The 225,902-nt window shown below is 43.7% G+C and overlaps 12 protein-coding genes and 2 long non-coding RNA genes across 37 annotated transcripts; 5 read left to right on the forward strand and 9 right to left on the reverse strand.

Annotated features, from left to right (window-relative positions):
* Nucleotides 1–2,011: 2,011 nt before the first annotated feature.
* On the forward strand, nt 2,012–5,512 carry snai1a (snail family zinc finger 1a). Its single transcript, XM_071494794.1, has 3 exons — nt 2,012–2,287; nt 2,833–3,351; nt 4,020–5,512. The coding sequence occupies exons 1-3, from the start codon at nt 2,212–2,214 to the stop codon at nt 4,202–4,204; spliced, it is 780 nt and encodes a 259-aa protein (XP_071350895.1). The 5' UTR covers nt 2,012–2,211; the 3' UTR covers nt 4,205–5,512.
* An 8,200-nt stretch (nt 5,513–13,712) lies between these two features.
* LOC139630198 (uncharacterized) lies at nt 13,713–21,875 on the reverse strand. Its single transcript, XR_011693127.1, has 3 exons — nt 21,733–21,875; nt 15,396–15,530; nt 13,713–14,074 (listed from the first exon to the last, which is right to left on the reverse strand). It is a non-coding gene; the product is annotated as an uncharacterized lncRNA (long non-coding RNA).
* On the forward strand, nt 21,356–44,626 carry myh7ba (myosin, heavy chain 7B, cardiac muscle, beta a). Of its 3 annotated transcripts, XM_071493356.1 has the most exons (44): nt 21,356–21,456; nt 21,739–21,901; nt 22,503–22,606; nt 22,760–22,903; nt 23,107–23,263; nt 23,359–23,386; nt 23,691–23,787; nt 24,366–24,389; nt 24,515–24,607; nt 24,720–24,783; nt 24,878–24,976; nt 25,059–25,162; nt 25,258–25,396; nt 25,512–25,630; nt 25,961–26,110; nt 26,368–26,538; nt 26,631–26,810; nt 26,904–27,036; nt 27,118–27,194; nt 27,527–27,614; nt 27,697–27,814; nt 27,917–28,040; nt 28,679–28,815; nt 31,425–31,680; nt 31,783–32,025; nt 32,169–32,345; nt 32,470–32,615; nt 32,698–32,788; nt 32,871–33,260; nt 33,367–33,493; nt 33,582–33,700; nt 33,821–34,017; nt 34,102–34,285; nt 41,556–41,721; nt 41,817–41,941; nt 42,054–42,169; nt 42,290–42,482; nt 42,591–42,794; nt 42,973–43,098; nt 43,314–43,484; nt 43,585–43,689; nt 43,781–43,876; nt 44,064–44,198; nt 44,451–44,626. In XM_071493356.1, the coding sequence occupies exons 2-44, from the start codon at nt 21,805–21,807 to the stop codon at nt 44,460–44,462; spliced, it is 5,826 nt and encodes a 1,941-aa protein (XP_071349457.1). In that variant the 5' UTR covers nt 21,356–21,456; nt 21,739–21,804; the 3' UTR covers nt 44,463–44,626. The 3 variants fall into 3 exon arrangements, with proteins under 3 accessions (XP_071349457.1, XP_071349455.1, XP_071349456.1); XM_071493354.1 differs by lacking the exons at nt 21,356–21,456; nt 21,739–21,901; nt 22,503–22,606; nt 22,760–22,903; nt 23,691–23,787 and having other exon boundaries at nt 23,186–23,263; XM_071493355.1 differs by lacking the exons at nt 21,356–21,456; nt 21,739–21,901; nt 22,503–22,606; ... (3 more) ...; nt 44,064–44,198; nt 44,451–44,626 and having other exon boundaries at nt 23,186–23,263; nt 43,562–43,689.
* Nucleotides 35,365–40,957, reverse strand: LOC139630192 (dynein regulatory complex subunit 4-like). The gene is made up of 13 exons (XM_071493379.1): nt 40,807–40,957; nt 39,676–39,762; nt 39,320–39,511; nt 38,919–39,125; nt 38,744–38,798; nt 38,446–38,648; nt 38,143–38,313; nt 37,654–37,740; nt 37,358–37,555; nt 37,044–37,109; nt 36,820–36,936; nt 36,555–36,682; nt 35,365–35,503 (listed from the first exon to the last, which is right to left on the reverse strand). The coding sequence occupies exons 1-12, from the start codon at nt 40,828–40,830 to the stop codon at nt 36,572–36,574; spliced, it is 1,518 nt and encodes a 505-aa protein (XP_071349480.1). The 5' UTR covers nt 40,831–40,957; the 3' UTR covers nt 35,365–35,503; nt 36,555–36,571.
* trpc4apa (transient receptor potential cation channel, subfamily C, member 4 associated protein a) lies at nt 44,618–56,400 on the reverse strand. The gene is made up of 18 exons (XM_071493375.1): nt 56,240–56,400; nt 53,662–53,790; nt 53,418–53,534; nt 53,196–53,253; nt 53,034–53,089; nt 52,712–52,840; nt 51,544–51,745; nt 51,250–51,435; nt 51,017–51,159; nt 50,785–50,916; nt 50,634–50,692; nt 50,362–50,547; nt 50,093–50,183; nt 49,836–49,976; nt 49,600–49,711; nt 49,347–49,459; nt 48,945–49,151; nt 44,618–47,404 (listed from the first exon to the last, which is right to left on the reverse strand). Exons 1-18 carry the CDS (start codon nt 56,363–56,365, stop codon nt 47,267–47,269), a joined length of 2,325 nt encoding a protein of 774 aa, XP_071349476.1. The 5' UTR covers nt 56,366–56,400; the 3' UTR covers nt 44,618–47,266.
* Nucleotides 56,401–56,495: 95 nt separating this feature from the next.
* On the reverse strand, nt 56,496–60,025 carry LOC139630194 (src-like-adapter 2). Its single transcript, XM_071493388.1, has 8 exons — nt 59,784–60,025; nt 59,135–59,246; nt 58,923–59,022; nt 58,744–58,830; nt 58,259–58,362; nt 57,844–57,996; nt 57,627–57,756; nt 56,496–57,145 (listed from the first exon to the last, which is right to left on the reverse strand). Exons 2-8 carry the CDS (start codon nt 59,205–59,207, stop codon nt 57,022–57,024), a joined length of 771 nt encoding a protein of 256 aa, XP_071349489.1. The 5' UTR covers nt 59,208–59,246; nt 59,784–60,025; the 3' UTR covers nt 56,496–57,021.
* A 1,420-nt stretch (nt 60,026–61,445) lies between these two features.
* On the reverse strand, nt 61,446–94,408 carry ndrg3a (ndrg family member 3a). 8 transcript variants are annotated; one of them, XM_071493380.1, is made up of 18 exons: nt 94,247–94,408; nt 81,434–81,517; nt 81,140–81,205; nt 78,802–78,834; nt 68,693–68,798; nt 68,413–68,533; nt 68,064–68,126; nt 67,880–67,940; nt 66,809–66,895; nt 65,879–65,935; nt 65,285–65,388; nt 65,061–65,126; nt 64,915–64,966; nt 64,742–64,789; nt 64,605–64,640; nt 64,456–64,507; nt 63,142–63,180; nt 61,446–62,625 (listed from the first exon to the last, which is right to left on the reverse strand). In XM_071493380.1, the coding sequence occupies exons 2-18, from the start codon at nt 81,488–81,490 to the stop codon at nt 62,453–62,455; spliced, it is 1,221 nt and encodes a 406-aa protein (XP_071349481.1). In that variant the 5' UTR covers nt 81,491–81,517; nt 94,247–94,408; the 3' UTR covers nt 61,446–62,452. The 8 variants fall into 8 exon arrangements, with proteins under 8 accessions (XP_071349481.1, XP_071349482.1, XP_071349484.1 ...); XM_071493381.1 differs by lacking the exon at nt 94,247–94,408 and adding an exon at nt 82,449–82,603; XM_071493383.1 differs by lacking the exon at nt 81,140–81,205.
* A 950-nt stretch (nt 94,409–95,358) lies between these two features.
* phf20a (PHD finger protein 20, a) lies at nt 95,359–108,863 on the reverse strand. 5 transcript variants are annotated; one of them, XM_071493363.1, is made up of 17 exons: nt 108,708–108,863; nt 106,503–106,609; nt 105,505–105,676; nt 105,092–105,176; nt 104,599–104,675; nt 103,876–104,464; nt 103,690–103,740; nt 103,314–103,583; nt 102,880–103,074; nt 102,612–102,707; nt 101,851–102,006; nt 101,216–101,397; nt 100,997–101,096; nt 99,830–100,025; nt 99,219–99,657; nt 97,496–97,676; nt 95,359–96,755 (listed from the first exon to the last, which is right to left on the reverse strand). In XM_071493363.1, the coding sequence occupies exons 2-17, from the start codon at nt 106,583–106,585 to the stop codon at nt 96,613–96,615; spliced, it is 3,015 nt and encodes a 1,004-aa protein (XP_071349464.1). In that variant the 5' UTR covers nt 106,586–106,609; nt 108,708–108,863; the 3' UTR covers nt 95,359–96,612. The 5 variants fall into 5 exon arrangements, with proteins under 5 accessions (XP_071349464.1, XP_071349467.1, XP_071349466.1 ...); XM_071493366.1 differs by having other exon boundaries at nt 100,997–101,072; nt 108,708–108,839; XM_071493365.1 differs by lacking the exon at nt 108,708–108,863 and adding an exon at nt 107,601–108,440.
* Nucleotides 108,864–109,633: 770 nt separating this feature from the next.
* On the reverse strand, nt 109,634–111,737 carry LOC139630196 (myosin heavy chain, skeletal muscle-like). The gene is made up of 4 exons (XM_071493389.1): nt 111,365–111,737; nt 111,145–111,269; nt 110,917–111,032; nt 109,634–110,796 (listed from the first exon to the last, which is right to left on the reverse strand). The coding sequence occupies exons 1-4, from the start codon at nt 111,408–111,410 to the stop codon at nt 110,748–110,750; spliced, it is 336 nt and encodes a 111-aa protein (XP_071349490.1). The 5' UTR covers nt 111,411–111,737; the 3' UTR covers nt 109,634–110,747.
* Nucleotides 111,738–111,926: 189 nt separating this feature from the next.
* LOC139630191 (dynein regulatory complex subunit 4-like) lies at nt 111,927–117,615 on the forward strand. Of its 2 annotated transcripts, XM_071493377.1 has the most exons (14): nt 111,927–112,068; nt 112,203–112,283; nt 113,328–113,414; nt 113,579–113,770; nt 113,965–114,171; nt 114,292–114,346; nt 114,442–114,644; nt 114,777–114,947; nt 115,350–115,436; nt 115,535–115,732; nt 115,984–116,049; nt 116,157–116,273; nt 116,411–116,538; nt 117,590–117,615. In XM_071493377.1, the coding sequence occupies exons 1-13, from the start codon at nt 112,066–112,068 to the stop codon at nt 116,519–116,521; spliced, it is 1,578 nt and encodes a 525-aa protein (XP_071349478.1). In that variant the 5' UTR covers nt 111,927–112,065; the 3' UTR covers nt 116,522–116,538; nt 117,590–117,615. The 2 variants fall into 2 exon arrangements, with proteins under 2 accessions (XP_071349478.1, XP_071349477.1); XM_071493376.1 differs by lacking the exon at nt 117,590–117,615 and having other exon boundaries at nt 116,411–117,240.
* Nucleotides 117,616–118,799: 1,184 nt separating this feature from the next.
* Nucleotides 118,800–151,064, reverse strand: arhgap46a (Rho GTPase activating protein 46a). Of its 5 annotated transcripts, none has more exons than XM_071493357.1 (10): nt 150,887–151,064; nt 139,109–139,615; nt 129,157–130,597; nt 126,041–126,704; nt 125,692–125,784; nt 122,996–123,069; nt 122,490–122,689; nt 121,719–121,810; nt 121,457–121,626; nt 118,800–120,737 (listed from the first exon to the last, which is right to left on the reverse strand). In XM_071493357.1, exons 1-10 carry the CDS (start codon nt 150,898–150,900, stop codon nt 120,543–120,545), a joined length of 3,450 nt encoding a protein of 1,149 aa, XP_071349458.1. In that variant the 5' UTR covers nt 150,901–151,064; the 3' UTR covers nt 118,800–120,542. The 5 variants fall into 5 exon arrangements, with proteins under 5 accessions (XP_071349458.1, XP_071349459.1, XP_071349461.1 ...); XM_071493358.1 differs by having other exon boundaries at nt 126,065–126,704; nt 150,887–151,063; XM_071493360.1 differs by lacking the exon at nt 150,887–151,064 and adding an exon at nt 150,716–150,862.
* LOC139630197 (uncharacterized) lies at nt 148,261–157,508 on the forward strand. The gene is made up of 3 exons (XR_011693126.1): nt 148,261–150,464; nt 155,711–155,926; nt 156,936–157,508. It is a non-coding gene; the product is annotated as an uncharacterized lncRNA (long non-coding RNA).
* sulf2a (sulfatase 2a) lies at nt 151,702–196,287 on the reverse strand. Of its 6 annotated transcripts, XM_071493370.1 has the most exons (23): nt 195,991–196,287; nt 195,280–195,361; nt 175,881–175,949; nt 161,951–162,213; nt 160,938–161,177; nt 160,686–160,837; nt 159,977–160,146; nt 158,256–158,406; nt 157,796–157,971; nt 157,521–157,649; nt 157,146–157,202; nt 156,888–157,017; nt 156,289–156,496; nt 155,579–155,861; nt 155,386–155,482; nt 155,188–155,282; nt 155,046–155,105; nt 154,789–154,955; nt 154,466–154,608; nt 154,192–154,300; nt 154,067–154,100; nt 153,519–153,572; nt 151,702–153,122 (listed from the first exon to the last, which is right to left on the reverse strand). In XM_071493370.1, the coding sequence occupies exons 4-23, from the start codon at nt 162,141–162,143 to the stop codon at nt 153,092–153,094; spliced, it is 2,679 nt and encodes an 892-aa protein (XP_071349471.1). In that variant the 5' UTR covers nt 162,144–162,213; nt 175,881–175,949; nt 195,280–195,361; nt 195,991–196,287; the 3' UTR covers nt 151,702–153,091. The 6 variants fall into 6 exon arrangements, with proteins under 6 accessions (XP_071349471.1, XP_071349473.1, XP_071349469.1 ...); XM_071493372.1 differs by lacking the exons at nt 195,280–195,361; nt 195,991–196,287 and adding an exon at nt 183,176–183,790 and having other exon boundaries at nt 155,579–155,837; XM_071493368.1 differs by lacking the exons at nt 195,280–195,361; nt 195,991–196,287 and adding an exon at nt 183,176–183,789.
* A 26,411-nt stretch (nt 196,288–222,698) lies between these two features.
* Nucleotides 222,699–224,000, forward strand: id1 (inhibitor of DNA binding 1, HLH protein). The gene is made up of 2 exons (XM_071494764.1): nt 222,699–223,200; nt 223,428–224,000. The coding sequence occupies exons 1-2, from the start codon at nt 222,838–222,840 to the stop codon at nt 223,461–223,463; spliced, it is 399 nt and encodes a 132-aa protein (XP_071350865.1). The 5' UTR covers nt 222,699–222,837; the 3' UTR covers nt 223,464–224,000.
* Nucleotides 224,001–225,902: the final 1,902 nt, after the last annotated feature.

The following is a 225,902-nucleotide window of genomic DNA, read 5'->3' on the forward strand; positions in this document are numbered from 1 at the left end:
TAAGTTTATTACTGTGCGGCATTTACAGGCCAGAAACATCGATGTCTGTCTGTCTCCACCAACTGTGATCAGGTGAATCAAACCATTGTCCAATAATCCTCACTCGATCTACTGTAGTAGTGAATAAAACATAGAGTAGCCTAGTTCAGTCTGACCTGGCCTACATGACTAACATGTGCGCTGTACATATTTCTAATGTTTTTTTGTGAGGGTCTTTTAATGTCCAAGGTAAAGGGCTACAAGAAAGCACAACACAAGTCAAATTAAAAATTCATAACAAAGTCAAGTCATTCAAACAAAGTCATGTCTCTGGTCTGTGGGAGGAAATTTGTGGCTCAACTCTGGAGAAAATTAACTCAGCCACAAGACACAAACTCCACAAACAGGCTAGAAATTTCTGGCCTCTCTCTCTGGCTACAGTGATTATCCAGGAGACGCTGTGCAGCCTCTTTTGCACCGATTTGCACAGAGAATTGTCCCTAAAGTTTGCCATCAGTTTTATGTTAAAGCTGTACAAATGTCACACCATTTTCTACCCAGGCACATTTCTTATTCTTTTTTCAGAAAAATATATCATTCCTGCAACGCTCAGAGTAACCAAATTTTAAAAATTCTCCAAATTACATCTCTTCCTTCTCCCTACCTGAAAAATCCAAAATTCATGTATATGCAAGTTGCTATTTTTAATTTCAAACGTTGTAGTTGACACATTATGTCTCTTACATCACTGAAACATTCAAGTTTCCACATCACAGTTGTGTAATTGGATCATATGATTTCCAAACTAAAAGCCATGTCACAAAGAAACTTTCAGTTTTCAGCAGATGAATCTGAAAACCTCCAGTGTAAAACTCTGCACATGAATCATTCTGCACAATGAAGGTCAAACATCCAGTGAAGTAACAATCAGGAAAACACATTGTTGAGCGAAGGGGGACTGTAATGATTCCACTGTTGCTGTGATAAAAATGTTTTGCTGGACTGGTATGATTTATAGTTCATCAGAGTATAGTTGAGTCCATGTGTCGGTGTTAATGGAGATCTGACTACAGGTTTTTACTGTATCTGTTAGAACAGCTACAAATCAGGACGGGTTGTGTTGAAATGTGGAGTTTCATGCTTGAGACAGCCCTGCGCTAATTGATGCTGAACATCTGTCCTGTGGCTCCACCTAGTGTGTCTTAGCATGAACTGGTCATATTTCATTACTTACTTTCTTCCAGAAGATGGTGCAGTTACCCCAAAGACGCTGTTATAGACCCTGCGTTTAATACAGTGGCAAGTGCATTAGTGTGTCACCTTAATAAATGAAGTGTGGCGGGAGAAAGGACTGACACACGGGCCAGTCTTAGTCTTAGAACAAGATTTTTAGTTTTTTTTTTTAAGTCAGCGCTGTCCTCTTAATTCCAGATTCATGAAAGTTGTAATCGCACATTCATGTGTTTGATTCCCCAAATGAGGAAAACACCAGTGACTGGCTGGGTGGGAGACTAGTCACAGCCCAGAGTGATCCAGAGACACGCAGATAAGGAGACAATGAATGAGTCATGTTTGAACACCTCTGAGTGTGACTGTGTCTTCCTCTGCAATAGACTGGCGGCCGGTGGAGAGATGGATGAACGGGTGTTTCTCAACACATATCGGAAACAACATGAAGCTCATACGAGGAGCCGTGGTGTCGTTTTCAATCACATTTCCATCCGTCCACATGTCTGCATAACTGGACCACACAGTGCCACAGTGTGGGACTGTGCTTTATGACACTCAGGCGGCCAGTTTCATACAGTAATTAAAGTCATTTGTTACAGTTCCTTGTCTGCGGGTCAGCGCCGCTGGATTCCCGTGTTTAAACCCTGTGAGGTTCGTGTTTTTGTTGTTGTAAAGTGTGAGGGCAGAAAGGCTTCTTCCTGCGCACTTGAGTGGTGATACGGGAGGTGGGGAGGGCCCTAGGGGCGAGCACACCCCTACCGCCTGTGTCAGAGTATTTCAGAACAGAGGCCAGCATTTAGTCATTCTTCATGAAAGCTGCACTCTCAGTTGTCTGCTCAAGTCCACCGTAACTTGTGGACTACAGGAGGATATATCTCTGTTTTCCACGGATCCGAGGACCACGGTTTGATTTACTTCTCTTCTCTTCGGTGAAAACTTCTGGCGTCGTGACCACAGGATAGCCTACTTTTACGCACAGTTATTTGACGCTCAAAGAGGACAATGCCTCGATCTTTCTTGGTCAAGAAGTACTTCGCTAAACAAAAGCCAAACTACAGTGAACTTGAATGTCAGAATGGTGAGTTGAAAAGTTGTTTTATTCCTTGAGACAATTATAGAAGCATCCTTACATAAGTGCGTAAAACTAGATATAAAACCAAAAAAAAAAAAAAAAACCCCAAAAATACTTGCTCTCTTGAGTGTATTTGTACATTTCTAGTCAAATGAAACACATTTTTAGATATTAGGTTTGTACCTGGTTCAACTACTAACCAGGCTACTCCCCGTTCAAGTCGGGGCCCGTTAGATGCACTTTCCCCCCTTTCTGAAACCAGACAGAGCACCATTCATGTTACAAGCCCTTGTGAATACGTGGGAGGAAACGGCCAATGAAACCCTCCCATGGCTCCAGCTTTATGCTCAGTTATTGTAGAGGAAAAACAAGATTTTACAACCAAAATAATTACAAACACAGTGTGTGCAGTTGTTGAACGGATACATAGTGTATTTAAAATGGAGAATCTGTTGTCTGTTCTTTTACAATTCAGTAAAATATCACTGAAGTTTGGTGTACTGTCCTCTACTGGCCGTGAGTTTTGACCATCTTCTCCCGTTTCTTCTCAGACACTTTACTGGAGAGGTATCCTCTCGCTGAGCTCTCATCAGGAGACAACACCTCTGCTGCCACCTGCTTCACAACAGGGCTGGTGTGGGACCTTAGCGTTCTGCCCGCCCTCTACCTGCCCACCTCCCAAACAGAGCCCTCTGCCACCCCAGGTCCCCTGGACCTCAGCTCCCCGTCCAGCCTCAGCAGCAGTGCCAGCAGCAGTGGAGAGGAGGATGAAGGACGTACGTCAGACCCCCCCAGCCCTGAACCTGTACACACATATGCCCCTCGCCAGCGGATGAAATGCACTGGCGTTATGGCTCATGTCAGTCCCCCGGAGGAGGAAGAGGAGAGAGAGGCCCCCGTCACAGCAGCCAGGCCAGCCTTCCTCTGCAAACACTGCCCCAAAGAGTACACCAGCCTGGGGGCCCTGAAGATGCACATCCGCTCACACACCCTGCCCTGCGTGTGCACCACCTGTGGAAAGGCCTTCTCCAGGCCCTGGCTGCTACGCGGCCACATCCGCACACACACAGGTAAGATCTGTGATTAAAGACATTCAACAACATTACACATCCTTTCCCCCCTCTGCTGAATTTCCATTTGATTCATGAGTGAGGAAATCAGTGTACGTGCTGCAGTAAAAGTGTAAATCTGCATTTGAGGTGCTGTCATTGTGAGTCACCCCCTCATCATGTGTGTGAAGTAAGTGATATCCATGACAATCAGTTTGATGAGCTCAGCACTTGATCAGCAGACATTATCACATAGGGAAGCCCTCTGTAGACCCTGTGCTCATTGATCACTCATTGTGTTTAATGCCCCGGCAACAATGAGTCGTCAGCTAATTATCTTATCACGGCTGCTGGGGAAGAAGACAAAATAGAGGCACATGAGTGACAAAAGGGTTTGAAGTACGCCTGAAGGCTGTCTGCTATCTGTGAGCACTTAGTACCTGCAGCAACTTGTCAGAATGCTAATCTCATTTGGCTTTTATTGAATCATGCTAATTCAGTCAGGCTCTGACCCCACCAGCCTACCATGTGCTTCTTCATTATCTCCAGAATGTGTGTGTGTGCGTGTGTTTGTGTGTCTGTGTGTGAGGTGTTAATGGAAAGCTCTTGTGAACTGAGAGATGCCTGATTGTTGATACTGTGACGTCAGTGAAGTCATGTGACACGTGTTTCCACCCATTTCTGTCCAGGTGAGCGTCCATTCTCCTGCCCCCACTGCAACCGGGCCTTCGCTGACCGCTCTAACCTACGAGCTCATCTGCAGACCCACGCCGAAGTGAAAAAGTACCAGTGTAGCGTCTGCTCTCGCACCTTCAGCCGCATGTCGTTGCTGCAGAAACACAGCTCCTCAGGGTGCTGCTCCACCACGGTGTGAGACTTCATGGAGAGAGACAGAGGGACCCACTCAGAGCTCAGGGCGGTGGAGGGCTGGTGGCCACAGAGAGGGGGTCTACACAAGCCCAGCTGGCCTGTTGATGACCCATAAGGCCACAAAGAGCGTGAAATGGCCTGCTTTAAGAGACCTGGAGGGAATCAAGCCTCATTATGGATCTGACTTTACAAGCCTCTTAGCTTCTCTGTTCCATGAAAAAACAGCTGAGAAGCAGATTTTTTTCTTCCACTCAAGACTGAAATCTTGAGGCTGGACCAAATCTGAACTGAGCAATGCAGACACTCACTTGATATCAGCCCCTTTGTTGCTATTGTGCCCATTCCAAAGACCAAATATGTAGTGAACTCATAGGGGTAAGAGGTGTTCTTTCCTGTCTCTGTCCTGGTGCCGGCCAACTCAGGATCATGGCCTAGACACAGCTGCTGAGAGGTAGGGGTGCGTGGGTGGAATAAATCTCTCAGCATGCCTCAAAACACACACACACAAACTAAAACACACACACACACACACACACACAAAAGCAAATGCACACACAGCTGTCCCTGGTACTGTGGTGTAGATAGACGAGGTGCTAACAGGTGCTACAGCCATGACCTTCGCCGGTTGATAGCAGGTGACTTCCACTGCCCTTGGTTTGCTTAAGAAAAAAGAGGAAGCATGTCATCACAAAAGAATGGCATCAGTTAGTCTTTTTCACCAGTGGGGATCCTTTTAAGCCTCTATTTTGACTACATCCACACCTTCTCTTTAATCTGATGAGTTTCAGAGATAGGAAAAGCTGTTCTGTCTGTTATTTTCCAAAGAAGCTTCACTTTGCAGCTCCACTGCAACCTGGATGTCAATGTAAGCCTCGCACTCAAGGTTACCACAGTGTTAATAATACCAGCCAAAGCCATATTTTGTGACTTAAATGAGTTTGTGCCTCAATCGTTTTACTTTTGAAACCAAAAATGTGCCTTTTTTACCTCATTTAGTAGGAAATCATTGATTGCAGTATTAGTAGAAATCAGCACCAAACTGTTTGAAAATGTAATAAGGCTGGGACCAAAGATTTTTAAAGTTTACTCCATGAAGACATGGTTTCCTCATATGTGATCATAACCTTCTAAATGGACAATACAAAGATGAATTTTTAACTTTCCTAAACATTTTATGGCAGTGTTTTATAGTGCAATGTGCAGATGATGTGTTATTTCAATTTTGTACCATGCTTGTGTGTTCACATCTATTTCCTGTATGTTGTAACTGGTAAAAATTTTCATTCAATAAAGTAATTTATGTTTATTAAAACTTGCTCTGTCATTAGTGTAAAAATCCACAGTGGTACACCTTTATGTCCTCTTTGATATGATGTGGAAATGGCCGCCCTTGATACGTTAGTTATAAAAGGTCTGTTTGATCATTAACTGGGAGATTTCTGTTCAGCATCTTGACATTAGGCGTGGTGTGTGAACTGACCATAGTGTTGAAGTTAAATTGCAGATGTGCAGGTGAACACACTGTGATGGATGGGAACAAACGAATGCACCTGCTTCCAGTTTCCACCTGCCATCTACTTCTCACTGTCACTGTGTAAACACTGCTAGAAATGTGAAAGTGAGTCTGTGTTTGCGTGAACCGCTAAAGAAAACTTGACTGAAAATCAACATGTGTTTTCAATCAATCCCAAGATTTAACATGGATCCATACGTGCTCTCTATAGCTCTTGAAATAATCCTAAAGTGGAATTCTAGTAAGCTATGTGTGTGTGTATTTTTTTTCTTTCCTCCTCAGGGAGAGTATAACATTCTCCTCTTCCTTCGCCGAGACAGTGAGTCAGAGTCTGCCCAGACTGGAGCTCTAGGTTCCCATGGCTCCTCTGCTCTCAGTCAGTAAGTCAAGCCACTAGTCAGTCAGTCTGTCAGTGAGTTAGTTGGTGTGCGTGGGCTGAGGCCCAGTCGGGCCAGCACAGAGTGAGGTAAGCTGTTCCACGGCACAGTTCCTTGTTTCCCTCTGAGTCAGGGAAATGTGCACACACCACCACCAGCAGAACGACCACTGTAGGATGTAGCAGTGACTCACCTCACACTCACTGCCTGAAACATAACTGCTATACAGACTCTAAAACATCTGTGCACTTACCAGGTTTAATGTGGAACTAATATGAAAGTCCTTGATTGTGGTTCCCTTTTTGCTATAATGCTCTCATGTCTTTTACCCAGAATGCTCTCGGGTGGATAAAAGGGCCATTAAAATCTCAGCTGTTGGAGGTTAGCTCAGGCCTAGTTTGATGATGTCAGCTGGTATGTCCAGAAGTGAGGGTGTTAGCTCTGCTAAGACAATTGAAACAAGTTGCTCATTTGCACTTTCTTGTGAAGTTTGCTTGTTGTTTGACCACCTCTGATGGTTTTCATCTGTGCAGTCTCTCATCATCTCATTACTGATGAGGTGCTGCCTCTACAGAGTAAGTCAGGGGTTTAAAAAAATGTCTATCCTATACATCAACATTTCCGCCCTCCTTGCCTTCATCTTGCTAGTTTTATGAGGTCAACATTGCTACAGAGCCTCCTTTAGCCAGTATAAACTCATACATTTCAAATCTTTGCTGCATCACACGTTGCTGTACTTATTTCTGTCTTTTTATAGAGAAATGAAAACATAACATGCTCCCCTTCTTGTTCCTTGGGGAGAGTGGAGGGTCTGGATCTGAAATCTGAGAGCGTTTTCCTGCTGTGTGCTTTACAGTGCCAGAGCACTCACTGTAATTTACCAAAAGTGGCTGCTATTTATGCCATAAAGCATGTGTTTAACATTCCTGAACCCCACTGTGTTTGTGTATTCCTCGCTCTCTCACTCGCTCGCTCTCTCCCACTCACTCTCTGCCTGCCTCTATGCCTGTATTTCTATTTATGTGTGTGTGTGTGTGTGTGTGTGTGTGTGTGTGTGTGTGTGTGTGTGTGTGTGTGAAACGGTCCCTACAGAGCAGCAGCCCTTTCCTTCTTCACAGAAGGATCATCTCTCCCCCTCTGAGACAAGGCCGACAGGAAGTGGGAGTTTACATTGGCCTACTTTACCCAAAAAAGCAGCCCTGGGTCGAGGAGCTGCAGAGCTCAAGTACTGTTTCTGCTGCTGCTGCTGCCGCTGCTGCTGCACTTCGCCACTGCCAGTGCCATGTCCCATCCCCCCATCAGCTGTCCCACCCATGGCTGGTTTTTTGGCCAAGTTTTCGGGGTGGAGTTGGGTGGCCAGGAACTAAAGTGTGGCCTTCGGTGCAGCAGTTTGGTCTCATGGCCTGGGAGACAGGAAGGGGCTGTCAGCATCTCATAAACAGGACTCATCCTGCACTCATGACACATAGGACCTGGAGAGAACTCTCCCAGGAACAACCTTCAGACACTTAAACTCCAGACTGTGGTTCAGTCTGGTGCTTGTCAATGACCTGCTCAAGATGAACCATAACACAGACACTGAATATGCACAAGCTGACCTTCACACATGTGACTGTCACCTGAAAGTCAGTCGCCATGTTACTGACACGGTGCAGTCACTTGATAGTTACCTGATTATCAGCAGCGGACAAGCCAAATAAAGCGTGACCGCATCGCCATGTTACTTGGGAAGTGCAGAGCACTTCATTACTCTGTAATGTTTTGGTGTTAATCACTTTTCCTGCCTCAGTTTGGTGGGAGTCCTTGTCCTTGGAAGATCTTCTGCAGTGTTGTTGTCTCTCTCTGACACAGTTGAGTTCAGAGCACGGATGTAAATGTCAGAATGCAGAGCTAATTCCTCTCCACTGAGCTGCAAACAGGCCAGAGACATAGCCGCTGCATGTGGTAAATAAGGCCAACAGCAGTAACACCACAAGTATGCTTAATGATGGATTTGATCAGGCTGTGGAGTTGCCCCAAGGCTGGATTGGAGAAGTGGTTGGGTGAGTTAAGGGATGGGGGTAAGGGGTGCATATTAAAGAGTAATGAATCACACACTCAGTCACAGGGTCGCCGGCTATGAATGTGCTCTCTGTTGGTTTTCCTGGAGCCTGGAGTTTACTAACTGATGACGCAGGCTGGACTTGATCAGAGACATGTGTTGCTGCAGACTCGATGCCAGTGAGAAGCATAGCGAGTGAGGAGAAGGGGGAGAGGTAGAAGGATGGATGGCGCCTGAGTTCTCTGATGGCTGAGGGCTGATGGGACATGAGAGGAGAAGGAGGGAGAAAATAAGCCCAACTTCTACCCTGGGACAGGAAACAAGAGATTCTCAGAGAGTATCCTGACCCAGCTTTCTTAACCATCATTACTCCCAAATTCTTGTGTGGCATCTCAGCTAGCTCAGGAGCAGTGTGTGTGCTGGACACAAAAGCAACCAGAACAAATTCTCCTCTCATCTTAACAGATGATCTTAATGCTATTGTGGCTATATTTAACCAAGCTGGTCTCTGAGCTAAATGCCACAATAACAATGCAAACATGGAGATGTTTAGAGGGTATTTTTACCATGTTCACCATCTTGTTTTAGCATGTTAGCATGCTAATTAGCACTACACACAAAGTAGCACTGAAATGTGAGAAATGAGACATTTTGATTTTTGCAGGTTTCTGGTCTTAAAGTGGTTAAAATTTGGACTTCACGATGGTGCTTTTTCACTAACTTGACAAATGTCATCCTCATGGTGGCACAACAGACTCTACGTCATGAATGTCGGTACAAAATATAATGCTCATCCAGTTGTTGTTGAGCTATTTCAGTCTGGACCAAAGTGGTGGACCGACCGAACAACAGATCGACTTTACCAACCACAGAGTCACACTGCTAGCATGGCTGAAAACATAGAGAGTCACCCTCACATGTTAAGCCTATACTTGTGACTCCTCTTCACCTGACAGTGGGAGGAGCTATCACCTGTTTGTTACACTGGATTGCACCTGAGCCTACTTTCCCAGGCAAGGTGCAAAAGGCTGTTGAGCTGTCCCCGGAGGCTTCGACAGAGTATTATGAAAGAGGTAATGTAGATTTGTGCCCACCTGTCAGGACATGTCACAGTGGAACAGTGTGTAAACAGCATCGCACTGTGTGCTGGGAACACAGCACTCGTTCTTTAGTTTTCTTTCTAGGTTTTAGTTTGTTGAAACTCAGAAACCTGTATGTGCAAGGGGAGAACCACCTACCCAGGCAAGCTGGATCATGCCACCATTAAATGTCTTACACACATGAATATCACTGACAGGAAGAGGACACCTAATTGAGTCATGATAGTGTCTGTAGCATGTCATTTCCCATGAACTGCCTTCCAAGGGCGTAAAGCCACACCGGTATAAAACATGGGCGTGTTTAGAGCAGGAGTTTGTCGAAGGCTGAGGTGTCAAGTGCTTCCCATTTGTTCCAATGGAGATCAAAGAAAGTTAAGATTTGAGGCAGTGCACCCCAGGAACAGATCAAAACCCCCTTGCAGATGGTAAACACCAACAGTCTACTTCATGTACACACACACACACACACTCACACTGATTACATTCCGCAGCTGTCAAATTGTCATTAATCACCACAGATGCTTTGACACTGTCTCCAACATCCTCTGATGCAAACCTAGGTGAACGTAGACACAGAGGAGTGCTGTTCCGCGTGGGAGGCCTACGCAGCAGCTGGTTATGATGAAAAACACCCGGCACTCCCGCTGACACCCCACAGGCCGTCCCTGTCACTGTGACGCACCGAGGGCTGCTGATTCTCCAAACGGCTCCGAGGGCCCAGATCTGGAGGAGAGCAATCTATTCATCTGCAGTCCAGCTTTCAAACAACTCCAACCAAACACAGAGCCAGTTGATTGTGCACAGTTGGTTCCCAAACAATAGACACACACACACACACACACACACACACACACACACACACACACACAGGCAAGTGAGCAAGCACTCACACAATCCCAAATCTATGCACGCACACAGACTCATGCACACAGTCCTGCACATGTTGAAGCCATTATCCTGTTGCTTGTTAAGTCATTACTCTATAGCTTGTTATTTTCTCAAGCAAGAGAAAGCAATCTATCCACAAAGGAGTGCTGAGAGATTTGCCACCCGACTGAGCCTTGGGATATGGGAAGTTACCCTGAAATTTGAGGAATGCGGTGAGGTTTGAAACCTAAGAAACAGAAAAAAAAAATCATCTTCTGGAACAGAGAAGCTTGTTTCCCGGAGTCTCCAAGATGTAGCTGCAGCCAAGACTGTGTGATATCCACAGGGAGGGAGTATTATAGACAATACTGATGACAGTGCAGAAAAAGTTTCAGTCCACCAATGGGACATGGAGGAACTGACATAGTCCAAGAGCTTTGACATATTCATGGTGGATCCCAGACATCTGGTTTCCATTTCCCTCCTCTCCCAAGACAGTGAGTGCTGGCAGCGGGGCTTTTCAATGAAATCGTCTATTCCACTTCCTGTGCTATCAGTTTAGCATAAGTGTGTGCAGCACAGAGGGTAATGAAAGTGATGCTCAACACATAGGCAGTAATTAAAGTGTACTGCACTGCTTTCCTCCTGTTTTGTTTTTTTTTTGTTGTTTTTTTTTTAGCGCCCCACCCCCCAAGTCCTGACGCCATCCTCAAGGTTTATTAGCGGGAACACCCCATGAGCAGCCATTTTCACAGCATCCTCTCCACTCTGCTCCACACTAGGAAAACCTGCGAGCCAGCACACTCTCACCACACTGCTAATGAGTGACACATGCCCCCTAGCTCTGCTGCTGACACCTAAGATCAAAGCCCTGGAAGAGAAGGTTCAAACCCACACCCCGTCATCCGCCCCCACAATCCACCTCCTCTTTGACACCCACGCGATATGTCTGACAGCAGCCAAATGGTGATACACCTGTCCTTTCTACGTTTAACACCAGCGGTGTGGCTGTCCTGTGCCGCCATTCACAGGACGAAGTAGTGTCAGGGCGAAGTAATGTGTATTCCAGCTGTGGATGATAAGAGATCAGATAACACCATCCAGATATGTTGCATGTCAATGTGAGAGACGTAGATGAAACAGTCAAAACTATTCATCTGCTATAAATCCTGTGGGTGGACTGATTAAGGCAGGAAACAGAATTATGGGAACCTGATTGCAAAAGTCTGGATCAACACTGAATCTCTCGCTCCGTGATCCCTCCAGTCCGTTTCATTAAATCAATTGCTTCACCCATCTCCAGCTGAAATATTGTCCGAGCAGTTTCCATACTGCTGAAGGGCGTCGAGAGCAGAGCTGGTAGACGAGCGAGGGAGGAGAGGGGGAGCTAGCCAGGGCAAAGGCAGGAAATCCCAATGCAGCATGAACTATTTTCCTCCATAGTTCCACCAGAACAGTTCTTTGTACCAGTCCCCCGCCCCCCTCCATCGGGCCTCTGTCTCTGACAACCATCAACTGCTGTTCTACGAGGCAACCGCACCACTACCACCACCACCACCACCACCACTGGAAAAAAACAATCCAAACCTCTGTCACACACACACACGTACGCAGTTCACTCGTGGGCTGTTACTCAGCAGTGCTGGGGGTTGTGGAGTGGGGATCAAAAGCTTGGGGTTCCCCTCCAACTCAGTCCAAAGTCCCACTGTGGTTAGGCTATAGACAGAGAGGCACCTTACTTTACACAGAGACCCCAAATGCCAAAAACACTCAAGTATACAAAAGAAGAAGCACACAACTGCGCTGAAAACGTTTCCCTTCCTGCTCCACAAATTTAACACAGGAGGAAAATGATCTGTAGCAAATCAAGGCCCTTCTTCTTTCTCGTTCTCTCATCAAACATTCCTTGGCAGCAACTCTCAATCCCCTCACAGTATCACTTGATCATCGAGGACACACATGCTCTTCATGTGACTCCAATGAAGAGATGGCTCTGCAGAAGGATATTGCAACAAAACTTAGTTTTGTCCGGGACTCTCATTGCACAGTGACACACATTCCTTCTCATTAAGACCGAACGGTTGGAGGAATGAGAGATATTGAGGTCAGTGACACTTGTGAAGGACCAGGAAAGCAAATATCAGCAACTGACTCCCTGCCACTGCAAAATACCCGCTGAATGTGTGTTTCCATGTTGCAACATCAAATCCAGACACAGTGCTGATTTGCTGCAGAGCTAGAACTAGGCCTGTGATTGACTTGGATTTATTTTATGCAGCAGTGAGACCCCATGCAAAGACTGAGAGGCCTCCAAAAAAACCAGTAACGGGACAAATTCAAGGGAGTAGAAGAGGCAAGTGTGAGTATATAGCTAGTGGGTGGGAGTAGGAAAGGCACCTTGCAACAGCTGGTCTGAATTATCCATGGGGTCGAGGGTAGTCGGCTCTGGGAGGCGGAGGGGAGGCGTGGAGACTCCTGGCGCCAGGATCGGGCCAGCAGGTCAGGGAGGATGACGATTACCAAAATACTAGCAGGCAGCCATAGCCCTGCAGAGAGGGGGTGTTCCTGGCTCACACCGCTCACAGTTACAGGATGGGCAGACGAGGGGACGACTGAGGGGGGAGTGTGTATGTGTGTGTTTGTGCGTGTGTGTGTGTGTGACAGAAAGAGGGACGCTCCTACTTCCACTTCCTATGAGATAGACCCTTCCTGTCATTGAGAAACTCCATGTTAATGACTGTTAGGTGTAATGACCCTCAGTCTATGAGGGAACACAACCAGATGAGTGTGACAGGGTTTATATGAGCCTAACACTGACTTTATAATATAAACAAGTTCTTTTAGCAGGTTTTATTTTGAAAAATGCATCTTTTGATTTGCTCCTGTTGGTAACCACTCAGTGCAACCAGCTGCTTGCAAGGTGCAGTTCACTCATAAGGCTCCTTTTGTGCTTCCTCGCAGACTGAGCTGACCACATGTGAACAGACTGAAAACTGTGGCCTTACTGGTGGCCTGTAAGAGCTTGGCTCCCCCTGCTGGTGAAGGTGTAGCACTGCGTGGAGAATGCATGTGTGTTTGTGCATCTATCAACAGGAAGATTTTCAAATATTCACTTGTCAAGTTTGTTTAAATTAAATCTACATCAAGACAAAGCAAGAAACAAATATTTGTTCTAAACATAGTTTAGCATTGAATTATAAAACCTATACTTCCTTTAGGTTAATGCAAAAATTAATCTTACTTTTTAGATACAAGTCAAAGTTTCTTCAAGGAGTCTTCTTATTGTTTAAACAGGGTTTTGCTTGTGTTACTGTGAGGGATTTTGTAAATGTGACTGTCACTAACTTTATTAATTTAAAAAGTTGAAGTGAATAACAGCCCTTTTGGTCGATGTAAACTGAGCTTGATCAAGATATTGATGGTAATTTTGTATTCTTCCTAAATACAGCACTACATGTACTTCACCTCTCATAGCATCACTTTCAGCACTACCGCTACCAAATCCTAAATAAAATCCATAAACTGTGTAATGCTATGAAACTGAACATTGTGTTAAACGTGTAAAACACCTCTTAGTAAATTATACCATTCAGGTCACATCTAGTGACAAGGTTACATCCTTATGATACCAATATCAAGCATCACTTTTATGATGTGTATATTGATGATCATGCACTCAGTGAGTCAACATCAGGTCACTATTGTTTTGTTACAGTAAATCACATCTTCACCTCCAGGTAAAGCAGGAAACAGGATCATTAAACATTCACATAACTCTCTGAATAATGTGACAACACTTTCTGTGCTACATGACCAACTAAGGCCAGAACAGGAGTGTTATTCACACAACCTCAGAAAGCTCAAATCTCACACTGCTGAGTTTCTATATTTGGCATTTTCCTTTTGTTCTTTAGGTGACTCTTCTTCCTTTTCCCTGCTTGTAAAATAACTCCTCAGTCTCCACAGTCAGTCGTACCTGCAGAGATGGATCATCAAAACACAATTTATGATTTTCTCTTGAAATGAAAGGAAAAATAACATATACGTGAAAACTTTTAAGGTGCTAATGCTTTATAGTATTTGAGAAGCAGAAGGTTGATAAAATAATATTATAGTGTTGGCTTCTAATTCTAATTCTTAATATGTGTACATATATTGAATCTCCATATATAAAATATATGAACATATGAACTAAAAACATATATGTAAACATATATAAAAACCTATTAGAAATTGGAACGATATCATATACTGACATATATGTCTAACCCACATAGATATGTGTGTTTCTGCATGTATGCTTGTATTACAGACATATGTTACATAAATATATGTCTATCCCAAAGCCTGTCAGTTGGCCTTTATGTTGGTCCAAAAATTTTAGAACACTTTCCCAGAATGAGAAGAGACATCTTTCAAATGAATTGTACCATATAAAAATTTACCATAGATATTTTTAATATATGTCCATATACAAATTTTACTATGGATATGTCATATATGTTAAGAACTGCATCATCCACAGGATGAATATGTGTGATGATAATATATCCCCTCACAGGTGACATATATGGCAGCGTCACTTGATGGAACTTGGGACATATTTGTCATGTATTACATTTCTGTATGGGCTCATCCAAAACAAGAACAAGTCATTTACATATCCCCTTTTTAAAATGTGAAGTTTTAATTTCCCAGGTTAGTGAAGACCATCCTATTTCAGAATATCAATGTAGCTATCACTGTACCAATAAATACGTATGTAATTACAGCTCTGTGGCAGTGGAGGGCAGCATTGATCAGAATCACCATAGCTTCCACCAAAAGGGCAAATTTGCTGCACATTTTTAATCCTGTGTTTTCTGACACACAGTCATAATAAACAATGAAAGCAAGGCTCTGTCGGTAGTAATAATATCTGCCTCCTTACACAAACTGTAAATTTAATTCTGCTGATTCAGATTCTTTCATGTCTGTTCCTGTGTCAACCACAGGTAAGAGGACTCCTGAAACTCCAGCCTCTGATGTTCACACTATTCTGGTACTGCCAATTAGGAGATGACAACAGTCTGCTAACACACTGTTGTATTGTGCGCTAAATGCAGTGTGAGAGGAGGACTGAGACACACACACAAACACACACACACACACACACACACACACACGCACTGCCAGCTGCCTAAGTGTCTGGCCCACTGCCGGGGAGTAGCACTTTTACAGATGCCAAGCTTATCTTTCTGTTACGTCTCAGAGAGTGAAAGCAGAAGCGCAGGGCTCTCCCTCAGGACTCTCTTCACCTGCTCCTGCTCCAGCTTCTTAATGCTCAACATCTTGGGGCCCCACATAGCTCCTACTAGCTGTTAAATGTTGGCACGATCTCTGTCCTGGGTGGGAGGCTGTAAGAGGGACTGAGGCTGATGCCCCCTGCTGGCCTGGAAAAAGACACAGCCAAGCAACAAATCATCGAGTTGTTGAAATGTGTGAAGTGTAAATGTTCTCTATAATACATACACAGACCAAAACAAACTTTAATAATGGACTGTTATTTATATTATGACAGAGAATGGCAGGAGCATCAATGGAGGCCACTACAGTAAATCTGAGCTCACATTCGGATGAAAGGAACACAACATGTAGATTGCATTTCTGTAGCTGTAAAGATTTTTTTCCACAGTTTTATTTTATTGGTTTATTGGATTGTCGACGGTAAAAACAGAAATACATAAAAATTATGACAAAGCAGTTAGTGACCGCAGAATGCTTCGATAAACCAGGCTTAAATCACTATTCACACATTTCCAGTGGAATCACTCCACATCAAACACCAGGAAAATATTACACAGAAATGGTCACTTAGATAATAAGTTGGCACTCCCATAATCCATAATTGATGTTATGTTGATGTTATCTGTAATTCAACAAATCAGTGTCAATGTGCAGATAAAATGACCGAGTCATTTTATCTGTCTCATGTCTGATGTTTGCTCTTTTGACATGGTGTTGTCCCCTTTGTGTCTCTGCCATGTCTGTCCTCCTCTCTCTTCGTCTGTTTCCTCCTCTCCCTCCGACCAAACACCCCACATCCTGTGTACATTCACATCTTCCCTTCCTCTCCCCTTCATGTCTGCCTCATCTGTGTTCAGTAGCTGTGGTACCAACGTAAAACTAATGTGTTTACCTCTAAATTAAACTGACAACATGTAATAATGAACACATTACTGATCAAATGTAAAGATTTATCTGTTATCAGTTTTATGAAATTCATATTCCTAAAAATATACAACTTTGTTCTTGAGAGGTTTTGGCAGCTGACATTATTATCTTGCATGTGAAGATTTACACATTGAGCATGTTAATGAACACAGTGTGTCAGTGGATCAAATGAAGACAGCTGTACTCTAACATTTGAATTCTGTATAAAAGCAACAAGAAATTCATCAGGTGAGAAAAAGCATGTAGATCTGAGACTTGTCTACAGAGTTTTGAGAGTTGTAATTTCCATTCGATGATTGTGAAAATGATTGAGACTGGCCACAGAGCCTCATTTATTAACTACTTATTTCTGTTATTCTCTGTCTCTTATTTATGGGAAAGTGAGTGACTACTAAAGGACAACATTTTCTCACTTCAGAGCAAGCTACTGAATCCTCTCAGAGCAGGGGCCTCGCTCTCTATCTCTGCACTGTACCATGCATAACTACCACTTAATATCTGGTATTGGTGCTTTCTTTACCTGATGTCCTTGCACTTATTGAATAGATACAATACTTACTACTTATACCAAGGTTTCCCACTGCACCGATGCTTTACTGATGTCCCTCACCTGTAAGTCTCTTTGGATAAAAGCATCTGCCAAATGAGTAAATATAAATGTAAAATCATAAACCATGAGGCCTGCAGTTACAAATGTCATATATTCATTAGAGACTTTTGTCCCCACTTCAATCACACATTAACTCATTAACTTTGCATAATAAATAGAAAGATTTTGATGTGGATGCTCTGCAGCGTTTCTCCAGAGGGTTTGGTCAGGGAACTTGACGGGTTTCTGATGACTTAAGGAGCTCGATGAATCAGTCAAAGACATTTTCCCTCAATCCCAACACCTAAATGTTGTTCAGCCTTAATAAATGAATTATTAAACATTTATTAGACTATTATTGGACTCATTGTTAAGAGAAACTCTTTGAGAGCTGAGCCACAGGTCTCCTCAGGTCTCTGTTCACGTCACGTGACTCTGCTTCAGTTTGCTTGGATTCTGCCCAGCAACCAACAAATTGAGCTCACAATCTGAGGGTGTAACACATGTGTCCTCAGTTGGTTGCATGTCTCTCTCTCTCTCTCTCTCTCTCTCTCTCTCTCTCTCTGCGTATGAGCAGTTGCCATGGGCGACAGGTGATGTAGTCTTCTGTGGCAGAGGTGTATGCATGAATGCATGTGCACGAGTGTATAAAGGAAATATACGAGGGCTTGGAGCCTGTGTAAACTGTGAAAGAGCTGCCACGCGACTTGCTGAAATGCCTCTCATTGTGACAGCAGCTCTGTCTAAACAGTAATTATGGTCAGAGGCCGAGCACTGCCACCTGCATCCCTGGAGACCTTTAACAGACCCCCAACAGTAAATTAGGTGAAGCTATGTCTACCCTGACAGTGAGATGCTGTAGGTCACTAACTGAAGGTCTTTCCAGGCAGCTAGACAGGCTTCCCTTCCAAGTCTATTTAAAGTCAAGCAGAGCAACTGAAGTCATGGCCCGTTGTTTAGAAACTGTGATTTCATTGTAACCTAAATACAAGTGATTAAAAACATGGAGGAGTGTGTTTGCGTGAACTGTGCTGTACAGATGTGGCTTTTAGCACAAATCCACAGGGCAAACATTCATCATTTAAACAGAAGTAGATAGTGTCTGACATCAGTGATGTGGCAGTAAAACATGACAGTAACACATAAACCAGGAGATCTTGTCAGTAATCACCATACAGAGAACAGACATCAGTATCAATAACTATAAAAAATCAATGAATTCGTTTTCAGAAATGTTTTTCTGTGAATATTGTGTAGAGCATCATGATAACTTTATCCACAAAGTTCTACAGCAAACGATTTACATCAGAAAGATCTGTGTCAGTCTACAGAGCTGCCCAACCTTTTTAACCCAAACCAAAAAGGTGTAGCTGTGTGTAGCTGTGTGTGTAGCTGCTGTGTGTAGCTGCTGTGTGTAGCTGTGTGTAGCTGTGTTTACGCTCCACTACCGTCATGTCCATCATTACAAATCACACAACAATTCATGTCTCCTCGCTGTGGGTTGTTCACCATTGTGTGTTTAAAGGAGGCCTTTGAGCTCCTGAGTGATGTGTCTAAGTGTCTGTGCAGCCTTGTTAACTCTTTGCTTCTGCTTTACTGAGCAGGAGGGGGCTGCAGCGGGGGTCTCACTGGGATCCTGGCGTGCGTCAGATTGTCTGCGAGCCTGTGTTTGGATAAGGCAGCACGCCCATTGTTTCTGATGCCCCAGCTGGGCCGAGGTATGCCTCCATGCTCCTGAAATAGAAGGACAGCTGAGGGCTGCCATGCATACTGAGGGCAGGGCTGGCCGGGCAGGCCGGGCCCACTGACCCAGACCACAACTAAGCACAATGAGAGACAGGGCATTGTCTGGAGCCAGAGGCTAATAGCTGAGGTATCAAACCCCCCGAACGCCTCGCTAAAAGATTGATTAAGTCTACTGTGTGTTATTGTTGCCTGTGTATGGGTGGATGTCAGGGGGGTGGAGTGGGTGTGGAAGAGTAATTAAGGCTTTAGAGTGTGTTTGAGCCACGCGTCAGCCCGTCTCCACTCTGATGAACCGAGGGCTAAGACCTGAGCCCACACAGTTGCTGCAAGGTATTGTGGGCAGGCGCAAGGCGATTACAGAAATATCCACCAGCGATGAATGCTTTGATCCAAAATGAAACGCTGCTTCAATGCCCATTTTTAGGTTACTGCCATAGAGCAAGATAGTTACTTTAGTATTTGTTCGGTCAAGTAAGCAAATGTTATTTATTTATCATGATAATATATAAAAACAAAGTACACAAAACACAAAATATTCAGTTTTATAGATGTTATGATATTAATATAAAGTATATGAATATATATATATATATATATATATATAGTTTCTGATAAACAGTCCCACCTGTGCAGAAACGTGGAGAAGGATGTGACTGCATTGCGTGCGATTAAGAGTGACTGTAGTCATAATTCCCAATCTCTCTCCATCTCGCTGCCTAAGCCTGCTGGCATTTGGTGCATGATGATCTAAAACAACTGTGACCGACCCCCAGATCAAGTCTTGATGCCCAATATGTCGGCTCCTCACTAGCACATCACCAAACAGTCAGTTGGCCAATCCCCAAGGATGAACTGAGGACTCGGTACCAACATTTCAGGTCTGAGGCCTACTGCTGGACACCAGTGTGATCCTTTTATATGGGAAGGTAATTCAAAGCTGCACAAATGTCCAATAATGAAAACATGAGCATTAATGAGCCTGGCCACATTAGGGTCTAAATGATTTTGAGGAACACTGGGGACGAAAGGAGAGCTGTTGCTCTGAGAAGTCAGCTGTTGCAGTGGGCTGCAGTATAGCAGTGCAGAGAGATGTGCTGGGGGACGACTCCAGCACTGCATGCACTTCACTATGTGTTTGTGTGTGTGTGTTTACGTGCCGGAGTATGTGAACTTATTTAAAGCCAGCGGCTCTGGGGACTTTGGGATTCATCTCCTCCTCATGTGTTATCAGCATGCCAGCTTTTCAAATGGTGCACCAAGTGACATAGTACATAAACCAGCCTCTGCCTCTGAAGAGCCCCTTATCCCAGAATAGCTCAGGCCCGCTCTATCTCACTGATGCCCAAGAAAGTTTCAGCCATCACGGCAACACTTCTCAGTCTGCCATGGGAACAGATACCAGTGTCAACAAAAATGGCGGCCCCATCCTTTCTTGTTTCTGTATGTGTGTGTGAATGTGGAGAGAAAAGAGCGCAAACCCTTTTTCATCGTGTTACAGGTGGGCCTGTCGCCTCGAAGCGTTTGTAAGACCTGTCGATGGCCATCTTCCCCTTATCTACATGGCTTTTGCAGAATTGGGCGCAGCCAACAGTTAACAGTCAATCTCCCTATCAGGAATGCTGGACTCTGGCTTTGTCTATTCTGAGAAACTCTGGTCCCCTTTCCCTCCCCCCGTGCTGCACTGTCACCCTGCTCTCATACCAGGCACCAACCTCTCCCCTTGCTCTGAAGGTCAGATCTGGTGGAGCCAGAGTGGGAGAGGCGTAGCGCTTATGCCAGAATTACTGGATACACAAAATTACAACAGCTACGTGTGACAACATAACACAGTGTGCTGTCAGTGGACAGTTACCAGGATACTTAACATTTTCATCTGAGGCCTGAGGCGTTAAAGCTCCATGTTTCTGACTGAGGATACAGAGAAACGATCTAAAACAACTAAAAGTAGAATTTGAGTCTTTGATAAACATCTTTTGTGTAGTCCGTCACTCATGTTGATTTGTTTTAAATTCATATCTGAGGCACTTTATTTTTCTGGTAGGAGCCACGCGCCATGTTTCTGGCTATTAATATGATGTTGTGTATTTATAGTAGCATGTTTAATGCCACACAGCTCCTGAAATAATCTCTTCTAAGGTTGCATCCTCTGTGGCCACACACAATAGCAAACATCCCTGTTGGCACTTAACAACACAAAAGCTGCAGGGCTATTGCTTAGAGGCCAACGTGAGTTCATCAGCATCAAAGTCACCCAAAGTGCAGCAACTCCTTTTGTGATAATCAGGGGGTTGAGGGTGGATAAAAACAAAAACCAAATTCTGGATGTGTTCAAGAGCACTGGCTCACTTTAAACTTTTTTCTGTGCATATAATCTGATGGTTTCCCAGTGAAAATTCCCTTAAATTTCCAGGTTTTGTTGCCAGGTGTGGACACAAATCCCTGTCCTGGTAGAGGCAATGATGCACTGCCCTTCAAATTCTATGGAGTGAAAAAATTCCCTCCTACGGGGATGCTCCTAATGCAACTCCGTCCCACTCCCTCGCAGTGTGTACAGTGCATAAAATAACTGGGATACAAAAATAGCCGGCTTGGGTTTAGCGCAATGACAAAAACGTAGCTTTCCTTTTGTGTCAATTGAGACAGGCGCTCAGCACCAATAGGCGTCGGAGGAGGTGGCATATGCTAATGAGGGACAAATGTCCACTGACCGTGACCTTGAGGAGCACAGTATAAAGCAGGGCACATCTCACCAGGCTGTTATTTCGTTGTGGTCGTCCTGAGGTCAGTGGACAACTTTTAGCCTTTGTTTGGTAGGTTGATCATCACGCTTTTTACGCGCGGGTTGGTTCCCTTTTAAAACGTCTTATTGAGGCTTAATTTCACTCTCACCATCAGACCGTTTACCCCCGCCGACACCTGTAGATTTTTTTTGTTCTCTTTTGGTGATAGTGGATTTGCGCTCTTTACGCGAGAGAAGTATTTTCACGGCCGCGTATTGTTTTCATCAGTAACGGAGGGCTGAATAACAAAAACAGCTTAACAACAAAGTAACAACCACTGACTAACACAAAGCTTTGTTTTCTTACCAAAAGGAATTCCACAACTCGACTGTCTCACCCTTGCGTCCGGGTTTTGGGGGCCGGAGAGGAGTTGCGACCATGTCCCGCTTTGACATGAGGGAGTTCGGGGACGCTGCAGCGTTTTTACGCAAATCTGACCTGGAGCTGCTGGCGACGCACACAGTCGCTTTTGACGGTAGGCCTAATATGGACACCTCAAAGAAACGGAACCTTATAGGGCACATCACATTAAAGACATTCATATCATAATTAAATATAGTGTTGGGTGGAATCTTAAATGTGTGTCAGTTGTTAAATGAGGTGAAAAAACAGCAGGTGCTGTCAGATACTGCTTCGTCTATTCGTCGCAGTGTTTTGAAGAATTAACAGTCTTGAAACTCGGCATAATGTGTTTGAATAATATCAGTTTATTTAAGATCATTGATCTGGAAGTGTTGGCTTGATTTCTGCTGTTTTGTGAAACAAAAATGTCACAATCTTCTATAATTTCATTGTAAACTTGTGTTTAAAAACTGATATAAATTTATTATTATTATTATTATTATTATTATTATTATTACTTCTGCAATAAGAAACAATAAAAGAGGTAAACTTTTTTCTTTTTCTTTTTTTTGTTTTTACCACATGAGCTTATTTGTGTAATACTTGACTCTGTGATTATTTCATTTATCAGTTTATATTGTATATATATAACTTGTGGATTTTTGTGAGTTTGGTGATGGCTCCAGTTTCCAACACCCTCCCACTAACTGCTCGCCCCTCTGCTGTACTGTCAGGTAAGAAGCGAGCCTGGATCTCTGATGAAAAAGAGGCCTACATTGAGATTGAGATCAAGGAGCTCAGAGGTGACAAAGTCACTGTTGAGACCAAAGATGGGAGGGTAGGTGATCATCCATCCACCAACAGATTTTTATTTGATTATTATTATGCAGTAATGAAGGAAAACCTGACCTACGGACACTTGGACATAAGCAGTAGATACGGCACAGTCCTGTGAGCCGCTCCTCATGTCTGCCTGTGTTTGTTTCTTTAGACTCTGACAGTGAAGGAAGACGACATCCAGCAGATGAATCCTCCTAAGTACGACATGATCGAAGACATGGCCATGTTGACACACCTCAACGAGGCCTCTGTGCTGTACAACCTGCGCAGACGCTACTCTGCCTGGATGATCTATGTGAGTATCCCACTCTGGACTGATGGTGCTTCCCCTCTCCCATGTTTCCATGTTCCCCAAAGGGCGAAATACCCAGATTAAATTACAAAGTTGAACTGTGATCTTGAGCAATGTCAACCTGTCAGTACCAAGCCTGGTAATGGTGGTTTTATGTGATGAATCGTGGTGAGTTAATCTTGTGTCTCGTCCTCTGGTTTCCTCAGACCTACTCCGGGCTCTTCTGTGTGACCGTCAATCCATACAAATGGCTGCCAGTCTACACAGCCCCTGTGGTCGCTGCTTACAAAGGCAAACGCCGCTCTGAGGCGCCGCCGCACATCTATTCCATAGCAGACAATGCCTACAATGACATGCTGCGCAGTGAGTGTTTTCATACACTTAAATATTAGAACAAGCACATAAGCACTGATACATAGACCAAATGTAAACACATATATTTATTTTCTCCTCATCAGATCGGGAGAACCAGTCCATGCTCATCACGTAAGTGTCAGCTGCCTGAAACTGAGTTTTTTTTGTCTTGTTTCAAGTCACAAACTAGAGAAGAAGTAGACAGTCAGTAACTGTGTGAGCAGCCATATGACACATACACTCTCCACATACAGCCACTTTTTTCCTAAAATTTTTGGATTTGGCTGAAATCTATTCCTCACTTTTTTCTCTTTTTCTCTCTGTTTTGTAACCTGCAGTGTGATGATTTTGTTTGACACCACCTTTAGCAGTTTTGTGAAGAGTTTTTTGCTGTACCTGTTGTTTGTACACTTTGTCATTTTTCACACTCCTATAGCGGAGAATCCGGTGCTGGCAAAACTGTCAACACGAAACGTGTCATTCAGTATTTTGCCATTGTGGCAGCTCTTGGGGAAACAACTGCCAAAAAAGGAGTAAGGCTGATGTGGCAACCCATATTTTTGTTTTCCACCCCCTTTTTAAAGCTTTTTTTTGCTGTATTTTATTTGTATTTTCATTTTTCTGGTCCCAGGAATCCTTTGTATTCCCTTTACACTGTGTCCATACATTTTCCTCACTGTCAAAGTGGTGAATGTCAGAACTGATTACATTCATGTCTGAGTCTTTACCCTCATGTGTTGTGTAGCCATTTCCAGCCACTCTACTATGCTTCCTCATTGATTTTTGAATTATTTTTCTTTTCCCCTTTCCATGTCATTTTTTTTTGGCTCCAAATTTTTTCCATTATCTTTCCCTTTGCTTTGATTTTTGGTTTTTGACTTTTCTATGTTGTTTGACGCTCGTTTTTCCTCCCTTTTTCTCCCCTGCGTTTACCACACTTCATCATATAAAACAAGGTGGCCATTGGTTGTTTTTTTTTTACCACAGCTTTAACAACCAGTCTCTAATTTTCCAGTTGGTCATAGTGTTTCCCCTTTGGTTGTGAAAGCATTATTTGATCACACTTGACACGATGTCACACTCACTGGCTTCTCACCTCCTTCTTTTGCAGCAGGGTCCTGCCACAAAAACAGGGGTGAGTTTAAGCTGCAGAAAAAATACATGCAGCTACACTGAGTTTAACAGCAATTTCAAATAAACTGTATATTGAAAAAAAAAGAGTGTGTCTCTTTACATTGTACTTATAAGCTTCTCTTCCAGGGGACTCTGGAGGATCAGATCATTGAGGCGAACCCCGCCATGGAGGCATTTGGTAACGCCAAAACGCTAAGGAATGACAACTCATCCCGTTTTGTGAGTGCCTGGAAATTTCCAGTATATAGTATATACATTTAATTTTCTAAATATAAAGGTCATTTGAATCCTTCTTTGCATCTCATAAATATTTTTGATTGATTCCCCACAGGGCAAGTTCATCAGGATCCACTTTGGACCCAGTGGCAAACTGGCCTCAGCTGATATTGATATATGTGAGCTGATGGTCTCACACTCACTATCCTTTTTCATTTTGTCTCATGTCGAACATGAACATTTGAACATGTCCCACCTCTTCCTGTCCCTCAGATCTTCTGGAAAAATCCAGAGTGATATTTCAGCAGCCCGGTGAGAGGAGCTACCACATCTACTACCAGATCATGTCGCAGAAGAAACCAGAGCTGTTAGGTCAGTCATTGTGGCTGCTTTAGATGTTTTATTCTGTTCTGCTGCAGGACTGCGACATGATCCTGTTTACTCTTTGTTCCAGACATGCTGCTGGTGTCCTCCAACCCATATGACTTCCACTTCTGCTCGCAGGGCGTCACCACTGTGGAGAACTTGGATGACGGACAGGAGCTGATGGCCACTGATGTAAGAACATTTATCTTTTCCATACTGCTGCGCGTGAGAGCAGAACACTGAGTGGATCGAGTTACGAGATAACTTCATCTTTGCCCCCTCCGCAGCATGCCATGGACATCCTCGGCTTCCTGCCCGATGAGAAATATGGCTGCTATAAAATCGTTGGAGCCATCATGCACTTTGGCAACATGAAATTCAAGCAAAAGCAGCGTGAGGAGCAGGCGGAGGCCGACGGCACTGAAAGTAAATAAACAGTAATGTGATTTCTGGCACAAAAGCAGCTACAGGTTTAAAAGCAAGCTTGTTATTCACTCTTTCTTTTGTTTCTTTTTTCTTTTTTGTCCTGTGTGGTGACCAGGTGCAGACAAGGCCTCGTACCTGATGGGAGTCAGTTCAGCTGACCTCATCAAGGGCCTCCTCCACCCACGGGTGAAGGTGGGGAACGAGTATGTGGTGAAGGGACAGAACGTCGAGCAGGTGAGGAGATGTGATGTCTGCTGCCTGTGTTTTTGTTTCATTGTTTCAGATTTTGTAATATTATTGTCTCCATCAGAAACACAGATGATGTAACTGAACAACAAATTCATCCCTGTGTCAGACAGATAAAAGCAGACGTGTGGTATGAAAGGTTCAGTGTGTTCAGCCTCGCCTAGTATGCTGATGAGGGACAGCTTCTTAATCCTCGGTCGATCAATACACTCACCACTCCACGCACACTAGAATCTGGTATCTAGGCAACAGGGGCTATCCATCTGAATGACAGCTGTACTCCTCCTGTGTGTGTGTGTATGTGCATGGGTGCTGTAGGTGAACTATGCCGTCGGCGCTCTGGCCAAAGCCACGTATGACCGCATGTTCAAGTGGCTTGTGGGACGCATCAACAGGACCCTGTACACCTCCCTGCCTCGCCAGTACTTCATAGGCGTCCTGGATATCGCAGGATTTGAGATCTTTGACGTAAGTTGATCTATAATACAAATATTTTTCATGTTAATACAGATATGGAAGTTGTCTTTATTAAAGAATATTAAGATCAAATTAGTTTGCTGGTTGCATTGTCACATTTTGGTTTAAAATCCTCAGGTTCTCTGTCTGTACCTCACCCTCACCCTCTCTCTCTCATGGTGTGGACTTAGCTGCCGGATGAATCTCATGTTTTTCACGCTGTTCACTCGAAATGCTTCGTATGAACACCTGTTCCGCTTTTATTGCAGCTCAATAGCTTCGAGCAGCTGTGCATCAACTTCACAAACGAGAAGCTGCAACAGTTTTTCAACCACCACATGTTCATCCTGGAGCAGGAGGAGTACAAGCGTGAGGGCATCGAATGGACCTTCATCGACTTTGGGTTGGACCTTCAAGCTTGCATTGATCTCATTGAAAAGGTAAACGAAGTCTTGAGGTCATAACAGGCAAAGTTTACCCACCGATGACTTTCACAGAGGCGTATTAGATTGACACGCTGCTCTTCCTCCAGCCGCTGGGCATCATGTCCATCCTTGAAGAGGAGTGCATGTTCCCAAAGGCCACAGACAGCAGCTTCAAAGCCAAGCTGTATGATAATCACATTGGCAAGTCGCCTAATTTCCAAAAGCCACGGCCAGACAAGAAACGCAAGTACGAGGCCCATTTTGAGCTGGTGCACTATGCTGGAGTGGTGAGTGTGTTCCTCATTAAAGCACTGAGACAGGTCTACAACATTAGTTGTTATACAGTTCAATAATTTGAATGTCCCTGCCGTGTTTCATAGGTGCCCTATAACATCATTGGCTGGCTGGACAAAAACAAAGACCCACTAAACGAGACGGTGGTGGCGTGTTTCCAAAAGTCTTCTAACAAGCTACTAGCTTCTCTGTACGAGAATTACATTGGCTCAGACTCAGGTACAGTAAACAGGACTCTGACTGCAGCATGTAGTCCTCCTAAAAACGGTCAAATCACTCACTCTGCTCATTACCTCACAGCATCCGACCCAAAGCCAGGCAGCAAAGAAAAGAGGAAGAAGGCCGCCTCTTTCCAGACGGTGTCTCAGCTTCACAAGGTGAGCCTGACATCACAGTGTAAACTGTAGACAGAAGTGAATCCAAATAACGAAGTTTCAGATGACGTGAGAAGTTGTGGGCGTCTCTGGAGAGCTGGGATGGAGGCAGTTAAGACTTGCAGTGATGTTTAGGGCAATGATCACATGAACATCACTTTAAGTCTGTGCTGGCTCCTCCCTCCTTTACATCAAGGATTTCAAAAAGTCCTGCAGAATAAAAAGTTTTACACGAAGGCTCTGTTGCTATTTATTGCAATAAGTGATGTTTTAATAGTAGAATTTTTTTTATTGGCTTGATGAATCTAATTTGAAGTATTTCTCCTTTACTCCAGGAAAATCTGAATAAGCTGATGACTAACCTTCGCAGCACCCAGCCCCACTTTGTTCGCTGCATCATCCCTAATGAGACCAAGACTCCAGGTAACGCACAGCACAATCATCACATATCATCGGGGGCCAAGTGACAGTGACTGGGTTAATGTATGAAACCCGTTCTGCGCAGGGATCATGGATCCATTCTTGGTGCTGCACCAGCTGCGCTGCAACGGTGTGCTGGAGGGCATCAGGATCTGCAGAAAGGGCTTTCCCAACCGCATCCTCTACGCTGAGTTCAAACAGCGGTGAGACAGACCAGACGCACAGAGAGAAGGCACAACTCACTTTTTGCAGATCATGGGATTATGATGATAGTCAGTCCTGAAACACTTTTTTCATATATTCAGCTATCGCATCCTGAATCCACATGCCATCCCAGATGATAAGTTTGTGGACAGCAGGAAAGCTGCAGAGAAGCTGCTGGCCTCCCTGGACATCGACCACAGCCAGTACAAATTTGGACACACAAAGGTAGAGGGCAGCAGCTTGTGTGTGATACAGGGCCAGTGGTTGAAAGTGTATTTACTCAGGTCATTTACTCAGTGGTCTTTACTAAAGTATTTCCATTTTATGCTACGTTACACTGCTACTCAGATACCTGGCAGATTAACAGATATGAGCTGCTACAGATTAAATTATCCAACACTATACAAAGTAGTTCAAATTAGCTCAGACTTGACAAACTACAGTATTAAAATCGTGTTCACGCATTAATGCATCAGTATTCAAATAGTCAAATCAAATAGTATAAATATAATAATGTAATATGCTTTAAATACTTACAGTACATTTAGCTGGTAGTTCTTCTGCACCTTTACTTGTAATGGAGTGTTTTTTCAGTGTGGTGTTGCTTCGTATGGACATTTCTTCCACCACTGTCACGGCTGTGTGTGGCAAAATAACCAGACAGGGCTACAAATGGTGAATGATTTAGAAATTTGTAGCCCAGTGTGATGATATCTATTTAAATTAGTATGTGATCATAGATCTTTGAAGGTGTGATCCATTCTCAGTTATCATTTTAATTTATTTTATTTATTTTGGGTTATATGTTTTGTTTTGTTTTTTAAAAAGATGTGCTGTCAACTTTCTGTCCTCTCTTCATGTAGGTGTTCTTCAAGGCTGGCCTGCTGGGTCACCTTGAGGAGCTGAGGGACGAGCGTTTGGCCAAAGTCCTGACACTGCTGCAGGCAGCTGCTCGAGGCAAAATCATGAGGATGGAGCTGCTGAGGATGATGGAAAGGAGGTAAAAGGCCATGACTTTTACTTCTATCATCAAAATCTGAATATAACATGTATTCACAGGCACAGGAAAGTCATACACTCTATACCTCACAGGAAGGTGAGGACATAAGTACAAAAAAAAAAAGAAAGACCTCCAACACCAGTTGCTCCTGTGAACAGGTTCAATAGCAACACGATCGGCTGCGAGCCTTTCAGCCTGTGATACACTATACCTTAGTGTTCACTCCCTCACTCTAGTATGCCTGGCATGCAAGGGCAGTGTTATCAACGTGTGTGAGACGTGTGCTTGCCCTTGTATGGTCACCAGGCATGTGTGTGGCCCCACTGTTAATAAGGGCCCCACTCACACACAGACTCACACACACACATACACCACTCTCACAGGTCTCCGTCCATTCTCTCCCTCCGCTCTCTCTAAATTAAACAATGCTGACGGTGTCCTCAGAGCCAGGTGGCGACATGTGTCAAGTGGCAGCTGCTCGGGCCCTCCCTAAAAATACAGCCCTCGCCCCCCTCCCTGGATGCCCAATGGCCCCTGGCCCCTTTTGTCCACGGCGCCTGCACTTCTAAGTGAGTGCATTGATGGAATATGTGGAGGGTGGCAGAGGATTAAAGGCGGCCGTTGGACAGAGGGTTTTAGTTCCTAAATAAACACAGACGCTCACCTTTGAGAGGCACCCAGCATGGAGTCATGTCAGACATGCAATCAGCTCCCCCACCCTCCTTCAGTCACCTTCCACTCTAGTGTGTTCATGCTCAAACTCACCCCCTGAACACTGACAGGAAGTCCTTGACCAATCTGCTCTGGGTCCATATTTAGGGCTGTGAGACGCCATCAAGACTAAAGACTAACCCTGTTTGGTCACAGTCTTGAAACATCAAAAGCATCAGTAGGTGTATGATTTCAAGTCCTGTCCCTCAGTGTATGATTAGATACGAGGGAGTAGATAGTAACAGGACTCATGCTAAAAAATCAAGCACCAAGGAGTGAATAAACACGTGACTAAATAAATAAACAGGGAAGTTCAGGATCAGTCTTCTTCTCCTTCTCTTCATGTTTTTGCTCTCAACTTCCCTTCTTCTTGTTTTAAAGCGTCATGACGCCAACATCAACCTTTTTTTGGCTGGACCGCAACAGCAGGGCGAGCCCTATTATTGCAAATGTCCTGACTGAACGTGGTGTCACCACTGGTCAGCCAAATGCCATGTGACTGAGTTGGAGTTTCCCCCCATTGGTCATTACTCTTTCAAAATAAATTGGCACAAACAGTTTCTATTAGGGGGGCATTTCCAGCCTTCAGTGTTGGCATCTTAGTGCATTTGTCACCAGATTTAGAGAAAACAGCACCTGGCAACAAATCTGGCAACTTTTTGGAAAAACCTTGGCTACTTAGAAGAGAGTTGTCAGTGCTGCCCTCTCTCACATGTGCTCTGTAGCAGTTTGTTACCCACATGGAGGCTGTGTGCTGTGTGAGAGACTAAATAAAATAGATCAACTGTTGCTTCTGACTTTTTGTCTTTAACTTATGTGAAAGGTGATTTTGTCAGATGATGCTGCTGTTATAAAATCAGGATTATAGCAGCAGAGCAGCAGCTTGGAAATGGCTTGGAAGTTATGAGGGAGTTAACATGTAGTTTTAATGGGCTGCGTTCCAGTCAGTGTTTCACACTTGTTCTGTTGTCAGATAACATAAGCAGAAAAACATGTAAATGAGATCAGTGTCATGGGGAATCAAAATACAATGCAATGATGTCAGTTCAGTTTTCGACTACCTCCTTAGTTTTGCACATTGACGACACGGTCCAGCCATATATTTATAATCTAGTCTTGTTTCAAACTTACCCCCACAGCAATATCAGATGACCTCAAGCCCCTCTTCATCCTTCAAACATGTGTTCGTTTGAATTGGTTTTAAACTGAATGTTATTTTAACATGATTTGTGGGTATTGTTACAATATTTTTAATACAATTAAAAATTCAGAGAAAAACACAACAACTGTTTTCCCATTTGTCGTGATTTTCACTTTAGGGCCACTGCGCAATCAAGCCATCAAAATTGAGGTTGGTGTGGGGAAGTTAGCATTTGTACCACTCATGGCAGAAGCTAAATGTTTCAGCCATTCATCTTTTACTTTTAGGTAACTTCAACTGTTACTCTTAATGATCTTAATGGCCTTCACGAAACCTACTTCAACCACTTATAAATTACTTTTACGTATATTAAGGGATTTTATCTTTGTATTTATTACTTGTAATTGTCTATTTGAACTGTATCCATTACTTAACTGTTTAGACCTCTCTGCTTGCTTACTTACTTGTTGTCATGCAATGTCATATGCAACCTACAGTATGTCCTTCAGTGTTCCAGTTCACTAGTTTGTAGATGTAAGAGTTTTTAAATCATCAATCATCAAATCATTTTTTAAATTAGGTGAGCTACTCCAAAATCTCTCCATGAACAATCATAGCAACTTCAGAAATTACTCCTGGAGTACAGGTACCTCTGGTTGGTAACCACTGATCTATTTTAGGTTTGTTTTTAACCAGACAAGAATTTTTTTAGGAAAATCATCAATCTCTCCCTAATTTTATCCATTCCCATTTTCAGGGAAGCTCTGATGATCATCCAGTGGAACATCCGGGCCTTCAATGCTGTAAAGCACTGGCCCTGGATGAAGCTCTTCTTCAAAATAAAGCCTCTCCTGAAGAGCGCTGCCACCGAGAAAGAGCTGGCCTCTCTGAAGGAGGAGATGGCTAAGCTGAAGGAGGCTCTGGAGAAATCCGAGGCCAAGCGGAAAGAGCTGGAGGAGAGGCAGGTCAGCCTGATCCAAGAGAAGAATGACCTCTCTCTACAGCTGCAGGCAGTAAGTGATGTACAGTATTCAAACCTTCAGCTCAGAAATACAGATACTCTAGTAGTGCATGAATGCACTTAACTTTTATTCTTTTTGTTCTCTATCCCGTAGGAGCAGGACAATCTGGCAGATGCCGAAGACCGCTGTGACCTGCTCATCAAAACTAAGATCCAGCTGGAGGCCAAAGTGAAAGAAATCATGGAGAGGCTGGAAGATGAGGAGGAGATGAGCTCTAATGTGCTAGCCAAGAAGCGCAAGCTCGAGGACGAGTGTGCTGAGCTGAAGAAAGACATTGACGATCTGGAGATCACTCTGGCTAAAGTGGAAAAAGAGAAACATGCCACAGAGAACAAGGTGAGGAGAGTGGATAAGAAGAGCAGTGAGTGCGCTAAAAAGTCACAAAAAGATCCACTGCACACTTAGTAGTTTGTACTCAACGACTCAGGAGAGAAAGAAAAATAAATATGTCAAATTTCTTTTCTTTTTCTTCTTTGCAGGTGAAAAACCTGATTGAGGAAATGGCAGCTCTAGATGAAACCATACTGAAGCTGACCAAGGAGAAGAAGGCTCTCCAGGAGGCTCATCAGCAGACTCTGGATGACCTGCAGGCAGAGGAAGACAAAGTCAACACTCTGACCAAAGCCAAGGCAAAGCTGGAGCAACAAGTAGATGATGTGAGTTTTATTATCGCTTTAAAAAGCACAGGGAAAATTACTGTTATGTCATTTCGTCCACATGGGTAACATTTTATACATAAAATTTTTAATGTTCCTTTTTTACCATCCTAATGTGAATCAGCTGGAGGGCTCACTGGAACAAGAGAAGAAGCTCCGTATGGACCTGGAACGGGTCAAACGTAAGCTGGAGGGAGATCTGAAACTCTCTTTGGAGTCTGTTATGGACCTGGAGAACGACAAACAGCAACTTGAAGAGAAGCTGAAAAAGTGAGTCATCATATAATCACAGAAAAAAACATCATCATCTTATCTTTGAAGACTTAAGTAATGATTACCAAATATTTACCAGGAAAGACTTTGAGATGAATGAGATGAGCACAAGGATTGAAGACGAGCAAGCCTTGGTCAGTCAGCTCCAGAAGAAGATAAAGGAGTTACAGGTACAAACTAGTCTCTCAACCTCTAATACAGCTGTTATGAAACATGATTTTGACAAAATAACTGACCAGTCTTTTCCTCCAGGCTCGTACAGAGGAGCTGGAGGAGGAGCTGGAGGCTGACCGGGCTTGTAGGGCCAAGGTCGAGAAGCAGCGCGGGGATGTGGCTCGAGAGCTGGAGGAGCTGAGCGAGCGCCTGGAAGAGGCTGGTGGGGCCACTTCAGCCCAGATTGAGATTAACAAGAAAAGAGAGGCAGACTTTCTGAAGCTGCGGCGAGACCTGGAGGAAGCCATGCTGCACCACGAGGCCACAACAGCAGCCTTGCGGAAGAAGCACGCAGACAGCGTTGCAGAGCTGAGCGAGCAGATCGACAGCCTGCAGCGCGTCAAACAGAAGCTGGAGAAGGAGAGGAGCGAGGCCAAGATGGAGGCTGACGATCTGGCCTCCACTGTGGAGCAGCTTTCCAAGGGCAAGGTAGACAGATGGACAAGAAACACATTCAGAGATGTAAAGCAGAATGGTGCCAAACTGGATCAGTCCCTCAGAAGAAAACAAAAATTTCAATTCCTTGTCTCTGCAGGCTACTTCAGAGAAAATGTGTCGCCTCTATGAAGACCAAATGAATGAGGCTAAAGCCAAGGCTGAGGAGCTCCAGAGGCAGCTCAACGAAACCAACATTCAAAGGGCCCGTGCACAGGCTGAAAGTGGTAAAGACCTTTTTTATTTTGTCATAAATCTCACAAACAGCTCAGACTGGTTAGTGAACGCACAAACATTTTTCTCCTCCCGGTATAGCTGAGCTGGGCAGGAAGCTTGAGGAGCGAGAAGCCACGGTCTCTCAGCTCCAACGTGCCAAAAACTCCTTCAGCCAGAATGTCGAGGAGCTTAAGAAACAGCTGGAGGAGGAGAATAAGGTTAGCTGCCTATCAATGCATCTGTGGGTGATAATATCTACAAGGCAGGTAGCCAACTTGTAGAGATTCAGAGTTCCCCCTGTTGAGGTGACCTGTCTCCATCATGATTGGTCTCTGAAGGCTAAGAACGCCCTGGCTCATGCACTCCAGTCATCTCGACACGACTGTGATCTTCTGCGGGAGCAGTACGATGAGGAGCAGGAGGCCAAGGCTGAACTGCAGAGAGCTCTGTCCAAGGCCAACGCTGAGGTGGCTCAGTGGAGGACTAAGTATGAAACTGATGCCATCCAGAGGACTGAGGAGCTGGAGGAAGCCAAGTGAGTGAGATGTATTTTGACAGAATCAGAAGGTGCAGAATGATCATTTGAAGACACGAGAGTCAGACCTGTTTGCCTCTCTAGGAAAAAGCTGGTGACACGTTTGCAGGAGGCTGAAGAGACGGTGGAGGCATCCAACGCCAAGTGCTCCTCCCTGGAGAAGACCAAACATCGGCTCCAGACAGAGATCGAGGACCTGGTCATTGACCTGGAGCGATCCAATGCTGCAGCTGCTGCCCTTGACAAAAAGCAACGCAACTTTGACAAGGTACTGGCAAAGAGCAGCTGGGGCATACATGTTGAAAAGTAAAAGCATTTCTTTCCTTTTAAGGGATATGTGTGCATTTCCTGTCTTCTAAAATAAATTATCTGACAAAATAAGTTAGGTGACAAAATAATGATTATCAGACAAAACTAATTATTAGGCAAAAATCAGACAAAATTAACTCTAAGTGCATCATTACTCCTCTCACCCAGCTTGTATGGCTACAGGCTTTCACCATCTTTTTCTAATAAACTTTTTATGTAAATGTTTGATTTTTTTAGGGTCGAACCCCAAGTTTTCTGTTTTGGAAAAAAGACAAAATGACAATTGACTTTACATTTTTAAGGTGAGGATTTTTTGTGTAGATGAGTATAACCTGAAATGGCTCATAGCCTCCTTTCAGTCATGTAAGACCTGTATGAATAGTGATACTGTCAATATAACTGCGGGAAGGCTCACCACGTCGTGACATTCACCTCAAACACTGTTTAAATTCAATTTTTATGGATGGACCAAATGTCAACAGTTAAAAGAATGAATTGAATCTACATATTTACTTATAATAATTCCAGCTCATATCAGTTCACATCAGCCCAACTTGTAACTTAGTTTCACAGGTCAGACTAATTAACTATTTGATAACACTATTGATTACATTCAACAATATCTGATTAAAAACACTATTTATTACACACAAGGGGGAAGGAGGAGATTCAAGTCTTTGTTTTTAAACCATTAAATGTACAATTTAAATTTTGACCTCCCCTTTCTGCATATCTTCATCGGTAATCTGCTGCTATCTCCTCCAATGAAACCTTTTAAATAAGAAAATGTTGTGGTTCAAAATGAGGTAAAATATTTAAAAAAAGAATAAAGCAAATCAAGCAAACATATTTAAATTAGGACAAAAATAGCAGACAAATGACCAAATAAAGTGAAGAAGTAGACATTGAAAATTTATTCAAATAAATTACATCTACAATATTAATTTATAATCTTCAACAAAGCTAAAACCATTAGCACTGCAACTAAAAAGTAAAAAGAAAACCATGTTTCACTGCTAAATAAATCAATAAAGTCACATTCACCGCCAGTGGTGAATAAACTGGTGACGTTCTCTGCCGTAAACATGGAGCGGATAAAGTGAATTAAAGTGTAAAATCTTTCAAACTGATGCAGCAGACGATTCATCATTAGACTTCTGAGGCCACTCAGAAGCTCCTGGAAAATAAAAATAAAGACAAAGAGAGTCAATGCCCTGCAGCCTCAACACAGACCAAAGAGCCTGAAAGGTTCCAAAGACGCCAGGCTCCTCACACTGGCTACATAAAATCATTCAGGTCTCACAAGTGAGCGTACAGCTACAGTATAGATGGTGAGAGGAAACAAGAGGCTTTCTTTCTCATGTATTTCATGTACAATATTACATGTGTGTTTCTGGGAGATGCAGGGGAATGGAGGTTGGGGGTGACAGTCGAAGTTTGCTGATTCTTTTGGGAAGCATTTATTGGAATTGATTATAAATATTCAAAAAGAGCATAAAAGAGAAAATTGCAGCAGAGTGAACTTGATCCACTGATAGTTAGTTAAAGTAATAAATAAAGCAGTCTCATGGTTGCAGCTGTTATGCAGTATGTGTCTTAACCATCAGGCTACTGGGTTATCAGTTTTAACAGTAATGATGAGGTTGTACTCACCAAGTTCAGTGGTAAAATCACAGAAAGTCATATGGGTGAAGACACAGAAACAATCAGTGGAAACGAGCAGAGCTAAACTTATTGGGAGGAGAAAATGAAGGTGCACTGTGAGATGATTATGCTGTAAACAGCCATCACAGTTTACAGACCCACTTCCTGCCTCATCTCAGATTCAGGGTACTTCAGGCTACAGTTACGGCCGCACACATTTATCCAGTGCAATGAGGGATTATTATTGAGATGTGCTCATTATCAGTTTGCCCGCCAAATAAAATGGTTAAGATAATCTGCACAAACTGTAGACTTGTCTACAACCTGTCTGAACACCTGACTGCTTGTGTTTGTGTTGAAGTGATGTTGCTGTGCAGCCACATACACGACCAACACAATAAGACAAGACAAGCAGTAATAAAAATAACATCATTTGAGCCGTAAATGTGAACAGGTTGCATATGTATCTGTTTGTGTGGTTTACCTTTATTGAAACTATAATGGACTGAAAGAGGGAGAGGTGGAAAAATGAGGTGAATATTGTTGAAAAATATCCAGAAAGATCAGAGCAGATGAGAGCAGACCTGAGAGCTGCAGGAGTTCACTGTCTGGACTCAGCACCAGCAGGGTTCGGTCCCAGAGCCTCCTTCTGGACAGAGTTGTCCTCAGAGATGCACAAAGCGTTCAGCTCCTCCATCAACTCCTCAAATTTCTGCCAATCACACGTTTATTTTTAATTAAAACATGACAGTGTCAGAGCCGATAAACACCAAAGCACACAGCAACACGTGTTTCCAGATGAATTAAACAGATGCAGAAGACAACACGTTGAGGTAACTGCTGACTAACCTGGCTATCCCCCGAGGCCTTCCTCAGGTTTTTCTCCACCTCACGTTTCCATGTTGAGAACCACTTGTCTGCAGAAGGATCCAAAGCAGTCGCTTTCTTCAGCAACCTGTCATATTCCTGCCAATCATGACGGCAAAAACATCAAGCAAAGCTGCACAGCATCAATAACTCTCAGGTCAATTAAACACGTGTGTGAAATCACTTTGAGATCACAGATGACCGACCATTGAACGTGCAGAGATGTCATCCTTCAAGGCCTCGATGGTGGAGTGTTTGGACTTAAACAGTGTCTACACGTGAACACAACAACAACAACAACATCAGCAGCAGCAGCTCACACACAAACAAACTTTAGCTGTTGTGAGAATAAGATCTAACTGGGGTGAGTTGGTCCTGTTTGGCACTAGAGGAAAGGTGTGGCCGTCAAAGACACTATGAAATGATACGACACCCAAACATGATGTAATTCCCGTTGACTGCGTGGTCGTGCTAACTACTGAACACAGGCTGAAATAAAGATGCAGATATAAAACTGCACCTTAATGTTTGTTGCAGCCGTTTGGTCTCCCAGTCCTACGGCGAGTGCCACCGAGAGTTTAAGCTGCTCCTTCTCCAGAGTCTCTGTCACAGACTTTATCTGCCTCTCCAGCACCAAAACCTTCAGGTCACGTCTGTGCTGCGCCTTCAGAATGGCCTCAGTGTGCTTCTTCTGCAGCTCTTCATACTCCTGCTGAGCCTGCGTGACTCACATGAAACCATCCCACCAGTCATTCAGTGTTCATCAATGAATCCAGTTAAAACTAGTGACATGACAGCTGGATGCAAGCAGTTTACCTGTTCATATTTCATCTCCAACTGGTGATGCTTCAAATACAGCTCCCGTTTCTCCTGGACTATACGCGCAGTCATTTTGTCGCTCTTCTGTTGGAGACATCATCACGAGTTTCACAGTTTAGCCGACGCTCCAGTCAGTTAAAAAAGCTCACTCACCACTTTCACTGTGATTTCACCTGAAATGTTTGTCAGATCAATATCATTGTCTTTTAAACTGTACAGATTTCTGAGCTATTTTTAATGCTGCAGGTCAAATTCGAACCAAATGAACATTTCTGACTTTGTGGCTCCTGCTGGTGGCATCAAAACTGTAATTGAAGATGGAAAATGTATGGAAATCCTTTAAAACTGAACTGAACAAGTTGAAATAACACCAGTGAAGTAACAACACATTATACCTGTTGCCTATTCGTGTACAGTATTATCACAGGATGCTGTCGGCAGGCTGAACTCTGCCAAAAAGACATGAAATGAAGCAGAGCAGTGAACCTTTAATCTCTTGACCATGGCCTTTCTCTCTGCAGCCAGCTCTCGGTCGCACTCAGAGCTCTTTTGCTCCATTTCCTGCAGAGACTCTTTCAGATGTTTGTTCTTCTGCACAGCTGCTTCTATCACCCTGCTGTGCTGCTTGTTCACTGTCTCCAGTTCTTTAAGTCTAGCCTACCATATGGCAACAAACGATACCACATTGACTTCAGTTTTCATTCAGTTTTCTAAGCACTTCTAAGCACAAGAATTGTGTTTCCTGTCGAAGTCATGACAGGACTGTGGTGACTCTTTCACATCTCTTACCTCCATCCTGCTCTTGTTCCAGTCAGCACATTTTAATTCTCGAGTGCGCTTTTTGACTAATAGCCAACTGTCATCTTGCTCCTTTATAATAATTGCCTTTTTTTTTTCCATTTCCTCGTCAATCTTGGCCAACTCAACTTTTGTTTTTTCTTTGTGCTCTTCAAACATGATGTTTGTTTTTTTCATATATTCAACTTCCATTTCTATTGAAATAGCAGCAGAGAGAAATCATAGTTTACAAACAGTTTACAATGGCACTCGTTGACTTCGGCTCAGAGATGGACACAGGTTTATTTACCTCTAACTTTCTTCTCGTGGCTTTCATGTAGTTCCCTTAATTCATCCTGTTGTTTCTGCCAAAGAACAAAAAAGGTGTCAGGTCTGTACTGCAGATGCTTACTTGTAGAAATAAGACAAGACACGACTGGAGAAACTAAAGTGTAAAAAATCCACTGAACTTGGTGCGTTCTCACCTGCTTGAGCTTCCTAATGCAGATTTCTGTGAGGGCCTCTTTCTCTCCTCTCTCCACCTGTAAGAGGTGTGTTTTCTTCTGGAGATCAACCTCGGACTCCACTTGCTCTTCATGGGTCTTTGAAGTCATGGACATGGCGGCCATCTTCAGCTCACAGATCTCACTGTGCTGTGCACTCTCCAACTGTGCCAGCTTCTGCTGGTGCTCCTGGAATCAATGATCAAATGTTATGTTGAGATGTGAAATTCAGACACCTATTAAATATGATTAACTGCAAACACTTGACATTACAATACATTCATTTGACAGATGCTTTTGTCCAAAGCCAATTAGAATAATATTTAAAAATACATGTGCAAGATTCTCAGTATCTATGTTCATATATGTTTTCATATGTTTACTTTAATTTCTGCTTGGTTGCGTTTCTCGGCCTCCTGTTTCAACTTGAGCTTTTCTCTCAACCTGGCCTTGGTCTTCTCCAGGGTTGTCTTGGAGTTTCTTGAAGACATCAGGGCAATCTCAGTCCTCAAGTGTTTCTTCTCCTTCCGCACGCTCTGGAGTTCTTCTTGAAGGCTTACACATTCCTCCCACAGCTGCAAGTAAAGACATCTCTGACAGTTCATCTCTTTTCACTGTTGAACTACAGACAATCAGACACTTTAGCTGCTCATTGGGCTTAGTGGAAACTGAAATTTCAACGCTTTCAGTGATACGCTTCAACTAATCTCAGTTAGCTAAGTCAATGATCAGCTCTCACCTCGTCCTTGGTCTTTTCTGACCCTGAGGGCCTGTCCACCACTGCAGGCGACTTCCCCTCAGCCATCTCCTTGGTTTCCCCTTCAGTCTTTGTTGGCAGAACAAACAATAAACAACTGTCAGTGAATATCAGAGAAGGAAAGGAGGCCTATAGGAGGAAGATGGAGCAGAGGCCGCAGCAGAAAGACATCAGGGAGGTCTGGAGAGGTATGAGGACCATCACTGGTTACAGGCCCAGCTGCCAGATGCTACAGAGCCAAAAAGCTGAGCCGTTTCTTCGGTGGCTTTGTCATGCAGCCTCAGATTAACCACTCTGATCAAAAACCACCCAGCAACAATGACACTGCCAACTAGCTGGTCATCTCTGTTTAGCAGGTGAAGAGGCAGCTGTGTCACCTCAGCATCTTTTTAACTTCGGTTTACATGTGGAGAAGGTCCCTGTGTTGTGGAAGACACCCTGTGGCCGTCCGGTTATACAATACCTCCCCTTTCTGCACATAACTGTAACAATGGTTAATTGACTTTGAATTACTGTGAATCTACTTCTGATGTTTCCATTTTTTGCACTTCAGTCCTTACAGTGCTTCATTACTTTTGCACATTGCACATGCATTCTTAGACTTTTTCATTCACTTACAATGCATTTATTATTATTACCATATGACAGTAGTTTTTACTTTTACTTTTTAGGCTACTTATTTACTTCCTCTTTCCTAACTGAGAGTTGAGCAGTTGTAACAAAGTAATTTCCCTGCAAGGATCATAACTTTAATCAAACTCCTTTACTAGCTAAGCTAGTACAGTTAACTAGTGTCTGGTTGATGCTGAGTTAATATCCTGATATGCTATGTCAAGTCCAATCTAGTCCCGATCTGACAAGTCTAAGTTTAGTGGGTTTTTTTGTTCTAGTGATAAAGCAATGACATTTCCCTTTTTTCTTTTTTTTTTTTTTTTGCATTTTGACAAGTAGGATAAAGGGTTCACAAATGTGAAAGTGGGTTTCAAATGTCTTTCACACCAGAGTAAAAATAATCAGTCGCTCAGAAAGTTAAGTTTCCCTTATTGTTCCCTTTACTGCTGAATCGGGACATGACAAAATGAAGTGACATTTTTTAAGCTTGTCAGCTCTCACCTCAGTCACCGGAGCCGCCGGCATCTCCTCCTTTGGCTGACTGTCCTTTTTCTGCTTCTTTTTTTGGTCTTTCTTTGGTGGCTGGACAGACAGCAAATAAAGAAGGACTCGTTAAAACTGTTCAAACAAAGCTGAACTCTGCCCGATGCTTATTTACTCATCGTGCCGTTATCACACAATTATGATAAAGTTAGTAATAAACAAAGTTTACTCACCACCGTGAAATATTGCTCAGACACTAATGTAATGAATCTTAATGTATCTTTAAACACAGATTCAGTCTAAACTTAGACAGGATGCATTGTCATGACAACAAGGAGGACTTGTTGTCATGACAAGCGCTAAAAAATGTAACTACGTTACAGGGAATAAATCAGTGGCCTATTTGCACCATAAAGTATGTGAAAGAATAATGGGGGAATTATTTTAAATGTTCCTTTTTCATATTTGAAAAAAAATTAAAAATCAGTTTTTTGTTTGTAAATAAAACTGTAAATGCTGTCGGTATGTTCATGAAATGACGTGAAGATTCTTGGGTTGCTATGGATTTCATTAATTGGGTGACGTCATTAATCCTCGCCCTGAATTCGTTAAATTTTAACCCGTTATACAACAAATGGCTCGTCAGGGTTGGGTAGTGGTCCAGTTTATAGTCCGTCCATCTCAGGACTTGGGCTCAATTGTAACTTTACCTTCTCCACTGCAGAAGACATTCAATCTGAACAGATACATCTCATTTTGTCCTCCAGGTGCTGGCTGAGTGGAGACAGAAATATGAAGAGTGCCAGGCAGAGCTGGAGACCTCTCAAAAAGAGTCTCGTGGCCTGAGCACAGAGCTCTTCAAACTGAAGAATTCTTATGAGGAGACCATGGATCATTTGGAGACCATCAAGAGGGAGAACAAGAACCTCCAAGGTACAGCTGACATCGTTAAATCCCAGCTGGAAAGTTCACTAAATAAAGAAAATCAGCCTAAACAAGACACGACTTTTCTATCTCTACTTCCCCAGAGGAGATTGTTGACCTGTCTGATCAAATCAGTCAGGGAGCGAAGACCATCCATGAGCTGGAGAAGATGAAGAAGGGTCTGGACTTGGAGAAAAGTGAGATCCAGGCTGCACTTGAGGAAGCTGAAGTAAGCACTTTGCCAAGTTCTCTCTCTTCCTCCTATTGGTGGTCTGTGGGATATTCCTGACTGAGGGTTATATCTTCAAGCATTAAGTGGTGTGGCTGACTGTCTGTCTCAGGGCACTCTGGAGCATGAAGAGAGCAAAACTCTCAGGATCCAGCTGGAGCTTAACCAGATCAAGGCGGACGTTGACAGGAAGCTGGCAGAGAAGGATGAGGAAATCGACAACCTGCGGTGAGTTTCATGTATTACTCTTTGCATCCTGTTTTATAGCAGATCCAGGATTCACTCCACCCTGACCACTCCACACAGACTGCATCCTCCTGATCTATTCACCCCTGTATCACCTTCTAGTCGTAACCACCAGAGAACACTGGAGTCCATGCAGGCCACTTTGGATGCTGAGGCTAAGTCTCGCAACGAGGCAGTGCGTCTGAGGAAGAAGATGGAGGGTGACCTGAATGAGATGGAGGTGCAGCTGAACCACGCCAACAGACAGGCCTCCGAGTCCCAGAAGCTCCTGAGAAACCTGCAGGTTCAGATCAAGGTGAGACCATACAGCAGGCAAACCAGTTAGCTCAAACCTACAAGTCAGCTTGACCAGTGCATACATTTCCACTGTTACATTAAACAAAACGTTGTGCTGTGACTGCAGGACATTCAGCTGGAGTTGGATGAGACTATCCACCAGAATGAGGAGTTGAAGGAGCAGGTAGCGGTAACTGAGCGCCGAAACAACCTGCTGGCTGCTGAGGTGGAGGAGCTCAGGGCTCTGCTGGAGCAGAACGACCGTGCACGCAAGCTAGCTGAACATGAGCTGCTAGAGGCCACTGAGAGAGTCAACCTGTTACACTCTCAGGTAGGAAGCATTTAAAACCACCTGACAGTGCAATGTTGGTGCTCTAATTATTGGTTTGTTGTGCTAGGTGCCATGGAATCCTAGCTAGTTTCAGAGATGAAAGAAGCCATACTGAAAACAAAAACACATTGCCAGCTAAATCAAGGATGAAATCTTTAAACTGATTGTGTCGCTTCAGAACACTGGGCTCATCAACCAGAAGAAGAAGCTGGAGAGTGATCTGTCCGTGCTGTCGAATGAGGTTGACGATGCTCTTCAGGAGTGTCGCAATGCGGAGGAGAAGGCCAAAAAGGCCATCACTGATGTAAGACACTGAATAAACAAAACAAATGTTTAAAACAAGTTTAAAACATGGAGCTATAAGACATTTACACTTCAAGATATCTTTCACGGGATGATAGATCCTGTTTACCCAACATGTTAAATAAACATCAGTTAATGTTGCTGCCGTTGGTTCCAGTCCAGTCAGAGATTACTAACTACTAATACCTCTTTAACACTGATCTTCTGTATTTGTAGGCAGCCATGATGGCAGAGGAGCTGAAGAAGGAGCAGGACACCAGCGCCCATCTGGAGAGGATGAAGAAGAACATGGAGCAAACCATAAAGGACCTGCAGATGCGTCTGGACGAGGCTGAGCAGATCGCCCTCAAGGGCGGCAAGAAGCAGGTCCAGAAGCTGGAGGCCAGGGTAAGAGCTGAAATTTATGTAGTCACTGTCTCATTTGCTAATCCTTGTCACGGGTAAACTTGTAATAAAAAGATCAGGCCTGTTTTGATGTTGCTGGTAGGTGAAAGAACTGGAGAATGAACTGGAGTCTGAGCAAAAGAAGAGTCAGGAGTATCAGAAAGGAGTGCGCAAGTATGAGAGGAGAATCAAAGAACTTTCCTACCAGGTAATCTGACACAGTCTGCATGAACATGCTGGGATACATAATATGAATGTGTGTGAAAGTAGGGTAAGAGTTCCCTTTGGTGTTTGTGCAGGCTGAGGAAGACAAGAAGAATCTGGTCCGTCTGCAGGACCTCATCGACAAGCTGCAGGTCAAGGTGAAGAGTTACAAGAGACAGGCTGAAGAAGCGGTGAGTCCACCATCAGTTCTTTGCTATTAGTGTGCTGTTAGTGATAAGTGATCGTTTCAATCACATCATTAATCACAGCTGGAGTGCTGTGTGGTGGTTTATATAGTGGAAAGGTACCTGAAGAGCATGAGCATCCCTTCAGTTCACTGTACACTAAATATTGTTCTTGGTTTCCTTGTCTCTGCAGGAGGAGCAGGCAAACACCAACCTGACTAAGTACAGGAAACTCCAGCATGAGCTCGATGATGCAGAGGAGAGGGCTGATATGGCCGAATCACAGGTCAATAAGCTCCGGGTCCGCACCCGTGACCAAAGCGGCAAGGTTGGTGAACCAAATAGATGTAATGCATTTTGTATTACAGTATGATGCAGAATTGTATGACCTTTAGAAGAATTTATTAAAATTAGACGACAGGCTTCATAACAAGAACTAATCTTAGAAGAGACTGGTTGTAATCCTCTGTTGAAGATGACCTCACATAGCCCTGTCATGTGATCTCTAGTGTGGTCATGAGTAACTCTATGACACTGTGTATGTGGTTGCTAACAAACACCCCTGTCTTGTGTATTTCAGCTTGCTGAGTGATGCAGTGAGGCTGAACGCTGCAGCCAAACATATCACAGCTAGCCAGCTGCAACAGCTGTGCTCGACTGCGTGGACACACCCAAATAAAGACTTTTAAATCTTTAAATCCAACTTTTTTTTGTGTTCATATGTGACAATAATAGAAATCCAACAAGGACGGTCTAAAGAAGAATTTATTGTATTAATAATTTGACAAACAGTTGTTAAATAAGGAAAATGAAGTTAAATACCAGCATTAGAGGAGAACCAAGAGGGTTAAAGCTGGTTACACAAGTGGTTAGAGCTGAATGTGAAAATGAAAAGGAAATATTTTCTGTTTGTTTGATGGTCAAACAGGATTAGCAAGAAGTGTGCAGAAGTGATACACAGCCATTAGAGAGTCTCATCATGAACTATCCACTATCAGTATCTCTGAATAGGTCTTTTCAAAAAAGTCCTCAGATGCTGTTCATCCTGGTGAGGTGAGATACAATCATATTTAATCAAAAGAGCACCACATGGTCTGAATTTTGAATGTGAGTTTAGAAATGGCTGCAAAATGTGTCTAATATTCTCAACATGCCAAACATTACATAAATCAACAGTTAATAAAGTCAAAATATTAGGGACCTAAAGTTAAAGTCAAAATGTGTGTTGTATTGAACACTCTGCAGCATGTTCTTGGCCAAGAGGATAGGATTTCACCTTTTTCTATACAAACTAATGATTGAATGAAATCCAAGGCCTACTAGGAGCAAAACACCACATACAGAAGAACTGTTCACAACCAATCCGCTTGTGCATCAGGGGGATCACTCTTAGAAATTCAGATCACAAAGCTAGAAGTCAGGGATTGTTTATGTAGTTGCTGATAACATTCCTGTTTTTAAAGCAATAGCTTCATTGACGTCCATGGTGGATGACTGAAGTGATAAGAGGGATTCAAATCCATGATAATACATGATCAGTACTAACAATGCAACACCACTGCAGACGTCCCCGGTGTCAAATCACATCATGTTAAACGTTGCATTTATCTTGGGCATCCAGCAAAAAAATGAATTTGTAGGAGAGAAGCACTTGCCAAGTGCAATTGCATTAACTTCACTGCAGAGCACAAAAGATGAACTAATTCAAAGTATGTGCACACCCATCAAGACTTTAAGACATGCTGACTGAAAGCTAGAAAACAAGGATAATTAGCTTCAAAGCAAATAAAAGGCTTCAAAAGTGTAAAAGAACGCATGTTTGCATCCCAAGACGGCAAAGCACTAGTAACTCATGGCATAGGGGCCAACTGTAGAAATGCCCTTATACATTCACATGAACATGTAGTATGACTCGTTACATGTTGGGAGTAAAACTGTACATGTCATTTGAAGTGATTTGATCTGTATGGTATCAGGATAGAATATGAGGTAGCTCATTCATTTGTACTTATCATGGGTTCGGCCTGTTTAATTTGAGACACCAAATATCTGTTCAGCTCCCTATCGTCCATTTCCACAAAACAGCTGCACATTCAGGCCATGGACACATCAACACAGCCGTGCTCTCTGCTTCCTCTCAATCCAAACTAAAGATAGAGTGGTTGCACCAAGCAAAAACAGCCATCACATGGTAAGATTGTCGTTCTCAGCTTGTAGCCTGAGATTTTGAGAAATACCAGAGGAAGTGGTAGACTCTAAATCCAATGACGACAGTGATGGGCTAAAGGCTAATTCACATAAAACAAACGTTGTGTGGACTGGAACAATTAAACTGGTATCTTAACACTAGCACCTGCATAGTTTATTCTCTTCCCAAAGCATCTCTCACATCATGGATACAAATTCTGTTACAAAATGAAGGTTTTTTAATCAACAAACGTGTTAAGATATAATAAACAATAAAAACAATTTAATCTGTGCAATGTTTTATTCTACAGTTTATCCAGAGCTAAAAGCCATTGTTTTCAACAACACAAAAATAAATCAACAAAAATAACCTGGAAAAGAGACGAGTCCCTGGGTGAAGCTTCTGAAGCCACAAAAGAGTGGGTGGTTTTAGGCGAGAGGAGCCCCGTGTGATTTGTGAAACATATCAGCCGGCCCACAAGCTACCTAAATGTTCCGAGTAGAGCCAGAAAGCACCAATCAACAATAAGCCACCTACTAAAATAGACCCACATACAGGTTAAATGAAAATGCTGTTCATTGAGAAGACCCCTAAAAAAGCTCCAATTTTACCAGTTTCCTCCATAGGTCAGAAAGTGGAGTGGCATGGAGTCAGAGTGTGTGTAGGTAGTGGGAGATTGAGGCCGCTGAGTCCTGGCAGCCCTGTGATGTGCCACTGAACTGCACATCTCGGTGACAGTCAGTGGCCATTTCCAAACCAAGTCCATGTGAAAAGAATTTATTTTTCTAACATATAATTTGTTGAATCATACATATTTTTTTCATAGAATTTTGTATAGGTTATATAAAAGGCTCTATCTTAAGTTCACCTAAAGCAAACAACCAATGCAGGTGTCATTTCCCAAGGTCTTTTAATTGTCTGTTATACCATGTGCGTGTTCTGGGATGGGCATACAGGTTTCCTTTGAAGAAGAGCAGTAACTCAGTGAGAGGATGACAGCCGAGCAAATTCTGTCCCCTCACATCTGTGATGACAGCCTCCATGCGTAGGTACAGACAGCAAAAAAGTGAGTCTTTACATCCAGAGACACAGTCACAAAGCGCCTGGATGGCTCAACTAAGTGGAGTTGTCACCAGCTTTAGGTGTCCATGCTTGCTGTGACCCTCTGTCCTGTACCACCCCAGCACATCAAGTGCACGCGCTGGAGGTCAATCCTCCAGCGTGTCTCTGTCCAGATCCATGAAGGGCTCATCAATGTAGCTTGCTATGGCACACAGAGAAGTCCTGTCTGAGCCCAGCAGCACTGACACCGTCTCCTTCCAGTAGCTGAAGGGGATACAGGAGCTCTGAGGAGGAAAATCCAGAAAACCAGAGAAGAATTAGAACAAAACTCTTGTGTCTTAATCAGCTAGCTGATGACAGTATCTGGTGCGCTACAAGCTTGTATGCAATAGTATGTAGATTTATGTACGTGTATATGTAATGGTTAGTAGCTTCAACTTGTGTCAACTTAGCCTTCTTGTGTAAAGGACAGTTTGCATGCTCAAAAATTACTGGATCAGTACGAATGCTTACATATATATGTTAAGTTGATAATTTCACCATACATAAATGACAGCAATTGAGATTAAATCGAAGTGATCAACCATGTGTTCACATGTAACAACATCTACAGCAATGTAAAAAAATATATATATATATATATAAATAAATAAAAACACACACACACACACACACACACACACACACACACACACACACACACACACACACACACACACACACACACACACACACACACACACACTTTAAACATTATGAAACTTTGTTAATATTGAAGGAGCCATGAGTGATCATTTTTGGCCACTTGGGGGCAGTGGAACAAGCAACAAACAACATTATAACCACCTTAACAAGTTGTTAGGGATAAGAGGTTAGCAAACAGCTTCCTATTTACACACCTAGCTGATATGCAGCAACACTGAATTCATTAGGACTCATGCCTCTGGCCAGCTGCTGAGTGTTAAGGCTGACTCACCTTTAAACCCACATTTAGGTTCAACCAAACCCCTGAGAGAAATATCTTGCTCTTTACCTGCTAAATGCTCCACTATGTTTACTGGCTAGTCTCTAACTTTGTCTGTTTGCTGTTTGGTACCAGGCAGGCATAAGCACAAATACTGTGTGTGTTTAAGTTGAATGAGATACTACTTGTACTAAATATTCATTTCAAGGGGGCTGGAGCAAAGCACATTACAGCATATAATCAAACATATTTACAATAGAAAACAATGGTCACTACTTTTGTTTTTAAGCGCCTTCACACTTATATTGCATTTGTCTTTCAACACCTATTCTAAGATTTTCTGTGTACAGCCACTGCATAGACATGATATCAGTTGTGGTTGCTTGATTTACATCACCAAAGCCAAAGATGGTGATGATGGTGAACACTTAAAAGCAAATTAAATTTCCTGAATTGTTGACAGATTTCTCACTTAACTTACAACAGTCAACACCTTTCCAAATCTGCAAGACTGCAACTATGTCTTACCAATACTGAACACAACTCAGTGTCTGCATTTTTGAAATCACCCCACTCATGAACCAGTTCGGCTGTTTAAACCGGTTGTTTAACAAACTTGTTTTATAGCCTAGTCACACACGTCTGTGACAGCACATTTAGCATTTTAGGTCTTTGTTTTTCCCAGCATGCATACAAGTCATTTCCCTGCCATCATGTTTTGATTCTGTGACACTGAAAGTTAACAGCAGAGAATGAGGAGACTCTCAGTTGCTGCTTGTGTGATGCAGCTGTAGACTTTGGTGAAATGAAGATATTTGCTTAAATTTAACTGTATGCAGGAAAAAGCAAGAGCTACTCACATTCTCCAGACAGGTGCTATCTTTGTCTTTGTTGAGGTAGTGGCGCTGCCAGAAGCGCAGTAGGTTGTGGAAGTTGTTGAGCAGGCAGCCTGGGTACTTCTCAGCATACTCCTTCTCCCGCAGGGCGTTGAGGTAGAAGGGCAGTTTAGCCTTTCTTCTGGCCAGCATCAAGATCACCAAACTGGTGTTTAAACAGCTCACATTCTCCTGCAGGGATGGGATGGAGACACAAAGGAAACTTGAGTGATAAAGTATTTTGGATTAACCCTTAGAGATAGAAATCAATTAAAAATTATTTGAAGCTGATATTAATTTAAGTTAAAATTTTCAGACCAAGAATTCTTTATTGAACAACTTGTTGAGTTTCCCTAAACAAGTGAAAAAGTGAAAATGAAACAAGACCTGTGTGAGAGTCTGTACGTTGATGATGTTGATCAGTCGAAAGAGGAAGGAAAGCCTGTTCTCAACTCTGGCCATGTAGGACAGCAGGCAGCACTCAGAAAGTACCTCCACCACTGGGGGGGGGGGGGGGGGGGGGGGTGGGTGTTACAAAACAATGACATCAATGCTTTGACTCTAACAGGAATCTGGCCTAACATTATCTATCAACTTAGATGAGGTTGGTCAGTATAGTCACTAGTCGACATGTGTTTACCTTTGACATCTTCAGTCTGGCTCTCAAAGCGATCCAACGAAAGGACAATGCAGCGCACCAGCATGTTAGAGTCCACCAGAGAGCTGTTGATCTGTGTCAGGAAGGTCTGAAACTACAGAACAGAGATCACATTATACTATGCTTTAGACACTTTTGTTCATGCAGCACACAAGTTGAGAAAAGGTTGCAAGCGTATACAATTCCTTCCTGTAAGGCATATAGGTGTACAATTATACCTTCTCTGGAGTGTTGACGTATTTGTTGAATCTTTTGAAGGCATCAATGTTGAACTTCATGAGCTCTCCCAGCAGATCAAAGTAGCTCTGTAAGACATCTCGAGAGGTACAGCCACTATCTATGATGCAGAACAGGATGTGCTGTAGAGGGATGGAAGCAGAAAGTGAGAAACTAATCAAGACAAGTCAAAAATCAAGGAGAGATCTGTGGGATATGGACTGTGGAATGAGAAAAAGCAATCTGTGGCTGTAGATACCTCTAGGAGTCCCCTCTTCAGAAGGAACATTTGGTCTGCATAGGAGGTGGCTCCTCTGAGAAAACTTTCCACTGCCCTTGCCTGCCAAAATCTACACATACAACAGAAAGAGTCGGCAAAACTATAAAAAGCAGAACTAGACTATAATCTTGAGAAATCTGTCTTTTGCTCCAGTATAGGGATGTTTGACTTTTTCCAAGTAGCTTGACACTTAATATTTCAACATCTTCATCTCCTGCATCTTCATCTTTGGCCTATACAATGCTGACCTGAAGGACGAGTCTGGAGGCTCCCTCTTCATGACAGCGAGGAGGCGCGTGAGGAGGCCCTTCTTCCCATCACACACTAAGCTTCTGTCTGTGTTGACCAGAGCTTCCACCTCAGGGATGTTAGCCTTCATGGATATGGCACTCAGTTCATTCAGCTCTTGGCTGTTCAGCAGAAGGTACTTGTTCCTGAAAGACAGGAAACACATTTTTAAAAATGAACTGAACTTAAAACAGGAAGTTGACCCAAGGTGACTGAATTAAGGCTCACTTACTCATGGTGATCACTGAAACTCTGGAGCAGCCGCAAAAACTGAATTTTGAAGGATATTTCCTGTATGATGAGAGTAACAAGTATTAATGGTTATGTTAAACTTTAAAAAGGTTCCATTTAATTACCAAGAGTGTGGTGTTAAAAGTTCATACTGGACTACAGTCGCAGTTCTCATTCTGGCCGTGCACCACATGATTTGAAGCAGTGTATTTCCTCCAGATCAGCTTGTCAAACAGGTTGTTGAGTCCTGGGATGAGACGAAACTCAGCCAGCATCTTGTGGACCTGTGCAGAGACATAATACAGTGGTCAGAGAACTACACTCTGCCGAGAGTAAACCCTCCCGCTTAAAGCTCGGGTAGAGAGGAGATGTGTTGTTAAGTACCTGGTTCCTCTGTCGGCCCATGAGAAGGACACATAGCACATAGAGGACTTCCACTTTATACATGATCTCATGGACGATCTTCATGGACTGAGGCAGTCGATGTCTCAGGGGGCTAGTGGCCAGGGAACTCTCATCTGATGACTCTAAAAGTGAGGGAAAAAAATGATCTCAATCAAAGTCTGTAGGATTTAAGTAAGGTGAAGAACTAGCAGCACAAGTGACTGGTGACTCACCTGTACTGCTTTGTTCAGCGTCCTCAGTAGCCATCTGCATAAGGGCGTCCAGCACCAAAGCATTGTCCAGCCATGTGTACCAGTCCTCCAGCTCCTGCAGGAAGTTTGCCCCTGTGGCCTCAGACACCTTTCTAGTGGCCAGCTTACACAGCCGCTCAATGAACCCAGGGATGTTCAGCAGGGTAACTGTTGGAAAAGAACATTTGACAGTGCACAATTTACTGATCCATTCTTTACAAAGGTACAAAAATGTTACATAGCCTGTTTGGGCTCTGTAATCCAAAGACAACTTACCCTGGTTGACCTCTGCCCGTGAGGGGCTAGCATTGCGTTTCTGCTGGGCATTTTTGGCCAGCAGGGTGTGCTTGTCATCATTTCCTACATCAGGTTCCGAGATGGTGACAGACAGGATGCGGCAGAAGTTGGCCAGCTGTTGCTGGTCAAAGCTTTGAACCAGTCCTGATAGGTTGGGGATGCCTTCTAACTGGATCATCTCCTTAAAAATGTAAACACATTAACTGTTACCAATCTCAAGGCAGATTGGAATCAGACATACAACATTGAAAAGTTATAAGATTAGCCCTGGATTTACTACCTGCTAAACACAATTTAGCCTTTTCATTTACAAAATTGACAACAATCAAATAATTAGTATCATAGATCAAGGATCAATTGTGACTTGCATACATTTCTCACTCCGTGATTGTAGCAGTGGTTAATTTCTTTTTCCAGATTGAACTCCCTGTGATGTTTTGATCTATTTGTAACTGAAATAACAACAGGCAAAAGCACTGTCTGAAGATTACTTCCTTAGGTCCAATAAATTACCCATGCACAGTATACCTGTGTATACATCAGCTTCTCAGGGACCTTTCATCCACATATTGAAAGAAAAGGGATCGAAAGGCTGCAACAGGGGACTTAAAAACAATCACAAGGGCAGATGTATGTCTTTTCATAGACTAAATTCTCCATTGCTGCAAAAACAATTGAAAACAATAGATGTCTTTGCTTGTTGCAAGATGTTAACATAACCATTAATTTTTTTAAATGTAAGATCATGAGGAATTCACTGCCCTTCTGTGTTGCATTCTGTTTAAACAAATACAAGACGTCTTGAAGCAGCGTGATACTTCTGCCATGGTTTTGCAGAGGTTTAAAATGTCAATTCTTGTAGGGTTTAGTAACGTGACCAAAATCAGGAATAACTGCTACTTTGTTCAAGAAAATATAAAAAGAAAGCAAAAAGCAAAACATTTTCCTAGCAAAAAAGATTAAATATTTATTTGACCGATTTTTAACAAACAGTGTCAAAGAAAATTATCACTTTGCATGAAGACCACTGGCTTGCCAAATGTCACTGCATAAACTGACTTTAAAGACCTTTCAACTCTTTAGTTAACAGGACCATAAACAATGTTTAATGCTGATGCTGAGGATTTAATCCAAGTATAACTCTGACCTTTTTGACTCCTAGAATATCTTCAATTAGAGTAGCAGTCTGTAGGAAGGTCTTCTTGTTTGTCATCAGGGTGAAGAGAAACAGGACAAAGTCATCCCTCGCTGCCAGGCTCTTCGTGACCCCCTCCGTCTATCAATTGAAAGAGGAAAATTTGCACAGAAATGAAATCCTGAGCTCATTCCTATCTGTAAAAATTACCCTGTTTTTAGACAACGTAACTGCACAAAATACTTCAAGGTTTATACATGTGCTAAGTTTAAGCAAGGTATGATGCACCTCTGACATTTCTCTAATATGTACTGAAATGTAATAGGATACTTACACATATACAACAGTTGTAGAGAACACTAAGGCAGTCCTTAACCAAGTCATCATTCACTGTTGTAACAGAAACACAGACGTTAGTTTAAATTCAGCTCAAATATCTTCATGTAAAAATTTGTTAACTTCCAAATAAAAAGCAGATGTGATGTCAGCTACATACTTTTGGGTTTCTTCTTCTGCATAGTTAGTGTGGGTCTCATCAAGATCTCCACAAGCAGCTGTTGGGAAAGAGTAAAATGAGCATTCAATATGTTTTCTATTTCTACAGTGTCTCAGTATGAGTTATACTACACATGACAACCGGTTCTCCAAAGGTAACAAGCTTCAGTGTCTCCATTTCAAACAATAATAGAGTATCAGGCATCAGGAATGTCAAACTTACATCGACTCCACCAAAGAGGTCAAAGGTGTAAGTGTTGGGGAAGGTGGATTCCTGAGCGGTCTTCCTGTCCTCTGTGACAAAAGACATGGCCTCCATGGAGAGGTGGGATGATAATACCTGACAAAAATCATTGTTCTCATGTAATTTACATAAGCCTGGCTCCAATTGAAACATTCTCCAACAAGTAGCTAAAAGCAGTAATTCCACACCATCATTGCTGAATGGACTAATGCTGTGTGATTACCTTAAGAAAGTTGTGAGCATGGGAGAGGTCACTGTTGGGATGGCTGCTCTCGTAGAGCTTCTGCAGCAGAGTAGGGATGCCATTCCACTTGGCCCGTTTATCTCTCTCCTGGAGCAGGCCTCCTGGGAGCTACGACATTTAATGAGAGGCAAACTTAAACAGTGTATAAAGACAGTGGAAATGCATGTTTATTCGTATCAGGGCTTCAGAAGGGTTTTAAAGGTCTATTTCTACTTGTACTAGTGGATGTCAGGCTGCAATCTTGAGAGCGATTTAAACTTTATTTTGACCTTATCATGTTTCATAGAGAGGGAAGCAGTGTGATTCACAGTAAACAAAAAAAAAAAAAGAAAAAGATATGCAGTCTATAAAGTGTGTTTATCAAATACAAAACTTAATACATATTGCTTATAAATACTCATTCTGTTTCCCCATCTTTCTTTCCACAAAAGATGCATAAAACTTTTAAAACAAACAAAAGGCCCCAGAGAATCGTTCTCAATGTTCTTTTAAATTGAGATTAAAGCTGAGCCACACCTCAGCAGATTACTGAAACAAGCAGAATGGAAACTCAAAGCACTTTCAGAAGATTTCTATTATATCCCTTAAAGTATCTTAAAATTGACCTTTAGTATACTGGACATCAGCAAAGTGATCCAATCATAAGTGTGCTGTGTTGAGTTTTTCCCTAATTAGGAATAAAATCTTGTGGGGCATTCTGAATTGAGGTTTTTGGAAAGGTCACAGAAGAGGGCGGTTTCTTTATTTACCAAATGGATATTGTCTTTGCAAGTAATAAATGCACACAAACATTTTCTCTCTCATTGCATGACAATAGAGAACTAGTCATAGAGAATTCCACATTAATGCCTCGCCTAAACAGAATGTAAAAACTGCTGAGATCTCCTGCTTGCATTTAATCCTGAAATAAGTAATTTGTCTTTCTGCAAGGAAAAAACATTTAGTAAAATCTGGGGTTTACAAGGAGCTCAGTCAGATCAACCAAGGACTCTTTTCATTTAAAATGCTGAATAATAAAAATTTGATTCCCTTTAACTCTGGCATCATATTCCAAAAACCAAATGAAAAGTTTATCTGCAATCATTATACATTTTAAAATCATAATACTTACAATCACTGCAGCTCTCAGAGTATTACAAATTGCCCTCATGGGGCAAGTTTGTTTTATTCAGTTGTATTTAATATTAAGGTCATGTGTATAAACTCTGGGTCCACGGTGCTTTCCTCTCAAATTTACGCAAAAAACGCAAACAGGACAGAAGAAGTAATCTGTATGAGGAATATTTTTGTGTTGTCTGCTGCAGCAGCTTTTGGCCCACTGATGACAGCTGATGACCTCCACTCCTGAACACCTACCCTGACACCAAAAACCTGTCATTAATGTGATCCGATGTGTTGGCAGCACTGACACCCGTGTACATTATGGTAGCTGACCCAACACTCCCTGAGCTACCTGAGAAAAGTGGTCGAATTTGACAGGACTTTATTGGGGGATATTTTCGTAAAACAAAGACACTTAGAGTTCGTGTCATGATAAGGCTTCTCATCAAAATCACCAATGAGAAGCACTACATTACGTTACCTCGAAAACTGCAAGTCAGCAAGGACGGTAAGAGGCACGACACGCAGAAATATTGCAGGTGCACTGATATATATATATATATATATATATAGCTTTATTGGCTCCTCAACTCGACGGTTTACTGTAGGTGTGCAGCATAGAAAGAGGAGCAGATGCACGGTGACTAAATGAGTCAAATGCACTAAAGCGACGTCAACATGCATAAGGACTGGACAAAAAACATAACAGCTGACGTAAAATAGATAAAATCAAAACTACCCGGACAAATATGTTCTCCAAAGCTACATACGTTGTGTAAATGTTTGTTTGTGTGAAAAATAAAAATAAACTTGCTAACATTAACTTGTCCAAACAGCTGTTGTGGCGTATCCATTTATGGAAAAGATAGTTATTGTGGTTAGTGTGTCGTTACGTAATCACCTGAGCTGTTCAGCTGGCTTAGCTAGCTAGCTGACGTTACCCTGTTTGCTAACATTAGCCGACGTGACTGCCGTTGATTAACACACCGTTGATTTAAGCGCCTCTAAAATTGAACTATAGGCTCTCCAGTAACACTGACACTCCAATATCCGATAGAAACAAAAATATCCCATCACATTTTTAGTTCAAAGTGTATTTATGTCGTAGTTAACCTGGCCTATAATGCTAAGCTAACATGGAGCTAACAACAAAGACCCATTTGAAGCGGAGCTCGCCTCATACAGTTGTTGTAGTGCTAACATTATTTTGCTTGTCACTGAGCAAACGCTGTTGTACAGAACTCAGTGGTGTCAAAGTTAAAGGGTTACGTTTTGAAAAACGCTCGTCATGTCGTAGCTAGCTGTAAAGACAAAGCGGACAATACAGACTTCACGTCCAGTCAAGTCTCCAGGACAACGTCTGCGTTTTCAGGCTGGATTCCAAGCGCAAGTCCCTGGTCTCAGTCGACCAACTTTCGGATGTGTTTATTGTCGTAACATGCATCGTTTCTCTTACCTGTGTCCCTCGGCTGAAACCCTGGCCAGTAATCTTACTGGCCGTTAACTTTGTGACAATGTTGCTACTGCAATTTCTTCGTTTTCCTCCTGTACAAGGGGACTCGGACCCCAGAAGCGTCGCCATTATTTCTTCTTCCTGAACGGAACTGCTCGGGCAGGAAGTGGAAGGCTTTGATGAATTATTGGAGGTAATTAAGCGGCACCTGCTGGCGGAGAAACACACTCTGCAAGAATCCAGTCGCGCCAACCACACCTGCATTTTATGCAAATTGTTTATTATGATCACATACATTGCAATACCAAGAAAACACTAAATCTCTTGTGTTTAGATGGTCATCTGAGTTGCCCATTTATCACAAAGCTGACGTATTTTATTGGATTCCAATAACATACCCATGATAACAATCATATTACATTAATATTAACATACAATATTGCATTCAAACAGCGTGAACAAATATGGTTATAAATTAATACATTCAACGTTTGAAAACAAATGAGAACAAATGTCTCTATTTGTCTTCATTTTCAGCTCACACATACACCGCATGTCGTTTTGGATATAAAAAAGAGTCTCTTGCTGACATACAGTATGTCACCACCCCAAGCACTGTAGTGTCTCAGCCCTCCTGCTACTACAGGGCAGTATGAGAAGTCTACATTTGGGCGTACAGACATCCTCTTCCTTTGGCGTGCCCAAGCTGCAGGTGAGCCAGGCCAGTATTTGACCGCTCTCTTTCTGTCTGACTTCTTTCTTTCACATTGATCCCCTGTCTTTATTCACGTGTCCCAGCTGTGGTCATTGCCTTCTGTCATTTGCAGGTAAGAGCTGATGGCTTCCCTCAGCCCCTCGCTCACCAGAGAGTTGTCTGACTCTGTTCTCTTCCTCCTGAAGATCACCGACCTGAGAGGAGACAGAAAGGGATTTTAATGAATAAGGTTGGTCAAAAGAAAGTGCTTCAATTTGACTTTTTCCACAATGTCCCAAACATGGATGAAGTTTCTGTTTTAACTGCTGTGTGAACATGGAAAGATGTTGCACTGAATTAAATAACTATCATCTATTGTAGGCTAGGAAGTTCGCTGCTCACAGTTACAGACTGTCAAACTTGGCAGATACCCAGTGCAACTGCAGTCTTATCTGTTGGCTTATCTGTAGGTGTACACACTCTTCACACAAATTATTGTAGCGTTGAATCAACATCTTTGTGACACAGTGTCAACAAAAAACTGAAAGTGACAGGGTCCACTAAGATCGGATTAATTAATTGTTTTAATGAGGGCACCATGAGGGGCTCAGGCAGAAGGCCACTCCACACCAAGCTACAGAGTGACATCTTGTGGCCGTCATCAGTAGGAGCAAGGCTAGAGAGAGTCTGCCACACCTGCTGATGTCCTTCCAGTTGACTGTAGGCCTCCTGATAGCTGTGGGCGTAGGCCTGGCCTCTCTAGCGTTATCTAAACCCTGGATGAAGCAAGGCTCCGTCAGCCGACAGGACAATCCATTTGCAGACTCTGGAAAAAGGAGAGAACATTTTAATATCACTCTTGTAGGGTTTGGGGGTTGAGGTGAGAAAACAGCATTATATCCTCTGTTCAAACCTGAATAGTGTTGCACCAGGTGATGCAGTGAGGGGAAGGTGATTCCTGGAGATATGTAGACCCAGCCATTTTGGAGGTGAGAGATGCGGTAGTGCTTCACAGAGTCTAGGTACGAGGTGTTGGTTTTCCTGAGGACGGACAGCGAGTAACAATCTAAAGACAGAAACAGCACACAGATGCAGCATTTAAACTTAATGGATCTCAGTTATTAACCCACACAAGTCATTCTCTAAAGCAAATGAAGCCACTCCTTAAATAAACCTCATTACAATGTACTGTCACTTTACAAAGAAAATCTTGTACAAGTGAGAACAGCTTTAGAAACTGTGACAATGATTTTGCATCCACTTCACATAATATTTTAAGGCTCATTTTATTTTTATGAAAGAAAGAAAGAAAGAAAGAAAGCTCTAACCTCTGTTTGTCTCTGACTCTCGGATCAAGAAGGATCCACTCTGGTTATTGGGCTGCATCAGCAGCTCCACTGCTTTGTACCTGCTGATGCCTGTGAACAGCCACCTGAGCAGAGAGAAGAAGACACAGGAGACATTTAGACGAGTGGAACAATGAGACAGACTGTTGTCACGCAGTCAAAGAAAAAATATTTTCATGTTGTTTTTAGGTTTGGAAAATCCACTGTAACAATATCAGAGTACATTCCCCACTGGAGGAGGACTGAAACTGCAGGAGGCAGAGGCTGATGTCATGTCACTGGAGATAACAGAAGTCTTGTTCCAAACATCTGTCTCCACTGAGGCAAAGTTCACAGACACAGAAACTACTCCCACCTTCAGGGAACTCCCCGCCTTTCTTTTCACTCATGCATAACTCTGGTTTCTCACACACATACACGCACACACAGTCCTGAGACAGACATGTGTCTCCATGGCTATAACTTACCTGTGTGTCACCTTGGCGGTGTAGCTGGTGGGAATGTAGCTCTCATGGCCTGTGGTTGTGGACCTCACCATCATAAAATCACCATCACTATTGGAGAAAATAAGCAATCATGACTAATTGTGTCTGTCTACGGGTGAAAACAAGGGTGAAGGTGAAACATTAGGAGCTGCATCACGTACTCTGATACGATGGTCAGCCTTTCCCCAATGTGCATGGTCAATTCTGTGTGACCAAAGGATGGGTAGTCATGGAGGGATACAAATATGCTTTCCTGGGGGTCTGCAGAGGGACAGAATCAGATGAATATGATTAACCAAATTTGGTTTGTTACTTTTTTTTTTTTTTTACATTGTTTTATTTTCTGTGTTGATGTCTTGGGGATTGAGCCTACCTGGTGATGCAGGTTCAGGAGGATTTTCAAGGATTGTCAGGTTTGATTGACATCTGATGGGGCAGGTTCCCATGTTCTTTGGCTTCTTGCTGACTTGAAATGGCTATTGTGACTGAAAAAAGAGACACAAAAAGGTGAGATAGGGACCATAATGAGAAAATGTTATGTCTTTAAAGCCCTTCATTATCACAGATTTATTATTTGATTATTCCCCCAGTTCTCTCATTATGACTGCCATCAGCGAAACAGCTCACAAGTGCTGCACACTATTTTGTTACCTGGCAGCAACACCTAGATGATACAGGAAGGCGCTTAACCACAACAAGAGCCACAGTTACCATGTGTCAAATTTCCATGCAACATGTTTACGAGGAATGAAGTTTACTCAAGGTACATGTAAAAGCTGTATTTAAAATAATGGAAAGGGGAGATTTTATTCTCACGAGGCAAAGTACTTTTTCATGCTGGCAGCAGCAAGTTCATAAAATCTCTGGATAAACTAAAACACACTTAAAACCGTAGCTGATTTCTCTGTTCATCTATTATAATTTTAAATTAAAATGATTAATATTTCATATAAAACAAGTGATAAGGCATTTAGTCAGGTTATTAAGCAAAATATCTGCCTCAGAGCAGGTAACATACTCACCTCCTTCAGTTTCTGTATCGAAAATGTTTTTGCAGAAATTATAGTCTCCAGAAATAATGGGCCAGATCCTTCTCAGAGCGACTAATAAACTGCAAGTCTTCTTGGTGAGAAATGCTCATCTGCCTCAAGAGACGGTGCTTCCTGTATGGTCTTTATGTATGTCACCCAAATGCAGCTTCCTGTGACGCCAAAGACCTTGACATCCTGACTCAGAACAGCTCATCCTGGTCTCTGATGCAGGCTGTTTATCAGGCAGGGCTGAATGTGCATCACTTGTTTATGGAATTAACTGTATGTCTGCGTAAGCCGAGTTTACATACACATGTACATGCACCCTGTGGCGCAGTGTGGTGGGTTGAGGTGGTGACATCATTTCAGAATGAGTTTGTGTAAACAGGTTTACACTGAATAAAGTTACACGTGCTTCCTTTTAGATTTTACAGCTGTACCGTGATGGCACTGACCATATTTTCCCTCTCAGTCATTCAGTCGTTCTCAGTCATGTTAAAATGTTGCCATCGAGGTTAAAATCAGATAAGAGTCAAAGCTCTGCAGAAGCGTGATGAAGCTTCTCCTGACAGCTCACTCCTGCCTGATTTATCAGCAGTCCCGTCCATCATGCTGATACTGCAGAGTCAAGCAAACAGGGCAGTGGTGGAGCAATATGACTGGAAACAGGGGGGCTGTGTACACCAGAATCATTTGGGTGTGAAAAGGTCAAGGGAAAATAAATAATTTATGCACATCAGGGGTGGCAGGAATGATACAATTTCTGGTTTCAGTCGATGCTGAGAGAGATGTTCGTGCTCACAGATGCTAGTAAGACTTTGATAAGGCCAAAGCAAGGTCCTGTCTCCTCTAAGCCTAATCTTTCATCAGATGTACTGTGCGTTTCTTTAGACCCAAAAGAAGAATTCTACTGAGGATGGAAACACTAACAGATCAGATTTGTGCCGAATCACTGAGAAGAGCCTGTAAGACACGGGTGGAAAGAAAATATCAGTAATTCAATCTTTCCATATCAAAAATTGCAAATTTCCGATTAATGTGTGTATTATCCACCTCCACATTAAGTATTCTGTAGTAAAATGTTTTATTTGGTTTGCAATGAAATACAACAGTGTTATCTCTAATTGTTTTGATTTTAGTGCAGAGGAGTTGGACGCACAACCTTTTACACTGCAATCTGATACAGTGAAACCGTGATCGTGCCCACCTCTACATGTAAAATATTTCAGTTCATTTATCATTGATTATCAGTTGAGGAAAATTATATTGAAGTGTCTCATAGAGGAGAATGATAAGATAAGAATCACTGGGTGACATGAACATCAGTGCTTTTTTTTCCCATGACCTTTGGTATGTCTTAATTTTGAGCAGCAAAGCAGCTGACCATTGTTGTTCTTTCATTGTGCTAAATATAGACCGCCTCATCTGTGACAACTGTCATCACTGTGAGGAAATGACAAGTGTGGTTGGAAACAAACTTACCACAGTCACCTCACTTTTCCACTAACAGAGGAGGAAAAGTACAAGTACTTGCTGCACAGAGATGTACAGTATTTTCTCTTTCTCTCTCTTTCAAGTTAATTCACCACAACTGCCACGTATTACCCAGAATTAGAGGTATAACACTGATAATCAAACACACAACACAAACTCTTCATGTTGTAGCTTTATTCAGTAGTAATATAAATGAGTTGAATCAGCAGACAGTGAGAAGCACCACTGGGCCCCTCAGTGAAGGGACTCACACTTTTCACATCAGAACCCACTTGTTAAAGGTTGTTAAAACATCACTGAATCTGTTCAAGTGAACAAAAACATCAACACAAAGCAGAAAGAAAAAGGAGACGATGAGTTCAGTTACAAAAAGAATCCAAAATGAACTAATGAACGCACGTGCAGTGACAGAGTCGATTCACTGGTACACAACTTGTTCTTGACGCTGAATGTTCTTTCATGTTTAAATGCAGTTCTCTCCACCGCTTTGATTTAGTTTTACTTAGTGTGCTACAGTATGCAATGGTTCTTCCACGTCTTTTTTTTCTGGAGTCATTTTAAATAAAGACTGCAATCCTGTTTCTGCATCTACAGTAGGTTTAGTGATCCCTCTACATACGTGTGTGACTAATTTGCATTGCAGCAAGTTTGCGAATAAAAACAAAGATACAATGACTCACAATCAATAAAGCCCACATTTTGAGAGTTCACAACAGAGGAGAACAGTTAAAATAGTAAAAGTGTTGTACTGTGCAGTTAAATGAAAAAAAAGCTGACAAGTTACTTTGAACACATGGAGGATTTCTACAGCGTGTATGAAGACATACAAACAAATACAATGTGAAAAAAAATAAATACAAGAAAGTGAGGTTGGACAGTCAAAGATACGGTTTGACCATCTGAATATACAACACATCTGAATGTACTTATGGTTTCTTGTAGGAATGTGACTTTTATAGTGTATTAAATATAATATTTAATAATATGCATCTGTTAATATATTTATTACATCCGCTTTTCTAATCGCGTAGTTCATTACAGATCCTCCTGGCTTTGAATTGCTTAGGAGTGGGATGAGAGAGAGAGAGGGATAGAGAGAGACAGAAAGATAGGGGGTAGAGGGCACATAAGTTACTATGGGAGGGTGCAAGGGGTGTGGTGGGGGTTTAGCAGGAGACCTCCATGGTCTGGGGTCTGGCCTGGCTGTCCAGGCCCCCAGTGGTGCTACTCTCCAGCAGGCTGTTGAGGTTGTTGCGACTGCGACTGCTGTCCATGGAGGTGATGCTAGAGGAGGAGGTGGTGCGTGAGCGAGCCAGACGAGTCATTCCTGCTGACGGCACTGAAACAGAGAAACACGCATTAGTACTCCACTCACACAGCACGCAGACTCAGTGCAGTGTGGGATCACTTAGCCAAATACAATGACAGAAGTGCTTACCATGCAAACAATTCTCAAATATGGAGACTAATAAAATAAATGTGTAACAAAAACTATTGCATGTGTGTCCACTACAGAAAAAAAATACAAAAGCAGAGTACAGCATTTACAATCCAACTCAAATGAGGGGAAGCAACACCAGCAGGTCATGCAAGAACAGAGGACACTGAGGACAGATCCATGCCGACAAAAGTAGCTAAACTCCAGCAGGAGGATGAATGTGTGTCAAAGTATGCAAAATGATCACACTGTGTATAGTTCTCAGTGTATCCACCACACTGAACTGCTGCTGAATACCAATATGAAACAGTGCTCTCTCTCTGGAGAATTTCTGCATACATTGAAATTCATCCACCGTGTTACGAGGCCATTGGGTTCAAAGCCTTATAGTCTGGCAGTTGCTCAAGAACCTGATACCTGATTCGTTGCTCAGGTGACTGAGGAGAACGTAGGGAACTGAAGGCAATGATTGAAGAAGGAAAGAAAGAGGGAGAGAAAGGGAGAAATGTTGAAAAGGTAGCTCTTATGTTGCTTTATCCCACCTCAGTGTTTTTCCGATTCAAACTGAGGCTCTGTCGCAGCTTGGCAGTTGTGGAGGACAATTAACTGTCTGCTAGCAACAACAGGTAAGAAAAACATGGTGCCTGTGCAAACTACAAGCTGTAGTCTTTGTTCTCGTTGGCTGTTTCCCCTTTCACATTTCGCACTGTGGTGATGTGTTAATGAGGGAAAAAACAGCTTTCTGAGACATGCTGAGGTGTTGAGATTTATTTTCCACACTTTCTCTGTGCAACACTCTTTTTAATCTGTTCTAATCCTGCAGTGGCATTTACTCAACAGGGAGGGGGCTCTGTGGCCTTTACAGCAACACTGAAGCACTGACACACTAGCTACACCCGAGGGTGCCTCCCATGGTGAAGGGTTTGGCAACAGGAGTGAGCAAACGAGAATTAGCATTACAGAAACACACAGGCCTCATCTGTGTGGTCAGAGCAAGCAAACCTACATTAATGATTTCATCCATCCATGGATCAGAGTCTGTTTGGTGCTCTGCAAGTCAGTATGGTCTGACAGAAATGTGTTTGTTTTTTTCTTTGCAGATGAGACCCTGAAAAAAAACCTGAAGGCCTGTTTAAGTATGCACTTTGAGTCTCTGCATCATTAAACAGCTCTGGATAGAAAAGAAAAGCACACCAGAAAAAAAAAACAGCTTTTTTTTTTTTAGGCCAACTCTGAACTGAACAGGAAATAAATTGCTGTTCAGTGCATCTGGAGTGCCGCTGTTGTTTTCAGTCATGCTAGAAGCACATACACCTCACCTACTGAGGGTTGCGGGTGCCACACACTGCAAAGAGCAGAGAGGAAATGGCGTTAGCATCCACCTAGCTGCGCAGGCTGCCTCTCCGTGACCAGGCTGACAAAAACAGTGTCTTTTCATGCACTGTTGGCCACAGCCCAAACCCCATCGGCAGGGCTGTTCAGCAGCAGCTCTTAGAAAACTGAGGTGAAAACAATCCTCGGTTAAATAACATTTGCCACTTCACTTGTCAACAGGAAAGTCATTGACACAAACCTTGACCACAAACACGTCAGCTCAGAGAGGTATCAGTCTGTAAACAATTTTTGGACATTGGCCATTTGATACAGCTGATTTGAACCAGTTCTGTTATATATTTAGATGTTTTTCCACTCTAAAAGTATAAAGTGAAAATCATGACTATGTTTACTTACTGTAGCCCATGCCCTGAACAAAGTACTTGAAGGCCTCAGCAAGTTTCCCTGGCTGTGAAAAGATAAAGGATAAAAGTTAGAAGATAATTTAGACAAGAAAACTGCTCAATGAAATGGATGTGTCTCTCAAAAAATAAAAAAAAACCCACCTGCACAACCTGGGGCAAGCCTCCACAATCAGCCATCTGAAAGAATGTTACCAGTCTCATTATTTGATCCTTTATGCAATTACTAAATGAATGACATATATTGTTTACATTATAAAAGTTATTGCTAAAACCCTCACCTTTAGCAGTGTGGTCTTGGTCGGATTTAACCTGGAATTGCACTCCACCTTAAACATCAATGAGAGGTTAATACTGAACTTGGAAAGAGTAAGAACAGCAGCAGCTTTTCTTTTTCTCTCACAAATTCTTCACCAAGCCCCTTAAGTTGTTCAGATGTTTGTGTGTAACTCACCACAGCCTCCACAGCAGGGGATGTGTCACCAACCACCAGCAACGCAGGGCATCTGCGTAGAAACACATTAGGTGTAATCATTCTCAAATCACACCGTGCACTCACAGACAAATGTGTTTTTGGGTCATACTGGTCTCAAAACCTACGTTAGTGTGTTGACTGTGTCCTCATTGAGACCTACAATTGGCCTCTCGATCTCCAGGTCCCGACGGCTGGTGCAGGGTGACAAATTATGATTAACAGCTGAAACAGTGAACTGGTAGAAATCCTGCTTTTCAGTGCACCTTATAATCAATATCAATCACATTCATATCACATTCATCATTCAAAAACATTCATATGCAGAGTATAATAATGTACTGGATCTTACTATTGGTAAGAGCCACAGAAGAGGGCCAGGTTGTCCTGGTTGATGTCTTGGGCAATATGGAGACGGTAGGTCTGGATCAGCTCCTGGTTCTCTGTCAGCTCATCCTGGTCAAAAGAAAAGAGTTTATATGATCCAAACAGGAAATATTTGTTCTGCTTACAAAACTTATTTGCTTCACAGCAGGAGCAATAAAGGTTAAAATGGAGATGAGCTAAACTGCATATAAAGTGCTTGTAAGTAGCATGTATTGAATGTACGGGGAGCTGTTTAAATTGGCATTAGACATCCAGACAAACTGTGAGATCTGTATGTGCAGCATGCTTAGCTTCAGCACTTTCAGTTATTCAACCGAGCCAGTAATCTTCATGTCAGAATCCAGCAGTCTATGGATCCCGGAGGCCAGAAATAGGGTAATTAGTAAATGTCTGTTATAAGTGCGAGGCGAGGTATCAAGGGAAATCAAGAAAAGCCTCCTGAGATTCAGTTACTGTTTAATGTCATCAATGAAAAAGGTCAACGACACTAAAAAAACAACAAAAAAAACAAAACAAAACAGCATAGGGTAAGTAATAGTGCGCTGCATGAGGAACTCACAGTGCTGAAGTGGTGAGCCATGACGATATCCACCAAGTTACTGGTCCATCCAGACAGCTGCACACAAGAGGAGAAGACAGACCCAGTTAAAACAGACAAGAGTTGACTTTTCCTAATTGCCTCAGAACCTTATGGCACTATATGGAAACATAGCAATGCCTGTGTTTACATGTAGTGTAATATCTGTCAGTTATATCTGTGCTGACACATATAATGATCAGTTTAGAAGGAGGCAGTTGCACAATTTCCTTTTTAAGTGTTGTTAGTTTGAGTCAAGTAATTATCAGCAGGACAGATAAAGATATATGTGGTGTTCAAGTTGTATCAGGCTCCCCCTGGCTCCATGAATGTGTGTAACACTTACACAGCAAAGAATGTTCTCCCTGAACAATCTTGTACAGTACACACAACAATGTACACAGTATTATAATAAAGTAGTACAGTGCCGCATTGTGACCTGAAGCCAAATTAATCTACTCAAAATGAAACTAATCCAAATATGTGAACACTAAAAGACTCCACGCTGCTGTTGTGTAAAATCTGAAGCTTAGTTTTGATTAACTCTTAACCCAAAAGCAGCAGGTATAATCAAATAAACACAGGATTAGAGGCCCCTTAATATGACAAAAATATTATGACGCTTGGTGTCAGAATCCATGATTCTAAAACTAGTCATCTTTTTTACATTTTGCTTAAGATAGAAGAGATCATAATACAATTCTGGGAATAAATAACACTTTACAGAATTGTATTGTTTAGGGTGCAGAGCACACAGGAGAGTGTTTGAACTACAACATTCATTCATTAATAACAACTTAACAAAAGACTGGAAACTGAACTGAAATGGTAGATTAATGATTTAATTAATAGCTCTGTGTTGCAGAGCATACTGAGGACTTTCTAGGTTTATAGCGCAGTGGTAATACAGACCTTTGAAGCTGCCCAGTCAATCCAGCCTTCAGCACATGGGTCGATGTTAATTAGAACCAGTCCCTCCACCAGGGTGGGGTTGTTCAGCTGGGAGGGGGAGAGCATGTGTCAGTGTCAACAGCAGGGACTTAGGAGACTTGAAAGAATGTTTTTTTTGAGTTCGTTTCATTCTTGTGGACATTTACTGTGTTTAGTCTGAGTATTCATTGGGTTCAGTGAACTAAAGGAATTGTGCCTATGCATAGCTACATCTTCACAATTAAAGGTTTGTCATTTTTTTCATTGTGCAGGTAAAAGGATACACTGCAATGTTCTCTAACTGATAGAGAAATATAATAAAATAAATGTCTGTTTAAATGAAGACATATAACAATGAAGGTGGAATCTTGGGCATCTGAATGAAGGGGTGCGGCTCTGGCATTGCCTGAAGACAGAAAGAGGATGTCTGGGGGAATCTAAGCCCTATCTTGCCCAATGCCGAGGGAATACTGCGGATGCTGCTTTCAACACGATGCAAATGCAATGCAGCAACAGCTGCAATAAATCTATCAAGGGTAAAACCGTTTTGCTCGAAGCCGTTTAAAGCAAATGCATTTCAGAATCAATTTTGCTTTATTTATTCTGAACAACAGCAGACTCTCCACAGGAAGCCCGACGCTACGATTCCTACTCCCGCCACCTCTCTTTTCACCCCCAACCAACTATCCTCTCTTTTCATTATTTATCTTTCAGTGCTCCCTCACTCCTCTCTTTCACTTCTAGCTCCTTGTGCTCTGTTGTACACAGATTGGGCTTATTTTTAGCTCCACTGCGTTGAGTGTGGAAACAAGACGAAAGCTACTCAAAAGGAGAGAATCACCAAGGTGATTCATCATCTGGGGAATGGCAGCATATGCAGCAGACTGTAGAGCAACCTGATGCCCTGTGTGGGCTTGATGGGAGGCTTTAATGTTCAGTGTAACAAGCTGTGTGGCCAGAAAACCTTCAATTATTCCAGGCGAGACAGAGAGGAGGCCAAAAAAGACTGAGAGTAAGAATAGTATAGATGCTCTGGTCCTGATGTTGACTCACTGCAAAGCGGGTGAGGATGTACGCCCCTGCTCCTACGCCAATGCCAATCACGCTGTTGACCCTGCAGAGAAACCACCAGTTACCGTGAAGCTGGAGATGAATAGGCAATTTATGCACATTGTCATTGATCATCTATCAAAAAGAAAGTGGGGGTGGAGAGAGGGGGGTGGGGGGCAGCACTCACTTGAGCTGAGTCATCACAGAGGGCAGCATTTCAGCCATCTCATCCATTGTTGGGTAGCGGTAACTGGAGACATATTAAACACATGTGAGCGTGTGCAAGTACAACATAGAGCATCAGCTCTGTATGTTTGAATTCACCACAGAAATTAAATTGGTTATAAATATAAATACTGACACACAAGTCAAACAGGATGTTGACTCACAGACAATTAAAGTACTTCCATTAACAAATGAACCAGCAGCTCACTTTACTTTCTAAATAAACGAATTGATTGCAGCTCCACTACCACCAGTCCTGAAATACATGTGCTCCCATTTATCAGCGCATACACAACCAGCCTGTCACCCACCCGCTGGGGAAGGGAGGTGCACCTTCCTGCTGCCCGGGTGCGTCCACATGAACCACTGCAAAGTGCTGCGTGATCTCCTGCATGTCCTCATAGTTGAACAGGGTGTTGAAGCACGACTTGTCTGGAAAGGTGCAAACAGAGGACACACATAACGTGAGAGTTCAGGTGTTCAAACTGTCGAGGACCTGAATGTGGTTCTTGGGTGCAGAAGATAAAACACAACAGTTTCACCACACTCAAAGACATTGTGTATTGATTAGTCTATTTCTGGCTGACTCACGGTTGAGGCCGATGTCGTGGTAGGTGAGGATGACAGGTCTGTTGCCCTTGGGGACGCCTCTCATTGTCACATGGAGAACGCCATGGGGAGTCTCAATATCATGCTCCTGCAGCCACAGAAAAAAGCAAACAGTTCAAACACTGAATTCAACTAAATTCCAATATTGTCACATTTAACAGATAATTATTGCATTATTTCATTTAAAAAATATATGTATACATCTGTCTCAGTAGTTCAAGCCTGACACAGCTTTCGCCCCAGACCTTTATCATCCAAAAACACACAACAGAGCCACACTGCTGCATTTGGGCGACATTATTCCTTTGTTGCAATAACCCAACCCATGGGCTTTTTTCCTTCTCTGCTGTCTCACCAGCACAGCAGTGTAAACAGCATGCTCAGGAATGTCTACACAAATAATCACTAAAGACACAAATGCAGCCACAGACTAAACTACATTGTCCATGTTCAATGAAATGGACAAATGTTACACAACGCACTATTCTTTCAAGTGTTTTTACTCATTTCTGGATAACAGTAATGATCTATTAGATGGGATAAGCTACAGTACATCAGGCTATGGCTCCACCGACAATCCTTATTAGCAGAATAGATTCATTTTAGTGTTGTTTTATTCATAGGATTTTTTTGAAAATAAAACTCCAGCTTTATGCTTCAAGCGGTGGAATATCAATTATACTGTGAGGGCTTTTTCTCTTTACATGAACATTATCTCAGTCAAGCACAAAGTCATAGTTTATCCATGCCATTTGCAGGACAAGCAACATCTTGTAAATACTTCACCTAAAATGAGTAATTTATACCACACTGATAAAGTGGACATATATTAAAAGTGAAAAAGGTAAATCTGTACAAAGCTTGAACACAGAGGGGAAGAAAAATCAGACACAGGAGACATATATTCCCTGAAGTAAAACATCCAGCGACCAACCCAACATTTGGGGTTGATGTGTCAGATTCAGGATGCAGAGCATGCGCCTCTCGTCTCCACCACACATCCCCTGTGTCCTTGGACAAACAAAGCACTGAATAGGCTTTCTGGAAAACAGTCCTTTCAATTGGGAAAATAGTTTTTATCTGACGGTCTGAAACTCACAGCACCTTCACAACTATGACTCTGCAAAAAATTCCAGTGTCATCTGATTTGTTGAATGTCTTTGCAGAGAGACCCATTAAAATTCAAAGAGCTCCCACCAGCTTTAATCTCTCACTGCTTTCTTTAGAATTTCTTTCTCTATCAAGCACAAGGAAGCCCTGCCGAAATGCTTCTCAGTGTTTCAGCAAGAGAAACATTCGATGGCTTAAAGGGAGTTTCAGCTGATGATTTTGTTGAAATAAATGCGGGAAATTTGTTAAAAGATGACACAGCAAAAACATCCTCTCTTTAGTGCTTATGGGACTCAGAAAAAGTGTACTTTCCACACTTTACTCAGCATCACTTTTTATCATATACACACACTTCCCAACGTCAGCATGACTTGGTGCAACACACAACACTGTCTGTGACGTAGCTACGTGCGTGTGTGTGTGTGTCTGTGTGTGCGCGTGCTGCAAAGAGAGGGAGCAGCGGGCGGGGCCCAAAGCTCGTCTGGTCTCAATGCCCACTGGTCATCAATAATAAAGAGAGAAAGCCTGGGTGGATGAGAGACGCAGGTTATGGCTGACAGACACAGAGGGAGCGTGTCTCTCCGACTGTACACCATTTCCCTCCCTGGGTTCCCACTGCAGGTGTTTGGCTGATGGATATGTGTCACAATCTCTTCAGAGGAGACGAAGGTTAATTCTCAAGGACAAGGCTGCAGTAATTTGTGTCTGCAATCTGTAATGGACACAGTAATAAAGAGGGGAAATGCTCATCCTGACAACAATGAAATGAGACTTCATTTGAGTGGGCGTTGGTACAGAGATTAGCCTGTCGCACCAAACATGAAAACTCTGCACAAACACAAAGCAATTCTCTCTGCCTGCTATCGACAGTGAGCTACAGTCTACAGGTACTCAATGTAACCTCTGTTCCTGAGATGAAATAAACCCTGAAGAAACTAGCCTGCGCACAGGAAGCCTTGCGCTTATCTAAGGCCTTTTGACAGATAATGAATTGATTCTGCATCCTCGGCCATAGTAGGGGGGCAGAACAAGCTGTTGTAGATGCAGAGGAAACTCTCCATGGCTGTGGTGCTGCAGAATTTTCATTTTTAGGCAAGGACAGAGTCAAGGACACTCTGAGTGTGTCACTGCTCTGAGAAAGAAGGCAAACACAGTTGTTCAAATGCCTGCCTTCTGTCATGTGTGTGTACTGTACATGTGCCAGAAAAAGCAAGACGTGCACGCCCTTCCAGTGATAGAAAATGAAATTGTGGTGGGAACATGGTGGGGAAAAGAGAGAATGAAGATAAGATGGATTTAAAAAAGAGATAGAGAGAGTCTGGAGGTAGATGGGAGGAAATAGAGCGTGAAAGATGGGACAGAGTGACAGAGACAGGAGGAAAGAGAGAGAAGACAGGGGGAGTCTTGTATGACTAACAAAAGGGTGTGCCTTAAAACAGAAGGGGCGCATCGCTTTAATTTATCATGTCCTTCCAGACATGTCCTGGCACAAAATGTGGGTGAAGAATCATGGAAAAAAGGGCAGTGGAAAGGGAGTGAAGGAGAGGGCCTTTTATCTATCCATTTAGCTCTTGGCATGAAGCTGTATTGATCTGAGAGCTCTGCCTCCCATCATTTTCTTTCAGACACTCACACACATGGGTATATGTGTATACACATAGGCATCAGAGGAAAACAGACATGGGGTGGGGCTGCTGGCCTAGGCAGCTAGAGGGGAAAAAGAGGGAGAGCACTGCAATGACAGCAACATTTTTCCCCTGTTATACACTCATGGTGACGAGCTGCTGGACAACAAAAAGTGTATGTGGGTGTTTGGGTGGTGTAGGTGAGACAGGAATACTAAGTAGGGGTTTGGGGAGAGGGGGCTTCAGGAGCTTGCCCAGTGCCAACAGGGAGGTCTTGGGTTTTGGTCCCAGTATGTCATGCTGTTCCTCTTCCCGCAATCCCTCACTTCTAAATCCCTCCTGCCCCTCCTCCCTGTTTTCCACCACCCTGCCTGGAACAGCATCAATCACCTTTGAGAGCAGCATTACAGGGCAGAAACACCGAGCAGCCTGCAAAGGACTTTGGTGTACACATACACACATGTGCACACAGACACAAACACAAATCCATGTCTTCTACGTATGTGCTCCAGTAGGACCATCCCTGGTACATGCCATCCTGCTGCCCTTCTGACACAAACGCAGCCCTCCCAACCTGCAGCACGCACACAGTATGAGCGAGTCATCGAAGCGGTGGGCTGAAACTACAAACTCAAGGTCTCTGCAGGGGAGGGAAGGAGCCACAACAGGGGATTTGGTGTGTTGTTGCTACAGTGTGAGTGGGGGTGAGTGACCTCCCAGCTTGTTTTCAGTGATAACACAATGAAGAACACAAAGCTGGCACTATGCACCATCTACTACCCTGTCGTTATGGATACACAGAAAGAAACACATTTGAAACACACAAATACCGGCGACCCTGTTGATGGACACCCACACACTGCGAGGCACGTACACATCCTCTGGTTGTGGCATTTACAGATTCAGAGACACTTGAGCGCTACACACATGCATCTTTCATATCATCACATTAAAATGCACCACTGCACCCTGGGCATGTTTAGCCTGTGCTGAGAGCACACATGGGCACTGTGTGACCTGTAGACCCAAACACACACACACACACACACACACACACACACACACACACAGACAGAACAAATGTTCAACCAACACTAGCAGCTGCCCAGAGAGAAAAAGCCTAAAGTCTCAGCTGTCTGCTGAAGGTGGTGACAAGCAAGCCAGGAAAGACCCCCACCAGCTTTCCCCTTTCCTGAAGCCAGCTGCTATCACCCTGTCTTTGGGGAAACCACACAACAACCCCCCTCCTAATCTGAACCAAACCCTGCTGCAAGGACCCAGCCAGGTGTGTCAAGGCAGGCAAGATGCATTTGTCACTCACCACTCCATTCCCAGAGCATGCAATCTGGTCCAGGTCCAGAATAGCTGACATGTTTTTCCCACGCAGGAGAGGAGTGTGTTATGCTATGTGCAAGTGTGTGCTGGGCAGCTTTGAAGATCTCCAGAAGGAGGAGGAGGAGGAGGAGGAGGAGGAAGAGGAGGGAGGGAGCGCTGGTAGGATGGGAGGGATGTAGGGTGTAGGGCGGCTAGAGCGGCAGCGGCAAGGAAGACGAGAAGAGAGAGGGAGGAGAAAGACACAGCAGAGGGAGCGAGGAGGAGATGGGTAAATAATCTGAATGAAAGCAGGCGAGGGGGGTTGGGTAAAATGCAGAGACCACAAGAGAGAGACAGAGACAAGAGGTGGGAAAGAGAGCAGGAAAAGAGACAGAGGGGGAGGAGAGTGAGACTGCAGTTTGTGCTTGGTAGTCACAGCGCGTCTGTACATCCAGCCATCGGTGCGTCTAATTGGATTGCAGAAGGTCAGGTGGGTAGAGGGAGAGGGTGGGGCTTAGAGGAGAACAGAGAGGAGGAGGGAAAGAGAGGGTGGAAGAGAGAGATGGGTGTATGAAAGAGGGGTGATGGGGTGCAAAGGATGCAGAGGCAGTCCAGGAAAATGGGCAGGTTGCTGACGTCACGCTATGATACTGATAAAGTAAAGAGAGGAGAGGAGGCTGACTTTGACAGCTCACCCCTGAATTCTGCATCAGCAAAATGGCTGCTCATCACTGAGATTCAACATCTGTCTCCAGATTCACTTTAGCTTCACCTTGCAGAGGGAGAAGACTCTAAACGACCTCAGCTCCCAAGTAAGAAACATCTCAATGTGAACGGCCATTGTCGGAAACAGTTAATAACTTCCAGGTGCAAGAGTGAGTCACTCAGAAGGACTAGCATAAAATGCAGCAGAGTGACCAACAATAGCTTGGCTGCAAATGTTGGCTCATACTGCAACACTTCTTTATTCTCTTGTAACAGCCAGGTGTTCATTTCAGTATTGGCATATATAGACAAACCTCATTATGTTTCAGGCTTACCAGAAATTACAACCCTGCAGCTACTATTTTTATTGAACATTCACAACCCTACATGAGGGGATCTATTTCCTCTAAACCTCCCACTGAGTCATTTGATCCCTATAGTTTATTGACTTGTCCTTTTCCTACTCTCCTCTGTCATATGCACAGCTACGAGCAGCGAACGTGACGCTTTGGTTTGAGACAGGCTGTTCTGTGCAGCCAATACCACACATGCAGACAGCACAGAGTGGGTGGCATTACAAAGACTAGGGGGCTCTTCATTGGTTACTCACTGCAGCAGCATGTTTGGTTGAAAACTGCCGTTTCTTCTATACATTTTTTCTGTCCTAACCAGCTGAGGGTGCCACTGACACACTTGTATATGCACAAAAATAGTAATACAGATATTAAAAATATACATATGTGGATTTGTATAATATGATGCCACAATAGAGTAGCATGCCCAATGTTTTGTTTCCACACACACACACAATCGCTCCACAGTGTAAGGTTTACAAAAATCTGATTACATTCTGTTTTTGACATTTAAGCCAGGCTGAGATGAGAACATGACTAATTGTGCATAAACTGTGATGTTCAATCATTTATGCCAGATTACAGAGCACAGGCAATCAGTCACATCAGCTCATGGAGACGTGTGTGACTGAACGCATGCACAGCCTTTCCTAGACAGAGCAGGTGGCTCTCTGTGTCGTACACTGAGTCATCAAGTGTCACAGTGGGACTCTGTAGACTGAGGAGTCACACTCACACTGCTCTGCATTGCTCACTACAACAGCAGCAACTCAGGTTTGATTTACACATGTCTAACCACACTGAAAATGCACAAGCTCAGAAGAAAATTTTCTATTACACTCTAAAACGTGACATGACATGACCGACCATATAACACGATCCACCGTCTAACGTGGTCAATTTTACTCTCTTCCAAGATGGTGACTGAGCTACAGCTGACAAATTAACTGCTCTAATGTCTCAACACAACTCTAGGATATTCAGAACAGACAGGACAGCAACGACAGCAACAACAGCAACAACAGGAACATCAGACTGAAAAGACATCACAAAGGCAGAGCCCTCCAGCCACACGGTGAACAGGCTTATGGCGCCCTCTGCTGAGCTCACTGAGGCAGTGCGCATTAAAAAAGTCATGACTGGCAGCCAATGTCTGAACAGGAAGCTAGACAGTGTCTTCTAGTCTTTGTGTTGCTGTGGCACAAGGTCAACCAGGGAAATGGTATGAAAAGTGAACATAATCATGAAAAGTGAAACCTAATATGCAATGATTAATATGTTTTATGTAAAAAAAACTGCCAAAAGTAAAAAAAACTTGTAGTGGCAAAACATTTTCAGCCAATAAACTAAACATCAACATGCCATGGACCCCATCACAGCCCTCTGCTCTCCGCAGTAAACTCCATTAACCTCATTATGTTCTATTTTAAACTGTACAGTCAGCCATTTCCATGTCCATAAAGTAACTCAGTGTTCTTAAGTATGCACTCTAAAACACGGTGGGTCCCATGGGTGGAGGAGGCTGACTCACTCCCTCCTCCCTCCTCAGCCTCTCGGTGGCGTGAGCAGGACACCATAGGAGACACAAGACTGCAGCACCACACCCTTTAGGTTCTTCTCTAAATGACCCCACCTCACCACCACCTCATGCAGGTGTTCAGGGTTTTGACAGGACTGTTGCAGTACCTGTGGACCGCCTGTGGTTGGAGCTTTAGCAGCAGAGGGGTTAGCAGGAGAGCAGCTGGATTTGTCCTACAGCTGCTGGAAAGTCACGAAGCTGCTCAGAGAGATGGTGCAGCGCTGACGATCCCTCCCGCAGAGTGTATTCATGGGAAGTCTACTGCTATTCCTTGTGCTGCATGTAGGCTCCTACTGTACTATGCCAGGTGTGGCAGTGGAAGTCACGTACAATGAAATTAATTATTATTCCAGCACAGCGTGTCTCACTTGCTGCCCTTATGGGTTGTAAAACAGAAAAATGTATATGTGCATAAATGTCTACATTTTCTGACATTTCTATTCATATAAACCCAAAATTATAAATTCAGAAAGAACATTATATCTGTCTGATGCTCTTTAAATTTGTGTTCATGATCTAGCTGTTCCCAAGATTGCTAGCTAATTTGACAACAGGCTTTTTTTTTTTCACAGGAGACATTTTGACTTGCAAAAGCACAGGTGTAACTAATAACATTAACAACGGCTCTGCTCTGTTCTGTTCAAGTGTCCCAGCGGCCAATGACAGTGTAACAGGGAGCCAGCGGGCACAATACCAGCACCCTGAAACTGAAGCAGCTAAACAGAATTCAGTTATTATTCATTTCATTATTTATACCTTTGCTCTAGCTACTGTAACGTGGTATTGAAGTTCAAAGAATCATAAGGATTTATCTTAATAATTCCCTCAGACTCCTGCATGTGACTGTTAGGTCAAAATGGCTGCCATGGAAATAAGGTCAAATACACTTAAGTCTGCCTCAGTGCCACTGAGACTAATTCTGATACAACTCTTTGATTAATGTACAACTGCAGGACCTGGACTGGGTCACAAGAGGATGAGTGTAAAAAATAGCACATTGAGAGAAGCTGGGTGCAGCATCTTACGAATGCATTGGTGGCAGTGAAGATGGGAATGGATGCCGGGGTGCATGTAGCATGCCTGCACCAGCTAACATGCGTATTCTCCTCCTCTGCCTGCAGCAGCTATATTTAGCTCTGGTGGGATGCTGGAAGCAGACGTGACTGCAGAAAGTGAGAGAGGGATGAAAGGTTTAACCCTTCGTGGTCATGAGGCTCATGAAACACAGCAGAGAGCTTGCTTGCCTGTGGGAGGACTCTCCTTCTCATGTATGAGACTCCTTGCTAGCTGCAGCGCAGAGGCAGAGAACATGCAGTCTTATTCCCCATGCAAAGAAAGGAATCTGGAGCACTGCCTACTCAAGGCCAATACCCCCCTTTTTCCTGAATATTAATTATTTTACATTACTACATAAAAAGACCTGAGTGAAGCTGAAATGCTTACTGAGAAAAGGCACACACAGTCTCTGTTAACAGTACAGGCGTGTTGTGGAAGATGTTACCTGGGACAGCTCTTAAAAGATACTGGACACTGTAAAGATCACCTATATCCATCAGACAAGCAGGGACAAGAGAACCATCTCTACCTATCGCAAATACTTGTTTTCATTGTTTTGTGGCAAGAAATGTAAAACTCTGTACAATAAATAACCCATGGCAACTCTTAAGACACATAGTAAGAAACTAAAAGTCCTGCTAAAAATCTCTGGAGGCAGTGCCAAAACAGCCACTGTATCTTCTTTGACCAGAGTGGTTGGAACAGACCACCTGACAAGTATGATGCCTTTAAGTGCTCATCAAATGTGTAATAGCACCTTGTCAACATCCTGTTAATTCCACAAGATTTTTAAAGTCGACAGTAATAAAGGGAGAGAGAGTGGGATGACATGAATGAGGGTTCCCAGACAAATTCACAATGTGAAATAGTGGTTATGTCAGTCTTTACATAAAGGCTAGCTTCTGGGTCATCAGGGTATCCATCCTCACATGAATGATTTCACAGTTTTCTGAGTCATTAGCGAGGATGATCCTGCTGTCACTCCCAAAGCTTTTGTTTTGAGAAATTGGCCCCAAAAAGCTGACCTCTAAATCTCTTTTAGTGGGTATATCCCAAACAACCCTAACTCCACTTAATAGGCTGCTACTGAGAAAGCAAAATGATTCACAGTCCATAAACACCAGTAATTTCACCCAGATACATTATACATCCATGAAAAACCTAAATAACCTACAATACCTTAAGTTATTGGTTTGTCGGTTCAATGATGCATAACAAAACAACCTTCCAAGAACAATGAAATCACATTTTCTACCCTACAAAACACGACCCTCTCACAGCATTATGTGCACCAGATAGTGTCTGTATGCTTTGTCACTTGTACAAAACAATGAGCCTTTGAACAGTATCTAAAGTGATGATTTCAGTGACCTCTTCCCTTCCACAGGAAAACAGATGCACTTTAACAGAAACATCAGCCACAGGGACAGAAGGTTAATCGGGAAGGGGCCTGTTTTGATGCTGATATAGGGTTGCAAAATTCCGGGAATTTTCAAAATTGGAAACTTTCCATCGGAATTAACAGGAATTTATGGGAATTAATGGGAATTTATGGGAATAAAACAGAAATTTACAAAATTGAAGGTTGGCCCTCAACAGGGAGCTTAAATATAGTTGGGGAAAATATATTGTAGCATAATCTTGGCTAAAACAACCAGATTTAATGCAAGTACACTCCTCAACCACATGCACACAGCACTGCTTACTGCAGGGCTATTGAGGCCACGCCCCCTGCATGCACTGTGCACTCCTCCATCACATGCACAGATGATTGCTTAAACCCTGGAGGCCACACTTTTGAGGCCAAAGCACAAGACTATTGGAGCCACACAGTTGAGCCTGCAGATTATATAAAGTCAAGTAAGTTTTTTATAATATTATTGGGTTAATTTATTTAATAATTCCCATAAATTCCCATAATTCCCATAGAAAGTTTCCAATTTGGAATATTTCCAAAATTCCCCAGCTTAACTTCCCATGGAAAGTTTCCGGAAAGTTTCCTGAAATTTACTGTAAATTTTCCATCCCTTTGCAACCCTACGCTGATATATTGCTTTTCCGTTTTTCTTAGAGAGCAAACCTTGAAAAGTTATTGAGCAGTGTGCTGGCTGACTCTTCCTGATCCAGTAAAAATGTTCACATTCTACCAGCATGTGTGGTGTGGTACAAGTGGATGGTGCTGGTGAGGGACAATGTTCACATGCAAGGTGGGCAAGCGAATGGGTCCAGCATAAGGGGGGTGAGAATGGGGCCATGTCCCAGTGGCCCAACCTCCTTCCACTGGCATAACCGCGAACCTGTATACATGGCACAGCAGCGCTTTAGGGAAGAGCAGAGAGCACCACTCACCTGGCAGTCAAAGTCTTGAAAGTTGCGTGCATTCTGCAACAAAAGCAAAAGAAGTGAGTTAATAAATATACCACAGGCTCAGAGATGTTGTGTTTCTGTATGTAAAGCCAATAACAATACCTAGTGTACTTTGGTTACACTCTGATGGAGGTTCATTCATGTGTAAGGAAATACAACTGATCTGTTGGTGTCCCACTCTTTACAAGCTCTTAACAACTTATAATATAATTTGTCAGAAATAGGTAAAAACTATGGTGTCATAGAACTTCCATTATAAAAAAAAACAAACCTATAACATAATAAGATAAAATAAATGTGGAAATATAAAGAGCAATAAATCAATAAATAAATAAACATGCAAGTCTGTGTCAAGGTGACTTCCTGTTGTCCATACTAAAAAGCTAAGCTAAAAAGCAGGAGTCTACAGTGTAGATGGGCAGAGAAGTGAGAGTGGACAGTGGATGACGCAGAATGTTCCTGTGGGCCAGACCAGTAGGTCTGGTGTTGTAGCTGCCGCTAGACCCTAGGGTGCAAAGTAGTGTTTGGGTGTAGTGAGCTTCATGTAACTAAACTAGCAGTTTAACTACATTTTGCAGTAGCTTGCTGGTAGTTCAACTACATTCATATATGCATTGTAATTCAAGTAGTTAAATTACTTTTTTTGGACTTTTTTGTGTTGTTAAAAGAATATTTTTTCATTTTTATTTCACCATTGTTTCTCTCTCCTTCATCCTGACCGATATGAAGGTTTGCCCAGGCAATGCATTTGTCAGGCAGTCCACACCACAGACACTTGACCTTTGTGAAGCACATATGCAAAAACCAAGGGCATTGCTCAGTGGTCAACATCATCATGGATAAACCTCCTGAACCTCAGCCTGAGAAAGACTCATCATGGTCATACTTCAGCAATTATTGTAAACAAACCCAACGCTGACATTCCAGCACTTTTCCATGAACAGTGGGGCATTTGATTTTTTTGGTTTACGTATGACCTGTGAACAAGTAGGCACTTATTGCAGTGAAGTGAATTAGGTGGCATTTTTTTGCTGGCATGTGACTTCTTTGTATTTCATTTTGTTATACAACATGTACACTGTCAATTGGATCATCTTTTTTTAACAAAGTAGTTGGCCTTAGTTAACTACATTTCTCCCTAGGATAGCTTCCAGTGTGAAGTATTTATGCTTTCAGAGTAGCTTCCCCAACATTGGTGGGGGAATAAGGATCTAGAGGCAGATGGCAGCTATAATGCTCTCCCTTTTTCCTTCCTACTGAATAGCTGTGCAGCAGGAATCATGGTGAAAACATGTTTTAGCTAAAGTCTACTCTATTCGGCTTCTGTGATGTATTTGAGGTGCTAAGTATTATAGAGACACAATGAAGGTACAGGTAGAAACAAGATGTCCTTGCTTTGGATTTAGAATAAATGAACCCCAACATGATGACATTACCCCCTGGTTTAATAATGAAATTAGACTGAGGACTGTTTACAAAGCTCCTTTATCACAGTCAGCCTCAACATGCTGAGGGTGGTGATAGTGTTTATGCGAGAGATGGTTCGATGTAACTGTGTTTTTCTGTCTTATTTGTTGTCATGCCAACTGTTGCACAAGCCTGTGAGTTGAGTTAACTGTACCTTTTCTCCCTTTCTCTTTGTATTCCATGTTCTACTTTCAAGCCATATAATTACATACAATCTTAACCTTTGCTGAATGTACTTGTTAGGTTGGTCTTTACCAACCAACCATTATTATGGTCACTTTGCTGCTGCAGACAGTCCTCACTTCTCCCTCCTACCCTTCTGCAGCATTAGTGCCATCATTCATAGATACAGTATCTGAATGGTAATCAGAACTTGTTTTCATCACTTCTACAGAGGATCAGAGAGAAAATGAGAATCCTCTTTCATCACTGTTATCATGTCATCATCTCTGTCTACTTTCAAGACTCCTGGTTTGTCTTTTTAATGAGCTGGCCACTAGGTGGAGTGAGAGGTCAGTGCCAGTCCTCCTCATTCAGATGGTTTTTAGGATATATTTTCCCCACCCTGTCACCTCACTCAAGACATCTATCTTAACTGGCACACAGCCCGACAAGGAGAAATATAAGAGGGGGCCAGAAGAGGATGGGGAAAGCTTTGATCTACCACTGAGTGTTTTTTTTCTCCTCCATACGTCTGTTTTTGCTGTAGCTCACTCGCTACAATTTTTCAAGCTCTCTAAAATTAAGAGTTGAGTTTTTTTCCAGCTTCTCCTTTGATCACTCTTCGTTCTTGCTTGACTGCTGTCTCTGACTGTCTCACGTTATACGCCACCCTTTTCTTCTTCTCTCTTACCTCTTGTCTACATTCTCTTTTTTGCTGTTGACTTGCTCTCTCATTCTCTCCCTTCTTTTCTTTTCCCTGTCGACAGTTGAGAAGATATGAATAATTCACTTTGATGAACAGGACTGCAGAGTGTGCATGTCTAGTGTATTAGTGTATGTATTTGCCTGGGAGGACCATATGGGGTGCTCATTCACTTTTAGAGCACACAAGACACCAGTCTGCTCACTTTGTGTGTGTGGTTATATAGATGTGTCCAGATGCACAGTGTGTCCTGTTCACTGTCCTGTTCTCACCATAACTCACCTTATTTGTCAGCAGCGGTTTGATCTCAGTCAGCTGTACATCCTGCAGCTCATCCATCTTCCTGTCTGGTCACTGTAAACCACTCTGTCCAAAAAGAGAAGAGAAAAACATTATAATCACTTCAGCAGTTGGGCATGGGAATCTGTACATAGTAAAAGCATTGCATAAAACAGCTCCCAGTCTTTTTGTTGGCACAAATGAACAAGCTCATTCATGGTGAGGAAGATGTCACAGTGAAGTATGTCTGTCCATTGCCTCAAAATGAATGAATGACATTCTTCAGAACTGACATTGAGTGTCTAGACTGATATCTGATTTATGTTTAATGGTGGTGCTGTTTGCTGCCACTAAGGAGGATTTTCATCACCGTCAAATATTAATTATTAAATCTATAAAATGTCAGAAAATGATTAAAAAAAAAAAAAACCAAACCCAAGGTGACATATTCAAGATCTTCTTTTTGCCCAACAGTCCAAAGACCACAGGTATTCAGTTCACAATTGTGTTAGATCAGACTAATAATTGGCTAACTGTCTCAGCAGCAAGTACAGTTCACTGCAACACAACCTACACATCTGAGAGTGATAGGTTAGTGTGTGGTTGAATTAGGCGGTGGCAGGTAGCTAGGTCACAAGCCCAGCCCTGACAATGTAATGCTCTTTCTCTCCAGGGTACCGTCCCTTCCTGATTCCATACAGGCACAATATGATAACACCGTACAAGGAGGGGGTTAGAGGGCATTTTTTCTATCAATTCTCCAGAAAAGGTCACACTTTCAGTTCACACAGGTGGTGTGCAGACATGCACACAAAGAAAGATGGATCAGTCCAGGTTTAACAAGAAGCTCTAAAGCTCATTTGTTTTCCCCTTGAAGCCAGCCGTTTGTCCGTGCACATAATTACTGAGCAAGAACACTGACACAAAAATGCCCCCCTTCCCCCATTTTCCTTGAAATGGTACCTCTTCAGCCTTGGCTGTTTGCACAAGGTGAGGACAGGAAGTGCTATTGAATTACCTGGCTGTGCCCAACAGAGTGGCTCATGTTGCACATAACAACAGATGGAGCCTCCGCCTCTTCGAGGTCAGTGCTTACAACTGGAAGACAAAGCCAAGTCAGCCTGCACTGCACCGCAACCAGCCTTGGAGGATTGCATTTATCTGAACAGATGCACATAATGCTAACACAAAAAAGCAACAAGTAAGGACAGATGCCATTGGGCAGAGGACTAGCCAATTGGAGAAGCTGCCACAATCACTTCCTGAGTCAGAGCCAACCCCCTTGGAACGACCTTGAGCTGCTAGTATCAGATAACATTCAGGGTTGGATAGTGATGAGTCTTGCAGCCAACCAACAGCAGGAGGTACCAGCAATGATGACATCACGTTAGTAGCGGTTTCATCCTCTGATTGCCTGACAGAGGTCTGAACAGACAGCTGTCTCTTGACGTATAAATCAGGTCAGAGGTCATCCTGCTCTGGCAACAGACAGCACCTTGCTTGGAAACAACCAGGAAAGCAGATGGATGCAACTGAGCCCAATCCTCAAATTACATAAAACGGGGGGAAAAAAAGTAGAAAAATCGAGTGTTGGAAATACTCAGCCACCAGCATGGGGAGTGAAAACATGCCCAGCAAAATCCCTGCTGACAAATCCGGCTCAAGGGTGGAACTAAATAATATTTAGACAAGTGAACAAGGAAAAAAGAAAAACAAATACTCTGCATGCTTGAGCAGATTGAGCGTATTGGCCGGATCAATCCAACACTTCCTCAGGCTGTCACAGAACGTGGGATGGAGGCAAAGGCCGCTTTAATTGTAGCCGGCTAGCCGGGTAATCGAGGTGTTAAGGGAGATGGGGTCAGTGTGGGCTTAAAACAACTGACTGATTGACTGGGTGGATTTCACAGCCCAACCCCACTGACCCCCTTATACTGGGTTACCCAGGCAACTAACAACCATCACTCCCCCATCATCATCCTGTGCTCCTTCCTTTAGTTTCTACCTGAGGCACATCGCTCAGCCATTAACCCCTCATCAAATCACCTGAGAAGACACCAGCATCCACCAACCATCGTATCCCTTCCCTACCTACTCCGCGCCTGCATTACCGTTCAGCCTGTGCAGCTGTTGCCATAGAGACAAAGCTGGTCGTCAATGTTTATTCTAAGCTGGGCTAGCCCCAAGGGAGAGATGTGAAGCAAAGAGACAAGGGGAAAAGATAGAGGTAGAAATGAGAGGAACTGAAGCTCTAAACATGTGCTTTCAGGAGCGTTTACCCCCGACTATCACTCAGACTCAAATGAGCCGTGCAGACTGTCTAGATATGACAGCAAAGCTTTGAGTAGTTGCAAGAGGAAATCAGGAGAAGTAGTCCCAGATGAGGAGGGAAATTCCATTTGCAATCTGTGCAGCTTGTGGGGTTCGTCCCATATTCACACCATACCATTAATGTAGAGGAGGACGGGGGAAGGACTGAGAGAGCTGATGATGTCGAATGAGTCCCTATAGCCTCGACATCAGGACTATATGTTGTAACGGATCACTCTCACAAATGGTCTCCCTGTCACCTGAATCTGTTTTACTCAGCTCCTCCGCCTGGAACGGAGTAACACGCAAATTACATGCTGGCTCTCACACATGATTTCCCTCATCTGTTCTTCAGGTCCATTTGCACAGTGTGCAGCTGCCAGCAGGGTCTCGTCTCAGCGCTAAATATTATGCCACGCAGCGAGGGACAAGGGGGCTGTGCAACGCGAACAAATGACGGCAGAAACAAATCGTGTCAGAGGAAAACCACGTGGATGTTTCTGTGCAGCAAAGGTCAGACTTCATTATAATCTAGTGTCAGCGCTGCCTCTGGGAGACCAGGAGGTTTTTAATTCTGACCCAATGACTTTATTGAAAGAATTTCAAAGGCTTGTTGAAATCTGTCAGTTCAATAAATGGATAACTTATTTACATAGCTCCCTCTCTCCTGTTGGCAAGCACTGCTGCCAACCTCACACACATCATCCTATATCTACTGCTGTAAGGAGAGAGGACATGCCTGTACCTTAATGCTGCGGCGCAGGCGCCAGACTGCATGCATATGTGGATACAGAGGCGTGTGCCAAAACACCTACTGTAGATATATGGTGTCTCTGCCAACAAAAAAAGAGTCCTGTTGCTGCCATGTCAGCAGACGGTGCTGAGTGATCGATGAACACATCCCCTGCTGCTCCTCCTACTTTTCCTGCCTCCCTCTCACATCTTCCTCCTCCTCCTCCTCCTCCTCCTCCTCCTCTCTGTGTGCTCTCTCCCCGTCTTTCTCTATCCATCTCCAGCTCACCTTGGGTCGTCAGGAAGTCTAGTCAGGCTGCATGATGGACGACTTAGAGCCCAGCTGTGATGGTGACCCTCCCTTCAGCCTGTTCAATTAGTCCTCGTTCCTCTTTATTGCCATGGCAACCATGACTTCAGATTCACCTGGTGTCATCGTCATTCACGTCATGACTCTGACCTCTCTGGTCTCGGGTTGACCGAGCTGAATGTCACCACGATGACCTCATATTAACCTGCCTCTGCGTCCCCATGGAGACCCTGACTCAGCCAACAGGCATATTGCCATGGTGACATAAAGCTGGAATGTGTTACTGTTCTCACATTGTCACCCTCTGCAGTGGGGAGATGTGTCCAGCAAACACGGTGAGGGCGGAGGGTTGTGCGACAGCCTGCTATTCAACTTAATCTGCCGTGCAAAACATTACACATTGTTCAAAATGTGACAAAAGTGGGCTTAGCTTGATTTTGATGTAGAAGAATACAGACTTCTTCATTCACCTCTAGCGCATCTTATTTGAACAGACTTTACTGGACCTGTCAAAATGGAGAGGTGCAGTCTGATAACCCAATCAATGGGATCAAAGTTTCTCAGTTACAGAGTAAGACGGTCATCTCAGTCGCTGTAAATATGAGTTGTGTGTTTTACCCCAGTATTAATACACAGATTACGAGTGTATTAATTCAAAAACCTCATGGTTTATTTATTATATTTACTGAAACCTCATAGGATCCCTTGATGCTGATCAAACTCTACTTGAAGGCTGTTTTTTAGCGGTATGCCAAAGAGTTTCTTGCTTGAAAATGCAAACATTTTATTTCGTGTTTTGGTTCTTTAGATGTACAAACAGTTTCAGTTCTGAAGTATCTTATCTGACAGTAAAATGAAAAATATTTTTTACACAAATTACTGTTTACTGACAGTAAAGGAATTTGACCAAGTATTGTGAAAAATGCTGTGGTAGTTTTCCAGACCAGACAAAACGATTACTTGACCACAGTATCACACAAAGAAAATGCGTTAGTCATCATTTATTCCTCCTCTACTTCACACCCATGTCGACACCTCATTATGACTGTAGCCGCCCAGCCACTGTTTGGGGTGGTGACATCTCTACAGAGGGAAAACATTGTTGGTGTGTCCCACTTTAGGAGCTGGATCCTCCCAAATCTGTATTTCTATACCAACAAAGCCTGTCCCAAATAAACCCCCTGTGGCCCAAATCTTAGGTATTTGCATTCATTTAGTCACTGGGATCACATGACATATCAGTATGGACCATAAAGAGGCTACTATGATTAAAAGTTGGAAGTCAGATATAAACTCCACAATTAGCTTCTGTTATCAGCCTAGAAATAACATAGATTAATTTAAGAGTTATATACATTATTACAGTTATTTATTGTTAACCTGGTACACCTTTTGCTAGCTGTCCATAATATGTTATCCCAATTCATCGCTGGTTTCTAAAGTTTTTCATCTTTTTCTTTATAGTAAAATATTTTGGACATTATAAGTTAACAAATGCCTCAAAAATGACCCGTTATTTTAGTTTCCTTTGATTCTAGACTTTCTCCCTCAGAGCAGTCAGGCCTTGGAAGCCCCTGAAGGGCACACCTTATTGGACAGCGTCCATCAAAACATCCAGCCCCCTGTTTTGGGACACAGCTACTGACAATTACCAATTTATTTCCAGCCGGGAGAGCAGTGTCCTCTGCCTGTGTGCTTTCTCTGGGAGCCAAATTATTCTAATGACGCAGGGGAACACAAGCATGTCTGTCCTCAACTGGAGCCTCGGTCTTCAGTCAGCACTTCACTAGGCTTCACATCAGGAGAGAAAATAGGCCAGCACAAATTCCACAGATACTACCCTCCTGCCAACCATTCAGACAGCCTAACTTCTACGTCCACTCTTCTTTACGTGCAGGAGTGTTTTGCTGTCAGGGCAACAAACAAGTGGAAACAGCTTATTCCTGCACAGCCACCAGCGTGGTCACGCCTTACCCTATAACTGGGAGACTTTTCCATCCAGGGGGTACGTCACCGGAAATGTTTTTCCCCTCCAACTTTTCATAACCAGGCCAAGCCAGTGTTTACAGCAATCTGCACCAGAGTAAAGCTAATGGACTGTGACAAGGCTCAGTTCCAGATTACTGCTCTAACCTGAGCCATTTGGTAAGAGAATTAGAAAAGGAAAATCCATTTGTTTGGCATTTTAGCCCCCGCCTCCCCCTCTTGTCAAGTCAATAATAACATGAGTGGTGGAAAGGGTGGTTGAGTTTTATTCAATCCATTCAATCCTATTCTTGAGGCAAGGGGCAAGACCCAGGAGGAAATCTGATCTGCCAGTTTGCTCATCACGGAAAAGCTGACCTATAGCACAGAACATTCCCTGCTGATGCTGTCAGCAAATACACACACACATCAACGAGCAGGGAGACCAGCGCACACTCACACGTACACACACATCTCCCCATGCTTCACATCTACTTAATTAAATGACAGCTTGCTGTCCTGAGGCTTCATCATGCTCCTTACAGCTTATGTGATTCTCCTGATACCAGCTGACAGATCTTTTTTTTTTTTCTTCTTTTGACGATGCAACAAAAACTATGATGAGACATATCTCTGATGTCTTTTTCAGTCACGATTCTATCAAAATGGTCTATTCTTATCCATTTTCTCACCTCAAAATGTGGAACATCACTCAGCCCGGCTTTTGAACCTGAACTAAAAACACTGGGCTAAGTCACTTTGAGATACTGATCCTGCTCAGGTATAGAGTCTCATGTGGACACACACACATGCTGTACATGCAGATGACCACTGAAGAGAAGACAAAGCAAAAATAATGTCTCATTGGTTGCAAAGACAAAAGGAAATAAAAGCAAAACAAGTGACTCACTGTGCCAGAGAAGTTATTTTAAGACAGTAAGACATAAGAGAAACAAATGTTCCTCCTTAAAATACCAACCTCCCTGTTTGATCCATCCAGGATTAAAAAGGTCTAATAAACACTAAATACTGCATAACTATGATTGACTCATCCCTTCTTTAGGAAACCGAATCTGAAGGCACACTCACACAGTCGCCACCACATTTAATATCCTGAGCCTGGGGCCAGTCATAACTCAAAATGCAAGTGATAAAAATGTAGTAGAGGTTGTACTTGGATGGGACATGGGATATTACACACACAGGGACAATATTGCAAGTGCTGCTGTGAAGGTATAAAACACGCATACACATCCAATTACATTTGTGTGTGGGAGGAGACTTGTGACCTTGTCTTCTGGGTTGTGGTATTCAATGAGTGTGCACATACCTTCTCTCCTCAAAACATCTGTATAATAAACCGCACAGCTGCATCTTTTCACAGAGGAAATCCTTAACTTATTTTTCCATCACTTGTGAAACAAATTTTTCTTCGTGTGTACATGTGTGTGTGTGTCTGTGAGGAAAAGCCCGGTTCATCAGCAAAGACACTCATTGGCAGATAGCAGCCCCTGCACTGATCTGCCTGCCAAAAAGAGGATCCCCCTCTGCACACACCCACACCCAAACCTCTTCGCTCTGTGCAGGACTGGGGGCAGCCGCTGTTGCACATAATGTCCGTACACAGACACACACACAGTCTCAGACAATTAAAACCACAGTGTGCACACATCCACATTTACACCTCCTGTATACACTCGCATGTCTAATCCTGCAGGGCCACTGAGTGCAAGACCCCTCTCATTACTCTCTGAGGGCTTTTAAAGAATTATATTATTCCTTTAGGGGCCACTTTATCTGCTAATGGTCTTATGAGATTAAAGAGCAGCATCTGGCTTTACTGATTTATAAGCGCACATCTATTGGCATCATCAGCGCGCTTCACTTCGTACATGAAGACACACACAGCCAGAGAGAGCCTCAGAGGACAGCTGACTGGCCTCCTAAATACAGTGCTGTGGCTTGTGAAATTATTTGTCACAACTTCCAGCGACATGCTAAATTTACTGCATTAATACTGACCCAGAGACCAACAGCAATATCTTCCACTAGTGAAGCAATGTTTCAAAAAAGCAAACTGGAAGCTAAATTTATCCATTAGGCCTGTGTCAGACCATGAAGTGTTTTATTAATTTTGTATTTATATAATATGTCAGGCTTTGGTGTGTGTGTGTGTGTGTGTGTGTGTGTGTGTGTGTGTGTGTGTGTGTGTGTGTGTGTGTGTGTGTGTGTGTGTGTGTGTGTGTGTGTGTGTGTGTGTGTGTTTGAGGGCAGCTGGGATGTGAGGCAGCGATCCAATGTGTCTCCCTGCTGAGTACATTGTATTATATAGCCTTACAGAGTCACCCAGGCATCTGTTTTGGTCTTCACATATGAGTAAACATGTGGTCCCACCGCAAGCTACTTATAAATCTCTTAAGTGATTCTCACGGGTCGGTGTATTATGATTCTTAGCAGTGCTTGTGTCCTGTAACAATTTATCGTGGTCCAGATTTCAGGTCACATCATGTGCAGCCCTACAAAAAAGACATCACTGGCTCTATATTACAGGTTCTAAGTGTGAACAATGGGAATAAATACAGAATATTCATTCTGTGATTGCCACACACACACACACACACCTGAATGATGTTTTTCATCTTTCCTTTGACCCCAAACAATAACCTGCAAGGCCCTGCTGCAGCTGATCCACTCTAATGATGATAAATAGACTAATAAGAGAATGGCAACACAAACAACAATTTTGACAGATATAGCTACGTGACACTTTGATTAATAAATCAATGCACATTAGCATAGAAAGGTCTCACACAAAGGCAGGCATGGGGGAAGGATGAGCTAAAGGAAAGGAAAAAAAACGTAACATATCATCAGTACAAAGGGGGGGCGCCAGGAGTCAGATGAGTCTTGATAAATCCGCTTTGATAGGTCAGAGAGAGGCGTGAGCCTGGCTCAATGAGCCTCCCCTGGCTGAGCTCCTCCTGATATCTGGCTATAAATAAGACTGAATGGCCAAGCCTGTCAGGCCTGCACTCAGTGCTGCTAATAGAGTACCTGCCCCTTCTCTGCTACGCTAGACTAGCTGCCACTCAGTCTGTGGGGATTTCCTCTGCCATGCTCACTTGTGCAGACAGCACAGAGAAAGACAAAGTGCAGGAGGGATGCTAGTGTATGTGTGTGTGTGTACTGGGTCCCAGCTGGTGGACGTGAGGGGGCAGAGCTTCCAGAACAGCGGCCTCCTGCTGGAGGCACAGCACGATCTGTAACACTGCGGTCAGACTGGCCGAAGGGCAGCTGTGGAGGCAGCAGCGAGACCATCTGTATAGTCCGGCCACTAGCTCGCTCACACACCCCCACCCACAGCATCAGTTCAACAAGCTGAGTGGAAACATTAGAAACTGCTTCCATAAAACATTAACAGAGCACAGACATGAGAGCCCTTGTGTCCAGAGATAGTAAAGTCCTCTGCCCATGTAACCAGACTTATCAGAACACGTCTCCACGTCTCAGTGTATGAATCAGTGCCTCACAGGAACACAGCCTCTGCTAATAGAGTTATCCATGTGGTCACAATGACTGATTACTGACAACTCAATCTCCCAGAGAAACACAGAGGTGGCTCCTCTGGCGCCTTGCCTTGCAAATGCTCGCTGTGGAGGTCGGCGGTGTCCTTGGCAACCACGAGAGGGGGGGGCTAAGCCATCCCCAGCTCAGCTGGTGGCGCCGCTGAAATCGAATGCCCGTTTCCACCATCATTTACATGACGGCATTCTCTTCTCATCGCCACAACCAACGCAGCGTAGACTGGTTTACCTGTCAGCTCAGCCTCCACCTGGCTTTTAGGATGCTCACACGGTTTTCAGTAACTTTCAATGCACCAATAAAGCATCAAATAAGTCAAACAAAGGCACAGACAATCATTTCTCTTCCTCATATGTTCAGCAGTACACTTTTTAATATATCTAACATGTACAAGTCACTTCTCACACTGAGCTACATGCACACTCACCAAGCACCCAATCTCTCCAAGTGATGTTCCAGCATTTGATGATTGGGTCTTTACGAATCATCTGTCTGACTTTAACAGCTTCTAGCAGGAACACAGCCTGAGGGGGAGGATCTTCAAACCACCGGGGCGCTGTATCTGCCATTTGCTCCGTCACAATAACAACCTCTAAACCATTTAACGTTTCTGGGTGTTCCCTAAACCATTAAAGCAAAACGAGGATGAAATGATTCATGCTGTGTGCAGCCTGTCGTGAGATATTGTAAATAAAGCTGTATGCTGCTTACATGTTTAAGTTTAGAGAGCACAGTGTGCAGAGTGTGTGTACCAGCTTATTTGTATCTATGACAGACAGGGATGTGTCACAAAGAAGAGCTAGAACATCCTCTTTCTTTGCTTCCCATCTCTTGGTATTCATACACATCTTCATGATGAGATTTTTCAGGGTGGCTATAGTTCGCTTTACTTTAAGGAAGAAGAAAGAGCTGTAGTATAGACAGAGGAAATCAAACCCTTACTATCAGATGCTGAAAGAAAAAAGGAGACTGCAATGTGTGCAGGTGTATAAAGGGTAGTTCTTAAAATATATGATCCTAAATGAGCTGCAGCACTGAAGGACAGCTCAGGGCATCCAGAGGTCCAGCTTGGCTTGTATCCAGTGCTCTGGATCAACAAGCTTGCCACCTGTGCTCTGCCTCTCCTCATCGCCACCTGCTGATATTATTGCTGATGCTGATAAAGAAAATGGAGACAGAAAAAGTCCTCCTTCCAGCAGGGGTGTGATCCAGCAGATAAGAGTGTCTGAAAATGTGTGAACACTGTCACTGCCTCACACAAACCTGCCAGCCACTGTCACTGGTGTTTTTGTAATTCACTGCTAAATTTATCCTCAGTTACGCTGTTGCATTAAAGGCTGATAGAAAAGGGGGTAGATAGGATAGCTGTCTGCTCATTCTGTTCAGCTGGGGTCAAAAGAAATTGAGGAAGTTAGCCCAGAACAGACGTGCGTATGCATCAGGTGCTTCTGCTTTGAAAGCTTGACGCTGCTTTGCAGAGCTTGTGCTGTAACTCTAGGCCTGGTACAACTTAAGTTACAGATGCAGTTCAGTCATAACAACGCAGCGGCAGAAAGGGTGAGACTAAGAAACAGATACATAATATAGTGTGAACATCATTCTCATGGCTACAACAAACCCCACACAAACCTGTTAGTTGAATATCAAAACGAGACAAAGATGTGCTGTTGACAACTAAGGTTCTTCCAATTATGAGAAGTTGTTGCAGCAAATGTCCCTGTCTGGCACAGGTTATGTTTTGTCCTGCAGGGCTGGCAAACCAATAGACACAGTAATGCTGAGGTGAGAGTGAACACGAGGCAGACTGACTGTCAGCACAGTGGCTTAATTACTGTCTCCATCTCTCCAGTGAGCGTTATTCGCTGACATTCATCCCTGTAAGAAATCCTCTTCTACACAAGAGCATTTCTCACTTTTGTGTACTCTGTAATCCCTGTAATACATCATGTGTAAATTGTAATCCGGACTGAAAGGCACCTTAACAGTGTCGTTCCCTGATGCTGACACACTGAAATTACTTTACATCATTCACTTACAGTCTAATTTCACTTACAGCACGGAAGTGTTAGATTCTGCTGCCTTTGTTTGCACCCTGAAAGCCTGTGCTAATTTTGTTGTCATTTCTCTGAGCACTTGTGGAGGGAACAGTCCCTCCACAGTTTAACAGAATATGAGAAAGTCTGACAGCTTTATAACAAAGTGTTGCAATAAAGTGCATAAACCCGTTTTAAATTATTGAAATTTTCAGTGGGTGCTACTAATCAGAGCCTATAGAGACCAGATGAACACATTTCCTCCACATTTCAAATTCTAAAGTACAATGTATGGCTTAATAAACAACCTTTGACACTCCCATTAGTTAAGCAGTAGGTTTTTTTTTTTTTTTTTTTACTGTAATCATCAACCAGGAGCGGACCACTTCCAACAATATGGTAACAAACCTCAGACTACCCCCCATCTACTCTCACCACTGCTTTGACAACAAGAGACTGGTTTGCAGGTCATCTTAGAGAAAGCAGGTACCTGATAAAAGGTTGTTATCTGCAGGATTTTCTCGTCTGAACAACAATGTTGTGAGTGACAACAAATGACTGGTTGTTGCCTGTTGTGTAAGCTCCATTCACATCTTCCTGATCACGTGACACTGTTGAGGGCATTGTGGGAGATCACCTGAGAGAACAGCTGAATTAATACCACCACCATGAAACTAGAACATACTAAAATTTAAACTACTAGATATCAGAATTAAAGCTTTGATATACAGATAGTGTTTCTGTGGTGGTTAATATGAAGGTTATGATGACCTTCATGGTAATGGTGTTATTTAATATCCTATAACTAGACTTACTTTAAAATCCAAATGACTACTGATAGTTTTACTGGGAGACTACAGAACACAGTGTCCTTTAAATATGTCACAAGATGACAATGGTTATTTCAGTAAGGGGGAACACCTGATGCCCACTTCCTTACACGTCCCACCTGTGTGACCTTCGCATGTGACATTGTCATCATTCACGTGGTGTCTGAATGGTGTAACACCTGCAGCTACATCACTGTGATTCATTGGATTCATAATGATGGATCTGCCCAGTCTAGACTAGGGCAGTGTTTGGAAAAATGTGCAGAATGAAGAGGAATATCTTCTGTGACACCATGAGACATGGCAAGTCACACATCCATCACACAGACTCGGGCCCTGTTAGTCCAGGGTCTCCTGCCTGAACTCTAGAGAAAATTGAATCCAAACATACCCACATTAATACTCCTTCAATAAACCTAAAGATACAGCTGGTGTTTCATTGCACTTAGTTATTAATGTATAATGTATAATTCCTTCTTACAGTATACCGGTATGATACAAGGATAATACCGATTCCTACTGGGATTTTATTTGTGAAAATTGTATTGTGCCAATGTATCAAATCCATTTCTCTATGAGCTGTTGGGCTAACATCTCTTTTTATTTGTTTTAGCACGGAAATGTACGATGTAACGCTTCGTGACCGGCCTCGGTTCACCACAAATTGCATTAATACCTAAATAATCATGTATCCAGGGGTCAATGTAAGAGAAAACAAGTGAAAACAAATGCGTAGTGCTCTGGCCAAATGGAGATAGTGTGTGGAAACAACGGGTATGTCGCATCTCTGTCGAGAAGAGCAGCAATGAACTCATCTCAATCCAGCCGCAGTTTTCCGCTCTGCCGGCGCTTTGACATGTGTTTTTCATTAGTACATGAACAAGTACATGGACAGGCCATTGTTGTTGGAGCGGCTACAACGACACGGTGTGGGGACAGCATCGTGAACAGGTTGGAAATCCAGCGGGCTGAGACAATCTCGTGCGGCAGCGGGCACATCTGTAAGTGGGAAACGGGAAAATGCTCCGTGAGAAAACACGGAAATAAGACTCACCTCGTCGGTGAAACAAGTGTCCAGTGGGTTCCGCTCAGGTCCCTGCGGAGGATGCTGTTGAATATCAACGATGAAAGGCGTATTTCAGTACACGGCACACGCTGCTCCTGTCCGTCGCTTCCTCTGTCTCAACTAGTATTTCGATGTGACTCTGGGCGGAACTACACGCTGCGTCGCAGCCTCCGCGGAGGAGCCAATAGGAGGAGGCGCCACTCGCCACAGATAGGAGGAGCAGGCAGAGGTCTCACTCCGGCCCGGAAAAAAACGAAGACGAGATTCTACTACCAAGGCACAGGGGGAAACAAAAGACTTGACGTCCACACTGACTTCATTGTCCTCAGAAACAAGTATTACGTAAAATCAAAAAAAAAGTATTACGTTTTTGTGGTGGTCGACGTTTGCAACTCTATTTCACCCATGAGACAGTCACTCGGTAAATAAGAGGCGGACATCGCATGTTCAAGAGCAAACACGTTTTGATGAGAGGGATTTAATAAGATAAATATATCCATTTGTCTTTTTTTGGCTCAGACCATCCCTGGTAAAGGCCCAGCCCAGCGCCTTCAGCTCAAACGATATTGACTTGACTGTTCTTCGTCTGCAAAACGATATAATTTGTTCTGCTGTCACTACGTGATGTGCGCTCAAATTTGGGAGATTAACCGATTACAATTCCCATCAAGTTTCTATTTTCAATCTGATTATGTAACTGCACAAATCGGCTATGAAATAAAAACATTACAAAGTATTCACGCAACCTCCTTCTTTCAGGAAGTCCCTCTCCAGTGCAACCAGTGATGTAGTTTGGAGGCTGTGCTCAGTGGCACCTCAGCGGGGAAGCATTTAGCGCCGATTTCCTCTGGTTCCTCTGCAAATACTCGGTCACAAGCTCGCACCTTCAACCTCTGGAGTACTGCTGCCCCTAATTTCAATGTGATTATATAAGAGCACAAATCGGCTGCAAAGAAAACATGTTACATCAAACTCTGAATGATGCAACTTTGACTTCACTGGCAGTGACACTACCAGCTGGATAAACAGGATGAGAGGGGCCACTCTTCTTCAGTTACCCAGGGTGTCAGAAACACAGTGAGAAAACAGCCAAGAATGTGTCCAGTGATTAATAACAATGATAGTTTATTTATGTACCAGCAAATCTGTTTGCATTGTTTTGGACATTTTCCCTGCTTCTAAGCCAGACACTTACAGTACAGTAGCATACAATATCTGTATTTGGAGAATGTTTTCAATAAAGAAGAGCACATTTTTGAATACCATATTTACAAACAGCCACAATGCTGTAAATAAACAGATGAAACAGAACGGAAAAAACAATTTTACATGTCTTCTAAGTAGTATTTGTCATTGACAAAGCACAAGATGCTAGGTTAAGAAGAGACAGGCCTACATTACGGGTTTCAGTGAATTATAGATCAAGTGCTACAGCAACAACAATGCAAAGAGTAAACTGAAGTAAGGTATACAGAAACTGACAAACACATAAAAATGAACTGATAAAACTGGTACACTGATGAGGACTGCTAGGAAAGAAGCATTACAGTTTAAGAAAAAACAGAAATCACACTTGTTACCGTCTCTAAAGCTGAAAATAAGATGCCTTTGATTCCAGACAAAAATAACTTCACAGTGTAGTATAAAACAAACCCTGGAGTAGGTCAAAAACAGAGCAAATTATCCGAAGAGGCTGCTTGGACAGCACTGTTACATACTGGATGTCTTCAAGTTACTACCTGTCCACACGTAGAGCAAAGAGTTTTAATGCAGTATGGCATGACAGGTGACCAAAACTCAACTTTGGGATACGGTTAATGCAAAAACAGTGGCCATTTGAAAACGTGTTCAAAAAAACTATTGCAAAGAGGCCATGTAGGTTCAGGAACGATTGCAACTTCGAATATAAAGCTTCTGCATGTAAAGCACTGTGTACTGAGGGAGACAGGGCAACTTCAAGCAGTAGCTCAGACAAAAAGGCATTCAGAAGGTTTAAAGTTGCATGGGAACCATAGAAGTGTAATGTGGTCCTAAGGATTTTCTCCTGCATTTACGAGGTTACTCTTTGTATTTAATCCTGATTTATGATGCTAACTTTCCATACATGTTCATATAAATATTCATATGAGACACTGGCTGGCTGTAGCACCAGATTCCACCACACAGAACCTTTTAAAATGGAGAAACAGCAGCAGAAATCAGGTCAGAGAGAATGTGCCGAACAATCCGAGCCTTGCACTTGCGTTAATATCGTTATCTCTGCAGCCAGAGAGACTTGTGAGCTTCCTCCGCTGCATTGCTTCTGCATGCTGTGTGGTGCCTGAGGCTGCTGCTGCTGCTGCTCTCTGACGCCCTCATGTGGAGCTGAACAGGGATATCTGCTGCACCTTGCCCAGCTGTGTCAGCAGCCGTTTCATGCGGTGTTTCAGCTGAGGCAGACGGGCCAGAGGCTCTGGAGGCTCCAGCTCTCCTGTGTAGTCCAGCCAGCTCTCCAGCACTGAGGAGGACAAGCAGAAGAGGAACCAAGGATGAGCACATGATCACAATTCTTGTCTTTCTTTCAGCGCACAAAGACATTACACAATTCTCAAGCTCAACTGAAGCACAGAGAGTTTCTGTACACTGAACCTGGCCAGCCCAGGTATGATGCAATCCTAACAGCCAGTTGTACATGACAATGACTTCTAGGCTGTTGCATAATTTCGTTTACATTCAGCTCAACACTGAGTCATACTTAACTTGCAAACAGGCCCTGTGTTTGACCCAGCTTGTAGCCTGTGTATTAATCAGGATGACAAACCTCAGTGAACACTTCACAGGTCTAGAGTAAGAACAATGACTTTTAACTTTGCAGCAATGTTATTCTGTCACTGTAAACTAAGGCAATAAACATGTCAAAGTAAGACTCAGCAAAGACATCGGTTCTTAAACACTTTAAGTAGTAACAAGTTTTAGTGGTTATAGGCTGGCAGGCTTCATATCTGTAGTGGAACGTCTCTTCTAGCTGATCCTCTGTGACCTCATCCGGTCAAAAACTGCAAAACTGACCTTGTTGAACAGAAACTTAATGTGTTACTAACATGACACAGTTGGCGGCTGACATTAACTAACTGACATAGGTGTCATCTTTGCCTTTTAACCGTCAATTTAATGATCCTTTGGACAAAAACTCTGAGTTTCCCCATCCTGCTGAAGAGAAAGTTAGTAAGTAAGTATCAAGTCCCCTACATCTCTTACCGTCCAGCTCCCTCTCAATGAAGTCCATCCTGTGTGAAACCTCGTCCTGGACTGCATCTATGTGATCCAGCAGGTTCATCTGCCACTGTTGATGCTGCCTGCTGTTATCTGCAGCCTCTCCAGGATCTCTCCCACCCTCCTCCCTCATCTCAGCCTGGGACCACAGGCCACCCAACAAAGCCTAGAAAGATTCAGGTGAAATCATCAAACGAGATTTTCATTACAATCAGGTTTAGACATGATGATATGAAAAGTCTCAAAGCCAAATCAATCCACATAATTCATGTACACGAGAGATAAACAACTAAAAGGGATAATTTCACCATGACTGGAGGTCAAACAAAGGTTGAACCAAAACCTTGAATTACTGGAGTGATTCAGATGTAATTAGGGATGTCATGATACCAGAAATGTGGTCGTCAGTACTGATACCAAATTTAAGAAAATTCTGTGGCAACAAATTTGATACCACAGCTAAAAACAGAAAACAACAGAGGCTGCACGCACGCACGCACGCACGCACGCACGCACGCACGCACGCACACACACACACACACACACACACACACACACACACACACACACACACACACACACACACACACACACACACACACACACACACACACACACACACACACACACACAAGCAGCAGTTAAACTTAACCAACAAAATGGGGTGAAAATATTCAAATCCGTCGGTGTTATAGTTTGACAGACTGAACGGTAATGACAGTAGCCTACCAATGAGCACCCATGAGCTACAATAGCCTGAACAAGCTAACATCAAGCGTTGTGAATGTTGCAATGTAGAGCTCTGCTACAACAGAAAACAAAAACACTAAAAGAAATAGTTTGGGACATGAACATTTTGACGATATTTTGTTAATATGAAGCTAAAAACTGAAGTCACCAGACCTGGATGTCTGTCTTTGAGCTGCTTAGAAAAGTTTATGATAATGTGTTTCCCTTATTTAATTTGACATGCTCTGTGGCACCATTTGCTTACTGGCCTTTGGTCATCTACAACTTGTCCCTGATGATCTGCATCAAATACAAAATATCTCCATACACCAGTCTTGCCGACCTGTTGCCATTCCACGTGTTGTCATTGTTTACTGTGCCTGGCGTCTTCTTCAACTTAGATTCATACTGGGATGCGGGCAGGGTTATTATACTACTCTCGACTTGGTACAGAAGTATTGGCTCTCATGACATCTCTAGATGTAATATCGCCATGACAACTTACCCATTTTAAAATGTTCTGTTGTTAAGACTGTTTACGTAAACTCTGGCAGGGAAGTCACTGACAATCCTGAAGAACATTATGGTAAAAAACAGCCTAACACTGTGTTGTCTGTGCCACTGACAGCAGGAGGAAGTTATGAGGTTTACCTTTGTAAAACGTGTTAACTACATTCAGCAGCTTTATATCACAAACAGAACTTTGATTAATTGCTTGTTCTGCAACTGGTGCAGTATTTTGTTACTGATTGCAACAATAAGGCGTTCTGAACATCCTGGACTCCTGCCTCTGGCTGACATCTTCTCTACACTACTAATACTCATACAAACATTCACGTTCATTCTGAGGAACATACTTTGAGTAAACTTTCAAATTTGATTTTACAGGGGAGTGTGAGTGGTTATAGACATTTCACTTCTCTACAGTTACTCAGGCTGCATTTCAAATATCCTTGTCTGCTGTGGAATAAAGCCCAACCTTGTTATTGGTGCCTGTTGATTTGGGCTTGTCTGTCTCCAGCAGGCTCCCATAGCGCTGCTCCCGCTCCAAGAGTTCCTCAGTGCTTCTCATGCTGTCCTCCAGCTCTGAGCCCTGTCGGGTCTCCACCACCAGCCTCTGCTCCACTGCTGGGTAATATGCCCGCGGTTTCTGGTAGCAGTGTTCACTGGTAATGTATGAGTCTTGGAAGGATGGGAAGGGGGAGGAGGAGGATGAAGAGGAGGTGGCAGCTGTAGCAGCCCTGCTCAGCTTCTCCAAAGCATTGGACATTAATATCTCTCCTCGACTCATGTCCTCATCTGGAGTCACAGGAGACGGAGCTGCGTCACTGCCCCGATATGAGTCAGAGCCAGTCCGTGACCTCTCCAAATGCTTCCATGGCTGCCGCCACAACTGCAGGTCAGGGTGAGTGTTGCTCCTGAAAGTTTGGATCACAGCATCACCATCACATAAAGTTTAGAACAAAGCTGAGCTGGTTTAACTTAAATCATCCTGGACGACAATCATTTCTGCCATGATCTGATTTTAATGTAAATTCGTTAATTAACAGGAAAACACCCTCAAGTCTCTTTATTCATCTCTGTACTCACTGTAAGACGTTCATCTTGAGCTGCAGCCCGTTGAGGATCTCTACCACGTGGTGCACGTCCCCCAGCAGTTGGTGGGTGGTGGTGATCTTCTTGGCGTTTTGGTGAGAGTAGTTCTCTTCCAGGAAGGAGAGGCCATACATGTGACCATTGGTCAGCCACTCACGATCATACCAGTAACGCAGACTCTGCCTCTGTCCTGGGAGCGATAAAGAAAAGTGCAATGAAATGTTATCAAATGCAAAAGAAAATCTATAGAGTCCATATGCAAATACATATCGACATACACCAGGCTGCACAGACAGTGTGAGGCTGCTTTGGCTTGGTGCACAACCAGTCCACGAAGTTTTAATTTTGATGTGTTTCAGTCGCTATGATCAAACATAGCAGCTCCCTCCTCCACCTTGGCAAAGTGTTAGCACACACTGTCTCTTAACAGAGTCTTATTTTTTTTCCTTTACAGTACATGCATGCAGCTCTTTATTACGAGGTTTACTGTGGGCACACTTATTAGGCCCCTAAAAGCCTTTCTTATCTTGAACTATGATCCGACTGATGCTCAGGCCAGGAGATAATGGCAGCTCACTATTTTTAGTTTCCGTTTAAAAATCAATAACGCAAAAGGCAATCTACAGCAAAAATATTCTATAGTTCACTTTTTTATGATGTTAAGGAAGTCAAATTAATACGCTTAAGAGTTTATGTGAAGCATAATCAATTGCCATTGGTGCTTCTTTTCCTATCCATTAACTGGAAACATATTCTTGGCTGTACTTGTCACACTCGCATCCAGTTTACTGTAACCTGAGGTAAACATTGTTCTCTTAGCAGGAAACAAGACAACAATTTGATGCATGGGAACATAAAATCAGGCAAAAACCAGTGTCAATCATCTAATTCTTTTAAGAAATATTGGTGCATTCTCAGAAATTTTTTCTAAAGACACCTCAAGTCGTGAACACTCAATTCACAATGTAAAACAGCATAATTTTGTAATGCACCAATGTCTGTTATTTAAAATATTTACTTCTTCATAAAAATCACTGTGCACTGTTAATGATACACAGTGTAATATTAGTTGGCTGAAAATAGTTTAAAATCAAACACACCAGATAAGCCAAAACATGAGCAGCGAAAGATGTTGGATTCAAGTGGTTGTTTTTCCCTCACCTGGTGGGTCCCTGCAGATGTAGCAGGTGTACCTGTCGGGAACATTTTCTTCCAGCAGCCCCATGCAGGTGCCATGCTGCCAACACAAACAATCTTCACACTAAGGGAAGGATAATATATCATGTTTTACACATGTACAACCCTAAGATTAAAAAACAAAGCATGTAAGTCCTAAAAAGAGACAAACTGTGAGCAGTGAGAAACAAACAGCGAGCCCACCTGAATCATGAAGTCATTCTCTTCTTCCACCTCACAGATACATCGCACTATCTCCTGGTCATTGGTGTCCACAGCACCAGAGTCCACACTCAGGGGAGGTGTGGTGACATCCAAATCCACCCCAAAGTCATCGTCACTCCACCCACAGCTGTCAGTGGACCAGTCACTGATGCTATCCTCATCTACAGGGACAAACAGAACTATTGGTTTTTCATGAGAACCACACATTCAACTTTTTCTTGCTTGATTCAGTTAAGTTTAAATAATATTTTTGCTCAATCAATTATTTCAAATTTGTTGCACTATGTGAGTTTTAATGAATAATTGTGGATTACATGATGAGGCAAGCCATAGCAGCAAAACACAGCTCAGGATTCAATCAACCAAGCGTTCCAAAAACGTGGTCTTATCTGTGGCAGCAGCCAGTTTTATCTGCAGGTCATGACATGTTATATACAATATAACACTTGGACACAATAATAGGTTTGATGCAGAACAAACTAAAACAACCGCATGATGGATTGAATCCAAAGGAAATAGAAAAATGGAGGGAAGAGGAGGCCATGTACTGTCACACACGCACAAACTAATATGCGCACACACACACACACACACACAATCATAGAGATACCCACCATCCACATGTATCTGCTCTGAGTAGCTGTATCCAGGCCTGCTGGGGTAGGCCTCAGGCTTGTGATTGTGTGAGGGGGGGGATTTGAGTGGGACATTCAATTTGGATTGAAGACCCAATACTGAGATGTCAATATTCTCCTCACTACCTGTGTAGTCTGTTAATACAGGGAAGGGGGGAAGCAGACGTAGAACAAAAATGTCAACTTTGAAAATGCTAAACAAACGGCCATCAGGAGGTGACAAAACGTGGCACAACAAACATTATGGACAAATGAGAGACTCAGAAGCAGTCAAGGAGACTGAATTTGAGAAACTCCATGTGTGGCACGTTTCAGGCCTTTGAACTGTGTGACATATCCAGTCAGTGTGAGGTAGCCTATACATAGAGTACATGTGTCCATGCCAAACACACTAGTGTGAATGTCGTCTATAAATAAGAGAAAACAGTGTTTAAATTGTGTTTCGATTAGTCACAATAAAATCTGACTTTTCATCATCACTGCTGTCATATAAGAGTAAAAACGTTGACTAACAGAGGTAAAAGAAATGTGTTGGAGCTTTTTATTTGGCACAACATAGTGACAGAGGCCAGCGACAGATGTAACACTTCTCCCACACACAGGGGCTCAGCCACCACACCAAGAGGAGTGAATGGAGCACTTCATGCTTTGCAGATTAGCCATTTCCACAATGTCACAGTGAATGCACATGCAGAGCAGCAGAGATGTGAGGAGGCCCGATGCCAGCAACCGCGTCTTACCAGACTTGGCCTTCTTTTTCTTCTTCTTCTTCTTTAGTTTAATGCGGAGGAAGTCCTTCTGTTTCGGTTTCTCTTTCAGTTTGTCTTTTACTGGCCCTGGGAACCGTTAAGTGGCAGAAGTTAAGCCCCGTGTGAACACAGTTAATTACTATTCTATAAGCAGAACTGTACTGAAAAAAGGGAAACTAACGGTAAACAGGCAGGACTCTATGTAACACACAGTCATTTTCACCAAGTAAACAACATCTTCTGATAGCATCATACTGACCAATGTCAAAGCCACTCTTGTCTGAGTCCTTGTCCTGCTGCTGGCATCCATTCCTGTCCAGCTGGTTCTCCTTGCTCTTCTCTCTCAGCAGCGCCCTCTGCTGATGGCCCTGGGTGTTGACTGCAGGCGGGGCTGATGTGCGTCTGCCTGCTGTCTTCACCTCACCACGGGGAGCTGGGGCACCTCCAACAGACTCTGAGCAAGTCAAGGCAAGGGCACACATGAGGCCTAAGCACTAATGTATATTAGGCTAGAAATGCAAAACTATTCAGCCTTGTTTTAAAAGTGTAAGATTAGCAATCACATCATGTCATAATTCGGCATTTCTGATTTTATTGTTGCATGACAGAGGTTTGGTTTGAGAATTGCAGACGGCCCAGTTTATTGTAAAACTCTTCCTCTGTGACCTGAATCAGGACAAGAGTGGAACTCACGCATAGAGGCAGAGATGGTGCGCCTCCTCTTCGCACCATCCACACCGGTGGCAGGAGCCTGTTTCTCAGAGGCCCTGGTCTGGACGCTTCTGGTGGGGCTGCGCTCCTCCTCAGGAGGCTGCTCTTCACCATGGTAATATTTCATATGGTAGTGCAGCAGCTTAGCCTTGCGGAATGACTTTGTGCAGCCAGGAGCACTGCATTTAAACGGGTTGTGGTCGAGGTTGATGGACAGGACGGGAGGAGGTTGGTTTTTGATAACCCGGTACACTGAAACAGAGAACAACGAAAGTTGTAAAGGAAGTGTGTAAAGGAAGCACATCAAAGAATGAAAGTGATGACTGTGTTTGTTTAGTAAGTGTTGGGATGTACTCACATGGTTCTCTGCTGAATCTGTTGGGGTTGTGGAAACCTTGCTTCCTTACCGCTATCAAAGATTAAGAAAACACACTCCTTAATTCACTTCACAAACACGCCCAGATGTAATATTTACTGCACTCATCTCCACAATAGGTCAGATCCAGTGAAAACATTTCTGCAAATTTACATCATTAACACTTACGTTTCACAGGTTGGGGGGGTGGCACGTCTACTGCAGACTGAGAGCTTTCTGATTGGACGTTTGGCTTCTGCTCCACGTCTTCACTGGATTCTGTGGTTGTCATAGCGACAGACACCTGCTCCGTCTGTGCTGATGTCTGAGTGGGTAACTCTGTGTATGGCTTGGGTGGCTCTGTATATGGCTTTGTTCCACTCTGTTCTGTGTCCACCTGTTCCTCCTTCACCTCTCTGTTTACGTGGCACCTGTCATCATTTTGTTTGTCATCTTCTTCCACCTTTACTCCATTTGTGAGTCCTGTCCCCTTTTCTGTATCCCTGGACTTGTTCTGATCCACTTGCTCTGACATTTCTTCTTCTTGTTTGATAGTGGATGCAGCCTCCAGCTCACCATTTGCTTTCTTGTTCTTCTCTGTTACCATCCCCTCTTCGCGCTCCTCATCCTCACTGTTGGTGTCCTCCTCCTGGTCGGAAGTGCTTCGTCTGGCTCGCTTGTTTTTGGGACCTCCGTTCTCCCGAGACCTCCTTTCTCTGCGGTTCGGGGCCCCCCTGACCATGTTTCTTTCCGAGGACCTAGACTTTCCTCCACCTCTCTATTTATGAGCAGGAAAAAGAGGAAATTTAGGAAACATGAGTTGAAAATAATGCTCAAGATAAAACATAGAGAGCATGCCAGAAATGCATACAAGATTTATTATGGATATGTATATTTACTAATTAAATTTACCTCTTTAATAAATGGTTTCACGTGTATCCCCTTCACTGTCTGAATGACGCCATCATAGAACTTCACAGTGTAGGATGCTGAGAGGGAAAAAGGAGGACAAGCTGAGGCAAACCATACAGACAGCGAGCCCAGCTGCTCGTCAGGTAGCAGCTTACAGATTCGATCTGAAGTAGCTTCAGTTTAACTTTTTGTTCTTAGTGTGAGATATTCCCCTATTCAGACCTCTGTGATTGTTTATTAGACATATCTGTCTTTGCAAATGAAAGAGAAAGCCATTTTGCTATTACTGAACGCCATCGCATACTACAGTTTCTTTTTTGAAAGTTACAGTTTGAGATTTTAGACTATGCTCCATCAGGCAACATCTTGTTCTGAAAACAAAAAAAACTTGAATAATTAGCAAAATATCTGTCACATCTTAAAAAAAAAAATTAAGACAGTCCTACTAACAACTCAATTCAAATATTTAACACCTGAGGTTATTAATACCCACCATCTTTATTGACAGAAATGACCTTAGCAGGGTAGAAACGGCAGTCCGACCAGCTGGCCAGGACCTTGTCGTTCACATGAAAACCCTGGAGGAAGGACAGACACATTCAGCCTAGGACATACTGTAGGCATATTGTGAAAATATCTTGGGAGGCGGAGCTGTTCAATACTAACAAAACAAAACCATATATCTTTATTAAAATGACACAGTACTCAAATGTTACTTGTAAGCAGCAGGTACCCATTTAGCTCATGCAATTAAAACCCCAATAACATGTTTAATCTTTTTTTATCCAAAGAAATACAGATTAAGAACCCCTCTCCTACATGCATAAATACATTGGGGAACAAAGGCTAGAAGAACACAGGGTAAAATACAGGTCAAAGAAAGCATGAACAAGGTTTTTAGCTTACAGGTATGGGTGCGTCGTCTTGCAGGCCCTGCCGCCTCAGCTGGATCCTCTCAACGGGTCTCAGGTAGGGACTTGTCCAATCAAACCACTCGTCGTAGCGGTGGCTCCACTGACGGTAATGGATCAGTACTTTTTCATCTTCGTAGTCAATCTTCTCTATATTGGCAGCATACCTAGAGGAAAAAAGAAATTCAATAATCAGAATTGGGATGCAATTAGGGTTGAGATTGATTGAGAGAAGGGTACTTCTACATGTTTAAGTTCCTTATCCTTTATCCCATACACATAATGAGGGCGGCAAGTCAGTAGCAACGAAAAGGTTTTAAAAAATGTAAACATACAGAAAGACAGTGAGGTGAGAACCGAAGTTACAAGCTCCAGTAACTATATCTTATTTTAACATCTTGTGTGTTGACCTTATTTGCCTTTTTGCGATGAGCTGTAGTGGAAACCCAATACCAACTGTATTTCTGAGCCCATAAAGGGAGTGATGTCATGTAATGTGTAACTGATACTGTAGAGTCACTAAAACACAACATTACTTTTTTGATGAGTAAAAAGTGGGAAAAAGTTTAAATGGAAAAAGTTCTATTAGTCCACTCAAAAAAGCTGATCACATTGTGGTGGTTGTGGGTTTATTTTTTTTTAATTACATCTTTGCATGGGTAGTAATGATCATTCTCATTTGTATTTTAGTATATTGTTCCCATAAAATAATTTAAAAGTCATTTTTCAGTACACCATTATTAATCCAGGTCAATGGCTGGTTTGCTGGCCACTTGAGCATGCACACACACATTACCAGCTGTTGTTTACTGGCAGAAGAGCAATGATGCAATAAAAGATCTGAGTGGCTTCCTGCACCCTTTTCTTAATCTTTGATAACATACAGACCAGCTAGCCCAGGGCCCAGAAAAGAAAGCATGAGAATTTAAGCGAGAGAGTGAGGGTAGTGAACATTGAGATGGATGGAGAGGAATGAGCGAGGCCATGACTCACCAGTTTTTGAGGCTGTCTCTGGCCTCGAGCTGAGCTCCCACCTCAAATGTTATCCCTCTTCTGTTAGGGGGCGTCTTACTCATACTGCCCACATCAAGGCTCCCTTCCTGTACACACACACACACACACACACACACACACACACACACACACACACACACACACACACACACACACACACACACACACAGGTATATTAACCAATAAACACCAAACAGAACTACACTCATATGACCTTGGATACACTACTAAGAAACACAGTGTGTCTAGCAAAGAACGCAACACACATGACTATCAAGGACTTTACAGACAATCTTGCAGTCAGCTCTGTCTCTCCCAGGTCATTACTAACAATTATTTTGGCAGAGGAAGGTGGCTAATCACAGCTTTGCACCTGAGTAGTAATTTTGGTGTTAAAAAGGCAAGTAAGGTATTCCCACTGTGTGCCAGCAGTACATTAATGCAGTCCAGGCTAGGGAAAGATAATAGAAGTGCAGACATACACAAGCTACAGATTACACATGTTGTAACATGGTGCAACACAATGTACAGCAAGGGAAAACTGACATATTAAGGTGAGCCATGCCCTTCAAATGGTGGTGAAATGTGTAACTAATACCAGATGGTCAGTGATCTGGGAACGACCTCACACACTGCTCAGTGTCCCGTGCAATAAATACACATTAATAATATACATTCAGTGTTCTTCAATTCCCCATCAAGAAGGCACATTGAGACAAGGTACAAGAATGACTAAGATAACTTAGCATCGCTTTCACTCCACCAGTACAGTAAGGAGGCAGTTATGCACCAAGATAACTTGACTGATTTAAGAGCAGATCCATCTTAAATTGGGAGCTTGTCTATGTGGTCACATCAAATACAGGCCCGTAATCTACTGGAGATGTTCAGCCCTTCGGCTATAATAAAAGGCTTGGTGGAGGAGGAGGACCTTTTTGTTTTACACGGAAAATAGCAATATCGTCCCGATGGCAGCGCCTTGTTTTGACAGACATAGAAATCACAGCGGAGAGACTGAGATAGCGGCGCCCTTTATCAAAATCTAAATGATTTACATTACATACCACAACGCCTTACTTTTCTCCGGGATGACTCGGTTCACCATCGTGGAGTTGCTGGGTTTCAGTGCAGCCTACAAACCGGATATGTTCACACTACTCGGCCCACGTGTTTTCTGGTTAGCCGATTTCACGAACAGACACAATAGGAGACGATGGTAAGACACACTGAGGGTTATCCATATCGTTCAGGTAGATGCCGCTCCATATCTAAGACCGAACAATGTCCTATCCTGAAATACGAGGCTTTAAATGAAACTGGGCACTTTTAATGTCTCGCACAGAAAGCCAGACAGACGACCACGGCACAGGCAGGGCGCACACCGAGAGCTGGTGATGGCACCATCGTCACTTAAAACACGGACTAATGATTAATCGTTTAAATGTGTGGTTAGGAGACACATTCAGTCATGATTCGCTTAATCGCAGGTTGATATTTTTCACTCTAATAAACGAGGAAAATGCACTACCACACACGAGTTCATTTCTTTCTCTAGCACACAGTCAGTACGGTTCACGAGTGTCAGTGTTTTATAACAGGAACCACGGCGACAACACGCCGCCTCGCTTTATCCCCGCAGACCTATTGTTGCCCACTTCTACCGCCGCTGACACTTTATTGTCCGGTGTTTTATAACCAGTGGGCGTTGCGCCGAGAGAAACTGCCACCTACGTCACTGACTTGGGCAAGCATGATTGGTCGAAGGAGTCTGCTGGGGGGCGGGATGCTGGCAGCCGATTGGCCAGCCGGTTGTCACTCACCGAGCTCGTCGGGGCCTCGCGCTGGGCCTACTTTGTGATACTTTTCCTGAGTGCACGAGCGGCGTGGAAACGGAGCGACAAACTTCCCCGACCGACGACCCACGGGAGACATTTACAGCCCCCCAGTGGGCAAACACGCGGCGGCGCAGGGACACGCCGGGAGATACACACACAGAACAGCGAAATGCACAAGAATGACATTTTATCACCTCCGTCGTCACGTCTGTTTTGAACTCAAAGAGCCGACATGCGGCACCGCGCCGCCTACGCCGCTGATGCTTCCACCAAACGGGCCTCACTGACGGTGCCATGGGGGGATACAAACTCTGAAATGCGAAGAGGGGGCGTGAGTTGGGCTTCCTACCTGTTCTCCGATCACTCTTTGTCCGGTGTGGTTTAAAATATGCAGTGTAATCCCTGTAAAGTGCAGGCTCGGCCGCCTCCGTCTGTCTGCTCCGGATCGCGCAGTTGAATTTCTCCCAGTTGCATTCACCACCGGCGCGGGCAGTGTGGCGCTGCAGGGCGCATGCGCGTACAACGGACCACCGCCGTCATGTATTCCGATAAGACCTTTATCGTCTCTAAAATACCAAAGTGCGTTGTTTTTTAATATCATCTTTATGTATTTTCATAGAGAATCAAACCAGCTCGAATTTGTGAAACGAAGCACGTCTAAAACGATAATGAATGCACTTAAATGAACAAGTCACGCCTTTTTAGATAGAGGCAATACCAACATATTATGAGCAATCAAATGGAGGCCAATATCAGAACTTGCCAAACTTGCCACTTTTACACATGAAAACATTTGGATCAAGCAAGTTAAAAGTCATTGCTGACACCGTCTAACAGATCACTAAGCATACAGCACCACCCATCATCCATCCAAACATTGGTTTGTTTACAGGATATAGTAGACAGGAACCAAGCCAAACTCAATTTAACAGTTGTGGATTTCAGGATAGCAAAATGTCATGATGTGATGAATTTTTATATTACAGTTCCACACTGATACACATACACTGATTTGCAGAAAGCTCAGTGGACCGTGATAACTGCTGCCCCCCCACAACATGCCTTGCTGCTTGTTCTTTCCCCGTGTTGCTTCTGTCCCTGAAGAAATAACAATGAATACCGTTACGTTACTCAGTAAAGCTAAAACGTACATGTCAATATCTTGTAATATCGTGAAACAAATATTACATTAGGTTGTCTAATTAATAATGCATTTACAGTATGCATCCTCTCAAACAGACATATAGCATGAGCAAAGTCAGCAATTCGCGCATGCTTCAGGAGGAAGTCCTTTAAGCACTATCAGTCAGAGTTTTTTATATAATCTGTATTCTACTCATCTAGACTGTATAATGTAACTATATGATACTGCTATTGTGCCTTAGCATAAGTCAGAAAACTGCATTTTTAAAAATTCAATTCATATGAGGACCTTTTGTTTGTTGAAATGAAGTAACATTCAATAGTGTCTTGCATCTGGAAGCACAAGTTTATTTGTTCTCTTGATTTGCTTACAACAATGTTTTTCTCTGCATGAGTGATAGTAGTTAACGCTCTGTATAATCTCTGTGCATTTCATGAATTTGTGTACTGAAAAAAAAAAACAAAAGAAAACATTTTTTGTCTGTAAGGAAAACTGTCACTTGTCAAAATAAAATTAACATTGTTCAAAATTGTAGCACTGTGTACCAGTACAATCAAAACTATGAACCTGAGTGTGGCTTGTTTAATGAGTGGCTTGAAATGTTTAACTATAACATAAAGTGCAGGTTCAAACTTCTCAGTTATAAAAACATTCCTGCGTTTCTTTAATGGCAAAAACATAGATTAGCACATTTGCAGCATTTGGATAAATTGTCAACTCTGACCTGTGGTTTATTGGTTAGATGGAGGTGGTTTGTCATTTCTAAGCCTTGGAACCCTCATATCTGTTGAAATTGTTATGGACCGCACTGTATGAGGTTGTGGATTTATACCTTTGTGAGTAATAATACTTGGAAAAGCATGTTCTTACTTTAAGGTTCCTTGAACCTGCTACTTTATATGGCAACATTTGTTGCAGTGATAATTCTTTACACCCTTCAGTTTAAAGATTTCATCCTTGATTTAGCTGGCAATGTGTTTTTGTTTTCAGTATGGCTTCTTTCATCTCTGAAACTAGCTAGGATTCCATGGCACCTAGCACAACAAACCAATAATTAGAGCACCAACATTGCACTGTCAGGTGGTTTTAAATGCTTCCTACCTGAGAGTGTAACAGGTTGACTCTCTCAGTGGCCTCTAGCAGCTCATGTTCAGCTAGCTTGCGTGCACAGACGTTCTGCTCCAGCAGAGCCCTGAGCTCCTCCACCTCAGCAGCCAGCAGGTTGTTTCGGCGCTTCGAATAATCTCATCCAACTCCAGCAAGCATGGACTCCAGTGTTCTCTGGTGGTTACGACTAGAAGGTGATACAGGGGTGAATAGATCAGGAGGATGCAGTCTGTGTGGAGTGGTCAGGGTGGAGTGAATCCTGGATCTGCTATAAAACAGGATGCAAAGAGTAATACATGAAACTCACCGCAGGTTGTCGATTTCCTCATCCTTCTCTGCCAGCTTCCTGTCAACGTCCGCCTTGATCTGGTTAAGCTCCAGCTGGATCCTGAGAGTTTTGCTCTCTTCATGCTCCAGAGTGCCCTGAGACAGACAGTCAGCCACACCACTTAATGCTTGAAGATATAACCCTCAGTCAGGAATATCCCACAGACCACCAATAGGAGGAAGAGAGAGAACTTGGCAAAGTGCTTACTTCAGCTTCCTCAAGTGCAGCCTGGATCTCACTTTTCTCCAAGTCCAGACCCTTCTTCATCTTCTCCAGCTCATGGATGGTCTTCGCTCCCTGACTGATTTGATCAGACAGGTCAACAATCTCCTCTGGGGAAGTAGAGATAGAAAAGTCGTGTCTTGTTTAGGCTGATTTTCTTTATTTAGTGAACTTTCCAGCTGGGATTTAACGATGTCAGCTGTACCTTGGAGGTTCTTGTTCTCCCTCTTGATGGTCTCCAAATGATCCATGGTCTCCTCATAAGAATTCTTCAGTTTGAAGAGCTCTGTGCTCAGGCCACGAGACTCTTTTTGAGAGGTCTCCAGCTCTGCCTGGCACTCTTCATATTTCTGTCTCCACTCAGCCAGCACCTGGAGGACAAAATGAGATGTATCTGTTCAGATTGAATGTCTTCTGCAGTGGAGAAGGTAAAGTTACAATTGAGCCCAAGTCCTGAGATGGACGGACTATAAACTGGACCACTACCCAACCCTGACGAGCCATTTGTTGTATAACGGGTTAAAATTTAACGAATTCAGGGCGAGGATTAATGACGTCACCCAATTAATGAAATCCATAGCAACCCAAGAATCTTCACGTCATTTCATGAACATACCGACAGCATTTACAGTTTTATTTACAAACAAAAAACTGATTTTTAATTTTTTTTTTTCAAATATGAAAAAGGAACATTTAAAATAATTTCCCCCATTATTCTTTCACATACTTTATGGTGCAAATAGGCCACTGATTTATTCCCTGTAACGTAGTTACATTTTTTAGCGCTTGTCATGACAACAAGTCCTCCTTGTTGTCATGACAATGCATCCTGTCTAAGTTTAGACTGAATCTGTGTTTAAAGATACATTAAGATTCATTACATTAGTGTCTGAGCAATATTTCACGATGGTGAGTAAACTTTGTTTATTACTAACTTTATCATAATTGTGTGATAACGGCACGATGAGTAAATAAGCATCGGGCAGAGTTCAGCTTTGTTTGAACAGTTTTAACGAGTCCTTCTTTATTTGCTGTCTGTCCAGCCACCAAAGAAAGACCAAAAAAAGAAGCAGAAAAAGGACAGTCAGCCAAAGGAGGAGATGCCGGCGGCTCCGGTGACTGAGGTGAGAGCTGACAAGCTTAAAAAATGTCACTTCATTTTGTCATGTCCCGATTCAGCAGTAAAGGGAACAATAAGGGAAACTTAACTTTCTGAGCGACTGATTATTTTTACTCTGGTGTGAAAGACATTTGAAACCCACTTTCACATTTGTGAACCCTTTATCCTACTTGTCAAAATGCAAAAAAAAAAAAAAAAGAAAAAAGGGAAATGTCATTGCTTTATCACTAGAACAAAAAAACCCACTAAACTTAGACTTGTCAGATCGGGACTAGATTGGACTTGACATAGCATATCAGGATATTAACTCAGCATCAACCAGACACTAGTTAACTGTACTAGCTTAGCTAGTAAAGGAGTTTGATTAAAGTTATGATCCTTGCAGGGAAATTACTTTGTTACAACTGCTCAACTCTCAGTTAGGAAAGAGGAAGTAAATAAGTAGCCTAAAAAGTAAAAGTAAAAACTACTGTCATATGGTAATAATAATAAATGCATTGTAAGTGAATGAAAAAGTCTAAGAATGCATGTGCAATGTGCAAAAGTAATGAAGCACTGTAAGGACTGAAGTGCAAAAAATGGAAACATCAGAAGTAGATTCACAGTAATTCAAAGTCAATTAACCATTGTTACAGTTATGTGCAGAAAGGGGAGGTATTGTATAACCGGACGGCCACAGGGTGTCTTCCACAACACAGGGACCTTCTCCACATGTAAACCGAAGTTAAAAAGATGCTGAGGTGACACAGCTGCCTCTTCACCTGCTAAACAGAGATGACCAGCTAGTTGGCAGTGTCATTGTTGCTGGGTGGTTTTTGATCAGAGTGGTTAATCTGAGGCTGCATGACAAAGCCACCGAAGAAACGGCTCAGCTTTTTGGCTCTGTAGCATCTGGCAGCTGGGCCTGTAACCAGTGATGGTCCTCATACCTCTCCAGACCTCCCTGATGTCTTTCTGCTGCGGCCTCTGCTCCATCTTCCTCCTATAGGCCTCCTTTCCTTCTCTGATATTCACTGACAGTTGTTTATTGTTTGTTCTGCCAACAAAGACTGAAGGGGAAACCAAGGAGATGGCTGAGGGGAAGTCGCCTGCAGTGGTGGACAGGCCCTCAGGGTCAGAAAAGACCAAGGACGAGGTGAGAGCTGATCATTGACTTAGCTAACTGAGATTAGTTGAAGCGTATCACTGAAAGCGTTGAAATTTCAGTTTCCACTAAGCCCAATGAGCAGCTAAAGTGTCTGATTGTCTGTAGTTCAACAGTGAAAAGAGATGAACTGTCAGAGATGTCTTTACTTGCAGCTGTGGGAGGAATGTGTAAGCCTTCAAGAAGAACTCCAGAGCGTGCGGAAGGAGAAGAAACACTTGAGGACTGAGATTGCCCTGATGTCTTCAAGAAACTCCAAGACAACCCTGGAGAAGACCAAGGCCAGGTTGAGAGAAAAGCTCAAGTTGAAACAGGAGGCCGAGAAACGCAACCAAGCAGAAATTAAAGTAAACATATGAAAACATATATGAACATAGATACTGAGAATCTTGCACATGTATTTTTAAATATTATTCTAATTGGCTTTGGACAAAAGCATCTGTCAAATGAATGTATTGTAATGTCAAGTGTTTGCAGTTAATCATATTTAATAGGTGTCTGAATTTCACATCTCAACATAACATTTGATCATTGATTCCAGGAGCACCAGCAGAAGCTGGCACAGTTGGAGAGTGCACAGCACAGTGAGATCTGTGAGCTGAAGATGGCCGCCATGTCCATGACTTCAAAGACCCATGAAGAGCAAGTGGAGTCCGAGGTTGATCTCCAGAAGAAAACACACCTCTTACAGGTGGAGAGAGGAGAGAAAGAGGCCCTCACAGAAATCTGCATTAGGAAGCTCAAGCAGGTGAGAACGCACCAAGTTCAGTGGATTTTTTACACTTTAGTTTCTCCAGTCGTGTCTTGTCTTATTTCTACAAGTAAGCATCTGCAGTACAGACCTGACACCTTTTTTGTTCTTTGGCAGAAACAACAGGATGAATTAAGGGAACTACATGAAAGCCACGAGAAGAAAGTTAGAGGTAAATAAACCTGTGTCCATCTCTGAGCCGAAGTCAACGAGTGCCATTGTAAACTGTTTGTAAACTATGATTTCTCTCTGCTGCTATTTCAATAGAAATGGAAGTTGAATATATGAAAAAAACAAACATCATGTTTGAAGAGCACAAAGAAAAAACAAAAGTTGAGTTGGCCAAGATTGACGAGGAAATGGAAAAAAAAAAGGCAATTATTATAAAGGAGCAAGATGACAGTTGGCTATTAGTCAAAAAGCGCACTCGAGAATTAAAATGTGCTGACTGGAACAAGAGCAGGATGGAGGTAAGAGATGTGAAAGAGTCACCACAGTCCTGTCATGACTTCGACAGGAAACACAATTCTTGTGCTTAGAAGTGCTTAGAAAACTGAATGAAAACTGAAATCAATGTGGTATCGTTTGTTGCCATATGGTAGGCTAGACTTAAAGAACTGGAGACAGTGAACAAGCAGCACAGCAGGGTGATAGAAGCAGCTGTGCAGAAGAACAAACATCTGAAAGAGTCTCTGCAGGAAATGGAGCAAAAGAGCTCTGAGTGCGACCGAGAGCTGGCTGCAGAGAGAAAGGCCATGGTCAAGAGATTAAAGGTTCACTGCTCTGCTTCATTTCATGTCTTTTTGGCAGAGTTCAGCCTGCCGACAGCATCCTGTGATAATACTGTACACGAATAGGCAACAGGTATAATGTGTTGTTACTTCACTGGTGTTATTTCAACTTGTTCAGTTCAGTTTTAAAGGATTTCCATACATTTTCCATCTTCAATTACAGTTTTGATGCCACCAGCAGGAGCCACAAAGTCAGAAATGTTCATTTGGTTCGAATTTGACCTGCAGCATTAAAAATAGCTCAGAAATCTGTACAGTTTAAAAGACAATGATATTGATCTGACAAACATTTCAGGTGAAATCACAGTGAAAGTGGTGAGTGAGCTTTTTTAACTGACTGGAGCGTCGGCTAAACTGTGAAACTCGTGATGATGTCTCCAACAGAAGAGCGACAAAATGACTGCGCGTATAGTCCAGGAGAAACGGGAGCTGTATTTGAAGCATCACCAGTTGGAGATGAAATATGAACAGGTAAACTGCTTGCATCCAGCTGTCATGTCACTAGTTTTAACTGGATTCATTGATGAACACTGAATGACTGGTGGGATGGTTTCATGTGAGTCACGCAGGCTCAGCAGGAGTATGAAGAGCTGCAGAAGAAGCACACTGAGGCCATTCTGAAGGCGCAGCACAGACGTGACCTGAAGGTTTTGGTGCTGGAGAGGCAGATAAAGTCTGTGACAGAGACTCTGGAGAAGGAGCAGCTTAAACTCTCGGTGGCACTCGCCGTAGGACTGGGAGACCAAACGGCTGCAACAAACATTAAGGTGCAGTTTTATATCTGCATCTTTATTTCAGCCTGTGTTCAGTAGTTAGCACGACCACGCAGTCAACGGGAATTACATCATGTTTGGGTGTCGTATCATTTCATAGTGTCTTTGACGGCCACACCTTTCCTCTAGTGCCAAACAGGACCAACTCACCCCAGTTAGATCTTATTCTCACAACAGCTAAAGTTTGTTTGTGTGTGAGCTGCTGCTGCTGATGTTGTTGTTGTTGTTGTTGTGTTCACGTGTAGACACTGTTTAAGTCCAAACACTCCACCATCGAGGCCTTGAAGGATGACATCTCTGCACGTTCAATGGTCGGTCATCTGTGATCTCAAAGTGATTTCACACACGTGTTTAATTGACCTGAGAGTTATTGATGCTGTGCAGCTTTGCTTGATGTTTTTGCCGTCATGATTGGCAGGAATATGACAGGTTGCTGAAGAAAGCGACTGCTTTGGATCCTTCTGCAGACAAGTGGTTCTCAACATGGAAACGTGAGGTGGAGAAAAACCTGAGGAAGGCCTCGGGGGATAGCCAGGTTAGTCAGCAGTTACCTCAACGTGTTGTCTTCTGCATCTGTTTAATTCATCTGGAAACACGTGTTGCTGTGTGCTTTGGTGTTTATCGGCTCTGGCACTGTCATGTTTTAATTAAAAATAAACGTGTGATTGGCAGAAATTTGAGGAGTTGATGGAGGAGCTGAACGCTTTGTGCATCTCTGAGGACAACTCTGTCCAGAAGGAGGCTCTGGGACCGAACCCTGCTGGTGCTGAGTCCAGACAGTGAACTCCTGCAGCTCTCAGGTCTGCTCTCATCTGCTCTGATCTTTCTGGATATTTTTCAACAATATTCACCTCATTTTTCCACCTCTCCCTCTTTCAGTCCATTATAGTTTCAATAAAGGTAAACCACACAAACAGATACATATGCAACCTGTTCACATTTACGGCTCAAATGATGTTATTTTTATTACTGCTTGTCTTGTCTTATTGTGTTGGTCGTGTATGTGGCTGCACAGCAACATCACTTCAACACAAACACAAGCAGTCAGGTGTTCAGACAGGTTGTAGACAAGTCTACAGTTTGTGCAGATTATCTTAACCATTTTATTTGGCGGGCAAACTGATAATGAGCACATCTCAATAATAATCCCTCATTGCACTGGATAAATGTGTGCGGCCGTAACTGTAGCCTGAAGTACCCTGAATCTGAGATGAGGCAGGAAGTGGGTCTGTAAACTGTGATGGCTGTTTACAGCATAATCATCTCACAGTGCACCTTCATTTTCTCCTCCCAATAAGTTTAGCTCTGCTCGTTTCCACTGATTGTTTCTGTGTCTTCACCCATATGACTTTCTGTGATTTTACCACTGAACTTGGTGAGTACAACCTCATCATTACTGTTAAAACTGATAACCCAGTAGCCTGATGGTTAAGACACATACTGCATAACAGCTGCAACCATGAGACTGCTTTATTTATTACTTTAACTAACTATCAGTGGATCAAGTTCACTCTGCTGCAACTTTCTCTTTTATGCTCTTTTTGAATATTTATAATCAATTCCAATAAATGCTTCCCAAAAGAATCAGCAAACTTCGACTGTCACCCCCAACCTCCATTCCCCTGCATCTCCCAGAAACACACATGTAATATTGTACATGAAATACATGAGAAAGAAAGCCTCTTGTTTCCTCTCACCATCTATACTGTAGCTGTACGCTCACTTGTGAGACCTGAATGATTTTATGTAGCCAGTGTGAGGAGCCTGGCGTCTTTGGAACCTTTCAGGCTCTTTGGTCTGTGTTGAGGCTGCAGGGCATTGACTCTCTTTGTCTTTATTTTTATTTTCCAGGAGCTTCTGAGTGGCCTCAGAAGTTTAATGATGAATCGTCTGCTGCATCAGTTTGAAAGATTTTACACTTTAATTCACTTTATCCGCTCCATGTTTACGGCAGAGAACGTCACCAGTTTATTCACCACTGGCGGTGAATGTGACTTTATTGATTTATTTAGCAGTGAAACATGGTTTTCTTTTTACTTTTTAGTTGCAGTGCTAATGGTTTTAGCTTTGTTGAAGATTATAAATTAATATTGTAGATGTAATTTATTTGAATAAATTTTCAATGTCTACTTCTTCACTTTATTTGGTCATTTGTCTGCTATTTTTGTCCTAATTTAAATATGTTTGCTTGATTTGCTTTATTCTTTTTTTTAATATTTTACCTCATTTTGACCCACAACATTTTCTTATTTAAAAGGTTTCATTGGAGGAGATAACAGCAGATTACCGATGAAGATATGCAGAAAGGGGAGGTCAAAATTTAAATTGTACATTTAATGGTTTAAAAACAAAGACTTGAATCTCCTCCTTCCCCCTTGTGTGTAATAAATATTGTGTTTTTAATCAGATATTGTTGAATGTAATCAATAGTGTTATCAAATAGTTAATTAGTCTGACCTGTGAAACTAAGTTACAAGTTGGGCTGATGTGAACTGATATGAGCTGGAATTATTATAAGTAAATATGTAGATTCAATTCATCAGTGCAGGTTCTTTTAACTGTTGACATTTGGTCCATCCGTAAAAATTGAATTTAAACAGTGTTTGAGGTGAATGTCACGACGTGGTGAGCCTTCCCGCAGTTATATTGACAGTATCACTATTCATACAGGTCTTACATGACTGAAAGGAGGCTATGAGCCATTTCAGGTTATACTCTTCTACATAAAAAAATCCTCACCTTAAAAATGTAAAGTCAATTGTCATTTTGTCTTTTTTCCAAAACTGAAAACTTGGAAAAAGTTTTACATTTACGTAAAAAATTTATTAGAAAGAGATGGTGAAAGCCTGTAGCCATACAAGCTGGGTGAGAGGAGTAATGATGCACTTAGAGTTAGAGAAAATAATATTTTCATTAAAAGGACAAAGGTAAAATCTAAACATACATTTATGACTTAAATTTGCTGCATGTCACCCCTCCTCTCATTTCCTGTCTCCTCTCTGCTGTCCACAACCAAAATAAAGGCAAGAATATCCAAAAAATAAAGACAAGGCATCCGATCTACAATTGAACAAACCTTTATTTATGGACAGTCATTCCATATTTTAACAAGAAGGTATGGAAACACACATGTACATACATGGAAAGTGGTTTGAATCGGTCCTGTGTTCAAAAGGCAGGTGGTTACAGCAGAGAAATGAACAGTTAATTACATCAACACGTTTTTTATTGCTCTTTACAGCAACGTTTAACTTCACCCTTAACCTGGATCATTAGATTACACTTAAGGAGAGTTAATACTATTTACACAATGAATTTATTTACATCAACGGGACAAAGAGCTTAATCTACATTCTCATAGTGCTTGACAGTTAAAAGTTACTCCATTCTCAGTACAGGGGTTTGTGGTAGATGAATCAAATGTGAGCGTCTGTGATGGAGGCCATGTACAGTTATCACAACCAACACCCGTTTTATCATAAGACCTGAGCCAAAAAAAACATACGCACCACAAACAAAAGAGAACACAATTCCAATTGAAAGACATGTTATAGATAACAGAGAGAGAGTATTAGTTGAATAACCAGCCTCACACATCAGTATGACATAAAGTCTAATTACAACACTCGTCTGGTTTCAGTTGAGTGTTTAGAGTCAGGAAATCAAAGCACTTCCAAGTTTATTTGCTTAGAAAATCGCCACCATCCATTACAAAGAGCTTTCCGCACATCCTTCCAGTTTGTGCTGTGAAACAAAGACTCTGTACTCTTGTCAAGATTGTTGTGGCAGCGCTGCTTCTTGTATCTCGTAAAATGAAATACGAGGAGGCCGGCTATCAGCGCAACTACTCAAAACAGCACAGGCAAGCTTATTAATAAGACACCATTACAAGAGTTCTTTTACTTTTCATATTTTCAATTTTCTGTACATGATAAAAGAAGGCTGTGTCTTTTGTTCACACTCTGACAGTCACACACACACTTGAATGAAACCAGGGCCAAAAAAAAAAGAAAGAAGCACAGCATCAACACTGCTGCCTTAAGTGTTTTTGTGCAAGTGAATATTTCTGAAGTAAATACTGTAAGACTCTCACTTTGCACAGCCCAGTTGTCCAATGTGACTGTAATACTACGCATTGAGTAAGAAATGAATCAGTAAATCTGTTTTCATATGCAGCGGTTAGAAAACACAGTCATTAAAAAGAACCGTCACTGTGGATCTTAGTATCAAAAAACACAGTGAAAGCTCAGGTGATGTGAATTGTCTCTCAGCATCAAAGCAGGAGGCCATAAAGGCCCAGAGTCAAAGCTGTTTTCACACCACTTGTGTTGTACGAGGTGTAATATGTCACCTTGAGAGTTTCCAGTGTGGTCTGAGCAGAGACAGTGTTTATGCATGATTGTAAATGCGTTACTGGAGATTCAAAAGGGCTGATCCAGCACGCGAGGTGGTTTACAGTAGCCCCTTTTAAACAGAGATCCTGCTATATTGCCGTTAAGAAGACCCCGTCATTATGCCGCCTTTGCTTGTTCACACTGAATCAACCAAAGCCGGCATATTGCTGCCCCAGTGTGTAATTTTAGATAGCCTGGCAGCAGTGTCCGTGTCTGTCCCGCAACGCCGGCTCTTCCTTTTTCACAGACGTGGATCCGGCTCTGTGGCTCTACCTCCACGGCCGGAGGTAAATAAAGGCAGAACAACAATGCTCCCCCCATTCCATGTTTGTACCTTTTATACAGAACGGTGAGGTGGAATAAAGGCGCAACATTCCCACCTTGAACAGGCTGTGTAAGAAGGTTAGTGTCTATACCACCCCTTCGATGAAACTGGTGTCCAGGTGAACAATGAGCATCCTCAGGAAGGACATCTCCTTGCGTGTGTTCTCAAAAATGATTCGCGGATCGTCAGATTGGCATCTGAGGCAGTTGGGGGCCATCACCATGGCCAGGTTGTTCACATCCATCTTGGTTATAGCCACATTGGATGGCTGAGCGAACACCTGCAGAATAATCAGGACATAAGGAGAGAGGAAGCAGTGAGCAAGGCAGAGTGTGCAGACAGACCTTTGACCTGCAGTGAGGAACACATAAGTCACACTCAGTTACATAAAAGGAGTAAATGATTAATACTTCCATTTCCTAATCCGCTTCAGCTGAGGTTTGTTTTCCGTGTAGGTTTTAGTTTGAAATTAGTTTTTGTTTTGTAGAGTTGTGGGGTTTATTTTTATTATTTTTTTTTAAGTATCAGGATTTTCATCCACAGCAGAAATTTTGCATGTATTTTTCTTAAAAATAACAGTCAGTAAAACAGCCAGAATCATTTAACATTGCACATTTTAAAACACAACATGAAATTAAATAAGAGATTAAGAAGATTAAAACTAAAATAACTTCACATGCAGACTGACTTGTAGACTTCATATTAACTATTGTCATTAAGTTTGAGTCAAGTTGTGAATTCATGTTTTTCATTTTTGAAAAGTGAGGTATTTTTGGATTAGTTTTAGTTTGCATTAATTATCTTACTTTCAGGGCTGAATACAATATAATCAATGTTTCTGTGACAAAGGTGACATACTGCTTCATCATCATTAACGGAGAAGAAAAATAAAGTGGCCAAAACCTTGTACAGATTTACTGATAGTTGTGTTAGTGGGATAGGGACCCTGGTAGAGCTGTGTTTGAGAGGACTTTAGATCTATAGCAACATGCTGGCTACCTGCAGGAAGTGGATGAAGTAGCAGAGCACCAGTCTGTTGAGCTCAGGCAGAGACTGCACCACAGCGATGGCCGCCACTGGGTCGTCACAGTTACTGACGCACTGCTTGTAGAAGTTCATGGGGATGAGTGGTTCCTCCAGCTCACGATACCATAGCTTCATCAGAGAGGCTGCACAAAATGAGCACACTCTTTAATTAGCATGTTCAAACACCACACGTGCATGCAGACACACAAAAACATATAACAGCTCCTTCCCTCACCAGGAACGTTGGGGTCAGAGAGATTTTCTGGGATCCTCCACTGGTCTACCTGAAGCTTCAGTGCATTCACTTCATCAATGTCTCCAGGCACTCTGAGGGTAAAACACAACACGACAGTTACACTCAGTGGCCACAAGAGGGTCCTCTACTTCTATCCTTCCTCATAATCCATGCCCTGTGGCAAATCCATTACAAGTGCACACTCAATTGGCTTCAAATGTGGCTTGGTGACTGAAAATACTCTGTTCTTTGTTTGCAGTACCTTTAGAACAAAACAAAACCAGAGCAAACATAATGTAACCAAAAAAAAACACGGTTTAGGAAAGTCCCGTTGTAGGAGCGGGCTTTTACAGGGAGATCTGTATATACTACATCTGACGAAAAGGAACCAATCTCTAAACATATCAAGATGGTACAGAATGACATTTGGTAGAGAAAGTCCTACACAAACACACTGTTGTGAAGCTCCCACGTGCTTGTAAGCTTGAGCAGTAATGTAAACACATATTATGAAGTATAAAATTAAACAGAGCTCTGGAGCAAAGCAGAGCTGTGTTTGTTCTGCTGTCTGTTCTGTGTACTGTACACAGAGAGAGCCTACTTTGAAATAAGGGGATGCAGGAGACCACACACACTTGTTTATATACACTATACATACAATACAGCACACACACATGCAGTACATAAGATCCCCTTCTAATTTTCTAGGCTCCCCATCTCTCACACTGCTCAAGCTGAGGCATGCAATTAGTTGAGATAGGTCTGTCTTACCTGAAGATGCCCTCTGTCTGAGCCCCGCCCAGAGCCAGGACATACTGGGAAAGCTGAACCTGCACCCAGGGCAGTTTCCTGTCTGGGAAGAGCTCGCTCTGCCTCTCCATCACCTCCTCAAGAGAACTGCCGAACAGGGAGGGGGTGATAATGGCCCGTCTACTGTGGTCGATCTCCTCTAAGGTGGGCTTGCGTAGTCCCTGCAGGGGTGAGAGGTAAAGAAAGGGGAGATTTACTACCTGGTTATGTCAGGGACTATGATAATAATCAAGGCTGTGTCTGCAGCTGTGCTGCCATGACTGGGTCCGTGTTTATGTCTCTGCCTGCGACTGTGCCAGTGGGCCTGTAATTATGTCTCCCTCTGTGACAGTATCTAGGATGACTCAGATGCGAATCACTACTTTCACACAGATGCATCCTATTTTTATGATGTGGAAATGAAATATTTTGATGGCATGTGCAACATCTAAAGCTTAAGTCCTTCTTTTTTTAGTCCTCTCGCTCACCTTTTTTCCACCAGTGATTGCCACCTTCTGCAGTTTCCGATGGCAGAACTTGGCATATGTGCTGATAGGCAGGCCTGTAGGGTGACAGAAGAGGCAAATTCAGGGCTGAGGAGCAATGAAACCCAAGTTTACAAAAAACACCATGCACACCCTTGATATATCCTCAAAGACCCAAAGTAAAACCCTTAAGTATCAGGTATTACTGAGCACACATAATAATAAATTATTTCAATTCTTTCTCACAAACATGACAAGCAGTGGTGTTTTTCCCACAGGTGTTAGAAAGAGTATGAGAGGCTGGCAGTGGTAATTGGAGAGACATGTTGACAGTGTGATTCTGGCATATGGGGATTAGAGCAGGCCTGGCTAAACTGTCAGGCTGAGGGAAGATTTACTCCTGTTGAACAAAAGCTTTAGAGACAGGATCCAGCCTACACATCCAACGTTCAGGTGATTCATCAGCATACACAGACATAAAGGCCTCCGGAGAAAATGAGAAACCCAGAGGCTCCCTGTCTGCTACCTGCCCTATGTAGCTACTCTAGGGCCCAGATCTATGTCAGCAGTGAACTACATTAGAGGAGGCAGGATGTACCTCAAGAGACTCAGGCAGCAGAAGAACCTGATGTCCTGGAAAAAAAAAATCCCTACAAATACTGCGCACTTCTCATCCTTCTCACCCAAACTAAAAGCACAAATAAAGCCTTGCCTGTTAGGTCATTATGTGTGCTTATAAAAAGGACGCATCTTTCACTTCTTTCATTTCTAGTTCACACCAAACACGAAGATCTCATGGGGTCCATTCCCGTTCCCAGAATCTCCACTGTCAGGCACCTGAACCAGGGCCAGATGGACAAACTTACTGATGGGAGTTCAAAAAGTAAACACTTTCCAGCATGTTCTCTACAGTCAAAGCCTCCTGATTTATAGCAAACAGGTGACTCCCATGCACACTCACAACTCCTGCTAAACTGACCAAATTTGACTATAATTATGTCTAATTAGAGAGATCATACCAATAATTTGGCCTTGATCTTGGCAAAGACATACTTTTTTCCCAGGGCTCCCAACATAAGGAACTTACTAGGAGAAAAGTGAGAGTGCAGAGCCCCTTGCTGCAGCGTGAAAAAGCAATTGGACAAAACTGGTCGTCTATATTTACACCAAGTTTGAAGGCATGAAAACAACAACAACAACAACCAGGCAACCAAAGCCCAGGAGAAATACGAGCTCATTAGGAGCTTGAGTGCACTGCTCCAGGCAGAGAACGGCATGACACCTGTCTACACATGGGCTGCAGCTAAACTTAACAAAAACATGAAGCCATTAAAGGATGTTGAGGAGACAACTCCAGTCGCATCCTGGTTATTGTTTTTGAGATGCTAATCCAAGTGCTGTCTGAAACCAACCCACCCCAGGCTCCAAGAAGTCCATTTCTGAGCCCAGGCCAGGTCTGGCCTGACAAGAGGCCTCTAGTTCAGTTCCCACATGTGACTCCCACTCCTGCTGCTTGCAGCTGCTTGTTGCTCTGGTCAGACACAATGTACGTGTTCCAGCTCCTCTATCATCAGGAAAACAGCAGCTTTCATTATGCTGTTTTGGTACATATGAGACCCTTTTTCTTGTTGTTGGCTTTCGTCAAGATTCCTCCCTCTAAAGACTTTTACAGTTAGTCAGAATTGTTCAGTAGGCCTTCTCTGTGACCTCCTAGTCAGTTGGAGTATTTCCAGCATAAAGCACTGAGTCTGAGTCACTCAAGTACAATGTGTGAGGCCGCTGCTGTGGTGTCTAGTGTGAGGCGATTGGGTGACATCATCATCAGAGCTGGCAGTGCGGTCTGCTCTAATGAGGGCACGTGCCGATGAGTAGGTATCCTCTTAAATGGCTGTCTGACATGCGAGTGGCCAGAGAAACCACTCATATGACTCACAGTGTGGTCCATTGTATGCATACAGAACCTTCTGACATTTTCATCCTACATAATTTTTTTCAGTTCAAGTTTCTGTGAAATCCATTCATTGTGTCTGCAAGTACACCAGCATGTACTCATCTGACAAACTGCACAGTGCTGAATTTTCCATCCCACTCAGACTGGTCACTCTACAGGGAGCGATATGTCTGATTTGTAATGGCTTGCGTAGCTTACAGACTCTAGACAGTTTTTGAAGAGAGTAGAAAAACATCTTTGAGACTCCCTCCCCTACCTACTTCATGCTCTGTCAAACAGATAAGCTTGTACAAATGAGAAATAAGGAGGATCCAATGTTCTTAAAAGGAGCTATTTGCTAGTTTTGCTATTGCTACACAGCCAACGTCAGCATTCTGTCATTGCGTTTACAATACAAGAGGTTATAATACGCCCTCTGAGCTTCTTCAAGGCAGACTGGACGCCACATTGACTCAGTATTGGAGACAGTCCGGCTGGACCAGAGCTAGCTGGTTAGCATGCTAACTTCAGCAGAGGAAAATAAGTTATAGAAATAGAAACAAAACACAAAAGTTGCTTTCCTGCGCTGGAGACAGCTATTGGTGAGTAAAGGAATGAAGTTTGATGCTGAACTTCCAACATTTCCACTAGACTGGTAAGTATACAGCTGGTAATGAAAACGTCAGCAATAGTTATAGCAAAACTTACAAATCACTCCTTTGGAGGGATATTTTGGACTGAAGAGCACATAAATGAACAAAAGATTTACCCTCTTCCTCCTCTGTGTTCTGTTTACGCTTCTTTCTGGACTTTGAATTCTTCTTCAGCTTTAGCTCCTGCTGTTCCAATATGAACTGAGTCACTATGAAACAGAGAAAGTAGAAATGGTCAAATTTCTGATGGTCAGTCAGATAAACACAAGGCCGAAAATCAGATTATTGGACTTATTAAAGATAACATTGTACACTATCATGATCGTACTGACGAAATTAAATTACAATTTGACAGAATAATAGAGAGGATTAATTTAAAAAAGAGATATCATTCTGTCCTACATAGATCTTTCTGCTGACGATCAGACAACACAGGGAGGTATAGAAGAAAGAAAGGTGACCCACCCTGTTGCTCAGTCTGAGACTCACATTTCTTGTCGCTGGTGGGCTCCGTGTGCCTCTGGATGTAGCCCTCCAGGTAGCAGCGGAACTTGGGTGAGGGGGCAAAGAATGCCAAGCTGACAGCCATCAGCTCCCAGCCTGCCGCTAAGCTTCTGGGGCTGGCATTGCCCGTGGTCTGCCTCACCAGCTGCACATACAGCTCGTCCCGCAGCCCTGGCATGTCCCAGCACTTAGTGACGATGAGCAGGGCGCAGTGACGTCGGTCCAGGCGGGAAGGTCTGTCTCCCATGTAGGCCTGCACCAGCTTGAACATCTCGCAGGCCTCCTTCCTGACAGCTCGGTTACTGGTGACAAGCATGGGCTTTTTGATGGATCCACGGTTCCACGACAGCATGTTGGCGATGGAGACACGGCGACGGAACAGGCCTTGCTTGTGCATGTTGAGGTGCTTGCTGGCCCAATCCTCCATGCCCATGTCGGGAGGTGGGGGCTGCCGCAGGGTGGCGTAGGAGAGCTGGTAGGAGGATCCTCCTGCTCTTCCTCCTGCCCCATCACCTCCCTCTCTGTCATGGTTGGCAGGGCGGTGGGGGCCCAGGGAAGCGGTCCGCCCATCTACCATGCCTTTCTTTCGGCTCTCCAACTGAGCCTGCAGCTCTAGGGTGCCTGCCTGCAGGGGAACAAGAGGTGGACATGAGATAGAGAAGAAGAGTTGTACAGAGGAAGAGGAGGGGGGAGGGCAGAAGAAGACGAGACAGAGGGGGTGAGGCAAAAATGCAGCAGAGGTACAAACTCTGTGTATGTGTGCAGCTGCAGAGTCTCCGATGAGCTGTGCTGCGGTCCGCCTACTGTGCTCTGCTCTGCAGTGCTGGGGCTTGAGGGGAAATTGTTGCAGGATCTGCACATTAATTTCCTAATGCCAAAAAAGAATGGTACTGGGAAAAAAATCTCTCCAAATCCTCACGAACCCTGGTCTCAGCAGCAGGTGAGCAGATAGTGGCAACAAGCCCTTCTTACCCCGTCCCTCCCTATACCAGGCTCGGTTCCCCTAGAAAACCAAAGTTATGCTCTACACAAGACCTCCCTGTGATCCCTGCGGTGGAGTTTATGACCATAAGGAGCACCTCAGCTCCCTTAAGAGGGAAAGCCAGTAATCCAGATACACTCCGCAAACAGCCAGGAACAACACGAAACTCAAGCCAGAATCAAAGCTAAAGTTTACTAATGGAACATAAAACGCGTTGACATCAAAATGCATCTTTCCAGTGAGACCCTGATGTAATATATAGCTGAAGGGTGCCAGACAAGCTGGATTTTAGATTTTGGTTTCTCAGTCAAATGGAGCAGATCTGAGGTTTGGCTTGGGAGAGTCTATACAGTCTTATTGAGCCGATGTTTGGGTGAGTGACAGAGGTCAGTGCCAGAAGATCAAATGCAACAAAGAACATGCTTAACTAAGGAATGGGACTTATACTGTACAACTTCTACTTCAGGTAAATTACCCAGATATCGCACAGATGCACCAGCACAGGGTGGTAATTTAGTTTTACTATAGATTAGGACACAACAGTGAAACAGTGGAAAATGCTGTCAGCTTAAAAAAACATGAATTATCCATGGTCTTTGTGGAAATGGTCAGAGTTTCAGATCATCCTTTGAAGTTAGTTCAAATGTCTTTCAACAAGAACAAATATGGAAAATGTAGAGCTGCTCATACATAGCAAGCCATAATCTGTGAGTGTGTGAGTGATATAACAGCAGGACTGAAGAACATTCCAGGACAGACTTAGGGGGCCTGCTCAGTGCTCCTTGGCTGTTGTCGAACATGCTAGAGCTACAGTGGTACCAGTAAGCCTTGGTACCAGCCTGCCTCCCCCTTCCTCCTCATCTCCCTGCCAAACCTGGGCCATATGGGCCACAGCGGCCCTCCTTCCTGACCAAGGGAAGCCATGTCCTGAATCGCTCTGGTCTGGCATGGGCCCCAGATGCCCAAGCACAGAGCTGGCATATGAGTATACAGTACCTGCAGTGCGGGGCAGATGGATGGTGGTAAGAGGATGACAGATAATGCTGGGACTGTGGCCATTATAGTCAGCGGTGCTCTGCCTGCCCACTGCCTAATATCCTAGGGACATTTACGCTTTCAAGATTGGAATGTAAGAGGCATTACTCACAAAATGGTCTGTGTTCCTTTCAAAGAGACAGATTAGCCTCACTGTTTTGATCCCAGAGCTCCCTGTTGAATCAAACATTCATAGCTGCAGAGGTGCTGAGGGACTGCTTCTGAAAACAGCACTATAATGTATGGCGGCATGGGGTGTGATTCTGTTGCAAGAGGGGATTTGGAGATTAGAAATAACAGAACTTGGAATTGGCTCCACATGCTGCTACTTATATAACTGTGTTCAGAAGTCAAATAGGTCTTTCATCTTCGGTCATGTGTACCTTTTGCAGGGATCCTTGATGTCACGATTAGCCATCAACATGGTCCATCCATGTGTATCTATTTGTATTTTAGTGGTCTGCAAAGTCAAAATCCAACAAAATCTATTGTGCCATTTAGAGTTTCTAAAAACCTGATCTGCCCCAATAGTCAAGAGGAATATTTCTGCTCAGCCAAACAATCTTCATGTTCATTGAAGTGGACATGTCCATTCTTCCACTCACAGCTCCCTCTGGACTAGACACACTCACCAATATAGCAGCTAGAAATTCCCATAATATGCAGATGTTTTATTCAGGCATTGACTCGGCCTTATTTAACACAATGAAAATGAATTCTTCTCTAATCTGATAGTGAACCTGGAGAGACATCAGTAATCAGAGCACTTCCAGACCAAATAAAGCTGAATCCAAGAAAACCCGCCGAGGTAAACAGACCACACAACAACACAGACACAGCTGAGGTCTTAATCAGACAGGGAGGTATCATAACATTAGATTAGCTATGAAGTATTCTCTTACAGTCTCTGTTTTTTTATTAACAACAATTTAACTTTTCAGGCTCTCAGGCACTTTGCCTCTTTCTCTCTCACACAGACACAAACACACACACACGCGCACACACACGCACACACACACACACACACACACACACACACACACACACGGAGTGGGGTTACCTGGGAGGGCGGTCCTGGGGTCTCTGGTGAGGAAAGGCTGGCTTGGCTATTCACGTTCATCTCCAGGGTGTCCACCTTTTCATATGTCCTTTTTTGCCTCCCTGGTATCTCCAGAGGTGTCAGGGCAGGGTTGCCATGGTTACCAGCCCTATTCAGTGACCGTGGAGCCCCAGTGAGGTCTTCTCGTGATGCACACCTGCCTGCTGACCCACCTCCCCCTCCTCCATACCACCTGAGTGAGTCAGCAGGGGAGCGTGTTCTCGGTATGACAACCCTCTCCCCCATCTCTGGGTCCAGTCCTGCTCTCACTTCCCTCATGGTGTTGGAGCGACTCACCACTTCCCTCATCTCGGCCATTAGCCTCTCATTGAGGGCACACAGCTCCCCGCTGCTGCCTACTGACCCTGGCCTGCCTCCTGCACCACTGCCAGCTCCTACCCTCCTCCTGCTTTTTCTTCTCAGACTTGGGGAGGGCCCAGTGGAGTAACCAGAGTCTTGATAGTTTGCTGTGGCCTGTGGCGTCGATGAGGGGAAATCCTGCGAGGCCTGGCTGCCTTGCCTGCTGTGTCGTGCCTCCATGGCACGCTGCACAGTGGCCTCCAGGACACGCCAGCTTTGTTTCTTGTCCAGTGTACTTGGGCCCGGGGTCCCTGGCTCTCTGTCCCTCAACTGGCCTCGGGGTTGGGGCAAAGAGTGGGCCTGGGGCTGGGGGTGTGGCTGAGGCTGGGTCAAGACATGATCCGGCCTGGAGGTAGGGGAAGGAGTACGTGTGGGTACAGGAGAGCCAGATAGAAGCCCCTGTTTGGGGTCAACATTGACCATATGCTTGATGCACTCCAGACCAGCTGGGCTGTAGTCAGATGCAGAAGGATTCCTCCTGTGCCTGGACCCTGAATGAGATGGACCAGGGTGTTGGAGGTGTCTGGGCTTCTGAAGGCTATGGGTAGGTGTCAGGCGAGACAGAGGTTGTCCGTTGTACAGGTGTGCTCCCTCTACCTCCATGTCTATAGGGGGTTCATCATATATGGGACTGTCTGAAACTGGCTCATCATAGATTGGGGCAGTGCAACCATACTGGGGGGAGACGGGGCGTGGTGTGCTGGTCTGTGACCTGTGAAGGAGCGGACTGGGGTGGCTGCTGTCTGATGTCACCAAACAGAAGCTGCCATTGCTAGCTTTTCTCAGGTGATGGGCCTGACGCGTGTCAGCTGCCATTTTACCAGATGGAGCAGTTTTATATCCTTGGGTGGAGCTTAAGTGTCCTCCTTGGGCCTTGTTGCTGGAGGGGTGCAGGGTGAAGGTGTTGGCTTTGTTGTGGGTGCTGTGCTGGAGATGCTGCTGCTGCAGGGCTGGGCTGGGCTGGCTACGGCTCATGCTGTTCACCTTCACCAACATGGCTGCCTTCGAACCAGGTGCAGGCTGCCATCTTTGAGAAGCATCCCTGATAAAGAAAAAAACATGAGCAGAATTATTTTGACACCAGTCAAAGCAACAAAGTAACTGTTAAGTCTGAATAAACATAGAAAAGTCAACAGACAATACCATAAAAAGACCATAATCATATTCAATCATACACAGGCATGAAGCCATTCGTTATATTTAATCTATTTTAGAAAATCCAAGGCTGACAGGGCTGAGAAAATCAGCAACAATCCACAAATTCTTCTCCAAACATTTCACTGACCTCCAAAGACTTCACTCCATTTTTAGTCTGGCAGTCATAATAGCCTTGTCAAACCCAAGAGACAATAACTCCAGTGTGTGTTGTGTGACCCAAGGGCCTAAAAATACTGAGTGACTGAACACAACACAACACAACACACTGAAACCCATCCATAGTTCCTCCTAACAAGTGTGACAAGAGCTCTGGATGATATACATATGGCAATGCTATATATACCATTTGATGGCTGTATGTGTGTGAAGCAGCTACTGTTGGGTCATGTGGCATAAAAGTCTGTCATTTGAATCAGTGAATGAACAATCGGGCAGCAAACCAGCAGGCCACATGAAAAGAGGTTGATCTGAGAGAAGTCAGGATTGTAGTAGTTCACAGCTGAGAAGATCTTTGCCCAGGTCCAAAGGTTAATTCTTCTCCTTTTGGTTGGGTGGCTGGGCTAACTTCAAACCCAATGGACCACTGCTAATCCCAGCAACTTAAAACAATCTGGAATCAATCTGGTCACGCTGCTATGGTCTGCTGCCCTCCACTCCACTGTTGCCTCATAATCTTCCCATGCAATCAGTAATTTTCATTCCTCAACTGATCAAGAACTTGCCCTCTTAAACCAGTGTTGTCTAAAGCAGGCATTACTGCACATACGCATGGCCACAGTTGGTGGCTTGCCTGAGTAAGACACATGTGATGCAGTACAGAATATTCAAGTTCAATGTACTTTGTTGCTTAATCAAAGGTCAAACAGGTAAATAAGTTTCAAGGCAGGCAAAGGAGACTTACTGTGCCTCCCTCCAAAGTCTACTGAACATTCAGTGGGGTAATTAATTAGATCAAAGCTGCTCACCTTCTGTCCTTGTAAATCCAAACACAAACAGAGCCATGTACAGCCACAGCTAGTGTTCAAAGGCTTCCCTTTTCCAAGAGCACTAAGACTCTGCTGAGAGTCAGGCTGTAATGGCAGGAAGAGGACGCAGGGGGAGGAGAGAAAGAGGCGGAGTGACCCCCCTCTTCCCCCCAACATCTCTCTGGAACAATGCTGAAACAATTCCCCTGAGGTCCTCAGGCCAACGGCAAACTTCCTTTAGTCCTCTCTCTCTCAGGACCCTGTACCACCTCCAGTCTATAGAGTGAGTCACACCACCTCAGCGGTTTGAATGTAAACAGGCTCTCATCTTCTAACGGTCCCACAGATTCACCATCCAAGCAGGGCCTACAAACAGCTGGGTCTCAGCCACCTGGCACAGCACCAGGACAGCCTATCACAACCACTTTTGTTGGGAATGCTCCAAGTCCCCTGCCTCACCGAGACCAATCAAGACCGTTTACTGCCTAAATAACAGATAACACATACAACACACACAGACAGACAGACACGTGTGAAGACAAGAAGATCTGATGAATGGGATTCATCCCAAACCACCACTGTTTAGTTGTTACAAGCAAGCGTGAGTGTGTAAGGTTATACGGGGGGGGGTTGATAGATGACAGCTGTAAACGTGAGAAGCCACTGTTTGTACTCTTTGAAACAGTGTATGTTTTCTCACCCTGGTCTTGTCAAGCAGGAGGCGGTGGTACAAATGCTACAAAATCATTCCCACCTCAGCAGCTGACACACAGCTGACTGTTTAGCACCAGTTTGCTACAGCAGGAACAGTTCACACATGAAACATCAAGGCTTTTCATTTAATTGGACGACCAAGGAACACGGCGGACCTCACACACTGAACCACAATAATCAAATTCTTCTTCTATTATCCACAAACAAATCAAACCTTGTTGTTCACACACAAAAAAATATCTATGGATTCATGAAACAACTGACTATAAAAAAACACAAATCTGTCTCTTCTGTTCTTGGTGGCTGGGGTGATGTTCTTTATGAGGACCGACCCTGAAATGGTAGTGACCACTACTTCCTGTCTGAGGAGGTCTTGCAGAGGGTTGGAGAGAGAGCTTCCCCATATGTAGCACAAACAGGAAATGCCTAATGTAATGTTCACACACTGCACAGGGCGGAAGTCTGGGCTAAATCTTAATCATAGGGGGCTTATATGTAGCTTTACAAAATGCTTGACTTTATATATCAGTAATTCTATATCCTTGGACAGAAGTATCCCTTGAGATGTCCAAAAAATACAACACTGGTCTATATTATTTCTTCTTGTCCATACAAACCCTAAATTACATCTTATGATGATTTTAGTAACAACACTAAACAGACTATTCTTCAGGGACTGAAACAGAGTATGTTCACAGGCCTGTGAGGAGCACCCTGCTAAGTTCAGCTCACAGCGCTGGGACAGAAGGATTTTGTCAGGCTTTGTCTCTGTTGTTTGCCTCCCATTGTCCCAGTCAGGCTCAGCAAAGGTCTAGCATGTTCACCCCCTCCAGCACTGGCACATTATGTTAGATGTCAGCAGGGAGTGTGGTGTGATGATCGTCACCATCACACGGGGGCCAGTAGCCAACTCCAACAGTAATGCTGTACAGTGTCTTCGATCTCCCTCTAAAGCCTCTAATCCCATTATCCAGCTAGAACAACTCTCATATTAGTAAACCCGGGGTCAACCAAATAAAGTATGATTACAAACTCTAGACCAAAAGAGAGATGAGGGCAGAACAGAAAACACAACTGGCCTAGAGTGGGGAGACATTTGGTGAGGGAAGGGGGGTGGGGGGGTGAAGGAGAACAGAGCTAGAGACAAGAGAGCAGGGTGTGAGCATGTGTAAATGAGAAGGGGTGGGGATTAGTCGTGGGAGAGTGCAGCAAGGGAATGAGCGGGAATGCTGGCATTCCTCAGGGCCCATTCAGGGGCCTCTGTGGCAGTGTGGGGAGCCTCAACACAATGCGTGGCTGTGCCATCGTCACGGAGACGCCTCCCTCAACGACAGCAATGGAGTGCAAAGAAAAAAAGGGGGGCAGGGAAGAAACTGAACCTGAAAGAGCCATCTTCAACCCCCAGATACAGTCAGGCAAACAGGCAGGCTCTTGCGTAACACTGAACAGGCCTGGACTTTTTTGCAATCATAATGAAAGTTGTTTGGAAAGGGTGTGTTGCCTGCTAGTAGTCTGCCTGTCAGGTGTTTGTTGAATGTTAGCTGAAGGAGAGGATTATACACAGCAATTTATCACAGAGGTTAAAGGAGACATGATAATTATCACTGGGAGTGTAAGAATTTTTCTAAATCTCTTGCTGCTTGCAATAAGATATTCTCCATTTCAACTATTTTTCAAGCATGCATGATTAGACACACAGAGTGCATGTGCACACACCTATTGCACGCTCAGACTGACACTTACAAACCCCTTCATTCAGAACCTAGAGCTAGCATGTAAGACCTTTAGGAAGACAGAAAAATGTAAGATCAAATGAAGTTAGAGGCCCTTTGGACACCAATGGGATAATCTGATTGGTCTCTGGGGCAGCAAATCAACTTAACAGTCAGCAAATTTCAATTAGTCTCAGCAGCGCTGGAGTCTCACACCCACAAACGCAGTCTCAGATAACTCTGTCACTGCTCTGAATATTCGTGTGGTCAGGCCATCTCAGGAGCCAACTAAATACACTCCTGTCAGCAGATGTTCTGTTTCTTGTTTCTTTCCTGCCTGGAATAACTGTTGTTGGAAAAGTCATCAGCTGAGTCACTTTGGCGGATAGGGATATGGATTTGGAAGTTCTTAAATTTACCCCCTGGGAATAGTGGGGTCTGAAAAACAGGGGTTATTATTAACGTTGGCTGGAAAGGAAGAGGAAATGAGGTCGCACAGGCCAAGCTTCTGCTACACAAACACCTCAGAGCACGGACCAATGGGATCACTGCGATTTGCGTAGAGGAAGGAAACTGAAAAAACAAAGAGGATTCACGAGGACAATGTCATATCTACTTCGTCAACATTCAAAACTGATTCTTCCTCTCACTTTTATCATAAAAATATGAAGCAGGAGCATAAAACGGTGGGCTTGGGGCAAAGCTAGTAGCCCCCTATTTCCTGTAAGACACCTCCAGAGAACCAGCTGTCCTGCAACAGCTGAAGTGATGCACCTCCTTTATCTGAGCCAAGATGTCTACCAGCTGTGCATGTCTGTGCCTCTCACAGCCCGACCCTGTGAGGAGGGCTGGGATGGGCCAGAGGACAGCCACTAGGATCATTTTGAAGGGACAGGATAAAACCAAACCCAACTAGATTCCAGAGAGACCCGCCTCTGGAATTTGAAAGTGTATCTGCAACACTTCTCATCCTACTATAGCACACTGTTTGGCTGAGATGATGAAAACTGGATCCTCTTCTCACACACACACACCACCAATAATGTCTCTTCATGCTGTGAGTCAGCTGAAGCAGCAAGCCTGAAGCCAGTTCACATGTGGTGCCATTGCTTCTTCATGAAAACATTGTGGATATTCCACCACGCCACACCAGAGAGAAGTTAACTGTGAAGCAGTGTTTCAATGACATCTAAAATAAAACAAGGTTTTGGATGCTCTGCTTCAGAGAGACACATAAAACTGTAGCTCTGTAATCTAGTTCTTGACACTACCATAAACTTTGCATTTATGAGAAAGACGTGCAGAGGAACAGCAAAGAGATAAAAACAAAAAAAGGACATTGTCACTGCTAACCAGACCAAAGCAGTAAGGCACATCATGAGTTCAAACTGCAACTTTTTGCGAAGCAAAAGAAAAACTTAATTATCATGAGCAGAGTTAAAACACCATCTGGAAGGAGATGAAAAATGAGTTTACCACAACAGGAGTGTAGAGATAAAACAAGTCTTTCCAGTGTGTGTAAAAATGCTGTGGCTACGTCCTCAGACTGGCGGGAGATGAAAAGCATGAGAGGCTTGTGCTCTTGCAGTAAACATGCCGACAATGTGTGACTCATTAAAAACTTAAAAACTTTATCTACCTCGTAAGACGCCCCCTCATTTCCTACATAAACTGACTGGTGATTTCTCTTAGATGACTCACAGTAAGACAGTCACAAGTATATCAGGGGAAGCCTGTTTTCATTTGGCGTTTTATACTTTTCCTTTCATGAGCACAGTTTATTGAAAATTCCCCAAAATAGAAACTGAAATAGAAATTAAGAGACAATGTTTTCAATTCAGTTTTTTAGCTGTGTAGTCAGACACTTGTCATTTTGCAGAGTTTCCTACATTTGCCCTTTACCTTCCGTAAAATACATCTAAATTCAAACCCACATCCCTTTAACTACACTTGTTGCACACTCATATAAAGCTAGCTATCTTGTCTCCTCTTTAATGTGAATCCTTGGTATAAAGACACACAAAAATAAACAAGGTAACAATCGAGACAGAGTTGAGTTCACTTAAATAGTGATACACAAACATCTGTGTAAGCTTTGTGAATCTTTTTAAAAGGAATCCAGAGCTGAAAATCAGGAAAGGCGAGTTTTGAGCATCTAATGTCAGCATGACTGACTTAGATTGAATGCTGGTGCGCCGCTATATCATTACAGGGCTAAATGAGAGGGCACATACAAGTCATTTGGTGTTCTTCACCATTCAGCATACCTAGACTTCCTGCTTAGAGAAAGCTCTCAGTTGACCCTGGGGGACAACTGGCTTTAAGTGAGGGCCTTTGTTCCTTTTAGTGGTCCATTATACTCCTCAGGCCAGCCCATAAGACAAAAGAATAATGTGACCCTGATGTGAACCACCTTGGGTCAGTGCTGGGTTGTCTTACTCCATGCTGCTGTGCATCCTCAGCAGACTTTTAACATCCACTCAACCTCAGCAGGGTTCTGTAACTTTCGAGCTCTGTGCAAAGGAGCCCACACACTGTGAAGATGGGCATACACACAAATCACACATTATCTATGGTGAAAACCCCCCAGATGTTACCTGGTTGATGTCTACAACACACAGACAAACTCTAGCACTGAAAGGTGGATGAAATTCGATACAGATGTTACAAGCTAGTTGATCTGTAACACCTTTAGTTCCTACAGAATGGAAAGAGATCAGTTGGCTTCAGTTTCCTGTGCTCACAACCACATGTGACTGACATGTTTACCCCTGGAGGCCACGGTACTTCCCTGATGAGCTCCACAGGCTCAAAGTATCCAGAAATTCCCAGGACATGTGATAAGACTTGGCCAATGAGTAACAGATTTGGCAATCAAGTTGAGTGTAGTCATATGTCTACACTTCCTACACTCATATACATGGACAAATAAAGATATATCTTTAAAAAGAGAGGGAGAGACAGACAGAGAAAGGAAGCTGCATCAACCAACCAGCGCTTAGAATAACACAAAGGGTGTGTTGTGTGAAAACTTTGGAAACTCTTTTTATCTATTATGAACAGAAATATTAATAGCCCAAAAGAAAAGGAAACTGGTGTTGGAAGAACTGGGATAGTCCCATCGGCACAGAGAACAGCATTGTTTTTCAGGTCAGAAGTTAATAACATTTCATGTCTGTTGAAATTACACTCACAGGAAAAAAAAGGAGGGAAAAAGAACATGTGAAGACATGTCCACAATAGCTGAGACATTCAAACCAAACATTGAGGAATTCGAAACAATGAAATGCCCCATTACTCTAAAAGGAACGAAAAAAAGTTGTGAACAGAAGTTGTATGATAAAAAAACAGGAAGACCACTATGTTGTCCTGAAAGCCTGTAACACTCCTCTGCTCTGGGTGGGACAGGACAATTAGCTAACCTCAAACCACTATGACCAACTCTTCACTTAAACTTTCTCCGTTGCTCTGACTCATTGATCTTTGTCATTATCAGTAAGGCGGGCCACTAACTGAAAACAAGTATGTCTCTGAGTTTGTTTTCAACAATTTTGTGCTGTCACATTCAACCCCCTCTGTGCATTTTGAGGTGGCTTCCAATTACATGGTGAGCATATGAGGGGCCATATGGCTCAGAAGGGTATCAAGCCTCAGTGGTTTAAAAGTTCCATTTTACACAGACTATTCAAGGTGGAAATGCTGCAGTTTCATTCTGCTTTGCTGTGCTGTGTAAAAGGTACGAACAAGGGGCGGGGGGCGTTGTTGTTGCATGGCCTGACAGTCAACGCTGTTGTGTTACACATCACTGCTCTGATTCGGGCTGGCATGCTATGTTAAAAAAAAAAAAAAATCACACAGTGGTAACATTATGCCTGCTTTGTTTGGTTCAGTGTAAACAAGCAAAGGCAGCATAATGAGGGGTCTTCTTAAAAGCAATATAGTGGGATATCAACTCCTCAGCCTTCCTATGGGGAACACAGCTGGCCATTGTTTTAAGGGAAGACAAAAAATTTTCTGGGAAAAGTTGAGTCACTGGGGCAGAGTGGGACCCTGTGTGTGGGCAGTTTTAACACACACCAGGAAACACAGCAGGGTTCCACAACAACCATGGCTGACCAATTAGTTTCCCCTCCACTATTGCGCAATTCAAAAGGATCAGGGGGTTAGAGGATGGCCAAGGTGAGGTACAAGAAGAGCCAGGAGTAACCTGAGAGCCAGAGTGACCATGGCAGAGCCTCTGAAAACCAGCAGGGTCTGCCTCGTTTATAGGCAGCTGGAATGTAAAGGTTCTGCTTGTTATTAACCACAGACAACACTCTCTCACATGCCTCTCATGCATGCACATTTAATCTCTCACCCATAAGAGGCGTTACAGTCTTTGATGGCCTGGGGCCTAGATTTGTTTTAGGAAAATGAAATGAGCAGAGGGGCAGTGTGGAGCAGGGTGGTAGTGAGTACACAGAGGGACACTAAGACAGCCTCAGTGGCCCTGTGCCAGGGGATACAGAAGTGGCATGTCTGGAATCTGGCTTGGAGGGAAGAGATGGTGGTTTGGACGAGGCCACAACGCCAAGCACATGATGGTGTCTCTGAAGGAGTTACTGTTAGGGGCCGTTCTGCACCAGTAACCCTAGCGTGAGCAGGGGAAATGCCGTGCTCTGTAATATAACTGACCATTCTCTCCATTTGGTAGCGATTTGCTGAAATGGCTGAGCACAGTTCACAGGCAATAGTATGGAAACATGGGACATATGGAATGTTCAGATAAGTGAGAATGAAAATAAAAAAGCAGTTTGAGTTCAGCTCGAGTGGTCAAAAGTCAAAATAATCCTGCGTGTTCTCATGGCAGAAGCATTTGAAAGTCATTACAACTCACTATACCACATGCTGCGATGACTATCACATTTCCCCACTTTTCTCCTGGTAATACGATCCACTAATGATTAAGCACAATTCTCTTTCCAGATTTACTGTAGAAGCTACTGGAGGTTTGGGCAGGCTCACCTCTGTGGGTCTTTGCTGCCATCTGTGCTGTGTTCGATGCTGCTTCCGTCTCCCTGCGATCTGCTGTCTACTGCTGGGTCCATCTCGGGGTTGGCAGTCTCCTCGCTGGTCTCCAAGGCTCTGGGAATAGGGTTGTCTCCATCCTGCTTGGGCAGTGGGGTGCAGCGCCCCTGGCTCCCTACACTGCTGATACTCCCTGTGGTCCCATGATGATGCCTGTCCACGCCCCCTCCAGTCCGCTTGGCCTCACTACTTCGCTTCATGGCCTGGAGTTGGGAGAGGGGCACTATATCGGCTCCCTGGGGTCGATGCCAGACTGTGCGGCGACCAGTAGAGTTGTAGTAGTAGAAGCGGCCACTGTGAGGGTCAAACAGCTCCCACCACTGGTTACCGTCTGCCTGCCGGACAGGAACGCTTGGAGGGGGATCCCAGCCGCACTCACCAGTTGTCAAGTTCACGTACATACGCTCATGGGAGCGTGGCTCCAGGATCTCCACCCAATCAGAGCTGAATGAGAAGAAACAAGACAAAGGGTAAAGTGCTGCTTGCATCCGAAAATGACAACACATTACTTAGCAACAGGATACGATGATGCACTAGAGGCCACGGTTACGCCTGACTAATAATCGACTCAAGAAGCAGTAAACAACTCACACTGCTTGACAGACTGAAAGGCTCAAAAATGTCCTCTTGACCATATGGAGAGAGTGTCAATGTTTGGGTCCCCTACATGTATCCATCTGTATGTGTGTGTGTTGGAAGTGATGTCATCTCTATGGTAGGCAATGGAACGGCAGGAGTGATGGCGTGTATGTGTGTTTCCTGAATAAGGAGACAGGTGGACACACTCAGTGAGACAGCAGGTATGGAGTCAGCAGGGCCCAAAGAGAACCATCCGCTCTGAGTGCTACTAATGCAAAAACCACAGAGCTTAACTACAATCACTGGGTGACAGCAGCCAGCTCAGCACAACACACAGAGACAATAAAACAAGAGACAGTGGAGAGGGGGGGTGCAAAAAGAGAGAGAGAGAGGGGCAGTGAGCAAAACAGAGAAAAAGGCAACCCAGCTGACAACCCAGCAGAAAGGTACGCAGGATAAAAGTGTTGTAGCTAACTACATAAAAAAAATCAGGGTCAATAAATACATGTGACAAATAAGCAAGGACTGCGGTTTGCTGGTATATTTAGGTCAGGCTACCCTTTAGTAGGTTCAATTATGACTCCTTTGATCTAGTTCTCTAATGCAGGCCTTAACTGTGACAGAAAATCCATGTGGGAACACTGCAAACAGCCAACCAGAGTCCTTTATCCAGGCTCAGCATCACAGTAGATGTCTACATCAGAGCCAGAGGACGGACTCAAAATATCCAATAAATCACAACACTCCCTTCTCTTCTCTTGTAATGACCACTTGAGGGTCCTGGCAAGGCCAGGTCTTTTCTCTTGCTTTGTATCCCACCCAAATCCAGACTAGAATCTCTGAAAGAAAAGTGCCAGTGGGGAGGAATTAGTGTCACAAGAATCTGCCATAGGTTTGGACATTTTCCCAGCTTTCTCAGGACAGAAAAGCTTTTCTTCTCCCTGTCATGGTTGTTTGTTGTAGGAGCCTTCAGTCCAGGCTACCTGTGATGATCACAAGAGACACAAAGCTTAGCAAGGATAAGAGTGCCAAGAAATAGACACGTTCGTTTCTCATGTGCCTTCCAAATCAACCCTGTGTGTACCCCCGGCTTCAGAAATAGACATAGAGGAGTGTGGTGCCAGTCAGGTCTTGCAGGGTTACAATGTCACTCCTGGCTACAACTCGCTGGGAACAACAGCTGTTCTTCCTTTTAACAGCAAAGCCTTGAGTAATTTTGCTGTACCTGTTCATCACGTATTTAGTATCAACCTGAATTTCTTTTATGTGCTGCCAGCACCAGCTCCCAGCTCCCCACAGGTTAATTTAACAGCCAGGTTAACATAGAAAAAACATGGAGAGGATATAGGAACTTGCTACATACTATCTACCCATGTGTCCCACTGCGCTATGCTGGGAAGCCATCTGGTCCAGTCCCTCACACCAGGCAAGCAGCCCTGACCTTAGTGGACTCAACATGTATGGTGTTTTTATACTGTGTTTTGAACCCACCTGAGAAGGCAAGGAGATGAGAAGGGAAATTTGGAGAAAAAAAGTGTCAAAGTGTCAAAAAAATGTTGAATGTCGAAGTGAGAATGTTTATTTGTGTCCCAGGGCTTGGATTCAGTATAGCAGAGAAGTGTTTACAGTCTGAGTACTCACAAAGAGAGAGGCCCCACACATGAGGCCCCAACTATAAGAAGATGACTTTCAGAGTGATTAGATCCACAACACTTAATGGGCGGGGAGCCTAGCAAATGGGACATTCAAAGCGGAGGCCAAACAGTCAATACAACCCCACACATACCACAGCCTTTATCCTTTCACTGCTCCTGGCCTCAAAGAGAGCCCTTCCCACACTGAGAAACTGATCCCTCCACGTTGCCTTCCTTGTTATTACGGTCTGTGTTTGCCATCACTCTCTGTAAATGCAGTGTTTGTATCTGAATCCAAATGAACCAATTCCTTTACAAACAGAAAGCTCAGGCTCCCATCATTTCACACCAGTGATGACGCTGAGAAAACTAGCACAGACTTTAAACATGCTGCACGGTGTCCGGTACACCCCAACAGGAAACCAGGGTTTGAGGGTCAACTGTGGAGGCCATGGCTGACGAGTTTAGCAGCACGGGGTGTAGTGGTTGCATAAGGACTGTTCCCTCTAGGTAAATATACAGCAGTTAGAGCTGAGAGCCAGCCTGCTGAGCTCTGTTGACACGACCAGATAAGCAGCAAGATGGACCGGTGTTCAGGTACTGAAATTCCTGGAACATCACTCAAACAACATGTGAGAGACTACATGGGTTTTTTTCTTATACAAAGGAACTGGTCTTCTGCTGAATCTACCATGACTGAGGTCTAAACACTATTTCTCCACATTTACAATGAAACTTTATCTATTTATTCCCACCATGATTACATTACCTTGACTATCAAAATTAGATAAAAGTAACTCAATTGCCTGAAATGGACGAACTAAAATTTTAATGAGCAGGATTCTATTTGCTATATGTTTCTGCTGAAAAGTCACTGTCTGTTATACCACGTAAAGGAACTTATGCCTACTCAGCTTTAGGCAATTCCCTGACTTGCCAAGCAGGCACAAAAGTATAGTGCAGCACTCCAAACAACCAAGGCAGTCTGCCTCATGCTGCAAATGCTCATAAATGGTTTGGAATGTAGTCTGCACCAGCTCAGCGATGTTTAACTCCAACAGAAATGTTTTATATTGATCTAAAATTAACTTGTTACACACAAGGTCCTATGAGTGAAGGACACAGCACCTGATTTACCTCTAGAGAAACTCAATCTAATTGAAACCAACTCATATGCCAGAGACCCATGTTAGGAGTTTGTGCAGTCCTTTGCTGCTTTCAATAAACACATGAACATAGAGAGTTGTCGGATTTTACAGATTCCACTAGAAATAACTATAACAAATAATACTCTTCTGAATTTAAATGATACGTTTCTTCTTTTTGTGGAAGCTATTTTCCAGCAGTGCCCCTTATTGAGAATTTCCTTTAATTTTTCTTCAAACCTCCATTGTTTAATTAGACTCTTAAGAACATAACAGGGGTTTGTCATTCACCTGATGATATCAGACAGATCTGTGTCAAAAAACTGTCAGTTGGAAAGTTACCAGTTTGGAAACTTGTGTATGTAATCCAATGGGCTCTTTACTCTTGTGTGTAATAACACACTCTTTGCTCTCCCATGGCACACTGGGTCTTTGTCTCCCATTTGGGTCAAGGAGATGCTTCAGCAGCCTATGATTATTCCACAGCGACTAAAAATAAAGCTCGTCAAATTGTAAAAAAATCTGTGCAAACAAAGGCCACCAATGAGACGAAGAGGTCAAAACTGACACATGCACACACAGAAACATAAAGACATGCACACAAGCACACCTTCTTTAACCATCTTGTTAGTCCCAGTCCCAATGTGCCAGAGGTCTCCTTCTGAAGGAGAAATACTTCATCTGTCTTCCATGATTTACAGTCAGCTCCAAAAATAACTAGAACTCAGAGCGGTTTCCCAGAGCAAAGGAAACAACAGAATATAGCTCATGGAATCTGCCCCATTGTTCGTAGCCAACGCCAGAGTGTAAATGGCACTTTTCCCAGCAACAGTAAACATAGAGGACTGGACAATACATTCACTAGAAATAGGCCAACATACAGCCTCGTGTCATTGTCCTGCTTTGGCTTTCACATAAACTCAAATATCAATGCAGTTGTTGATTTCATCAAAAAGATAAACCTTACAGAGAGAAAAAAAGCATAGAGTTTTGACTAAACTATAGCAGCAGTGTTTCATCAGATAGTCTAGTAATGGCTGAAATGCAGCTTTATGCTTCAGTGCCACTGTGGCATTTCTGATGACAGATAGCACGCCTTCAGGAGCTGAGCCAAACAGGGGGTATAACTGCAATCATTTGTCCATAAATTTGTTCGGGTGAGATGAACTGACAAAACCAGCAAGCCACTTAAACTCCCATTTACCATTTAGTACCCTTGTAAGGTAGCCTCTCACCTTTTCCAACAACAGACTACACTGAGCTGTAGCTTGTGACTGTCCCTCGTGGACTGAGCCAGGCTGAGTTCTCACACAGGGCCTGCCATTCATCTAGGAAACCTTAGCACTCTGTTCACCAGGCAGAGCAACAAGTGCCAAGGTCCACCCTGGATGATATATTTACAGAACTGCTGTTTCCTATTTAGAGACATAAAAACAGCCTTTCTCCTCAGATACTGGCCTTAAAATAAGTCATCACTCATGGGAGATGGGGGAATGTATACTCACCTTGCTGCACAGGTAAAAAAATGTGGCAACAATCAGAAACCAGTGGTAATTTGCTCTCACAGAGACAAGTAGAGGCCTGAACCTCAATATAATACAAGGAATGATCTGCCCAAAGCAGACTGTTTGTGTATAAAGCATGTACAAAGTCTATTCAGGATGGCTGCTAGGCAACCTGCTTATCTAAATATTGTAAAACAAGAGCAGGGACACTGAGCGACTACTGAGTACTTGGCAGCAGTTCCAGTAGCTTTGACTAAGGAAGAGCGTAACCATAAACCTGGCATGTTGAGTGCTGTGGCTATGGTCCCCTGAACTGGAGTAAGGAGGGCAGCAGCTCTAGTGTACGTAAGCCCATCAGCAGCACTGCACAGACAAGGCTGCACTGAAACCAACTGAGAGGCTCACATTAAAAAATAAAAATAAAAAATAAAAAACAATACCTGGATTTACTTTCCACTTCAAAATTTAAACAGCATCGATAGTTTTCTGCATGTATGCAATTTTCTTCTTACATAGTTGAGTCAGAATATTTGATCACCGTTTTTTATTATTATTTATTTATTATTTATTTATACGTGTGCGCACATGCTTCGACCTAGCTGACAGTTACCCCCAGAAAGTCTCAGCACACTGGAGCTAAGGGATATAAAAAATGATGGGTCAGCTTGGGATATATTTTTCTATTGCCAGTACTTACTGATCATGAAGACCAGGATCAGGTTTGAGAGAGGCTGCTATCCTCATCAGAGGTATAATTCAGCGTTTACAAAGTCACGTTTGTTTCCTGGAAGCCACTGAACCAAATATTTCTGCTGGAAACAGAGCCGGGACGAGGTGTATATGAGTTGTCACTGTGCAGGATGCGTGAGCAGGCTCCTACACCCCACCCAGGCGTCCAGAACAAGGGGATGGTGCACATGTTTCAGATGACAAAAAAAACCAAAAAAAAACCTGCACCTGTCATGGCATACACGCATTCTTTGGTCCTTTTGTGTAACACCTCCCGTTACTGGCAAGTTACCAGGGTTAGAGGTCAGTCAAACTCACGGCACAATTGATGTGTGTGTGTGTGTGTGTGCCGCATTTAATTTAACAACAAACTAACCAGCATACAGACCGCTGAGTCTGTTACAGAGTAATGGACTTCTGAGAGGTGACTTGGCATTCATCCCCACAGAAACCCTCATAAAGTTAATGCTACGGGTCAGGATGCTGTATATTTATCTTGCTCTCTGACTTGATGTGCTTTGTAAACAAGACCCACAGGGCAGCACAGTGCCTGTCTTGTTTGCTCTTTTACCCCTTGTTAGAATTTCTACAGGTGAATTTATCATTCTAATACCTCTATAACAGCAAAGGAGGTGTGAAAATCAATGGACAAGAATTCTGGATGATCAATGAGACCTGGAATGGATGACTTTTGTAATTTTTCTTTTCATATTAATTTGAAAATACATGTTTTTTCTCTCCATTTTTAGCCTTTCATCAACACTAAACCACAAACAACAGAGCTTTCAAATTGTTGTTGAACACTCTTGAAATTAAACAGCAGGCTGCAGCTGAACTGAGAGAGGTAAAATGGACTTTTTGAAAACACTGACAACTTTGCAAGCATTTTAAATATTATATACATATACACACACACACACACACACACACATATATATATATATGCTCTTCAACTAGTTGTCATGGAGAGAGTTGGAATTGACAGAAATATGATTTTTGCATTTTTTTTTTTTTTTTGGGGGGGGGGCTTTTTGTGCCTTTATGATAGATCAGTGGAGACTGACAGGAAAGGGGGTAGAGAGAGGGGAATGACATGCAGGAAAGAGTCAGACCAATCAGGAGTCGAACCGGTGACTGCCTGCTAAGAGCGTCTTGCGCTCATACATGGTACGCGCCCTAACCACTCGACTACCGGGCCGCCCCAGACTTTTGCATTTTGATGTGGATTGAAAACACATATTCTGAGTTTTCAGATTGAATAACATGGCCTCAAACAGGTTCATACCTTTTTTCTCTGCACCCTTCCTCCCCCTTTCCCCTCTTCCTTCCACCCCTCAGCAACAGTTGTCAGTGTCCATTCCTCACTCTCCATGTGCTGACATTGGCAAACGATTCCAGGGGTCGTCTTTCACGGCGAAACACGTCAGGCATGATGGGGCTGGACTTATGTTAGCCGGCCTAGGCACCAGTGTGGCAGTTTGCCAAGGAGGGGAGGAGAGGTAAAGCACTTTAAGACCAAACAGCCGGGCAGCCACATGCCTGGCAGAAAGAAAAAGGCTAGGATGGGAGGATAAAGATGAACAGAGGGGGAGACTCCTGAGCTCACCCTGTCACCTGACTCGCCTCCAAAAGGCCTGCATGGATAAGACACGCACAAGCTGTTGATACTGAGGATGACCGTTTGGTTACAACGGTGTTGTAATACAAGACTAGTACTGCAGATACTGTACAGTCCCATGATGTGCACGTATGTAATATGAAAGTGTTACAGTTTCCATATATCTTGCTGTAGTTGTAAAGGGGAAGAAAATACAGAAACAGATTTACCACCTTTGAGGCCTAAAGCAACATTTCTGACAACAAGTAAATGTCATCACTCAATGAAGATGAGTACATACACTTCCCGTTCACTCTTTCATCTTGTCTAGTATCGTCTGAGACCACATGATTGGCAGTTCTGTCACGAGAATGACCTCACACGCCTAAAACTGCAAGAACCAGATGGGCTGGTTTGGCCAGTGGTTTGTATGCTAGGCCTATGGCAGTGTGTGCCATTACTGGACATGGGGTCTATTTTAAAACTGTGGTAAAAAAAAAATGCAAAGTGGACTTTTCACATTTTGAAGCTTTCTGCACAATGCCAACCTGTACTGCCTTCAGCACAAAAGTATACAAAGGACTGTGTTGACAGCTTGGTTGCGAAAGAACACACTGATCTGATTGAGAAGTCAGAAAATGAGTCCTTTTTGCAGCAGTTGCCAACAGTTTCTTGTTCCACATAAGTCTGGGGTTCTGTGGGAATAGGAATAAAAATGGTTACCTAGTTGGCAAGAATGTCCTGTGATGACTCATGGCCATATGCATTACAAAGCCTGTGAAACGCACCCGATTCTGAAGCCTGTGATGGTACACAACAATGCAGACTATTGTCAGATCAAATGGCAGACTTAATTCAACTAGAACTCTCTGTGTTGCCTCCACACAGGCGAGCCCAGCCAATCAGAGACAGACCAGGGAGGAGCTTGGGACATGTATACGGGGTCTGCGGTGACCTCCTTCAACAGCTGCCCTAATCCAGATCTAGAGACAGTTTCTCCTCTCCACTGGGCAATGGATTAGGCCGGATCTCACAAGGTCGCTCAGCCACCTTCAGCAAAGCCAGTCTTTCCCATGCTGCTCTCCAACTAGCGATTTTACATGGTCCAAGTGAATTCACCCCCTGAGGCTGCCAAAATGTTCACCCACACTGCAACAAACTGATTCTTCATGAGATGTTAGATAATAATGCCTACCTCGCCACCGGTTCCAGGAGAACATTTTTGTGTTGGCAGTCTTGAATGTTACTTCAGATACCCTCGCTGTAATCCGCCTACAAACTAACCACAGAGAAGCAGCACTCTGTGATTTCTGTATGGAGAGTATTGTCTTGTCCCGCTATCCTGCCTTCTCCCACGAATGCTGCAGCTCTCTGCAGTAATGCTGGGAACTTCCGGCCCCCTTACTGCTCTGCTGAACAGTCACTGTCTGTCTGAGACACTACTCAGCAACAGGGTCAATAAATTCCCTTTTATAGCGGTAAGCCTGACCAAACAGAAGTCCCTGTCCTTCCTAAAATCCACCCCTTGCCCATAGTTGAAGAGCATGTGGGGATTTTTCAGGTCAGAAAAGACTGGACGAGAGTGAACATGTGCAGGAGAGGCTGATGGAGGGATCAGGGTGTTTACCCATACAGGCCGGCCTTTCTGTCCAGTTCACCAGCTGTCAGAGAGGGAACAAAGGGTCACTTGTCCAAACAAAAAAATGAATGAACCTATTAGTATGTAACTGTGCTTAATAACCCTAAATGTTCATTGTCCAAACTTTGTTTTGTCATATCATTCAGGGTCATACATGTGATAAATGAAGACATTCCCTGCACAGCCTTTTTAAAACAAACCCCAGCATTCCATCTGTGCCATCTGTGTGCTGCTAAAACAACATTTTCCATTAGTATCTGACCTGCTTGCCAACCACCAGTAGCAGTTTGTAACTTCATTTTGAGATGGCCCGAAACATCCCTCCGAATCCTCCCCTGCTGACATGACAAACGAGGCCAGAGTCTAATCCCAGAGCAGAGTTACTGGGTGTTTTGGGGGTGGGGGGTGGGGGCATGTCAGCGGCTGACTGAGGAGCCACACAGGAATAACATGTCCGGATTGTCCTCCAGAGGAAGTGAAGGTGCAGACGGCAGGCTCTCCAGGATTAGAATTGCAGAGCAGCCTGGTGAAGATGTTAACGCTGGGTCTGTGCAGGCCCAGGGGGAGTATTAGGGTGGATTATAATCTAAGAGGTCATTGCAGGGGAACAATGTGTAGGGACTGGTTGATATTGTCATAATAACAACAGAGCTTTAGGTTGTACTAGAAGGAGAAAAATATGATGGTGCATTTCAGAAGATAAAACTTTTCATTTCTTGTTAGCCTATCAATAAATTCTTTCCATTTGTTTCAGTGTTCCATTTCTGTGTGTAATGTTTATGCATAGAGCCCAAGTAAGTTTTACACTGTGACAGCTCATTACAATTATATAGACTTGTTCAAGTGTTTTGAAGCAGATGACTCATTCTTCCTTACGGCCTATCCTTCCTTGTGCCATCCTACAAGTTATTATCCTCTGTAATGCTAGTGAGTGATGATCAGCACTCTTAAGCATCAGGCTCAACCTAGTGTGAGCTGGGAAGTTAAGCCAGCTATTAATCCCCACAGAGGGAAGGTTCAAAATGTCAGTGGGTGTACAGGTAGATATAAATGTGTTTGGGCAAATCACCTTAACCTCATTACAGTGTCATTGTGACAGTCAGATGAAAAGTGGGCGTGGAGCCTAAGAGCACTGATCCACAGGGATGTGACCATGTACCATGTGATTACAGTACAGATAACAGGAAAGACGATGATGAAAGCTGAAATATATGATTTGAAGTTGTATGTCTCAAAAGAACTCACCCAAAAAGAAAAAGCCCAACCACAGTCAATATAATATTAACATATCACAACCTATAACAAGACATTGTTCCCATAGCACAAGCTTCAAAATCACTTCCTCTCAACAGGCAAACAAACAGGTCTATTGTCCCATCCTCTGTAGGATGGACATCCTGTCTTGTCTTTGTCAAAAGACCCAATTATGATCCATCTTGTCAGAGGGATGCACAGTTTGTTCTCTTTTGTCTGCCTACTGTTGTGAGCACGCAGGACAAACAGTGAGGCAAGATCCCATTATAGAGTCAGCTCTACACACTGACAAGCCCAAATGAACAAGAGACAGGTTTTAGGAGGCAGAAATACCAAATGGACCATTGTCTTGTCCCACCATTCTTCCTGGGATGAAGCATGTGGACACTACACAGATAAGGATGTTATGATATACAGATAAAGGTGTAGTGCCAAACAGACACATAAGTTAATACGCCTGCAGTAAGCAAGAAATGAACAATATTCAAATACAAGCAACACTCATCAGATGAGCTCTAGCTGGGCAGGGAGACAGTGAAACTGCCGCACCCAGGATGTCAGGTTGGCGCAGTGTGCCAACAGCTTCAGGCTATAGAAATGACATCTGACTGGGCAGCTTGTTTGTTGGACAGTCTACACGGCACAGTATTCAACAGGAGGTTGGAGGGAGATATTGAAACATCAAAGACTCTCATAACTTCAGTTTCAGCCATTAAGCCATCAAGTCCTAACTAAATAAAGTCACAGCGCTAAAAAGCCTCCATCTGAAATATGTGTATAAAAACAGATGAAGGGAAAATTTGAAAGGAGCCAAAGTAGCTTATCCTATACATCTCAGTAGCTTTAAATAAACTGCGTGGAGTAAAGCAAACCATCTGTCTCAAGCGACCGACGAAAGCTAAACAAAGTTTTAATGCACATGTGCAGTCAGAGCAGATGCTGAAGAAATCCAGCATGTGCAGATCAAACCAGTAGCTAACGAGTCCCAGTTCCCTTCCGCCAGTAAAAATGGGAGAAACAAATGGGCTGTGGGACATTTGCCTTCCGTTTGGGATATTGGTCTTTTCACCACAGCAAAGAGTTCAACAAAGTGTGGACCACTTTAGGAAAAATCACAAGATGGGGCTGGCGATGATGGAAAAACATGGAAAGTAGACTGAATCCCCGCAGCGGCTTTATCTCATTTAACTCTACACAAACAGAAAATGAAGGTAAAACTTATCTTTCAGGGTCAAACTTCTTTCACAGTTTACCTGAGTTACCTGCTAACAAGCTACCAAACAGCTAGCATAGTTTATATCTGCCCAACGGTCATGTAACGCAAATAAAATAGCAACATGTAATTTGAATTTCAGTTTTACAAAAAAATCCTTTCAAACTACTCTCTTCACATTACTGTATTTTATGAATAGTGTATTTCATTTTCACACAACTTAAGCTAACATATGGACTTTAAAACTACCTCCGAAGACAGCGGGACCGTGTAATTGAGCGGTGTGGTCTGGTTCGCTGGTGGCTGCCCTCAGGAAGCTGTCGGCGGCCGGGGTGAAAACGAAGCAACCGAGCCTCAGCTTTTTAACTTTCTCCAGCTAAACTTTGTACCGCTTTCAAATTAAAGTGAGACCTCACTTACCTTGTCCCGGCCATTTTCTTCACATTGTAAACAAGGTGCGAACGACAGGAAAACGGTGTTTTGCCAGTATCGGGGCTGAGGTTAGTTTTCTGAGCACGGCGCTGCTGGAGTGCTGCGGACGGGACGGCGCTCCGGCGGTGCGTCCGACACGGAGTCTCCGCCTCTGCGTGTGAGTCATAGGTCGGTATGGGGGTCACCCAGTCTGCACCCCCACCCCACCTCCAGACCCCCACCCTTTATCCCCCACGGCCAAACTGGCTGGAAAGTAGGAGCCAAACCGTAAGCAAATCATTTACTGTCGCAGTTGTGTGAACAGAGTAGACAGATCAGACTTAGTAGTCATTTCTAGGGTACCCGAGTTCTTCATATTTCTGTGGATGCACTTGTTTTTTTAAACACTTAGTTTTAATGTTTATTTATTATAGTTGTAACAAAAAGGCTGTTAAAAGTGTTTTTATTTGTATAAGATATGCTATTGAAATATTTAGAAAGTAAGACCAGATTTCGGCTTGAACTTCAAGGCTCTGCTAAAGCCACAGATGCAAAGCGACACACCTGTATGATCCCTGCGTTCATATTTTAATATTAGAGATATGACATGCTTATTTTACAACGTATTATCACTTGACTCACAAGCCTGAAGACTTTGACCATCTCTTTTATGATAGTGACTAGCTGCGTTTCCACGGACGTGTTTGTTGAGAGCTTTAAGTGACCGTGTAACGCTGGCGTTAACCTGTGGGCAAGCAGACAGAGACACCTGCTGGACAGGAACACAGGGAAACCAACATCTAATGTCAGCAGAATAAAAGTCAGTCGTGTTTATGGTCAAACAACACTTTATTCACAATTACTATCAGCACTCAGGTCTATGGAAATATTTGCTAAAAAAAAAAAAAATAGAAAAAAAAGAGGAAAAAGAAAAAAGAAATCAAAGAAGCTAACAAAGGCAGGTAGCTAAAATTCACATCAATAAGTATTACACTGTTGTGTTTTCCCTGTGGCACAGAGTAAAATATCCATTCCATGTACATGGCGCATCTCTTCACAGTGAACCCTCTAAGTGCTTTTCAGATGTAAATAAGGAAACGACAAACATACAAATTGAGGGCAATGAAATTTCTCAAGCTACATTTCTCCCTATAAGTTCATTTTGTCAACTCATATCATACAATGAGGTCTGCCTCTTCAGTATTATAAAAAATATTGTAAACATTTATATTAATTGCACAACATACATTCAAATACATACTGTACTGTACAGCAATATTTTACTTTTGTATTGTTATCCTGTAGCACCATGTATAGCAAGCTGAACAAACTTTTTTGATATTTCTACAGTGTGGTATTGACAATACAAAGGAGTAAAATGGCATTCACTAATGGCGCATTCTGCCAGAGGTCAAATATTCTGGAGATTTGGATCGTATTGTTGTGAGATAGTGGTTAGTGTAGAGCTGTCCAAGGAGTAGCTGACACTGGATCAAGGCAGTCAAACTGTAGTCACCTCATATCTCACAGCTTTGAGGGAGATGATGCTTCATAAAGGACATTCATCAGCGTTAAGATCAACTATAATACAAAAGATAATGGCAAAGAGTTTGTTATTGTCGGTTGTTTAAAGGTCCACACAGCTTCCATGTGCAGACACAATGGTGCAGAGACAGAAAATGTCTTGTTGTGACTCCAAGCACTAATGATATAGCATGTGCCACAGAGACGCCATGAGGCCATGACATCATTGCGTAGTAGCAGAGTTGTTATGTAACTCATGTTTCCACCTAGTCCCACACGTGACGTGAAAGAAAGCTGATTAAAGCTGATGCATATAATCTACAAGCAGTACTGTTGGAGTGAATGGCTTGCGGATACCGAACTGTCCCACCTGATTCACAGCATCTTGTTGATGTTACATGTCCTGACAGCTGAGGGTAACAGAGGATGTAAATGGGTATGAAATGTGTGCGAAGGTAGAACTGACGATCGGAGAGTCTTTCAGCTTTCTCTCAGTCTCAGCATCTCCTCTGTCTGGGTGAAGGCTACACAGAGCAGCTCTCTCAAAAATTAAAACCCAGAGTAGAGAAGAGTAGTATCTCAGGTTATGGTCCATCGAAGTGTAGTCAAGGTCCTTAGGTTTGCCTGCACTCCCCCTTCTCCTTCCGTCGCTGGAGGAGGCCGATGTGGTTGGTTGTGGAATGCAGGTGGTTAACCAACCCACCCTTCCCAAATCTGCCCTCTGTAAAAGGGAAACAAATACCATGAGTTAAATGTGCCACTTGAGGCATTCACTGGAAACCATGGCTCCAGTTGTGGTCTGTTCCTACCAACACTGTGAGGAAAAGTAAGAAATGACAATAACAGGAATGAGAACGCAACGTAATGACACAATTTCACATCTGCATTGCTTTATTGAATTTGACTTGAGTAGGTGAATGAAAAAGAAGATGGTGCAGCTTTGCAATGCAGGTACATGAGAGTTACTGTAATTAGAGGAGTACAGAACTACAGTAAATAGGAGAGAGGGGGGCATGCTGCTGGGTCATCTGACCAAGCTAAAAAAAAAAAATCTGGAAAGAGATAGGAGTAGAAATTGGCTGACTACAAAGGAACAGATGGGTTATGACAAACTCACAGCGATTTGGAGGAAGGCTTCTTCACTTTTGGCCTCTTTCGACGATGAACTGGCCTGAAGCATGCACAGCACGTAAACACGCGCAGGGCAAATGCATGTGCATGGAGACAGACACACAGGTATATACACACAAAACACACACACACACACAAGTGCACACACATGCATGCGCACACACAAGCAGGCACACCCACATACACCCCCACACGCACAGCAGAGACAGGCAATTAGGCTTCATTACAAAAAGGGAACAGCAGAAGCTGAAAAGTAGGCTTGTATTTTGGCCCTCTTTTGCTTCTGCTTCTGCATGCTGAAAAGGCTTTGATCACAACATTAAGGAACCATGGCAGTTTGAAGAGGTTCAATTTCAGCACAACATCACTGTATTTCATTTCCTTGACTCCCCAGATGACTCATAATGAGCAAAAAACATAACCAAAGACTCAGTAGGGAGGCTGTAACCTCTCTGAATTCACATTGTAACACAAGTTCCATCTGCAGTCTTTGTAAAAGTAATAAGCTGTGCTGTAAGAAAAAGAAAAAAATACCTGTATTCACTGAAGTAGTTTCGCTCCTTTCCCCCTGAAAGGAAATGGAGGTAATGTTAGCCTCAGGCTGAAATTACTGGAGACACTGTAATCCATCATGTTTGCCTTGGTGGCTTTTTGCTCACCCTTTTCCGGGTTGCATTGCTTATGTCCCTTGCAGCCTCTTAATTCCATGAGCTGTTGGTGCATTGAATTCAGAGCGTTGCGGTCGAGGGTGCTGACAGCGTTTATCAGCTACAGGAACGATAAAGACACGATGTTAGCAAGGGCTTCGGAAACTCTGGAAAATCTCTATGCTCACAGGAATGCACTATCAATAATGTTGTGGGATTTTATAGTTATCATTTGTACGTTATTTGTGTAGCTGTCATTATATGTGTGTCTGTACAAATGACATACCTGGTATGGGTCAGTGTTGAGGTCAAAATACTCCAGGAAACCGGTAGCAAATTCACAGAACAGGAAGTTGTGTGTGTCATTGATGGTCCTGAGGCACCAGTATGTGTTGTTGTTGGCACTGGTGCATGCACAGAATGGACCCACTGAGGGACGGAGGAAGGGGGAGCAGGTGAGGAAGGGAGGGGTGAGAGTGGAAAACAACGGATATTACACCAGTGTTCCAAAAATATTTTTTTTTCATCTTGTCTGCTCTGGGAAATATAAAACAAGTTCCAACACAATGTTGTTTATATTATTTTCTACAACCACATGTCATTCCCTACTTGTCCAGAAAGGGGCAGTCTGCCAGTGGTGGTTGTCATGGGTGAAGCAGGTGAGGCCAGGCATGCTGCAGGTGTCATTGTTCTGAAGCCTTTTGAGGAATTTACGTAGTTTCTTTCTGCGCTTCTGCTCCTTCTGCAGCCACTGACTCTTCTGCTTAGGTGGCACTCTGATGAGGACAAAAAACATTGAACAGAGTGAGCCTGCAAGAGGAAATAAAAATCAATCACTCAGTCACTGTCTTGATGTAAATCTTTACCTAAGTGAGTGCATGCGTCCTGCATTTAGCCTGAAAGTCTCTTTATTCTTCAGAGAATAACTGAAAATACAAAAGACAAGAGTCATATTTATGATGATATGACGATGCTGCCGGTGACAGTGTGGTCCTGATGAACTCTCACCTGGGAGTGTTACATTGACATTCCTCTGGCCGCACCTTTTTCAGGTGACCTTTTACCTCACGCAGGTTCTTGATTTTGGTCTGCAGTGTTTCAATCTAAACAGAGTACAAAGTACACAGTCACACAAACCTCATTATACCACCACAAGCTACTAATCAAGCTGTGAAATGGGGAATGAGGAAGTGAATGAATCAGTACCTCATGCTCAATGTGCAGTTTGTGGTCTTTCCATGCTTGGAGGGACTTGTAGAGTCCTCCATCACACTTTACTGTGTCATTCATAAGAATGGAGCACCTGCAGGAAACAAACACATTAGTCAGACCTAACACATAATTTCTCTCCTTTTTAACCTTAAACATTACACATCAGTGCAGAGATATACACACACACCTGTAAGTGACTTTAAGAGCAGCAGGTGAGGTGAGTCTGTTGCTGGTGGTGGGTTTGGCTGTGACCCCCATACCACTGAACTCTTCATTATCCTCCTCATCCCCTGCTCCTCTCCTCCTGTCTCTGGTCCAGCTGCTGTTCCTGGATCCCAGGGGCCGGTAGCCCTCCTCCAGGTCCACGGCGTACAGGTCTCCATCCAGCTCAAATGATACAGAACGAGCCCAGCGCTTCCTAGAGACAGGCTTACTGGATTTCATCTCTGAATAAGACGAGACAGAGGAATCTGAATAAGACGGAAAAAGAGGGATGTGTTTTTGATACTGTATATCAGGATCTACGATGATGTGGGCAAGTGAAAACCAGCATCGACAAAGAAAATAAAATACTGATGATATCAATCAACATTTCATGCAACTGCCTTCATATTCCATTTATAATTTACAAAGTTTTATATTTCTTTCTTTCTTCCTGTGATTAAAGGCTCACTTGTCTACTATAGTCCACCACTTGATGGCAGCACAGACACATACCTCTCATCTCATGAATACTTCAAAAGCTGACTATTTTAGCTTGAGATTAATGGCCCTGTTTGGCAAGGCTTTGTAGGCTACTGCAAGGACATTTCAAAGAACAAATGTCTTTCTGAACAAAATCACATCTATTAATAACTTCCAGAACAATGGCACATGTGAGTGACAGGACAAACTCACTCTTCTTGGTGAACAGCCTCTTCCTCTTCAGGACTGATGTTTGTAGGCCCACATCACCACAGTTACAGCTTTCTGAGTTGGATGTGAGAGACAGCTGGGAGGCACCGCTGGCCATCAGAGCCTGCATACGTGGGGCATAGAGACTAGCCATACCCTTGCACTTATACAGCCTCAGCTTGCCAGTCGGGTCCTCCACACACTGCCATTTCTGAAACAAAGCAGAGGGAATTATGATGGTAATGGGTCTTTAGGCTATAGCACGGCATTAGTTTAGATGCACAAAAACACTTTGATAAAAAATGTCCTTGATGGGGTTATCCTCAAATTACTGTGCAGTCTTTTTATTCTTAGCAAATGAGACGGTTCTTAGACACGTGAACACATATACAAACACACGTCATACCCAGCACTCTTAATTTTGAAGGATTAAAAATGAGACTTTTATGTTAAATGGATCCCTGAGAGCACAATGATTTCATATTATACTAGCTAAACTGTCAGCCAGATTGCAAATTATCACCCTGTATGAGCTACAGTCCATGTTGTTCTCCTCAAACTTTAATAACCTGTCCTTTTTTTAGCTCCTGCAGGTCAGGTACCTGTCCTGGCTGCTGGCAGGAGGTCTGATATTCTGCTTTCTGGCACAGGTCCTTCACCCGCTGGTATTTTGGCAGGAAGTTCTCCTCCTGGGCCATTTCCTTCCCATCAGCTCTCTTGTGTGGAGGCTTCCTGAAAGAACAGGAAAACACATGAAGTTTGTTTTTTTCAGCCAACCAAAGAAAAGGAGCCTGATGTCACCAGCAGACAATGTTTGGAATGAGAACATGTCCAGCAAAAGGTCAATCAATAAAACATACCCTCTTTCCACAAGGAAAGAATCTCTCCATGTTTTACCCTTCCTGCTCAACTGGAACCTGGAAATGAGCAAAAAGAAATAAAAAAAATCCTGTCAAACCACTCTGTGATATTTGCACTGAGCAAATATACAGTCCATTTTCAAATGACATCCTTGTACAGCACTGAAAAGAAAGTGGTGCTACATGTTTATATTTGGATTGCAGTTTTCATTATGTCCAAGAAAACACAAAGATCAGAGATTTAGTAAAACTTCATGAAGTCCAGCTGAATTATTTCTTGACACGTATCCACCTAATCTGCAACATTTAAATGCTATTCTTCTATTGTCGATTGAATGCTAAGATAGTGAGCAAATAGCTGATGAGTGTGTTCACCTATTGACTGGCCTGTCTGTGTCCAGCAGCTTGAGGATAGACTTGCCATCCATTTCTGCAGGGATATCAACACCGGCCATGTCCAGCAGAGTCGGTGCCAAATCAATGTTCAACACTATATGAGAATTACTGCAGGGAAGCAAGAAGAAAGTGAAATTTTTAAATGTAATTTACTAGAAATGTCAAGGTTAATCTCACACACACACGTATATATATTACAGCTTTTAGCTATCAGAATATTGAATGAATAACAGAAAACTGTCTGAGTTACTCACATGGCACCGTGCTCCACATTAGGTCCCCGTACATAGAAGGGAACACGGATATCAAACTCATAAGGCATTGACTTGCCCTTGACCAGACCAAACTGGCCAATGTGGTAGCCGTGGTCTGAGGTGTAAATGAGGTAGGTGTTGTCCAGTTCACCTGTCTCCACCAACATGTTGTACACCTACGGAGGATATAATTCATCAAACACTCACAGAGTGTGAAAAGTTACACTTCACGTTTGATTGCTCCAGTCTCCTGTGCCAGTTTCAAGGAAAAAGGGATTGAACAATTTACCAAGTGTGTCAGTGAATACATTATACAACCCCAGTCAGAACAAGCACAGATCTCTCAGGACTTGAGACTGTCAGATGAAATGTGAGTGTGCCTGGTGCGTTTAAGTGTATGTGTGTGTGTGCGTGCTTCTGTGTTTAACCATATGTCTATCTGACGCGCAGGTCCGCCTACCTTCTCCACACTGTCATCCACAGACAGCAGGGTCTGCATTCTCCTGCGCTGCAGCATGTTGGTGAACTGCATGTGGACAGGCTTCATGGGTCCTGTGTAGCGTAGGATCCAGTGCTTGTCTGGATTAGGGGCATAGTTATAGCTCGGGGTTCTGAAAGCAGTAGAAGGAAGAAAAAACACAAAAATCTCAATGTGGTGTATGTATTCATTTTTGCAGCTTTTTTTACAGTCTAAAAAGAGAACATAGCAAAGCACAGGATTTATCAGCATATTCCACCATACATTTGCATTCAGTTTTTTTTTTCCATCTCTAAATGTGTAGTTTCTATATTCTATTGCTGTAAATTGGATTATGGAAAATATACCAATGTGTGTACAGTTATGCAGTCACAGCAACCATATCTGCCTGCCTTTACCCTTCTCTTTCCATAGTAGCCAGAAAACTGTTTATACAACGCTAAACTGGAGGTTACATACACCATGTAAAATGCAAAGCACTGCAATCAATAGGCCTGTACACAGGGAACACAGAGTGATCAATATTTAACTCCGAGCCATATGGAACTTTAATTATTTGAGAATAAACACTGCTAAATGGCTAATGGGATCCTAGAAGAAAATATATATGCAACGTTTAAAGTGGATCGATTAGACTTTTTAGAAATGCTAATGTCACACACAGCCTGGTCCACAGTGGGAGCTCTAATGTAGAGTGAGGATGTGTCTGAAAGGTGCCAAGGTGAGAGGAAGGTTTATCACCAGAGGAGTGCCAGACTTTTACTGCCTCTCTCTCTTCATGTGGTTGATAACGGCAGAGGGAGATGGAGTGAAAAAAGTAGCCAGCGCAGGCACATTCAGAAAACATCACCCGAGGGAGAGCAAATTTATGGAGAAAGAGCAATTAAAAGTTTGTACAAAGACACTGGGGCTGAATTTTCAGAAATATTCTGTGTATAAAGCCTGTGTGGCACAGGTTAATGATGCTGCAGGGATTAGATGAAGTAGGAGGAGGGTGTGAGGGGTTTTGGAGGGAGGGGGCAGAAACTGCTGTCTCATTACTGGCCTTGGATTTGTCTCTTGAGGCCAATAGTAGGTCCACCATTAGCCAGGAGCACAAGACAGCCAGTCAGAGGCACGGACGGTGACGAAGACAAAGGCTCAAATGTTTTGTGTGTGTGCGTGCCCCTAAATAATTACCTATGCATTAAACGTACATCATTCATGCCTCTCTTTGATCACAGCTGACAAAATGGTACAAATTAGCAGAGCTCATTATGGTGGTAGCACTAATGCGAACAACACAAGAGCCAAATAAACTGGAATGAAACACTGGCTGTGGAGAGGGAGAGGGCGGAGAGGGCTCAGCTGCCAACAGCATACTGCAGGCACAGGAAGATAAGATCGAGCTGAGATTATGGAATTTGTGTCATTCTGGGTCAAATGAAAGGAAGTGTGAATGTGAGGATGACTCATATGCAAGCAAATAGCTGTGAATGTGAAAATGTAAAAATTTACCCTTTTGCTTGTCAGCTTTGTCCCACATAAACCAAATTGGTTTACACCAAATAGGCAAAGGCTGTTCTATTCAAAATGTTTCCTCCCATTTGTGCAGGTGAATTTATTATCATGAAACATCCCAAAACAATCCGAGGCTCACAGCCTGGTTAATTACATAAATCTGATGTTTGTTTTAGCTCTTTGAGGCTCATTCATTCTCTTACATGTGCTGTGATGCGTTGGGGAAGGCAGAGCTGTACTGGGGGGCGGAGTCCTCTGGACCGTGCGGAGCAACGTGGCTCAGGACCATCATGACAGGGCGGTGAGGGTACATCCTCTTGGACATACGGAAGTAGTTGATGCTGTCGTTGGTAATGATGTCTGTCAGGTAGTCCTGTGGAGTGGGCAGACATTGTCCATCAGGAACTCAGTGAGTGACAGAGGAGACTAAAAGAGCAGACGTCAAGGTCTTACTGTGCTGAGTCAGTGCCCATTACTGACTTGCGTGGGTGAGTCAAAAAATAATCCCAAAATCTACTAAATAAATAATGACCCACAATGGATTTGATCATACTGTTTATGCCTTTAAAGCCATATTTCCATCTCAATCCTCTTATGTTGGTTTTAGGTCAAAAAAATATATATCTCTGCACTGTCAGGTTGCCTGCACCAGGAGAAATATTCAGCCATATTTTCTTTCCATCATATTGAAATGTTCTAAATGTCTTGTGTGTCACATTTTGCCCATTTACCTAAAATTATGAAATCATAAACAGGATACCTTTTAAGTCCAAAACTATTTAGTAATCTTAATATTTAAAAGTAATGCTTAAAGGTAATCTAAAAATACTTTGTTTGACTTTTACTTTCATGCAGGGATTCATTCTGTAAATACAGATAGGTTATCTCATGGAGAGGGGAATGAATTAATACCTTTGAGTAGCTGCTGCTATGTTTCTCTCGTACTCCGTTCCTGCAGAGGGTGTAGTTGTAGAAGCGTGAGTTCTTCACCAGTGCTACCCATTCCTTCCAGCCAGGGGGCACATAGGAGCCATTGTACTCATTCAGATACTTTCCAAAAAAGGCTGAGTGAGGAACAGGCGAAGCAGTATGTTAATGAATGTGTGAAACTTTTAACTTTAACTATGTGTGTGGGGCTACTTGGGTCAGACTTGCGGTGTTTACCTGTCCTGTAGCCAGAGTTGTTGAGGTGCACGGCGAAGGTGTGCGGCTCATGGTGTGCCTGCCACGAGGGTGACGAGCAGTTCTCGTTGTTGGTGTAGGTGTGGTGGTTGTGCACGTACTTCCCTGTCAGGATGGAGGAGCGGGACGGGCAGCACATTGGTGTGGTGGAGAACGCGTTTGAGAAATGCGTGCCACCCTTCTCCAAAATGTGCCGAGTTTTGTTCATTGCCTGCATTGAGCCTGGGAGAGAACAGTGGGCGAGAGAGAGTGGGGTGGGGCGTGGAGGGCGGGGGGGTTGTAAGAAGGGATAGAAGGGTGAGAGGAGATTCAAAGGCAATGGATTTTAATAAAAAGGACACGGAGAGATATAAAGCAGTTAGAGACGAAAAAAGAGTAAGAGGTCGAGGAAAACAGAAGGTAAAAAGTGAAAAATATAAACATAGGGCATGAGGGGGTAAGAGCAAAAACCATTATGGACATGGTGAGAGAAAAAGAAGGGGGGTGCGTAAATAAGGGGATAAATCTTTTTGGTAAAGTGTAACCCATTTGGATTCCTGTGTACTAAAAGCTTTTCAGGCTGATGGTGATTGTTTGGGGAAACAGATGCTTGACCATAAATTCCTGCTTTTCAATGGGAGCCTTCTCACTAGCGATCACAGGAGGACAAAGGGTGTCACCGAGGCCATTATGCAGCCACTCCAGTCCAATACGCCGCTAAAGGACTTAAGCGGGTAGGGAGATGGCCAGCGTTTGGCACCCGCACAATGGAAGCCATAGGCCGCCCTCATTTCATGCCAGCAATGGAGGAGTTGGCAAGGGGAGCACATGACTTTGAGTGGACCAGTTGTTATGGTGCCAAGAGGCAGCATTAGGCTGACTTTCCCTTGCTGATGCTGTTGGATAAACATGGAGAGAATATCCATACCCATGGGACATGGACACAAAGCAAACAGAGAGGGGCAGATGCACAAACACAAACACACAGGAAAGGATTAATGGGGAAAACGTCTTACCCAGTTCTATGTCCTGATCATCAGTGAGGATCAGGATGATGTTGGGACGGATGTTGCGGATGTGGCGGTCCCTCTGCAGGCGAGACCTGAGGCGATAGCCAGACAGGTAGCCAGAGCCCTGGGCCACAGGAAGTACTCCCACTAGGAGGAGCAGAAGAAGAGGAAGAGGAGCGGAGAGCAGCTGCCCTGCCATCACGCTACCCTGCAGTCACCTCCTCAGCTCTTCGTTTCACACACAGGAGTCTGCAGCTCCCTCACTCAACCTGAGAGACAAGACACAAAGAGAGACTGATGAAAAATAAAATACACACACAGACACACAGAACATGGTAATAAATAGCAGATGCAAGCCTTGTGCAGCCATTACAGGGCGCTCTTCCGTACAAATGCACCCGTTTGGGCTGATCTCAGCTCGTTAATCAATCATTAATGATGCATTAGAGTGGTGTCATTGGCTGGGTGTAATGATCTCTGGTGATGAGCACATGGCTGCCAGGCTGGGGCTAATGGGCCTGGGCCCAGGGCCAGCTCAGGCCTCACCTCCCCCTGAGAGGGCTAGGGTGGATATAAGGGATAGGGTGGGGTTTGAGGAAGGGTAGGGGGCAGAGGTGAAGGAGAAAGACAGAAGAAGAGAGGATGAGGAGAGGGAAATGAAGACAGGGGTCAGTGAGCAGAGTGACACTGTGAAGAGAGAAAAAGACTCCAATTTTAGATGATATCAAGTCAACACAGTGTGGAAGAGAAAAAACTCTAATGTACCTGTGAAAATAAAAGCAGGAAAAATAATTGAGGCAATATCGCCAACATCAGTAAAAGCAAAGTGCCTCTAGATGTGTAGAAAATAACAAATTCTGCTCTCCTTGTGAAAGTTTAACAAAACAATTAGAGTGAAGTATGTGTTAAATAGAGCTTTTTCTTAATTAATCTCTACATGCAGTTCACCAAAATGACAGTACAATCCTATTAGCTCTGTAATAACTCTCCCTTATTAACACCATGTCCCCTCTGAGTTTACCATGGCAACTGCTGGTTATGCTCCCCTGCAAACACGCAGCAGGAGTTACCTGACTTTTTGGTCTTAAGCACAATCTGAGCTCCAGGAACAATGACTGCAGAAACAAAAATACATTTATACAGCTGCTGTTCAGCCACGTTCACTCCATATCAAACCTCGGCTCATAAGGTAAGAATCTGTCTTATAAGTGTGTTACATTGCAGAGTTGTAATTTTAAAACAGTTAACAATTAAACATTAGATAAAATATATGTATTAATAAATTGACTTTTAAATCAAAGCAGGCTTAATTAGATAAAACTATTTTATTGCATGTTCCTTTCATTGAGCTGTTATATGTCAAACACATACATAATATTAAAGAGAAATACTGAATGATTGTGTCTATTTTATCAGAGCAGCCACACACCCCAAATGACCACAATCATGAACATGATTTACAAGCAGCACGGAATATCATGATACCACTGAGATGCTCCACTGCCACAGAAAGGTGGGGGTTTGAGCATGTGTGCGTGTTTGTGAGTCCACGAGGAATATGTGGCCAGAGCAATCCTTGTTTGAAGATGAAGACAATAACAACAACAACACAACTGTGAGCTCCGCTGGGACTGGAGCTCCTCCTTAACAACAACCTGACTGGAAAATAGTTCAACACGGGGGGAAGCAGAAAACAAATGAGCACAAATGCAACGGTGGCAGAGTGCATAAATACACAACTGATGTGCTTATCAAAAACAGCATGATGCCATCAAAAGCAAAAATCTAAAATGTGTTAAACATTTCAGGGAAGAGGTGATAACAAGAGGAACTTTACACACTCAGAGTCACAGCAGATGAAGAGATTGTGAGCTGAATGTAGGAGAGCTCCTCTCTAACACACAACTCCCTGTTCCTCTCTGGTCTACACTGTTGTCCAGATTGTGCTCATTAAGGTCTTCCCCATCGCACAAACACCCACACATGTCCTCTCTCCTCCTCCATGGACTTGCTTTGCACAAAAGGCACAAACCTACACATGCACGAGCATGTGAATATGTGCATGCACACACACGTATACAAATAAAATGTACAACAGCAGCTGTGTTTGCTCTGCTTTCCTACTCCCAGGGTATGTGGTTCTTCCCTGGAGGAACACACGAGCTCTGACCCAGGGCACCACGTGTTTTAAAATCATCTATGCTCTTTTCTCATGCTCTCTCCCTCTTTCATATCTGGAATGAGATGAAAAAAAGACACCAGCAACAAAGAAATTCACAAATAAAAGGCAAAAGAAAGACACACATTCAACCAGCTTTGTCTGTATTCAACAGTAATTACAATGCCACCAAAATGCATTGCAAAATACATGCACAGCGAATACAGACTAGGTTCAGTGTGCTTAGATTAGGCTAGTCCTCCTGTTTGTGGTGTGGAACGCAGAGTTCTCACCTTTGATAGTTTCTTATCTGTTCAAAAAGCTGATGTGGGCAAAACCCATCAAGGAAAAGAAAACCAAATATAGTCCTGATTTACAAGAAAACCAGCTCGATTTTACACGCTGAACTATCAATAGCCAAGTATGTAAATGCTGTGTTATTGACATGCTATGGTGGTGGATACTTCCTGACATTACTCCCATGTGGCCTTCCTCTTTCCCCCAGATACCGAGGACTAATTGGATTTTCAGGCTTTTATCAGCTCTAACTGACACATACAGTCCTTTCATTCCAGTTTGCTTTTTCCCTCTCTTTTATCTTCCCGTATTGTTTATCTCTCTGGGTGGCAGAAGCTACATGAAGCCGCAGCAAAAAAAAGAAACCATAACGTCCAAACAGACAGAAGCCATTATACCTTTGAAATGTGTGGAAAAACAGAGATGGACAACCGTTAGGAAACAGCAGTACTTAGCCAAGCTCCTCACAGTCTCCAATAACATGACCAGTGTGATGGTTTGTACACATTCATAATGCAAGGCGAGCCGTGTTGTTTCTGTAAACTGGGATGATTTCGAGCTCGTTTTCCTGACTAAGCTCTGCCAACATCAGCTTTTTGCACTAAGTGAACGAAACGACAATGCTGATTCAGCCAGATAAGACAGAATGAAAAAGGAATTTTTGCACTTTAGACAAAAGCACAAGACAACATGAGTAAATATAACTCTCAGCAAAACTCATTAAAGGCTGGGGGCCTGGAGAGGAAGGGGAGTAAACTAGCGGAATATGAGATCATAGGGAATAAGCTTCTAAAAGCATGTTTGAGGACTAAGGATCATCTAAGGTTATACTAATGCCAAGTGATGCCTGGAAGTCAGAACAGAGGAGGAAAGTTTTGCTCCTCAGTCATTCGCTTGTAAAGAGGCTCTAAGAGACAGCAGCACAGCATCACCAAATAAAAACTTAATGCGGTCCATCTTTTATTGATAAGACTGAATTATAAATGCCATGACAACAGAGCTAGCCATGTCACAGCATGGGCATGATGGTGAGACTGTGGCAAGAGTGGAGGGATGAAAACACACACCAGATCAACAGACAGATGTGTTACACTGCCCAACAACACACATCTGTACTTCAAGTACCACAGTTCAAGTGAGGCAGCGAGGAAGCTGCTTGATAAATCTTCCAAAGATTTTGCAGAGGCGTTAATGCACTTTTTCCCTATAAATAAAACACCTTGGGCTTTGAAACAGGCATAAAGTCTGATTCATCCAATCTGCAGCCCCCTGAGAAGGCACGAAACACAGACAGAAAATGAGAAAACCGAGGAAGAAAGCAGACATTTATTACAAATTGAAGGAGGACGAGTCATGGCGTACACTTGCAATTTAATCAGTGGTGTCTCATAATGCATATGAAATATGGAGGCGAAAGCCCACAAGCTTGCAGCCAAACTCCTGGATTCTCTATCACGAATGTTCTGAGACAGAGAGAGATGGAGAGAAAAAGACGGGGAAAGTGTGAGAAAGGGAAAGAACCTCTAGGCGTACAGTCTGGAGAGAACAAAGCTCGAGCACATCCACTGCAGATGGATTTTTCCCAAACATGAAAACTAGATTCAAAGACCAAGGCTTCCATATAAAATAGAGCAGAATAAAACAGAATGCAATAGCAGAGAACCTCCAAGTCTCCTCTGCGTCATTCTCCACACAGGAATTTGCCATCCACTGAATTCTAGTGCTGGATAACATAAAGGAAGTGGCCAGGAAAGTTTAAATAGACACATCCAGTTCTGAATGTGGCCTGCTGCAACACTATCAAGCCAATCCCTTTGGTCATAATTGAGGCTGGCAGGGCTTTGCTAATGTGTGACTTTGTTCCCGTTGGCCTGCCTCACTCTGAACAGAATGTGCAAAATCTCCAAGGACCCTTGAATTTACCAACAAAAGTTGTCATTGAGATGCAAATTCTGCAACGGCATGCATCTATGTGAGAGTAACTTTCTCTCAGAGACGTTGATCTGTATGTGTGTGTGTGTGTGTGTCAGTGGAAGGAGGGGTTTGCACTTCTCAATACAGTATGGAATGCTTTTTTCATGATAATAAGAACCACGGTTTGGTGCCATCCTTCATCGAACAATCTCTAATTGCATCTCTGCACCACCACCAGAATGTGGAAAAACAGAGCAGTAAAGTCATTATTTTCAATCAGGCTCGTCAATCTCAAACCTAAATGACAAAATATGTTCCTTAACAGGGTATTCTACAATGACCCAAACACTAAAACACTTGATTAAGCTTTGGGAGAGGCTGCCATAATAGCTACAGGGTACCAATGTGAGTTGTTCCTAAGTGTCTCTTTTAATCAGAAAGAAAATTCCTGTTTTCTGGTGTTTTTTGTGTTTATCAACTATCCCCAAACCGACTTTACTTTTCTTTGTGCAGTAACAATGTTCCTACTTTGGTTCTAAATGTAAACATGGGGAGATTTAAGCTGTTTCAACCAGTCACCAGTGCTGTTCTTTCTGTAAAGAGGACAGTCTCTTTACAACAGGTGCTTTATGCCTCCTGGTAGTACAGCTGTGTCCCATATGATCTGCTCTGATGACCTCTAAACTAATGGCTTATCAGTTATTAATGTTGGGCTGACGACATCTAAAACAATGCCTCCTCCTTAACAAGTCAGCACAGCCCGTTCAGTCCCTGGCTGGGAACCTATTCAAGAACTCTCCAAACGTGCTTTGGTTTAAAATAGCACCTCCACATTCTTTTGACAAATATGCCTTTACTTCCTAATAACTAACTTTAATAGTTGAGAATGACAAGAGATAATGCAGAGGCTGATCCCATTCACCGGGAAGATTTAATTTAGATTTCCCTCAGGTTCTGATAAGCTTGGCACTCTGCAGATATTCTAAGATGACAGTGAGAACCTGCACAGTCATTTCGTTTGAATATGCAGACACAAAAGAGCAGTGGTTACACTTTAAAAATGAGAAAATGAGATTTCTGCTGCGATGAGGAGGCTCAAGTGTGAAATATTTCTCTCTGCAGTTAGTGTTAAACCGCTTGCCTCTACATCTCTTTCCTTGTTTATACATTATATTCTTCCCTAACCTTTAATACTGCGTGGAATGTGCAGCCTAGACAGTGAAATATGAATGAGTGTAATTTTAGTACTTAACACATCATTAATCCTGCAGTGAGTCTGTTGCCCTGAGAAAAGGGGTGAAGCTGTGATGTGTTCTGGCTGGAACGAACACAGACACACACACACACACACACACTGCAACTTATCATGTACACTTTGGCTCCAAGCAAGTGAAATCTTAATGCTACAGAATACAATAATATTTTAACCAGGTCCATATAGAAGTGAGGTGTTTGGTTTGTCTGCACAGATCCCTGACCTCATCTCTATCCAACACCTTTGGGATGAACTGGAGCAGTAACTGTGAACCAGACCTTATTATTTAAGCCGTGTCTGATCTCACTCATGAATTTGTGACTGAATGGGAGCAAATCTTTGAAGCCAGGATCCAAAATTGTGTGAACAAACTTCCCAGAATAGTGGAGGCTGTTTTAGCAGCATGTTAATAACCACAGTTTTGGTATAAAACACTCAACAATCACATGTGTGTGTCATGTTTCATGAAACATGTCCACATACTTTTGGCCATGTAGTCTCCCCTTTTGGTTGGTGATTTGTAGTGCAAATAATATTCATGAAGTAGTATGTAAGCGAAAGTAACATGGAAGTAGGGTAATAAACAAACAACTGATTAATTATAAATGCAAACACAGAGCGAGAAACTGTCCTCAGAAGTCATCTCCTGGTAGTCACGCCACACTTTGACTTCATCACAGAGCTCTGTCTACGCCGAGAGACGTGGAAAAAAATCATCTCCATCTCTCCTACGCCCATTATCTTTTAAATGGTTTCAACACGAGAGAGTGATGGGATGCCGGGCGAATAGTTTGGTGGTAAAAATAAGAGGTGAGGGAGAGAGCGGGAGAGGTGGGAAAAGAAAGAGACTGTATGATGGTGTCATTTCAGACAAAAGACCCAGTCATGATGTGTTCTCACTGGAGAACAAAGAGCTCTGACAGACTCCCTAGGTCTTCTCTGTTGACTATAAATGTACACCATACGTGCACACACAAACACACACACACACACACACACACACATGCAGTCAGAGTAAACCCACACTCTGCCTATCGGACAGAATTTCTCTCTCCAACAAGGGGACAGAAAAGGAAAGAACGGTTAGACTAATTATCTCTGAATCTGGAGGAAATGAACGGCTTCATATTGTTATATTGTTCTTGTTAAATTGTTTGGCCCCAGCAGCACTCGAGGGGCATCATGCAGCTACTGTCTGCCTTTTGTCTGCTCCAGGTTTAACAAACTATCTCAGTGAAGACGTTCCCTGTAATGAGCTTGGATTGCAGACACATCACAAACAACAACATCAGAACCTGCTGCAGCGATGATGTTTTGGCGACTGAATTCAGTCTTCATCTCTTAAGATGCCAGATTTCACTTTCATTCACGCACCTCGCTCTTGCTCTCTGTTTCCAGCAGCAACCGGGTGGCATGTAGGGCTAGCGTGGTGGTCTGCAGGTTTTTTGGGGGGGCTTCAGTCAGGGTCCACGACAGGGTCACGGCATTTACCCCTCCTCCACTGCACCCTTACGTTACGCTCCATGAGAGCCCACAGAGAACACGGAGGTGTTAGAGAAAACACAGACAGAGCCCCGATTGTCCCTGACTTGGGTTCAACCCCCCCACAGCCCCACCTCCAGGGGTTTAAGACTGAGAGAATGAGCAACTGTCAATGGTGTTTTGTAAATACCTAGCTGTTTTCACTTCAGATGGGTTTATTCAGACGTCAGAGGGAAATGCTCCTGCTTTGCAGTCAGCGAGTGTCCTTGCCTTTCCTGTCCTATTGAGATTTGTACGGGAAAGCCATTTGTGGTACGTCCGAAAGAGCGGCGTAATCGCCAGCTCCTTTGAGACAGGGGTTGACAGCTGAAACAAGTGAGCAAGCTGGTGGACAGGGCAGCCCGCTGAGTGATGGCTGTTTCTTATTGGCACTTATTGACCAGAGGCAAAGCCCCCCTACAGTGTGTCACATCACAGCTAAATGGATTACAGACAAATCAGCCGGGGCCCATTGTTCCACAGACCTAACTACCTCACTGAGACCTCAGTTCAGCCAAGTGACTTCTGTATGACATTGCATAACTGCTGCACCAGTGACAAATCAAACATCACTCAAATTATGATCTGCTCAGAACTCTATAATACTAAAAAAGCTTGATGAGAGGAAAATTACTGAGATGAACACAGTGATATTTATCTGCTCGGGATAATGCAATTACCTCTCTAAACAACACTGTCTGTCCCTAATTCATCATCTGCACACATGTTGGTTAAATTTAGATCACGTTCCACAGGACTCATAGATTTTAAGCTGTCATTTGTGGTGTTTTAATTACATGCCATTCCTCTCCCATCATCAAATTAGCACCTGCAGTGGGGACCGCTCCTAATGGCCCTGACGTAATGATGATTACAGACAATAACTGTTTCAACTTTCAGTAAACAACTGCTGCCCGCCTGCTGAATAAATCCCAGACAGCCCAGATAAATCGATATGCTGGCTGAAAGTTACAGTTGCGCTGCTGCAGTAGTGATCACTTCTATAGACTCTGGATTCTTTTACACGCCTGATAAACAATGGCTCTCAACTACTCAAAGAGGCCCTACAGAGCAGAGGGATATTCTACCGTGTGGCAGTGGGGGCCATCTTATCTAGCGTTAAGCACACCCTTGGGGGTTGGAGAGGTGTTGGAGAGGTTTACTTCTTCACTCCTCCCATTCTCTGTCCTAACCCCCCCATCATCGCTAGCTGGCATTCTGCTGGCTCTTTTGTCGGTGGATTACTGGGGGCTTAGAGACGCGCACACCGATTCTTCCCTCCCCTATCGGAACCACACAGGGGGTTAAGAATAGAGCACAGAGGGGAGACCTCCACACAATGATCTGAATTACAGAGGCTTTCTATGTATGGTCACTTATATTCCCCCCATTTGCTCTACTCAGAAATCACCACAGAGCGCTATTCAGAGCCTCTGGTTTTCCCAGCAGGAATCTTGGGCTATATGCCAAAACCCAGGGCAAAACCTTTGATTGTAACAACACCTACAGAGTTCAGTGAGTGTTTTTTTTATCCAAACTCTTTGTCTTTTGTTCAGTTGAAACATGAACATGTGTGATGGTCCTTGTAAATGACCAACACAGAAAATACCAACAAACAAACAAACAAGCCTCAAGTGAAACCGCAGTGGTGTGTAACTGCACACAGTCAACACAAACAGCTCACATCATCCCTCCATATTGTGAGAGAACACAGGCTGTCTCCTCTTCTACAGGTCGGTATCCATCTCTCTCTGCCAGCTGCCCAGACAGCCCATCTGTCTGTCCTGACCTGTGTTTGAGACCATGGGGGGAGCCTAAGTGGCCCGTGAAGGGGGTCTCTGGCATGTTGCCCGTCCGGTAATGACAGTTAAGCTGCCAGCAGCTTGCCTGACAGCTCGTGAGGTCTCTCTGTGGTGCTTCAGTATTGATATTGTATCGGGTTGCAAAGGGGCTTGGCAGCCTTTTAATGAGAGCTCAGATTGATCAGGCAGAAGTGGCGCTCCCTGTACTGTGGATGATGCTTATTGGCTGTCCCTGCAGGTCTGACCTCCCACTGCTCTGTATCACTGACTGAGGAAGGGCACAAACACACACACACAAACACACACACACACACACACACACACACACACACACACACACACACACCCACCCACACACACCCACTGGCACATGTACAAATGTAGGAACGCTAAATATGTCAGAATGAATTTAAAATATTCCCATTTTAGCTGAAAGTCAACTAATCATGATTCATTCTGGGAGGTTTCAACACATTTTCTAACTCCTGGTGCTTTAAATCCATCTCATTTTGTGCCAATATATAATAAAGAGAATTACCTGATGGGACTTTGGCAAACTTTATCATTCCAGACCTGTGCTGCGAAGAATTGCTTTACTCATTAAGCTTAAAGGAATCTGAAATATTCACATGCAAATGTATAGCTTTAGTTACAACCATACTCTCCTGCAGCATCTTGACGGTTCAGATGGAGTCTGTTTGCTACAGCTGAAAAAAATGATTAACGGACTCAATCAGTTGCCAGTGTTATCAAGTTTAAAAAACTACAGGCAGTAGACTTTACTTCCAAACAACTGAAACTTGAAATCTGCTTCTCAAATTAAAAGGAAATCTTTTAGTTTAGTTTAGTCATATAAAGTTGCTGTAATCATGATAATTCTTTCCCCAAACAGAATAATTTATCAGCACTTACGTAGAGAAAACACTTTAAACATTTCTCCCAGTGAAGATAATTGCTGAAATAACAACTAACAGTAATAAAAAAACTATAAAAATAATATTGAAACACTCATTCTGACGCATGCCTACACCCACACACACTAAAACTGACTGACTGATTCACCCACCCACACACAGGAGAGAGAAAACTACATCTCTTTCTTTTATGTTCTTTCAGGGTTACTAACTGAACAGCAGATGTAAGCAAAGTTCAAAATAACAGACAGAGAGAGAAAATAAAGGAGAATAAGAGATATTTAAAGTACCTGCCTGTCAGCCTCTGTAATGGTACTTCACCTTTCCGTCCCTCCTCCACCTGCCTGCCTCCACGGGCTCATGTCAAGGTCACAGCAGTGGTCTCTGGGACTCCACTCTCTCCTATTAGCCCTCCATTAGGTGCCTGTCAGAGAGGCAGCCAGCTGTCAGCCCCCCTGTGGCTGTGATCATGACCTCCACTCAGCCTCTGGAGCCCCTCTGGGATCTACAGCAGTGAAGTAACAGGATGGAGGTAGAAATGAAACCCCTGCTCAGGGCTCAGGGGAGGGGATATTGTGATTACTTTTCTTTGGCCTTTATTACTGAAGCAGTCGGGAGGCCATTCCATGACTTTGCTGGCAATCGTTCACACTATGTGAAAAAGTCCAAATGCCGAACAGATTGAATTTATACATGTGGAAAAAGCACATGTTGTGATTTTGTCCTCTTTAAAAGGTTCTCCACACACACCTGCTCGTCCTTTCTCTGTCACCCTCTCTCTTCGTTTGCTCCCTCTCTCTTCTATTAAACATGAATTACCAGTGCTTTGATCAAGTTCATCACTCTTGTGTTGTAATTAGTGCTGTGTCAGAGTGCGCAGTGGCCCCATTTCACTAATAGAGTCATTACCGCACCGTCAGCCAGCTCTCTGACCCGAGCCCCCACACGCCTTCAAACCTTCACATCGCACCTTCCCTGCCGGTGGAACATAAAGCATCAGGCGGGACAGGAGATATACCCAGCTTTTCAAGCACAGGGGGATTAATAGGCACCTATAACCTTTTACTGTGGATCACACTGAGCGAAAAGGTCAATCAGATTCATGAGAAAAGCGTCGTGGATGAATGTCTGCACTTAATGAATGTTGTATAGCACCAGGATTGCTGTGGCACTCTCCTATATGTGAGTTAGAAAAGCATTAAAAATAAATGGGGAGCAAAGCCCATTTAAGATGCACATAAAATGGCCTGTAAATTCATAGGGTAAGCAGACAAGAGAGCGACAGAGCCCTGGCCTAAGGATGAGAGAGGGACACTGTCTTACCGCTGGAAAGATTCAATCAATTATCCCTACACCGTAGTTAAGGGAGGGTTAAACATTGTCAGCAAAACATGTGAGGCCTCAAACAGGATCTGCACTGGCTGTCCTGTGTTTTTCTCAGGGTGGGCAAGGGTGACATACTTGGTGTCATTTCAGTTTTTCGTAAGCTACTTGTTAACCACGGCTGTGATTAAAAGCTATTAAAGCAATTATCTTAACGGCAGGAGAGCTGGGGGAAAACGAGAAGAAGATGGCCTTTTGTGGAAAGATGAAACCTCCTTTCAGCGCCATCGCCTCAGATAGCTTAAGTTAACTGAGTGGTTATGCAAGAGGGCAAGAGATTTTTTTTCACACACACACACACACACACACACACACATATACACACTTTCCTCACATCCTTTCAAATACAGATCCAACTTCCCAGCCAGCCGATGGGAGCTGACACACAGCAAAAGAATGAGCTGCTTCTGTGTTGTTACTATAAAGCTTGGCCAGAGTGTCGAGCGGCCTCTCTGTCTGTGGTGCCGCAGGTTGGCACACTCACAGGGGGCTTTATTGGGGTGCCATCCTGAGCGTCAGGCAACATGCCCGATGTTGACAAAGCCTGGTATCGCCTGCTGTCAGCCCATTCTGTGTGCACCCGGCGGAAAGAATCAATTAGGCCGAGCTCACAACAGAGCACTTTAATATTTGACTTTTAATCAGCGGGCAGAAGGCAGGCTGGGGCATGGAAGCAGGCTGGCAGTTTTCATCTTGCTGATGTGGAAAATGAGGGTCAGGAAAATACTCCCGGAGCTCCAAAATGTGCATCATATACCCCAGGGATGATGTGAGGAAAACCAACAACAAGCTAATCCCCCAAAGTATAAAAGGAAGATATTCCTTCATCACTCACAAGTTATCAAAAGCACCTTATGCAACCAGCTGCAAGAAATGGATGAGAAATAGACATAGACACATAAACAACCAGAGCTCTGTGGAAGGGACAGTGGTTTAAGTGAAGAAAACTGAATTGATGAGGTCTTCACTTGGCAGATGAACTGTGCCTTTGAAGAGTTTCTCTTGAAGACTTTTGGTTTTTATCCTGCACTGCCGAAGGCCCCCTCCGCCAGAAGAAGAAGAGGAGGAAGAAAGAGAGAGGTGAATGCTGTCCTCACTCTGGGGTTTTGAAGTGGAGATCAGTCCTCAAACAGAATAGCTTACTAAAGGCGCATCATTCACCTGTCTGCTCCTGCTACTGTCACAGAGACAAGAAGAAAAATCAAAGTTCAGCTCCCTCAAATGCTCCGTCAAGAAAAGTTATGTAGGCAGGCATATTTTTTTCACAAACAAAACAGTAAACTATCACAGCTATATTAGGAGCCGTTTGTAGCGAGTCATTTGTTAATCAAAAAGGAGAGCTGATTACAGTCACACATACTGATGTCTTTGCAAGTGATAATGAGTCAGCTGTGCACAGCTGTGCACATCTTATGCCCACATGTGCTGAGAGCTGCTTCTTCTGCTGCCATCCAACTGTTCACACAGGATGACTCTGATCACAGCAGCAGCACGAGCATGTTACTGGTAAACAGCCAACAGGACAGAGTTCGCCCTGCAGTGGTGAACTTTCCAGATCTGGCAGATTTACTGCCTCTTTACAACATGTTTGCACAAAAACATTTCCATTTTTAAACTCATTGCCTCCAAATACTGTTATAAAGCATAAAAAATAGCCTATGTTATCATTGCTTGTTTAGTAAAGACATGGAGCTAGTTTACAGCCCAAAACCATAGCGGATGAAGGCTATTTTTTAGCTATTGATTTAATAATTCTAAGCTTTGTAGCTCGCTCATTAATTCTCACAACTATTTCCCTTAGCCTCACCTCACCCCCACTCTCTGCGTCTTTCATTTCACTCCCTTTTCTCATCTCTTCATAATTACCATTTGGACTGACGGCCACTGAGGGGGCATCTGCTGTGGCCACAACACAACCCACAGCTCTCTTTGATCATGGATTCTATCTCAGTGGGGCCAACAATAACCGTCCTCTTGTTTGTGCAGAATGAAATGCTAATCACTGGCAGGCAGATCAAATGAGGTGATGTGATTTTGAGGCTGACTGAAGCTGCGTGATGCACGAGTCGCCTCTGGAGGTGACAGATCTATCCCCCACAGTAAATAAAGTGTTGATGTTAACTGTAGCCTGCTGTGCTGTTTGTTTCCTCTGAGATCTGTAGAATCCATGGTAACAGGAACAATAATCAGAAGCTAACTTTCTGCTCAGATGGAGGCGGGATAGTCAGATATGGGGAAGGATAGATATGAAGAAATAGATGCAGGACAGGTCAGTGGCAGACTGCACTGGGGGGAGTGAATCTTGTGCAGACAAAGACATGACTTTGCGTGCACTGATCCATACTCTATGCACATACAGTAAAATATACAGAAACAGAACAAAACCTACATCCACAAGCAAGTCCACTATACAGTGCATTCAGACAGGTCTGAGTAGAGTCTGAATACTTGTATCAATATTTCCGTTTTCCCTCTTTAATAAAATCTGTTTGTCATTATGGGGCATTGAGTGCAGACTGATGAGGGAAAAAATGTATTGAAACAATTTTAGCTTTAAGGCTGCGACATAACAAAATATGAAAAAAAGTGAAGGTGTCTGAATATGTTCTGAATGCACTGTATGTGTGAGAGGGAGAAATGAGAGGGCAGAGAGATTTCCCTTTCATACTGAGTAAGAGGTGAACAGCCTTACCTTCCTTTCAAAACAAGCTGTCTCTGATGTTCTCCTCTCCCACTGAAATCAGCCTCTGACTGCCAAGTTCTGTAAGCAAACACAAAGTCCAGAGTGGATGAGTACTTGGAACATATGCAACTTCTACTTAGGAGCTCAAACAGAGCCAGACACGTCTCATATCTACAGCATTCAGACTTGTTTTTTAAAACACCTTTTCATATCATGAATGTTGCACGCATTCGGATTCATCCATGCCTGATGCTAAACTGTATTGTCTCTGTCCTCCCTAACAGATGCAGTAAGTCAGTCTGAGCCCAGATGCCACTCCCAGTCACCACTCCTCCCTCACACACACCCCAAGGATGGTGACACATCTGTTTTAGACCAAAACACTGTGACGCACAGTAGGATATGGAGATAAACAACCACACAGGTTAAGACAGTCTACATGGATTGTAATCGCATGTATCTGAAAGTATTCACACAATTTAAAATCCATATTTGACTGATGTGATGCCTGAGGAAGCAGCCAATCGTTCAGGAGGTGGTTTAATTAGACCTCTGCCAGAAATAGAGTTGAAGTGGTCTCATTTTTAACATAATTACCCCTCACCCTGCAGGACATTTTTAGTGATTGTGATAATAATCAGCTACTGTTTGTAATGCTATGTAAACACTGCTCACTTTCAGTCAGGCAGACAAGTAAATCCTTACTTACACTGCTTTAAACTTGGCATCAGAGGCAGCGGAGGTACGGAAAATAGCTGTTTTCACCAGGCTCGTTCAATCAACCTGCCATCTAACACCATCTCCACATCTCCAGCAGCCTCTAGTTGTGCTCCTGTAAGCAACAAGGCCTCGCTCTGTGTCCGCCTGTCAAGACGTGTTGACAGGAGTGGAGCTGTCTGATCCATGTTGTGATGTGACAGGTATCAGTTTCCAGCATGTGAACATCTGAGCCAACCCGACCGACCGTCAGACCAACCAACGTCTCCATGACCACGCTGTGAGATCTTAGGCCTTATGTTTCATGTGTAGTCTTTGGTGAAATGTTTTGCACACAACAGCTTGGCAATGCACACACACACATGCACCCCTTTGGTATGTGCACCAAAGCTAAGAATACCCTGGAGATCCTTACAAGCCTGCATCTATCTCGCTGCCAAGGCACGTCTCTGACCCCAGCTGCTCTCTGCCAGCCACTCATGGGCATCAAAGAGAGGTGAGACTGGACACCTGTGTCTGTGTATCTGTCTGTCTGTCCATCTGGAGCAATAAAAAAAGCCTGAGACCTCAGCTGTGCCTCTCACTATGAAGCATATTCCTAGACAGCTTACCACAAAACTGACACAGACATTTGAAACCAAGGACACAACAAAGAGGAGAGATTTCACTTGCGCAACAACAATACAAGACAGCAGAGACATCATTTATTTTGACAGGATTTTATTTGGCCAAAGATGACATCCACATAAACTTGCAGCATTCAGCAGACACCGCAGGCTGCAAATGGCAAAAGTGATTTACTTTCTTTTTCTCTCACTAAAATAAAGGAGTGACAGATTTAATATAAATAAGCGGAGAGGCGGAGGAAGAAGGGAGGAGATTGGAACAGGCTGCGGGTGACAAGGCAGTGTGACAAGCGTGGCAACTGAGAGAAAATCCAACACCTGGCCTTGTCTTTGATGTGAATAAGAGGATGATACATCAGAAAGTGACAGGGCAGAAAGATGGCTATTACCCAGGCAAAGAGGAAGAGGAAGAAAAAGAAGGAGAGGAGAAAGAGACTATTTTTAGCTGTGGAGTAAAAATATGGCAAGGTTTCATTTAATATTCCTTTCCATACCGGGCTCCTGTGCTAATGAATCATGCTTTATTAGTTACAATAATCTTGAATTCTTGGCAGAGTTTCATCAAAACTGTAATGACATTCCAGAGCAACAAGATCAAATGCCCACGTTAACAAATAAAAGCAAGTGAGCAACTCCATCCTCCTCTGATCGAGATAAGCTGGAATGAGCTGTCTGTCTGCTCAGGCTGATCCTGATGAAGTTTGACTTGGAGGGTAAATGAGCGGGAGCTCGGGGCCGTGTTTTCTTTGATTGGCTGCATTCTCTGTGTCGAGCAGGAGGCTGATTGATTTTGGTGGGATGGAACCCTGGCTCTGCCCCTATTGATCCCTCATCCTCAGCCCTGTCTCTTCCCCAATTAAGAGTTCACTAAGCCGCCGCTATGGACTCCTCCTAATGAATACCACTACCTTCATGCCAACATCTCAATGTTGCATTCACTACTCTGCCTGTCTCTGCTGCTTTCTCACTTCATTTCTCACTTTCCTCTGCTACTCCTCCACCTCAGTTGTAGTTAACGCTCAGCCGCATCTGAACAATACGAGTGGAACTGATCTGGATTTGTGATAAGGTGGCTTTTGGGTGGTGGGATCAAGGTAAGCAAAGGAGTCCCACAGTTCATTACACATAAGCATGGGGTAGACAGCCCAAATCCCTGTACATCACTGGGAATCAATTGCTTCACCCGCGGCCAGATTTTAAGGATTAGAACGAACTGAGCTACTTTTGGATGTAGAAATCTGGGATGTGTCTGAGTGTCAGGCAAGGAAGATCAAAAGATTCATTAGATTAGAATTAGATCAAACACAGTCAAAAGTTGTGAGGACAGACAGAGGAGGAGAGTGTAAGAGTGAGAGTGGTGGACATGAGAGAAAAATAAATCCAGACGTAGGAGCCAAAAAGATGTCTGACTCAGAATCTGTTTAATCGTCAAGTGCATACAGATACAAGGAATCTGCCTGCCTTTCTGTCTTTCTTCACAACTGCTGGGACGTCAGTCTCTTGAGCTGCCCACCTTGAGGGTGCATTCAGAAAAAGCAGTTCAGTCACAGGTCATTTGTGCCCTGATGCACCCAGTCTTAAATCCGTAATCCCACTGCTTTGGTGGAGTGAGAAAATCCAATTTCAGAGATCTGTAATTCCATAAACCTTATTAGGCACAACAATGGCTGCTACACCCTAAGGGAGAGGCGGGGGGGGGGGGGGGGGGGGGGGGGGGGGGGGTGAAGGCGGTGGGTAGCTGAAGTTGTGACCAGGCTAAACACAGGGACAGAGAGAGGGTGATGAACACAGAAATGGAGATTAAGGTAGAGTCGGAGTGTAGCAAATCAGGGAAATGAAAAAGACAGAAGTGCTCTGGCACGGCCGCACTTCCAGTAAGTTACCATGACTAGGTACAACAGGATGAAATGGATGACGTACTAAGATTTACTGGGTAAAATTTTCAGCTTTTTTCTTTTATTTACCACTCAATCCCTTCTTTACCTAAAAAGCCTGAAGAGGGCTGAAGGTTTGGGATGATGTTTCTTAAGAATAGAACAGAATTTCAAAACAGAAAGTGACCTATGACTCCTGTATTCATTCAATCGTAACATCAATGGGACACTTAGACTGCTGTTACCTGAGTGCTCTCATTGATTGTTTGATTAAATCCAGGAGAGTGGGGAGTGCCTGTTTCTTTTGCCTTTTTAATGGAGACCATCTCAGCACACACCTCAGTGAGAGCGCAGCAGTGGAGGAGACATGGCCACAAAAGAAAGAATGGCAGGGTGATCAATAAAAACTCCTGAAATCCATACACAAGGAACCAAGGTGGCAGAAATGTAGATAAAATAATTATGGTAATAATTACAACCATGGTGATGAGCTCTTGCTTATCAGACAGAAAAACTGTTGAGAAAAATGGCTTTGAACTTGAGCCAGATTCTGGCTGTGCTCCAAAATCTCTCAATCACTGCTCTTAGCAACCGCAGTTAATTCTGTCATAAATTATTCACAACTGTAACAAAACTGTAGCAAAAGGCCACCGATAACCCCAGGATCTAAAAGCCGATTAGAGGGGGAGATTGGAGCGAGGATTTAATACAAAATTTGGAGATATAGCCGGCCTTTACTGACATCTCTGCTGTTTGATATTGCAAGTGAGAAGGGGCCTCTAGCCGCTGTCTCTCCTGAGACAGATAGGGCAGTGAAGCCTGTATTCTGTGGCCAGAAGGGTGTAATTACATTTCCCTGTGGGGCACCTCTGCTGCAGCAGCTCAGCCATATAGAGGAAAGAGATTGAAATCTGATTGCACTCACACACGCCAGTCGAATGGCTGTCCAGACGTGAACCTTGGGAATTACACGGACGCACGCTGCACACGCTGAGCTGATATGGCACAGGCACAAACACACACAGAATCGTATGCACATACAAGACTCACACCAGCGTGCTTCTCCTTATTTGCTCCCATCAGCCGTATACTACTCCTCACTCTCGACACACTGTTGAGAGCACAGCATTTGAGAGGCGTCGTCAAAGAGCCCCGCTGCCTCTCTATCATTAGAGCTGAGAGGAGCAGCAGCACCAAGATTTACACACTGATCTCCTGATGCCGCCTCATCGCAGGGCCTGTTAACAGCAGCTCATACATACAGATGAACAGGGACTCGGAGAAGGAACATGTGAGTGATATTTAGTGCCAGGCCACTGTTAATGTATTCTAAAGGTGTGTGAGTGAACCGTTAATGAAACACTTATGTCTCTGAGTTTTACGCTGAAACTTCTGCTGGATGAAATGTGAGGTAGGGCAGGTTTCTATAAATGAAATGTATGTGAATATATTTTAATATAGGCACTATAGATATCTATCTATTCAAGCACCTTGGAAGGCATTGTGTGTGTATTTTTTAAACAAGCAATATTAGCGTTATGTACACCTGCAAAACTCGGCTCTTTATTTTTTAGGTCTCTCTGGTGGAGTGAAGCAATCTAACGGTGCATGCGTAACATGAATGTTTTCTCTACAGAAGAAGACGACGACGCAGGTACAGCAACATCGATCTGTACTGGAAAAAATCTGTTTCCATCAGCTTTTATTGCATCCTCCTCTTCAGTGAATCAGCCCTCCCATCTCAGGCAACAGTTTTTGCAATAATTTGACATATTTTTCATGTGCAAATTTAAAATGTGCGTAAGCATAAATGGATTGCAGTGTACCAACTGGTGTAGCTATAGACTGAACAGAGAGGCAGCAAATGGAGCAGATGGAGGAGGATGTAGCTCTGAGAGGACTGAATGGAGCTAATGAGAGACATTAGCTTTAGGACCCCCTAATCTAACCTCACTTTGTTTAACCACATAAGGTCACGGCGGCGGTAAAATGAGCAGACACCGGCGCTGCCCTGGCCGCCTGTGGGTCTGCGGAGACCATCGAGCGGTGTCACCTTGGCCGCTGTCACTGATATCTGCCACCTGTCACCACGCTGCCCCTGTGGCCAGGGATGTGGCTGCGTCGACAATGGGTTTGTCGATAGCACTTCCTCCCAAGAGTGGTGATGGGGGAACGTGTCCTCTGCTTTCATCAACAGCTTGAGTCAACAACTTCAGCGTGCGGCATTATCATACAATACATATTCATGTCTGTGTCTCCCTTCAACTGCATCGCCAGCCCTCCTGCACATTTTCCAGCCATTTTTACAAACTGCATGTCAAGCGCCCCATTTTCAGCAGGAGTCCCACATGGCCCTTTATGTATTCACCGCACGGCTGCTGCAAACAACATCAACAGGTCTCAAGGTCGTCGCTCCCACTGATTGTGTGTGTGTGTCTGTGTGGCATTCATGTGTCCTAAAAGAGTGTGTGAACAACTGAAAAAATAGAAATTAAAGATAAGAGCAAAATAAAATGGTTAAAGTTGTGATGAGTGTGTTTTAGTGTGTGGGTTCTATGAGCACAGTGTGTGTGCACCCATTCTATGTTTGTGTTAATGCAGTGCAAATAAGTGACTGTGATTTTGTGTGCACTTCACTTTAAATGTGTGTAACGATGCAATTATTGCTCCATGTGTGAATATAAATCTGTACGTATAAATCCTAATCTAACAAGTTACATACATCTGCATGTGTGCACATGGGTGTGTGTGTGTGTGTGTGTGTGTGTGTGTGTGTGTGTGGAAACTGTGTGGCACGCAGCTGCAGTCTTAATGTGTCTGGGGACTAGCTGACAGGTAGACTAAGCAGGAGCATCTTCCTTCAGTCCACTGGCATCTCAGTTAGAAAAGAGGCCAGTTGATGTGGGGGTTAGAGCTTCCGTGGCAGAGTGCGCTGTGATAAATAATAAATGCTTAAAGAACAGATCTCTGAAGCTTCCTTACTTTCCATCCATCCCTCCATCCTTGCATTCGTTCATGCATCCATCCATATTGCTACAAACAGCACGAGTCGTTGAGCCGTCTCTGTCATAAATATTTCAGCCTCTAGGTCAGTGCTTGCACCCCCCACTGCCCCCCTGCTCTTAACAGCCACCACTTGATGATGACACAGCCTTTTGACCCATAAAGATATTGACAAAACACTGATAGTGAGTACATTGACTGGGACCAGCCTTGGAGACTAAAGCCATACGGGCTTGTATAGGAGTGGCAGTGGCTGGGACTGTTGAAATGGCGAGTCTCGAATGAATGCCATGCAGCAAATACCTCCTTGATTTCTTTAAAAAAAGGTCCCCACAAGGATCAACAATCCAAAACTAAAGTAATATTTTCACTGTTGTAGTTGTTTTTGCTCTATTTTTAAACCCACACATACTATTCAGCAGCAGTCAGGATTATATTTGGCTCAGTAAATACAAAGCAATGCTGAGACAATGAATGTTCCAAATTTCAAAACACCACAGACGTGCGAAACAGGAAGACAAAGAGAACTAATCACAAATTGGTTTCAACACCAAGACCGAACAAAGAACTGTGAAAGCTGGGGCGACTTGTTTCTCTCAATACGGTGAATTCTTACAGATTCTCAATGCAGCTGCAATGTAATAACTCTCCTACAACAGCATACTATAAGATATGTAGAACTGTGAAAATCTCTCAGCCACTTCACAACCAAGACGGTGAGACAGCAAGGTCTCGCCTGAAAACTACCAACTTGTTCCAGCAGATAAACAGCAGCTCCTCTCCACGCTGCTGATTCAAAGCCAGACACTCTGTGAAGAGAGTCCTGTGCGTCCAATGAACGAGAGATCTCATCTCTCTTACCCTGAAGAGCAGCGCTGTTAGCGACTCCATGCATAAATCTCAGAGGCAAACAGAACGGATCAGAGCATTCAAGTGTAAACTAGGGCAAAGCTCCAGCACTGTTCCTTCTAGATACACTACTCTGGAAGCAAGTCCTGCGGAGGAACAGGCAATCACACACTCAGGGGTACGCATGCTGTCATCTATCACAAATACACACATGCACAAAGACAAAGTCACACACCTGTTCTGGTCAGTCCAGTACCATCCAGTCCTGTCCGGTCCGTTCAGATCCGGTCCCCTGTGCCGGCAGAGTGAGGAGCTCGTCTCACCCCCCACACAGCCCGGTGCAGACAGCTCACTGTTATAGATGCACTGACAAGTGAAAGGAGGGAGGCGTGGCTTCACATGAGATAAATAAAAGAGGGAGGGAAAGAGGGAGGAGAGAGGCTCCCTCAATCTACAATTCAATTCTGCCCTCACTCCCTTTTTCAGCAGCGTTTGTCTTCCTCTTCTTTTCCTCTGCTTTTAGCATATTCTTGCTGTTATTCTATCAGTCCTTCCCCTTTTCCATCTTCCTCCCTGCGTGTTACTCCTCACTGGCTCCCTCTGTTTCCATTAGTTTTAGCCTTTCTCCTCCTGTGTTGCTTCCTGCTCCTTCTTTTTCTCCTTGTCACATTTTCCTCTGGCTTTCTCTAGGCTCTCATTCATGGGGTAGTAGTGTGTGTGTGTGTGTGTGTGTGTGTGTGTGTGTGTGTGTGTGTGTGAGAGACAGTGAAACAGGGCAGCTCCGGCCATCTGTTGGAGCCTGTGAGCTTCACCTATTCACAGTCTCATAAAGGCAGAGGCACACAGAGGAGTGAGAGAGAAAGGAATGGGAGGGAATGAGGGATCAATCTTAATGCTGCAGGGGTGGGGAGGGAAGCACAGCCTGGCACACACACCATATCTATCAGGCTGGCACCTCTGAGGCGAGCTGGCGTGGGCACGCCTGCTCGCGGGGTCCAGGCAGCACAGGGGATTTGGCTCACAGTGCATAGGCATGAAGATAGAAACGAAACGCACACCCAAATCAATTTAAACACAAACCCACAAAAGCACATATATAAGGGTGAGTTCACACCACACACTTTCACACAAATCCACAAAACCAATTTCCTCTTTGACAAAACAAACAGGATCTATCAAGATAGATAATCCTACAAACTCAAAGAGACAAGGGGATGGGGGACAGGGGACAAATCTACAAATTTACACAGACGCACACACAAGTCAGCCCTAAATCCTTCCATCACAGCAGAGTTAGGCATTTTCCTGCCTTGTTTAAGCCAGGAATTTCTCCTGAGTGCCGGTATCACTTCCTATCCCTGACCAGGAGGGAGAGGTGCGGCGGAGGGTGGCGGAGGGCGGAGACATCCATCATTGTCCGCGCCAGCCGTTCCATGATGGATGCGCCTGTTTATCCCTCTCTGCAGGTTATTTAGATGCAGTCACAGCCAGAGAGATTAGTGATGGAAAACCTCTGCACCTACTCACCTCTCCTCCCACCCAATCTAATCAATAACACTCTTATCTATTATCTGCATTTCAAGGTATTTCTCCATGGAAATTTGAAGCAAGGAGAAAAAGAGATTAATTGTCTGTCCCCTCTCAGTGTTTTCAATTACAACACCCACAATAGATCATCTATCTGTCAGTCTGGCACACGAAGGTATTTGTGTCATTGCAAAGAGATGAAACCCTGCTGCTTTGAGAAAATCAAACAGCATATTTCTGGCCACGATTGTCCATTGCAGATGCAAAAAAAAAATATTCAGAGCAGGGGATTTACATGCATTTGAGGATGAATATATATATATATATATATATATATATATATATTCTGCTTTAACTTCAGGTGCATTCAACACTAATCCTAGTAAAAAAAAAAAAAAAAAAAAAAAAACATTTTCATTTAAGCCAACTGGAACCATAAGCCCTTTGTAAGAGTGGATTAGGCTGTTCTAATACTATTCATAATCATCTTAAAACAAAATATAGTGCTGGAAAATTATTTATTTCTCTATTGTATGCATATCTGATGATGTCTGAGACTCTGGGACTGCTTACATAAAGGAGCCATCTAGCTGCTCTAACATGCTGGATTACAGACAATGCCCCAGAGACAGACATGTTTTTCCTGAGCGGTGCCGACATGCCAACACAGCAGCCCAGTGACACCACTTTAGCACATGGTTTATTCATGCTCCCAGTCTCTCTCTTACTTGCTCTCATGCACACTTAAGCTGTGTCATTCCTCTGACTTCTAATTGGGTTTAGATCAACAGATGTATCCCTCATCACACCAGCGTATATGAGCATGGTAAACTCAGTAAGTAAACTATAGGTTGATATATATCTTCCAACCCAACTGCCTCTAGAGAAATTCCCGCAGAAGAAAAGTCAAAAGCGGACAAAGAAAAACAAGATGCATTAGACAAAAGAATACAAGTATCTGTTTGTCAACAGAGAGAAATGTCTGCACTTTAAAAACCATACAAAGGGTCCAGACCTTGGGGGACACATTTAAATTTTAGTTTTCGCTTTCATTAGACACAAAGTGGACTTGTGCACGACCTTCGCATAATATTGCAGAGGCAGGTGCATATATAAGAATGAGTGATTTCTATTCTGATAGACAGCTATGTTCTATCCAGCTGGGATCTTGTCCTTGGCTGGGAGTGTGCTGTTACAAATGAATTTGTTCCTTTTCTGCACTGTGTGTGCCAGGCTGATAAAAATATCCCCTGTCAGCTGGCTGCGTGAAGAGGGGAGGACTCACTACAAATGAGGCAGACCCCCTCGCTGTCTTCTCCTCCTCGCCAGCTCTCTCTATCTCCGAGAGCACTCCTCCTATTATTCTCTTGGTTTGGGCTAGTTGGTTCAAGGCTGACTTCCCTTCACCACCACACACACAATCTCTCACACACACACACACACATCCCCTGCACTCTGCTCCCTGCCTGGATGTATATGTGTGTGTACATGTGTGTGTGCACAGACATGTGTGTGAGTGTGGATGTCAAGTGTGTCCTGTGGATTGAGACAGCTCTACATCACCATGGCTACATTATGAGGAAAAAAATTAGAAAGAGAGAAGAACTGAGGGAGAAAGAGAGAAGAAGAACCCAGAGTTGACAATGTGGGGACTCAAGGACACAGGATTGACAGAACAGAGGATGAGAGAAGTCCTGGCACTGTGCACAGCAGGTACTGCAGGCAGAGTAGTAAACGGGTCATCTAACCTCTGAGTATGTGGCTTCAGAGGCAGACAGCCACATTATAACTAACTTGTACAGGCTCAAAGATGTTATAAACTGGGGTACGTAACTGGTGCGCATTCATGGTTAAAATAAAGGATGTGCAGCAGATTATTTGAAAAGGCGCCGCTTTGTGTCATGTGGACCAACATTTTTGGCATATTTGGGACACAGTTTTTTATTTAAATCCTCTATTTAAACAGGTAGTATTGGATCTCTTTTTCAAGAGACACATGTACAAAAAAACAGTTTAAGCATAGATGGACACACAGATAATAGAAAGACACAGAGAATTGCCAGGGTGACTGCAAATACATAAGCACAACCTTTTAAAATGAAATAAAAGAATTTAACTTTTTTTCTCTGGTTTTAGGATTTTCATCCATTCATCAAAATGAAGCCATATTAAGTAATTACTTTGGTATTCCACCACCTTCAAAGAAACACCAGACTGAACTTGAACATAATCTAGAATTCAACCGGTCCAGTTCAGTTAATTAGTGTGTAAATTCTTGACTTAGGCCAATGTTGGCTTATGTTTTGTGAGGTCACAGTAACCTCGACCTTTGACCACCAAATTCTAACCAGTTTATCTCTGAGTCCAGGTGAATGTTTGTGTCATATCTGAAGAAATTTCCTCAAGTGGTTCCTGAGATGTTGCATTCATGAGGCCAAAACTGGGACCTTGACTCAGTTCATTCTTGAGTGGAGGTGAATTTTTGTACCAAATTTGAAGAAATTACCTCAAGGTGTTACTGAGATATCGTGCTCATGATATTGGGAAGTAAGTACATATGGATGAACAGACAGAAGTACAACCTGAAAAACAGGGAGACATAAAAATGTGAATTGACTGAGAAGTGGCTGCAGGAGGTAGCCTACCTCCAATCAAATGACAACTGTGCAGAGATGTGGTGCAAAATATGCAGTGAAAAAATAAAAACTGTGCACTACACACTAAATTAATTTTGAATTGAGTGAAAAAGTGAAGGCGGCTGAACTTGGGATGTGCTCTTTGATGGATCAAATGACATAACAAAAGTGAAGCAGGAAATTCTGTAAATTGTGTTTGTGTCTAGCAACTGAGAGTCTACCTCAGATTTCCCTACACTCATTAATTTAGGTGTGAATCTTATGGCAGAGGACATAGTGAACGGGCTTGGTTTGCACAGATGGAGCTGCAGTCACTGTTGGACTGTACAACAGGGTCATTCCCAAATTGTATCAGATGGTGGCAATCGGGGATTCCCTCGTGCATATTTTGTGAATGATCCACACCATTGAGAACTGTGCCAAATCAGCTGATCACATGGCTCCATACTGTGAGAATTTAATTGCTCTGTTGTCATGTTGCTAAGCTTTTACTTACAGAAAGTTGGTGCAAAAAGAACAGAACAGCTAATGAAGATCTGTGATGAGAGTGGCATTTCCTCTGTGAAACTAGGAAACACAACGTTAGATGGTCTGCATGGAGACGAGAGACTGTAGCCTTTAAATACAAGTGATGACTGTGACCAAAAAACATATCTGCAAAGAGCATTTTTGATGTTTCCAGCTGACACGCTTGACACTGAAGACATTTTACAGTTCACCTCCCTCAGGCTCCGGCAAGAGAATTTGACCAGTGGTGAATGTGAAGATGAGCTCATGGTGGCTACTGAACAGCTGACACCGGCAGTGAGGGCAAGTACAGGAAAAAGTCTGTTTTAAATGCTGGTGCTGAAAAGACTGCAGAAAGAAGCTGATAAGAATCCCTCGAGTCATGTGATCAGTTTTTAATTTTTGATTAATCTTGGCCTCAATACATTCAAGACATCCCCAGATTTGGCAACACAACACTTAACAACATCCCTGAGAAATATGAGGCCAGCTTGTCTGTTGACAGAGACTCCACTGTAAGCGAATGGATACATTCAAAACAAGCAGGAAATCATTTGGCAGTTTCACCTGTTTATGACTTGGTCAACTTGGTCCCTGATGCACATCCACTTGTCTGAGATGACAACAGAGACTTTAGCCAATTGTTGACTTACGGATGCAAACAGCTAATTGCAGGCTCAGTCAGGGAGAAACAAGTACGCCTACTCATCATCATCTACCATGTTTGGAAGAGAGGAAGATAGTGAGGAGAGCAGTGAGCAGGATAGTGATGGCGACAGCTTGTAGGATAATCGTACCACGTAAAGGGTGAGCGCAACACCGCCAGGTTCTCCTTTAAGAACCAGAGCAAAAAACTTATGTGCAACCCTGACTATAAACATGTGTTCAGTGTGTGTTAAAAGACAATGCTTGCACACAAACAAGACACACAAACATCAGAGGATTAAACATATGTCCAGAGGACAGCTTTCTTGGCTAATTACAAATGCAAATAGTTCATCAGAACATTGAATTCTGCAGCTGTGCTCATTGCTGCTGGACCAAGTTTGCTCCACTCTCGGTCCCATGGTGCAGAGGGTCGTCAGAATGCCAGGCATAGATGAGCTTTACACCCCAACATCATTACATCCCAGCGATGATACACGCCACACATTGTCCTGTCAAGTCTAATGTATTCTCCTATTTTTTATTTAATCTCTCCTGTCACTGTCACATCACACGCTCCCTTTGAAAATATAAATTGTTAATAAGTCAGTTATGGACGACCATCATTTTCCAGCAATTGGTTCCATATCCTGAGGTGAAGTTATAATTCATTCATTAGCGTCCAACAACTCTGAATGGTACAATTAAAAAGAATAGAGACTTCAGCAAAGTTTCTTCCATCGAAGATTTCAAATTTAATTGCCAAGCTTTTGGTCATGGACATTTTTCAAACTGAAGAATGTCTGAGTAAGTCTATGACTAAAAGCTTGCAATAAAACATAAAATCTCCAACAGAGCGTGTGTGAGAGAGGGTTTATCCTGTTTAATTGTACTGCAGACTGCAGATTTTTCTCCAGCACTTTCCTGAGACAGCTTGCAGTGTGAGGACGTTTTCCTAGTTCTTATTCAGAAACTCTGGGAATGACGAGGACAAATAAAATCAAAGACAGATATGGAGACAGAGACAAAGCTAAGGAAACACTACAATCACCAACTCGTGGTTGTGTGACTCCGCCAATCAGCCAGATTTCAGGAAATATCCACGGTCACAATCTCCCCTTCCTGAGTTACTTAATAATCTTGAATAATGGCAATAAGGGTTTTTGCAGAACATTATGATGTCACAGTGACATTGACCTTTGACCATTTGGATATAGAATTTCATCACTTCATCATTTTATCCAATTATATATTTGTGTTTGTGTCATAATTAGTTTATGAATTCATTAGTTATGGCCAAAAATGTGTTTTATGAGGTCACAGTGACTTTGACCTTTGACCCTCTGACTATTGCGTTCAAAAAAATGGGATGGTGGACGGATGGACAACCCTAAAACATACTGCCTGTGGTGTTGGCTGTCACCAGCGCGGAGGTATAATATGAAGGGCCAATATGGTGCCCCAGTTACATATATCTAATTTTTCCACATCTTATACGGCACTTTGAGCATGTAGTGCCTTCACCCTGGAGAAGTGCCAAACTTAATTACTACTTAATATTGACACCATGCATACTAATATTTTAATGTGATAATGTTGGCCACAGTTCTCACACAATTCAGTGCATAAGAGACATAAGAGAGCAGCTGACAGCTGGAGTAAAGTGAAAAAATAAACTTTTTTCACAGAGTACATTGTCACAGAAGGATGAGCTCTGGTGTTACTAATAACATTTATAATGGCTCCGTTTCTTTGAAGTGTGTGTGTGACTATCAACCCAATATCAGAGCCGCGGAACTGAGGAAACAGTAACACAGCCATTAGCGATGTTATTAGTCACATCTGCACTTCACAAATCAAAATATCTGAAAATATAATTTTCATCCATGAAGTTCAAGTTTTCATTTTTAAAAAATTTGTTCCCAAGCTGCAGCTTGACTGGCGTCCCACATGGCTTGTTCCTTGTTAGTACAAAACAGTACACTGCATTGATTTCTTGTGTACTCTTTCTGCCAAACAGTGTGCTGTCAACATTAGTACATGGTGCATTAACACATAGTAATTAGAACTGGGACACCCTGCCAGCCTCACCAAGGAGCCCATGTTGTGTGATCATCAGCCAGCAGGGGGAGGTGTACTCAGGTCTGGTAGGAATAAATGTTCCACTGTGCATCAAGACTGTAAAAAAGTAATGATACATCACTTTGAGGTTGAAGAGACAACTGCATTAATTTAGAAAGTTGATTAATAATATCTCAGTCTTATCACTGAAATAGTAATCCTGAAAACTGTGAGGTGTTTCTGTTCTTTTATGTATCTGCCTATACTGAGTCGTCATCTTTTGAAGCCAGAGTTTGGCCTTGGAAATAAATGTCAGCCTTTGAAATTGTGCTTTGTTGTGATGCTCACATGCATTTAGTTAATGTTGAAAGAATCAACTCAGTTACCTTTTACAAGTCACATAATTAGAGCTGTTGCACTTTTGGAAGCACCAAATAGAAATTGTGTATAATGAGCAGAATGTCACATTTCATGACGAATTGATTATTTGCTGAAAGAACTGAAACCATCTTGAAATGCTGTTGGATCCCAGATATACATTTTTTCTATGTTGTTGAACTAGAAGAAAAATATTCTATAGATGATAAACACAAACTACCAATGTCACTCCTGAAAAGTTATTCATCTTAACATGCTTGTGCATTCACTCACAGCAGAGTTATGGTAAAAAAAAAAGAGCAGAAAAGATCCTTCCCATCTGTGCATGAGCGGCAGCAGTGCAAAGGTTGGGGAACTGTTCGCAAACCATGGGATCCACAGATCAAAGAGTAGCCCCCCGTTGAGGTCTACGGTCCCAAGGAACACAAGCCGCTATGGGCCAGAGCCAGCATCACATTTCCAGCTAATTAACTAAAACCCCTTTGACACCATGTTATTTGCATTCCTAATGTACAGCACTCAGTGTAATATCTGCCACACGTATTAAATAAGAAACGCTTGTGGGTTTGTCTAACAAGGCACCCCAGTGTTTTTAGCACAAATACATTTGTAATCACTTAAAAGCATTGTGAGGGCGGAAACACAGAGGAGTTGAATTACTTGATAACAGGGGTGAATTTTACAACATAATTAAATGAACATTTGTTTGAACTTGCCTGGTGCACATGCGCATCTTTTTGTGTATTTTAATACCCATCAGCACATGCTTTCCTGCACTCAGACAGCTATTCCTGCAGCACACAGCTTTGCATGCAGAGTCTCACAGGACCCTCACTGAAAATACACACACACCTTGCCTCAGTGACGGTCCAAGTGCCCTCCAGCGCAGCCTCCAATCTCAGCACTTACTGGAGTGAGAAAAGGGTCTGAATTATAAATCAAGGGGCTTTAAACGGCTATGTAGATTAGCAAGCAGTCGTGTTTGGTGTCCTCAATAATTAATGACTTGTTTGTACCGGAGTGGACCTCGCTTCTTTTTTGTATGGCTCTCTGTGTCTGCAAACAAACACTCACTGACATGCAATCAGGAGCCGTCAGGGTGTGAGGAGGGCTACTGAAGAGTGCGATGTAGGGACTGACATCGTAACCAACGGTCATTACTGCAGGGGCACATTCTCACAGTGTGTGAATTTGTGCTTGTTTTTATACTTGGGAGAAAAAAAAGATGCTTTGCTTGCCTGCACATCTTAGGCTTAGGCTGTGACCTCAGATTTGTGGTTTTAGATTAGTACTAGATTTAGGTTGGTCATGGAGTTAAGAGGGCTGTAGTTAGAATAGCCAGTTTAATATCCTCGCTGTGTGTGTGCATTTGATCATGTACCCTCTAGCAGACACAAATGTTAATTAAGTTTCAGCACTCTCACAGCATATGGACCACTCCCAGCCAACAGTATCAGCAGCCAGCTACAGCAGAATGACACCTGCACAGCAGACTGTCACAACACAGCAGCATTCATTAGGTCCTTGTGTACAGCCTGTTCAAGGCGGGAATGTTGTGCTGGCAGCGGAGGCAGTCACAGAGCCGAATCAATGTGTGTGTGAAAAGGAGAGCCGGCACGGTGGGACAGACATTGACGCAGTTGTGTTCACATCATGCCTCTGACTCCAGAACACGGGCCTGCGATTTAAAATCACACACTGGGGAGTACTTTCTGCAGTTCAGTGTAAACAAGCAAAGCCGGCATCTATAGAGCAATATAGCAGATTCTCAAGTTCAATATAGCAGGTTTAAAAGAGACCATTGTCTCTCTATCATGTCGTAAAAAATGTAAGACAGACCTCTGCTCCTTATCTCAGCCCTTTCGCCCTCTTTGAATAGCTGCCCAGAAACAGCCCTGTAAGCAGACCTAAGACAAGTGGGAGGATGAAATAGCATCTCTCCTCTCCCCCCTGAGAAGGGAAATGATGAATTGTGTAAAATCTTATTTGGCACCTCATATTAAAAAAGTCAGAGATTAAGCCAGCAACGCAAAAGGCAGGAAAGAGCTGATGCAGACAGAGCAGAGGAGGGCCCATTAGAGAAGTGCTCCTGTCTGTCTTTCTGTCCGGCCGGGTGACACCTCGCCTCTTAATGAGCTGTCTGATGTCAAACAGGAGAAATACCAACACAATAAATTACCAGGCTCATCGCTTCCTGTTTGCCTCCGCTCAGATACGGCTGAATAATCTTTCTATCTGGCCTCGCACCATCCAGAATGAGATTCTGTCAAATCACATTCTACAATCCTTGGGTCCATTTGCATAACTACATACGATGTTTCCAGCCAAACTGGTGACATGTTTTTCTGCAGTTAATTAGATTTTGGAATTAGTTTTCCACAAAGAAAAAAAGAAAGTAAAAAAACAAGATGATTTCTCCTCTGCTTGGTCTTCTATTCCCATTTGGAAGTGACAAGATAAAATTGTGTATAAGGGTAATTGCGTGGCAGTGTTGGAATTAGAGCGAGAGAGAGAAGGTATTTTTGCAGTTAAGGAGCTAATACTCTATTCCAATTTCAGTCTGTTTAGCATGCAGGCTCTGAACTGTTCCCTCTGACATGGCAAACCTCATTAAGATAGAGCAAACTAATTCACTTGAGGACGAAAGCTAATTCTTCATATCTTTTTTTTTTCCTCCTTCTTAGAGATATAGAGACAAACTGAAATTAGGTCTTAGGGGTATACCCACTTGAAGGTAGAGCTCTTTCCCAGCTCTTATCATAACACATTTACTGTAGATTAAAGTGAAGAAGGGAGAGGACACAACCTTAAGCTACCTTTGAACTGGTGCTGTCAGAAATAGAGGGGAGGCTGAGCCTTTGTACGGCAAGCCCACTCTGGACAAAACTGTCGGGAGCTTGGACATCAGAGCTGCAGAGGGAGGAAAAGAGAGGGGAGGCAAAACAGGAGGAGAAAGCGCCCGGTCCGGGGCTGCAATGGGCAGACATCCATTAACCAAGCACTCAGCATGGGATATGGCATTTACTGAGAACAGCCAAATGTCATGGCAATTAATCAGGGGTTTGAATGCCAGTTGTATCAATACCCCTTGTACATGGTCATGGGAACATGGAAAGAAATATATACACACACACAGACACACACACACACACCTCAGAATAGATCTATACTTCTCTCTGTTTTCACAACATTGTGTGGATAGAGTACTGCGGGTTGTGTCTAACCTTAATATTACTTCTATGTCTCAAACTAGGACGCACACAGACAAATGGAATGAGCGCGTCACTTACACAATCACAGAGTAAGGCCTGGGAGATGGCACACATTTTGCTCTGCAGGGAGTTGCAAATTGCTTTTGAATAACCAAGGTCTAATTGACAGGAAAAGAATGCGCTGTCACTTCGCTAGTGTGTGTGTCATTAACACATTTTTCATTTTGTACATGCTCCAAGGCATTATTGTTTTGTTGGCCTCAATCCCTCCCCGGTGCAGTGAATATGTTTTAAAATGGTTGTGAGCAGAATGTTGTTAGCTACACAACGCTCCCCTAGGGGAACAAAACACAAGAACAATTGGCTCATTAGAAGCAGAAACACTTCAAACCACAATATGGCTGAACACACTCAGAGGAGAGACAAAGTCAGAGAGTGAGGAGCACAGATGGATGGATAGGAGGGACCGGGGGGGGGGGGGGGGGGGGGGCACACCAACAGAGGAGACACAACCTTGTGTTCAACACACTGTGAGCTCAGGGTGCACAAAAGAAATCTACTGCTGAGAGGAGGTGAATTTATAACAATCCTGGACATGTAGAGGCTGAGCAGCGATGTGTTACACACAATGAGCTATCTGATCATAATTTGTGCAACTTACAACAACATACTGTATACTGATAACAAGTTTACTGTAAAGAAATAATCATATCACAGATTATTATTTTGAATTGAATCAAACATATATGGACAGAAGCATTTACAGAGTGAGTTTAGACACATTTTGAAAATATGAAATCTGCAGGGGATGAGCCTTTTCCACAGCAAACACTGACTTGTCATGGTAGGAGAAGCACAGGTGTAACATTAAGGACAGCTCAGTTCTATTCAAGTGACAATATGATAGTATGATTATATGATTAGTATGAAGTGCAAGCCGACTTGACAGCATGAGTAATGTAAAGGTGTGTGAGCAACTGAAAGTTACAAAGAGCTTCCAAATGTGTTACATCGCAGATTTTACACATGGTCAGAAAAAGTGGAAAGTAACTATGTACAGTCACTTGAGTACTGTCTTTAAGTACACGTTTGAAGTATTGGTACTTTAAGATGCAAGTTGTGCTTGTGCAGCTTTGAATGTTGACTACATTTCTTTTAAGACTAATTTATTTGACTGTTGTAGTTATAGGTTAGTTTGCAGATAAAGACTTTACACGTTAAACATGTAAGAAAAAAAGTGAAGCACTGCTTAAGACTGAGTGACAGTATTAACCTGCTGATTAGGTTGGAAAAAAAAGGTATTTTTACATTGTAGAACTGCTAATGTTACGTAGGTGAAGGATGTGAAAAGGAGCTGAAGTGATCGATCCTACCTTGTGCACCCATGGCTTCGACAGCTCAGCTCAGTTACTCTCTGCATCAGGCAGTGCTTCTCTAGTGTTTGTCACAGGGTGTCTATAAAAAAAGGAAGAGTGTATAATGCCGTGAGTGAATGACCTTATTGTAACAGCGATGTCCCAGTTACATCAAACAACTGGCCGATCCACACACCTGACCTGTGTGTGTCTGTGTGTGAGCCAGACACAGAGAGAAAGGATCAGAGAAACAGGGGGAGTATTTTGTGACAGTCACCAGTCTGTCTCTGTCTTTGGCTTGATGTTTTGAGGCAGACTGGAGGAAGGCTTAAAGAGCTCCTGGGGTCTCTAATGTTTTGTTCAGAGATTAGAGAAATATTTTCCAGGACATATCATCTATAATTCATTCAGTCTATTGAATCGCCAAACAACACTCACAATCTATTAATATCAAATTCACAGACTTACAGTCTGATGGAAGTGCCCCTGTGCATGCAAGGCACAGGCCGCCTGCACAAGGTTTCAACTAATCTTACACTAACGTTACATCTGTGCGGCTGGTCCCTGTGTATCTCACTCTGGCTTCTGGAGTAGCTAGTGATCTTTTATCACTAGCTACTGCATTTTCTGTTCACAGTGGTTTTATGTCTTATTTATTTATTAATTTTTAACATTTCCACAAAAACCTTTACGCACCCTGTAACAGTCAACAGAGACATGCTCACACACCTGTGCTGCACCCCGCCGTGTCGACCCTCTGCCGCAGGACCTTCCGCTGTTCCGCAGCGACCTCTATCGACCATTAACGATGCATTTGTCAACTCTCATGTGTTAATAAAACGACACGAACAGGTCGCTGACGATTTTCCATAAGTGTAGTAACTGTTTTCGTGAAGAAGTCAATAATTAGCTAATGTCAAAAGTGAGGCAGGTTAGCGGTGAACGGCAGCGCATTGATATCTGAGTTGTTATTCGGTCACAGGTGAACTCCGGGTAGGCAGGACCGGGTTTCTCTATCAGACATTTTGAGTTGCCAGAGCGGGAAATAATATAACTGATGAGCCCCTCACATTTACATGTCGCATCAAATAGATGGCAGCCGTAATAAATATTATAAATCATATCTGTGCTTTCCTTAATGTGACAATCAAAATGTGTGCCATGGAGAGGCTCATTTCAGGTTTTCATTGATTTGTTTGTTTTTTACTGTCTATCCAGGTTACAGTAAACACAGTCAGCCATTTGTTCGGAGAACATTGGTAGAAATCTTGAATTTAAAAAAACAATCTTTTCCATCATTTTCACAGTAACCAATTTGACACACAAGAGGGCGCCACCATCTTGGATTATTTTCACAAGTAGTGCAAGTCCAGGCGGGCAGGACTGGTCATGGATTAGGTTCAGCAGGCAGGACAGAGGAAAATGTCACTTTACCTACATTTCCAAAAAGCACTTTTCAATATCATGAAAGCTTGTTTGGGCTGTAGTTGACTGGGTGTGTGAATTTATGGATATGAGGTGTGTGGGCTAATCTATCATAATAACTTAATCCCTTTTCATCAATCAGGAACTCTTTGTGGATTTTCCCTGTCATCCGCCTTTCCATCCTCCACTCTCTGTGAGCCATAGATTTAAATTTATGTAGGGTATCCATGTATTACTCAAGGGTCTCTTTTTAGATTAAAAAAAGTCTTTACTTGAAATTATCTATGGTTTTAAGTACAAAACTAAACTGTAAATTCCCTTAAATCTCTGCATTTAATGTCTCACATTAAAATTTGCATTATGTGGGACAGAACATGAAAATATGCTCTGAAGTAAGTGGTTTAACACCTTAATCATAAGAGCAGACTGAGAAGTATTAATTAAATTTTGTATGAAAATTTTTCAAGTAAGAGCATTAACAGATGTTTTTCCCTAAATCCCTGTATGTACCATATCTTTAGGATATAAACATGACATTTAGATCCAAATAACTACTCCGCAACCACAATTAAAGGATACTGCATCACTGAAGAATAAACCACTGCATCCATTTATGATTTGTATTGATCAGGTTACGTGAATTGATTCTAACCTGGGGTGAGAAATCTCTGCTCAAGAAGATTAGTATCATTAACACCTTCCGTCTAACTGCAAAGTAATAGGTATAAATGAGACATGACAGTGGCATCTGACATCCTTTGGCCTGGAGGCCAGAGGGGGGTTATGTACGGAGGGGGGTGGGTGGGCTGCTTAGATTACATAAACTCATCCAAAAGCCATGGGAGAGCAGGAGAGAGAGGAGTGCAATAATAACCTGTGGATCGCTTATCTCTGAGTCAACATCAAGGCTCTGTGTTTATTTTTCATTATTTCCCAAAGGCACCGAGCTCTTGGAAGAGAGGCCTCATACACATGAACAGCGTCTCATCCACACTACATGCTCAACCTCAACAGTCCTATTTTTAGTCCTGAAAACTACTGTAACCATGAAGACTAAATGACAGCTTCACCCTTTATGTTTGCACATTTTCTCAAGGTGATGGTAGAGCCTTTGCACATGAAACAACAGCCTACACCCAGGGAAAGGAGCCCATAATCTTTTTAAATATGTCTCGGGCTGTTGTTGTTGTGATAGACCTGTTATTACAGGCATTACTGTGAGTTTGGCAAGTATCTCATGGCAAACGTTTGCTTCACTGTCACAGTCTAAGTGAGATCACAGATGGCAACAATAAGTGGATGATAGAAGACACATATATACAGAGACGGGTCGTTTCAGTTCATATGTTGAATAGAGAAAATCCAGCGTAAGATGAGACCGACCCTGAGTGAGAAGGAGAGAGATACAGTTGGAGAAGTTGAGCGAAAGGTTAAGTGCCACCTGCAGACAGTGGACCGTTCAGGACGTCATAACACAGCCGTAAAAAATGCTCTTAAGGCAGCTTGTTACAAACCAGGTTAACACAGTGGAGTAGTTTACAACTGGAACTGATGCACAGTAAAGCTCTTTACACAGTCACTGTGACTGACTGGTTTGGCACATGCTGCCTCACACGCACACACAGGCTCACAGGGTGCAGAGACACAGTCACAGAGACTCTGGAACAATGATCTTTACCTTGAAATGATCCAGCTGAGTCAGTGCTATAAAAACAAGTCACCTGTCACTGAGACTGTTCTGGTCTGGTTCTACCTGACAGGGTATGACCACTGATATCACTCTTTCATTTTCTCCAGCTCCAAACACATTCAAACCCAAAACAACATTTGATCAAATGTTTCAAATAAATTCCTGAGTAGTTTTTAACATGAGCACATTTGATCACTTTGAAACCGACCTATTGAAAGATAAATTATCACGAATCTGGAATGATGTAAAGCACTGTTTTATATACTACATTTTAAATTCTTCTACCACTGATGGCAAGGCACATTAGTTTAGTGTTATAAAATATAACATTAAAGTGATTCCACAGCCCCTTTTAGAGATCCTACTATAATGCAGTTGAAGTTCTCTTCCAGACAGGCTTTAAACTATGTAACAACATGCTGCTATGATTCATATTTTGTTTTACATGGTTTTCCCACATAAAAAGTGAAAACTGACGCTGGTTGTGTTGTAGTCTGGATGGGCAAAAACGGAGACCTTTGGAAATGATGACTTAAACACACCCGGTCGCTCCCTGATTGGCTCTTATCAGCCTCGGCTACCAGTACTTAAAACATGAATTACAAGTGTTACTGACCTTGTTATCTCTTTCCCAGCAGCTGTTGTTCAGTTAAATTCTGCATGTTAGCGCTACAACTGTCTTTGTTCCTCGTTTGTAATATTTTCTGTCACTAATCAGCTGAGTATACCTGAGAGTAGATGATCAACTTCCTGTTTACACCGGCTCATTCAAGTCCTGTGTCTGTGATTAGTCACAAATGTATGTGTTTTCAGGTGTGTTAGTATGGACACAGATCGTTTCTGATACGGTTTTAAAACAAAAACGTGGTAGTGTGGATGTAACCTCAGCCACATGTTTGAGCCTCAGCCAGACCCAGACTCAGATGACGAGTCTGTTCTGCACCAAAACCGGCGACTGCCATAGATATCAGAATGAGCGAAGTTAGCATATTTTATTTGTTTATGCTGTTAGCTCACAACTGGCAGTGGCTGACACAGTGCTAGTGGTTGTGCTGATGCAAACTCTCACTCTCTACACTGACAAGGTTTCAGGTTTATTTTGCCCGCCCCTCGTACCGGCACCTTGACAGGATTAATTTTTTAGGTTATATGATATATGAAATCCTGGCTGTCTGAATCTGTTTTTGTGAAACTGTCATTGGGTCACTGAAGTTCCAAGGTGGAAACATGCAGTCACAGTGTTGACCCTTCATTGCTTGCTAACACTGAACCAAACAGGCCAGCATAATCCGACTGCGGTGTAGTCGCATGACTTCATTTATAGCCTAACATTAGCTTTTTATTTCTAGTGATTGTATTTATTTATATTTTGTATCAACTATCATGAACTTTTGTTTGTCACAGAGATTTTTTACTGCCCATGTAAAAATCCCATAGTTTTTTTGTCGAAGGAACTGGGGTGATGCTGACATCCAGGTTGGCACTCTATTCCCACCTTGAACAGGCCATATACAGGGGATTCTGTAACTTTTGCTCAACAGTGGCCTCAAGTGGTAATTACTGGATAACAGCAACTTAATTTCCCAAGATTCTCATGAGTCCATTGCTTTGCAGAAGTTATCCTTAGGTGATTTGACAGAGAGACGAACAGGTCCAGAGAGCAGAATATGTTGTATTGCGTCAATGCTGCTAATTTGTCTCAGTAGCCTATCTTGGTACTGCAATGCCAAAAAAAAAAAAAAAAAAAAAACTCCTGTGGCATAAAAGTGTAAGGGCATTTATGAAACCATTAGGGGTGTTAATAAAACCTTAACGTTAATTAGTCTTGATGTTAGTCGATTTTATCAAACCAGATGCTATTCCTGTAAAATTGTTTCTATTCACACCTCCATTTATGACTTTATTACTTCATCAGCAGTCAGATCATATTCACGTTACTTCTCACCTACTGCAGCAGTCTGATGGCTTTTATTCATGCCTGACTTTATCACCAGGCAGAGTTTATTCTAAGCTGCTGGATAACATGTTAAGCCTGTGTTTGCCTAACTCTCTGAGTACAAACACAGCTAATACAAGTCTGGCTGCACCACCACTGCTGTTGAGCCTCTCCCAGTGGGGCGTTGGACAGGGCTAGATAGACAGTGGTGCTGCCTCAGTACGCCTGATGATTCACACACAGTGTTGTGCCAATCTGCGGGTCTCAACACACACCAACAGTGCACACGCCTAGCCAGTCAGCTAGCGGATGATTGTGCAACAACAGGTCACCAAAAACTTTCTTCTGCTGTGAAGACTCATGAGTACAAAACACCTTCTCTCTTAGACACACACACACACATTTATTGTGCAATACTTGGGTCTCACTGTGACAATATGATTCAGCACTTAGTCTTGAAATAACAAAATCCATTCAGCTGCCTCTCAGTCTGGTTTACAGTAAATCACTCAACATTAGGGTCTATATGTGGCTGTCAATGGGGCAAAAAAAGTACACAGTAGCATTTTGATCACTGCTGCATTGTTTGGAAAGGTCAAAAAATGTTTTTATGAGCCTCCACTGAATAAAGCTTTAGTTTTAGCTAAGGTCAGTGACCAATGGGAGGTATTTTAGAGAACACCTTTTGTTTCTCACATCAGCCAGTGTCAACTTGGCACTTGAGGGAGTTATGGTGAACTTTCGAGCAGTGTGACTCCTGCAGAGCAGCAAACCTGTCTCCTCGACCTTTGTCATATGTGATACTCAAGCCCCATGGCTTTGACGCAGGTGAGAGCCACGCCAAGGATTTGCACCTGTAATCTGACGAGCTGAGGGCAGCTGAAGCACTTCAGACTGCGTGCTCTCTTTGTCTTTCAGGCTAGCTTCCTCCTGTTGTATCTGATGTCTTTCTCCCTACTCTCACTCTCTGCATCTGTCCTGTGACAAAAAAACTAGGCTGGGAACCAGAGCTGACACAGGTGGTGAGAGGATGTGCAAGGTTAAACCAGAGTGAAACGTGAGAGCGAGAGAAGACCATTTCAAGTAGAAACACTGTTTGTTCTAATGGCTTCCAGAGAAGGCAAACACCAACCACTGCCACCCAGATGTTTTCTTTCTTTCTTTACTTCTATCTAAAATGAATATTACCTTGTTTTACTCAAGTAGCTGGATAATTTGTTCCATTTGAGGGGAGGGGGAGACAGGCAGGCGACAGTCAGGCGAGCAGCCGCACAGGTTCAGGCCTTGTTGGAGAGTATCACGTAGCCACTTTTACGACCTGTTTAACACCAGAGAGTTGAACGCAGCCATTTATCCCACAGTGTATGACACGGTGTGAATGCGAGTGGTTGAACACGGCAGTAAAAAAAAAGCTCATGTTCATTGCAGGGAGAGGAAATCAGACAACATGGAAAGAAAGAGAGGTCGCTGTTTGTCTGCAGTAAATTAGAGTGACGCCTGCCTCTCTGGATCCACTGACAGAGGTTGTTTCTGCTACAGCTTTCCCCTGTTTAAAAGGAAGACACGATTGTGATTGTGCTCGTGTGCCAAGGGCAAACCCTGATGCATGAAGCAATTATAAGATTTAAAACAGCCATCATCAGGCACAGTGGATAATTTGCATAACAATTCATGTCTCATCTAAAACACAGAAGTTCCTAAGTACCTCCCAAGACCATCCGACCCACCAAAACACATTTATCTTACGAAGTTGAGTGCTTCATTCATCACATTGTGTATGATGTCTATCTTTACTCATTATGGGCTCCCATACAAAGATAATGAGTGCTCTCTTATGTGATGTATATCAGACAAAACTAGGAGAAAAAATCGACACAAGAAGCTTTATCTCTTTGTGTTAGTGAGACAAAGTGAGGTGAGAAAAATGTTCAAAACGAATGGTAAGAGAAGATGTGTATGTGTTTGTGTTGGAAGTAAGAAGGTGAAGGAAGGGAGGATAAAGCACAGGAGTGTCAGATCAGACAGCTGTCTTCATCTTTACAAGGTCTTCAGCAGAGCAGGGAACATTTGTCCTGACAGGAGCCAACAGGAGCCACCATTAAAACAAGGCAGTGTGTGTGTGTGTGTGTGTGTGTGTGTGTGTGTGTGTGTGACAGAGAGAGTGAGTACGCAAGATATCATGTTTATCGCACTGATGTTTATTATGTGTGTCAGAGCCAATATGTTTATATGACCACTCTTTGGCTCAGGAGCCTGATCCTTGATTCCTTGAAAGATCACTGGAGGGTCCCCCTGTGAACACTTAGGCTCCGGCTTTCAGAGGGAGAGGAATAACAATCCCCTCTATGATGTCTTCCACATGCGTTCCGTGACGTGCGTTCATTTTTTTTCGGACTATTTTGCCCTTCATCAGATGTGTTGGAGGCTGGGTAAGAAAGAGAGAGAGGAGAAAGACAAGGGTGAAGGAAAGTGAGTGGGAGAGAGGAAAAAGTGAGAGCTGATCTTAAATTTCAACTGAGCCCCGGCAGCTACACAAACAGTGGATGAAGGTGGGAGGGGGGACATAGCAGCTGAGGCAGAGGGATGGATGGATGGATGTGGATGTGGAGAGGGAAGAAGGGAGGGAGTGAGGCGCTCGGCAGAGCCACTGAGTCTAGACTCCAGATGTGCAGGCAGCAGCAGTGTGGCTGTTTTGGCCCCCACCAGGCTGCTCTGGGAGTATCCCCAGCACATGTCCCCATGCCGCCTGTAAATCAGCCCAGCCAGGCCTCAGGCTGCACCACAGCCACAAAACCCCTCCGCCCGGACCCCCAAAACGGGTTGGCCAGCGACAGACGGACGCCGATGAGCCCGCTGTGCCGCGTTACGCCTGTAATAGTCTCCCTCACTGCCTATATGAGACAGAAAAGTCCAAGTTTTAAAAGTTACCACCCTTCTCCATCTCTACCATCTTGCCTCTTGTTTTTAAGTGTGTGTATGTACGCATGTGTAGGTGTTCCTCTAAATGCACACGATGCCCACCACTGCACAGCTGCCTATAGATCAGGGAGGAATGCAGCTTGGTGTCATAAACACTGCCGTCTCCCCTGTTTTTGCTCCACCACAACTCGTCTGCTGCTCTGCTCCCTAGTCTCACTGGCACCAGGGCATTCCTTCAATAGCACACTGCTTCCCATACTTGACATCCACTCCAACATCCACAGAGTGCATTCACACAATTACAGATTCCTGCTGGATGTGAGTGTGTGTGTGTGTGTGTGTGTGTGTGTGTGTGTGTGTGTAATCCTTTCCCATCAGTCCTCAACACATAATTAGATGTTGGACTGGGAGGCACGGCCCATATATAGTAAGCAATGCAGACCACAAACATGCACTTAAAACCAGATTTCTTATTGTACTCCATCAGACCAGAGTGAGCTATTTTGAAGGGGGGAAAAAAGTCTTTCAGTGGGTCTCCGGGCAGCGTTTATCACATCCACGCAAGTCCACGCGAACAGAGGGAGCACAGGAGGAGGAGGCCTGTGTGTGTTTCCAAACCAGTCCCATACTATTGTGCAAAGTGCTAAAGTCAACGCTTCACTCAGCTGTTCAAACAGGTAGCGTGGAAACATTGGCGCTGTGTTTAAGTTGATCAGGCTGCAGGCATCCTCTGAACAAACAGGTGAACGCAGGGAAAAAAATGTGGAGGTCAGTGTGTGTGTCTGTTTGTTTGTGTGTGTGTGTTTGTGTGTGTATATACACTCAACCGTGACTGTGGCCCTGTGAAAACAGGCTGCTTCCCCTTCTGTCCACTGTGTGTGTATGTGTGTATGTGTGTGAACAGGTGAGCAAGCCCCCATTTTTAGTCCAACCAGTAGACACAAACACAGTAACTGAAACACACACAAATACACCTATTGACACACACTCACACACACAAATCAAGCTGATCCTCCTAAATATACCTGTGCTTACTCATGGTGAGATTCCAGTCACAGCAGCACTCACACAGCCTCCTCCACCTCCACGTGTGTGTGTGTGTGTGTGTGTGTGTGTGTGTGTGTATGTGCACTTTGTGGTTGTTCAAACACCTTGATTGTGTTGTTCCTTGTCTTGGGGATACAAAGGGAGGTTTCCCAGCATCAGGGCCCGGACCCTCAATGGGACGCTTCAGGAGAAAAACAGCTGACAGCCTCTGGAATGCTCCTGGACATATGAGGTTAACTGGGCTTTAACCTCTGCACTGTGGGAGGGGAGCGCTGCTGAAACACAGCACAGACCTCCGACTGGACTGTAATCAGAAGCTTACATTAGACAATGAAGTGCACAAGACTCAACAACATGAGCACTGTGAGATTTGTCGCCAATGTTCTTTAGTTCGAGCCTATAGTGTTCCTTCACACAACAAAACCAATGATTTCCTGATTAATGAAGAGAAAATGATCCTTTATTAAAAAATATCAAACATTCACTGATTGCAGCTTCTCCAAGGTATTGTTGCTGTTTTTTCTGTTTTAAAACCGCAAATTTAAAATCTTTGGTTTTTGTGCTTGAGTCCAGCAAAAGAAGCAATTTGAAGATGTCACCACAGGCTCGGGGAAATTAAGATGGACTAAATCGGCTGTTACCTACCTGTCTTGTCTGATGTGTCCCCATGGCCCTGAGTCAAGTGCTGCTTCACTGACATCACCACTCCTTTACATCGATCATTAAGGTGGTTGTATTTTATATAAAAGTGGTTCCAATAACTGTTGACAGTCGGTCTTTATGTGGCTAGTGTTACCACTTAATTTGACAGAAGCTGAATGCTGTTACACTCAATATGTAGATGTATATTTTAAATGAAATCATTACTTCTAATTTTTCAAATTATCTGAGCTGTTTCAGATTCTTTCCACAGACCCCCTGGAAACAGCTGAGGTCCAAGAACCGCTGGCTGGGACCAAATGATGAAATGCTTAATCTTAAAAATAACAGACAGATTATTCAATAATGAAAGTGATTGTTAGTTTCAAGTTTATGTAGCAGTTTTGGTATGAAGCACCAACCACGTGTGAGCCCACATGTGATCTTTTACTTTTAAGGGCAACAGTTGTTTGTTTAGAGAGACTCAACATTAAGAGGAGCACATGAGGATATCTTGCTACCCTCCACAGCCTCCTTTCTTTACCACAAGAGGGCCACCTACACCATCTAAGATCCTCCTGGGGTCCACAACAGATAGGAATCAGTTTGTCTATGCGCGTCTTTGCATGAGTGTCTGTTAGCATGCATGCATGAGCAATCCTGAGTGGGGGGGATTGCAAGAGACAAGGCAGTCAGTCAGAGGGCCCTGGGCTCTCCCAGTTAATTAGTAGCAGGGCCAGGCCACAAACAGGCCAGCAGCAGCCGCCTGGCCAGCAGTCATCATGTGAAACGGCTGGAGGGGAGAGCGTCTTCCTGACGCTGCAGATAGAACTGTTCAAAGAGCTTATCTGAGGCTGTCTGGCCTCGTCTTATCTGATCTGACCCCAGCTCATACGCCTCCTGTTACACTATGTTTCATCTGGTGCAGCGTGTGGAAGCTGTTCCTGTGAGTGTGCATGTGTGTGTGTGTGTGTGTGTGTGTGTGTGTGTGTGTGTGTGTGTGTGTGTGTGCATGCATTTGAAGGCCCATGTGTGCGTCAGAATCTGGTTATAATGTTAAATGCTTGGATTGGATCTCAACCAGGCCAGTGTGAGGTCACCATCAGTTGTAACACAGTAAAAAAAACGGGGTAAGGGAGGGGGTTGCATATCAGATCAGCCACAGGTAATGTCACTGTTACGAAGCAATCTGAAATCGTTTAAGTATACATTTGTGCAGTGATTTATGAAGTGATTTATAGGAAAGTTACTCAGGCGAGCTCTGTGGCCTGAGCTGGAGACATTCACAAGTGTGTTTTTGTTTAAGTGTGTTAAGACCAGAGCTGAAGGAGCTCAGCAGAAATCTAGAAATCTAGTCTGATATGGCTAAATGTGGAAGGTAATCAGTAATCTCTCCAGAATTACTATCTTCAAACAGCCATCTGAGCTCTGCACGAGCATGTACTCATCCTGCAGGTGATCATTTATTTTCTATTATATGCTAACAAGCAGTGTTGCATCTTTCCAATGAACCACTGCTCAGTAATTACGTACCCACTCTAAGCTTTTCTCTCCTGGCACAGACTGACTGTGGGCAGGGACGAACAATTCAGACACAATTTAGCTACAATGCTGCAGTAATTGTTGTTGCCCACTGTCTCCCCCAGGGGTGACCCCTCACTTCCCGAAACACAAACACATGCAGATACAGATACACATACTCACACACATTAACACACAGTGTTGACACAGCTTCAGCAGGGACACCCCCTACACCATGACCCCCCCCCCCCCCCCCCCCCCCCCCCCCCACTCCTCTTCCTCCCCTTTTGCCTTCTTGATCCCTCATCCCATCGTCCCTCCCCACACACACACACACGCACGCACACACACAGTGCTGTTTGGTGGAGATCAGAAGCCCAGCTCAGAGGCCCCACACCTGGGCATGTTTGCGGAGGAAGCGGGCCCTGGGCGGGCTGCGCTCCATGCGCCTGTCGACTGGCTCCACCAAGTCTGGCCAGCTGTGCTCCTGGCCTGGCCTCGCGCTGTGGGGGCTGTGCAGCTGGGAAAGGCATGTTTCCCAAAAGAGGAGAAAAAAAGACAGAGAGGGGAGGAGGGAGGGAGGACACAGAGAGGAGAAAAAGAGAGAGAAAAAAAGGGCTTTAGGTTATTTCGAGCTCATTACACATTCATCCCTGAGCTCTCCTAAAGCATCTCCTTTTATATGAAAAAAACATTCTGGGCTAAGCTGATTAATACCTTGGAAGTATTTGGATTCATTATTAGATTTTTTATGGACTTATCGAGCACATTTGTATGATTTGAAGCTAAAAATAAGAGTTTTGCATGACAAATAATCACATTGTAGCTGTTTTGTTGTGATAAATGTACCAGCGTATTAGAGCACATTTACGGCTGAAAATGTTGCTTATATGTAGGATCCTTTGCTGCTTGTCATTTCAGATAAATAGGCCAGCTGGTAATACTCTGTATTCTTTCAAAAATTGCCATATTTGTCATTGTCTTTCCTGTAGCATCAAAGAAAATTTTGGACAAACCGGAATTCACAAGTGTTTTTCTGCAGTTTCATGAAATAAAAGTAAAATATTTATGTTGACTTTGAATGCTGGACTTTGCCATGTGCCCCAGTGTGATAAGACGGTCCTGGGACACAATGGATACACTCAAAACGTTCACCAGGTTGAAGAGATGACAAATAAACCATTGCAGCATTTGCTGTTTCAGATGTCACCTCTTCCTGTGTGTGTACTTAGCCTGCTGCCATGTGGAGCTCCCAAAGGCTGCCGAGCCCAGCAGTAGCTCAGGAAGTGGGGGACGTGCGGAGAGGCCACTGTGTACTGCTGTCACTCAGCACTCCAGGGAACAGCCAGCCAGACCGAGCCAGGCGGACCAGGGCCAGAGCACGACAGTGATGGGGGATTCCGTCAGAACATGCCCAGAGTGCAGGCCTCGTCCCCGCTCCCACCAGAAACCTCCATCCCATAGAATGAGTCCCAAACGCTACATCGCCTTGATTATGATGGATTGAGGATGAGATCGTATCACTGCTGCTGTTACTTTCGTTGCATAAGGAAAGTGAAACTGCCAGCGGATGCTACAAGACACTGCTATCTCCCCAAGGTTCCTTCACTTGTTCTGTACCATGAGTCCTTTTTAGCATAGTTCAGATTCTAGACACCTTTTGATACAATCTGTGCAGATGTTAACGGAGGTGATATAAACCTTAAGCACCCGTACTCTTCAATAGGTGTCCTTTGGGCTTGTTTGACTATAGACTGAGTGTTAAGGTGAAATAACACTAGTTATCCAGTCCAACTATTTATTGCCCCACCAGGTCATTCCCCTCAGAGAACCTCAAACAGAGCAAACAGAGGAGCAACACACTGCACCCATTTGTCCGTTGCACAAAGCACAGAGCCTGCTGACACACAACATGCTCTGGCTGGAAGGAGCCCATGTGTGAGCCACATCCCTTCGGTTCAAAGGAGCCTCTCACAGTTTGGCCTCTGTGTGGGGGGGACGTCAAGGTGGCATACTGGGGTTCTCGGAGGCCCACAGCCTCTCCTTAGGCTATGTCGGCCAGCACCCCAGGATCCTATACCTCCGTCCCCAGGCCAGTCCTGCTCCCTGCTGCCCTCTCTCCTCTGGCCTGACCCTGGACCTGCCACCCTGCTGTCACCAGTGGCCCAGGTGGCCAGATGGACATAAAGAGAGGAAGTGGTGGAAAAGAAGTGGAAGCTTTTGCCAGGAGCTTAATTTATTATTATCATTTTTATAGTGATACATACATATGCGAGATAAAAAAGTGTGTTGCAGGATGGGATACACCAAAAGCTCAGACAGAGAGGCGTCTAAAATCAAACTATATTTTCTCCTACACCTCCTACTCTCAGCACTTTTCCCTCTATCGCTCTCTGTTTCTCTCTGTAGGCCTGTGTTTACTCACCCACTGAGGCCTCCTTCTCACAAGCTGTCTGTGCTCTGTCCTGCTTGCCCCATCACAGGAGCCTGCTCTCGGGCTTGGCGTACCGACTAGAGCCAGTCTCTGCTCGCTACCAGGGCCCACACACCCACACCCACTACATTCCTCTACTCACAGCCAGAGGGGAGGGCGAGGTGCTGGATGAGGTGAACATCAGTCCTAATGGATGGGACAGCCTGGTGCAATATTGCAAGATATTCTCTCCAGATCAGCAGGTATGAACTGCGCCATGTGTCTGATATCATTAGGATGTATGATATCTGTTAGGCCCATTTTCCTGTGATGTTGTGTTTCATGGGTCTGCCCTCTCAGAAGATGATCTATCTCTGGGGGATCAGATTCGCTTTACATCGTATCAAAATAAACCTGCAGCTTAGCAGAGTAAATGGAAAAACAGTACAGGGGGAAAAGAAGACCTCTGGAGACACCGAAAGAGAGATAGAAAAAAAAATCCTGACAAAGGCAGAAAGAGAGAATTATCTCCCCAGCTGTCTGTGCATCAGGAAGTCTCTCCCAGAGAGTCAGCTCTGACCGGTCTGATCACAGAGGCAGCACAGGAAGTGCCACAAAAAGAAAAGGAAGTGAACACCAGCTCCAGGAAGTGAGTTTTTGCAGCTTCGGCTCCACGAAGTCTGGATCCTGGAGGGAGGGAGGAGGGAGGAGGAAGGGAGGCAACTCCAGCTGAACACCAGAGTGTGAGAGAGGAGGAAAAGAGAGGGAAAGACACATAGAGGGAGGGAGAGACAGATTAGGGCGTAGTGACGGCAGTGACAGCTGTCTCCATGCCGCCAGCTGTGTGTCATTTAGTGAGTGCTTATAAAAATGAGCCTGGCACCAGTGAGTGATGATGCTGATGCTGTGGCGCCAGGCGCTCCGCTTCAAATGACATTGGGTGCCACCACTGACTTCCTCTCAACCTACACACACATATACACACACACACAAATGAAAGAGCACAAAAAGCTCGATTCAGCACAAGTAAATGCAGGCTTGTGTTTGTGCGAGGCATATTTTCAGCTGCTCTTCTCCTTCTGCAGCCTCTTACAATAGAAGACTGAAATGTGTTTCCACAAAACATCTAATTACACAATATCACGATTCAACAGTATCAGAGCAAACACAGAGCATGTCAGGACAAACAGATTAGTGGCTCCCGTGACAACATCCCCACCACATCCCACTCACACACACCTGTGTTCACACATTCTGTGACTAAGCCCATCGCTTTGCATGTAAATAGAGTGAGTGGCTGTGGTTAGGAGGTGCTAACTTCCTCTGTGTTGCACCTGGGCCGACTGCTCATCTGCATAAAGAGAGGAGGGGAGCGAAGGAGAGATACAGAGAGAAAAGAGGGAGAACATCAGAGGTGTTAATGGGTTAAAACCTGGTAATTGGGGGGTACTTAGTCGTCTATTGTCATTGTGAGGTCTGAAGGACAACAGATGAAGCCTCATTTGGATTTCACATGAGTTCACGTGTCATTTAAAGCAGTTACGCCTTTTAACTTACTGTGCAACTGGACTTTTCCTCTTCACCCCAGCATCTTCTTTACAACACTATATACACTTATGATTCATGTACGCTGTATGTTGTACCTGCATATTGTATGTGATATTATTTTTTAGTTTATTTCTCTTATCTACACGCTGCACCTGCTTTTGAGCTATTTTTCTTATGTGACACTTTGGTCTCCCTGCATCCGATCAATACTCTTATCTTTTATTTCTGTTTTAGTATTAATGTTAAAAAACTGCAGGCTTCTTCTTTAAAACTGTAAAACTGTAACATATATTTTCAGTATACAATATATTTTTTTTGTGCGTCGATGTCATAAACATGCCGTCATAAGATGCCAGCCCGCCTAGAAACCTCATCTCAAAATGTGCCCTTTGAGAACGCTCCAAATTTGAAAGAACCACTTTCACAGACAGGCAGAAAATTGAATGACATATAATAAGAAGGAACAGTTTGACTTTGCACAAACACAGATAAATAGAAGTCACCATGCCTCGGCTCAGCCAGCATGAGCTGTGCAGTATCTTCATGTCCTCCTGCATGTCCTTTACCTCTGGTCCTGTTCATTCTTCCCTGATAAATGATAAAACAGAAAACCATATGCTCTCCGTTTGCTATCAGCGGCTATCAGGGCCTTACAACAGTATCTACCAGGGCCCGGTCATGGTCAGACCACAGTTCATCCAAAAACCCTTCAGGCTCACAACTGCTTTTCAGATGGGACTCTGGCATGTTGGAGTCAGCACGGGACACACAGTCATAACATTTGGGTTGGAGTCCTCCAAGCAGACATAATTCAGAACAGCTTTAAAAGCAAAAGCTGATAATATTCAAAATGACTGCTGTCATCATACTCAAGAGAGTGAGTACTCTGGCTCAGGGCCAGCCAACTCGCTGCTCTATATTTGGTCATTTCTCCTGGCTTACAATGACTTCACCAATGCAATTTTAGCCCAGGCCTGTGTGTTGTTTCAGTCTCATTTTCAGTAAACTCTGTGATCACCTTGCCTTTGCGTTCCACAGGCCTTTCAGTGTGAGCACAAAGAGAGAGAGGGGCATTAGTCCACAAGAAAAGCCCAGCTTTGGCTTCTTAAAGAAAGCAGAGGTTTAGCTCTTTCACTTCCACTGCATTGTTATGCTAAGGCCCAGCTTGGGAATAAGAGTGAACCATTAGCATCTGAAGAAGAGCCAACATCTGAGGGAAACATGTCTTTAAGGCCCCAAAGAAAAGAATCCATGCTGTCTCTCCCTCTCATTTTCTCATTCTCCAACTCACTCACTTGTTCCTCAACTCAACTCTCATTCCTCACCATTCGAAGGCCCATTCTCCTTTCTTTCAGTTTCTCCTGCTGGCTCTTTCGGCGCGAAGAGGGATAAGAGATGTGTGTGTGTGTGTGTGTGTGTGTAGGTGGAGAGGGGGATTAGGAATTGAAATGCTTCATGAAACAATGAGTATGGCTCTTAACTCTATATCTATATCAAACATGTTATATTCATTAAAGGCTGGTATCCATTCTTAAAGATGCCATTCACCGGTCATATGTAACCAAGGCAACGTGAGCTCACCTGCTCATGTGACCTGAACTTTACAACATCAAATCAGGTTTTGCATCATGATGTTTAGGGTAATTTCATTACTATGGCCAAACAGCTTTTGAACATTTTCATCACTACAACCGATACTGATACTTTGATTATTGTACTGATACTGATCAGACACTGATACAATACAGATATTTACTCATTTTTAAAAATAAGCAAAGGTCCACGAATGTACAAGAACTTTGTAAAAATAAAATAGTTTTAATTTTACCATTTTACCGACATTTGACCAATATTCAAACTTTTTGTCATGTGTTGTCTTTCTGTCATTGTTATTATTTGTCATTCTCTAAGAAGGGTCACAAAGAATGTATAAGGATAACAAGAAAAGGTTAACAATCATCACTGTTGTCTTATTGAGTTCTTTGTAGTCAGTCTCCACCACACCAGTTAATGTCTGTCTTTAGATTTTGTTTTTTGAATATGGCCAAATTGGGCTGTGTAACCTATTTGGAGCCATTCATCTTTACTTGAGGCAGTTGTCAGTGTTTGTATCAGGTGGGCGATGTTGGTATGAAGTTTATGTTAAATCTTGTTAGAGACCATTGCAACATAGTGATGCACAGATCTGACTTTTTCTCTTCCGAAACAGATTCTCGTGTTTCAGCTCAGGGTATCTGCTCATACCGAGTACTGATCGATACCTTCTGCTCTCTCTCTCTCTGCTCTCTTTTTCTCTATACCACACTGGAGTCCTTTTCACTGAAGGTAACATGAGTGCAGGGATTGCTGTGACACTAAAAACTGACTCAGAGGCCAACTCTGAATAAATGAATGTAACTGATATCAGAAACGCAGAATTATTTAATGACACTGATAAAGAAACTATTTAATTTGGAACCGTCATGTCACGGTTGATATCACATCTTTGTAATAAGGTCAGTGTTGCCGCTGATATCAACGTGGTGCATCCTTATTGCATTCACAGTATGTAAGCATGTCCCGGGGAAAATAATTTATGAGCCTCTTGAATTAAAAATGTTATGAAACCTGAGTTTAGCTGATGTCTTAGCTGCAGAGTTGTTTGTCCAATCTACTGTCTGTGACACTTAGCTCCTACACTGAAGTCAAAATCAAGCCTTGCAGATGCCACGTCTCACGTGAGCGCAGCCTAATCTATCCTGAACAATATGTTCTTGGATGGTATCACTGTTGCTCCCAGGTGCAAAAGTGACTTTAGTTTCCTCACTGTTATGAGCTCGGGCTTGTTTTAAACAGAACAGTTTGAATGTTGGCTGCATTGCTCCTGCAGAGCTGGAGCCGGTAAGCGGGGGGGGGGGGGGGGGGGGGGGGGGGGGGGCAGCTGTGGGATGATTCACAGCCCAAACACACATACGTCATCCTGGGTGGGATCCCACAGACGCTCCCCTGGTTCACAACTGGACATGGAGCGGATCGAATCCTAGAAAGGGAGACAGTGATACTATAGAGATACACAAAAAACACAGGGCAACGAGCAGCGACTCAAAGCTAGAAATGCTGAGTCACTTCAGTTTCTGTGGCTGAGACGTCACTGTCCTGCTCCCAGCTGGCTGTTGACACCTACGGGAGCAGTGATGAGCTGAGTGATAACAACAACACCATCACCAGCAGTGCTGTGAAGCCTACTGTATGATAAACACATGACTCTGACAGGGCTTTGTGGTCAAGCCCTTCGAGCTGACTAAAGCCTCAGTGAAGCTCAGAGCCATTTGGGGAAGAGAAGAATGACTAAGTCGTGCACCTGCCTCTCCGTCAGAATAACACCGCCAGCACACTGACAGGAGGGAAGGGGGTGAGAGGGCTGCATGAAAAAAAGGAATTTCCAAGGACAGGGAAGATGTTGTGAAATCATATTGCGCATGTGGCCCGCACAGCTGCAGAGGGAGTGAATCGCTCCATGTGTAACAGAATGAATCACCAGTAGAGTTCCTCAGAAGTCAGATCACACTTTCAGCTCTCCCTCTCTCCAATTCTTTCTCTACCTCTCTCTCCCTCTCACACGCTCCTCCCCCTCTCCTTGTTTTGCTCTTTTCTGTTTTCCATACTGCGCCTTCCTTATCACAGGTGCAAGTGGTGAAGTAAGCTGACTAGATTATCCACATATGCCATATAAGATCACTCCCCAGTCTCACACAGGTGCGCTCACATATAGAGACACACACACAGACACACACACACATCAGTAATCACAATGAACAATGCCGAAGCCATCCAAAGTCTCTTCATCAGCATGACATCATGTGGCATATTTAACACACATCGCTCACACACTTCCTCCTCATTCTAACCCCCGCCACAGTCTGACACAGGTGGCCGACTGCAGCAGCCGGAGCAGCTTTCCTACACTGCTGTTAAGTGACATCTCCTCTGCTGAAGTGTCCTCATCCTCATCCAGGAAAATCAGATGACTCACAAGGTTATTTACTTCAGATGGATTGCATCGGGGGTTTTATGTCACTGCTAATGTAACTGGAATGCTCATGGGGGGCTGCTTGTACCAGTAAACCCACAGTGTATCACAACAGATGATACAAATTTTATCGTGAGGATTTTCGCTGCTATGCCAAGAGTGAAAAATTGAATAAAAATAAACCGAAGGAGCTTTTGTAACTGATGTCTAAAAACTGCACATTTGACAGAGGGGCACAGATTAATTCTCCTGTTGTGATCGGGTGTCAATAGCTGAGCAATCTGACAGAATTCAGCCTCTAAATTCCTCAGTGAATAATGGGATGATGGGAGGAGGAGGGCAGCTGATCAGGAGCAACCCTCATGAAGTGGAGAGGCTGCCGACATCTTCATCTGTGATGCTAAATTGACAGCTTTAGAATGTGTCTTTAATGCTAATTCAATGGCTAAATCCACCCAGAGCCAGGCTAGCTGTAGTGCCCTATAGGGCAGTAGTGTTATCCAGGGTCCCTAAGGACTGTCCAGTGCTGCTCTGTGTGGTCCAGCCCCCCCAGGAGTGGGCTGGGGATGGGGGCTCTGGGCCTCTGCCTCCCTCTCCTCCTTGTCCTCCTTTGATATCAGGAGTGCTGGAATGGAGGAGTAGCACTGGATGGGAGGGGAGGGGGGGTTGCTGGGTCTCCCTAGTTGCCAAGCGAGCGCCATATGGGCAGCTCACTGGTGTTACTGGGGGCCCGGGGCAGTTCCCAGAATTCACATGATAATGAAGCCCGGGGCCATTCAGAGTGCTGGCCTAAAGCTGGGCCTAAGAGCTTTTGATAGCCCCCAGCAGCCTGTAGGCCTGCCCACCCCGGGCCCAGCCAGCTTTCCTGCCAGGCCCAAACCACCTGTTTGATTTTCCCAGGGCCCTGCCACAGCAGAGGGAGAGGAGAGAAAGAGGGAGCGGGGAGGAGGAGGGGAGGGGCAGCAAAGGAATGTCTCCCTCTTATTTTGTCACTGAGTGTGTACTTCCCATTCACTTCCTCTTTATAATCCTGCAGCCCTCCCCTCACGTGCACACACACATACACACTGTTGCATAAACACAGGCGTGCACACGATCACACGCACCCGAGTTTAACCTAGATGCACACACACACACACACACACACACACACCCCTGCTGACCCGCACACAGTCTATTTCCCCTTTTGTTAAACCCTCTGAAACAATCCCAGGGAGAAGAATGAAGTTTAAAAGTAGGGCACCTTCTGCTGCATCGAAGTTTCACACAGGCGTATTCCTGGAATAGGGCCCTGGATGAAAAGCAGGGCGCTTGTCTTAGCTGTGTGTCTCTCAGTTCTATGTGGGAACCAGAAGAGGATCTTCACCAGGCAGCCGAGGGGACTGTGGCACTGGCAGTAGAAGGGGGGGGGGTTGGATGAGAGTGTGATGGAGACTGGGCTGGATGAAGGGACACCCGGTCGTGAGAGGAGGGATGGGAGGGAGCAGGGAAAGGGAATGAAGCTTGCTGCACTTGCGGGGGGTCGATATATGTTTACAAGAAGGGCACATTCCTTCATCGTGAGAATGGCTGGTCGATCCACAGCAAAAACACCGGGACAGACAGGGCAGATGGTACCAGGCCTCCCTTACTGTAGCCACACCACAACAAAACAAAGGGTCAGTCCTCACTTGTTGCTTTGTCAAACAGTGAAAGTGAATTATTTTAAGTCAGATTAATTCAGATGCGTTGCTTAAAATTACATTTACAAATAAAATGCTGACTGAATGTGTGCTGTCTTCTGTGGTGGAATAATTCCTGTTGTGAAATCATGTGGTGTGATCACAGTGGCAAAACACTGACTGGAAGTGCAGGTGTGCAGGTGTGACGCTGTGTACTCTGCAGCCACTGCTAGTTCCCGGTGTGAAGGCGGGGCAGCGTTCCTACAGTTTAACCAGAAATGCTGCCTTGCTGGGGGCTAAACACCTGCGCTGCACTTACACAGAAAAGGGTGAGGTGTGGTGGGGTGAGGTGGGGGGACCCTTACCTAACTGGATCTCCAGTTACCGTAGTCCCCTGGCTGAGCTGTTTCTTTGAACACGTTATTCAGGTCAGGTGTAGAAGGGACATCTGCATAGAAAACATTACAATAACGCTGCACTGTAGCTCTATTGACTGTGACAAGAATATGCACACCTCCACCTGTTGCACCTGCACTGCCTTCTGTAGACCACATGAATAGATGGCCAGATTCCCACACCCAAGTAAATTAACTTCCTCTTGCTGTTGCACCCTCTATACAGCTTTGATAAATAGAAACAACAAACAAGGAGGGAAACTCGAGCAGGCTCAGATCACAGCTGAGCCAGCAGAGACTGTTAAGGTGGGACTTTAGTGTCAAGAGCATCAGGAGAGAGAAACAAAAACTCCCCAAGGCCCAAATAACTTGATTATACCGGCTCCACAATCAAAACAAAAGTGGCAGGCCCAATCTGTTCACTGTCAATGGCGGCTCTCATTTGTCAAGCCCATCCAAGAGGTTGGTTCTCAGGCGACTCGCACAATGCCCAGTGACAAACAGGAGGGCTCTCCTTTTAGCCCTGCCTGCCACTGGGAAGCCCATCTGAAGTATTAATCTTTGGGTGGAAGAGTGGAGGAGAGGGCTCAGCCTGGCCCAGCCATTGTCCCCAGGCCTGGGCCCTCTGAATGGGGCTTTGTCAGCTCCCCAGCTGCCACTGTCCATGCTCCATCTTTGGGCTTTGGCTCCCATGTCCCCTGGCCGTGCTGACTGGACGCCTCCGTGCAGCTGTGGGGATGTGCGGGGCTTGTGTGTATGTGTGTGTGGGACGGAGAGAGAGGTCAGGTGACAGACCATTCGTCTCACACACACACACACACACACACACACACACACACACAAATACGTGGCTTTACATAGGGTCTCACTTGTCATTTCAAAGTGGTGCATTCAGTTGCCATGGAATCTGAAAAACACCAGACTGACTTCCTGCGTTTAACAGATTAGTTCAGCTTCTTGTCAGAAACATACATATATATTCCTGTATAATAAAAATATGTAGTTACAGATATGCGATAAATGTCCCCTCTTACACAGCTCTTATTTTTATTGTTTTATTTGACAAAATCACAGAAATATTCTCAGGGCAAATTGTCACTTTTTTTGATGATGACCTAAGTTTTGGTTTCCCCTTCTAACTGAGCCAGCTTAATGCCTCAATTGATATTATATATATTTATCTAAATTGGCAAACTGTGGATAAAGAACAGGGACATTACTGAAGCTGATCTGACAGTTTCCCAGAAACATGTTGCTTCTTGCTCATTCTCCATCTCCCTCCTACAGCAGGGGGCAGCTGGCCAGCAGCAATCAGGCCTGTCCCCCATAGGCATCCTCTGGCTACCAGCTGGGAACAGCTGGTCTCCCCTTCTGCTACCGGTGGACCGGGCCCTGCTGGAAGTCCTGGAAAGGAGAAGCCCTTATAGGATCTGACCAACAGGCAGCTTTCACACATAGACAGGTTCTGTTAATGAAGAGGCCTCATTAGGCAACATTTACAGTTTCTATAGAGGTGCACCCATTGTTCAAGAGGGGAGCTACAGCCGTGGGGCTCCTCAGGACAATGGAGCACCTCATCAGGTTGTGTTGCCAGTTTCACCGAAGCCTCAGCGCAAAGTCAGTGTTAGCTCACTTGAGCGTCCGCTGTATGGTGTCAGCGGCAAACTGTTGCTTAAGTGAAAGAAGAAGCGGGAGGGGTGAAATAGTTGCTGGTGGTGCTGGGGGTGATGAGCGGACGGAAAAGGGACTCGGGCGTTATTAGATTTGCAACAAGCCGTAACACTGTCTCCCATTGTGTATCCCTCCACCCCTGCCCTCCCCCAAGCCCCTGACCGTAGAGAACTCTACCCAGCATCCCCTCCACCCCCTCCTCCTTCTCACCCCCTCCTCATCCAGCCCCACCCCAGCACCCCCCCACACCCCCAACTAAAGCTCTCTCACCAGGCAATTGCCACTGGAGTGGAAAGTATTCCAGAGCACAATGCCTATGCTCTCAATGGGTGCTTTAGCATGCCACCAGTGCGCTGTCACCAGCAGATGGGGAGCTAATTAGAAGCCATTAAAGGGCTTTGATAGTGTGTGTGGGAACCAGGCGGAGGGAGATGGCCACAGGGGTGTAAAGGAGGGGTGAGCTTTGGGTCCAGTGAATGCACACACACACATACACATGTACACAAGTGAGGGAAAAAGATAGAGACCAAGCTGTCCCTGTGAATCCTCCAGGGGCCAAGGACACAGAGCAGAGGACACCTGTGGGGCTTCAAGGACCTCTGTGAGGCTTCGCCGCACACCAACTATCAGATGGATATAGTGTTCCTGTAACCTGCCCCTGGCTCTCAGGGGGAGGCATCCATCCACCCACCCAGTCTGCTGCCTGCACACAGGAAAAACACCCAACAGGCGGCAAGGCTCCAGTCGGTCTGCGCTGCTGATGACACATCTCTGAACCAGGACTCCCACAGGAAGTGACTCCCAACCACGGGTCCTCAGTCATTACAGAGGCTGGGCTGCCCAGGGAGGTGCCAGGCCATGCTGAGGCACAGGAGGAATCCAGGCGGCAACATACATAACACACACCCATAGAAACAGTGACACACAGTGTTACAAACTCTCACATTCAGCACAAACTTGCTCCACTTGGACGTGTGACTGATGAGCATTAAGTGTCACAAATCAATCATCACTCAGCCAGAGGATAGATGTGACATTGTGTTGTGGTAAAAGTTTTTGTATCTGACACCACACACACCCCTCCCAGTCTCATATGAGCCTCTCCACACACCTGCACACAGGTGTGATCATTATCAAGCAAACAGGAAGAGCCTGACTGGGAACTGGAAACTAATCCCACAGCTGCGAGGAGATGGCCTGTGTGTGTGTGTGTGAGTGTGTGTGTGTGTGTGTGTGTGTGTGTGTGTGTGTGTGAGTAAAAATTGTTGAAAACTTGCATGTGGTGCTCTCCTCTCATTATCAAATTCCTCCCCGTTTCTTTTCAACAGTGTATCTCAATAATCATACTGAAGTTAAATCCTCTGTCTAAGAAACCATTTATTCTCCTGCACCATCATTGTGGCTTGGTCACTTTCATGTTTCAGGAAGTAGTACGAGCATTACTTATTGTCCCCACAGCAATAATAACAGCAGCAAAAGTGTGAAAGCATTGCTGGAATGTCCTATTTCCTCTGAATGAATTCCTGCACCAACTTTTCCCCTCGTGGTTTCCTGTAGTGTGCTTTTGTAGATCTATTTGCTGTAGCGATAAAGAGGGCGTATTAGCTAATATGTTTCCCCTCCACCAAATGGAAAAGTTTATCCTGAAAAACGCTACTGGGAAACGGTTTGTGTGCTGGCACAAATATAGCCAAGATACACAATGTCCTGAAAAAAAAGACAAGTGTTGCCTTTCTGCTGTTTGATGGATGCAGGATGTTGCAACAGCACTGACAGAAACAGTAGCCTGTCGCAAAAATAAAATACTAAGCGATAATCGGCTCACATATAACGAGTCCACTGGGAAATTACTTGTGTGTCAGCGATGAAGGAGGGAAGGGGAGCTGGGAGAGGGCACTGCCATTCTGTCAGTTAAAATCAGGAGCTAATATGTTTCACTTTTCTTTCCCCTCCTCTGCCTCATCCCTCTGTCTTCTCTCTCCCCTCGCCTTGATGTGCTGTAAACAGGCTAAAAAGGGCCCAGCTGTGTGGAGTTATTGTTGGTGTCAGTAGGAAGTGCTGATAGCTTTTGCAGCTGAACAAAAGCTGGATGAGGGGAGTGGAGGGGCGCTCCAGACACTGTGGCTCCAGCCTAGATTCTCTCCCACAATCCCTGCACCGCACTCCCATTGTTCTACCCACCCGGCCCTCCCTCCGCCCTGTCAGCTGCGACCTAGGACAGAGGGCAAAAAAAGAAAAGGGAAAAAAAGAAAGTTTTTAAAAAAGTTTTTACAGGCTACTGCAACAGTTTGAAGAAACAGTCCCGGTGGTAGTTAACTTTGTTACAAGACAGCAATACTGACGTTATCTGTGGTCTGGTATAACATCTGTGCAGATATTAGCAGTGGCTCTTTAAATAGCATTTATATTCAAATCTGAAGGGAAAAAGCTGTTTTTATTCCCTCAAGGCAATGTAAAAAAACTGTGCACTGTGTTAGTCTGTGTAAATACCAGAGTAATTACAAAAACAACAACAACAAAAAACAAACAAAAAAAAAAAAACACAAAATATTTTATATTTGCAAAACTATGCATCTATAAACAATCACATGCTGCAGATCCTGGTCAGTAAAAGCAATTATATGCATAACATGTGGTATTATACAGAGGTGAAATGTTACAAAGTACTTTTATTCAAATAATGTACTTAAGTACAATCTTTATAATTATAATATAACTTGTTTAATTACATTTCAGGAAAATAATGTACTCTTTGCTCCACTACATTTATTTCACAGTTAAAGTTAAAGTAGCAAACAGTATAGAAAGTAGGAAAAATGGATTCACATTGGCTAGCTGCAATATAATGACACTGCTTACATGTTAATGCATGAGTGGCAATAACAGTCATAGGCTTTTAAATATGATAACATAACACTCACAGGGGCAGTTGTCTCACATACGGAGTGGGCTACTTCTACTTTTGACATTTTAAAATAATATTAGTCCTTTACCTTTTGAATGCAGGGGTTCTAAGCTACTTGTAATGGAGTACATCAGTGCTTTTACTTGTGTACTTACTTCTTGCACTATTATGATAGTTGATTTCATATTATGATAAGCATCATGTTACTACAGTTGCTGCAATATTGTTGTAGAAAATATTTTTTTAGACCCTCAGAAACGCATTTATTCCTTATTGTTTATTTATGTAATTATTCCTTAAGAACGTATCTGTATGCTACAACCTTAATTACTATTAATTATTTATTTATTATAATGCGCGATTACCCAGCACTTTTAACACAAACTGTCGTCACTACAACAAACAAAATAAAATGCATGAAACAGAATTAAAGAAGAGGTGTTACAGCAGCTGACCACAGGGCATGCAGCAGTTATTTAGTGTTAAATCGCGGTAACAACATAACGCCGAGCCTTCCTCCTCCTCCTCCTCCTCCTCCTCCTCTGACCGGCTGACTGCGTCTGCTCTGCAGGTGCGCAGGGCGGAGATCCCTCCCCGCGGCTTCCAGGTGATGGATGAGCGGCGGAGCCCCGGTGGTTCTCGCGGGGCTCCGCGCAGGTGAGCGGAGCGGGAGCTCTCTTGTTTGACGTCTCCATGGAGACCGCCCGAGCGGCGCCGGGCTGACAGGCGTCAGGCCTCGGATGAATGGGTGACGTCACCGCGCTGGCGCCTGCCAGTCTGCTCGGGCTTGTTTGGACAATCTGGGGGGAAGATCCAGAGCAGGGCGATGTGATCTGAGTGTGCACACAAGGCTGAGCACACACTGCAGAAACATGTGAAGGAATCACACGGAGCGTCCTTCAGCGCACAGGCGCGGGGAAAAGAAAAATGCATTTAGTGAGAATAAAGAAGGCTCTCAGCTCGAAAACAGAGACAGAAAGCAGCGCTGTGGGAATGAGTGCGCAGCCTATTTTCAACAGTCTGCCCTCACATGGTAACGTTATTAGACTAATGGTCTGATAAATTGAATAAACTGCAGATCTCTTTTGTAACTCCACATAGTTCACAAAAGAAGTTTACTCCTAATAAACCTCATCATCTTGAACTCATTTAAGTTAATAAAAAGGGAATCTTTTCCCAGAATTGTTTGGCCGCTATGTGATCAGTTGTCTAACTTTACTGTACTATTGTCACCAACATCTGCAGCGCCATCGACAATTGTGAGAGGCAAATCTGGGGCACTGTGGTAGCCTAATTATCATTAGCCATTCAGCCTATTCATCCTGTCCCATCCCACACACATTCTCACAGTACATACCCAGGCATTCACCACCCCTTGACTGTCCCCAGGCTATCTACACCTGCAGAGTCCCCAAGCCATGGACAGCTGGATTCCCACATATTACCAATAAAAGACACACATTTGTTTCCATTTGTAACGCCATCCCTCAAACAGATTGTAAATCGCGATAACCAGCCGAGCCCAGTCATTGGCTGGGAGCGCGGTTTTGGTCCGACCCATCAATACAAACGCAGCCACCTCATTGGCTCGTCGCCTTCAAACAGGAGCATTCGGGCACGCCTCTTGCTCCTGCGCTGCTATAAACCGGAGGAGGTTTGCCCATGTGGATGTTGCAAACTGTCAACATTGCCTTGCTCACATCTCTAAGAGGAGGAGAAGCCTCGTTGCTCGACTATTTCTGAACATCTCTTTTTTCCTCGTCATCCTTGGAAACTACACCTTGAACACTAATCAAGATGAAGGTTGTCGGATCTACCTGCGCCCTGAAGAGCAAGGTCGGCGGAGAGGACATGGTGCGCTGCCTGTCCGACCAGAGCCTGGCCATCTCCAAGTGTAAGATCCCGCTTCTGGACGAGCAGATGAGCGTCTTTCTGCAGGACATGAACAGCTGCTACAGCAAGCTGAAGGAGCTTGTGCCCACCCTGCCCACCAACAAGAAGGCCAGCAAAGTGGAGATCCTGCAGCACGTCATCGATTACATCTGGGACTTGCAGGTCGAGCTGGACGAGCCGGAGAAGAGCCGCCAGCACTCCGTCGGCAGCGTCCCCCGCACACCACTGACCACCCTGAACGCAGAGCTCGCCGGCATCACAGTGGAGGTGAATATCTCTTCACATATCCTGATACATACGTCCCAGAGCACAGTTCACTATACGACAGAGGTGCCTGCACCCCTGGAACATGTGTGGCTGTATATCATTATGCGTGCGTAAAAGTTGCCAAGTCCGTGCGTAAAAGTTCCTTTTGCGCACCGGGTTGCTTGTGACTGCTTTGCATCTTCCCACAGCAGATGTACTAATCATGTTCCTCTTTTCTTTACCCACAGAACGGATGCTCAGATGACAGGATTATGTGCCGTTAAGAGCTCGTGGAGCATCGCACCATGACCCCACAGCGAGCACCGCCAAGAACGAACAAGGCTACCTGATGTGACTTCACGACCACATCAATTAAAAACCTTGAACTGTGTAGGGACGTTTCAAACTCCCAATACTAGAAAAATAACGTTGCGTGGACATCCTCCGGCGGGGGGGGATATCTGCCACTCACGACTCTCGATTCATCAGAGGGTCCTGAGAGAAGAAGACCGGTAGTGTCCAGATAGAGACTGGGTTAGCCGGGGGACCAAGACCAAGACAAGTTCAGTGCAGCCGGCAGCCGCTTGTTGCTTGTAGAGTTTTTAAAGAAAGCTAATATGTTTCTGTCACGCTCTTTGTATCTTGTGTAAACCATGTAGAGAATTCAACGTTTTGTAAAAGAAAAAAAGTAAATTTCTCAGATTCCTGAGCGACAAACTGTATTGTATATTACAATGCCTCATTATGTGAAGATATTGTTTTCTTACAATGTACCTTATTGGTGTTTTTATTAAAACAAGACAATTATTTTTTAACAAGAATTCCACTGTGTCATTGTGTTTGTGTGTGAGAGAGGGGAAGGAGTGAAAGAACCTGATTTTATAGTGTAGTGTCACATCATAGAGCTGGGTGGTTTTTCACTGTTGATTTCTTCACAATCACTACAGCTGGGGCATAGTTTTATAAGATAACACCTGGGTAGTTATTATGGGCTGTTATGGCCTTATTATCATCGTGATTAATCGCAGGCCTAATCATAGTCATCTGAATAGCTAATCTTGAAGTTGAGGGAGAATGTAAAGTGGTTGTAACAAAAAAAAAAAAAAAAAAAAGCGTTACACCTAGAAGGAGCTGTTAAGTCATTCAGGTAACATAAAACCAAAGCTGGTGGTCAACATAATGGCTCACAGCCAGTTAAATTGGTAATTTGCCTCTCTATGGGTCATTAACGTATCACATTACAAGAGGAAGTCTCCCTTTAAATCGTCAAGTCGACAGATCTCGACAAATAAAGACAGTGTTTGAAATAAAGTTTAAAAGAAAACCATCGTAGTCATTACTTTTTTTTTCAAGAGGATTTAAGATGATACTTGTATTCAACACATGTGTAGAGAGAGATAAAGTGACGTAAGACGGTTCACTAGGAATGGAAACTATGAAATAAATAAGATAAAAGTTTGTTTCACTCCATAAAACAGCCATTTAAACGTGGTGTTTCAATATGTAACCGTGTAAATCAGCAGTTTTTAAGTCTGCGCCGGCACTGCAGGGGTTAAAATTGCTTTGGCGAGGCGACTCGTTATAAGATTTATTCTGTCTCCCTGGTGCAATGTTTTTCCCATTTCCCTGCGGTGCGATGCGCACAGCTGCAGCCCCGGCGTGGCCAGTGTGTGATTGTGTTTGTGTGATAGCTTTGTGCCAAGGGCAGGGGAGGGCGGCGGGGCCCAGACTGAGCGGCGCCTCGGCACACCTGGGGAAGTTCAGGTTAAATAGCTCCACATTCCTCAACACACAGCTGATTGAAACATTAACAAACAGTAATCCACGGGCCAGGCCGCAGATGGGCCGGGAACCACGCCAACTCTCCGAGAGAGAGAGAGAGAGAGACAGAGTGGCTCTCGGGTAGAGATTCCCACAGTACACTCGTATGTTATAAGTCTGCTATTAATATATACACTTGACTTTTTTTTAGAAACCTACTCTGCTGGAGCTGTTAGAGAAGTGTCAATAAGAAGTTAGACGGCACAGTTTGACGTATGAAAACGCCTCAGTGTTTTCTTTCATACTGCTAAATCATAATAGTCTTTTCTCTCTGAACTCTGAATCACTTGTAATTATCTATAAGGCAGATACAAATCTCTTACGTAATCTGGCTGAGCTGTGGAGAAAATAAAGACCAGGCTACGGTGGTCTTCAGAACAAATCTACACTCGAAAACAAAAATGTGTTTATAACCATTATTTTATCACATCATAGCCATTTAATGCGATTTATATTTGCTCCATTCCAAATGATTGGTATCATTTGAATCCGTGTTTATAAAGCTGCGCTTGCAGCCGGCGCCCTCTGGCGACCAGGCGGTGAACCGCAGCCTCTATCCCCACATCCGCCGCTGTGTGGGGTGAGGGGCCTGTTGGAGGGGGCGTGAGTGGACAACAGCGCCCCCTCCTGTTAACAGAGCTACAGTTTATACTGTACGGTGCTGGTTACTGTACCATCTGTTACCACATCCACATATGTTGATGTCCATGATTCAGTTCAGCATTATTACCCAAGCTCTGCATTAAAACACTTGTACTTTAGTAGTTTCCATATGAATCTGCTTCATACTTGTACTCAGAGAAAATATGACACTTTCTAATACCATTATGTCTACATGACAGCTATATTACCTAAGATGCAAAACATGAGAATCTAAAAATATAATGCACTGTTACATCTAC

This window comes from Trachinotus anak, unplaced genomic scaffold, assembly GCF_046630095.1.
Source record: "Trachinotus anak isolate AG129_WGS33_773 ecotype Australia unplaced genomic scaffold, CSIRO_AGI_Tana_v1 ptg000013l, whole genome shotgun sequence".
In the NCBI taxonomy this organism is placed as follows: Eukaryota; Metazoa; Chordata; class Actinopteri; order Carangiformes; family Carangidae; genus Trachinotus; species Trachinotus anak.

Coding starts and splice junctions, on each gene's coding strand:
- snai1a (XM_071494794.1), top strand. CDS start 2,212: ATGCCTCGATCTTTCTTGGTCAAGAAGTACTTCGCTAAACAAAAGCCA. Junction 2,288..2,832: donor TGAACTTGAATGTCAGAATG/GTGAGTTGAAAA, acceptor GTTTCTTCTCAG/ACACTTTACTGGAGAGGTAT. Junction 3,352..4,019: donor CCACATCCGCACACACACAG/GTAAGATCTGTG, acceptor ATTTCTGTCCAG/GTGAGCGTCCATTCTCCTGC.
- myh7ba (XM_071493356.1), top strand. CDS start 21,805: ATGTCCCGCTTTGACATGAGGGAGTTCGGGGACGCTGCAGCGTTTTTA. Junction 23,387..23,690: donor AACCAGTCCATGCTCATCAC/GTAAGTGTCAGC, acceptor ACACTCCTATAG/CGGAGAATCCGGTGCTGGCA. Junction 28,041..28,678: donor ACAAATTTGGACACACAAAG/GTAGAGGGCAGC, acceptor CTCTTCATGTAG/GTGTTCTTCAAGGCTGGCCT.
- LOC139630192 (XM_071493379.1), bottom strand. CDS start 40,830: ATGCCGGCGGCTCCGGTGACTGAG. Junction 37,741..38,142: donor CCATGGTCAAGAGATTAAAG/GTTCACTGCTCT, acceptor TGTCTCCAACAG/AAGAGCGACAAAATGACTGC. Junction 37,556..37,653: donor TGGAGATGAAATATGAACAG/GTAAACTGCTTG, acceptor TGAGTCACGCAG/GCTCAGCAGGAGTATGAAGA.
- trpc4apa (XM_071493375.1), bottom strand. CDS start 56,365: ATGGCGACGCTTCTGGGGTCCGAGTCCCCTTGTACAGGAGGAAAACGA. Junction 51,746..52,711: donor ATATTCTAGGAGTCAAAAAG/GTCAGAGTTATA, acceptor TACATTTTTAAG/GAGATGATCCAGTTAGAAGG. Junction 51,160..51,249: donor CGCTGAACAAAGCAGTACAG/GTGAGTCACCAG, acceptor CCTCACTTTTAG/AGTCATCAGATGAGAGTTCC.
- LOC139630194 (XM_071493388.1), bottom strand. CDS start 59,207: ATGGGAACCTGCCCCATCAGATGTCAATCAAACCTGACAATCCTTGAA. Junction 59,023..59,134: donor TCCTGAACCTGCATCACCAG/GTAGGCTCAATC, acceptor GTCCCTCTGCAG/ACCCCCAGGAAAGCATATTT. Junction 57,146..57,626: donor AACTGGAAGGACATCAGCAG/GTGTGGCAGACT, acceptor GTCTCCTCTCAG/GTCGGTGATCTTCAGGAGGA.
- ndrg3a (XM_071493380.1), bottom strand. CDS start 81,490: ATGGATGAGCTGCAGGATGTACAGCTGACTGAGATCAAACCGCTGCTG. Junction 68,534..68,692: donor CCACGACATCGGCCTCAACC/GTGAGTCAGCCA, acceptor GCACCTTTCCAG/ACAAGTCGTGCTTCAACACC. Junction 65,936..66,808: donor TTGACTGGGCAGCTTCAAAG/GTCTGTATTACC, acceptor TCTTGTGTGCAG/CTGTCTGGATGGACCAGTAA.
- phf20a (XM_071493363.1), bottom strand. CDS start 106,585: ATGAGTAAGACGCCCCCTAACAGAAGAGGGATAACATTTGAGGTGGGA. Junction 105,177..105,504: donor AAGACGACGCACCCATACCT/GTAAGCTAAAAA, acceptor TCCTTCCTCCAG/GGTTTTCATGTGAACGACAA. Junction 100,026..100,996: donor CATCTGCAGGGACCCACCAG/GTGAGGGAAAAA, acceptor TATCGCTCCCAG/GACAGAGGCAGAGTCTGCGT.
- LOC139630196 (XM_071493389.1), bottom strand. CDS start 111,410: ATGGATCATTTGGAGACCATCAAGAGGGAGAACAAGAACCTCCAAG. Junction 111,033..111,144: donor CTGCACTTGAGGAAGCTGAA/GTAAGCACTTTG, acceptor TGTCTGTCTCAG/GGCACTCTGGAGCATGAAGA. Junction 110,797..110,916: donor GAGGAAATCGACAACCTGCG/GTGAGTTTCATG, acceptor ATCACCTTCTAG/TCGTAACCACCAGAGAACAC.
- LOC139630191 (XM_071493377.1), top strand. Junction 112,284..113,327: donor CGGCGGCTCCGGTGACTGAG/GTGAGAGCTGAC, acceptor CTGCCAACAAAG/ACTGAAGGGGAAACCAAGGA. Junction 113,771..113,964: donor GCAACCAAGCAGAAATTAAA/GTAAACATATGA, acceptor CATTGATTCCAG/GAGCACCAGCAGAAGCTGGC.
- arhgap46a (XM_071493357.1), bottom strand. Junction 123,070..125,691: donor GAACACAGAGGAGGAAGAGG/GTAAATCTTTTG, acceptor GTCACCCTACAG/GCCTGCCTATCAGCACATAT. Junction 120,738..121,456: donor ACTTCATCCACTTCCTGCAG/GTAGCCAGCATG, acceptor ATTATTCTGCAG/GTGTTCGCTCAGCCATCCAA.
- sulf2a (XM_071493370.1), bottom strand. CDS start 162,143: ATGGCAGGGCAGCTGCTCTCCGCTCCTCTTCCTCTTCTTCTGCTCCTC. Junction 157,018..157,145: donor TCTTTCCTTGTGGAAAGAGG/GTATGTTTTATT, acceptor CTGTTCTTTCAG/GAAGCCTCCACACAAGAGAG. Junction 154,101..154,191: donor GCAATGCAACCCGGAAAAGG/GTGAGCAAAAAG, acceptor ATTTCCTTTCAG/GGGGAAAGGAGCGAAACTAC.
- id1 (XM_071494764.1), top strand. CDS start 222,838: ATGAAGGTTGTCGGATCTACCTGCGCCCTGAAGAGCAAGGTCGGCGGA. Junction 223,201..223,427: donor TCGCCGGCATCACAGTGGAG/GTGAATATCTCT, acceptor CTTTACCCACAG/AACGGATGCTCAGATGACAG.